The sequence below is a fragment of the Equus quagga genome, chromosome 1, assembly GCF_021613505.1.
Source record: "Equus quagga isolate Etosha38 chromosome 1, UCLA_HA_Equagga_1.0, whole genome shotgun sequence".
Taxonomy (NCBI): domain Eukaryota; kingdom Metazoa; phylum Chordata; class Mammalia; order Perissodactyla; family Equidae; genus Equus; species Equus quagga.
The window spans coordinates 43494358-43782715 of record NC_060267.1 but is presented as its reverse complement, the minus strand read 5'-3'; the positions used below and the strand labels follow the sequence as shown (position 1 = coordinate 43782715).

General features: G+C 38.0%; 2 protein-coding genes across 6 annotated transcripts; one reads left to right on the top strand and one right to left on the bottom strand.

Annotated features, from left to right (window-relative positions):
- Positions 1 to 104628: 104628 nt before the first annotated feature.
- On the top strand, positions 104629 to 217769 carry ATF7IP (activating transcription factor 7 interacting protein). Of its 4 annotated transcripts, none has more exons than XM_046659944.1 (15): positions 104629 to 104788; positions 154143 to 155665; positions 161004 to 161087; positions 162105 to 162250; positions 163672 to 163809; positions 172328 to 172393; positions 188369 to 188442; positions 189552 to 189640; positions 191973 to 192611; positions 197286 to 197350; positions 204262 to 204340; positions 206406 to 206561; positions 208187 to 208369; positions 209542 to 209654; positions 213125 to 217769. In XM_046659944.1, exons 2-15 carry the CDS (start codon positions 154150 to 154152, stop codon positions 213542 to 213544), a joined length of 3768 nt encoding a protein of 1255 aa, XP_046515900.1. In that variant the 5' UTR covers positions 104629 to 104788; positions 154143 to 154149; the 3' UTR covers positions 213545 to 217769. The 4 variants fall into 4 exon arrangements, with proteins under 4 accessions (XP_046515900.1, XP_046515890.1, XP_046515879.1 ...); XM_046659934.1 differs by lacking the exon at positions 104629 to 104788 and adding an exon at positions 119999 to 120252 and having other exon boundaries at positions 161007 to 161087; XM_046659923.1 differs by lacking the exon at positions 104629 to 104788 and adding an exon at positions 120000 to 120252.
- Positions 217770 to 218471: 702 nt separating this feature from the next.
- On the bottom strand, positions 218472 to 268788 carry PLBD1 (phospholipase B domain containing 1). 2 transcript variants are annotated; one of them, XM_046640769.1, is made up of 11 exons: positions 268052 to 268773; positions 257681 to 257900; positions 246742 to 246825; positions 245256 to 245394; positions 240379 to 240519; positions 239807 to 239951; positions 225914 to 226114; positions 225668 to 225808; positions 221482 to 221667; positions 220709 to 220815; positions 218472 to 218767 (listed from the first exon to the last, which is right to left on the bottom strand). In XM_046640769.1, exons 1-11 carry the CDS (start codon positions 268161 to 268163, stop codon positions 218576 to 218578), a joined length of 1668 nt encoding a protein of 555 aa, XP_046496725.1. In that variant the 5' UTR covers positions 268164 to 268773; the 3' UTR covers positions 218472 to 218575. The 2 variants fall into 2 exon arrangements, with proteins under 2 accessions (XP_046496725.1, XP_046496733.1); XM_046640777.1 differs by lacking the exon at positions 225668 to 225808 and having other exon boundaries at positions 268052 to 268788.
- Between the last annotated feature and the right edge of the window lie 19570 nt (positions 268789 to 288358).

Sequence of the window (288358 nt, the reverse complement as noted above, 5' to 3'; positions counted from 1 at the left end):
CCACTGTCACCTGTACCTCGGTCTAGGGACAATGTCGTTACCTGACACCTACCTCCTTGTTAGTAAATTATTTGAATATGGGTGTGAGATTTGTAAACAAGATATCATGCCAACATACATACTCAACTTTACTACAAAGTTTCCAGCCAAATGTCACAAATCCTATATATCAGGCTGTAAACTCCACAGCAGATTTTGTTTATTCCTGTATTTCCAGGTCCTAGTCCAGTGCCTGACACAACATATTCAGGAAATTTTTGATGAATGAATGAGTGAATGTATTTATAACAAGTAAGAATCTTAGTCAACAAACTCCAGTGCACAAGACATATCTTATTTCCTTGTGTTCTATTTATCGTTTTAATTTTAACTCTCAACTTCAATCCTGATGGACTTAGGGGGAATTCAACCTCAATCACATTTGTTGCTTTCACAAAGCCCAGAGTGCTGGAGCCCTATATAGTGCCACTCTGCATGAGAGGGGGTGCCCACAGTGGCTAAGGACTGAGTCAGCCCTCAAGTACTCAATCATTGTTCTACACAGGGAATAGCTCAGATGTACACTGCTACTGTCACCTTGGTCCCACAGGGAATTAATGGCCAATCCAACCCTACGGTCTCACTCCCTGGAAGCACAATGCATCCATTCCCTCTGAGATCCTTCTGCCTCTCCGGAGGCTGCTAGGGAGGCAGGGACGCCCCACTACTCCCAGGGCCCAAAGACCTCTTTCCTTTCCCCAACCCTACTAGTTGTTAAGGGGAAGCCCTCAGCTTATCTTCAAACCCCGTTTCCCCAGGCCACTTTCCTCTGTAGCTCTTGGCTGTACCTCCTAGGAGATCCTTCCTCTGCCATTATCCTTCTTGGACATATCTGAAGAGGGCAATGGAGAATATGCTCTCCTTGGCAGATGAGCACTTTTCTCAGCCTGCTTCTGTCTATGGAAATCTGGGGACCCAAAAATCTTTTATATCTTAAATAGTTCCAATCCCTTGTAATGCAAGTTAGTGTCACTTCTGACAATACCTCGCTCTCCAAAATATGTGTTCATTTTTTTTTATGACTCCAGTCAACTCCATGTGTGACTACAAAAGTCACACCAACAATTCTTTTTGAGGTATGGCTTTCTCTCTAGATTTAATTACAGCTCCCGAGTTCATCAGGCTTCCAAAGGACCTTGCTCTTCGTCTCTTTTCTAGATGCCATTTTGTTAGTATAGTCCATCATAATCCAATCAGAGGTTTTAACAAAACTTTGGATGGCTACATTGTTGATTTGGTCTTTGTCCTGAGGCTGAATTAACCTTTCTAGATGAAATCATCTCTCCTCTTATCTTTTACTAATTGGAAGAGGAGAAAGACAAGTATCTTTCAACACAGTCTGAAATGTCTGGATTCTCTCTTTTCCCTTTTTAGTTCTGCTTGCCAACAGGCTAATTTTTTTCCAGGCTCATTTCTTTCTTGTAGTACCTTAGCAAATGCAGCTAATATCAGTCAACATACTATTAATATACTGCTTTGAGACCTCTTCCTCAAAACGTATATGTTTATTATATAAAAGATGAGTGCAAAACAGTAGGTTGTAAATTAATGATATGTTTCAATTTTATTCTATAAAGAAAAATTTTGAAGATATGTTAATTTAACAAAAAAAGTTAACAATCTGTAAAACAGTGTTAAACATATGCAACAGTGTATACAGGGGAGAAAAGTGTGTGTGTGTAGAGTAATACATAGAATATTAAGAGCTATGGTTTCCCCTGGCGAGGGAACTGGGAAACCAGAAGACAGGAGTGGAAGGGAATTTTTATTGTATTTTATATATATTCCTTTGTACTTTTTGAGTTCTATAAGGTGTACATGTATTATATATTCAAAAATAGGGGCCGGCCCTGTGGCCGAGTGGTTAAGTTCGTGTGCTCCGCTGCAGTGGTCCAGGGTTTCGCTGGTTCGAATACTGGGCGCGGACATGGCACCACTCATCAGGACATGCTGAGGCGGCATCCCACATGCCACAACTAGAAAGACCCACAACTAGAAATGTACAACTATGTGCCGGGGGGCTTTGGGGAGAAAAAGGAAAAAAATAAAATCTTTAAAACGTAATAATAATAATTACAGTCATGCGCCACATAACGGCATTTCAGTCAACGACGAACCGTGTGTATGACGGTGGTCCTGTAAGATTAGTACCATACAGCCTAGGTGTGTAGTAGGCTATACCATCTAGGTTTGTGTATGCAAGCTATATGATGTTGGCACAACAAAATCACCTAACGACGCGTTTCTCAGAATGTGTCCCCATCATTAGGCAACACATTTTAAGAGTTGAAATATATGCGCCATAATGAAAGAGAAACTTTCTTCTGAGGTCTGCCCGGAAATGATATGAGCTGGCACCACAAGTTAATACACTGTCAAAGATGTGTAAAATTTAGTATAGAACACATTTACATTTCTGTGTTCACGGTTTTAAAATAGTTTTTATTGTTGCAATAGTGCTTATTGTTGGTTTTTGTGGTTTTCATGGTTAAAATGGTCTTTCAGGAATGCTATTGAAATTAAACACTTGCAGTGAAGCACCTCCACCCAGAGCTTCCTTGAAATACTGTTTGAGAACCGTTGTAGTCTTCCATCAAAAGTGAGAGGGCAATTACGGGCTCCGTGGGGACTAGGCCGGGTTTGGAAAGATGCCTTCAGATGGCTGAGTTCCCTGAAAAGCAAACTGTGACAGAGATTGAGTGCAGAATGTTTAGTGCGGAGCACTCTCAACGACAAAACCTCTCGGGGTGGAAAAGAAGTAAAACTGAGCAGAGAGAAAAGTTGAACAGTGACACAGTCACAACAAAGGCCTCAGCTAATCCTAAAGGGAACTCTAGGGACAGGATGACACTCCAGAGTTACTCCAAACTGGGCAAGAGGATCAGGATTTTATATCCCCACAACAACCAGACATTGGGTATGAGCTACACCTGGGACGGGGGAGGCCTCCGGCAAGGCGGCACTCTTCAACCAAGGCCGGGTCTTGGAGAAAGGCTCGGCAGAGAACTGTTGGCTGACACCATTCTCAGCAGCTGGGGGACTCGGAGCTTCCGTCCTGCCTTTGGGGGTCTGGGTGGTCCACAGTCCATCCCTGGGCTTCTCGGATCCACTCGCTTCAAATAAGTTCTAAGAGCAGCTCCTCTAGGATTTTAAAGGACCTGTTGGAAGCAGGGAGTTGGGGAAAGAATTGTGAGAGAAAGGTTAGTGAAATGAACTCCAGCACCCACCGTGCAGCTTAGCTCAAGACCATAACTAACACTCATCATCATTGTCCGCTACTACCACTTCTAGATTCCCTTTACCCCTTCTGGCCTACGTGGTTTACCTAGGTGGGGTGACCCAGAACCTCATTCCTGTGGGGTCTAAGACCCTGGTCATCATCCCCTTCTCCGGATGTGCTTATTTTACTTGTTCATTCACAGTCAAAACTGGGGGGCCGGCCCAGTGGCACAGCAGTTAAGTGTACACGTTCCGCTTTGGTGGTTCCGATCCGGGGTGCGGACATAGCACTGCTTGGCAAGCCATGTTGTGGCAGGTGTTCCACATATAAAGTAGAGGAAGATGGTCACAGATGTTAGCTCAGGGCCAGTCTTCCTCAGCAAAAAGAGGAGGATTGGCAGCAGATGTTAGCTCAGGGCTAATCTTCCTCAAAAAAAAAAAATTGGGCAAGGGAGTATCAAGAAGCCAAGTAGATCACATGGGTGCCAAACATATTCTTTCCTGATGATGAGAGTTAATTACTTCTCCCAGGATGGTGAATCCTTTCCTTGACTGCAAGTCTTTTGGCACAATGAGTTTGAAGAAACTGAGTGACAGCTATAGCTTGAGGTTTAATGAAACACTTGCTGTGTCCCCTAGTGTTTCCTCTTTGAGAAGCAGGATCTCAAATCTGCAGAGTTTCAGAGACAGTGAACACAGCTTCCCCAGTGGGTTACTGGGGAGTGATGGTTAGTGGAGCCAATCCTGCACTCATCCATTGGTTCCCAGACCCATATATTTACTGCAAAGATTTCCCAAGTTCAGAGATTTGAAAGGACTAAGCAGACTCACTTACGACTTTTATTTAAAGGCAAATAATACGTTGCAGTAAGAGATGGCAAGTTGAGCATACATTGGAGGTCTCAGAGATATTGCATATATAACTTCCCAGGGTCCTTATTCGAACACAATTGCACTCTGAATCTGGGTCAAACCACCAAATATCTGTGCAAGGAAGCTTAGCTTTGGGAAGTCTAAATGCAGAAGTTCCCAATGGAGTTTTCATGCACTCTTGGCCAGGCTTGTCAAGCCGGTTAGGCCAGTTGAAGACTGTCAGTAAAGAAATTGGCCTTGGGAGTTTCAGGCCTTTGACAGCACATCATAAATCCCACTGCTCTTATCTTGGCTAAGAGTCGAAAACCAGACACCTCCAGAGACAAAGAGACAGTCTTTCCAGTCCAGCTGTAAATGACTCTATCACATCTGCTTACTGGAGACTCAACATTATACAATGCTAGTTGATTTAAGATATATACTGAGGGGCCTGGCTGGTGGCGCAGCAGTTAAGTTCACACGTTCCGCTTCTCGGCAGCCCCGGGTTCGTCGGTTCGGATCCCGGGTACGGACATGGCACGGCTTAGCACGCCATGCTGTGGTAGGGGTCCCACATATAAAGTAGAGGAAGATGGGCACGGATGTTAGCTCAGGGCCAGGCTTCCTCAGCAAAAGAGAGGAGGACTGGCAGTAGTTAGCTCAGGGCTAATCTTCCTCAAAAAAAAAAAAGATATATACTGATCCTGGAGAATGGTGCCCACATCCTCTCTGAGTTCTCTCCAAGCTGGCACCTCAGTGGGTTTTATTACATCTGTTTTTAATCAAAGCTGTTCCACCACTTTATCAAACCAGCAGCCTCTCTGTGGAATAGTATGTGATAGGGCTAGCGGATCTTAAGATCATGTATGAACTGCTATATCTCCTATGCTGTAACATGGGTCCCCTAGTCCAATGAGATGTCACCCAGGATCCCATGTCAGCAATGAAACACTTTGTATGCTCTCAGATAATGATGCTGGATGAGGTCCTATAGACACGAATGGTACCCAGAATGTGTGTCAGTTCCAGTCGAGATGAATTGCTGAAATAGATCCAATGTAGTTAACTTGCCACCAAGTGGCATATCAGGGGCCTAGGGTTGGTCTCAGCAGCATTTGGCAGCAACAACAGCTGGATCAGTCCTGGTATGTGGCAACCCATTCTGTAGGACCAGGGCGTGGGCTCTGTCCTTGCTACCATGTCTACCCGGTTCCTGTACGCAGTACCCAGCACTGGGGTGACTGATGACAGAGCCTGGGTAACATCAACAGTCATTGTCTACTTGCTTATTTAGGGAGAGAACTGTCTACTTCCCTGAAGGGAGAGAATTAGCCTTTAACAGAGTGAGCCACGTCTGGAGAGGAATCTGAGGATTTAATACTGTCAAGTGCATCAAGCCAGACGTCTCCATCCCCTATCTCAGGAGCCTGCTCCTCCCCAGTCAGAGCCCTGACTTGAGCAGAGCAGACTTGCTGTGGTTGAGAATTTAATTCTCTCTGGAGCTCTGCTACTCTTGTCACCCTCAGCTTTTTGGGGACCTACAGCTGCAGAAGATGAGTCTCTTTTATGCTACCAAGGAGGCCCTCTGGCTTTCGTACTTAGCCTTTAATTGATAACTAATCACCCTTTCATTATCTTTCTTCAGAGATTCCATGGCCCTCAGAAATAACCAACCAATTTCATTGTCATTGTATTTATTATTTCCTCTGTCATTCTCAAATGAGTGTTACTTTGAATCCATCAGTGCATTCCTTCGGCTGATATAAGATCCAAGTTCACCATTGGTGAAAGTTTTAAACATTGTCCTGCTACAGCATGCCATGGACTATTTGCTATTTCTACCAACATGGACGTGGCTCCCATTGATACTTGGCCCATGAGTGATCCATTTCCAAAGTCCCCTCTTAGAGTCTGCTATCTCAGACACTCAGGCACCATTTGTTGCGGGATGAATTCACCATGAACCAAATTCTGAGGCAGAGATTTGCCTGCGGGAGCTTTATCGGGGATTACTCTTAGAATCAACTCCTGTGGGGAAATAAAGAAACAAGGTTGTGCAATGAGAAAAGCTGAACTGTGATTCAGACGAAACAAATGCCACAGGCCATCCTATCAGGAGCTCTGGAGTCGGGATGAGTTCTCCAGAGTTGCCCAAGTTGAAACAACGAGGCTAGGTCTGTATATCTCCGCATTCACAAGTTTTTGGACATGAATTGCCTCCCGGAAGGAGGCCTGGCCTTGGACTAGGAAGCACTCTTTAGCCAAGGAAAATTCTGAGAGAGACTCAGCTGAAACACGTCAGCTGCCAGTACTCCCAGCGGCTGGAGGAATGAGTTCTTCAGGCTTGGGCTGGGAGAGGGTGTCTGGACTACAAACCACACCATCCACTACACAGACCAAGATAGATCTGTGTCTCTTTCACTAAACAAAGATGGATTCAATATTTTTCTATATTCCTGCAATTGCCCATCTTTTATTCCTTAGTTTAAGTCAGATTTACTCAGATCCATTATATGTGCTAGGGACTAGGAATATAATGATGAATAAGATTTCTATATTCAAAAAGCCAATTATTTCCTGCTTGTCCCCAAATCTCCTATAAGAGAACATGCCCATTCTCTTTCTCTAAGAGTTTACTCCCATAATCCCTTTCAACTACTCCATGTCTCCTGTCCTCTTAGCCTCAGCTGATTGGTTCAAGGGTGCTAACTGGACCCAAGCTGCACCAATCTGGCTTTCTCTTCTGAGATTTTGGAATTGGCACATATGGACCCAAATAGGTCTTTTTAAATTATTTTCCTAGAAACCTCATCTAAAGGCAAGGATGCCATAGAAACAACTGGCTTCTGTGCCCTGAGAAACAGAAAACAAGTGACAAAGCAGCATAGAGAAGTCTTGCAGAGGGGCCAGCCCCATGGCCGAGTGGATAAGTTTGCACCCTCCGCTTCGGTGGCCCAGGGTTTCACCAGTTCAGATTCTGGGTGGGGACACGGCATTGCTCATCAAGCCATGCTGAGATGGCATCTCACATAGCACAGCCAGAGGGACCTACAGCTAGAATATACAACTATGTACTGTGGGGCTTTGGGGAGGAGAAGACGAAGAAGAAGAAAAAGAAGGCTGGCAACAGATGTTAGCTCCGGTGACAATCTTAAAAAAAAAAAAAAAAAAAAAAAAAGACTTGCAGAAAGGGGCAGGGAAGGAGATCACGAATATCCTGTGTCAAAATGATTCTGGCTGCAAGTAATAGAAAATCTCAACTCAACATTTCTTAAGCAGTGAGAAAATGTACTACCTTATGTATTAGTCTGCTGGGGCTAACGAAACAAAACACCACAAACTGGAGGGCTAAAGCAACAGAAATTTATTCCTCACAGCTCTGGAGGCTGGAAGTCCAAGATCAAGGTGTCAGCAGGGCTGGTTTCTCCTGAGGCCTCTCTCCTGGGCTTGCAGATGGTCATCTTCTTGCTGCGTCCTCACGTGGCCTTTCATCTGTGCTCATGTATCCCTAGTGTCTCTCTTTCTTCTTACAAGGACAGAAGTCATATTGGATTAGGGCCCACCCTTAGGACTTCATTTAACCTTAATTATCTCCAAATACAGTGACATTCTAAAGTACTAGGGATCAGGACTTCAACCTACAAATTTGGAGTGAACACAGTTCAGTCCATAATACTCTATATAACAGGAAGTCCTCCTAATGTAGGCTCCAGGTGGAGCTCAATGACATAATCAAGGTCTCAGGTGTCTGTTCCTCTTGGCATAGGGTTCATCCTATGGCTGGTTCCCCTTGTAGTTGAAAGATGACTGCCAAGGGCAATTGGGAGTATAGGCTTCCTTTTTAAGTCTGGCAATAGAAAAGGATAACTTCTCACCAAGCATGGAATATAAGTCCCTCCCTTCAATCTGTTTGGGCAAACTTAGGTCACCATGCTTACCCCTGGACCAATTGTAGCCAGAGGAATGTCATCTGTTGATTGGCTTAAACTAATGACGATCTACCTCCAGAAGTGAGGGTGTGGTTGTCTTCTCCTGAAATTAGAAAGGGGAAAGGATGGTTATCTGAGCATAATCAAGAATCTGTTAGGAAGGAAGAGGGGGGAATGGATGTTGAGTAGCTTTGCTGTCAAGGCTGTAGCTATGAGAGAGAATCCCCTGTGGGGACAGGAAAGGCAGGGAGACTCCTGCATTACACCATTACCTGTCAGCACTGTCTTTCTTTCCCTTCCTCTCTCTCCATCCACACATCTCAGAAAAAAATCAAATTACACTTTCCACACCTGTTTCTTTCCCCTCTCCTTCCCCTCTCTTCTCCCTGCTAACTTTCCAATGGTCTACAGAGCTCTAACAGGGAAATACAAAGTAACCTTCTCTCCCCATCCACAACAGAATTCAGTTTCAGCTTTGTTGCAGAAAACAAACTTGATGTTCCAGAACATGTGTTCTTCAGGACTTTTAAAAGCTCTTGCCCAAAGTTATAATAAATAACAGGGAAAGCCGGGTTTTGTATCACTGACCCTCAGTTCTTCTGATGGTGAGTTAGGTTCCCTCTTTCCACTTAACCACACTCCTTCTTCTCGTTGGTTGTATGTAGACCGGACTCTTGATTTTAGGGAACAGTTAGCATAAACCCAGCTTTTTCTCTCCTTTAAAGAGACAGCTGTTCAACAATTAGCAGTATGGGGGCTGGCCCGGTGGAACAGCGGTTAGGTTCGCACGTTATACTTCGGCGGCCTGGGGTTTGCCGGTTCGGATCCCAGGTGCGGACCTGGCACCGCTTGGCAAGCCATGCTGTGGTAGGCACCACACATATAAAGTAGAGGAAGATGGGCACAGATGTTAGCTCAGAGCCAGTCTTCCTCAGCAAAAAAGAGGAGGATTGGCAGCAGATGTTAGTTCAGGGCTAATCTTCCTCAAAAAAACAAAACAAAACAAAACAATTAGCAGTATGTTTACACTGAAAATATTAACATATAAAATTAGGTTTCCCATCTGAGGTCACACATCATTAGATTTAGAAGTTTTTTCTCTTTCTTTCTGGGTGAAAACTTCAATAATCCACGACTTCGTGTACATGCGAGGACTTTCCCACATTGTTTCCAGGTATTGGCTAAAGATTAATTTTTCAGATTACTTTTGAATCCAGACAGACTAAAGGATTTTGTCTTTTCTAAGCATCTGTGGCCATAAAATGTGCACTTTATGTGGTTAATAGGGTGTGAATGGAAGGGGAGCTCTACTGCAGGTGTGAATTTGCAAATATATGCGATCGCATTGCTTTGTGCTGGGAGCATGGGTGTGGATTTGTGGGGAACTGACATGGATATGAATCTGGATACGAATGGAAAAATCAGGGTAGGTGGCTTTAAACTGGGTCAGTACACGTCTTCATTCTGAAGAAGAAGCAAGTTGCTTTTCAGTTTCCCAGTGACCTCAGTGGAGCCTGTTGAAAAGAAGTTTGGCTTCTCATCCAGCAGCCTCTGACTTCTGTCCCAGGAACTCCTTCCTTTCAGCTTCCTTTGCCTGAGAATTCCCTGCCTATTCCTTTTACCTCCACCTCAGTGAGGCTGAAACTCCGCTCTGCTCCTTACACGGCCCCAGAGCAGGCTTCGCTATTCAGAAACTAATGGGAACAACAGGAAAGAGTAGGGAGGTGGCATACATGACCAATACTTTCCTCCTTGCTCCTCACCCACATCTACCGTGAACTAAGTCCGCGTTACAGTTCCTTATCACAATACCCCCCACAGTCATACAGGATGCCTGGCTCTGAAATGCCCAGGGGAATGCCTGGGTTTGACTCTCCTCTAAATGCAAATGAGCCTCACCACAGCCCTTTCTTTACCCAAAGCTTCACCATAAAACTCCCCTACTCAACTTAAGTAAAAAGAAGGAAGTGAGAATACAAGAGAAAATGGGTGGGGGGGGGGGGAGAAGGGGTTAACTAACTATTTGTTTTTCATTGTTAGTAGCCTCAAAACAAAATAAAAATAGTGAAAAATTAAAATTAAAAATCCCCAAAGTGCCTCAGGATCAGGTAAGTAGGGAAAAGCTTTTAGATTTTTGGTTTTGGTTCTGTACATTTCTGTGCAGTAGTGAGCAAGTAAAAGATGTAAAACCATCAGAAGAGGAAGCAAGTGGGCCAATCCTGAGGCCTCAGGAGAAAGTCTCAGATGGGACGTTATCACCGCTTACACCAGCAGCTGGCCTAAAATGGACATTGGGATTGACTCCCCAGCAGCCATTATCTATCAGATTATAAATTATGGTAATTCCATGTTCTTTGCTACTGCTTGGTTTAGACATGGACTCATGACCAAATTCTGGTCATTGAGACATGAGGGGAAGTTTGCTGTGGGAATTCTGGGAAATTTTTCCTTTGTCTTGCTACCAGCTTGGAAATGAAGTCAATACTCGGAGCAGCAGAGCATAAAAACTGAGCATCTTGGTCCTTGTTAAAACAGTTAAGCCACTGGAATAGCCCTTCCCGAGATTTATTGCTATGTGAGTTAACGAAATTTCTTATTATTTAGGAATTCCGACAGCATCCTAACAGATATATGCTCCTCTATTATAATCCCCTGGAGCTCTCCCCACACCCACCCCCTGCCCTGCTACAGGCATGAGAGCTCCCACTAGCAAGTTCGAATTGGACGGTGTCTCCTTACTGTGTCCCCAAAGATGAAGCAGGAGATGAAAGGGAGTCCTAGAGCGACATCAGGGGACACAGTGTTGTACATAAAAGCCAAGTTCAGCTGTAGCAGCAATAGTGAAAGACTATTTGTCAAGCACAATATTAACAAAACAAAGGTTTTTTTATTACTATTATATGACATGGTTTTCATGAAAATGAATTCTCAGTTTGAAACAACTGATTTAGAGAATACAACTTATGGTAAATTTGAGATTGCATTTGTGTTCTAGTTTTAATTGAAATCCTTACGTGAAGAATAACCTAGCTTGACCCAGATGTTTGGAGATTATTGTCCTAACATCAGGGGTTTGAGGAAACAGACGACTCCGTGCCACTTCCTAGGAAGGGCTTGGCTTGGCCCAGTGTGTGCGTGGGAGGGGAGAGACTGGAAAGGAGGAGAAGCACAGGCCAATCTCATGGTGTCCCCTGACCCTCCAGTGTTGTTATTCAAGCAAAATAAGGTTAAAAGGAACTTTGCGGGCTGTCTTGAATATTAAAGAGTTACAAAAGACCAATTGTACCCTGTTGAGGGTCCATTTCCTAGTATGGACGTGATAAAAGAGGCACATACAGGCTAAGTGCATGTGCATGAATCTCAGACATAGCTTTAGACCCAGGTAGAAGATCCTTTCCTTCTCTGCCTGTCCCATCTCTACCCCAGGACAGCAGTGCCTATGAGTAGGAGGAATAGTTTGTGCGGCTGACTCAACCAGGTATCCACCTACACAGAGAGGACCAAGTGGGAAATAACCTAATTTTCCCACAGTCCTCATGACAAAGATTTCCCCCCGACTAAAGTACTAGCCAGTGGAGAATATGTCTTAACAATCTTTGTGTTCCTACACCCCTTACCCCACCGTGATAATAATAGCTACCTTTAACTAAACACATGCCAGGCACATTTCTTACATTATCTCATTTAATACGCACACCAATACTGTAACATAGATGTTATTACGCTAGTTTTAATTATGCAGAAATAGAGGGGCAATTTGATGGACTAACTTGATCAAGATCCACACAGCACCTGGGGCATTGTAGTGGCGCAGTGGTTAAGTTCGCACGTTCTGCTTCCACGGCCGAGGTTTGCCGATTCAGATCCCGGGTGCAGACATGGCACTGCTTGGCAAGCCATGCTGTGGTAGGTGTCCCACATATAAAGTAGAGGAAGATGGGCACGGATGTTAGCTCAGGACCAGTCTTCCTCAGCAAAAAGAGGAGGATTGGCAGCAGATGTTAGCTCAGGGCTAATCTTCCTCAAAAAACAAAAAAAAGATCCACACAGCAGTCTTAAACCCATGCAAATAATCTCAAAGTCCATTCCTTTTCTAAGCAGCTGTGACAGGGGTCCTCAAGACCACCCTCAGATTCAATGATTCTCTATAAGGACTCATATAAAGCAGAAAAGATGTTATACTCATGGTTACCGTTTATTATAGTGAAAGGCTACAGATGAAAATGAGCAAAGGTAGAAAGTCCACAGGGTGGAGTCCAGGGGAGACCAGGAATAAGCTTTTAGTTTTCCTTTCCCATTGGAGTCATATGTGTTACTGAGCAATGGGCTCTGCTCATCGGGATCTGAGCCAATAAATCACCACAAGTGAGGGATCAAGAAAGGAAGCTTTAACTGGATTAGCAGGCAAAATCAGAAGATGGGTGACTAAAGTCTCAAAAAACCCATCTTCAACAATTACAGAATCTTGAGGTAGTTATATAGGGAAAATAGGGAGTAAGGAGGAGGTTTGGAAAAGTAAGCCTTCAGGCATGACAAAATCCAGGGTCTTTTATTGTTCCATTCTTCCGTCAGCTGTGATGGATACCTTGTAGGTGTATTTCCCGCCTGTGGTCAGCCTGTTCCTGGAAAGAAACTTGTAGAACAAATTTTTAATTGATCAAGCTATAGGGCAGTACATACGTAAGCAGAGGCCATAAATCAGGAGAGCATGTGAATTATTTTAGAGTACGTGCAGAGCAGTGAGTAGTCACACAGAGTCACATAAAAGATGGCCTCACTTACATTCACTTACAATATAATCAGCACTTACAGACATTTGCTTCCCTCAGCAGCAATGTGTGACAAGTGTGGAATAATGCCAACCAGGGAAGCTCACCTCAGCCTTGGCGTCCATGGTTTCTATTAGAGATTGGTCACAGCAGCATAGAGCACCCACGTGACTGCCTTTATTCAGTCTCCGGTCCCTCCAGAAGTCAAACTGATTCAGCGTGGATCAAGGCTCCTGCCATAAATCACACTGTTAGCATAAACTATCTGGTGTAGTTCAAATGCTTGATGAATTGACTTGAGTATCAATTTGGGATCAGTTTACATTCCCAGGGCAATACTCAACAGGCTAGACTTTCATTATTATATTATATTTCAGGGTCATTGCAGTGCTTTGTCATTCACAAGGCAGAAGGCATAAGTGAATTTTAGAGGAATATTAGAGTCTTATCAGTTCCAAGTAATTGAGAATAAAGTGAGACAGATCGAAAACAATAAGAATATATATTTTTTTACACTTTTTTTTTTTGAGGAAGATTGGCTCTGAGCTAACATATGCGCCCATCTCCCTCTACTTTATATGTGGGAAACCTGCCAGAGCATGGCTTGACAGCAGTGCTAGGTCCATGCCAGGCATCCGAAGTGGAGAGCAGCAACTTAACTGCTGCACCACCGGCCGGCCCCAAAAACAATCAGAATGTTTTAATACAAAGAGAAAAGGAAATGTACTTAAATATTCATAAAAACAAATGTGCTTTTTAAAAATTGTAAGGTACTCTGGACCTACAAGTGGTATGACTGGGTTTAAATGAGCTTCAGTTTCCTCATTTATTAAAAAATAATAATAATAGAAACAATATACATCCACATTCACACACCTTGCTCGGTTTTTTGCTGATTAAACCGTGTAATATTTACTGGCTACCTACTACGATCTAATCACTGAACTAGGCTATAAGAATTCAGTAACAAGCTTCCTGCTTTCAGGGAACTCAGTCCTGTGGGAAAGATAGAAACCAATTAATTGATGACACTGATGCTGAGTTACAAATCTAGATAAGTGCCCCGAAGTGAGGGAACATAGTCGTACAGGAGTGTATACCGATGATTTAAACTGAGGGGAGGGGTGGCAGGTCAGAGAAGACTCTCCTGGGCTGAGATCTAAAGGATGAGAAAGAGCTAACTAACCAAGGGGAAGAGATGGGCAGGAATGGAACATTCCAGGCGGTGGGAACAGCAGAGACACGACAAACACATGAGGAACTAGAAGAAGGTGAAAGGGGCTGTAGTGGAGAGAATGAAGGAAAGCAGGCTTATAAGAGATGAACCCAGAGAGGTGAACAGGGCCAGAACATTCAGGTTCTTAGAGGCCGATGGAAGAATTTTGGTCTATATCTTAAGAGCAATAAGAAGTCTTAGGATTTTAAGCAGAGAAGAGACCAATCAGATTTTCATTTTTTAAAGATCATTTTGACTATAGTTTGGAATTAATGGTTGGGGAGAGGACGAGATGTTGCTGGGAAGAATGGATGCAAGGAGATGAGATAACATTGTGAAGGTGCCAGCAGAATTAGTAACACACAATATAAAAAAGAAAATTAAACTATCACTAAGTATTCGCCGTGTACTAAGTGTTTTACATATATTTGCTGGGGCATTAATTCTCAGTCTGACTCTAATGCTCACATGCTTTCTATTCTATCATGTACCCTCAGTACATATTATATGAATCCAATTTTTAAAAAATAGAAGCGTCAAGTGCTTAGCATCCTGATCAATAAACTTTTGTAATATACAAACTTTTGACATCACATAGGGAGGGGGCAGAAAAAAAAGGAAACATTATCTAAATGGGGTTTCCTAAAGAAAATGATTCTTAACCCACTTCTATTCAAGTGAGGTAATGGATCAGAAATACTTTATGGCTCAGTAATAATTATTCATAAATTTTTAATGAATTGCATCCACTTTAAAAAGACAGAAAAATTAAATTAAAAATCCCAGCACAGTTTCTCGAATGGAAGTGAAAATGGCCCATCAGAGCTGTCCCACATTGGATTAAAAAGGCCAGGCCTTTATACCCCAACCTCGACCAGTCACTGGAGGTCGGCTGCCCCGGGACAGGCGTGACCTTGGCTGAGGCAGCTCTTTACAGCTGAAGCCATCCCTGAAGACAGTGCCAGCCGAAGCCGTCCGCTGACACCACTCCCAGCAGCTGGGACAACCAGTCCTTCACTGAAGCAGGATCTAGGCAACACATCACCACGGCCACTGTGTTCCCACACAATATCAGTGGATCCTTCGAGATCGCCTTCATGCAGTTCCTCTCTATTTGGAGGAAAGGGAAATACCTTAATAGTTTAAAAAGATTTCAGCATAAATTTGAAAGAGAAAGGCAAGCATTTATTGACCATCTACTTGCTACACTGTGTTAGAACCAGAGACAAAAGTACCGAAAATACAGAACCAGAGTCAAGTCAGATACATAAACATTGAGTCAAGTCAGATACATAAACATTTACAATAGAAGGCAGTATGACAATGCTTTGTGAGTGGTACAAACTGAGTACTACAAGAATGGAAAGGTGGAATCAGGGGGGAATCATGGAGGAGGAGGCATACTGGGGAAAGATGAAAGGAACAAATTTTTCCAGGCCTTAATGGTACAATACACATATCCTGCCACCCGCTCCCTCCCCTATACCAACCCTCTTTCAGAAGCCGTTTGCAGGAATACTAGAAATAAGGACTCTGCTGAAGTAAGCTTTGCACAGCTAGGATCTCAAAAAAGCTCCTTCCACTCCAAATACTCCTAGGGTCTATTTTCCTAAGTCTGTAGCAATAATCTTATTCTATAGAGACCATGCTACCAATTACTGTCACTAAAGGCATATTAGAGTGAAAGAAACCTGGGTTATAAAGTTGAGAGAAACCTGGGGTTCATATTCAGAGTTGGTCACTTGTTGAGGCAAATTACACACTCTACGTGCTGTAAAATTGCCATAATTATACCTATGTCACATCTTAAAGGCATTAAGTAAAAATATGCAATGGCTAAATGTAGGAGCTCAAAACATATTTGCTTCCTGTCTTCCTCTTATCCCCGTTACACCCACTACTGAGGAAGATGAGCCTACAGCTAGAGTCCCCGCAGACCAGTCTTTTCCAATAGTTCATTCATGCAGGTTGTGTTTTCACGTGCCCTGCGCATGCCAGTTACTGGATGCTGGGGATACAAAGTAGAATATGACATGGTCCTGACCTCAAGCAGCTCACAGTTTGGTGAGCAGGCAGGCAGGGCGAGGCACAAGTGCCACCCAGGATGTCAGTAATTAGAACCCAGCGTGCTTAGTGTTAGAGAGACGTAAGCCAGGGCGCCAGAGAGGAAGAGGCGCTCCAAGGCCCTAGAGAGCATATAACTCATCACACCTTCTGAACATTGAAAAACTGAAACTGCCAGCCGAGTGCTCCCTTCCTGTTTCTACACACTTTCTCCCCCAAACATAAGGGCTATGGAAGGGTTTTCTCACATCAGATAACTTGTCTAAGTGTCTAAGACCCTCTCATTTTCAGGAGGTCAAAGCCTTTCCCTGAACTTACCTTCTCCGACAATACCTTGCTTTCATCCTCACTATGAGCACCAGTCAACACACCCAGGTGAGAAAAGCCTAGAAAGGCCCTCTTGAAGAAAGCACTTGTTGAAAGTCTTTCTCTTCATTATGCTGAGTGGCAGTAAAATCACTAGGACCCCAGGAATGAGCTATGATTTCCAAGCCTAGAATTTTAAAGCCTCAGAAGATAGAGAAAACTCAAGGAAAATATCAAGAAGACAAACAAACAGTCATAATCTTTTTTCCTCGTTCTCTAATTAATAGTGGCAGTGCTAAGAGGGGCACTAGGAGTCTAGGTGTGCAGTGGTGACCGAGCATTCACACACCCTCTGCCTCACCACAGCACGACAGGGACAAACCGTCTTCACGTGCAGCACCGTAGCTGACGACGGCATCACTGAATTGCCTAGTTAGTTTAGTGCCCCATATTTCACACATCATTAACATAGTTTAAGAAGCATTTACAAATAGGCTCCATTCATTAATACTCTTTCACTTGGAAGCCAGAGCTTTTAGAATTCTCTTTGAAAATATATGCATAATAATAAAGACTGGATGTATGTTACTTCAAACATTTAATTAAATCATAAAATAACAATAATGAGCTAATTGAAATTGGTACAGTGATTATGACTCAAATATTTACATCTGCTGAGGTTAGCGCTGGTATCAACTATTCTCAGGATTATTTCATATACCTCATCCAGATAAATTTAGTATTGACTTTAACAGTGATTCTTACAAAAATAAATTAGAGTCTTTTCTGACTGTAAGGGAATACATTTTTACTATAAGTAATGGAAAATATTAAAAAGCACAAAAGTAAAAAAATTACCCAGGGGCTAGCTCCGTGGCCGAGTGGTTAAGTTCATGCGCTCCGCTGCGGCGGCCCAGGGTTCGGATCCTGGGTGCGGACGTGGCACCACTCATCAGGCCACGTTGAGGTGGTGTCCCACATCCCACAACTAGAAGGATGTGCAACTAAGATATACAACTGTGTACAGGCGGGGTTTGGGGAGATAAAGCAGGGGAAAAAAAAAAAAGATTGGCAACAGTTGTTAGCCCAGGTGCCAATCTTTGAAAAAGAAAAAGGAAGATTGGTAACAGTTGTTAGCCCAGGTGCCAATCTTTAAGAAAAAAAAAATTACCCATAATCACACAACCAGGTAATAACCAATTCAACATTGTAACACATATTTGTATATATTTTATACACATATAAACATATATTTTTTAATTATTATTATGCTATACATAAATATTTCTAACTAACTGTTTTTTAATTACATTCTGAAACTCCTGGGGGAATGTCAGAGAGTTGTGCTACTATCAAAAATCTGAGAGGTTCTAGGATAATGATTCCTATTATATTACTATTTAACTTGCCTTTATGGCATATTCAGAAGACTGAAGTATCTTAGAGAATGACTATGGATTATCATAAAATTAATTAGGTGGTGACTTCAACCACAGCTACTATTTCAGATTTGGCTTCTTTCATGGAATGAATTAATATAGCCCCTCCCATCTAGTATGAAGTTATTGACACATCCTTTGCTTATTTCAGTATGACAAAGTATAAAGGTAAGCACGAGCAGTTTGCTTTCACCTGGTAGGGTCAGCAATATGCTTTCATGGTTTGCCGCAGTTGTCTATGGCAATTTTCTTGCTCTCTGCCATAATTCAATCCAGCTGTCAGCAAGTGGCAACCTATAGGCCAAATCCAGCCCGCCATTTATTTTCGTATGGCCCACAAGCTAAGAATGATTTTTACATTTTTAAATGGTTGACAAAAATCCAAAAATGAATAATATTTCATGACACATGAAAATTATATGAAATTCAAATTTCAGCGTTTATTAACAAAGTGTTATTGACACACACTCACATTCATGTGGTATCTATGTATCACCTACAGCTGTTTTCATGCTACAACCACAGAGGTGAACAGTTGCAACAGAGATCGTATGGCTCACAAAGCCTAAAATATCCACTATTTTGGCTCTTTACAGAAAATATCAATCTCTGGTCTGGTTCACAGAGATTCCGATTATCTTGAAATACCACAGAACATCTTGCCAGTCTACAACATGGATGACATCATGCTGAGTCAACCTGATACCCAAGAAATAATAAGCATCCTATTTACCAGAGTGACACATGTAGGTGGCATCGGATGGGAGATAAACCCCACTAAAATCACGGTCCTGCCACCTAAGAGAAGTTTCTAGGGATTGAGTGGTCTGGGTCATGTAGGACAGCTCCTCCAAAATAAGGGACAAGTTGCTGAACAAAGCACTTCTCAAGGAGAAAAGGGATATACTTTTTGGGTCTCTCTTGATTTTGAGGGTGATAAATACATATTTGAGTGTGCTGCCAGTTTGAAGGGGCCCGCAAGCAACAAAAAACTCTGCAACAGGTCCTGGATGTAATGAAGGAAGCTGTTCTGCCACTTAGGCCTTATGGCTGAGCAGAGCCAATGATACCCAGCTTTTGCAGCAGCTTGAGTATTATTCAGATCGAACGCTGGAAAGTGGCAATAGGAGAATTACAGTGTAGCCATCTAAAGTAGTGGGGAAGAGCCATGTTTCCTCCTGCAGCTAACATCTCTGAAGAAATGTGTCCTGGAGTTCTACCGAGCCTTGGTAAAGATTAAATGCCTAATCATCAGCCTCAAATGACCAAAGGAACTGAGCTGCTCGTCACAAATATTGTGTTGAGCAGACACAATGGCCATCACAGTACATATAATATCAGTCTCAAAAATGTACTGAGCATAAGCTATTTGCTTGAACAGGTGGTGGCAGATTTTCAGAACACCTAGTCCTACTTCATGGCCTTTATCTTCACACATCTTCCCTCCGTACAGATCAGTGTCCAAATTCCCTCTTCTTATAAGGACACAGTCATATTGGACTAGGATGCACCCTAATAACTTCATTTTAACTTAATTACCCCTATGAAGACCCCATCACCAAACACAGTCATATTCTGAAGTACTGGGACCAGGACTTTAACACATGAATTTGAGTGAGGGAGGGCACAATTCAGCCCATAACAGCTGGCTATAATTTTGTGTATGGAATCCTATTTATTTGAGCCCATATTAACATATTATATAATGGAGACATATGAGCATAAACAAGTAAGGGTAAAAATACACCGTGTAAACTTTTGAGTCTTTTTATCACAACCAAGGATGACGTCCCTGACAAATGGTACATGTCTCTGACGATTGAAAAAAGGGGGTGCATGACTTCAAATACATGGTTTAGTTTACAAATTACAAGCATTGTGTCATTTTACCAGGTATTTTCTAAAAACATGTTCATAATTTGTTTAATAGATAAGCTTTTACCATCATGGTACAATATACACTGATGACCACAGATAAAATTAAGACTCCCTTAGGAATGCCTATTGTGAAATACAATATTCCAAAAATAGACATCTTTTAATCAAGGAATTCCCTGACACTAAGGAAAGCTGTATTTGGTTATAATCTTGTGTCATCTTTCCCTTAGAATTTTGTAGACCTTAATGTCTTCTGGAATTAAATATTAGTATGAACCAATCTTTTATTTTTCCTCCTCATAGGGGACTTTTTTTTAGGGGGAGCTGGTTGCTTAAAGAATTCTTTCTTTTTCTCATGTCTTATTGTTGATCATCCTAAAGCTGTTTTTCTTGTACATTGTGAACTTTTGATCTGCCGATTCAGCTACACCTTTATAGCAGGAAATCTTTTTTCTTGTATATCTCTGAATCTTTTCTATAAAGATATTTCAATATAAGTATTCCATTTTGGGGGGCTTCTAACCACTGAAGGATAGCAATTATCTTAGTATTGCAGCATCTTTTTCCTCCATCATTATCATTTTCTGTCCCACTGCCTTCATCTTTATCTCTTTTCTCAGCCATTATTTAAGCTCTAGCCAGGTCTTAGTTTATTTAACCCTTATAACACACCTCTGGGTTAACTGCTATTATTATTCCCACTGTTTTGGTCAGTGTCCCAACAGGAAATATACTCAAGCTGGGTGATTTAAGGAATATTTAATGAAAGGATCATTTACAAAGGTATGAGCAGAATGTAGGGAGCCACAGGGGATGTGAAGTGTCTAGGTTTCAGAACAGCCCTGAAGAATACAAGGAGGAAGTGACTACTACTTCCCTAAGGCAGACTGACCTATTTTGGTAAGGCCCCTTGCTGGGAGATATGACCTTCAGTTAAGGGACAGAGCCCTGTGATCTCATATGAGGGACCCAGCTCTACTCCCTTCTCCCCCTTTGATTTCCTTTGAATGCTTCTTATTGTCCAGATCCAATTAGAAGTTGAAAGTCAAGAAATCTTGTTGCTATAGTCCATATAGGTCAGCCTCTGCCTCCCAGGACACAAAGCAGAGTAGAAAGCGTGGATAACAGATCCAGAGGGGCAAAATTAAGACGTTTAGCATATCCATTTTACACCCTATACCATTCTGACTTCAGCAGTACATGGTTAGGAAAGTAAGGAGATAGTCAAGTATTTTATGAGGGAAATCGAAAAAATATATATATCCAGGCTTTTTTCAAACTAAAAAAAGAAAAAAGAAAGAAAATGAAAGCTTTTTTTAACACTAATACGCATTACTTTTGGAAACCACTATGCACTGTCAGCTTCTCTGATTGTTACAGTGCTTAATGGCGTCCAGAAGATGGCAGCATTGGCAAAGTATAGCACTACATAGAAATGTTCAAAGTATTATTAACAATTATCACAATAGATAACAAACTTCCTAAATAAAAATACCTTTTTTCTTTCTTTTTTTTGAGGAAGATTAGCCCTGAGCTAACATCTGCTGCCAATCCTCCTCTTTTTGCTGAGGAAGATTGGCCCTGAGCCAACATCTGTGCCCATCTTCCTCTATTTCATGTGGGACACCTGCCACAGCATGGCTTGACAAGCATTGTGTAGGTCCACACCCAGGATCTGAACCAGCAAACCCTGGACCACTGAACTGAAACGTGTGAACTTAACCACTGTGCCACGGGGCTGGCCCCTAAAAATACCTTTTTTAAGCATCGTTGGTCCTAAATAACAAAAGGCAGAAATACCAAATTATTGTCAAATAACTGTATGGCTCTGGGAAGGTGGTTATTCAAAAGTACATGTATCCCATGACTTTCCATATAAAATCCTCAAATTGAAAAGAGACATGGATCTAACATACATAGTATTATACAGTATCTTTATAAGATTTACATAAATTGTTTAGTTTTAAAAGCTTGGGTGTAGATATGCAAGACAATCTATAAATTGTATTCAAAAGTAAGTTTAATAATTACAGGCAACTATTCACAAAATATATACCAAGTATCATATTTCAGATGCAATGACAAATTAAAACCTGGATATGATGGACATCACATCAGCTAAGACAAAAAAATTAACTTGCCTTTAAATGTCTTTTCTAAATTGCTTTAATCATACCCAACACTCAAACTTGTAAAGTTTTAAAGATGCACACAGATATTGTTAATATTTTCAGCCAGGTACTTATTAGTTAGGTACTGAGGACAAAATGTTAAAACACAGTCTGGCCCTCTAAACCTCAGTCTGATATGGAGACAGGCAAACCAAAAGAATTAGAACACAATTGGACCCTGCTCTAAAGGGCCAGCTCACCGAACTCTCCACCTTGGCAGTTGTGGAAGACTTCACCAAGGAAGCAGGACTGAGCAGAGATGCTAAGAGACGAGCAGGCGTTGTCCAGGATGGTCACAGGCAGACGGTCTCTCCCTGCTGAAAGAATAGAAAGGGAGGGCGGACACGACACAGCACGCCTCATCCCAGTGTTTAACCAAAGACGATTCTGATCCCCAGGGGCTATTTGGCAGTCTGGAAGCATTCTTGGTTGTCACAACTTGGGTACGCGCTACCAGTATCTAGTTGGTACAGGTCAGGAATGCACCTAGACATCCTACAATGCACAAGACAGCCTCCACGACAAATAAATTATCTGAGCCAAAATAGTGCTGCTGCTGAGAAACTCGGCTCTGACCACGAATTGCATATCTTGGAATGGCCAGGGTGCAAGGAGGGATAGCAAAGAGGCAAGAGGTGAGGCCAAAATGATAAAGAGGGCAAAAAATTAGGGAAGCCTCATTGGTCAAAAAAAAAATTAAAAAGTTTAGATTTTATTCTGAAGGGGAGAGAAAGCTGAACAGGATCAGACTTGCATAGTAGAAAAATTGCTGTGGCTGCAGGAGAAGGAGATTGGAGACAGCTGAGTTGAGAAAGGACTAAGAAAATGGAATTTTAACAATTTCACTTCTGATTTCTTTATCAATGGGAATATCTTCAGAATGAAAAAAATGGAAGACTGGTAAAAGGAAATTGAAACCCAAGACTGATGACAAGATTGTGCGAGAGCAAGAAGCTGCTCTGAATGATTGCAAGATTTCTAACTCAGATAAAGTAAACTGCCCGCATCTGCACCTCATTTCCTGAATCCCTCTCTCCCGCAGGCCAGCACTGCTGCCCCTTCCGCCCTCTTGTTGGACCTGGGGCCTCAAAGCCCTTCCCTTGGCTCCATATCTTGGCTCCCTTTTCTTTATTTATCCTACTAGACTGGCAACCCAGATCTGACTTGCTCTTCCAGTTTTCACTTGGAAACTATGCACTTAATCCTTTGTGCCACCAATGAAGGTTACAGATACTCCACCCTTCAGCCTCAAGGATAGCGAGACTACTCATCAGGGTGGTGGAGAGAGGGAGGAAGAGGATTTGACAAATTCCCTCCCAAGTGATAAGATAATTTGCAGAGGAGTTTAGCAAAACAATTTTGTCAGTTCAGAGATCAGAGGAAGAGCCAAAATCCTTTCAATTTCTTATAGTGTCCCGCTTCACTCACCCCACCTTTACTTCTCACCTCTGCTTCTACTACCCTGCCACTCAGTCACTCAGCTCCAGCCACACGGGCCTCCTGCCTCAAAGAGTTTGCATTGGCTGTTCCGTCTAGATGAGAAACAGAATTCCCTATGGAGCTTTAACAAAATGCCCAGATCCAACTATTAGATCTTTTTTTCTTTTCTTTTTTGTTGAGGAAGATTAGCCCTGAGCTAACATGTGCTGCCAATCCTCCTCTTTTTGCTGAGGAAGATTGGCCCTGAGCTAACATCTGTGCCCATCTCCCTCTATTTTATAAGTGGGACGCCTGCCACAGCATGGCTTGAATCTTATTTTTCCTTCTGGGTTTGGCTCCTCTTCCTTCTTTCCTTCCCTTTCACCTGTATCAGCACCTCCACCCCATCCCACTTCCACCATAACCCATGTCAACCACCTAGTCAGGATCTGCCATATCTTCTGTATGCTTTTGTAGAATATTTAAGTAAATAAGAAAACACTAAGTAAAATAGAAACATGAGGATGACACCCGAGCCTTACTCTTTTCCTGCCCTCTGATGTCCTTTGGATGCTCCCCCCTGGCCAGATCCAATAGGAAGCCAGAGAGCAAGGAGGCTTGTTGGTACAGTTCATATAGGCCAGCCTCTGCCTCTCAGAGCACACAGCAGTCTGGAGGAGGAGACCTTGAATCTAGAGAGGAAAAATAAAGATATTCAGCACAGGCTATTTTCAGACCATGATATCTGTGCTCTACCACACAACTTAAGAAATGAAGCTTTACAGACGTCACTGATGCTCCCAACAGACTCTGCTGAGATTTCGTTTCCCTTCCTCTCTCTCCAAAGGAAACTAGCTTGAAGTATGTACTTCCCAAAATATTTTTATATTCCCAAAAATATTTTTATATTTCTACTATAAATGCATATATCCAGAAATTTGGATGATGTTGTTTTTCTATATTTGTAAAGTTTATATAAATGGTTGTGTACAATATGAGTTTCTCTGCTACTACTATTTTTGCTCCACTGGATCACTTTGAGAACTAGCCCTCCATGTTATAGTTACACATGCAGCTCCTGTTCCTTTATTTTCAATGAGGTATATTATCCCCTTGTATAAATCACCACAGTAATAGTTAATTGTTTATAAATTTTTCCTATTACAAACAAGGCTATAATCAATATTCTTATAGATGTCTGCTTATGCACATATGTAAGAGTCTCTATGGTTTGGAACCAGGAGTAGAATTGTAAGTATCTCAGCGTGAGTCCTGAGAAAACAGAGCCTAAGGGGGCTGGCCCAGTGGTGCAGAGGTTAAGTTTGCAGGATCTGCTTCAGCGGCCCGGGGTGCACCAGTTTAGATCCCAGGTGTGGACCTATGCACCGCTTGCCAAGCCATGGTGTGGTAGGTGTCCCATGTATAAAGTAGAGGAAGATGGGCACAGATGTTAGCTCAAGGCCAGTCTTCCTCAGCAAAAAAAGAGGAGGATTGGTGGCAGATGTGAGATCAGGGCTAATCTTCCTCAAAAAAAAAATACAATAAAATAAATAAATAAATAAATAAATAACAGAGCCTGAGGCAAGGATTAAGGTACTGCCACTTCATTTAGAAGGTGCAAGACCAGGGCGGTGAGAAAAGGAAACAGGGAAGGGACACAAGAAAAGATACAAAGCAATACAATGCAATTCATTACCATGCTCACCCCTCCATCACAAGAAGCCACAAAAAAATAGTGGATCACTTAGCAGATGTGTTCACACAGATTTGAATCTTTCTCCAGAATATCTGAAAGAGAAAGAGCATCACAGCATAATCTATAGAATCTACCCATCTCTCTCCCCTTCTCCCTCTCCCCATAGGTCAAGGTTCACCCCACAAGGAGTTGACTACCTTTCCTGCCCCTGCATTTCTGGGTTGCATCACCTGGCGTCCTGGAAGTCTCTCTGAAAGCCAAATCCTATAACCTGTGTGTAGCATCATATCCAAGTCTGGAAGTGGAGAGACCACTCCTTGTGAATAGGGCTTGGCATAAGCAGTATGTGGCCATGAAAGTCTGGGCTTTCAACTCAGACTCCAGCCAGCTCAGGGAGCTTGGCAAGGTCGCCAGCAAAGGCAGTAATATCAGTAAAAACTAGGAGACAGACATCCTTGAGAAAGAAGGATGTGGTCACAGGAATCTGAGGAACTGCACAAGGTTTGGGTCCAATATAGTATGCATATTTTCAGCTTTAGCTTATGTTGCAAAATTGCTCTCCACAGTGACTGTACCAATTTTACTCCCACCAGCAGTCTATAAAAATTCCAGTTGTTCTGCATCCTTGTCAACACTTAGTATTGTCATGCTTCAGAAATTTAGCTAATCTGATGGATATATAATGGTATTTCACATTGTTTTAATTTACACTTAATTTATTAATAGTGATACTAAGTATCTTTTTATTCATTAAATTATCTGTTCAAATCTTCTGCCAGTTTTGCTTTCAGGTTCTTTGTCTTTTACATACTGATTTGTAGAAGTTCTTTAAGTCTTCCAAATAAGAATTCTTTTCCATATTGCAAACTTTTTCTCTAAGTCTGTAGATTATATTTTCACTTTGCATGTCGTATCCTTCAATAGACAGAAGTTTTCATTTTACTATAGTCAAATGTATAAATTCTTTTCTTCTTTAAAAAATTTTTTAATTTTTATTTATTTATTTTTTTTTGAGGAAGATTAGCCCTAAGCTCACATCTGCCACCAATCTTCCTCTTTTTGCTGAGCAAGACTGGCCCTGAGCTAACATCTGTGCCCATCTTCCTCTACTTTGTAGGTGGGACGCCTGCCACAGCATGGCTTGCCAAGCAGTGCATAGGTCTGCACCTGGGCTCCAAACTGGTGAACCCCGGGCCACCAAAGCAGAAGTGTGAACTTAACTGCTACACCACTGGGCCAGCCCCTAAATTCTTTTCTTTACTTCAGAGTTCTATTAGGAATGGCTAATGAAATTTATCAATTATCTCTTCAAAATCTATTGATATGATTTCTTAAAACTTATTAATATAATTACTTATATTGATAGTTTTCCTAATATTGAACTATCATTGTGTTCCTACAATAAACCTGAATTGGGCATTCTTTATTATTAATAGGATATATTGCTGGATTATATTTATTAATATTTTTGTACAATTTTTGCATCTATATTCTCCAGTTTTGTTTATTGTAGTATCCTTATCAAGTACTGTTAAAGTCATCCGAATTTATAAAAATAATCAGAGAGATTTCCAGCTTTTCCATGTTTGCCTGATGCCAAAGGCTTCAGTTAAATTAAGTGTAACTATATAAACCTACCTTCCTAAAATTCTGTTTCCTATAAATTTTCTGTCTCTTTCTTCAAATTGCCCAGCTCCAAAAAATACTCTGTCCAGAACACACGCTGAACACATCTCTTTTGGGGGCCCTCACAAAACATTCCTTTCACTCTAGTGAGAAGACATCCCTTCAACAGCAATCTAAGCAGTGGTATATGGCTAAATGCTTACCTGGCTCTCAAAAACAAAAATCAGAAAAGCATGATTTGTAGCATTTGCCAATAAGCCACCATGACAAATTTCAAGCTACCAGAGTGACATCACTGAACGTGGAATTATGCCCACAGTTGGCTCTTGGGAGCCAGTGGGAACTAGCTCGAGCACCCTGCTGAATCAAGGTCCTTCCACACCTGTTAGAGAACCACGCCAGACTGTGGAAGAATTAAAACATTAAACAAGGAAAGCTGGACTTTACCTTGTAGATAACAGGAAGACCAGTACTGACCTTTGACCCCAGCAAGTAAAGCTTCTCTCCTGGGTCCTAAGCCTTAGGACCTCCCTTCCCCACCCTCCATGCTTGAAGTGTGTTCTCAGACGTTTTCCAAGTCCCCATCTAGTTCCTGGAACCAGCCACGGTTACAGTGCTCTATGCCCATTTCTTGCCTTGAGAGTACTCTCCAATACCCGCCCTGTCATGTCCCCCCTCTTTTCCCCTCCCCCAGCTCGGGTTGCCCAGCTGTCTAAAGGAGTTCTTAGACTCGTGCCTATGGGATTATACAGGAGCCCTCATGGCTGTGCCTATAACCAGCTCAGTTTCTGAAAGGCGCCTGGTGAGAGCTGCATTATTTTCTGGGATCCCAGAAGACTGAGCTGCCAGAATAAGGTGAACATGCTGATTTGGGGTAACTCAAATTGTTTATAGGGACAGGGACTCTTGCATAAAAAACTCTGCCTTTCACAATTAAGCCAAGTATAAAACCATAGGGTTGGTGCTAGAATAGTGTAAAAGAAAGGCAAGATGACTGAAATGAAATGTAGGGCTTAAGGACCAATGGATGCGTGTTTGAGCGGGATGGGTAAGAGACACTGATTTAAATCATCTGTCTAGAAGTAACACGAGAAGCCCTCACAGCAAATAGCTCTCTAAAGAAGCTAGTGTAGAAAAAGGAAAGCAACAGAGCCTCAACCTTAAAGTTTAAACACATTTGGGAAGTGGAACAAAAAGAGAAACTGGGAAAGTGTACAAAGAATGGATAGTCAAAAGGTTAAGAATTGTTAAGGACACGGAGCAATCCTCATCAATTACTGCTTGTTTTATTTTGTTTTAACTAAGTCACGTTTGTGGTAAAAAAAAAAAGAAAAAAGAATTAGTATAAAAGTTTATAAGATAAAATGATGAAAAACTTTTTCTAGAAGCATTGCTTATAAAAATTAAAAACTGAAAGCAATGAAAAAATAAATTGTGGTTACAATGCAAAACTATACAGCAACAACTATGTGAGTACAGGGGCTGGCGCCATGGCTGAGTGGTTAAGTTTGCGCGCTCCGCCTTGGCGTCGCAGGGTGTCACTGGTTCGGATCCTGTACTCAGATCTAGCACCGCTCATCAAGCCATGCTGAGGCAGCGTCCCCATAGCACAACCAGAAGCACTTAGAACTAGAATATACAACCACGTAGTGGGGGGCTTTGGGGAGAAGAAAAAAAAGGAAGATTGGCAACAGATGTTAGCTCAGAGCCAATCTTTAAAAAAAAATATGTGGGGCCAGCCCGGTGGTGCAGCGGTTAAGTTCGAACGTTTTGCTTCAGCCGCCTGGGGTTCGCCAGTTCGGATCCCGGGTATGGACATAGCACTGCTTGGCAAGCCATGCTGTGGTAGGCATCCCACGTATAAAGTAGAGGAAGATGGGCACGGATGTTAGCTCAGGACCAGTCTTCCTCAGCAAAAAGAGGAGGATTGGCAGCAGATGTTAGCTCAGGGCTGATCTTCCTCAAAAAAAAAAAAAATTAAAAAATAAAAACAAAAAAATGTGAGTGCATACAATAAAATACATCTATTCTCACTAATAGAATGTTGAGTGAAAAACATCAGACACAAGGAATAAAATTCACATAAAGTTCCCAAACAGGCCAATGAATCTAGATAGTACTTTTAATACTCAGCACGGCTGTTACTTTTTGCAGGGGAGGGAGTATGACCAGGAGGAACACAAGAAGAGCTTGGGGTGCTGTTAACGTGCTATTTTGTGGCTTAGGGATAGTCAAAGGAGTGTGTTCACCTTGTAAAAATTCATAAAATCATTGTCCTGTATACTTAAAATGTGTGTAATCTGTGAATACAAATTATACTTTAATCTGAAAGTTTATTTTTTAATGTAAAAGATACCACCAACTTTCCAGCCACCCTAATCTATTCTTAATCCCCAGAGAGAAACAATATTAACAGGATATTGTCCATTTCTGTCCACAGATTATGCTAAACAAAGTATTAGTTAAGGTGCTGTGCCAAATTTCATTTCTCTTTTTTTTTTTTGAGGAAGATTAGCCCTGAGCTAACAACTGCTACTGATCCTCCTCTTTTTTTTTTTTCTGAAGAAGATTGGCCCTGAGCTAACATCCGTGCCCATCTTCCTCTACTTTATATGTGGGACACCTGCCACAGCATGGCTTGCCAAGTGGTGCCATGTCTGCACCTGGGATCTGAACCGGCAAACTCCTGGCAACCGAAGTGGAACGTGCAAACTTAACCGCTGCGTCACCAGGCTGGCCCCCTTTTTTTTAATTTTTTTTTGATATTTTTTTTTTTTTTTTTTTGAGGAAGATTAGCCCTGAGCTAACTGCTGCCAATCCTCCTCTTTTTTTCGAGGAAGACTGGCCCTGAGCTAACATCCATGCCCATCATCCTCCACTCTATACGTGGGATGCCTACCACAGCATGGCATGCCAAGTGGTGCAATGTCCACATCAGGGATCTGAACCGGTGAACCCCGGGCCGCCAAAGCGGAATGCGGGCACTTAACTGCTGCGCTAGTGGGCTGGCCCCTAAATGTTTTTTTTTTTAAACATTTCATTTTTCCTTTTTCTCCCCAAAGCCCCCCAGTACAAAGTTGTATGTTTTTAGTTGTCGGTCCTTCTAGCTGTGGCATGTGGGATGCCACCTCAGCATGGCTTGGTGAGCCGTGCCATGTCGACGCCCAGGATCGGAACTGGCGAAACCCTGTGCCGCCAAAGCACAGCGCGCTAACTTAACCACTCGGCCACAGGGCCGGCCCCAAATTTCATTTCTGTTCACTTGAAGTTAGCCATCCTGTTAGTCAGTACAGATGGAGACAGAAAATAGGAAAAAAATAATCCCCCAAATAATGCTAATTAGTTCCCTAAAATTTAATTGGGGGGGGGCATCTCTTGGTGGAGTATATTTTGCTGAAGAGATATATCTCTTATCTTTGGTCATATAGAGAAGAGAAAGGCAGTGACCACACAGAAGTAATGACAAGATTAGAGATTAAATTCACAATTTAGGAAAAGGAGATAACACATGAAACCAACAGCTCACACCAGAGAAAACAAAGTGGGGTATCCGACACTTATAAACTTTTGCCAAAATGTGGAACCTTCCATATAGCCTATAGTCCTCAGAACCATTCCACTTCTATATAATAGCTTATACTAGGGACAACATAAGTGGTAAAAAGAATAACCATATCCTAATGGGACAGTCCCTGGATTTTGATGAATATTGGTGATGTTGCTATGATAATGGGACAGTCCCTGGATTTTGATGAACATTGGTGATGTCGCTATGAACAGAAGGAAAACAAAAGCATCATATAAGAGGGAACAGTTTTGCAAAACAAAGAAGTAGAATAACAAATATCCGCAGAATTTGTAACCAGAAGCTGGAACTAAGAAAGAAAATAATAGATTAATATTTACCTGTACTAATGAGCACTGAGATTTTTCAGAAAAACAGAAAAATAATTATTAATAAACTATCTTGAATCCAGAAGACATCCACATCAATATATCCTAATTAATAAATAAGTTCATTGTTCCCCCATGTGAAGATTAGTGTTCTGTTTAGGCAGCCATTTGCACGTTTGAAGAAGTCTATTTTTATGGCTACCAGCAGAGGACCATCTTAGAAAACGATCCTTTCTGAACGAGGATTCTTTACAGTGAAGTTCACCTTTGTATTTCTTAAAATGACAGCTGGTGTGCATGGTTCCTCCGAGGGTCCAATTTAGCATTTTTAGTAGAGGACGTTACTTCAGTACACTTCTGAATTCAAAAGCAATTACACGTTTCCCTTACTCTTCCAAGAATTATGGAAAGAACTCTGAATTTTATAAACAATGCCAGCACTGTCCTATAAAACAGTGGATCTGCATGGTTCAAAAAACCCAGTGACTCAGGATTAAGTCACAGAATATTGGCATTAAAAAAAATTTAGATGTCATGGCATAGCATTTGTTGAACTTTGCCTGCCGTCGTCTATTCCCCATTCTCTTGATAGCAAAGTCTTAATTTTCCTTTGGAGAAATCCCTTCTTCCCTACTCTGAGTTCCTGTGGTTCAAGTTATGGCACTTCAACCTGACCCTGGGTCCAGGGGTGGTGTCTGTTCCAGGACTGGACAATCAACACATCCTATTGCCCTGGCTCTAGTGATTGGTCCAAGGAGAGGCACATGTCCCATTCAAGGCCAATAGGCAACCACAGAATTTTTTGCTGGAATCATGGAGAAAAAGATGTTATCTTCCTACTGGAGTTATTAAATCATAAGAGCATAATCAAGAGTTGTCAAAGGGCCACCACATGGAGCCCTTCTTGAAGATAAAACCAGCAGAGAAAAAAGTAAAGGTAAGAATTAGAGAATCTTGATGACCTCATTGTGGCCCTCAATCCAAATGCATGTGAAAATAGTACTGATACAGACTAAATCATGTGTCACCAAATTCATACGTTGAAGCCTTAACCCCCAGTGAGACTGTATTTGGAGACAGGGCCTTTAAAGAGGTGATTAAGGTTAAATGAAGTCATAAGGGTGGGCCCTAATCCAACGTAACTCATGTTCTTTTAAGAAGAGGAAGAGACACCAGGGATACATACACACAGAGAAAAGGCCACATGAGGACATAGCGAGAAGATGACCGTCTGCAAGCCAAGGAGAGAGGCCTCAGGAGAAACCAACCCTGCTGACACCTTGATCTTGGACTTCCAGCCTCCAGAACTATGAGAAATAAATTTCTGTTTTTAAGCTGCCCATTCGGTGGTATTTTGTTACAGTACCCCTAGCAGACTAAGACAAATGCTATCCCTGGACTTTTCACTTACAAGAGTCAATACATTACCTTTTTTTGTGTAACACAATTCGAGTGGATGTTTTGACTCTTATAAGGGAGACATAATTGCTTCAAATGGTATCAGGTATATGGTATTAAAAACAACAGACCCTAAAATATAGAATTGGTTAATTGAGGTAAGGTGCAGGGTTAGTGACGATTCTGCCATTCCCCAGATAGGAAAGATTATCCATTCTTGCTTTTTGATAGGAAATTAACTGGTTAAATTACTGCCAATTTTATTTTAGGATCCTCCCAGTATCAAACAAACAATGCTGGATGGTTAGAGACTTGATAGAAAATATGTTTAGAGGACTTTACAGAAAATTCATTATGTTGGAATGTTTATTTTTGAGTGAGGTCCAAAAAGGAAGAGCCAAGCTTTCTTTGAAGTTGGTTTGTCTAAAAATAGACAAGACAGAAAATACAATTGTTCCTATGGTTAATAGTCCAAAATGGCCGAGAGTCAGACAGCCTTGGCCTTCCAGGATTAGAATCCAAATTCTATACCCCAAGCTAAAGTGACTACAGATGAAGCCAGGATACTGATCCCCACAGATTACTCCCAGTGACTTCCTGTTATTCATTCCCAGCCCGACAAAGGGGACAATTGTTCTAATTGTAAAGATCTAGTCACTGGAAAGCAGCCAGAAAAGAAGGGGTTGATTAACTCTGTCACCCCACCTCAGATAGGGCCATAATAAAGGTCAACAAGCTATAGGCTAGTGGGGGGCCAAGCACCAATGTTTGTTTCTAAGAGAGAAGAAAAAAAGAATTCTGGTTTTGGTCACCCACTCAGGAAACGTGAATAGAAACAAATGCATCAATGTTATAATGGAGTTGTATTGCCTTAGAAACCTCAGGCCTGGCACACAAAGCACTGGGATCACTCAACCCCTAAGGCAACTAATACTCAAGTCCCTCAGACCTGCCTCACGGGAATCTGGCTGCTGAAAAAAAAAAAAGGAATCTTCCCTAATGACCACCTCAACTGCGGCCACAAAGGGCAGTGGAGAAGGAAAGGCTTTTCCGATGGCAGAGCCCCATGACAAAGAGACTAGTTGACCAAGGAACTCACGCCACTGTCAGGGCAAGGATTTCTGCTCCTCCTCCTCTTCAAGATGCTACATACACCACAGACTAGTAGCCATTATATATTGTCTCCCTTTCTTTTCCTTTGAAAATGGTAGTTTTTAATCCTGATAAGTCTCTTTTCCTTTCATAATTGTGGAATAAATGTGTCAGAATGGTCAGAAATATTATTTACCTATAGATTCCAAAATCTCGAGGAGACACCTGTAAGTCTAAACAAGAGAAATTTGTGACTTCTAGGTATTGTGAACTTTGTGCTGAATAAGGTTACTAAATGACAGCTTGAGTCATTGTCCCTTGGAAACGACAGTTTGTCTTTGATCTACGCGAATGGCGGCAGGATGTTACATGGGAGAGCTAGGGGAGGATGATGCTGAGCAGCCAAGGGGTCGAGCGCCTGGTTCGCATCTGTCTGACTGGAACGCATCCTCCATCCCACTTTCAGTGCGTGTCCTTCAGGTGAGGCTGCCTGCGCTTCCAGTCCCGGCTCCACAGCAGGCCTCTGGCCTAAAACTGGCCAAGTGTACTTTCCATCTCTCAGTCACCATCAGTTCAAGTGTGAGATATGCCTGCACTGGGCTTTGGCTAAAACCAGATGGAAAGTAATGCTCTCCTGCTGCTGTGACTATTTTAAGCTGTTAGGATGTAAGTCTAGAACCGACTGCAAGGGGCCTGCACGTGGAGATAACCTGCTTCACGATGAAGCCACAAGAAGGAAAGCAGAGCCAAGAGTTGGAAGAAGAACTTGAGTGCCAGTGAACTCATTTCAGCTCAAAAACCCAGCTGTGCTTGAGGCAATGCTACTCTTGAACTTTTCAGCTACATTAACCAACATATTCTCTTTTTAAGTCAGTTTGAGGAGTTTCTTTTTTTTTAAATTTTTTTTTTTTTGAGGAAGATTAGCCCTGAGCTAACATCCACTGCCAATCCTCCTCTTTTCCTGAGGAAGATTGGCCCTGAGCTAACATCCATGCCCAGCTTCCTCTATTTCATATGTGGGGCGCCTGCCACAGCATGGCTTGATAAGCAGTGTGTAGGTCTGCACCCAGGATTCGAACCAGCAAACCCCGGACCACCAAAGTGGAGCCCACAAACTCAACTGCTGTGCCACTGGGCTGGCCCTAAGGAGTTTCTGATACTTACAACTAAAAAGAGTTTTGAGGAAAACAGCTTTTAGGTAAAGCTCCCACCCAAGGGAGAACACCTTGCTCTTGTTATATTCTTGTCAGTGCTGCTAACGTGAGGTGGGTCTGCTTTTGCTTCTCAGAAGAAAAGACCATTCAATAAGAAAAAGTGGGGCCGGCCTGGTGGCTCAGAGATTAAGTTCGCATGTTCTGCTTTGGCAGCCCCAGGTTTGCTGGTTTGGATCCTGGGTGCGGATCTACGCACTGTTTGTCAAGCCATGCTGTGGCAGGTGGCCCACATATGAAAAAAAAGTAGAGGAAGATGGGCACAGATGTTAGCTCAGGGCCAATCTTCCTCAAAAAAAAAAAAAAAGTAGATAAAACCAATATAATCTTGTTTGCTTTTCACCATTCTAGTGCATTTTTGACCCTACAAAAACTACTATAGTTCTGGTTTCTAACGATATTAAAGCCCTCAGAACCGATTTAAAATAAAATGTTGTTTGAATTTATTCAAATACAGATTCTGTACTTGGCAGAATTTTGTACCATACCACAAGTGAAGTGAGATTGTAACATCGGAGGAAAATAAATTAGAAAGTCTGGTATGAAAGTTTACGTTGCCCAGACATGAGGAAAGTGACATAGTTATGCTACTTTGAAGATATGCAGCAGGGCCGGTCCGGTGGTGCAGCGGTTAAGTTTGCACGTTCTGCTTCAGCGGCCCAGTGTTCGCTGGTTCAGATCCCAGGTGCGGACATGGCACTGCCTGTCAGGCCATTCTGTGGTAGGCATCCCACATACAAAGTAGAGGAAGATGGGCATGGATGTTAGCTCAGGGCCAGTCTTCCTTAGCAAAAAGAGGAGGATTGACGGCAGATGTGAGCTCAGGGCTAATCTTCCGCAAAAAAAAAAAAAAGAAAAGAAGAATTGGAGCAATTCTTTGTGAAAAAGAGATTTTGCAAGGACATGAGAAGTTGCTGCTAGCTTCTCTATTTCTCCAGTTAGAGTAATTCTTCTTATAACTCAGCACTATTAGATACGGTAAGGACAGTGCAGACGAATTAGGGGGAGAGCTATGAAGATGTGACTTATAGATCCAGCCTCATTAAAAATCTAATTATAGAAATGAAGCAGACGTGAACAGATGTGAAGATGAAAAAAGAAAGAGTTTGGGGGCAGCCCCGTGGTATACCGGATAAGTCTGACTGCTTCAGCGGCCAGGTTCATGGGTTCAGATCCCAGGCTGGGATCTGCGCCACTCATCAGCCATGCTTTGCTGGCAACCCACACATAAAGTAGAGGAACACTGGCACAGACGTTAGCTCAGAGCTAATCTTCCTCAGCAGAAAAAAAAAAAAAAGAGTTTTGATGGTCTTAATATCCTTTGTCCTATCACACCTTAAGGCCACCTCCATTCCTGCATTTCCTGACGTTGGGTTATGTGAACCAATAAAAATCCATCTTTCTCTTAAGTTTCTTGGATTTATATCTCTGTCCCCTGTGACCAGAGAACCTTAACTCTTAAAAATGGCTTTCCATTACTCCTGGGATAAACGGGAGAATCCCTGACTGACCGCAAAGCTTTCTCCTCCAATCTTGTTTCAGGGCACTCTCTCTCTTACCTACCAGACTCCAAGCGCTCAGGCATCTTGCAGTTCCCTGACCACCTAGGATTCTTTTCTGCCTCAGCAGCAATACATGTCATTCCTTTTTCTTAAAATGATCTTAAGTCCCACTTATCCTTCAGATTTCAGCTTAAACATCACATCGTAGAAAATGCTTTCCTGACCTCTCAATCTAAATAATATATCTTGTGGGGGAGGAAGACAAATCCTCTACCCTGGGGTCCTTCGGGCTGGGCTACAAATTAAATTGACATGAGACAGAATAAGAGGAGAAAATCAAACAAAGCCCTATAACATGTATGTATGGGAGAAACTCAGGAAAACTGAGCAACTCACCAAAACGTCCAAGCTGCCACCTTAAACATCATCTTCAGCTAAAATCAAAGGAAGGTGTTGGGAGTAGTAGTTTGGGGCTTCAAAGAGGAGGAAGGCAATTCACATGGAAATGGACAAGCAAATGTCTGGTAGATAGAACTTTGATAAGAATGGGCTTAGCAAGGACCCTCACAGTCTAACGACACCCAGAGTTATCTGCAGTGATGGCCTGTCCTGGGGACAGGCCTTTGATCATAAATTCTTTTAGGCAGATAGGGGGAGGTCAAAGTTTCTTTCAGAGCCTTTTGTTCTATCAAGGCAAAGAGACACATTTTTGGGTGGCCAATTCTGATCCCCCACAATCTCTTCTGTGTTGATCTTACTATTTTGTTGTCATTGGTGGGGGATGTTTTGCTTTGTATTTGCGCCTTCAGAGCACTCCTACCATTTTTAATATATATTTGATTGTTTACTTTTTAATCAGCTGTCTCCCTTTCTAGACTGTAGTCTCCCATCCATATAGTTTGGTTCATCACCACGTTCTCTGGATAAAGCACAGGCACACAACAGAGGCTCAGTAAAGATTTATCGTATGAGCGCCTTACTTTTCCAGAGACTAATTACACTTGCTGTCTCCTTCTTTCACATCTCTCACTGTATCAGAGTTCAACCAGAGAAACAGAACCCCTACAAGATATAGATACATATATAGACATACATATATGATACACACAAAATACGGACCTTACACAACTGTGAGATCTAGGCAAACAGTCTCTGTAAGGCTGTTGGTTTCGTGTTTGATGCTGGTGTGTGACAACTGTAGGTCAAGCAATTGGAAAGAGAAGATGGACATAAAGCGGGGAGAGCAAGCTGGAACCCCCAAGCACAAACCGGAAGCCTTGTCAGTTCTTGCTATCTTCAGTCTTGGTGATGTGGGTGTCCTACAACAGAAACCGATACTCTTCATCATGGGCTTAAATACACAAGCGGCCCCGGAATCAGAGAAGCCGAAGGAAGATTCCAGGGAGGGTGGAGCAGCTGCAGGCCCGGCTGGTGCCCCATGCCAAGGAGGTGAGCCAGCAGCTAAGAGACAATTTATGGGAGCTACAAGAGCACCTGCTCCCATCTTCTGAACCTGGCTGCCGTTTCACTTCAGCTGTCCAAATCTTCCACATGAATCTCTCTTGTGGGCCACCCTTCAAGGGAAACATACACAGAAGGGAAGTCTGGGAAATATACTTCAGCCTAGCCAATTTGACATCACAGAGACAACACACTTGCTTAGTCCAAGCCTTCCGCCTGAAACGGTTCATTAACAGCCTCCTAATACTGACTTCAGTGATCCTTCCACAGTCCTCATTGTCCTCAGCTTCCACCATATTTGACGCTCGGGGTCACCTTTTCCTTTGTGAAATCACCTTTCCCATTTTCTTTGATCAAACTCCACTCTCCTGGCTTCTCTCTTCCTCTCTTCTCTTCATGGCTTCTTCTCTCTTCCTTGCATCATAGGGGATATGGTTCCTTTTCTCTTCCCATCCCTAAATGTAGATATTCATCACTACTCTGTGTTTGCCCTCTCTTCTTCCCCTACATTTTCATTCACCCTACCATCGCTACAGTTTTAAGTAGTAGTCTCTTGTTGCCTCCAGGGACCTCCCCTTGGATACCATGAATAGGCCTTGGGGTACTGGATTCAAACAGCCCTGGATCCACATCCCTGTGGGGCCACTCATTGCTGCATCACCTTGGACAAGTTAAACTTTCTGAGTTTCAGTTTCTGTCTTAGTAAACTAAGATAAACAATGCCTAGCCATCATACAGGGAGGGCACAGACACCCCTCTGGGACAGAACACTATCCAATGACTGTTAGGTCCTTTACACTTCTTCCCTTTGCTTCCCCATTGCATCCTCCAAATGGCTACTAGAGTCATTTTCACGCTAGATGTTACATCCCTGCCTAAAACTGGAGCGCCTAATTCATCTGCGTTTTAAAACTGAAAGCTCTTCACCCAGGGTCTCCCCCTTAGTCCTGGGCAAACCTAGAACTCTCCAGTGGCTCCACTTTGCCTGCTATAATTACAACACTATGTTAGTCACACCTCTACGGTACTGTGAGGCGGCTTCAGTGGCTTCTGTAAATGAATGTCCTGGAATCCTCCAAAATGCCCATTCTTTAGAAGTGTTCTGCCCAAAACCCCAGGCCTAGAGGAAAGAGTTCAAACGTCATTGTGTGGCACCAAAGGCCCTTGGTGATCGAGCCTGCGTGCCTCTCCAGCCTTGCTCCCCACTGCTCTCCCCTTTTGATCCCATACTCCACTCACATGGCTTCTCATATTCCCCAGGTGCAACATTCCATTTCAGATCTCTGTGTCTTTAATATTCCGTTCCCTCTGATGAACATGGCCCTCCCCACCTTGTCAATAGTGCAAACTCCTACTTCTCCTTCAATGCCCAGCTCTAGCAATACTTCTGTTAACTCTTCCTCGAGATTGCCTTTCCCCTTCCGCCTTCTCAGCTCCTCATCTCAGATAATCATTCTCCGCACTGTGACACACTGTAGTCTGAACCTGTCTCTATTACAGCCCTGAGGGCGAGGACCTACAATTTTGGGTCTCCTTCTGTCTCTCTTTGTAGACTATCGGTTCCTAGGAAGGAATCGTGCCTTCTCTGTGAGGGCTCAGGCAATTTGCCTAAGTCTGTTTCCCCATCTTTCAAGTTGTGTATGATGACTATATTTTATAGCATATGAAAAAAAAATCTGGCACGTTGTAGAAACTCAATAATTTTTTTAACATATTGTTAAAATCAGGAACTTCCACTATCTGGACCTAACCTATATTTTCAAACTTATTTCTCATTAATACTTATCATCATCAAGTAATCCAGCCAGAAGCTCCCTTTATTGCTCTCTTCACTTCGCTAAAAGCGGGGGGGGGAGGGGGGGGCGGGAGAGGAGGAGGAGGAAAAAAAGAAGAAGAAGAAGAAGAAAGAACTCAATTTCTTATTCTGTGATAGTAAAAGCATAAATTTCCTTTGAAATTTATATTTTCTGTGTTGACAGCATAACACTACATGTTGTGGCCTTTTAGAATAGTGCTGTTGAAAGGCTGTAAAGCTTTGTCGCACTTTTGCAACTACAGACATACAGAGTCACGCATCGCTTAATGACAGGGATATGTTCTGAGAAATGCATGGGTAGGTAATTTTGTCATTGTGCGAAAATTATAGAGTGTGCTTGCACAAACCTAGATGGTATAGCCTACTACACACCTAGGCTACGTGATACTAATTTTATGGGGCCACTGTCACATACACGGTCCATTGTTAACTGAAACGTCGTTACGTGGCTCATGACTGTATGTGATACTTAGAATTTTTATTTTAAGCCAAACAAAATAAAGCAAAACATTGTAGTCTCTTGACCTTTGTCACAGTACTTCTTCACGGCCAAGCCAAAATTCCTTGTGATTCTCAGGAAACATAATATTTCAGACAACTCTGAGAAAATTATGGCTAACTCAGACTAAATAAATTATGCAAAGGTGTACTGTGAGAGAATGGCACGATGAAGACAGGAATTCAGGGCTTTCTCTATTGTTCTCAATCGGGGGGAAAAGACTACTACAGACAGCTACTGACAACCTAACTTACTACCCCTATTTCTGTCCAGAGTTGAATTTTTATTAGGGTACACACCAGTACTCCTAATCCAGGGAGGGGACTAGAGAGCTGGAACCAGAAACGAGTAGGGAAGAGATCAAGGGGGAAAAGAGCGAGGGAAAATACAGGCGCGCGCTGACTCATTTTCCCCTCTCCTGGCGTTGCCAGTGGCAAACTCCAGCTCGCTCCCTCTGTGTGCTCTGGCAGAGAGGCAGCACATTCCATTTCCTTAAGTCTCCGCTAGTGCGGCCTGTGTTACGGAATTGCAGAAAACTAAGTGGGGGGAGGAGGGAGATTCATAGAAAGGAGTTTTTTCCTTTTTCTTCAAAAATGGTAGGAGGAAGGAAATAAATAGCACACATCAATATGGAGAACTTAGATTAGTGAGGGGAGTTAAGCCACACAGTGCAAATGGTTCAAGCTTTTTGGACTTCCATTTCCTCATCTGAACAAGCAGGGATGTGTGTTAGTTCTAAATTTCTATGGTTTTGTAGTAAGACACCTTGAGAAAGTAATGACTGCTTTCATGGAAATAAAGGAGGAGATAAGAAACTAACAATTAGCAATATTCATCTTTTGCCAAGTAAATGGGACTAGGGTTTTTTAAAAATTCTTTTGGGAAGATTAGCTCTGAGCTAACATCTGCCACCAAGCCTCCTTTTTTTTTTTTTTTTTTGCTGAGGAAGATTGGCCCTGAGCCAACATCTGTGCCAATCTTCCTTACTTTATATATGGGATGCCTGCTACAGCATGATTTGATAAGCCGTACATAGGTCCACACCCAGGATCCGAACTGGCAAACCCAGGGCCACTGAAGCGGAGCATGCAAATTTAACCACTGTGCCACAGGGTCAGCCAGGGACTAGGGTCTTAAAAGCATAGACTTGCAACTCAAACAGCCTGTGTTTGTGTATGTGTTCTGCCATCTACTACCTGTGTTACATTGGGCAACTTACCTAACCTCTCTGTGCCTCCATGTCCTCCACAGTAAAACAAAGACAATCGTACCTATCCCAAAGGGTGCCTGGAATTAAATATACATAAACTTATTTGTATATAAAATCAGATATTTCATATGTGAATATATGACAGTAGTATTATATATATAGAACAGTACCTAGCATATTGTAGTTGCTCTATAAATGCTATATAACGATTATTACAAGTCTGTAAAGTGACAGCCCCTTTTTGTAGAGGAAAAACAAAATGGGTGAGAAAACCAAGACCTTAGAGCTTTGAGTTTTTCTGACCTTCATGTTTAGTCTCTTAACTATTACCCAATACCAGTTAAAAGGAGAGAAAGTCACAGCATTTTGTAGGCAGCTAGGGCAATTCTAACAGTTACATAACCATCAGTCAATCAAAATCTTTCAATGAATACAGAATAAAGCCACGTGTCACAAAAGTCCTCCAAACCCTAGCACAACTCTCGGGACAGAGTAATAACAGCTATTTTGCCTAGGTAAAGAAATGCCCCCGAGGGATTACTCTTGTGTTGGGCTTGAAGTCCAAAGAAATGACTGACATCTAGTCTAAAGGTTCTCAGAAATGCAAATCGCCTACTTGAAATTCCAGGGAATTTAAACCTCTGCTTGGAGGAGTCTGTCTCTGGACAGGAGGAAGAGACTTTTCTGAAGAGGGAATCGTACACCTTTCCCCAGTTGGAGGGAAGGTTTTGGTGGGAGGGGAGGGAGCACCATGTGGACAACTCCAGACTCAGAAGTCAAAGCCCAGGGGGACCCCATCTCAGAATAAAATCAAGTACAACAGATGAGAAAACACAGACTGTAAGAATTACAGGATTAGTCTATTTCTCTTTTTTTAGGGGGATAAAACTCGAGGAACCGTGAAGATTCCATTACACTCAGTGGCTCTCGCATTATGGGAAGAGGAATCCTAAAACAAATCAGCTGTTACTGAGAGTTCACAAGAGAAAAAGAACACAGACTAAGTCTTGAAAAAGCTACAAGATATGAAAGAAGAATCCAGAAAGTAGTAAACTGGGGATCGAGATACAGTATCTGAATTTAACTTATCTGTTCAACAAATATTTATTCCTTGTTTACTTTTTGCCAAGTACTATTCCAAAAACTGGTTATACAGTTCTGATCAGACAGCCTATGACCCTTAGGGGATTTAGAAAGCTCGTGAGGGTGAAAGAGAATATACAAGAAAACACACATATATATATAATTGTGAGTTATCGTGGTACTGCAACAGAAAAAGAGGATGCCCTGGAGAAGATACAGCGTAAAGAATCTACTTCCGACCAAGTGTTCAGGAAGGCTTCTCTGAGGCGGTGATAGGTAAGGGGAGGTCTGACCAAGGAGTAGGAGGAGCTGGGAGAGGGAGCAGCATTTTCAGCATGTGAAGTGGTAGGTGTGAAGACCCCACAGTGAGAGCTGATCTAACCACGAGAAGGCGGTCTGGGTTACTTGACCTCAAAAGAGCAGACACCGCTTTTTCTTCCCACAGTAATTACTGAAGATTTTTAAATCTCATGAAAACGAATTCAATCAATGGCTTCACGTTTTTTACGAACCTTTCAAAGATTATCTTAGCCCAAACCCCCGTCTTTCTCAGATTACGGACTCACTTAGGCAAGGCCAGCCTTTCCCCTCTTGAGAATAAAAATAGCTTTTTTCAGATCTACTGTTATAATTGGCTTTTTTCCAGGGCTTTATGCTCTACTGAAACTAAACACTTAAATGAGCAATTTAACTCTGGCTTTTAACCTAGGAGAAACAGCCACCTTTTTGGTTCTGCTTTCAGATTTGGGGGCCAATTTTAAATCGTTAATTTCTAATTAACCCCTTGTAATACTATAGAAGCAAAACATCTGTGATCCTCTTTCAGTCAAACAGCCCTGTACTATGTACATGGGTAAAGCAAATAAAATGCAGAAGAAACAAGGTATTGAGGACGCTTCTTAGGAAAGCAGCCTGGTTTTCGTGCTTCCACGTATAATTGAGACATGCTCTAAAGGCCTTCGGACATGGTGACGCGTTGCTTCATTCGGCCAGCAGAGGGAGACGAGTGAGTCGTCAAGCACCAAACGGAGCCACACCCAGATGATGGTTGCTTATTGTCCAAGTGTCTCCCCTGATTTTTCAAAAACACAAAAAGAAAATGGGAAATTCTTGTCAAGGAACACAACTTTTTAAAATTGAGGCCAAAGTCACATAACATCAAATTAGCCATTTTAAAGTGTACAATTTAGTGGCACACATCCACAAGCTTGTGCAAACATCCCTTTATCTAGTTTCAAAACGTAAGGAATGCTTAAATTGTACAGAAAGAGCACTTCCAAAGGCCCAGCCCCGTTCTATCCTTATTCCGTCACACTCCCCGTTTTGCCTCCACCTGCATCGTGTTAGGAATGGTTCCCGCGCATTCCCCAAACAGACTCCTTCCCTATACAATTTCCAGAATCTGCTCCAGGGTTAAAATTACACGTTCGAAAACCAAAACCATCTCAATTCTTCCGTTCTTTCTCTAGGAATCGCGCAATTGCAATACACAGCCAGTATGGGTGACTGTTGAAAAATTTTATACATATTATGTTTGTCAATTCTTAGCAAAAAAAAACCAAACCCGAATAAATTAATTTAAATATAGCTACAAAACGGAAATTAACAACGTGCTGCACCAACACTCTTCAGCTTTTGATGTGAACCCTTCAGAATGAAAATTTAAGATAGTTCTAGGTTAGAAGGAGAGCCAAAATTTTAAGGGCACCATGTCAATAGGTTAGAGAACAAATTTGAGAAAAGCAGAACTAAATAGTTAATGTAATAAAAGCTGGAGGTTTACAACCTAAATCCACTATTTCATTAAAGAATTTAATCTACTTCATGGGGCCTTGGCCCAGGGAAGAGCAAAAAAATGCCAAAGTGGAGAGGCAGGGGGAGGGGAGTCGCTGGTGGTGACTGGGAAAACGGGGGGAGGGAAGCAGAAGAGCGAATGAGGCCGGATCCGCCCGAACAAAGAGGCAGCAACTCTGTCTCAACAGCCACCAAATCCAGTTCAGGGCGGTTTGAGCCAGTTTCTGAGCTGGATTGAGCACAACAGCCTCGGCTGAGAGTTGCCTAGGGTGAAATAGAAAATACAAAATGGACTTCGCAGAAAGAAGTGGATTCGGCCTGGACTGCAGGAGCCTAAAGCTGTTTCCTGGAGTAGCAAAGTCAGTTCAAATGTAAGGCCTGGAGCCGGAACAGGGGCGTGTTACAGAAGGAAAAAGTACAGAACACTGCCTCTGTGCCGCGATCCAGTCCGCATTTTCTCTCTTACTGCCCCTAATTGTGGCTGGTAAGGGAAAAGGGCCTCAGGGTATCAGTTTTCAGAGAAAGCGGGCTGCAGTGTTGGGGGAGGGGAGGATTATGTGTCTTGGGTAGTTTAATGTGTGTGCGAGGTGGGGGGGGGGGCAATGTGTGAGAGGGTCTAAAGGAGAAGGAACAACACTTCACACCCTTCAGTTCACACCACCTTTCCGCACCTTTGCTGCATTATTGCACAACCTCAAAATACACTGCACATAGGTGTTGTGGGAGCGCCCAACATACAAATGGCACTTGTACGTGTAATTACCAGGCTTTTTCAGCCCTATGCATTAATGACAATAAATGTACTCAATACTGACAAGATGCCTTTTTCATTCGTGTCCTAAAATACATACAAGCTGTACATACCTTCTCGACCAGGAGACGCAGCAGTATTAGGTAACAGGAATGATAATCCTGTCCTCGCCTCCCCTCCCCCCGGGATGCCAGAACCTCCTGACATCTGATCACTCCCACCGTTAAGTTGCTCCTCTGAGAGTCTCATAGTCTGAACTGTGGTCCGCAGCTGTTGAGGATGTGCACATCCTGCGGCCAGGTTCGCCTCAGAACCTTGAAGGACCAGTTACATCTCCTGACTCCCCAGAACTCCAAAGGCTCCACAGGAATTGTAGACGAAGTCTGGGCGTGCTTGGTAGTGGGGGAGGGGCAAAGCAAATTTGGGGTGGAGAGTCCTAAATTCCCTCTCCCCTGAATGTCCAGAGATGTTTAGAATCTTCCAGAGGCACCAGGGGAGTACCTGCAGACTCCAGGGCTTGTGACTTGGAAGGCAGCCCTGGTGTGGGGAAGCCTGTGCGGCCCTCTGTGGGGCCGGTACAGCTCACATACACACATTCAATTACAACTGGGTCTGTAGGTTTCAGAAATTCCCTAAGAGATTGGGGGAGGAGAAGGGGAAAGGTCAAACTGAAAGAGGTCACAGTGCTATTTTAATCTCTTTCCCATAGATACATGGTGGACAATTGAAACACACTCACTTCGCATTATTCACGTGCAACCATTTACCACAAATGAAGGTTGTTACTGACATGTTCTATTTGACACTCATTACACAAATAACTTATACAGCACTTCTATATTCATTTCATTAACCGTTAGCCCTGGGCTGCTACAGACTCTGCTGGAAGGTTTTTTGTTGTTTGGGATTTTGTTTGTTTTTCAGTAGGGGACAATGTTTCTCCCCACACGAAGGTACAGGAGACTACAGAAGAGATGACGGTAACAGTAGTAATCATAATCAATCCTGAGAGCTCGCTGGAAGTCAGATACGGTACCAAGTGTTTCGTGTATTAAATTATCTGATTCAAGACCCATTGTATACCTCTGAGTTAGATGTTACTGTCCCCATTTTAGAGATGAGGAAAATGAAGCTCAGAAAGTTGAGGTATTTTATCTAAGTAGCAGACCAAGATTCCGGCTCCAGAGTTGATGCTTTTAACCGGCTGCTGAGCTGCCCCCTCACTGGCAAATAGTTATACACCTTTTTCCAGATCCTACTATGTGTCGGCCTACTTAGGGCTGGGGGGGAAGATGGTCACAGTGAGAGGGGAGGAATTGGTTCAGCGACGAGAACGTGGTTCCTGCCTTCAACAAGCTTTCAATCGAATGGCTGTTTTTTCAAGGACAATTCAGGACTGTCTGACAAGGGATTATTTTTTTCTGCCTCTGGGCCTCAGAGGCCATCTGGGAAATACAGTTTGGAATTTCCCTGCCATTTCCGTGCTGTGCGGGAGGAACATTTGAAGTCAGGACTGCCCTGCTACTAGCAGGCAGCACAGGCAGGCGGGGCGGAAAGGGGCAGGGCCGGGCCGCCGGGAGCGGTAGCCATGGCAACGCAGCTGCTTTCCAGAACAAAGTCTCTAACCAGGAAAACAGCTCCAGAGAGCGCTGTCTTCATAATCCCCGCGGCCAGGCCAGTCGGGCCAGGGAATGCACAAAGGGGATTCTTTTTTTGTAGAGAAATGACTCTTTACAAGACCCAGAACAAAGGAAAACATTTGTTGTATGGGGTCTCTCTTTGTATTTGGCTGGAATAAAAGCAACAAAGCACAGTTACTTAGTTCCTCTCCACTCTTCGCAGGAAATGAACACAGCTTTGTTACGCAAGCTTCCTATTTTTAGATAATATTTGTTTAATTTTTATTTTATCCCCATTTTACAGATGAGAGATTAGTAAGCATGAATGGATTTGCTCTCTGTAAGACTATAATTAAAACACCAGGACATCCTTTCTGAAGGCTTTGTGAAGCTGGCCCTGCCTTTTGCCTATTTTATGATAATCCTACCGGATACCGTGAAGAGGGATCGTGCGCACGTGCTCGTGCTCGGGTGGCTTGGGAGCTACCAGGGCTCCTTGGCCTCTGATCCTCCCACTCTCTGCTTCCAGCCACTCACCCCTCCCCGCCAGGCATCCATAGCCTGGAGGAGGAGGGGAAAAGGGAGGGGGGGAGGAGGGGGGAGAGGAGAAAGAAGCGGAGGGGGAGGAGGGAGAGGTGAGGAGGAGGAGGAGGAGGAGGAGGAAGAGGAGGAAGAAGGGGAGAGGGAGGAAAGGAAAGAGGAGGGGGAGGGTAGGAGGAGGATGAGGGGAGGGGGAGGGAAGTGAGAAGAGAAGGAGGAGGAATGCGGAAGGCATTCCAGCCCCACCCCTGCAGTCTCCACTCCAGCAAGTCCGGAAACTCGGGCTAAGAGGGCTAAAAGAAAACCGTGTGCTGAGGGTGACTGTACAACTCCAGGCTTTCAAGTGATCTACCGCCAGACTACACCCTGTGCGTTGAAGATTGTCCCTAGCTTTGCTTAGCCAGAGTAAGACCTCCCTAGAGATGACAGCAGGGCCAAGGTTGTTAATCCTCACCCACAATCCAAGAACAAAAGCAGTTACTCTAAGCTGAATAACAAACAATCTTCCATAAATGCCCACACCTATAAGTAGTGTAATTTTTAACAGTTAAAAACCAGGAGGAGTAAGAGCTCAGCCACCTGGTGGTGGGGGGGAGGGGGGGAGGGGGGGCCCTAATCCATCATATCTCCAAGACCAAAATCAAACTGGCCCACACCTTAACATCAGTCCCTTTGCGCGGTGATAAGGGAGGAAGAAGGAAAATGGATCATATTCTTCTGGGGGTGAATTTGTAGGAATTGCCTGAGAGGCTGCTTCAAACTACACTTTCCACCCCATCCCTAGAGTCTGTTGCCATAGGATTACTTAATGATGGAAAGTGTCACCCCCCCATCCCAACAAAGTTGAGAAACACTGCCAATGTCACCCTTGTAAGGAGTTAATTGGATGAAATGTTGATATTAAATTAAGGCCTAAATTTGTTGTACTTCCCACAGTTATTCATATTTCAATAGATATGCTTAGCTTACCCTACTTTAGGAAGTAAAAAAATGGATTTTTATAGTGAATTTTAAAAGACTCTGTTAGAGTATTGGAAATTTCTAGAATGCAGGAACATATAATCCCCCTCCTTGGAGTTTGATCTTTTGTAATATTCATTATTCATTCAACATTCATCGAACACTTCCTATAATCAGGCACTATGGTACTATTCACTACACTGGACCTGTGAATTTTAAAAATCACATAAAACATGGAACTTACTTTCAAAGAACTTACAGGCTGGGGTGGAAGATACCCAGGAAATCAGTTACTGCAGAGTGGTATGATATATGCTTTATAGAGAAAGGAACTAGAAGATGTGCTGTGGGAGAAGAAAGGAGGGACATGAAAAACAGCAAGGCTGGGCGGAGCAGTGAGATGGTGAGCTTCTTGGAAAGAGCTGAAAAATGAGATGGAATTAGCTAGAATGATACTAGAACTAGGAGTCAGAAAAACGGAGCTGTGGTTCCAGATTTATCAATAGGTCATCTATCAGACAGACATAAAAGAACTCAAAAGATGAAGGCAAAGCAGAGAACCTGAAGGCCAGTTGGTCAGGAGCTTTGCAGGACTGAAACGGGAAGACTAGCTCAGTAGGAGAATCGATCTGTTTCCTTGGCCAGGAGGCTTCCCTGCAGCTGATTAGCATAATAGCCACTCCACAAGCGCGAAGAATCCTGAGAAAAGGTGAGCCATTGACCTGCAGACTTACACACCGAAGCACTTTAAAATTTCAACATGTTGTTTATAACTTGAGGATGATTAGCAAATTACACATTATTGGACCTGATATCATAGCTGCGATTAAATACCTGATGCTGAGTCAATACTGTTTTCACTGAAATTTGCAAGCCGTCTGCTAAGACCTGTTCACACATGCTAGGCAAAGATCTAGCACCAGCTATTAAGCTAGGATCTCTCCCTGTGCCGTTTCTGCTAACATCCAATTTATTTAACCTCTTCAGCTGTTAAACGACAAGGACAAGAAGAGAGAGATTCCTTAAGAGATTTGGGGACTTGTAAGGGGTGGAGTGTGAAAAGTCTGTTTTCATACTACAGCCCTAATTTCAGGGGCTTTTGCAGACACTGCTTTTCTCCTGCTGGTATTCATCAGTGATATTCACCAGATATTTCTGTGTTTCCAGTTTCTGTCACAACATAAGATTGCATTACCTGACCTCTTTGAAATTAGGGATACAGACGGTCCCCAACTTACGACGACTCGACTTACGATTTTTCGACTTTACGATGGTGTGAAAGCGGTACATATTCAGTAGAACCCATACTTGGAATTTTGAATTTTGATCTTTTCCTGGGCTAGCAATATGTGGTACGATACTCTCTCATGATTCTGGGCAATGGCAGCCAGCCACAGCTCCCAGTCAGCCACGTGATCATGAGGGTAAACAACCAATACCCTTACAACCATTCTGTACCCTACACCCATTCTGCTTTTCACTTTCAGTACAGTATTCAATGAGTTACATGAGATATTTGGCACTTTATTATAAAATAGGCTTTGTGTTAGATGATTTTGCCCAACTGTAGGCTGAGTAAGGGTTCTGAGCATGTTTGAAGTACTCTAGGCTAAGCCATATGTCCAGTAGGTTAGATGCATTTTTGGCTTACGTTATTTTCAACTTATGTAGGGTTTATGGGGACATAACCCCATCATAAGTTGAGGGAAATCTGTATTCACTGTGGTCAATAAGATAGGAGATGAGGTGATGGGTGTCACTTCCAGGAAGATGGTTTAGGACCCAGTAAACAATTTGCCGCTTTCCCATCCCACCTTTGAGGAGATCATAGAAGCAAGTGTTGAGCTGAATCCTCTTTCAGTGAGGCTCTCCTTGCCAAACCACATTAGACAGGTTGTATGAGAAAGAAATGAACTTCTGGTGTGTTACGCCAATGAGAATTGGTGGATATTTGTTACACAGCACGATCTAGACTATCTTGATGACGTCACCTCCATATCCATTCTTCTACCCTACTTCCTTCCTAACAGAGGTCACTGTCCTCTACACAGTCTTCTATTTCAGAGGAGCTGCCTCCAGCTCCAGCTCCAGGGGATGGATCTTACTCAGCATAAGCCAATCGTGGGTAATATTCTCTTACCAGTCACTGAGTAAGAAATTGAATGTGACCCAAGTCTGCCCAGTGAAAGGTGAAAAGAAGTCTGCTGGGAAGCCTCAGAAAAAAGAAAGAAGAGAGACAGAGGGAGAAAGAGAGAGGGATTGGTCCCTTCTTCCCCTAGATGTTGTCATATATTGTTATTGCCCTAGTTGTCTAGTGCCATGTTACAATTTACATTGGTTACCTCAACAAACATTTATTACCTCACAGTTTCCATGAGTCAGGAATTCAGGAGCAGCTTAGCTGGGTGGTTCAGGCTCAGAGCCTCTCATGAGATTGCAGTCAAGACATTTGCTATTGCTACAGTCACCTGAAGGCTTGACTAGGGCTGGAGGATTTACTTCCAAGATGGCTCCCTCACATGGCTGTTGGCAGAAGGTCTCAGTTCATTGCTGGCTCTTGGTCGGAGGCGTCAGTTACTTGCCATGGGAACCTCTCCATGAGGTTAATGGAGTGTTCTCAAGACATGGTAACTGGCTTTCCCCAGAGTGAGTGATCCAAGAGAAAGAGTAAGGAGGAAACACAATGCCTTTGTGTCCTAATTTCAGGAGAAACACACTGTCATTTCTATCACATTCTAATCATTAAAAATGAATCACTAAATACAGCCCACATTTAAGCGGAGGGAAATTATCCTCCACTTTTGCAAGGAGGAGTATGAAAACATTTGTGGCTATATTTTAAACCAACACAGATGTGACAGCAGGAAGTCCTGTGGCCATATTGAGATTATGAGGGACTCCAGCCTAAGGGTAAATCCTCGCACTAAGGAAAACAGAACAGATACGGAAAGGACCTGGGTGACATTACTAAACCTTCACCCTACCCTGGACTTATGTTGGAAAAAATAAATTTCTTTCCTTACCAGTTCAGCCTCTTTGAGATGAGATTGGCTGATATTTGCAGCCAAGGATGATATTCAACATATTTGACCCATCAATGTATATTGTAAATTAATCTATATATCAATATATAAATGTAAAAAATTTTAAATATATTTTCCTTCATTTCTAAATTATGTAAGTTATATATATGTATAAAACTGTTTATTCAATTGCATATGTACATATGTAGGTGTGTATAAAGCTGCTTACCATATGATAAAAGCTTGGTGCAAATTGTTCTTCAAATTATACAATATTTCTAAATAATTCGTTGATTTTTAGAAATATTTGATATTACCTTTCTATGCAGCTCTCACTGGCTAAATGATGCTGCAGTATGAGCCATGATTTCATGGAAAGAACTGCATAAAACTCTTCCAACAATATTTCAATTGAATCGATAGTCATTACGTGACCTGTAATATAAACAAGTTTTAAATTTGTCTTACAACCAGCAGTTTTATTCATGGTGCTGATTTCTCAGTTTCCATTGAACTGAAGAAAATCCATTCAAAATTTTTCAGTAAAATTTTTTTCCTAATAATTAGACTTTTATATAATCAATATACATATTATCAACAATCAAATAGAAAATGCCATTTAAAAAATAAGACAAAGATAATCCTTCAGGCCAGAAGAAAGGCAGTTAAATGTGTGCTCATGTGCCAGGTTGCCTGGGTTCATGCTGGCTTGCTAGATAAATTTTAAATAATTTTCTGTACCTCAGTTTTCTCATTTGTAAAATATGGTTGATGATGATTTCTTAAATGAGTTAATATAGTTTTAGAATAGAACCTGACACAGAGAAAATGCTCTGTAAGTATTAGTTAACATATTTATTAATAAAATTAATGTCAATGTCCTTGGTCAGTAGGCATTCAGTGAGTTTTAATGAATTCATCACATCGAGCGGGGGTGAAATTCAACAAGGATATTGAAAACTGGTACCCATACCCCAGGTCACCCTTGGCTCCAAACTTCCCTAAGAGCCTTGTCTTTTCCTGCATCCTCCCTCCTGTTTTGGGAGTATCTGCAATGCCAGCAGAGAATACAGAGCTCTATCTATCCATGGCTGCATTTGCCTGGACTATGACCTACCCAACTGCATTTTCTCTCCTTCTTTTGCTCAGAGCCAAAATTCTACAGAAATTGCAGCTTCCAACAACAGTCATGTGAGGGCCACTCAGAGGGATCATCAGCAAGGGGTGCCTAGATGGACCCTAAGTCTTTGACGCTGGAGTGCCAGCACCAAATCAGAGGCCCTGTCTTCCTCACTGGGCTTAGGATCTAACTCTCACTAAGGCAGGGGCACCGTAGGACAGGAGACGTGGGCAGCAGAGCCCAGCCCAGTAGTGACTGGCATGGACATCAACCAATCAGAAAGGACAGTGGTCACAATTCTGAAGCAGGGTCATTAACCCTTTAGTTGCTTGACCTTAGGAAGTCTGAGAGGTTCCAGGGAAGAGGCCAGAATAGTCAGGGATGCAAGGATGAAGAGAGACTCATGGGCTTAAGGCAGTGGTTTTTTATTTATTGCCAGAGAAGTGGGTCTTTTGTTTTTTTTTAAAAACAACCAGTGCTTCCACACCAGTGCATCACTGGGCTTCATACAGAGAGAAACGTGTTTGAGGATGACAAACGTTACGTTACCTCCACAACTCTTCACCATACCTCTGACTGCTGATCTGGAAAACCTGTATTATGGGAGATATTCTGGAAGATCTCCACATGGGGCTTAGCAAAGAATTTTTTTTAACATTTATTATTTTATTGTTTATATTTTTATATTTATAAACAAAGAGTACTAAAGTATTACAACTGTTATCCTTAAGCAAAGTAGCTCAAGGTCACAGAGTCCTTTCTTGGAATATATTTGCATATTTGCACCAAGAGAGAATGAATAATCTATGCAAATCCACTGCTTGAGGCTCTTTCCCTAAGGCGAATATCTTCCCAAAAAGAGAGAGACAGAAAACTTATCCCTTCAAACCCCAAATAGAACAAAAGAAAGATGCACTGAGATTTCTCTATGGGTAGAATTCTAATTGGATGTCGCCACTGAGGATCTTTATCATTCAGTATGCAATTAGGAAAACAAAAACCACTCTAGTTATTTCAACCAGAAGAGATTTACATAAAGGAATTGGTTCAAGTTTGTTGAGAAGTCTGAAGAAGGGAAGGTTACTCAATGAGTAGTAAAGGACTACCATTTCTAGGTTGAGGGAACAAAATCGTTAAGCACAGACCAAGGGTATGTGCAGCTAGGGCGTGTTACTAGAATCCAGCTACCTGAGCTGCAGTCCAGGAGCCTGCAAGCCTGGGCTGCTTTTGGAGTCATTGTAGCTTCCTCTGCCCCACACATTGTTACTACTGTTGCCTCTGCCGCCAATGCTATTGCCACCTCCATTCTTTTTATCACGGTTGCAGTCTTTGTTGTTTCAACTGCTGTTTGAAACGAAAAGAAGAGTCACATCTGCCCTCCTCCTGTCTTTTAATCTCCCTCCATTGGCAGAATCTGATCAAAAACCAGCTAGTAAAAGTAGGTTACAGAATCTAAGCACCTTACAACAAACAGCAGAGCACTAAGTGTGAGAACGAGGGTTGAAAACAAATAAATAAATAACCAGCCTAGGAGGTTATAAGGCAGTTACACCACATGGACCCTAACAGGGTTAAGACACTGCTTCACGTCCCCTGGAAGGTTCTGTAAAGAGACACAACAGCAAAGCTGCAGGCAGCTACGTTAGAGTCTTCAGCCCTCAGATGCTGAGGATGCAGGATGATAGGAACTAGGAACTAGGAAACTTCAGACAGTTGAAGATTCCCACCTCAGGCAAAGGATGAGGGACAAATGCAATACTGGTAATGTCTAAATATTGTTTTTGTGAGTGAATTTGATAGGGGGAAAAGGACATGTGAATTCCTATTGCCTTTATCTCTGTGTCCTAAAATTGCAGTATTGCTGAGATTAAAGTGCAATCTTATCCAGGGATAGAAAACATCCTTATATTTGGAACTTTAAAACAGCAAGGCATTCATATTAGGAAAATGTAGATGGAGAGAATAAGGTATAATTACTAAGGTCAGCACTGTGGAAATAAACAAAGACCAACCAAATGAGGACAAGTGAAGGCTACTTATTCAGAGCTTGCTATAGCAAGGGAGTCAACCACCATTACTATGTTTTGGCAGTGAGGAATAAATGACAAGCAATAGGATATATTGGAGTATATGTGGAGGCCATTTGGTTTAAAACTAATTCGGCCTGACATTTTTTCCCCAGAGAGGCCTGCCATGGCCTGTTGAGCATGCATTGTACATCTGCTTTAAACTTTTACAATGTCCCAAAGCCAAAAATGATGACCTTACAGATAGGGATGTTGCCTCCCCCATATCAGCATTTCTTTAAGGATAAGCATTTTTTTTGTCCCAGAAACTAAGGATTAATTACTGACCTGCTTTAACTCATCTCCTGACCACTGAGCTGCTGATCACCCACTTGCTGTGCTCACCTCGTAACCACTGAACTGCTGTGCCAGCAAGATAGCTCATGATTGTTGTAAAAAGGATACTCCTGTCATATGTGATGTATGCTCTTTGTTACAAGATAGTATGTAACCACTCTGTATACCCCATTTCTTTGGAGGGCTTCCTTCCTTGGTGAAGGTCGTCTTCAACCTGGCTCATATAATAAACTCACCCCAATTTTGACTTGTAGATTGATTGTGGATTATTTGTATCAACAGCAGAGACTCAAAGGCAGGCAAAGAAGTGGAAAGCTTCATAGTGGAAAAAGGGGAAGGTTTCAAATATACCCTAAATAAAGGCTGTTGGCATGGGGAACCTGTAGGTGGCCTGATTAGAAGTGAGGCAGGTTATGTGATTGGTTAGGGATGCATATATCGCTTTCTCTGGCTGGTTGTAAGTTGGAATTGGGGACAAAAATTAGGGAAGCCTTCAGTTATTAATCAAGTCCTGGCCATTTGAGGCTGGTTGTCACAGGATTAGGTTTTAGTTTCTCGAACTATCAGTAGAGATAGCAGTCTGACTTCCTGCAAGTCTGACTTATAGCATGCCAGCTTTCTGAGCTGGCCATTGTAAATAATAGATCGGTTTCCTGGGCAGTTTGCTTCAGGTTGTTGGCATATAGGAGGACAAACTTTTCCCCTGCCCTCTTATGTTCAGTGACTGGGCCCTGAAAATTAAGCTAACAAAAGACCAAGTAAGAGGAGAAAAGCGTACAAATTGTATTTGATGTGAATATTTTTACGTGCCATGGGGGCTTCATAGTGAAGAACTGAATACCCCAAAGAAGTGGTTAGACTCAGAGCCTGATATACCCTTTTAACCAAGGGCTATAATGTGCAGGGAAATGACTAGACAAAGAAAAGGGGTTTAGGTTTCTACGGGCAGTAAATTGTGGGAAAGTGACTCTCTGTCTCTGGTGGTAAGAATGTTCTCTTCTTCCTGGTGCCAGGAGGCCACCTTTCTAATGGGAAGTTTGTGACCTGCTTTTAGGCGGAAAGGGAGAGGGCACAGAGTCCTTCCTGCATCACTCTTTCTCAATTGCCTTCAGCTCACAAATATGCCAAATGGCATATTTTGGGTGGCATGTTTTGATCCCCTTCATGGGTCAAAGATGTGTTTTTATATATGATCTGGCCATTGGCTATCTGTATATTCAGTCTCTCAACTCCGGATTGCAGATGTAGAGTTGAGATCATACTCCTTCATAAACAACTCTATCAAGCCTGCTCCAGAATGAGGCAGTAGGAATTTACTTACATCTTGGTGGTTAATGATTCTTCTGAGCAATACTGAGGCCAGGTTGAATATTAATAAAAGGAAAGCAATGTAACCAACTAATTTTCCCTAAGATATTAAAAAATATAACAGCCACTTTTTAATCCTGCACAGGGTGTTTGAATTTCCCAAGTTAATACTGACACCCCATATGCATTTCCAAGGGGTAGAATTTCAAGCTTGATGAAATGGAGACGTTTAGCCAATTATGTTGGGGCAGCCTCGCAACTGAGCTTCCTTAGGGCAGATTTTTTAGAAGCAGACCCTAAGCAAAAGATTTCAAAGCAAGTAGTTTGAGAGGTGATCCTAGGAAGCGTTCTTAGGAGAGTGGGGAACTGAGATATGCAAGGGAGGAAGCCTAGACCAGTTACATTAATTACCAAGCTACCACTGGGGGAACTGAGGCTCAATCATTTTGGGAGCCTCTGGGAGTTGTCCCACCAGGGGGAGAGAAAGCTGGGGTATTTATCCTCTAATTCTTATCAGTCATTAGCTGAGAGTTGCTCCCAGGGGTAACTCCTCAGCGCTCAGAACCTGCTGTGCACCTGGGCTGAGAGAAAGTCCTCAGTCAGAGTCATGCCCTAGCATAGGACGTTGTCTGTATGTATAGAAACAGTAAGTGTTGTGGGGATACGGGCATGGTACTGACAGTATCTTCCACACTGGCCAAGAAAATGAGGTGTCTGACTCCCTATAAAGTACTGAGATCTAGAAGATTTCAGAAGTACTTTCTAGCAGCTCTCCAGGTTGCCTACCTTCTTCTTCCCTTCCCTGTGGGTATGTGTGTATAGTATATCCCAAAAATGTCCGACCGGTCTGACTTCCTTTTCCTGTACATCCCAATTTCAGGCTCTGACCTGCTCTTTTGTTCTTTCAGAATTGATTGTGGCTGGGTTTGGGGGGAAAAACTATATGCACCACAGTAGAAAACAATGGGAATAAAACCAAGTATTAGATAGTACGCCCACCAGCACTGATATCCTGAGAAGGACTCATGACTGGTTATTTTTCAGTCAGAAATGCGTAAACTGAATCAAATCATGAGGAAACATAAGACAAACCCAAATTGAGAAACGTGCTATAAAATAGAATGGATTCTTAAAAAATGTTGATATTATGAAAAGCAAAGAAAGAATAAGGAACTTTTCCAGATTGAAGGAGACGAAAGAGACATGACAACTAAATGTAATATGTGATCCTCAACACTATCCTCAAAGAAAAAAAGTCCCATAAAGGACATTACTGGGACAAAATCAGAATATGAGTCACAGAATAAGGTATCAATGTTAAATTTTTGAATTGGATTAACTGTGCAATCGTTACATAAGACAATATTCTTGTTCCTAGGAAATACACACTAAAATGTTGAGACAAAGGGCTACGAGGTATGCAAATGTGTCTGTTCTCAAGTGTAGCTTCTTTAAAGAGTTAAGTTGTTTTGAAACTCTTGAATTCAGGGTGATTTAATAAAAATTATGAGAATTAATGCTTCTTTTTGTACACACACACACACATGCAAGAACTGATTGTGACAACTTAGCCTAAAGTCTCTGCTTCAGTAGGCAGTATGCCAAGGATGTGACATTAATCTTTCCTCCGCTTTTAAATGTTAAATAAAACCAAAAAATGGACCCTAGCTCTTGACTTGAGTGGAGCTCTACCTAATCAGGGGTTTTGCTTTTGGGGAGCTGAAGTGGAAATAAACTAACAGACTGTCAATAAAACTGATTCCTTCCCAAGCCATTAACTAAACCTTGGAGACATATTGGCAATCTTTATTGATTGTTGCTCATATAATATGGTTCTCTGCTCAGCATGGTGGACTTTCAAGATAAAAACTCTAAAGCAACAAGGGATAAGAATCAGAGTAGTACTCCTGGACAGTAGGCCTATATGTATCGAGGTATAGAGGTTAAGCCCTCGGGCTCTTGCAGGGAGATTGGGTTACAAACGCGGCTTCACCACTTACTTGCTGCATGACAGTGAGAATGTTACTTAACTTCTCTAAACCTGTTTCCACATCAGTAAAATGGAGATAATAACAGTGCCACCTTCCTATGGTTCTTAGGAAGATTTAATGAGATAATGTGTCTCCATTCGCGTAAAGGTGGCCTACATATGCTTTAAAACCTAATGTATCAGTCAGGGTTTAGTGAGGGAATAGAGTCACTATGTGTATTATGAGACGACGGACTTATTACAGAATTAGAGCTTATACAACCGTGGGAGGAGCTGAGGAAGTAAAGATCCGGAAGGGGAAGCTGGAGGAACAGTAACTAAGCAATCCTCCCAAAGCTCTTGGGGGTGGGTGGACAAGTTGAAGCTTGAAAGGAAATCAGAGAAGCCAAGCACATCCGTCAGCCAAAATGGGACTGCGAATGGGGAGCTCACTCAGCACTCTGGGAAGCTACGCCTCTCCACAGCTACAATCCCTGTATGTCCACTGCTGGGAATCTGGTGGTTGTTGATCAGCAGGGCCAGCGATTGGGAAAAAGAGCCTGCAACAGAACAGAGGAGAGTGGACAAGCTGAGCCCACTGAGCACCTTGACGTCTGCCCATCATCACGTGGGACAATGAAGGCCTTCAGAGGGGTGGATACTGTTTCACTTCTGCCTCCCAGATTATGAGCAAATTCCTCTGTGGTCAACTCTAACCTGGAATCATAGAGGAAAGGGGATTCTGGGAAACACATTTCCCAGGTTAGCCAAACTGACAACAGAATAATCCAGCATACCCCAAATAATACTGGCTTTAAAAGTATAGTTTATTTCTGTCTCATGTAAAAGAAGCCTAGAGGTAGTCCTTCCATAGTGACAGGGATCTAGCTCTTTAGATCTTTTTGCTCCGCTGTGCACAGCAGGCAGCTTTACTCTATAGTCTAAGATGGGTAATGAAGCTCCAAAAATCATGTCCTCATTCCAGCTAGGAGGAAGGAGAAAAAGTAAGGTAGGGTTTGACCATTCTTTTTAAAAACACTTCCTGGAAAAATTACACAGCTGCAAGGAATGCTGGGAAATGTAGTCTTTATTTCAAGAAACAAAGCAGGAGACAAGTAGCAGTCCTTGCCACAGTCCACTCATCCACACATGCTCCTTCTTTCCACATATAGACCCCCTCCCTTTGAGACATAACTCCAAAGTGTCATCTGGTTACTGCATTAAACTCAAAGCCCAGAATCTCTGGGTGCCAATTCATTCATCTCCATCATGGCAAGATGTAGCCACTCACAGTCCAGAAACCCACAAACTAAAAGTTATTTGCCCTATCCCTTCACTCTTACTCAATATATAATGGTAAAACAGGACTAGGATAACTTTAACTAAAATTCCAGTTGACTAAGGAGAAAACAGGAAACTTTCACACAACCCCGTCGGCACTGGTCCATAGAAATTATTGAACTCTGCTGGGCAGGAATCGCAAAGGCTGCCTGGCCTGGGAATGGAGTTCCTTGATTAGCCTACCAGGCAGCCCTTGGGTCTGCCCTCTATGATGAACTCTTTCACTTACTGTCCTTCATATGTTGACATACTGTCTTTCACATGTTGAAGCCCCAACCCCCAATGTGACTACATTTGGAGATAGGGCCTTTAAGGAAGTAATTAAGGTTAAATGAGGTCAAAATGGTGGTGCCCTAATCCAATATGATGGTAGTCCTTGAAAGAAAAGAGAAAGAGTCATGAGAGGAAAGGCCACATGAGGACACAGTGAGAAGGTGGCTGTCTACACAGCAAGGAGAGAGACCTCAGGAGGAGCCAAATGTGCTGACATCTTCACCCTGGACTTCTAGCTTCCTGAACTGTGAGAAAATACATTTCTGTTGTTTAAGCACCCCAGTCAGTGGTATTTTTTGATGGCAGCCCCAGAAGACTAATCCAGTCCTCCTGGCCTCTAGCTTTGCTATTTCAGAAGTTCTTCCTTGCAGGCAATATAATTCTTTCAAATAGGAAGGCATTTTTATTTACTTTCTGTCAATTCTCTGTCCTTGTAATCACAGCCAAAGAGCCTGTCGAGACATTGAGTTTTTTGTTTTTAAGCCTGAAGACTTGTCTTTTACTTATTGGTTGTGGTATTCTGCCCATCCGTTTCTCTCTCATCTTAATGGCAGCTACCTCGAAGTTGTTTACAACAGGCTTGAGTGCGAAGAAACAACCCTTAATCTACTCTCTGCCAGCTGGTTGATGCTTTTGTATAATGAGGCACTAGTTTTATCTCCTGCCAAAGCTGTAGGTTTTCAGCCACTGCTTACACCTGGTTGAGCTGGGGTGCAGAAGCTGTTGCTCTTCTCATCCCTGCAAGGGCCCAAATTATCAACTTGGACTGCAGGCCTCTTGTAGCAAAACTGTAGGCCCTTCTGTCTGTTTCTATACTGCCTGTCTTAAGCCTGGAAGGCTTTGCTGAAAGTGTCAAGAAAGAGCCAATACACACAGAAATCATTCATCTTTCCTGTCACTGGCCCTAAAGTTACAGCCTCGGTCAGCACATGGTCTCTTTTCCAAGCCAAAGCAGGGAAATGTTTGCCATCAAATCATCAGGCTGCAATTTGGAGTCTATACCACCTGCTGCCCAGCTTCTAGGCCAGTACCCCGACTTTAGTTCTTGTTAGGTACAGTACCCACTTCCAAGTGCTTAATGGATTCCAAGGATCCGTTTAGTATGAAACACAGAAACCTAAAAACAAGAGACAATTCAATCAGATGCAAGTTCTTCTCTTTCACGCATATTATGCTGGAAGTAAGTGGGGCAGCGGCAGTCCTCAAGGTCCCAGTCTTCTATCTTGTTGCTCTTCCATCCTCACAATCTTCCTGCAAATCTGCTGAAGCTTCTAGCTAGTAGAAAGAACAAAGGTGTAAAGAAGACGATGCCTCCACCCTTTAAAGACAATTTTCCAGAATGCTACCTTTGCTGACACCTGTCAGTTAGAAGTTAGTTCTATGGCAGCACCTAGTGAGAGGGGGTGCTTTCAGCTAAGTGTGGGAACACAGCTGAACGGCCAAACTGCTAGAAAGAAGAGGCCAGAAAAGATACGCTCTCTCCCTTTGGTTCACTGCCCAGAAAAAGTACTCACCAATTCCAGTTGTGCCCTATGGGTAGAAATTTAGTTATTTGGCACACCTACCTGCAAAGGCAGCTAGGAAATAAAGCCTTTATGCTAGGGAGCCAAATGCCCAGCTAAAAACGGAGAGTTTTATTACTAAGGGGAAGACAAGAACAGATATCTGGTGACAAATAGCAGTCGTGCCTATGGCATGTGGCACAGTGTCTATCACATAGTTCAAAACTGAAAAAGTGTTAACTATTATTTACATCAAAACATGACTCAGGGAAGACCCTACACAGGTACCTTGTTTCACTCCTACTCGGATAACTTTTTTTTAAACGGGTTTTTTTTTTTTTTTAATTTTAGAGCAGTTTTAGGCTTACAGCAAAATTTAGCGGAAAGTACAGAGAGTTCCCGTGTACCTCCTGCCCCACACATGCATAGCCTCCCCCACCTTCAGTGAATAATCTTTTATGTTCACTATACAGAAGTGAAACCTAACTCTCCATTTCTTGATATCCTTCTATTGTCATCACCAGCACAAAAAACTCAGCTGATATTTTGAGTATGACGCTACTTTACTATCACTTGAAGAAATCTTAGGGTACAAACTATTACATACATAAAGAAAACTGGAGTGGAAGTTTAAGGAATAACATCAATGTTCTCTATACTTTCTTAAGTTTATATTATTAGCATATTTCATGAGTGTTAAAGAATGAAAGCAAAGCATAGATCAATAGAATATTTATTGTACCTCTGAGGGTATGCGCAGTGTGAATAAGTATATTTTATATTATAATTTTCTATTTGGAGAGCCAATAAAAATTAATATTGCTTTAATAACACACAGAACAGGATGTTAAACTTGATCAAATCTTTGCTAATGGTAAAGCAGAAGATTTAGTGGTTCTCAACTGGGTACAGGGGTCAGATGAGGAACATTTCAGGAGCCATGGGAAAGGTACCCTACTCACTACTCTACTCCTCAAATACTCTTCTCTCTCTCCCTTAACATCTGAAATTCCTTTCAAAAGAGATAAAGCCTTTTACTTCACAAAGGTTTTAAAGAAAAAAAATATATTATTAGAGACCAAAGCTTGAGAGCTCAGTGAAAAAGTGTTGCTACCAAGTGGGGAACCCATTTGGACACTCTAAGTAGGCTCTTGGAAATGAGCCCTGAGGGAGGAAAAGTGCGATGGTCTTTGATGTCAAAACATCATAAACTCTATCTTCCCATATTAGAAAAGCAAATTCTCTGATTCCCTGCTTCCTGGGCTTATCAGTTGTGTAAGCACTGAGCTGGCTGGAAGGGATCTACTGTGCATTTGGAGCCCATCTCGGGATTATGGCATCCAACCACCTCTGCTGAGTACATGAGGTCCTCCTTTGGGATTAGAGTGCCTATCTTTCATTTGACATGAATCAGGATTATTTAACTCAGTCAAGTCTGCATCAGGGCCACAGGCTAGGTGTCCAAGTCTGTTAGGTGAAGGTTTATCAAAAGTAAAAGATAAATGCAATTAAGTATGGGAGTGGCAGAATAATGTAAATAGGCTTCAGTCAAGGTATAAATAACTGATAACAGATTCTGTCATATTCTGTTTGGAAAGAAGAAAGGAAAACAAGAACTTAACAAAATTCCAATACTTTATCTATTTATTTATTTATTTTGGTGAGGAAGATTGGCCCTGAGCAAACATCTGTTGCCAATCTTCCTCTTTTTTTTTTTCCTCCCCAAAGTCCCAGTACGTAGTTGTATATTCTAGCTGTGAGTCATTCTAGTGCTTCTATGTAGGATGCTGCCACAGGATAGTTTGATGAGCAGTGCGTAGGTCTGTGCCCAGGATCTGAACCTGCAAACACTGGGTCGCTGAAGCAGACACTCAGCCACAGGGCTGGCCCCTCCAACACTTTAAATAGGAGGTGAGCCAATAGCAATTGCAGATGTGTGGCAGTGAGTAAGCAAACTTAAGAAGAAACAAGAAGCAGAAAGGAGGATTGCTCACATATTAGAATATGAGGCATTCAGACAGAATCTCTCCTGCAGGTTGCCATGTTACCTGAATTCCACCACTAGTCTTTCCTTTACCTCTATAAGTGTTTTCATGTTTAAAAATCCACTTTTAAATTACAGTAATGTGCTGCATAACAATGTTTCAATCAAAAACTGACCACATATCCCATTCACAACAACATGGATGGACCTTGAGGGTATTATGTTAAGTGAAATAAGCCAGATGGAGAAAGATGAACTCTGTATGACTCCACTCATAGGTGGAAGTTAAACATAGAGACAAAGTGAACTGATTGGTGGTTACCAGGGGAAAGGGGGTGGGGGGAGGGCACAAAGGGTGAAGTGGTGCAGCTACAACATGACTGACAATAATGTACAACTGGAATTTCACAAGGTTGTAAACTACCATAATCTTAATAAAAAGTTAAAAAAAAAACCTGACCGCATATATATGACTGTTGTCCCACAAGATTAGTACCAAATAGTCTAGGTGTGCAGCAGGCTATACCATCTAAGTTCGTGTAAGTATTCTCCATGATGTTCACAAAACAGTGAAACCGCCTGACGACACACTTCTCAGAATGTGCACCTCTTGCCAAGTAACATACAACTGTATTAATAACTTAGGAATAACATTACCAGAAATTAGCTAACTGAGAAGGAATGGAAAATAAAAGATGTTGGACAATAAAGAAACTTGAAGGGGATGAAAGCATCAGAAGGGGAAAGATGTCAAACGTAAGCTTCACCTCCCTCACGGTCCCATCCACAGCTCTCCTGGTAGTTAAGTTGCAGTCTTCAATTACTCAATTTACTTCACTGCAGAATCACACAAAACATTGTTTGCATGTTGTTCGAGTATCAGGTAGTGCCCCTAATTTAATACCCAGAGTAATTTCTTTAGTCACAGCAGAGCAAGGTCTTTTCTGACTCCAACCCGAGGAGACCCCTTTCTCCCTAAGGGAACTGCTTTTCAGTTAGGTGCCCAGTATTCAACTTCATCTCAGTTTGTAAAGAATTTCTTTCTTTTTTTTTTTTTTTTTTTGAGGAAGATTAGCCCTGAGCTAACTACTGCCAGTCCTCCTCTCTTTTGCTGAGGAAGCCTGGCCCTGGGCTAATATCCGTGCCCATCTTCCTCTACTTTATATGTGGGACGCCTACCACAGCATGGGGTGCCAAGCGATGCCGTGTCCGCACCCGAGATTCAAACCGGCGAACCCTGGGCCGCGGAGAAGCAGAATGTGCGAACTTAACCGCTGCGCCACCGGGCTGGCCCTGTGAAGAATTTCTTAAACGAAATTCTCAAATTACTGGGCAAAATTTTCCACAATCAGCATTTTTTAGCTTCTCTTAATTTTAAAGATTTATTTGTCTTTCAAAATTTAAACTACAACTGAGAGTTTTTTCCTCCACTCTTTCCAAAAGGAAGTAACTCACCCACCTGAGATTATATTGGTCTCCCTTTTGCAAGAGGATTCTGCCCGAACAAGGAAAAGTTCCAGGAGTTCTTAAAAATGTAAATGACCACTTGTACCAAAGAGATACCTACTCTTACACCAGGATTTTATCTTCAGGTTTCATTTATATCTAAATGTGGAGTAAGAGGGCAGGGCAGCAGGAAAACTCCACCCTTCCACTCCATTTGAGAAATAAAAGTAGAGGGGAGAAATCCTAAAATTACTTTCCACTTGTCATTTGCTAAGTCGGAAACTAGTCTACCGTAAGAACACTGTAGCTTCCTTTTTTTCTGTCATGGTTTTTCATGCTAATTTAGTTCCTGGTAGTGATTAACAACAAAACTTCTGAAGAGGAAAATCCCTTGTCGTGGGTTTGTCTTTAGAGCCTGAGAGAACAGTGTGAGATGGCAGCACCGGAAGGCGAGAAAGAAGGCTACAGCCTCCACAACAAGGAAGAAGGGACAACAGGGGCTGGCACTGAGACAGGGCCCTGTGGCTGAGCAGTCCTAAGACCCATGTGTGTGTTCTCAGCTGGCTGTCATAACATCCTGAATTTGTTATCTATGATCGTCAGTCTTACATTTATCTCCTAGAGCATGCCGAAGCATTCAGGCAGCTGTTGGAGATGGGAGATCCGTGGTCAGTGATTGGTCTCCTCACTCAGACTGGACCAGCTAATCTCTGTGGCAGACATGCTTGCCCAACCCCCACACTCAGCTCCCAGGAAGAACTTCTGTTTTCATTGTCTCATTATTAGCTGGATTTATGTGGGTGCTTAGCAGCCTCCACTATCAGGTCACCATTATCCTTTATCCTTTCATGTTAAATGTGGCTTTACATGGGGCTGGGAGGAGGGATGGGGAAAAGAAAAAAAAAATGATAGAATCAGCTCATTTTCTCTCTTTTGTGCATGCAAATTCCCAGTTTTAAAGGCTTTTTTCTTTATATATAAAAAATACAACATAAGTGATATTTATTATGTAGTTGTTCATATGCTTTATAGAGATTTTTAAATCTTCCTGACATATGATAATAGCAAAGCCTCAAATGCTTGATAGTGAGTTCAGCGGCACACATTTATTAGATCAAAGAATCTTCAGTTTCTGATTATTCCAGACGGCAGGCTAGGGTGTTTATTTTTAGTTTATGTTGTTGTCATTGTTTCAAATCTTTAAACAGTCACAAATTTATTTCAATTTGTTAACTTCGACAACCAATTAGCAAATACTGATTTGCTCTAACCTACTTCATTTTGTTTTTAAAGCTTGGCACCTGAGCTAACATCTGTTGCCAGTCTTCTTGTTTTTTCCTTCTCCCCAAAGCTCCACCAGTACACAGTTCTGTACTCTGGCTGTAGGTCCTTCTGGTTCTGCTATGTGGGACGCCGCCTCAGCGTGGCTCGATGAGCGGCCCAGGATCTGAACTGGCGAAACCCTGGGCTGCCGAAGTGGAGAGCTCGAACTTAACCACTTGGCCACAGGGCCAGCCCCCTCTAACCTACTTCTTACAACACACTTTGTGAAGGGCAGCTAGGCATCAGGCAAGTTTCCTGTACTTGAGTGGCTAAAATCTGATTGGGGAGATTAGATATAGGGGGCTCTGTTATCCTTTGGTCACCAGGGTTGATTCGGCCTTTGTAACAACAGGAGTGCTCGTGTCCTTGCACAGGTGCAGGCCTTTCAGAAAGAGGCTAACTTTCTCACACAAAGATATGAGAAACACTCTCCTTCGTACAGGAAGCATTTGTTTACCAGTATGGGGAAACACTTAAGATGTTGGAATAAGCAAAAGAGATTCGTGGACATACTTTCAATGAAATAAATAAGCAAAAGAAATTACTGTATATACTTCCAATGAAATGCTATAATGCTAAGATTAGCTGATCATATAGAGACATTCACTTTTGTCTTTGACTAGGCTATTTTACAACTTTTTAGAGAACTGAAATTAACTTGTGGAAAACAAGTAATAATGCAAATAATTCTTGCCCAGAGCCATACATATAAATTCTGTCCAGTGGGTGACAACTCTCCCTCTCTCACAAAAGCCAGTTTTGCATCCACTTGCAAATTCATTTCAATATCCCTGATCAATAAATATGTCTGTTTAAATTCTCCTTTGAACATACTTTAACATCTGGTTTCGAAATTTAACTAAAGAGTTCGTAAAATCTTTGATACATGTTATTTTTCTATTTCTATGAGAATCATGATTTTATCATTTAAAAAAATTATTCTTTAACACTAGTAACAAAAATCTGCTCAAACTAACTTGGGCAAATGGGGAAATACAATAAGAATACACAAACCCGTTTCAAGGAAAACCAAAGCAGAATGCCTTCGGACCTCACTGGATCTGGAACAGGAAAATCTTCAGCAGCCCAAAGTGGGTCATCTCACTATCTCTCCAGATTCATGTGACCTTTTTGTCTCTGCTTTTCACCTCTTTCAGCAGACTGATTTTCTCTGTTTTTCTATGTACATGAGGAAATCGTCCCCAAGCCCTATAGTTACAGAAACTTCTCATTTATTCATTCAACAAAAATCTATTGAGTACTTACTATGCCAGATACCTCATGCTCCAGCACCACCAACCAACGGATTAACATTTCAGTGTTCCCATACACATTCCTGGAAGACAGAATCTTACTGGTTCAGCTGGGTCATATATCCACTCTGATTAGTTGTACCCAGAGGGAAAAAATCACATAGTCCACTGCCACATAGTTCTCTCCTATAGGAGAGAATTCCTGAGAAGACAGCCAAAGCAGACAAATGGAATAGCATGCTTTCTCCACACATGAAATGTAAGCTATTAACATAATACATTGTTAGATATACACTCTGTTGCAATCCCAAATGGAGTATACTGCAATACAATTCTGACACTAACCACCCAGAGTTAGTACAGGCACCACAGGTTTAGAGCTCAGTCCTCCACAGACTGCCCTTATTTCAGTTGCCAACCACAAGTTCCAGAGGTCCTCAGCCCACCTGTACTTCTCACTGACTTGACTATATATTCAGGGGTTCCTGTAACCTCCTCACTTTGATAATTCACTGGAACAACTCAGGCAAGTGCTGTACTTAGGATTAGTTTCATTATAAAGGATACAACTCAGAAACAGTCAAATGAAGACATGTATAGGGTGAAGTCTGGGAGGAAATGCAGAGCTTCTGTGGCCTCTCTTCATGGACTCCAGGTAGCACATCAATGTGTACACCACCTAGGAAACTCCACTTGGTGTCCAGAGTTTTTATTGGGGTTTCATTACACATTATTGAGTAAATCATTGGCCACATGTTTAACTCAATCTCTAGCCCCTCTTGCTTCCCTGGAGGACAGGCTGGCTCAAAGGCCAAAGCATCTAATCCTCTAATCACATGGTCTTTCTGGTGACCTGTCCCCATCCTGAGGCTATCGAGGGGCCTACTGTAAGTTACCCACTAGTATAACAAAGACACTCCTCTCAGGAAGTTCCAAGGGTTTTTGAAGCTTTGTATCAGGAACCAGGGACAAAGACCAGATATATCTTTATTATACCACAATATATCTTTATTCATGTTGTATTAAATGCTATCAGAGTTCAGGCATTTACTTCCCACGGGGGGTTACTAGCTAAGATAAAATAAGCTGGCTTGTAGGAATAGAAGTTTCAAGAGGGGAAGAGGACAGATAAAGCAATTCAGATGAGATTTTTAAAATTTCATTGTTTTACTATGACATATTGGTTAAAAAAAAAAAAGGTACTTTATTTTTGTTTGACCGAAATGAGATTTTGTGTGGAAGATAAGGTGCTAAAGACACCTCGAGTTCAAAAGTGAAGGATTGTGTATACTAGGCTAATGACTTCAGTAAAATTATCCTGTCGATAGGATATTTCATCAAGGAGGGGAGAGTATCATAAGTGGTATTTTAGGTAATCAGATTGACAGCAGTATGTAGTTTGAACTAGAATAGGTAAATTAGAGAAGCTATTAGGGAGTGTCAAAATCTAATTTTAAAAAAGTATAATTTTTTAAAACATGATTTTTTTACAAACATAGAATGAACATGTGTCAATGATTATTATTTAATTTACCCGTGAGTTGGGTGGTTAGTTCAAATGAGAATTAGATGAATGGAGGATATATTACAGTCCATCTGAAAAGCATACAGAATTACATTTGCTAGGTTTGAAATAAAACTTTGGATTTATTTTTTTCTTTGGGAAAGAAATCATTTTCCTCTCTCCCTGAAGAAATTTACAACTTAACCTGCAACTTCACAAAGTCTGGGCTCTGATCAACAGTAAATATTAAATCACACAAAAGTATATTCCCTAGAAAATTAAATAATCTGGGGGGCGGGGGAGTTTGTTAGACATTAAGGGACATGCAGTCATTTTTTTGTCTTGTTTCTGAGTTTTGGATAATTTTTCTTACTAGTTCCCCTTATGATTAGAAAAAGTTTCTGAAGATTGGTCTTGATAACACATATTTTTACAAGCTAGACATTGTATTTCAGCCTGATTCATTTATGTGTGTGGTTTCCACAGATTAAGAACCATTCTAGTTCCTTCACTGTAGGCTTGTCACAGCTGATGAAATGAGATTCATTCTCTAAAACGATACTCCAGTACAGCCCTGAAAGAAAAGCTGATTTGTTCAGGTGTATCTTGATAGAGAGTAGGAGAGATTCTTATTGAATGTCTGCAAATTACTATATTGACATGCAAAATAAAGAGATTCAGCAGAAGTATTTGTTCTTGAATGCCGAGGGGTCAGGGAGAACAAAGTATCATTTAAACAATGTTTCATTTCAGTTAATAAGCATAGTCTACGCCATTCCGGGTTGGAGATAGAATTTGAAGAAAGAGAAAGGGCTTCCTGGTAGGCTCATCAGAAAATAGGACATTATGAATAATACAACAATATTCCCCCCAAAATAAAATATTAGGTTTTTCTCATCAGTTCACACAGTACTATGTAGATCTTGTTTTGCACAGGATCTTGGGTTAGTAGGTTTTCACAGTCATGCCTTCTGATCTAAAAATAATTTGGAAATTACAGTTCAGCCCTCTGGTACAGTCTGACAGGGTGTAAACAGTGCTGGCTCAGAAGCCTGTGCCGATGAGTCTATTCACTGCAGTACTAATAATTAGAGTAGATGGTACAGTCCTGTTCTTGAGGCTCTGAGGCTGAAGACCCAATTTGTACTTGTAGCATATGGCAAAGCCCTTAGGCAAGCAGGAGAGGAAAACAGAAACCACATGTTGATGATAAGACTCAATGGCTCTGATTAATTAATAACACTAGCCAATAATATCAGAATGGAGAATAAAATTTTTTATAGGATAAAATATATAACAATTTCATTAAATATTGCTCAATGTTTTCCTGAAGATAAGAACATATTAGGGGCAGTAAGAACATTGGCAAGTCTTCCAGATAAAGTATACACAGTATCTGAAACAGATTTATATTAATACTTTACCTCTTCAAAATTCATCAAGGTAAAGGTACTCAGCATCGCTAATCATCAGGGAAATGCAAACCAAAACCACAATGAGATATCACCTCACATCTGTTTGGATGGCTATTATCAAAAAGACAAAAGATAACAAATGTTGGCAAGGATGTGGAGAAAGGAAACTCTTATACACTGTGGGTGGGAATGTAAATTGGTACAGCCATTATGGAAAACAGTATGAAAGTTCCTCAGAAAATTAAAAATATAACTACCATGTGATCTAGCAATCCCTCTTCTGGGTATATACAAAAAGGAAATGAAATCAGTATCTCAAAGAGATATCTGTGGTTTCATGTTTATTGCAGCATTATTCACAATAGCCAAGATACGGAAGCAACCTAAGTATCTGTCAACAGATGAAAGGATGAAGAAATTGTCATATACATATACTATAGACTATTATTCAGCCTTAGAAAAGAAGGAAATCCTGCCATTTTCAACAGGATTGTGACAGTGTGGCTGAACCTGGAGGACATTATGTGAAGACACACAAAGAAACACACTGCGTGATCTCACTGATAGATGAAATCTAGAAATGGCAGATTCATAGAGGCAGAGAGTAGAATGGTGGTTACCAAGGGCAGGGAGGTGGGGGAAATCGGGAGATGTCTGTCAAAGGGTGCGAAGTTTTAGTTATGGAGGATGAATTTTAGTTCTAGAGATAGAATGTGCTACATGGTTACTATAGTTAATAGTACTGTATTGTATACTTGAAATTTGCTAAGAAAGTAGATCTCAGGTATTCTTAACACACACACACACACACAACTATGTGAGGAGATAGATATGTTAATTACCTTGACCGTTGCTATCATTTTATTATGTATATCAGAATATAATGTTGTACACCTTAAATATATGCAATTTTTATTTTAAACTGTAAAAAACAATAAAATTAACCAAGAGAAAGTTACACTTCTGTATTGACAGGGAAGGTCTTCCTAAGCACTTTTTAAGATAGTGTGAAAATAATTACAAAATCTAGAGCATACCAAATAAACTTCAGTTTTAGATTTCTCTTTCAATAAGATAAAAGAACAAATCTTTGTGATTGCCAAGGGGCCCTCTGGGAAACCCCTACCACAGTGTAAATGTGAAAAACATCTTGAGGGTTTTTTTTCCTGAATTTAGGCTCTAATCTTGGCAGGAAAAAAATAAAAAACTATCAGAGAAGATGTGCTCACTTGATTAAATAGGAGCATATATACCTTAGAACAATAAATGATTAGAGCTTGGCTGCCTATTAATCAAAGTGTCAATAAGGTAATTAAAAATAAACACAGCAGAAGGTAACACAATTGGTAGGAACTTTAGCTTTTTCAGAATTGAGATGCTAAAAAACAATTAAGTACAGCACAAACCACAGAACATTATTTTAGTGAGATAACGAATCTCTTCTATCTGGGCAGAAGGTAAAAAATAACATTTTATTTTTGCAGAAATAGAAAAATCCATCCTAAAATTCACATGGAACCTCAAATAGCCAAAACAATCTTGAAAAAGAAAAACAAAGTTGGAGGACTCATACTTCCTTATTTCAAAACTTATTACAAAGCTACAGTAATCAAAACAGTGTGTTACTGGCATAAAGACAGACAGACAGACCAATGGAATAGAATAGAAAGCCCAGAAATAAACCCTCCATATATGCTCAAATGTCTTTTGACAAGGATCCCAAGCCATTCAATGTGAAAAGGACAGTCTTTTCAACAAATGGTGTTGGGATAACTGGATATCCACACGCAAAAGAGTGAAGTTGGGTCTTACCTTACACCATACACAAAGCTTTCATTCCATTGCTTGTTTCCTTTGGTCCACAGAAGTTTAAATTTTGATGTAGTATAATTTATTTATTTATTTATTTATTTTAAAGATTTTATTATTTCCTTTTTCTCCCCAATGCCCCCTGGTACATAGTTGTATATTCTTCATTGTGGATTCTTCTAGTTGTGGTATGTGGGACGCTGCCTCAGCGTGGTTTGATGAGCAGTGTCATGTCCGCGCCCAGGATTCGAACCAACGAAACACTGGGCCACCTACAGCGGAGAGCGCGAACTTAACCACTCGGCCACGGGGCCAGCCCCTTATTTATTGTTTTTTTGAGGAAGATTAGACCTAAGCTAACATCTGCCACCAAGCCTCCTCTTTTTGCTGAGGAAGACTGGCCGTGAGCTAATATCCACACTCATCTTCCTCTACTTTATATGTGAGACGCCTGCCACAGCATGGCTTGACAAGCAGTGTGTAGGTCCGCACCACGGATGCAAACCGGCAAACCTCCCCCCCACTGAAGTGGAATGTGTGAACTTAACCGCTGTGCCACTGGGCCAGCCCCCGTTTAGTTTTTGAGATTTCATGTGAGTTTTAGGAAGGTTTTTTCTATTTCTGCAAAAATAAAATGTTATTTTTTACCTTCTTTTTACTTTCTCCCAGATGTGGGAGAAATACAGGAGAAAAGCTTCATGACATTAGATTTGGCAATAATCTCCTGGATATACACCAAAAGTGCAGACAACAAAAGAAAAAATAAATCAGACTACATCAAAATTTAAAACTTCTATGCACCAAAGGAAACAATCAACAGAATGGAAAAGGTAACCAATGGAAGGGAGAAAATATTTTCAAATCATGCATCTGATAAGGGGTAAATATCCAGAATATATAAAGAACTCCTAGAACTCAATAACAGTAACAATAAACAAATAACCCAATTAAAAGATGGGGAAAGGACTTGAACAGACATTTCTCCAAAGAAGATATACAAATGGCCAAGAAGCATATGAAAAGATGATCAACATCCCTGATCATCAGAGAAATGCAAATAAAAAAATGAAAACCACTGAGATATGCCTTACACCCATCAGGATGGCTCCTATGAAAAACAAACTAAAAATGGAAAATAACCAGTCTTGGCAAGGATGTAGAGAAACTGGAATGCTTGTGTACTAGTGATGTGAATGTAAAAAGGTGCAGCTGCTATGGAAAACAGTATGGTGGTTCCTTAAAAAATTAAAAATAGAGTTACCAAATGATCCAGCGATCCCACTTCTGGGTATGTATCCAAAAGAACAAAAAGCAAGGTCCTGAAGAGCTATTTGTACAACCATGTTCATAGCAGCATTTTTCACAATAGCCAAAGGGCGGAAGCAACTGAAATGTTTGATAATGGAGAAAGTGATAAACAAAATGTGGTATATACATACGAAGAAATATTATTCAGTCTGAAAAAGGAAGGAAATTCTGACACATGCGACAACATGGATGAATCTTGAGAACATTATGCTCAGCAAAATAAGCCAGTCACAAAAGACAAATACTGTATGATTTCACTTAAATGAGGTATGTAGAGTAGTCAAACTCATAAAAACAGTAACTAGAATGGTGATCGCCAGAAGCTGGGGAGAGGAGAGAATGGGGGGTTTTTGAATGGGTATAGAGTTTCAGTTTTGTATAATGAAAAATTCTGGAGCCTACTTACACAAAAATGTGAATCTATTTAAAACTACTGAACTGTGCACTTAAAAATGTTTAAGATGGTAAATTTTATGTTATATGTATTTTATCACAGTTAGAAATTTTTTTAATTTAAATAACATTTTACTACCTCTAAATCTGCCAAGACTAAACTTTGGCATTTTAGTAGAAAGAAAACCAAATTCTACTTTCCATTAATATTTGGCAGGAAATGATTCATTAAGCTCCTTATAAAATGTTGCTTTTGAATAAGTCCATCAAAACTGAGCAAACTTTGCAGGTTTTTTTTAACACATTCATCACTGTTTTTCAGATTCATTGCTTCTTTTCAGACATCGCAGGTATTAGAAACTATTGCAAATAAAGTTCACATTCTGCACACCATTTACAATTTTCTGAAACTATTTAAGTTTCATCATTAGATTTCTTCTCACATTCTCCGTCAACCAGGGACATTAGGACAAAACTAATTTCAATTTCCCTTGATAAACAAAACACATCCTATTACCTTGCATACCTGGTTCTATTTCTCTGCCACTATTGCTTCTAAAATAGTGTACTAGTTATTAAGTTAGTCTTCTAGCTCCAAATCCACCCTTCTATATTTTGCTCTGTGATGCTACAGCTAGGATTCTTCAAATAAGAGATCTGCATGCCAGATGGCTCCATTTTAGGCTCTGTCTACAGAACTTGTTAGAAGGAGACGGCAAGGCTAGAAGAAGAAGAAAGGACTCACCACTTCCTGTCTGCTTCCTGTCTCCTTGTGGTTCCTGTGAGCATCACCCCAACAATGCTTCTTCACCCTGGCAGCAGCAGTGCCTGCTTGTAGAAGCAGCTGAATCTAGTTTGCAGACTTCCCAGCAGTAGCAGAATGAACTTAATTTGCCTCCAATACCCTCAGAGACACCAGCAGCAACTGACTGCGGCCCCCTCAGCGCCTATTCCTCAGAAGTCTAGATTTTAGCTCTACATGGAGTTTTCTCTAAACTTTTAAGTTTTAATAATTCCAACCTCTTTCCTTGGTTTCTGTAGCATTAAGGGTGTTAGCTGCTTATTGCAATGCTACTCCTATGATATGCGCAGTGATCCGTCACCGACAGACTTTGAAGAAGTGACGTGATTGGTCACTGATGATGATGTGCGTCTGTTATTTACATAGTGATTTTTGTGCTGAAGACTGTTAAAAGATAAACGGAGGTATATTAAAAATTTTGAGTTTATTTGAACAAAAATCAATTTGAATCGGGCAGCATCTGATCTAACAGACAGAAAGGAGCTCTGAGGAGCGGTACAAAATGGAAGACTTTTATAGGCAGAAGGGAGCAGGAACAAGGAAGTTATACTAGGCAAAAAAGTGAGTTGGTTACAGCAAGGTTACTTTCCTTTGGGAGATGGCAGGGTTCTATCAGCAGATTACTAACTAGTGCTATCAGCTGATCCCTGACTGACTGGTTTAAGATTCCATTTCGGGGAGAGCTGAAACTGTAATTCGGTCAAGTCTCAGCTTGGTGATCTGGGGCTTAGAATAAACAACTCCATTTGGGGCCCTTTGCCTTGTTTTTAACAAAAGCTATCAGCACGGTTTTTACTTTATGCAATTACTCACAGTTAATATACCATGGTAACTGAAATGTGAAACATGTTGTTGGGGGACTGGTGTTATTTAGTGAAACCGTTGTGCTGTGAGTTGAATGGTGATCCTGAAAAATAATTTGAAGTCTTAACCCCTCGTCCTTTAGAATGTGAACTTATTTGGAAACAGAGTTGTTGTAGATGTAATTAGTTCAGATGAGGTCATCCTGGAATAGGATGGGCCATTAAGCCAGCATGACTCATGTCCTTGTAAGAAGACAACGTGAAGATGGGTAGGAAGAACATCGTGTGAAGATGGAGGCAGAGATTGGAGTTATGTGGCTATTAACCAAGGAGCACCTAGGGCTACCAGAAGCTCTAAGGGGCAAGGAATGAGGGCTCTGCCGACACCAGACTTCTACCTCCAGAAAAACTCTAAGAGAATAAATTTCAGTTGTTTTAAGTCACTCAGTTTGTGGCACTTTGTTACAGCAGCCCTAGGAAACTAATACACTTGGTGACTGTATTGCAGAAACCTTCAGTTCTCCTCCTGTGCCCTTCTCCTTTACTTTCACACAGGACGCTTTACTGCTGACACTTCCGGTCACCAAACATGTGTGGGTTTTTTCCCCACATGAAGCAATTCTGCGACACCAGCTGGGTGTCATCCTACTACTTAATTCTGACACTATTACCTGGAGATAGCATCACATCCCACAGGTTAAGGGCTCAGTCCCACAAGAGTGCCCCTACTTTAGATGTCAATCGCAAGTAGTAGGACCCCAGCTTATCCACAACTTCTGTGTGACTTGACTACAAATCGACTTTCCCATGACCTCCTGCCCCATGGACTTGATTATTTGCTAGAACAGTTTGCAAGAACTCAGGGAAACACTGACATCTACTAGTTTATTGAAAGATCTGATGAAGAGATACATAGGGTGAGGTCTGGGACGGTCTGGAGCACAGGAGCTTCTGTCCCCGTGGAGTTGGTGTGCGTCACCCTCCTGGTACGTGGATGTGTTCACTGACCTGGAAGCTCTCTGGACCCCATACTATTGGGATTTTTATGGAGGCTTCATCATGTAGGAATGATCGATAATTAACTCTATTTTCAGCCCTTCTTCCTTCTCAAGAGAATAGGGGGAGGGGCTGAAAATTCCAAGCTTCTAATTATGACTTATTCTTTCCCGTGACCAGCCCTCATGCAGGTGCCCACCCAGAGTTGCCTCATTAGAACGAAAGACACTCCTTTCACTCAGGAAATTACAATGGTTTCAGGAGCCCTGTGCCAGGAACTTGGTGGCAGAGACCAATATATATTTTCTCTTATCTCACAGTAAGTAAAATTATAAAATGTTACACATGGTAAAATAAAATGTGGTAACTAAAATTCATGCATGTCAGAACTGTGCAAAGGAATGACTACCTGTAGTCTTTATTACCCATATTATGTATACATTTTAAACAAATATATCTAACTGCTATTTCACAGAGAGAACCAGGAGGTAGAGTATTAAGACCTATTATATGTAAGCATTTTAGCACATCAGTGGAGCATATCTGTGATGACCCTCATGGCCACATACACACATCATTTTAACACTTTCTTAAGGCCGCAGAAGTGAATACTGCCAGCTGTTTAATAACATATAAACATAAGAAGCAAAAGTATATATACTTTATATATAAATATATATTTTATATATAATGACCGATATTCATTATTCTATCATATTCAGAAATTATCCAGGTAAGCAAAGATGAACCATTAATTTACTAATATTAGTGTTGTAAAGTTAACTAAGGGTCTTGGAGATTTTGTTTAAGTCGACATGCTACAGAACATAATTACTATTGATATGAAAAAGTTGTCAGAACTATAATTCAATTTATAATTTAATAATTTAAATTATAATTTAATTCAGAAACAAAAACAAAACAAAGTCAGAAAAAAAAAAAGAGCGAGACGCAGGACAGTCAGTGAAGGCAAGATTACATTGCTGCTTGGAATGCACTCCAAAGATCAAAAAGAGAAATGCCTTAAATAACCCATGAGGTGCACGTCCTGAGCAAGACAGTTTCACCGGCTCTCGTGGGCGGGTGAATCCACTTGGGCCTCTAGGTGGAACAACTTCCATAACTGCGAAAGTATAATTTTATTTCCAAAAAGTTAAAAATGACTCAAACACACATAGAATGACACCATCAAGAATTTATTTCTTTAAAGAGGGAACTAGCAGGATTGTAAAGTTGATTTAAGGGAAAATTAGAGAAATTAAGGACTATATAATAAATCATCAGGAAAGACATATTGAAATAAATTTGTTAAGTTTAAGACAAAAGTGGTTAAATTCCTACTGGCCAATAATGCTATAACTTATAATGGTATCTTTTCTACAGAACATTAATTATTTCTATCTCTGCCAGGAAAAAAAATCTACAAGGTGATATGTACCTTCACAGTCTTAAACCATAGTAACTAAAAAATCCTAGAACTAGAGAGATCCTGTTAACAGGATAAAGTATAACATCGAACGGATATGCAACCATCTTTTGCTTTAATTCCAAGTTCAGGATAATTTTTCTTAACAAGAAAGAGAACCAGAGTAAAGTGTGAAAAAAAAATATTAGTTCAAGTTTATTTCTTATCTAGACGTTCATTTATTTCTTAGTTACTTCTGCCACATTTTTGCAGATTGCTAGGATCCCAAGCCAGGTGGAGACTGTAGGTCATCTAAAATTGCTTTCGGGGGCCGTCCTTGTGGCCGACTAGTTAAGTTCGCACTCTCTGCTTTGGTGGTCCAGGGTTTCGCCAGTTCGGATCCTGGGCGCAGACATGGCATGGCTCATCAAGCCATGCTGAGGCTGTGTCCCACATCAAAGAACTAGAAGAACCTCCAACTAGGATATACAACCATGTACTGGGGAGTTTTGGGGAGAAAAACAAAACAAAAACGAGCACGATTGGCAACAGATGTTAGCTCAGGGCCAATCTTTAAAATAAAAATAAATAAATAGATAGATAAATAAATAAATAAAATTGCTTTCACTGAGAATTTTCCCTTAATTTATTAGCAAAGGCAAGAATTCTAACACCTTTAATTTCCTTTTAAGCAGGTAAATACTAATGTTTCTTCAATGGGAATGCTTTTAGCTGAGTTTCTAAAAATGGAGAAATGGAGTTTGAGGCAGATGAGGTTCTAATATAACTCTCACACTCCATACCTCCCCACAAATAAATATGAATTTTTTTTACATTTATTTATACCTGTATCATCTGCAAAACTTACTTTTGGTTGTTACAGTCAACTGCAACTTAGTTATATGTTTTGTTTTGTTTTTTCCCCAAGGAAGATTAGCCCTGAGCTAACTACTGCCAGTCCTCCTCTTTTTGCTGAGGAAGCCTGGCCCCGAGCTAACATCCATGCCCATCTTCCTCTACTTTATATGTGGGACGCCTACCACAGCATGGCATGCCAAGCAGTGCCATGTCCGCACCCGGGATCAGAACCAGCAAACCCCCGGCCGCTGAGAAGCAGAACATGCACACTTAACCGCTGCGCCACCGGGCTGGCCCAGTTATATGTTTTGAAGTACACATTCTTCGGTCTTCCCAAAGACCCTATATTTTTCAGCATAGAGCAGTGGTTAAGAGGGCAGCATAACTCCTTCTAGCTCTAACCTAGGTCTGCTAATCTGTGATTAACCCTTTTTTGTCTCACTTTCTTTATCTGGTTTTATGCTGAAAAGGAATACAAATCTTCCCCAAGAAGGAATATTACACTGGTTCTTCACTGCCCCATCAAATTCATGAATCAAGGTTCAATTATTTACCGCTCTCTCTAGCCATTTGGAGTCAAGTGATAAACAGCCGTCCAGGCAGTTGTTCTCATAGTACATGAGGGTCACTAAGAAACTTGTTAAAGTGAGGATTCCTGGCCCTGTATGCAGACACTCTGATTCTATAGAACTGAAATCAGCTCAGGAGTCTGCATTTTTTACCCAGACTTCCCAAGGAATTCTTAGGCACATGGACCGTATAATTTTGAGAATAGGAACAGAAAACTAGTTTTCTATACCAACTGATATGGAGGCAGAAACCAAAATAGGATTATTGGTAACTATATTGTTGGGAGGATTTGGGGTTGGCTTGGCCCAAGTGGCAACTTTAAGAAAATAAAACAGGTGTAATGATTCAGGCACAGCAGTTACTGAGGTTAAAAGAAAAGCAGCAGACAATTAGGCACTGTAATATAAGTGCTACCGAAAGATACCTCACTCCAGATAGCAATGGTTTTAGCTTCAGAACAGTGGTATTTACAAGAAAAATTTGACAACTAGCTTGCTAAGATGTTTCTTAATGTGTATTTTAGAAAAACACTGGTCCTAACAAAGAATGCTTTAAATCACCAGACTAGAATGACAGGCACTGAGGCAGTTCTCTGACTTAAATAAGTTTATAAAAGTAGGACATCAAATGAATGAGAGATGACGAACCACACAGAAAAGATGATATAATATCATACACTGGGAGAAGGCAAATAGCAAAACTTTTTATGAAGTTTTGATACTGAATATGACCTAACATAATAAGTCCTTAGGACCCAAGACATCACTAATTCCACTGGTCAGAATATGGGCTTGGAGAGATCATATGAGAGTTAGAACTCTAGTATAAATTTGTTGCACAGTTGGCCCAATCAGATTCTGAATTCATCCTGAGGTTTCAGATAGTCCTTGCCTAAAACATGATGGCTGGTTATTTAGTTGGATGGTATGACCCATATTGTGGTTATCAATCATCCTTGGCCTTGTTCTTGCCCAATGGGCTCATGAGCAAAGCAGCAATGGTGGCAGTGAAGGAGGCCATCATGAGTTTATCACCTAGACTTCACTTTACCAAGGCTAACTCATCTGCTAGCATTGCTAAAGTTCTAACTGGCAAGCCACAGTGATCAGTGAACAATTAGAAGGAAAATAGAGAGAGAGCCCATCCATACTTTAAGGGGAATGCTATCAACCTGATTGTAGGTCAACTTCACTGGGCTCTTCCTGACATGTAGAAGACAATGTTTTGTTCTCACCTAGATTCCCTCTGGTGTGTATTCATTTCCATGGTTATAGTGCCATCATCTATAAATTTATTGGATGCATTATACACCACTATGATATTCTAGCCACATTGCCTCAGACCATTCTTCACGGCAAAAGAAATGAGGCTGAAGCCCAGGGTATTTATCGTTATCATACTTTCTTGCGCCCACAAGTTAGCTATATAAGAAAGTGGAATATTTTATTGAAAATCCAATCAGGTATCAGATTGGGAACCTCATTTTGAAAAGTTAGAGTCCGGTATTGCAGAATGTGATATACGTTCTGAACCAGTGACCCAAAATGATACTTTCTCTCCCATAATAAGGAATGAGATTCTAGGAGACTAGTAATGTACTAAAGAGTGGCACTGCTCATGATGACATCTAATGATCAAGTTTCAGAATTTTTCTCTCCTGATCTTGAAACAACGGACTTTTCAGCTCTCAAATCTTAGTAACTGAGGAGAAGATGGGATGTGGTAATAGTAGAAATAAGTTAAAAGAAGAAACTGCCATTTGCTCCTTATGCCACCAAAGCAAGAGGCAGAAAAGAAGGTAATGACTTTAGCTAGATGATGGATCATGATTATAAAGGAGAAATGAAAAGTATAGCAAGAATCCTAGGGAACTCCTGAGGTCATCTCTTTTTTACTATTATCTAGTGGTACCAGAGTACCAGAGACATGTACAGGCAGGATCACAAATGATTCATTACCCTCAAAATTGAAGGTGTGAGTCACTCAACTGGGGGTGGGGTGAGTAGGCAAGGGAAGAGAGGAAAGGGAAGAGAAAACAGTGCAAGCTTAAGTGCTGCAAGAAGGCAAGGAATACACAGTGTAGCTAAAGGGAGACGTAAGTCATCAATCATAAATACGAGCTATTGCCTCATGACCAATTACAGACATGAGGGCTTTAGCTATAGTCTATACATCAGATTGATCGTTATTGCTATTTTGTTTTTTTACTAATTATAATAGAAATTACCAATTGTCCTCCACCATCTCTTCCTCCTGTCCTTTCTTTGTAACAGAATACCCAGTTTTTATCAAGGCTCATGACTTCTCAAAATAAAGACTGCTTTTCCTTATCTGTCTTTAAGCTGGGTATGTCCATGTGAGTAAGTTCTGACCAGTGGAATAGAAGCAGAAATGTTTGTCAAAGTCCTTAAGTGGGGGTAGGGGGGACATATAATTTTCACTTCCTTGTTTTTCTTGTTGACTGAAATAACGTGTTTGCTGTATTATTTGAGACTATTCAATTCTTCCACACATGGTAAGACAAACAAATGAGATATTTGAAACTCATAAGAAGTATTAAACCTAGATAACAGGTAAGCTAGTAACTTATGAGATACAGGTGAAACTCACAGAATGTGTTAATTACAGATAATGTATAATCCAGTAGCTTGTGAGACAGGCAGGATTTATAAAAAATGTTAAATATAGATTTTAAGTAAGTTAGTAACTTGTAAGACACATTAAAGTTACAAAATAATAAATGGAGTATATGACAGGACAAACAAGAATGTTATTTACAGGCAGAAAGAGGTGGAAAGATCAGGTCATGAGGTACAGATGTAACTCCAGACTGACAGCTATGCCATCCTTACGCTGGCTACTGTGGTAGACAGAATTATAAAATGGCCCCCAAATTTCTGGCCCTGGTGTATATATATATCTTCTCTGAGTTATTCATCAAACACTAATTTAGGTGTTGTTGTGAAGGGATTTTTACAGATGTATTTAAGATCCCAAATTAGTTGACCTTAGGATAAGGAGACTATCCAGGTGGGCCTCACCTAACTCCAAGAGCCCTTTATTTTTTATTATTATTATTTAAAGATTTTATTTTTTTCCTTTTTTCTCCCCAAAGCCCCCTGGTACATAGTTGTATATTCTTCGTTGAGGGTCCTTCTAGTTGTGGCATGTGGGACACTGCCTGAGCGTGGTTTGATGAGCAGTGCCATGTCCGCGCCCAGGATTCAAACCAACGAAACACTGGGCCGCCTGCAGCAGAGCGCGCGAACTTAAACACTCGGCCACGGGGCCAGGCTCCAAGAGTCCTTTAAATCTGGGCCTAGACAGCAGAGACAGAGAGCCAGAGATTCAAAGCATGAGCAGTTGATGCACCATTCCTGCCTTGAAGATGGAGCGGGTCACATGGCAAGGAATGTGAGCAGCCTCTAGGAGCCAAGAGCAGCCCCTGGTTGACAATCAGTGAGGAAATGGGGACCTCAATCCCGTAGCTTCAAGGAACAGAATTCTGTCAACAAGAAGAATGAGCTTGAAAGTGGATTTTTCCACAGAGCCTCAGACAAGAACTCAGCCCAGCTGAACCTTGATTTCAGACTTGTGATACCTTGAGCAGAGAACCTAGTCATACCGTGCCAGACTTCTGACCTACAGAACTATGACTAGCAGATGGACATTGTTTTAAGCTGCCAAATTTGTGGTAATTTGTCACACAGCAATAGGAAATTAATAGTTACTCATTATTGATGTTCTTCATGGTCCCCTTCTGGCCCCACATGTGCTCTACCCTACAAACATGGATAACACTTATAGTTGTTCAGCAAGCTAAATAGGGAGCTACAATTGCATCCAGGCATACTCACCCTTGCCCCTTGCTGATAGAGCAAATGAGTGTGTTGGTTCCAGTTACCTTCTGTGTGCCAAGCTCCCTTGCTCAAATTCCAGTTCTGCTCCTCATAATCACACCATCAAAAGGGAAGACTGATGTTGTAGAGAGAAAGAGAGGATATATGAGCATTGTGTAACCCAGAATACAGGTAGTGTGGTCCTTCCACTCACTTGCATCCTATCATAAGTATGTTAACTGTTATCCCCTTTCTCTTTCCTTCTCATTCCGTGTTTTAAGTTTATTTAATAAGCCACATAATTTGAGCATCTTCATGTGGTCTGCAGGCCTTCTTTATACCATGATATCTGTGATAGCTTGCACGGTAGTGTACTTAGAGGCTACTGTTGCATCAAGGTAATTTCCCACAAGACAAACGTGGACATAATGGTTGGCACTCAAGTAGCCATCTTGGACCCATGAGATGAAAGGTACATGGTGACAATGGAGTGGCCATAAGACAGAAGGAGGAAGAATTTAGAAGGAGCCTGAGTTCCTTACATAATGGAGGGCTGTAACAGCCCTGGATTGCCTACCTCCAACTACACTAGTCCCCATTATCCACAGGTGACATGCTCCAAGAACCCAGTGGGTGCCTGAAAGTGCAAATAGTACCAACTCTATATATACTACGTTTCCTCCTATACATAATACCTATGATAAAGCTTAATTTATAAATTAGGCACAGCAAAAGATTAACAACAATAACTAACAATAAAGAAATTATAACAATATACTGTAATAAAAGTCACCATAGATCTTAGCAACCTCAGCATACGATTTTTTTCTTTCCTTAAGTCGAGAACTTTCACCTTTTCACTTAAAGGAAGCACTCTACAGCTTCTCTTTGGCATGTCTGAATTGTCAGCACCACTACTCTTGCACTTTGTGGTCATTATTAAGTCAAATAAGGGTTACTTGAACACAAGCATTGTAATACTGTGACAGTCCATATCTGATAACCGAGACACCTACTAAGTGACTCACAGGAGGGTAGCGTATACAGCGTGGATACACTGGACAAAGGGATGAGTTATGTTCTAGGTGGGACAGAGTGGGACGGTGAGAGATTTCATCACGCTACTCAGAGTGCGATTTAAAACTTATGGACTGTTTATTTCTGGAATTTTCCACTTAATATTTTCGGACTGCAGTTGACCGTGGGTAATTGAAACCATGGAAAGCAAAACTGTGGATGGAGAGAACTATTGTACATTACATGTGTGAGAGAACTAAACTTCTATCTTTTAAAACTCAGTATTATTGATTTTCGGTCACTCACAGCAGAACCTAACTCTATTTGTACTAATGTTTCATGTTTCCTCCACTATTTTAAATAACTGGTTGTCAAAGTGTGGTCCAAGGCCATCGAAATGATCTGAGCTACTTGTCAAAAACTTAGTTTCTTAGATGCTCCCCTAAGGTTCTGGTGGGGCCCAAGGATTTGCACCAGTGATGAGCCTCCTATTATGCCACTAATATTGGTAAGCCACTGATCAATAGGGAACGACTGTGGTGTTTACATTCAGAATTTAGTCCAAAGACTAAAGAGCGGCTAGGGGTAAAACCTGTATGGGTCCCCAAAGGAATTAGAGGGCTAATATAAAATACCTGGAGATTTTGAATTGAAGGGAATAAACAACTTTGAAAATTACCCCTTGTATTAGTTTAGTGTGGCTGCCATAACAAATCGCTACAACTTGCTGGCTTAAAACAATATACATTTATTCTCTCACAGTGCTGGAGACTACAAGTACAAAATTAAGGTGTCAGAAGGGCCACACTTCCTGCAGAGGCTCCGGGGGAGAACTGATCCCTTGCCTAGCTGCTGGTGGCTGCCTGCCATTCCTTGGCTGGTGCCCACATCACTGCAAACCCTACCTCTGTCTTCACATTGCCTTCTCCTCTGTGTGTCTTTCTAATCTCCCTCTGCCTCTCTCTTATAAGGATGCATATGATGGTGTTTAGGACCCACCCGGATAACCCAGGGTCAATGCTGCCTCTGAAGGTCCTTAACTTAATCACATCTTTTGCCATACAAGGTAATATTCACTCTTGGGCCATATAAGGTAGTAGTCACAGGTTCTGGGGATTAGGAAGTAAATATATCTTTTTGTTGGAGGAGGGACATTTTTTTCTCCTACTACGTACCTTCATATCACTTTTGGATAGAGTAGTTATTCCTGTGTATTAAGGACAGTTCGAATACATTTATAGTTTTTCATGTGATAGATCATCTTTGGAATTATAAGGAGACATTTCATGCATTACACCCAAGAAGTGAAATATATTGGACATAAATGCATACTAACTGCCACACTCACTGTCCTTTTTTAACTCAAGCCCTGCTCAGGGCAGCTGCTTTGAGTTGCATTCCAGTTTTCACTGATTAGATTAGGGTAGAGACATGATTCAAGGGAAGCTACCTTACAACCTATGAGATTACCTCTAGAAATGATTGTAAGTATTTAAGACAAACACATTAGCTTCCTCTGTAATTTGGACTATGGAGTTTGAAATATGGAGAAGAGAGATTTAGATTTAGTGGGACCTAAACTCAGGGTGAGACATAGATTTGGGGTGGGACCGACCTGAGTTCTCTCTTTCTTTTTTTACCCGGCTTTCCACTAGTTCCTATGCACTCCATAATTGGAGACGTCTGTTGTACTGAAAGGATTATGGTATACTGAGTCAAGTATTTAAATCTTGTCCCTACCACTTAATAGCTCTGTGATTGTCACTTGGTCTCTCTGATCTTTAATTTTGTCCACCATGAAGATTATGTTTACCTATCAGGGTTGTGAAGATTACACGACACAATGTATTTGAGATACCTAGCACAGTACTAGGCACACTGAAAATCCACAGTAAATGGAATATGGTAAGAGCTTTACTGCCCTTTCTAAAGAGAAATAGGTAGGGTGAGTAAAACTACAAACATAGTCAAGTCACAAAGAAATCTGACAAAGTTTTTACAGTCTTTTGTAACTCTTTTTATGAAATGTTATCAAGAACTCATTGGATTCCTACTTTCCAGATTCAGTCTAGTTCAACACATATAATTTTGTTAAAATTTCTCTTCCTATCAGGTGTGATTATATCATAATAATAAGGAATAACTAACTTTTGTTCAGGCGCCCCCTTATCTCTGAGCAGAAACTGGCATTTCTGACCATCTATAGATTGCAGGCCCTATGTGACCATGTCCTGGTCCTATTGGGGCATTTCTTGGTTATATATGGTAGTGATATTATATTGCAGCCCTAATTGACATTAACAAGACTATTTTTATGTAGTAAAAAAGGGTATTCATATGAGTCCAGCATCATAGATCTCTTCAAAGACAAGCAGAACTAAATCTGGACCAGGAAGCTCCGGATTACTCCTTACAGCCTCACTAATACTATACTTTGATTTCTGCTATAACTAGATACATCCATTCTTGAAAAATTTCTCGTTTAGCAAAACTATGCACTAAAAATACTCATTGAAAGCTCATGCAACATTTTAACAAGAGCAGTAGCAAAAAATGCTAATGAAAATAATAGCATAGTTAGAAAGATATACTAAATTCCTAACAAATAAATACTACAAAAAATATATGGGGGGAGAAACCATGAGAAGGTAGCATGAAGGAAGAAGGTTAAAAGAAGGATCTTAATAAGGGTTTAAATTATGAAGACCTGCGCAGAGCTACATTATCAGAATTTCCGAGTAGAGAAGCTATTGCTGACTTTGCACAGAATGTAGTGATGCCAAGACTTTGGCTCATTTTATTGCGTTTGTTTGTTTGCACAGACCCTGGGAAGAATTGCGCATTAAGCATTTTCAAGATGGAGTCTGGGCCACACAGAGCTAAACAGAAGAACTTGTGAAGTATGGGCATCTTGCACTCTTACCTTCCCTTGCAGCTTTCTGTGTTCCACTAAGTTTGCGTATTACACATTCAGCTGTTGGTACCTGGTGCCCAAACAAACTGGGGTTGAAACAACCTCTACTTATGGAAACTGAGAGTCTGCCCGGAACAACAGCCTCCCTCATGTCCATATGCAAGTACTCATTGAAGTGAAATATAAATAGGAAGTAATTCAACAAAAGTTATACCAACATTTAAAGAGATATCACATTTAAAACCATCCCTTGCGTTAGCCACATAGAATGTCGTTCCGGTAACTTGAAACCTAACATTTTTAACCCTAATTTCTCTTTTATGAACCTCTTTAGATCTCTCTTCACCTTTTTGTTCTCAAAGCCTTCCTCCTTAAGCAATCTAGCACTTCAGTTCTATCTAATGATAGACATTCATTTTTTTACACATATATTTTATACAAATATGGTTTATGAAATAAAATGAATATCCATATGCACAGCACTTTCTTTATATTTGATACAGCTGAACTGTGACAAAATCTCATACATAATCTCTTTATTTTCAACTCTAAGCCTGGAGGTAGTCTTTGTATCCATGCCAGCTAGCAACTTTTCTTTACCTCAGTTTACTTTCCTTCTCTCTAATAATCGATGTAAGGTATAGCGACTGAAGGGCTGTTTTGCTAATACACCCATTCTTTAATTAACTATTTGGTTATGTGCCATAAAAAATTAATTTAATATATTTAAATAAAAATATTTTTCGTATAAGAAAAAGCAAAAGATATATTTACTACATTGAAAAAATGCATCTTTTAAAAAAATCATATCAAGACACTTTTAAAAGCTCTACGGAAATAAGTAAATATATAAAGTTTTTCATTTACCAAACCAATAAGCACTAATAATGTTAGTCAAGGCTCTAAAAATTTAGGCTATAAACGCCTATTATTTTCCCCTTTTCTCTGTTATTGGAATATTTGGAGAAAAAATTGACTCCAATGGAAACAATAGCTTATTTATTTATCTGTGAGCTGCCTTTTAATATTAATTGAATTTTCCAGCTTTTATTTCCCTTAAAACACACATGCACACACACACAACGCACACACACGGTTCTCCACATACATATGAGTTTTGAAAAGTAAACTCAGACACACAGCAACTGGGAACATGAATGGTTCCATCAAGTTCCTTTTAGTAGGAGACCAACAATTTTGGTTGGAAATCTCGACCCTTTTTCAAATCAATAGTCTCTATATATTCGTTCTATATATGTGTTATTTTTCTCATTATTTCATTTATTTATTTGTTTGTTTACTTATGGTAAAAACACATAACATAAAATTGACCATCTTAGCCATTGTTAAGTGTACAGTAGTGTGAAGTATATTCACATTGTTGTGCAACTGATCTCCAGAACTTTTCATCCTGCAAAACTGAAACTCTATACCCATTGAACAGCTCCCCAGTTTCCTCTTCCCCAGCCCCTGGCAACTACCATTCTACTTTCCATTTCTATGAGTTTGACTACTTTAAATACCTCATATAAGTGAGATCATATAGTGTTTGTCTTTTTGCGACTGGTATGTTTCACTTAGCATAATTTTCTCAAAGTTCATCCATGTTGTAGCATGTAACAAGATTTCCTTCTTTTTTTAAGGCTGAATAGCATTCCACTGTGTGAGAAAGAAAATCCACATTTTCTTTATCTATTCGTCTATCAATGGACATTTGGGTTGCTTCTACCTCTTGGCTATTGTGAATAATGCTGCAATGAACATGGGTGTGCAAATATCTCTTTGAGATACTCTTTTCAATTCTTTTGGATATATACCCAGAAAGTGGGGTTGCTGGATCATATGGTAATTCTATTTTTAATTTTTTGAGGAACCTCCATACTGTTTTCCTTAGTGGACATTACCATTTTACATTTACATTCCCACCAATAGTGCTCAAGTGTTTTGATTTCTCCAAATCCTTGCCAAGACTTGGTTATTTTCTACTTTTTTTTTTTTTAAGGAAGATTAGCCCTGAGCTAACATCTGCTGCCAATCCTCCTCTTTTTGCTGAGGAAGACTGGCTCTGAGCAAACACTGGTGCCCATATTCCTCTACTTTATATGTGGGATGCCTGTCAGAGTGTGGCTTGACAAGCGGTGCATACTCCACACTCGGGATCTGAACTGGCAAACCTCGGGCTGCCAAAGCAGAACCTGTCAACTTAACCGCTGTGCTACCAGGCTGGTCCCTATTTTCTACTTTTTTGTTAGTGGTCATCCTAATGGGTATGAGGTGATATCTGACTCTGGTTTTGATTTACATTTCTTTAAGGATTAGTGATGTTGCATGTCTTTTCATGTTTATCAGCTATTCATCATCTTATTTTAAAAAATCGGTAAAATATGTGTAAGTCAGAAAGCGGGTGTACTCTAACGTCTTTTGTCCTGTCTTCTTGTGAACTCACTTGGCAAAAACATGCAAGAACTCCCTATCCCATTCTCTGTGTTTGCATCTTGGGCAGCTCATTGCTGCAAAATGTGCACCTATTGTGTCTTCAAAGAATTGTAAATCTTCTCTGGAGGAAATAACATCATCTGGAGATTTTATAACTTCTAAACATGACTTAGCACCTGATCAAGAATTACTAGGTATGCCAAGAGACAAGACCATAAGATAGATAAGTGAAGACAAAATAGAGGACAGAAATAGATCCATAGCCAATCCAGACATTGAAAACAGCAGACAACAACTTAAAAATAATATGCTCAAGAATATGAAAGTAGAGATGGGCAAAATCAATGAAAGAATGGAGAATTTAATCAGAAAAGTGTAATCTATATGAAGGAATCAAATGGAATTTCTAATTCTAAACTGTAATTGACCTTAGCAATTACAGTTGGCCAACTCAGTAGAAGTCTGGGCCAAACTCAATAGAAGGTCAGATTAGCATAGAAGAGATCACTAGTGAACTGAAAATAGAAAATTCTTTTTGAAGTACAGAAAGAAAAAAAAAGAATGGAAAATACAGAAAAGAACATAAGAGAATTGTTGGTCTAATTAAAAAGTCTAACATACATCTAAATGGTGTTCCAGAAGGAGAAGAGAAAGAGTATGTGGCAGAAAAAATATTTGAAGAGATAATGGCAAGGAATTTTCCAAAATTCTCTCATTGCTCTCTTCTCCTTCTCTTCCTCCCACTCTTCCATCTCTTTTTTCTTCTTTTCTCCATGTTTCACTTTGGATAATATATATTTGCTCTTCTTCAAGTTCTCTGATCCTTTATCTTATGTGCAGTGTGCTCTTAAGACTGTACAATGAATTCTTAATTTCAGTTATTGTATCTTCCAGTTCTAGAATCTCTATTTGCTTTTTGTAGAGATTCATTTTTATTACTTAAATTCTATATATTTGCACCTGTTTTATATATCTTTTCTTTCGTTTTCCTTAATACATTCATAATAGAAATTTAAAAGTCCTTGTCTGCCAATTTCAACACCTGGGTCACTCTGTGAGTCTGCTTCTAATGACTATATTTTCTCTTGATTACAAGTCACATTTTCCTTCATATTTGTATGTCTTGTTTTTTTTTTTTATTGTATCTGGAACATTGTATATCCAAAAACTTATGGGAACTAAAATATTATTTTGTCCCAGAGAGTGCATGTCTTTTCCACTGTCAGGAAGCTAGAACGAGGGACACTGCTTTGATACAGTCAGGCATTTTGCTCTGCTGGGGTCTGAATTCCAGGTGTATCCTGTTTGAGTTCATCTCAGGTTTCAAACATCTTGAGGGTGAGATTTGGAGTTCTCGCCTGTGTATATAACATACCTATTCCTCTAGCAGGACTCTGAAACTAGTCATTGTGAGACTACCAACATCTTATCTGGAAGCAGAACTCCTGCAATTAACAAATTTATAATCTGTTCATGAAAGACAATTTGAAAAATATCCCAAATAGAAAGAAACAACAATCAAAACACCATCACTTCAATAAAGCTACATCATTATTTTGATGTATTTTTTAATAGAAGTTGTCCTGGGACTAGATAGTTTATAATTGTTTCATTATTTGAGATTCTGAAATTAAGTATGTACTTTGATGAAGGGTGAGGCTACCTAAGAAACATTTTTTTGCCAGATCCTAAAGGAAAATAATATTCATAATGATACTGCTTGCTTTTAAATTTTGTCCAAATTTCACTGAGAAGGAGGCATTCATACTTTTACATTCTTGAAAGATCATTAGTGTGGTAGTTAATCTGGTGTGGCTTGTTGAATTATTAGTCTCAGAATTCTTGTTGGGAGTTGTGTGCTGTGCCTATCAATGGTTCTTTTAAACAACTCTTTTTAATTAATACCCAAATTTTCTGGTTCTGGAGGTATTAATTTTGGTTAATCTCTTAGGTAAGTAGGTCCATAGCTGTTAGTAATTTTTTTAAAAGGGTAGATAGTTCATATATTTTCCGAACCTTTGAGTATCTAAGAATAAATGTGTTACTTTTCAACATGAAAGACAATTTAAACATAAATTCTAATGTCCCATCTTTTCCCCCTCAAAACTCTTATGATATTGCTCTATTAAGTATTTGGTATTTAATATAACAGAGGAGAAGTCTGATGTCAATGTGATTTTTGTTTCTTCAAATATAGCATGTTGTATCTCCATCCTTCACCCAACCACCAAATACCCATCCATGGCATATACACCCTTTTAACCCCATCCTCAGCTAAAACTCATAAAGTTTTTCTTTATCTTGCCTATTATTCAAACATGCTAAATATTTTTAAATTTAGGTCTCTTTTTTTTATTAATATCATTTGAAATGTACTTCAGAAGGCCAAAGTGAAGTCCTGGCCATTCCTCTCTGAAGGTCGTCTTAATCACATGTGGTGACAGACAAAGAGGTGCTTGGCAAGTTCCGGATTGCCTTCACTCTCCTTCACTTCACCTCAGCTTGTCTTCCTGTCTGCCAAACCTGTTTATGAGCAACAGACACTTGGTTTGGACCCATAGAGGCAATAACAAACAGAGACAATAGCTTTCGCTTTGCAGTCCCAATTAGACAGCTATATATGTTTGACTTTTCAGATTAAATAGTTGGTGACTCCTTCTCTATTCCTCCAACTAGCCTGCTTGGATTACTTCCTCAGCTTCTACTACAGGTGTAGAAGGTTTGAATACTATAACAAATCTGTTATTCCATATGACTCATTATGGTCTCCAGTTCTCTTACTAAACCCTAGCTGATACTGTTATTGGTACTGGAAATTGGTCCAGGGGAACAGAAACATGATGATGGGACTTTAGAATTGATTCTCTGACCTGCCTACATTTAGGATTAATGACACTGTTGTCGGTAGTAAATGGTAGCCCATTGCATGAAGTGGCAAAGTATTACTTAAATTTATAACACATGGTCACCGGCAATCAAGTGCCTATAGAAAGAGCTATTGCGGTAGTTTATGACAGGAGAAAAATAATAGCATTAATGGGTTCATTCTAGGTGCACTGTAGAACTTGAAGAAAGAAAATAATGAGTTCAGAGCTTTAAATTCCTAGCTTTAGATCCAGATAGGGAACCAGAGGGCTTCTTGATTGCCCAAAAACAAACCTTTATCTCTTTCAGTTGTGGAGTGTCAAGATTTCTGAACAAGCTCAAAGGCTGAGATAATGTCCTCCAATTTGTGGCATATGCTCTGATTCAGTGACAAAACTAGGATGCATGAGTCTTAAAATCAAGGGCTGGAAATAAGAGTGCTTCCTTTTGCAATTATGGTTAATGTTCCAAAAGTGAATTCTCTTGTTTCCTATCCCACAACTTTGGGCTTTGCGGGTCTGGAGGTTTTGGCTCCCAAGGGAAGAATGTTCCACCACTGGACACATTGATTCCATTAAACTGGAAATTACCTGGCTTTTTAGGCAACTCATACCAACAGACCTAAAGGTAAAAGGAAATTACTGGACTCTTTGGGGTAATTGACTCTATTAAGGGAAAATAAGGTTATTGCTACATAATGGACATAAAGAGAGGTATCTCTGGAACACAGGAGATACTCTGGAGGTGCCTCTTTGTGCTCCCATATCCTATGATAAAAATTAATGGGACACTACAACAAACCAATAAAGTCAGGACCATTAATGGCTCAGACCCTTCAGAAATAAAGATTTGGACCATTCCATCAGGTAAGGAAACACAACCAGTTGAGGGCAATGGCAACACATACTGAGTAGTAGAACAAGGCAGTTATAAATACCAAGTGATCAATTGTTATAAATACTGTTTACAAGCATATAACCAATTGTTATCCTATCCTAACACTTATTAGTGATTATTCTCCCTTCACTGAACCCCAAATGATTAACTTCTCTTACCAGAAGGAGGAGGAATGACTGTGGACAAACAAAAACAACTATTGTGAACTATGAAAACTTTCATTAGAAGGGATTATGGACTGGCTCTGTGCTTAATAACTGTAATTCAACATTACAGTCATAAAGACAGAATCAGGTTACCACTCTTATGCTTAGGATATTTTACCTCAGAAACTGAATGTTTTTATTTTAGATTAGGGATAATATCTACTATGTATTATTAGCTATAATTTTTAAAAGCACTCAATGTAGGGCCAGCATATAGTATATTAGTTTTCTTTGTTCCTTCCCCTTCCAAAACTACTTCCTTGCTGAATATATGTATATATATTATCCTCTTTAACATCCTGAAAAACCTTGTTCTTTTTCTTTCGTTTGTTCATTTCTTCCCCTATAAACTTTAAATACAGGTTTTCCTTTTCTTATAAAAAATATTAATTTGGGTCTTGTAGATGAGAGCTTCCTAACTGATGTACCAAGATACAATGATGAGCCAAGGCCCAGTGATGTGCCATGTATAGGTTACAGGTGTGCAGCTACACAGACCCTCTCAGCTATCAGTGCAGCCAGCTTGGGTCTGGGGCAGCTGGAATCCCCATTATTTTTGTTCTCCCCGGACCATGAGCAGCGTCTTTTATTTACCACAATGTTCCATACAAAAGCAGCAGCATCAATTTTTAATTTGTACTATGACCGAAAATATTATAATTCTACAAAAGGGAATTAGGGAGATTGATTCTTGGAATTAATATTATCAAAAGTGATTTGATTGATATAGATTGGATAAGAGCTGGGATATGAAAATTAGTACAAGATGCTTTGATGCCATTTTGACATCGCTCTTTTACTGAGGCCATTTTGGTGTCGTGAACATTTGGACTCTGTATTTTTATTCCAGAAATTTTATACCTTATCCAATTATTCTGTGTTCTTCAGCTCAATACACAGCAGTTAAGCAAAAACCTTGCTTAACATGTGGAAAGGGAAAGAACTAAAAAAGCTCTAAGAAATTCCTCCAACGAAAAGGGTATTTGCTGCCTATGTAATTTAGTGCGGTGCTCTCATTTTACTAGTGATGGTAGAAGCTCTATATTTGTCAATAGCTGAACATTTAATAATTTGATTTCTCTTATCCTATTATGATTTTTATTCTTTTATTTGCTGAAATTATTTCTTAAAATTATTCATTTTATTTTTGCCAAACTAATACATGGATATAGTTTTAAAAACCTAATAGTGCTGAAAGTCTTAGAATAAAAACAGCACTCCACTATCCCTCCCCTCCCTACTCCATCTCTCTTTCCAAAAACAGCTACTTGCAACTTGGAAGCTCTATTTTTCTGTCATTTGGCTAAATATTTCTAAGTGACATTCACATGTCGCTATCACTGTGTTTACCCATTTACTTATTAACTTACTGGTATGGTAGATTATGATTCGTCTCACTTAGACTCCATTCCTCCAAAGCACCCGAATCTTTATTCTCTGAATATAGCTAAAGCATTATGAAGTCAACATCAAGTATTTACACTATTAAGACCAGGTAAATATTATTCGCTGTTGAACCAAACAGTACCTTATGATTATATCTCCGTTTTTCTCTAAATTAATTTTTCTTATGGATAGTAATTGGCCTGTTTTTCATTTGTTTGCTGTCCTTTTTATTAAGGATTATATTCCCATCTCCTCAATCATATATCTTGAAAATTTCCTCCCCTCTCTTGGATCTTTTCTTTTCTGAATTATCAGTTGGAGGCAGGACCTCCTGAACTGATCCTCTTTTTAAGAATTCTTTTTCTCCTATTTTCCATTCTTTGTCTTTCTTGAATTTGACTGCTTAACATTCCAAAAACTCTTATTTTTTTAAAGATTTTATTTTTCCTTTTTCTCCCTGAAGCCTCCCTGTACATAGTTGTGTATTTTTAGTTGTGGGTCCTTCTAGTTGTGGCATGTCGGACGCCGCCTCAGCATGGCTTGATGAGTGGTGCCAGGTCTGCACCCAGGATTTCAACCGGTGAAACCATGGGCTGCCCAAGCAGAGGGTGCGAACTTAACCACTTGGCCATCGGGTGGCCCCCACATTCCAGAAACTCTTAATTTTTAAAATTTTGATGATGATATTTATAATATTCAAGATCTTATTCTTGTTCTCTGTTCTTTTTTTAATCATGGGAAAATATACATAACCTAAAATTTACCATTTTAACCATTTTTAAGTGTACAATTCAGTGGCATTAAGTACATCCACAATTTTGTGTAACCATCACCACGATCCATTTTCAGAACATTTTCATCATCCCAAATAAACTCTGTACTCATTAAACAATAACGTTCGATTCCTTATTTCCCCGAGTCCCTAGTAACCTTTATTCTACTTTCTCTCTCCATGAGTTTCCCTACTTTAGGTACTTCATATAAGTGGAATCATACAATATTTGTCCTTTTGTGTCTGGCTTATTTTATTTAGCAGAATGTTTTCAAGGTTTACCCATGCTGTAGCATGTATCAGAGTTTCACTCTTTTTTATGGGTGAATAATATTCCATTGTATATATATACCATGTTTTGCTTATCCATTCATCTGTTGATGGACACTTGGGTTTTTTCCACCTTTTGGTTATTGCAACTAATGCTACTATGAACATTGGTATATAAGTTTCTCTTTGAGTCCTTGCTATCAGTTTTTTTGTATATAACCTAGGAATGGAATTGTTGAATCCTATGGTAATTCCATGTTTAACTTTTTGAGGAAATGCCAAACTGTTTTCCATAGAGGCTGTACCATTTTACATACCTACCAGCAATACATGAGAGTTTCAATTTCTTCAGTTTCTTGCCAACCCTTGTCATTTTCCTTTTTTTGTTGGTGATAGCCCTCCTAATTGGTATGATGTGATATGTTATTGTGATTTTGATTTGCATTTTCCTAATCACTAATAGTGTTGAGTATGTTTTCATGTGCTTATTGGCTATTTGTATATCTTTTTTGGAGATGAAGCTATCTATTCAAATCCTTTGCCCATTTTTGAATTGGGTTTTGTTGTTGTTGTTGTGATATAGGAATTTTTTATATATTCTGGATATTAATTCATATTTGCAAAGATTGTCCCATTAGGTGGGCTGACTTTTCACTCTCCTGATATTGTCCTTTGATGCACAAAAGTTTTTAATTTTTTAAATTGAGATATAATTGACATATAACATTGTATTAGTTTCAGGTATACAACATAATGATTTGATATTTGTATATATTGCAAAGTAGTTGCCACAATAAGTCTAGTTAACATCCATCACCACATAGTTGCAAATTTTCTTTTATTGTGGTGAGAACTTTTAAGATTTACTCTATTAGCATCTTTCAAATATACATTAACTGTAGTCACCACGGTGTACACTACATCCCCATTACTTGTTTATTTTATAATTGGAAGTTTGTACCTTTTGATCCCCTTCACCCATTTTGCCCACCCCCCCACCCCACACTTCTGGCAACCACCTATTTGTTTTCTGTATCTATGAGTTTGTTTTTTATTTTGTTAGGGTTTTCTTTTTTTTTTTCAGATTTCACATCTAAGTGACTTCATACAATATTTGTCCTTGTCTGACTTATTTAACTTAGCAAATTGCCCTCAAGGTCCATCCATGTTGTTGCAAATGGCAAGATTTCATTCTTTTTTATGGCTGAGTAATATTCTGTTCTATATATATATATATATATATATATATATATATATACCACAGTTTCTTTATCAATTCACCCACTGATGAACACTTATGTTGTTTCTGTGTGTAGGCTATTGTAAATAATGCCCCAATGAACATAAGGTGCACATATCTTTTTAAGTTAGTGTTTTCATTTCCTTCGATAAATACCCAGAAGTGGAATTGCTGGATCATATGGTAGTTCTATAGCACTTTTTGAGGAAGCTTATACTGTTTTCCACAGTGGCTGCATCAATTTACCTTCCTACCAACCGTGCAAAAGGGTTCCCTTTCCTCCACATCCTTGCCAACACTTGTTATTTCTTATCTTTTTGATAATAGCCATTCCAAAAGGTATGAGGTGATATCTTACTGTGGTTTAAAAATTTTTTTTTTCTTATCCCCAAAGCCCCCCAGTATATGGTTGTTTATTCTAGTTGTGAGTGCCTCTGGTTGTGTTATTGTGGTTTTGATTTTTATTTCCCTGGTGATTTGTGATGTTGAGCACCTTTTGGTCATCTGTATGTCCTCTTTGCAAAAATGTCTATTCAGATCCTCTGCTCATTTTTAAATTGGATTGTTTGGAGGGTTTTTTTGCTATTTAATTATATGAGTTCTTTATATATTTTGGATATTAACCTCTTATCAAATATATGATTTGCAAATATTATCTCCCATTCTGTAGATTGCCTTTTGATTTGGTTGATGATTTCCCTTGTTGTGCAGAGGCTTTTTATTTTGATGTAGTCCCATTTGTTTATTGTTGCTTTTGCTTTTGGTATCAAATCCAAAAAATCATCACCAAGATTGATGTCAAAGAGCTTACTGCCTGTGTTTTCTTCTAAAAGTTTCATGGTTTCAGGTCTTATGTTCAAGTCTAATCCATTTGAGTTAATTTTTCTGTATGGTGTAAGATAGTGGTCCAGTTTCACTCCTTTGCATGTGGCTGTCCAGATTTCCCAACACTATTTATTGATGAGACTCTCCTTTCCCCATTGTATATTCTTGGCTCCTTTGTCATAAATTAACTGACCATATATGCATGGGTTTATTTCTGGGCTGTCTATTCTGTTCCATTGTTCTATGTGTCTGTTTCTATGCCAATACCATACTGTTTTGATTATGATAGCTTTGTAATATAGTTTGAAATCAGGGCACATGATGCCTCCAGCTTTGTTCTTCTTTCTTAAGATTGACTATTAGAGTTTTTTTGGTTCCACACAAATTTTAGGATTATTTGTTCTATTTCTGTGAAAAACGTCACTGGAATTTTGATAGGGATTGCATTGAATTTGTAGATTGCTTTGGGGACTATGGACAGTTTAACAATATTAATTCTTCTAATCTTCTAATCCATGAACATAGAATATCTCTCCATTTATTTATGTCTTCTTCAATTTTTTCATCAATGTCTTACAGTTTTCAGTGTACAGATCTTTCACCTCCTTGGTTCAATTTATTCTCTGGTATTTTTATTCTTTTTGATGCAATTTTAAATGAGATTCTGTTCATAATATCTCTTTGTGATACTTTGCTATCAGTGTATACAAATGCAACAGATTTTTGTGTATTGATTTTGTATCCAGCAACTTTACTGAATTTATTAGTTCTAACAGTTTTTTGGTAGAGTCTGTATGCTTTTCTGTATATAATATCATGTCATCTGCAAATAGTGACAGTTCTACTTATTTCCTGATTTGGATAAATTTTATTTCTTTTTCTTGCCTAATTGCTCTGGCTAGGCCTTCCAATACGATGTTGAATAAAACTGGTGAGAGTGGCCATCTTTGTCTTGTTTCTGATCTTAGAGAAGAAGCTTTCAGCTTTTCACCATTGAGGATGATGTTGATTGCTGTCTTGTCATATAGAGGCTTTATTATACTGAGATATGTTCTGTCTATACACACTTTGTTGAGCATTTTTATCATAAATCAACATTGACTTCTGTCAAATACTTTTTCTGCATCTATTGAGATGATCACATGATTTTTATCCTTCATTTTCTTAATGTGGTGTAGCACATTGATTGCTTTGCTGATGTTGAACCATCCTTGCATTCCTTGAATAAATCCACTTGATTACGGTATATGATCCTTTTATTGTATTGTTGAATTTGGTTTGCTAATATTTTGTTGAGGATTTTTGCATCTACGTTTATCAGGGATATTGGCCTGTAATTTTCTTTTCTTGTGGCATCCTTGTCTGATTTTGGTATCAGTGTAATGCTGGCCTCCTAACATGAGTTTGGAAGTGGTCCCTCCTCTTCTGTCTTTTGGAAAATTTTGAGAATGATTGGTATTAATTCATCTTTAAATGTTTGGTAGAATTCACCAGCAAAGCTATCTCGTCCTGGACTTTTGTTGTTGGGAGGTTTTTGATGACTAATTCAATCTCCTTACTCATAATCAGTGTGTGTTCAGATTTTCTATTTCTTCAGGCTTTAGTCTTGGTAGGTTGTATGTTTCTGGAAATTTATCCATTTCTTCTAGGTGATCTAACTTCTTGGTTTATAGTTGTTCATATAAGTGTCTTATGATCCTTTGTATTTCTGTGACATTGGTTGTAATGTCTCCTCTTTCATTTCTGATTCTATTTATTTGAGTCTTTTCTCTTTTTTTTGGTGAGTCTAGCTAATGGTTTGTCAATTTTGCTCATCTTTCTAAAAGAAACAGCTCTTAGTTTCATTGATGTTTTCTATTTTCTTTTTAATCTCTATCTCATTTACTTTTGCTCTGATCTTTGTTATTTCCTTCCTTCTGCTAACTTTGGGCTTCATTTGTTCATCTCTTTCTAGTTCTTTGAAGTGTAAAGTTAGGTTGTGGAAATTCTTCTTTTTTCTTGATGTAGGCATTTAGTGCAATGAACTTCCCTTTTAGAACTGCTTTTGTTGTATCCCATAAGTTTTGATATGTTGTATTTCCAATTTCATTTGTCTCAGGTATTTTTTTTTGATGAGGAAGATTCGCCCTGAGGTGACATCCACTGTCAATCTTCCTCTTTTTATTTTTTGCTTGAAGAAGAGTAGCTCTGAGCTAACATCTGTGCCAGTCTTCCTCTATTTTGTATGTGGGTAGCCACTTCAGCATGGCTGACAGGCGGTGTAGGTCCATGCCCAGGATCCAAACTCATGAACCCCAGGCCACCAAAATGGTGCATGCCACACTTAATCACTATGCCACAGGGCTGGCCCCTGTCTCAGGTATTTTTAAATTTTGCTTTTGATTTCTTCTTTGACCTATTTTTTCAGAAATGAAATATTTTTATTAAAATGAAATCAGTTACAATTCTAGAACTCAATGCTGTTTAGTTGCTAGCTTAAAAATTGAATATCATGTTTCATTTATGTTATTTGACATCTACATGTATGGCATACAAATAGGAGTAATGTGGATTATTTAATATTTCAAACATTTTTCCAGAAGCTACATACAAATGTTGGGAATGCTGCAATAAGTTCTGAGTACCTACAGAACCACAAACTAGAAAATGCAAAAACTCAAGAAAAATGGAGGATTGACATTACTGTCAAATGAGTGTGTTATGCAAAAATCTATTGAATCAGTACTAATAGAGAAGAAGGATCTAATTTGCTGCTCAACTTTTTTACATACTCTAAGCTGTGTGTATGCTCAACCCACTGACCTTCACAGCATCTGATAGATGCCTTTTTTTCTTTTTGAGGACACAATGCAAGAAATATGGAGAAGCATTCTCCTGAGGCCTTGAATAATATTAGGAGAGCAGATGTTTAAGGTTACAGTTCCTATTATGGTAGTGCTGAGTGTCAGATTATGAGTGACAAAGGCACCAGTGTATTCTTTAAATGTGTGTGTATGTTATGATATGTAGAGGCCCTCTAAAATATGGGGATGAGGACTGAGGCCTTCGTTACCCAGGTATAACTACAGTACTGGTTCTATCATTTTACTGAGTGTCAATTAAATATCTTCTAATAGGACCCATTTCACCCACTTAGGTGACGTCACCTATCTACCTTGGAAGATTGTTTAGATAACTTTTCCCTTCTCTGATAACTTCTTGCATTAGTTTTCTATTGCTAAGTAACAAATTACCACAGATTTAGTAACTTAAACCCACACGTTTATTATCTCAGGTTCTGTGGGTCAGGAGTTTGGGTGTGACTTAGATGGATCCTCTGCTCAGAGTCTCAAAAGGCTATAATCAAGCTGTTACTTGAACTCATTTTCATCTGAAAGCTTGATTGGTAAACAATCTGCTTCTGAGCTCAGTTAGTTTACTGGTAGAATTTGTTTCCTTTTGGCTATATAATTGAGGGTCCTGGTTTTTTGCTGGCTTTTTGCTGAAGCCTAACCTCAGGTCCTAGAGGCTACCCACAGATTCTATAGGCCACTTGTAGTAACTGTCCACATGTGCTTCTTCAACATGGCTGCTTACTCCATCAAGGCAGCAAGGAGAATCTCTCTCCTTAGGGAAGGCCCAGTTCCTTTTTAAAGGGCTTCTTTCAGATCAAATAAATCCCATCTAAAATAATCTGTCTTTTGGTTAACTCAAAATCAATTTATTTTGGACTTTAATTACATCTGCAAAATTCATTCACCTTTACAATAAAAATTCTATTTGCTAGGAGCAAGTAATAGGTTCTGCCCACACTCTACTGGAGAGGATTATACAGGGTGTGAACACAAAGGGGTGGAGATTATCTTAGAGTTCTGTTTACCACACTTCCCATTTTTGAGAGTTGTTTCTTGAGTTCTGCCAGGTTTGTCTAATTAACACCACGGTAAACTTCTCTGCAAATTGGTGGACAATAATAAAAATCATCAGGTCGTGGTTAATTCATATTCTTTTTTACTGATAGTGTAGAATGTGCATATAGAAACTGCTCAAGCTCAGCTGTATCTATACTATTACTACTCTGACAAGTACTACCACTACTATTACTACCATGATTACTATTAGCTAACACTTATTGAGATATTACTACAGGCATACCTCAGAGATATTACAGGTTCAGTTCTAGATCATTGCAATAAAGTGAATATTGCAATAAAGTGAGTTACATAAAATTTTTGGTTTTCCAGTGCATATAGGAGTTAGTTTACACTATACCATAGACTAAGTGTGCAATAACATTATGTGTAAAAAGAATGTACAAACCTTAATTTAAAAATACTTTATTGCTAAAAAATGCCAACCATAATCTGAGCTTTCTACAAGTCATAATCTTTTTGCTGGCGGAGGGTCTTTTAAAAAATGCAATATCTGAAAAGTGCAATAAAATGAGGTATGCCTGTATATACCCAGTATTGCTCAAAGTGTTTTACCAGAATTTAATCTTTATAAAAACCTTACCAGATAGGGCTATTTTTGTTATCCTCACTTTATATTTCAGGAAAATTTGCATAGAGAAGTTAAGAGCATGTAGCAAGTAAGAAGTAGAGATAAGATTCCAAATCAGGTAGTAAACCACCAGAGCCCATTTTTATAAGCACTGCATTAGTCTGTCTCTTACAGTATTTAGAAACGTCAGTTTTCGTCTTCAGTTGTTCCTTTCACAAGTTTATGCTATTTTCAAAAATCCTATTTTTCCTTGTTCAGTCGCTGCTCAATTGCTACAACTGAAATTCATTTATTCATGTTTATTATTTTAGGTTTTTTTGCTTTTTGTTCTTTGGATCTTTTCTTCTGTGAGAAGTTCTGTGATCTTGCTTTACTCCAGTATTTTTTTCTAGAAGAATATTCAGTCTGTATGTAAAATAATGCCATAGGGGCCGGCCCGGTGGCGCAGCGGTTAAGTTCGCACGTTCCGCTTCTCGGCGGCCCGGGGTTCGCTGGTTCGGATCCCGGGTGCGGACATGGCACTGCTTGGCAGCCATGCTGTGGTAGGCGTCCCACGTATAAACTAGAGGAAGATGGGCACGGATGTTAGCTCAGAGCCAGGCTTCCTCAGCAAAAAGAGGAGGACTGGCAGTAGTTAGCTGAGGGCTAATCTTCCTCCAAAAAAAAAAAAAAAAAACAAAACAAAAAATAATGCCATAATGGTGGATAAAATATGGAAATCCTTCAGTACTGACTGGTAAGTAGCTGCCATACTCCTGAATACTTCTCCTACCACCCAGTCGGCCTCAGTCCCCAGCTCAAGAACCCCTGGACCTCTGCAGTCCTACAACTAAAGGATTAACATCTAACAAAGTAAGGAGTCTTCAGCCTGCTCCCACTTAATTGGTCAGTGCTTGGTGCCACAGAGATTGATAAACATTTTTTTTTTAAGATTTTTAAAAAATTTTTTCCTTTTTCTCCCCAAAGCCCCCCAGTACATAGTCGTATACTCTTCGTTGTGGGTCCTTCTAGTTGTGGCATGTGGGACATTGCCTCAGCGTGGTTTGATGAGCAGTGCCATGTCCGCACCCAGGATTTGAACCAACGAAACACTGGGCTGCCTGCAGAAGAGCGCGCGAACTTAACCACTCGGCCACCGGGCCAGCCTGATACATATTTTGATTATCAACCCATCTAGAAGTTGAAGTCACATCTTTTTCATTTTTCAGTGTCTTTGCATTTTTGTTTTAACTAACATGAATTCTCTTTCTTTTGTACCTATTCTGACAGCCAATAAGTTCCACATTATGTCAGGTCAAGTATCATCTCCTCTTGAAATTTTTCCCATGTTCTATGAGAAAGATTTAGGTCCTGTTGTTTTATATTTCTTTTATACTTATTGTATGCCTCTGTGACAGAAATGATCTCCTAATTTTATCTGTATATGTGACTGATTAGGGGATGTGTCATTTCCTGTGGTCATCTCCAGTGCCTAGAATAGTGTGTGAGTACATCATAAATACTGTACTTGCTGAATGCAATATGAAATGACTGGTTAGATCAACCAGCAGCTAGAATGGCTAAGGCGGCTGTAGATGAGTGGTTGAGGATATTTGGGGAAATTCAAATACAATAAAACTGTCTAGTTGGAGTCTTAGGGAGGAAAGTCTAGAATAAGAGCATATCTAAGAAAATTGATCAGTTGGTGAGTTAATGCTGAATTATTTTTCCCTTTGCCATAAGCCTAGACAATTGAGATTGAGCTATTATAAAAATGATACCTTTTTATTACTTTTTATTTGCTTATAGAAGAAATACAAAGAGAAACCTAATGGACTCTATTATTCCAATCTCATTTCTCTTATTATTATAGAGTAAAACTTTTAAGATTGATATCAATATTTATAATTTACTGAGCATCTATTTTATAATTGAGCACCTATATACTAAAAAATTTTAATACATAGTTTATTATAATTGAGCCTCCATTTGTAATTTATGGAGCACCTGTGTACTATGCTCTGTGCTAAGTACTTTATAAAGCTCAGCAATTAAGCAATGCAAATCTAATTGTGTTATTTCCTGACTTAGAACCTTTTAAGTGATTTCTCATTGCTCTCACAATAAAGTCCAGCCTTTAGGCAACAAATCTATTAAATCAGTTATCATGTTAGAGATGACTTCTTTTAGGGAGGCATTACTGATTTTCCAAGTCCGAATTAGGCGATCCTCCTAAAATCCACCCAGCATTTCAACTAAGTTGAAAGGTGCAAACTATAAAAATAAATATCAACCACCCTGTACTAATTTCTTATTACTTACAAAAATTTCCCGTTTACTTTTCTGTCTCCTTCACTATAGTACAGATTTCTTGAGGACAAGACATTTCTTGAGGACAGACCTAATATAGGTCCGGAACACAGTGATTGCTAAATAATACTGAATGAATAGATTAATTTAAGAGAGAAATTACGTTAAAAAACAATAACCAAGCCTTACGATCTGTCAGGTTCTTCTTACTTTGCAAAACACATTTACATTTATCCTATCATTTAGCTCTCTAAACCAATCTGAACTACAGGCATTAACACCATTTTAGAGATGAGAAAACTGAGTAACAAACTTATTCCAAGGAACAGGCAAGTAAGCATGAGCACTTGGACGTGAGCCCAGATCTCCCAACAAATAATGTAGCACCTTCTCCACCACATCCCGTGGCCAGGGTTGGCTCCCAATATAAAACTGAATCACAGGGATACAACTTCTGGTGGAGGGGTATGATTGCTTGCTCCGTGCTTGCTCTGGCTCAGAACTGAAAGAAAAGATGTGTTTTCGCTATGTCCTCCTTACTTATACAGTTTAAAGTATACTTTGTATATTTTTTATAAGTTATAAACAAATCAACATACTCCAGCCTTTTTGCAAACCTCTTCCCCTCTGCTCTTTAACTCTCACCTACCTATTTCCTTCCTTCCTTCTTTCCTAAGACTCATAGAGGGCGCTCACAAAGTGCTACTCACTGGTTGAGCGAAGCTCCACTTATAAACACACCTCACACTGCAACTGAAAGGCGCAGCGCCACCACCTCAGACTTACTTCTCTTTTCCACGGCAGGAGGCGGGGCCAACTCACCTCATTCAAATAAAAAACCGGGAGATTTGCATGGGGAGCGGCCAGTCCGTGAGCCTATTGGCTGACACCACAGTGGGCGTGGTCAATGCTACGACCACTGAGCCCCGCCTACATTAATTTGCATAACGGCCCCGGCGCGTGCAAGGCAGAAGCGGGTTTGTTTTTGAATCTGCGGAGGCGGCGGCGGCGGCAGCGGCGGCGCCGAGACTGAAGCGCGCGAGACTGAGGCGGCAGCGTTGGGGACGGCTGCGCGGCACAGCTCTGTAGGAAGGAACTTGGTTCCTCCCCTCCTCTCCCGCCCCGAAAGGTATATGTGAATCCCAGGGGCTGCAATGATCACATTTTCTTAAATTACTATTGTATTTAGGAAGAGTCAAGACCGCATTATGGCGGCTGCGGGAGTTGTACTTGCGCCTGCGCGGTTGCGGAGCTGCGGGCGGGCGCTGCATGGGAGCACGTGATCTTGCGGGGTCGGGCTCTAGCTGCAGTTGTGCAGCTGGCGGGCGGTGGCTGCGCAAGCGCAATATTCATTTTCGAGATCTAATGTTCTTGTTGGACGCCATTTGGGTTCTAGGTTTAATTTTGCTCATTCTTGACGGGTTTCGTTTTGTTACCCTCAAACTCCCACATTTTTCAAGGAAAACGTTTTTCTCATGTTGTACTCCTGGACCGACCCTGAAACTCTTTTCTTCTATTTCTCCGATTCTCTGAGAAGCTGTGACTTAATTTTCTGTAAAAATGCCTGTCACTTTTGGTTCTTGATTATAATTTCACTTTTAGGGTATTGCTGGATTCCGGTTTGTGTTAGGGAGATAAAGATCAGCGCCTAGTGGTGTTCTCACGGGAAGTGCATTTATTTGAACTGCATATTTGCAAATGCTTTTTTAACCCTGTTTTTGCCAGTTCTTTTATCATGGTTGTGTGGAATGTTTACAAAATAGAAACAATTTGAGTTTTGGAAATATGAGAGGAAGGGGTGTTGGAAGAACCGATATGATGCTGTTTAAAAAGAAATCTCTATCTCCTTGGGTATTTACTTATTTTTTAAAATTCTTGCTCCTAAGTTTATGAAGTTTTAATTGTAATCAGTTCCTGTGCCTCTGATCATACTTGCATTTGAGTTGTACATTCTTTCAGTCTCTGATCACTTGTCCGTTACTGTTTCAGTTAGATAATTTTTGTTACTCTGACGTTTTAAATTAAGTCATTTTCTTGGCATTTTGTTTGCTATGATATGTAAAATGTAACACTTGGGAAGTTTTTCTGAAAAAGAATTCTACAAAGAACTCTCAACTATACTGAGGCCTTTATGAGGAAATCAAGTTAACCATCAATCAAAAAATCAGTTGATTTTTTAAAAAAGAAGCTGCCCCATATACATGTGTATAAGTTACGGTTTTTTTTTTTTTTTTAATTTTGTGTGTTCCTGGTTTTAGTTTCTTAAAGAAGGTAGTTATAAGTATGCTACAGATTATTTTAGTTTAAAATGATAGTCACTATATTTAAGCGTTATGTAACACCCCGGGAGAAGTTTTATACAATTTGATATAATTCTCCCATTGTGCAAATTACTTCTTAGCTAAAAACTTGTAAATGGTCTTCTTAGACTTCGTCTGTGGTTTGTATATACAGCAGTTGGTTTCTTGGGTGGTTCTATACCTCTAAGTTTGCATCAGTCACCTGTCAGGTGAAGAAGTGGCTGTTACTTTATAATCTTGATTGGTTTAGGGACATTTTTATTTCCTAAAGCAAGTAGTGTTAAAGTATTAAGTAGATGTAGTTGAAAGGAATTCTTTTGGTTGGTGGATTTTCTTAAATGACATCGCCTATGAGATAGAATGGAATGATAGGAAACATTTTTTTTTTCTCAACAGAAAATTTGTCGTTGATATAATGGCTGGACCTCTGAAGTCTTCTACACAGAAATATGTTTGGAAGGCAGTTGTGTAATCTCTTCTCTTTTATGCTTCTGGGGTGATTACCCAGCACACCCCTCCCCACCCCCTAAGACATTATTTCAGGTGTTTTCAAGTTGAAAATATGTTGTATTTTCTGTATTTGTGTATGTATGTGTATATATGGATACACATACATATTTAGGTTAAGAAAAGAAGTTTGATCTTGGAGCATGGTACACTTTGCATTTCCAGAAAAGTGAAATATTTTGGTTTGTATATTTATATTCTCATTTGATATACAAATGATTGCCTTTTAGGTTAATGTTGAAGATCCTAAGAGGTATTTGAAAACACTGAAGACCATAATGTAAATATTTATTGATAGGACAATTTTTGTGTCATGTTTTTTAGAAAGGCAAATATAGTTTTATAAACTGAAAACTAAGATTAATGAATTGTCTGAACATCCACTGTTTGTTCATTGGTACACTGTCAATAACAAGAATGTTTTGAAATTTTGGTTTGTTGCTTCTGATGACACAAAATTTTGACACGTATACAGCATATATAAATATTAAGACTAGGTTACTCCAGGAATGAATACTAAGTTACTGAGGTCGTTTAAATTCTTTTTAGTTTTGTGAATTTTAAACATGATAAGTTAAGTTTAGGAAAAAAAGGTTTGAATGATTAAGCCATAAACCATTAAAATTGTTTTTTTCTATAAATTATGATTTGAATGTGTGATAAATATATTTAATTTTTTTAACTTGTAGCACATTTGGAAAGTGTTGAAAATAAGCAACATTTAGAAATAAACCTTTGGTGATTTTTGTGACTTTTCCGTGGTTGATCAATATTTGTTGATTAATGATCAATGATCAATATTTATTGATCGATATTTTTTCATTTGGATCATAATTTCATTCCTGCTCTTTTAACGTCGTAGTAACTTGTGGATGTTTCCATACTTCGTTATTCTTGTAAAATATTTTGTAGTGCTTACATAATATTATATCATGAAAATATCCCAAATTATAAACTCTTCTTCCAATACATTTTTAAATGGCTACATAATATTATCTCTAATAAGAATGCACTGTGACTTATTAAACTTTTTTTTCTTGTTGGCAATTTTATTTGTTGCCCATTTCTCTATTATAAATAATGCTACCATGCACGTCCTTGTACATGAGTCATGATCTGTGTCTCAATATTTCTTTGAAATTACTGTTTCAAAGGACTTTTAAAGTAATTAACAAAATTGATAAAAACTTAGTTTTCCATCATCAATTTGGTGGTTGAAAAATAGTAGCTCATTAACTTTTTTTGATAACCAAGAGAAGTTGAACTTTTTATGTTTAGTATGTATGCAGTTTTCTCATTTTTTGTGAATTAGCTGTTTGAGGTTTGAGTATTTTTCTGTGGTGGATGTTAATGTTTTTATGTTTTTGTAACAGCTATTTATGGATATTAGCACTTTGCTTTTCATATTTTTTGCAGTAGTTTTTTTTAGTATATTACTTTTTAAATTGCTTATAGATGAACTTTAGATTCTTTTGGTTAAATTTTTAGAAAGCCAACTATTTGAAGTTTTATTTAGAGTTGCATTATACCTAAACTGGGGTGGGTTTACATCGTTATACTATTTGTTTTCTTTATTAATGAATATGATACACTTCCTTTGGAGCCTACAAAAATGTACTGTTTTTAGGAACTCTGGGAAAATTTGTGATTCCTGTTACTTTTCATTAAGATGTTATTTTACTTGTTTCCTGGTACTCATTTAATGTTAGTAAGGATGAGTTGACAGAGGATATAGGACTACATTTCTATTTTTAATCTGCTGTAGGACATGGTGACATGAAAATAATACAAGTATGAAGTGAGAACTGGGGAAAATAGGTTGCCAAAATAAAGTGTTCTACAGTATTTGAAACCAAAATTTTTCTTCTCTGTTTAACATAGATTTTTTTTTTTAATGGAGGAAGTTTGAAAAGTTATCTAATTCGTTTTCTGGCCAGAATGAAGCCTAATACTATAATAAAGGTAAAAATTTTTTTTTAGTCTCTTTGGTGATATTAAGTTGCTATATTCTCACATAAGGATGTTTCCTTAAATTTTAACATAAATTGTTTTTCTCTTAAATCAGTTTTTTGTGCTTATTGTAGTGAAAAGTATTATCTTGATTAATAGTGATATATTTCAGTTGTAATTCTACTTTTTCATAATGGGTACAGCAAAGTAAGTCAGGTTATTGCCAAAATATTTTTATTGAACTAGTTAAACTTGAAAATTGGTGAAGGCATGAAAAGAAAAAGTCAAGGAAGTGAAAATAAAAATCAAGTGGTAAAATATTATTGGCTTTATGAAAATAAATCTAGGAAATAGGTAGAAATCAAATGTTAAGATATTGGCTTTTCTTAAGTATTTTCTTTTCTTTAATGAAAATTTCCTGTCTTTGGGAATTTTTCAAGCAAATTCGCTTGTAGAAGTTTGCATATTTTACTTTTTTATGTGACCTTTGCCCTTACCTGAGAACTTTTCCTGGTTCTGACTAATTATGATACTTGATTTTTCAGGCTATAACCCATGAGAAGTAGCAAAGTAGGGACAGGAGAAGTGCTGCTAGAGAAATGCATATGGTTCAGGGCAAGAAATGATGGCTAGCATCTTGAAGAGTGAAGGGGGGTCTGATTTCAAGTGTTAGAAGCAAGAATTTAAAAACTTAGTTTTGAGGTTGGTTAGTTTGGGAATCAGTACTCCTAGAGCTGAATCAGTATTTATAGCATGTTTATTATGGTACTTGATGATCTAATTAATGATTCTGAGTCATAGAGAAATTTAGTTATGTTTAACTTATTCAAGAAGGCAAAGAAGTGTATGACTTAATATAGAAAGATTTCTATTTTTTTTTAAGTTTCGAGGTATATGGAAAATTCATATGCTGGCATATCTAGTTTTTTCACAGAGTCACATGTAGAAAGAAGTTTGAGGATCAAGTTCCTGCCTTTGAGTTCCTAACAGTTGAGGGGCATATTATAGATAAAAATTAGGCGATGTTTTAATGTTATTTAAACAGTAGATTACAAAAATACCGTCGAGTAGCTCTGGGGAGGGAGCCATAGTCCTTGTCAGTTCCCTAGACCACCTAGAAATTACCTATCCATTAGTGGAGCTTCTGTTTTACAATTGTTGCTCATTTGAACTTTGTTATGTTCTTTAGAGAGCCCAAGACTTTAAAAATTAGTTCAGAGTGTTCTTTCTCAGAGTGTCCTGCAATCTACAAAGTAAATCAGTTGTTTCTCCTGGCATTTTAGTTTGTTCAAAACAGAAAAGTGAATTCCACAAAATTAAACTTTGTTTGCATATGTTTCAAGTAGCACAGTGGGAACCATTTTGTCCTGGAAGACAGACCGGGTGAGTGCTGGGCACGTTTCAGTCCTTTAAGTCCTGCAAAATGAGAAATGCAGGGCACTAGTGCTTATTTATATAATGTGAATGTTTTCAGTTTTGGATTTTGATCATTTGGATCTTTGAGTCTTTAAGAGAATGACTCAGGCATCTCCTTGGCCACCTTCCAAAAAATGTGGCAGCCCTAAGGGTATAGTTGATGGTGCCTCCCTGAGAGTCTTTATAATTGGACCTATATAAACATGAAAGTCTAGGAAATGAAGATGACTTGTTAACTTACCATCAGAAATATTCACTTATTCATGTCTGCAATTTTTTATTGCTCTTAATGTTATAAAATGTGTTATAGTATTTGGAATCTAACAACTAGGAATCACTGTCTATATACCCTTTAGTTTGGGAGAGAGGCCCCCTTTGTATGATGGTGAGGTAAGGTAGTAGTGTCACAATATCTTACTATATAATCCTTTGTCCCTTTCTTTGTTGTCTGTATAGGCCGGTGCTTCTTTGGGGAACTGTTGTCTTGGTGGGTAGCTAGGAACTATGGGTCCGGCCTTCTATGGCACTTTCTCATTCTTAGAAGAAATTTGGATTGTACATTGGAATAGTGACTCTCAGAACTGACAGAGCTGTAAAAGGATCTCTCCTTGTCAGTAATTCTCAAAGATAATGCCTTCCATTTTGTAGAAAGGTGACCCTAGAAGGTGGGAAGAGAATCTGCTGTTCTGAGGGACAGGAGATAAAGGATTTGGTGAAACATTAATGAGTGACTTGAGTGCTTCAGCTAATTCTCAACTAAGGCTTTGGAGCTTAGGAGTCTCTCTGTCCTGTTACCCTTATTAGATTCAGTGTCTTAAGCAGAAATGGGTAAAAGCCGGGAAGAGAAAAAAGACCACCTTTGAACTTTTCTACTGTTCTTATTTCCTTTTAGGCAGTAAATGTTTGGAGCTAGGTGGATTAGAGTTAAGGCTAAGCTGCTGAGATACTATTACTGTTGTTTAAGGGTGGTAAATGTTTATTTCTCCCATATAGCAATACAGAGGAAGACTGGTTAGGGTTTCTAGGTGGCTTTGGCGTCACATACAGTTTCCAGGTGTTGAACATTGTTTCTAGGTTGAACATGACCACTCCAGCGTTTCAACAGCAAGGGGCAAGGGAGAAAGGGCTGTGGGAGTGCACACTCATTCTTGTCAGAGCATGATGTGGAAGTGGCATCTATCACTTTGACTCGTATTTTGAGTGAGAATTTAGTCACAGGAACATACTTAGCTGGGAAAGGAGGGTTGGGAAATGTATATCTTGCTAGATAACCTTGTGCTCAGCTAAAATTAGAGTGTTTTATAAAAGGTGAGAGCTGTTTTGAGAATTAGATCCAGTTATCACTCTGTATATCTTCCTTTGAAATGGAATTTTGAGAGCTTTGTATTCATGATTTGTGGCTGAGGTTGTAGTTATTAGAAATATTTCTCTTTTCTGGTAGAATTCTTCCCCTTTCTGGTTGCCTTTGAAAACATATTAAATCATGATTAGCGTTGCAAGAATTGGAAGTTTAATTCAATTTTTAAACTTTAGCGTACAGTGTTTTAACCTTTCCAGTTAACTTGCTTATTCTCAAAGGATGAAGGACTGCAGGGAAACTGTCAGTGACAGTTGTTTGAACTGCTTATTTTAGTCTCAGAGTTGAGTTTATGTTTGAATTATCTTATCCAGATTCTATTTTTTTCCACTTATAACTATATGTATAAAATACACATTTTCAAGATGGAAAATGTGACTTTTGAGGGCCTTGAAATATACACAGGTAAAAAGATTGTGGTTGTAAATTCCTTGCGTATAGGTAAAACTTACATGATTAATAAGTAAGTAATTAAAAGCTTTCTGTAGAATATGATAAGTTTAACAATAGATATTTGTGTAAGGCACAGAAAGTAGGACTCTATTGAGGGGAGATCAATGAACTCTTAGAGGAGTTTATTTTAAGGGATGCATTAGAAGAATATGCTTAGTAAAGGGAATAAATTGGATGTTCAAAATCTCAGAGGTGGGAAAGAAGGTAGTATGTTAGGAGAACTCTAAATAGCTCCCTGATATAAATCCTTGATCTTTGTAAATAAGAGTCATTGCTGCTAGGTGCCCACATAATATGCCTAATAAAGGATATTGTTACAGCTGGAAGTTCTCTAATTTCTCTTTTTTACTTTGCTATACTTTGTCTCTCTTTTAAAGGCATTTATTTCTCTCTACTTTTATGTTTATAGTTATTTGTGTAGTACTTTATAAGCTTTCTGCAGTTAAGAATTGTATCTTACTGACATATCTGACATATGTCACATTTTAAGGCCGATTCCTTCTAGTTAGGTCTGATAAGACCACTATTAAAAGTATAAGATGGCTTTCTACAATGCCTACCTTAATAGTCAATAAATATTTGCTTATTGAAAGAATAGAACCCCTTTGTTTTAAGTGGAGCTTCAGAAAAAGGGAGTAAGATATTCTAACTCCTTTCTTTCCATTAACTCATGATTATTCACAAATGTCAGAACTTTATTTTTTTTAATACTTGAACATGAAATTTGCTTAAAGCACTCTGCATAAATTGTCAAAAGATTCGACAAGCACTTTGCATGTGAAAAATTATAAATAGTAAAACAACTTCTGGAAAAAATTATTTCATCTCTTTCATTAAGAAATAGAAGAAATTTAAGAAAATAAGGAAACACCATTGCTTACCTATTAATAAGAAGTTCCTAAACTATAACTCTGAAGGCCATATGTATGCAGATTAATAAGAGTTTGATGAAAAGATGGAATGATATAATTGTTTTATGTTTTAAGTTTATATAATTCACTCCGTATAAAATTTACTTGAAATGATTTAAAAGTTAGGAGATAAAAACAAGTCAATGAAGAAAGAAAGAACAGGGGAAAAGGCAAAGGATTTTCCTAAAACCAGTTTGTAATATAGTGAAGTGGAAAGAACCGCAATTTTGTCTTGGGACCTGGGCATTCCTTATCTGTCAAATGGTGATACCACCTGCCTGGTAGGGTTGTTGTGAGGGTTAAATGAGATTAGATATATAAACTGCTTAGCATTTGTTCCTGAGATATTTTTCTTTTCTGGCTTCAATCAATTGGTGAATTCAATTAGTCAGGCATGAATATTTACTAAGAGGCAGCTATGTGCAGCTATAGGGAGCCCCGCAGTGCAAGGAGATTTATAGAAAACAACAGTATTCTTGATTACTAGAGCTAGAATTTAAATGCATTTAAAAAGTAATTTAGAAAAGCAGGTCTGATAATATCACTCACTAGTAGGGAAAATAAGCATTTAGAAAAGCAGTTTATTTGCAAAGGTTTGTGAGAGAGTCCAGGTTTAGGACTGATGGATTAAATTTAAAAAAACCCAAAGTAGGGGCGGCCCCATGGCCAGTGGTTAAGTGCGCGCGCTCCGCTGCAGGCGGCCCAGTGTTTCGTTGGTTCGAATCCTGGGCGCGGACATGGCACTGCTCATCAAACCACGCTCAGGCAGCGTCCCACATGCCACAACTAGAAGGACCCACAACGAAGAATATACAACTATGTACCGGGGAGCATTGGGGAGAAAAAGGAAAAAAATAAAATCTTAAAAAAAAAACCCAAAGTATTTAAAAAATAGAAAACCCTACAAGATTACTAAATTCACGAGGTTTATGGTAAGCCTCTTCATGGTGGAAAAGTGGCCATTTTCTCACATTAATTCTCATATCTTCAAGGTTTGTTAAATTTGTGTAGACAGTCATATTGCCAAAGTTAGAGATGTAGTCATTTGTTTGGGGGACTAGATCTACATACGTTTATCCCATTTTCTTTTTTAAATTTCAGGCGCAGAGTGCTCTCTTCCACTTCACCCCCCAGCTATGGAACTTGCTGGACAGGCTCACTCAAAATTGAGACAAAACAAAGTATCAGTTTTCTTTCGTAACCTTTCCTGTGGCCACATTTCTGTCCCTTAAGGCACAGATTTAACTATATAAATTTGTTTAATGATTTTCTAATTCTTTATTTTGTTTGGATCTTTTATTTTATTTCACTGTGTTATTTAGATAGGTCTAATGAGGTGTTGATTGATATAGAAAAACTTCCCTATAGGCTGATTAACAAAACTTTGTCCATTTGACATGAGATTTAAGAGTTAACATCTGTCTAGATGCTTTGTAAAGTATAATAATTTGCTTATTTATTATCTGCTTGATTACAACATCAGGAACCAAGAGCCATCTAATTTATCTCAATGAGTTTTCACCTGCAGTACTTAAAACTGGTTAGGGTATCATGGTTCTTTGAGATTCCCACATTTGTCAGTGTTCTGTGTTTGGCAGGAAGTGATATTCTTTATTCCCTTTAAAGCTGGGAATCCATAAGCTGTAGAAGAGATACTAAATTGATTTCCTGTGAAGACGTAGTAGGCATCATTTCTGCATTTGAGGTGCAGTCCTTGTTTCTTGTCATACCTAATTAAAAGAGTTTTGTTTTTAAATGTCACATTTCTCTTGTGGTCATGGTTACAAATTTGATTTATCCAATTTTATCCTGGTAGGAAGGAAAACAGTTTCTTAATGAAACTGTGTAAACTGGTTCATAAAAAATAGACTGTTATGATACTTAATATAATATTAATGTTTGTGCTAAGTAGTTTTTAGACAAGGCCAATCAATATATTCAGTATTTTTCTACAGAATTATTCTTAAAGTGTTCTGGTGGTTTATTAACTTATCACCTATATTAAGATCATTCAGAGGGTAATTTTCCCCTGGAATTCTGAAGGTATTGGATCAAGATATTATTTAAATTACTGCTTTATACAAAATGTATCTTAAATTGAGAGTTAAAGATATATTAAGAAGTTGTTTTTCCTACATGACCATTAAGATAAAATATTAACCACAATGAAATCAGTTCATTTAGTCCTAGGTAATTCTTGTTTTACTGATCTAGGGTGAAGTAATCTACTTACACAAAGTTGTCTGCACTGGACTAACACAATCATGGAAATTCTAACTTATTCTCTTGATACAGTTATGACAGATGTTGATTCACGAATATAATGTTAACTTTATAACAGGATGCCTGCATCCATGAATCTTTTCCATGTAATAGTAATAGTTAAGATGATTTGGTACAGTCCTTTACTTCAGATTTTGATGTTTATTTAGAAGACACTTTTTTTTTCCATCAGGTACAGTGACAGCAAGGATCTTGACTCACTTTTGTTTCTTGAGTCTCATTGCTCTAGTCTGACCTAGTTGCTCTCTATATCTGGTACACCACTGTCATCCTTAGAATTTTATTTACCACTGTGGGGATTTCCTTCACCCCTCTTCTGTGTAGGACCCTTGTTTTCTATGTGTCATGTCTTTTTATTGACTTATTCTGTCATTAGGGGGAGGAGACCATATTCTCTAGTAGCTTTTTGAGAAGATGTGTGTGAGAGGCATATCTTTTGAGACCATGTGTGTCTGAAAATTGTCATTCTGTGTTTTTATGCTTGATTGATAGTTTGGCTAGGTATAGAAATCTAGGTTGGAAATTATTTTTCTTTAGAATTTTAAAGGCACTGCTCCCTGATCTTGCTTCTATTAATACTGAGAAACCTGAAGACATTCTTATTTCTGACTTTCTCCTCCATGGAAGCTTGTAGAATCTGAGATTAGCTCCAGTGTTCTGAAATTTCACTGTAATTCCTTGAAGTAGAACTGTTTATTATTGTTTGCTCACATTCACTGGGCCCTACCAGACTAGCAACTTTTGCCTTTCGGTTTAGGAAGTTTTTCTTAAATGATTTCATTGGTGACATCTTTCTTTTGCCATTCTGTCATTCTAGTATGAATTTTCAGATGGGTACTCCAGTTTTCTTATGTTTTTCCTCCTATTTACAACTTTGTCTTTTTGCTCAGGCAGATTTCATCAGCTTTGTCATTGAATCCTTCTGTTGAGTTTTTCATTTTTTTCTATCATGTTCTCAATTTCTTTTTTTTTGTTCCTTGCCTATAGTATTCTATTATTGACACATAAATGCAACATCTTTTCTTATCTGTGGATATTAATATTTTTTGAAATTTTCTTCCTGATAGTCTGTTACTTTGTGTTTTTGTTTTGTTTTGCTTTTTTGTTTTCATCTCTATCTTCCATGTTACACTTTTCTTAGTTCCCTACGTCTTCCTTGCCTGACTGTAGAATATATTATGGAAGATTAAAAAGTTGATTAGAATGTCTAAATTTATCAGTTTTGAACTTCACTATAGGCTGATTTGAGTAGGCCATTTTGGGAGAGCTCCCAAGACCTTAAGGTCTTTTGTACTTGTTAAGATACCCCCAGAGAATATCCTTCCATTTTCATCTATGGAGAATAAGGGTTTGATTGTAGCATTCTGGGAGATTATTGGAGGAACAGGACTAGGAGTCTCTGCAGTCAGCAATGTTACTCTCTTTTTGGTATGTACTCTCATTTTTAACTGTGGATGTTGTCTTCAGACTTTTGCTAGGATTGTGGTGAGCAGGTATTCAGTGGAATGTATTTGGTGACGGCATCTAGGGTATCTTACTGCTTCACAAACAGCTTTCACTAGTCCCTTTTTTAACCACATCATCCTATTTGCTCCCCTCACTTCAATTTCCAAAGGTACCTAGTTCTTCTATTTCCTATGTCTTTTGAAATTGCTGCCATGTAAATCAGATTGGTTCTTAACTTGTTCCCAGTACAACCTGGAATATGGGTTTTGGGGAGCTGCTAAGTTAGTTACCAGTGGTTCTGCTTATTTTCCAGCTCCCTAAATCTTTGTAGCTATTGTCTCTCTTACTTTTCTCCCTGTTCTTGAGGATTTATGCCTTCAAAAAATACCTTTACTGTAGTTTTTAATATGTATGATGTTGATAATTTGTATAATTAAAGTATATTAACTGGATAAATGAAAAGTATATTTACCTTCTCTCTAGTGCAATGAAACCTTTTGTTTAGGTTCTATGGAATTTTCAATATTTTGCATATGTAAACTTTTCTAATAGTGTGATATATGATATATAAAAAGTGTAGTTGACTAGAGTTAATCCTCTTCTAGTTCTGTTTCACAATACTTGTGTGACTGCTGGCAAATGATTACATTCTCTGGTCATAAATATCTGAGATTATAGCATTCTTATTTTACGTGGTCATTGTAAGAGTGAAATGAAAAAATTATGTGAAAAGTGCTAGTTTTTATTTAGGAGGAGATAAAATATTGAGTAATCATGGAAATATTTGCCTAATATTAGAAATAGTTTCCAAATGTGTTTACTTTTACATATAAATGGTGATTGGGTTTATTAGACTGACCCTATCTGAAACAAATTTCTTATAATCTATGACATTATATAATCAAGTTATATTCTTTCTTAGTAATATTAAAAAATTTAAATGTAAATAGTATGCTTATGTTCTATAATTTTCTGTAGATTTTCCTCAGAGTTCAGCTGTTCTAAGCATGTAGTAGCTCCTGTATAGTGCCTATAAAAACACTAAAAACTGGAAAATGCTCTACAAAAGGTATTTTTTCCATCCTAGGTTTTGAAGTGCAGAGGTCTGTTAGGCCAAGACCACAAACTTAATTGACTTATTAGTTGACTGCTTCTTCTTCCTAGAAAATAAGGGTTGAGATCCTGAAAATGAAAGTCCTTAAAGATACAGAATTTTCTAAGATTTTTGTGGTAGAAATGAAAATACTGGGAATTAATTTCAACTCAGTATCTATTGAGCAAATAAACATTGTTTCACACTATGGAAGTGAATGGAAATGAATTAAGTTGCAGTTTCTGTCCCTTTGGAACTGATATATAAAGATAGAAGTAATGACGTTTGTTAAGTGTAATGATAACATGCATGAAAGATCTTGAGAGAGAGCACTTGGACCTGGTTTGGGAGATGGGCATAGTAAGGAGAAGGGAGAGTAAGGAAAAGATTGTCAGTAAGAAGGAAATTTAGGTTGAATCATGAATAGGATTTATCGGGTGAACTAGGATATTTTTTTTGGGCTAGAGAGTGAAACATGTTGGCAGTGGCACCCGTTTTCCGAATAACAGCCTAAACATTTTCCTTTCCTAAACTGTTTCCATGATGTACAGAAACACAACCAATGTGGAAAGGGGTGGACAGAGTTCCGTGGGCTCAGGCTGAGTGTAGTCTAGGGTACATGGAGGTCTTAGCACTTTTGTGAAGTTGTGTAATCTCTGAGCTTGTTTCCTCAATCACGAATTGGAGAGAAAACCTGCCTTGTAGGGTTAGTGGGAGAATTAATTGAGATAATGTGTATAAAATTTACCTAAAGGCTTGATCCACATTAATGTACCTCTCTAGTCCTTTGTCTTGTAAAGCCCCTTACATATAGTAGACAATCAGCATATTTATTGATTTGACTTACTGTGCCTTGGGATAATACAGAAAATCTAGTAAGTTGGTAGTAAAATGATTATAGTGGCTGGAGGAGGATTGGTATAATGATGAAATTTAGATTGTGTGTCTTATTTTGAAATCTAAATTGGGTGAAAAGTAGATCTTATAGCCAATAATAGTAGCCATCTAGCTGCTTAGCTTACCAAGAAAGCTTAGACTGAGGAAAAAGTAGCCAGGGTTTACATTGGAAAGGTATTTGAGAAGACAGGGGAGGCTTAAAGGGGGGAGGGGGCGGCGCTTCATACATTTCATGATGTGGAACGTAACTTAAATCTTTGTGGAACAGACTTCCAAAAGAATCTGCTTCCTGAATATCAGAATCCGTTCATCAAGCAGCTCTAAGTGTGTTGGCTATTTGTCTCCCATTAACCTCACTCACATTCCGGTGCTACGGTAATTTCTATCCTGTTTGACTCTTACCAAGGTCTTGCTTTCAATGAATAGATTTGAGCCACCGTCAGGGAATCACAGTTACATTTTTGAAGAACTAATGTGGCTTGGATCAGGTACAACCTTTTTTTTTCCCCCTGAGACAGTACCCGAAGCAGTTTTTATATACATGATCCAGTTTGCCTCATGTAGAATAAATAAGGACCTTATAAAAGCTGATTTTTTTTTTTTACCTTTATTATGGAAAATTTCAAATATACAGAAATAGAATGAAATAATGAACTCCATGTGCCCATCACTCAGCTTGAACAATTATCAATTTATGGGGCCCTTCTCCTTTTAGTTACACCCCTCCCACTCCCTACACCCTTAACAATTGTTTTAATAAATACCCAGATGTAGTGGTGGATAGAGACCAGATAGCACAGGCCAGCTAAATTTGAGAAAGGTAAACCAAGGGAGAGAGAAGGAAAAGGTGATAGCTCGTGTGAACTGTCAAGCAGATTCTGTCTATGCTTTTGTTCCTCAGGTCTCTTGATGGCTAGGTTACTGCTAAGACAGATTTGTTGGGATCTCTCTCAAATTTGTCTTGTTAATATACCTACTTTCAGACTGAATTATACCCTTTTGGTCTCCTTATTTGTTTTTCCCCAGGAGTGTCCACATTCTTTATTTGCTTTTTACCCATATCAAAATGTTGCGAGGTCTGTGGCAGGGCATGCAATTTAATTTGCCCTGGGACCAAACATTCACCTGGAAATGTCTTTGTGACCATCTGGACTACAGAAGAGAAGAAATTATTTTTATCTTTATGGCAGATTACTCAAAATAACCCTTGTTGCCATCATAGCTCTAATGACTCTAGTCCCTCCCCAGCAGTTATTTAAAATTATTGTCAAGATTCAAAAATTTGATTGCCAGCTTTAACCATTCTGCTGGATTTGAGCACTTTGGGGTTTAGATTCTGTAGGGAAAATCTTTAATTAGCCTTCTATAAATGGAAATTGACTATCAGGATTTAAACATCTTAATTTTCCAGAAATTGTAAAAATTGGCACTCTTTTCATGATAAAAGTACTATAAAAGATTTTTTAAAAAGGGAGCCTTGAGCAGAGTTTGACTTTTTTTTTTCTGGACTGAAATGGGGGCTTTTTTTTTCAAGCGAATTCCCTGATGTTTGCTGTGTGTGATTTGGCTCTATCTCTGTAACTGCTAATATGTGGCGTGGACTTCAAGCTGCCTGGGATCTGGATGTGCCCAAAGTCTGTATTGCAAGTCGGGTTTCACAGGCATTATGTTACAAAACTGGCTTGCTGCCTTAGCTGTTTTCTCTGTCCTGAGTAGCTGCATTGTTTGTTGCAGTATATGCATTAGCTGTTGTCTGTGTTCAGTTTCCTGCAGGCTGACAAAGTGGGAGGGGCTTTGTTTGATTCATAGCTGAGTTTTCACTGTGTGAGTTCTTGAGTGCACATTGCAGCCATCTTAATTACACTTTAGTGCAACTGAGACAGTGCAGCTGTCTCAAAATGGCTGCTAACCTAGTCTTTGTAGCTGCTTAGGCAGCAACTATGCCAGTGAGGAGACTTGTCACATGCATCAGGACCAGAGGTAAGAACCAATTACTCTTTATCTTTGAACATTTTAATTAAAAAACATTGTAATTTTACTGAGTTTATATAGGAAGATGAACTTAGAGCTTGCTGGCTAAGAACTTGAAATGTTTGCTGATAGAACCTTTAAGCCTCTGTTATGGAAACAGTACATAGGTTGGTGAGGTCAAAGGTTAAATTCCTGTAATTTCTCACCATCTTATGTTCTGTCATTGCCAGAACATTTGATCATCACAGTAGTGTTTTTCTGGCTCTAATTAACTTAATATTCCTTTTGTGTTGGATATTTTAGTTTGCTTGATATTTATTTGTAGAAATTAAAAGCAGTATATCATCTGAATAGATTTTTAAAAGAGAAGCCATAAATAAGCCTTGTTTTGCACGAAGAATGCGATTTTCCTGGCTTTTTGTGTGTGTATGTGTGTTTTGGAGGTATTGTTTGGTAGCTTTCTGGAAAGAATGTTAATTCTCTGGATATAAATCATAGTTACAGAAAGAAAAAATTTTTTTAAGACTGTTAGAGTTTTTTTGTACTATAGGTTCCAATTCTTTCTCCTTATGCTGCCTCCTCCCGGCCATCCAATTCTTTCACATTTTTAATGGTGCTAACTTTTTATCCTAATTACTTTTTTCTTAAAGTGGCATTCAGATTCAGATTTTGAATTTAGAAATAAGTTCACACCTTCTAGGTCTGGATACCCCTTTTCTTTATAGCTAATGGATTCTAGTGCAACAGAGCTGAAGCAAATGCTCAATTGTTTCAGTTAATTAAGTGATATTAATTGTTGATGTCCACTTTAGTCTTAGTTTAAACCTGTGGTATATTTAAAAGTAATATAACTCAATGATTTTATAAGTTTAGTTTCAAAATTTTCAAAAAGCTTTCTTAACATTGTTCTGAAGTAGAAACGTTTATTGAGATATTGTAAGTTCATAGTGACCCAGAAAGGTGGGAGAATGAAATTTGTATTCACATAATATTTCAGATAGCAGAACAGTTATACTTTAAGCGCTAATATTTAAATTGCAGTACTCATTAAAATTTTTTCTAGGTGGTATAGTACATTCCTCTAGCTTTGTCAATAGAGTATTTTGAATATATCCCTGACTAATAGGACATAGAACAATAAGTTTTGAACTTTCTAAATGCAACAACTTTTAAAAAACAGCAACTTTTTGCACATTAAATTCTTATGAAGGACCCCAATATATAAAAGGGATACATGTGGTATTTTATCGTTGTATACTTATTTTATAATGTACATTTATAACCTTTACTTATTATAAGTTTATTTAATAAAATGAGAACAATTAGGTTGATTAAAACAAAATTTTGAAATCAGATCATATATGACAGTTCTAATCTTCTATTAGTGTCAGGATCTAGGTCGTTTATTTGTAGAACTCCAGGCGCTAAGGGACTGTGGAATTCAGTTTGAAAAGTATTCTAGAACGTATATTCTGTTTTGATTTTCATGAAGGTAGAGTATAAGATCTATATTTATAAAGTTTAACAGTTTAAAATTGCTGCCTTGCCAGAAAATTGTGTTTATATTTGTTCTTAGTTTCTTTTAAATAAAATAATTGTTCATTTGTTCAGTGGCCTAAAATATATTTGACATTACTAGCTCAGTTTCATCAACAGCTTTAGCATGCTTATTTCACTTTCATTAACTTATTACTTTGTAACGTTGTTAGGACTATTTATGTGATATAGTAGATTCTCATAAACGGAACATTACTTTATGTAAATCCAGCCCTATGAACTTGCCCCTAAAAGAGAAAAAGAACACTGAATTCATTATGCGTGAGAGATTCTATCCATCATTCCTTTCAATAAGGTTGTGCCCTGGAGTAAGACATAGGAGAGCGAATGTGCTTAATCACTCTTATTTTCATGCCTCTCATAGTATGCACAGCTCACTGTGTTTCAAAAGTTTCATACAATTCAAGCCAGCTACTTGGTTTGATATTCTTTATTGCTGGAGGAAAACTGGCTAGGTTGAAATTATTGATCAACTTATGTTAATCTTCAGAGTATGACCTCAGGGAAATTTTAATGATCCACTCTTTTTGCTCTCTGTTAGGGACTATAAAATTTACCTCCACCCTTCACAAGATGACTCCACTGATTATTTCTTGTACATGGGGAAACACCAGCCCTCTGTGGGTACTCAGGATATTGTTGCTAATTCTTTCAGTGCCATGTTACAGTTTTGCAACTATAAGCATAAACTAGACCTCACTGGAATTATTGTTTTTGAGATTGGTGAGTGTTCAGATTTTCTATGCTGAATTTCAGGTTAGCTGTTGTGCTGAACAACTGAGGGCATAATAAATCTGGGACCTAGGTAATTGAGATTTTTTTTCTTTTGAGGAAGATTAGTCCTGAGCTAACTGCTGCCAATCCTCCTCTTTTTGCTGAGGAAGACTGGCCCTGAGCTAACATCCGTGCCCATCTTCCTCTACTTTATATGTGGGACGCCTACCACAGCGTGGCTTGCCAAGCGGTGCCATGTCCACACCCGGGATCGGAACCGGTGAACTCCAGGCCACTGAAGCGGAATGTGCGCACTTAACCACTGCGCTACTGGGCTGGCCCCGATAATTCAGATTTTATGTTATTATTTTGTCACTTTTTCTTTCCCATTTGTTTACTCTTTTCATAAGCCCTTTCATTAGCGTAAGCCTTTAAGGGAAATGTTGAGATAGAGGAAAGAACATTAATCAAGAGTTCAAACCTAAATTTGAATCCTGTTTTTGCTACCTTTTTCTTGTATTGACCAACTCATTCTATTTTCTGACTCTTGGTTCCTCCTTTATAAAATGGAAAAATTCCTATCTATTTGGCAAGGATATGCTGAGGATCAGTTTACATAATGTTTCTGAATTTTACCATGAAATACTCCACAGATATCTAATTTTCCAGTAATATTTGAATGCTTTTCAGTTTCTTTGCTTCCCAGATGTCATACATTTTATCATATGTGATTGGGTCGGGGAATGTGGTATGTTTAAAAAGTATAGGAAATTTTTCATATAACTCATGCTCAGAAGCAAGAAGTGCTAACTAACATCAATATATATTCATATTTGTACCACTGGCTTCTACTCTGTTACATGAAGTACCCATCCTTTGCTGTATTGGAGTAGTAGCAGATGTATTTATTAACTAGAACAAATATGGAATGTTGGCATTACAGAAATAGAGGAGTAGGAGAAATGTTTCAGTTCTAATCTGGGTGAGTCTTCCAAATATACTGAGAAAAAATTATTTCTCTAAAGAGATGATTTGAGTTCAGGGCCTAGAGTTTTATGCGTTTCAGTATAAATGCAATCTTGAGAACAGTACAGTTCTCTTTCAGTGGCCATAAACTGGCAGCCAACAAACTTATTTTATACTTTGGCCACTGCCCCATTTCTCTAGTTGTTAATATTTAAAGCTGTCAGGTTTTACATAAAAATCTGGATGTCTCATCTGTTGGAAAATAGAAGAGTGGGCAGCACTGGGAATGCATTTCTGCTTGAGAAAAATAACCTATAGTTAAGTAGCTACTATCCCTTTCAGATAGGGCCTGCTCATTCTGCTCACATCTGGTCTTCTTCCTTAACTCACATTACCTGCTAGGTCCCTGTAGGCTGTTTCTTTTAAATCTCTGTCCTACTTATTTGACAGATTGTTGGCAGCTGTCTAAAATACAGCTTCTAACCCAGAAGAGAGTAAACATAAGTAAAATCTAGTCTACTTCACTTGGTAGGAGAGACAGCATATGTAAAGTCAGTTCATTCATTCTTTTTTTTTTTTTGGGTGAGGAAGATTTGCCCTGAGCTATCATCTGTTGCCAGTCCTTCTCTTTTTTTTTTTCACTTGAGGAAGATTATCCCTGAGCTAACATCCGTGCCAGTCTTCCTTTACTTTTTGTATGTAGGATGCCTCCACAGCATGGCTCATGAGTGGAGCAGGTCTGCGCCTGGGGTCCGAACCCACGAACCTGGGCCAGTGAAGTGGAGTGCATGGAACTTTAGCCACTTGGCCAAAGTTTGTTCTTTAGAAGATATAGCATCTTTGCTAACCGTTAGCCTTGTCTTAACTTTTATATTAGAGTACCGTGGTAGCTGAGTGAAGGAGAGCCAGAAACATCAGCAAAAAGTGACGACTGAAAGTGAAGAGATTAAAAAAGTATGAATTAGAAACATATAAGTACTTTGAGGTCTTTTAATGTGACAAGTTCTCTTTTCTTTAAATGTTATCACTGTGTTAAAGACATGACTATCTATCAACTTGATGTTCTTGATGATATTGAATAGGAAAAAGTTAAATTATATTTAAGATAGGCAGTTTACTAAACAAGTAAATGAAGTACATTTTATAAAAGATTTTTGCCTAAATTGATTGAGCTAAGAAGTTTTCACACTTAAAATGAGTAAGTTCCTAATAGAAAGTTTTCTTATCCACGCTAGACTAGATAGTTTCAGAGGCCGTTGTAAACTTATTTTTGTTGAAAGTTTGCTCCTGTTTGCGTTAACTTTCACTGTCTCAACTGTGTGAAGCTCACCTTGATGAGCCGTGAAACGTGGTGGTTTAGAATCATGAGCTGGTGCGAATTTAAATTCCACATTTTCCAGAGTGAAAGCTGGCTTCTCAGCATCTGTGTAATACCACGACGGTGGTAACTCCAAGGAAACGTTAAAGCATGTTATTCCTTTTTAGAAAATGGCTTTCAAGTTAGAAAACTTGACTGAAAATTGAAACAGCAGGTAACTTGCACAGGAAACACTGACTCCCCCGCTTTCCTACTCCTCATACTCCCAAAAAAGAAAGTGATTTGGGAGAAAACTTAGTCTGTTCAAATGAGGGATTTTTAAAAAATTGCTCAGGTTAGAACTTTCACAAAGTGTTCTCTATTAGTAATTTGTAACAGTCTGTTATTAGTCATTAATGTGTAAATATGAAAATGATGAAAACAGTGCTTATTGACTTAATGAATCTTTGAGTTTAACGAAAGAGGGAGTTTAACCCAGAAAAATCTGAAGAGTTGCTTCCGCATCTGCCTGAGGGCTTCTACCTGCCCTGCTGACGGAAGCCAGAGCCCACTGCCCAGGAGAGCCATCTGACCCGGTGCTTTCCTTTGCTGACACGGGAACATCATGGCATGCAAAGTGGAAAGTATTAGTATAGAAGTCAGGAAATGGATTATTTTTGTTCTGGTACTGCTATTAAGTAATCGTATAGTTTTGGGTAAATTATTTAAGCTCTTAATGCCATCCCTTGACCGTTCAATGATTGTGGGAGGTTGGTTGAGTTACATAAAGGAGTCAGGGAAGAATGTGAACTTTGGAGTCAGAGTCAAGGTAAATTCATGTTCTTCCGTTCACTAGGTAGAAGTTTATATGAGAAGTGTAGATATAGTGCTCAAAGTGTAATGCCTGTTTATGGTGAGTGCTCAATAAGTCGTATGCATTATTTTTTATGGGGTGAGGCCAGTTGCTTACTTTTAGAACCTCAGTTTTTTATCTTTAACATGGGGGAGAGTCTACCATACAGAACTGATGTTGGGATTTAAACGAGCATAACAAATAGAAAGCACCTAGTGCACTGTGTGGCATAAATTAAGTATGAGAAAGTATTGGTTGGCTTTTCCTTACAAGGTTCCCTCCAGCACAGTTTTTCTCTGTTTCTTTTTTTGTCATATGGAATTGGGCTACTGGGTACCTTAGGAAAGGATCTTTAGGGAGAGGGCTGTTAGGGGCCTGGCTGATTTACAATAACAATGCTGGAGAGCAAGGTGTGTGAATCTCAAAGTGGAGCCTTTAAAGAACCCAGAGGGGACAAAGTAAGAATTCTTAGAGCGAAAACAAAAATAGACTGTAAATTGATCAATTGATTCAGCAAATTTAACAAATATTTATTATGTACCTGTTATTTGCCAAGCCCTGTTTTGATGGTTGGCATACAAAACCCTGCCCTGAAGGAGTTTACACTGAGTCAGGGGAAACGGGAAGACAGACAATAAATAGGAGAAGGTTAACATAACGAGAGACGGAGAATGCTGGGGGGTAGGGTGGAATAGGCAGCCCATAGCTAGGTGAACACTATTCAAAGTGTGGTCTGTGGATGAGTTCAAGGTTAGTTCAGATTCATTTATCTGTTTGTTCTTGGTCCTCCCTGAGATAAAATTAAAGTGTCTAGATATTTTTATATCAATCCAATAGGGTAACTTTATGTCATTTGGATCAAATAGTAAAAGTAATTGAAGCTTATATTTTATATGCCCTTTTTAAATTTAATTTTTCAAGTAATTCATTTTCATTGTATTTTACAAAATTATTGATCTGCGATGGATTAGAAATAAAACATCGGTGCTTTCTTATTGTTAAAGGTGCGCTAAGCTAGATGAATAACTTTGTTGCTGACGCTTCAGTAAGAAGGTTGTAGAGAATTTGAGCTTCTTATATTTTATTAATTCACTGTCAGGTGATTAGTTTAACTTATTTGACTTTAAAAAAGCAGTATGTAAATACTTGTTATTTACATTATATTTTATGCTAGCCTGAATGATTTTCTGTCCTTTGGTTTTCAAGTACTTTTATTCAATGAGTTGGCTGCCTAAATTAGGAAGAGGGAGGGTGGAGGCATCTACCAAAATTAAAACTGGAAGAAATACAATATTTAGATGATTTCCAGCTCTGAGATTTTATGACCAATAGCTCTTTTGGTATAAGACCTTTCCTCCTACCCAGTGTTACTTATACAGTGTATACTACATGAAATCACACCGTTTTATATATATTTGTCCCTGTCCCTTTGTCTGCTGCTGGTAGAACACAGAATCTGAGAAGAGAATATGGTTGTCTGAGGAAATCTATTATTGCTTATCAAAGATAAGCTAAGTAACACTTAGAATTACCCACATATTAAAAGTCTCCTAATTCCTGTTGATATAGGATAACTTTATCATTCCCCTAATTTAAAGCCGTATTATCTTTATCGTGTAGTAGGGGTAATTTAAGAACTGTTTTTAAGACAGCTGAAAATAAGATTAAAAATTAAGGCACATATTATGGATAAAGCCTAGCTAGCATATTAAGAACTTCTTTTCATTTTATCATTTTAGATGTGGCACTAAAGTAGTTTCTAGATTGTTATTTGAAAATGAAATTTAATGTATTTATATTCCATAAAATAAGTGGGAAAATAGAAGTAGAGATATAGAATTACTTATTAGTAGATCATAAAGTAACTACTAAAAAAATTTAGGGGCAGACCCCGCCACCGAGTGGTTAAGTTTGCGCACTCCGCTTCGGCGGCCCAGGGTTTTGCTGGTTCGGATCCTGGGCACGGACATGGCACCGCTCATCAGGCCACGCTGAGGTGGCGTCCCACATGCCAGGACTAGAAGGACCCACAACTAAAATATACAACTATGTACTGGGGGAATTTGGGGACAAAAAGCAGGGGAAAAAAAAGGAAGATTGGCAACAGTTGTTAGCTCAGGTGCCAATCTTTAAAAAAAAAAAAAAATTGAACAAAGGACTTCATAGATAATGACTCAACTCTTACCCAGTCGGTACATGAATAATTTAGGTTCAAAAAGAATGTGCCACTGACAAAATATGTTCTTGTGTAGCTATTTGTAATTTGTCATGCCTGAGTTTTAGTATTGAATGCATGCTTTAGTAATATTAACTAGTGGTAAATATGTTGAATTATCTAACCATCATTAATAGTGGTACCTGAAGATGCGTTTCAGTTTTATTGTTTGGTGAAACAAAGCAGTATGGTTCTAAGAGCAAATCTATTTAATGATCATTTACTATTTAAGTGATTAGTTAAAATTTGAAAGGTAACTGTCTAGTAGAATGAGGGTGGCTAAATTTTAGCTAATGTGAATGATAAAAATAGCAATGATTGGATTTATGTAATCATATTGGTCTATGCCACAGATAAACTAAGGCTTTTGAATATCTCTAGGGGTTAAAAATGTTTATGGTGTGGTGGGGGTAGATTTTCAAAATTATTAGTTGATTTTCTGTTATTACCTGGATTTGAATCATATTAGTAAATAGATAACTAGGTATATTCTAGAACCAGTCAGTGCCTCTTGGGGAACGAATGGGGGAGGGTTTACTCAGCAGTATTCTCCTTTACTTTGGTCATGAAATGAGAACTGCTTTATGTAAATTGTTCTTACTGGCGCCAGCTAGCTGTAACTGCAGTCTGGCTGTGCTAGGGCAGCAAATAATATGTGTCGTGGATTTTCTGTTTGGAATGTATAAGAATTCAGCTCTTTGGACTGAAAAAACAGTTGATGCATTAGAATAGGAGTACTAACACCTCCACAACTGACAGTGGCTATATGGAATAGTGAGAGCTATACGCCTTTGAAGCTTTTAGTCCTGCTTCTATAGATTCATGCCTATTGATACTGTTGGGTAATATGTGGGAGGAACTCAACTGCGCTCAGTTGCTGCAGCCCTAATAGTTGGCAGCATAGAAAGCAGTACAAAAGAATTCTCATTCCAGGCATCTTCACTTTCACCCGTCCTTTGGAAGATGTACTTTGTGTGTTCTGTGAGCTTCATTGACATATTGCCTGACGTTTTTTGGCTTTTGTGGTTAATGGGATGTTTGCTGCACAAACTACACAACAGATGTGAACCACTGTTTGAAAGGAATTTTAATATGTAGCCAATCTACTGTATTCCTCCTTTTTTATGAATATGAACCAAACACGGAATTTAGGCTCGAGAAGGCTGATCTAGAAGTCTGCATTAGCTGGTAATGTTTATACAAATGAACTAAGTAGCAGTGGTTTATAGAAGAGGAGGTCCTTTTCACAATATCAAGCTGCCCACAGGTAAGAGATTCAGGTCCTTTTTCTGATGCTCCCCCACCCCTTCCTCCCCCCCTCAGGCCTCTCTCTCTCTCTCTCACCATTGGGAAGTTTTTTGTTTTAGTTTTAATAAAACCAGGATTGATAGATTGTTTAATGTTAATTATCAGGAGATTTTGAATGCTATATTTGGATTTGGTCTTTTAAAAAATATTATTTTCACCTTTGTTTATTTTCTTCAGGTTTGAATTGAAATGAACCGTGGGCTTCATTTATGAATATTACTCATGCATACAGTATCTTCATATTACATAGAAATCAGTTTTAGGTCTCTTTTCATTATAGTCCTGTTACTGTGTTCTCAGTTGTAGTGACACCAACTGGTACATACAGAGAGATGACATTTTGTAACCTTGCTAAACTGTAAAGTTTTAGTGTAAACGTACCATTTTGAATTTATCATGAAAATCACACTGCTTATGTTTTCACAAATGGCTCATTGACATACATTAATGTATGTTCATATATATAGCATGGTCAAGTTTGCCAGTTCCATTGTTATCCTTTCCATTTCCACATATTTACATTTATCTCAATTTTAACAAAGTGAATTTCAGTCTAAAACTAAAATGAATTTATTAACTAGAAATTCCATTGAATTGAATATTTTATTTTTTAAGCTAGGTGAAGAGTTCACAGGCATTTGTTATTTTTTTTGAATGCCTGAAAAATTGCATACAGAAAAACAAAATCTCATTGAAATAAAAATAAAGAACTATATGAAATAAAGAATATGTAACCATTACTGAAAGATATGAAGATTTGTATTTATAAAGAGATGCAAGTGTGTATGTCTATTAATATCAGTATGGCCAGTGATAAAATATATTACTGATAGATAGAATAATTTTGAGGGGATGAGTGTAGGGAGGTGAGTAAGTAGGGTGAAGTGAAGAGTAGTAGTGGGGCTTGCTTAGAAAAGTAGAGGAGGAAAGGAATTCTATTAGGCAGTTCTCTGCTCTTTGCCTCCCTCTCTAGAAGTTAAACAGCAGGCTCTTCCTGCAACATAAAAGTATTAGTTTTAGGTGGGACTGCTAGTTCTCAAGATTCTGAAAGGCAGTTGGTTCTTTACTACTACGTGGATGAATACTTAAAAACTAGAGGCCAGCAGTGATAGAAACCACGCTCATGTTTCAGGGGCACGAACTGTTTCCTCTTGCCTTTTGACATTGTTGCTTGGGCTTTTAAAAATTATTGTTTTAATGTATGTTCTCTTAAAGTATAAAACTTTCTATGTTTGTGTGTGGTTTTATCTCAGTAAATAATTTCACTAGGATTGGAGAATGGCTATGGTAGAAAGATATCAATTTTGATGAATGTGCTTGATGTTGAATGGGGAGAAAGTCATGTTTCTTTTGGTCTGGAGAACACACATATCTAAAACAGTTGGGAAATCTTTTCAGACTTCTCTCCAGCCATTGTTTGTGAGCATCTTGGGCTGGGAAGATAAGTTGAAATGGACTGATTGGTTTTTACATATAGATAAAGAGGCAAGAAGTTGTTAGACCAAAACAGTAGTTTACTGAATGCTATTAGAGTTACGGATCATAGCAAAGAAAGTGAGGGAAATTAGGACAGAGGAGTATTCTGTATGGAGACAAATAAAGCTAAAAGGAAGCTTGTAAAACAAAGATAAAATCATGAGGATAAAGATGTGTAATATTTGAGACTACTGAAGTTCAGTGTGAATGATCACAGGGATAATCAGATAAAACTTGAGGGGGGATAAAACTTGAGATTTTAGTTCCTGTCTTCCTCTTAGACAACAAAATTTATTTAGCAAACAATGTGGAATCACAAAATGTTCCATGTGAAGTGGAGCTAAGTGGTCCAGTCGTTTGCACGTTGCACAGGAATCTACTATTTGGTATTCCTGATGGGGAATTACCTAATTTTTGCTTCAAAATTTCTAATGACAGAAGAGAGAGTCTCTAATTTCATAAGGGAGTTCCTTCTTTTGTTGGTCATATGAACAAATTAACATTTGTTGATTTTAAGACAAAGTTGGCCTTTCCTTTCTTTTTGTTTCTGCCCCCTGCCTTCTGTCTGTCTTTTTTTCTCTGTGTCTGTATCTCTTTATTTGACAGATCTGCACTATTTAAAGAAAGCCATTAAAATTCCCTTGGGTTTTCTAGGTTAAGTATTCTCCATTTTCTCAACTGTTCCTCATCAACATGTTCTAGGTCATTTTTAGCCTGGTCGTTCTCTTGTATGTCCTACTGTTTTAAAAGTTCGTCTTTATCCTTGATGCTCAGAACTAAATGTAATACTAAAAAAATGTCCCCCTTCTCTTTGGCTGTATACCTCTGTTCTGCAGTTTAATTTTGCATTGACGTTTTTGGCATCCACCTACACTGCTGAATTTTGTTGAGTTTGCAATAAATTAAAATACCTCAGTCTTTTTCACATAGTCCATTGGTAACCTTTAATAAACTTGAATATTTGAACCAAGTGTATTACCTTGTGTTTGTAGTTGTCTCCTTCGTAATAGCTAATATTTATTATGCTTTCTTTCAATTCTCCTTGCTGTATTTTCCCCTTGTTAATAGTCTTCAAAGAACTGCCTTTTGGTTTCATTGATTGCTTGCTATTTTGTTGAGTTTTCGCTGATAATTTTCTGCTTTTATTGTAATTCCTTGCTTTGGGTTTATACCTTTCCTCCTTTACTAGTGTTTTTGTCTGTGCTTTCTTATTAATGTGTGCGTTTAATGCCATCAGTTTTCCTTAGAGTATCATTTTAGTTGAATTTCCTAGGTCGTATTCTTTTAATACTTTGTTGTTATTATTATACCACTGATTTCCTCCTTAATCTAAAAGACTTTTTAAAAAAAAATTTATAAGGAGATACTTTTCCTGTCATTTCATTGTTGTTTATCTAACTTTATTATGTTACGGCCAGAGAATGTGGCCTTGTGTGATTTTTTTTTGTCTTTGAATTTATTAATATTTTCTTATCACCAGATAACACAATCAATAATAATGTACGTTGGATGTGTTCATGAAAAATGCGTATTCTGGGTTTTTTGGCTATTCAATTCTATTTATTTTTCTTTTTTCTAGCATGTTAATTGAGAAGTGCATTCTTTATATTACTTTTGTTTTCTTCAACTATAGATTTCAGAAAGAGATATGTTTATCTCTGATTGTGGATTTATTAGTTTTTTCCTGAAATTTTTCAACCTGTTTTTGTTTTATGTGATTTGAAGCGATATTATTTAGGTATATCAAAGATAGATGTTTCTAATGGATTGTGCCTTTTATCAATAGGAAATATTTTTTTTGTCCCATCACTTAAGTTTTAATTTGAATTCTTTTTTATGTGTAATATATAAGTTTTACATGTATACTTACCATTGTTTTTTAGCATTTGCCTAGTGTATCATTTTCCATTCCCTAATTTTCAGCCTTTTTATGCTATTTTATTATAAGGTGTGTCTCTTGTTTATAGTACATATCTGATGATATTTTTGTCATTTTACCCCGCTTGAAACTTGTTATTTTTAGACTGATGGTTTTCTTATTTTTGTACCATATTCTGCAACCCCTAAATCTATTAACTTCCATCTTGTAATTATCTGGGATTTTAATTTCAGAATATTTATTTTAAAGATGATGCATCGTCAATTATTTCATCCTGCCTATGAATTTTACTTGTTTTTTAGAGCATTGCTATTTGCTTTATCTGAGTTCCTTCTTAGGGTCTTTTGCTGTCTTGTACCTGTTGTATATCTTCATGTAATTGTTTTACCAAGGGTCTGTTTCCTCAAACTTTGCTGAGAAGTAATATCTTTATTTCTCTATCTTTGTTGATTGCCAGTTTTTCTGGCAATAGAATTCTAGGCTAAAACTAACTTTTCCCCTGAACTTTGAGGATATTGTTAGTTATTTTAACATTCAGTATTGGTGATGACAAGTCTGATGTCAGTTTAATTCTTACTACTTTCTAGTTAAATGATTATTTTACTCTTCCTAAGTTACTAACATTTCCTCATATTGGTTTTAACCAATTAAAATCTTAACACAGGGGCCTGCCTGGTGGCATAGCAGTTAAGTTTGCATGCTCTGCTTTGGTGGCCTGGAGTTTGCCAATTTGGATCCTGGGCATGGATCTATGCACTGCCTATCAAGCTATGCTGTGGCAGGCATCCCACATATAAAATAGATGAAGATGGGCACAGATGTTAGCTCAGGGCCAGTCTTCCTCAGCAAAAAGAGGAGGATTGGTAGTGGATGTTAGCTCAGGGCTAATTTTCCTCAAAAATAAAAAACACAAACAAAAACCACAATATGTCTAGGTGTTAAAAAAGTATTTTTTGCTTGTTTAATTATTCTGTTTTGGTAATCAGTAGGCCTTTTCTATGGAAAATGTATATAGTTGTTAGCTTTGTGAATATTTTTTTCTTTTCTTATTTTCTTCTCTCCGTTTTTCCTAAAAGTCTTCTTCAGTGAAAGTTGTTGCTTCTGGGTATGTCCCTCATGTCTCTTTTGACTTTCCTGTTTTTCCTTTGTATAATATTTTAGAGAATATCTGGTTTTCATTCAGATTCAGGTCATGTCAGCTGTATCCATGCCACTCGTATTTTGAATTTCTAAGATTTCAGATTGATTTCTTTTTATATTTGCTTGTTCTTATGGGTGAAATAACATCCCATATACTTTGAAGATATTTAATATGTTATTTTAAAATGTTTTCTGGGGGCTGGGCCCATGGCCGAGTGGTTAGGCTCCGCTTTGGCAGCCCAGGGTTTCGCCAGTTCGAACACTGGGCACGGACATGGCACCACTCATCAGGCCGTGCTGAGGTGGCATTCCACATGCCACAACTAGAAGGACCCACAACTAAAAATGCACAACTATGTACTGGGGGGCTTTGGGGAGAAAAAAGGAAAAATAAAATCTTTAAAAAAAAATGTTTTGTGTTCATTCTGCTACTGATTAACAAGTTTTTTGTTTGTGAGACTTGGCACCTAACCTTTTTTAAAAAAATTCTTGATTGTACTTATTTTTGTATTTGAGATTTCCTATTTTACTTTGAGTGGATGCTGACTCAAGTGATTGTGAGGGGTGGGGAAGTGGTACTTGCTGCTCATAAGATATGCTGGGAATTTGTCTTTGGGTGGTAGCCTCCTTTCCTTGTCTCTTCTGGAGCTTAGTGTCTATGTGGATCACTACTCTATCCACATTCATAAATGTCACTGCTGCCCTGGGTTAGCATTAGCATGGAGAGATTGGGGAAAGTCTAATGAGCTTAGCTGTTAAGATACAAATTATGTGAATGTGTTTTTATTGTGAAAATTAAAACTAGCTTAACAAGTCTAAATGAAAGTCTAAATTTATATTCCCTTATCTCTCTCCAAGTGAAGTACTGTAACTGGTTTGGCATTTATCCTTCCCTACGTTAAAATATCACTGGCATCCATATGTAAATGTTTAGAAAAATGTTATTTTGTGTTTTAAAACATAATGGCATAAAAAATGGAAACATTTATTGACTACTTCTATATGTAAGTGCTTTCTATCTATTATCTCATTTAATTCACAAAACATTTTTATGAGGACATGCATTGTTGTAGTCTCAGTTTCATAGATGAGGATACTGAGGCAAGGAGAGGATAAATATCTGAGATAGGTCACTTAACTAGGAAATGATAGTACCACTATTCAAATAGGTATGTGTGGCTCCAGCATCTGCAGTATAAGTACTAAGAGTTCTGCAGCTGCTTTGTTGTCCACTTTATATTCATGCCCATGAAAGAGATCTACCAGATTCTTCTTAACTTCTTAGTGTTCTTTAGTGTGGATGCTCCAGTATTTTTTTAATCTTTATTATTTTTATTTATTTATTTTTAGGAAGATTAGTCCTGAGCTAACATCTGCTGCCAATCCTCCTCTTTTTGCTGAGGAAGGCTGGCCCTGAACTCATATCCATGCTCATCTTCCTCTACTTTTTATGTGGGACACCTACCACAGCATGGCTTGCCAGCGGTGCCATGTCTGCACCCGGGATCCAAACTGGAATGTGTGAACTTAACCGCTGCGCCACCGGGCTGACCCCTCCAGTGTTTTTTTTAAACTATGCTGTTGGTGATGGATATTAAATTTGTTTGTTTCTTTGCTATTACTGTACAGCAGTAGGTATCCTGATACATTCCCTTTTTTAGACATGTTAGTGTATCTTAGGATGGGTATCTCAGGTGTCTTTGGTCTGTCAAAGTGATGCACTATTCCTGCCTGTTTGCCCTTAAAAATGGTTATGACAATGAACTCTTCTACCAGCAGTGTATGAGACTACTCACTGCTGTATACTATTGCTAGTCATAAATAATTGTCAATCTGATGTGTAAAAATATATTTTCATTTTGTTTTGTCTTTCCCTAGTTGTTAGTGAACATTTTTTTATATTTGTTGTTTTATTAATTGCCTGTTTAAGTTTCCTTCTTTTTCTTTTGAATTGTCCTTTTTATTCACTAATAGATGTTCTTTTTTATTCTGGATACTAATCCCGTATCACTTTGCTTTTTACTTTTCATATATTTCTCAAAATTTGTGGCTATTTGCAGTACTTTCTATGTCTTTGAAATTTTCTGTTATTTCATATCTAGTCTATTTGCTATTGTGCTCATATGCTTAACTGCTATTTTGATCCATTCTCAACCGTTTATTTCAAAATCCATGTATTCTCTATTAATTTGTGATACTTTTCTATCACACATTATATTCTTTTATTGCTTGTATCTGTCTTTTGGATAATTTATTGCATTCTTTTATTTTATACTTATGATAATTATTGCTTTGTCATATACTCTCACATCTGAGAGGGCGAGCATCATTTTTTATTACTTTTGATTTTCAATTTTCTTCCTATGTTTGCCGTTTTTTCCTTTACAGATTAACTTTTACAAGTTTGTCATGATACAAAAATATCTAGGTGACATTTTGGTTAGAATTACTTTTAATAAGTTTTATCCAAGAAGAATTGTTACTTTTTCTACATTGAGTCTTGTATCCAATATAGCTCTAATATTTCACATATTTTCATACCTCTGTGAATTTTTTCATATATGTTAGTGTTTCTAGGTACTTTTTTGCTATTCTGAAGTAAATATTTTCTTCATTATATCTTCTGACTCTGTTTGAACTCTTACTACTTTGGTCAGGATTTCTAGAACAATATTGAAGGTAGTATCACACTTTTTTTCCCTTTAATGGAAATCCCTTTGGTGTTTTACCACTAAATGTGATGTTTCCTGTTGGTTTGAAGTAGCCTTTATCAGCTTAAGGAGCAATCTTTTTGTTCTTTTTATTTTTATCAGTGAATGTGTATTGAAACATATTCAGTGCCTTTTCAATTTCTGTTGAAAATGACTTGATTTTTGCAACCATTTTAGGTTAATAAATTTCTGAATATGCTTAATGTTTTCATTGTTAGAGGTTTAAAATTGAAAAACAGTGCAGTTTGGGGTATAAAGTTGGTCTCTTCTTTAAATAGTTAACCTGACATATGGGGATAAAGGAATTTGAGGAAAATACATCGTTTCTTGTGTGCTGGTCTTAAAGATCCAACAGAGAAAGTCTTGGTCATTTCCCACAGACTGTTCTCCTAGTCTCTTTAAGGTCTGTTCTTTGCACTATGCATTTATTGAGTCCATTGTTATACCATTAACAGTGATGTGGCTAAGTGGCTAATCTTACGTCCTCTATTCTCTGGTAGAATAGCTTCAGAGTCTTTTTTTCAACATAAAAAAGATGATAAAAAATTTAGGATAGAAATATAATAAATATTTGGAAATACCAAAATAAGGTCCTTGATTTGACTTTGTGAACCCTTGTAAAGAGCTTGGTGGCCTATTGCTTTTATCATTGTATCTTTTTGAGATATTTTTTTCTTTTCTTTTTCCTTTCTTTCCTTTTCTTCTTTTTTAAATTCTGGAGGCTCTAGGCTCAGTTAAATATTTTCATGTGGCAGAGAGCCAGATTTCCAATAGCCCTGAACTCAGCATGCTGCTGTTGCTTAGCAACTACTTGTGAAGTCTTGTGGATATAACTGAATTATGAATAGGATTATGAGCAGAAGATCAGTTGAAATTGCCATTGGAAAGAAAGGCATAGTCGTTTTCCCCCTTCTTATTTGAATTTGAGTAATTCTTTATGCAGAGTCAGTTTTCAGAAATCTGGCTTATGAAAATTGGGAGTACTAACCCTATCAGGAAGACAATAAGGGCTCTGTAGAGGTCTTGTTTGTAATTACACATTTGAAAGCATGTTTTTGATTATTAGGATTAAACAGTCTATCTTGGAGAGATGTCAGTTAATGGAAAATAGAGAGTCCTAATTTTCATGGTCATTCATGTAGAAAGATATCTATACGTTGTATTGCTGCCTATTTCTCTTCCACATTTATATTAAAGTGTACATGCAGTAACACTTTATCTTGGGCTGTATTTTTATATGTTTAATCCCATTGTTTCTTTAGAGTGTCTTAAAAATTGTCCTAGAATGGTGATAGTGATCATGTAGACATTTGATAAATATTGACTATGTGAATAAATCAACCTGTCTTTATCATTCTTAAGTAAAGCAGTGCATTTTGGAGTGGAACTTATTAAAAATTTATTTAAGAATCAAAACTTAAAGAATCTTTTCAGTTCTGATTTAATTTCCTTTTATTGCAGATGGAAAACTTCAGACCTAGAGATAAAAGGATTTTTTTAAGCCAAACCCCCCTGATCTGTGCTTTTTCTTCATCAGTCTCTCTTATGCATATCTAGAAGCTCTTCTTTTTGCACTCATATTTCATCAGTTTACACAGATTAATTGTATTCTGTAATTTATAATAAAAATGTACAACTGAATTGAGTAATAAGCACAACTAATATGAACAGGTTTAGATGAGGGCAGAAGAACACGAGAGATCTCAGTGTATTTGTGGTTATCAGTCAGTATGTTTATAGGCTGGGTAGAGAACATTGGCTCATTTGGTATAATGGTCAGGAAGATGATTCTGAAGTATAGTGTTTTTTGGACAGATCTCTGCAGATTTTTTTAGGTTCTAAAATATGAAACAAAATGATAATTCTTGGTTTTAGAAAAGGAGCTCTGTTTTCTTAAAATACATCATAAACTTTTGATAATAGCTTCCAACAGACTACCCTGTGAAACTAAGCTTCTTAGGAACATTTGTGTGAAAGAAGATTATAGTCTTATGCATTGTTTGACAGGAAAACTTTAGAATGGGAATGTAGTTTTTCTTCTTTTGCTCCCTGGAGACGTGGTGGTCCATTCTGAGTTTTATGCCCAGGAGAGATCTTGCTATCAAAAGCATAACTTTTTTCCTTAAGTTCCAACTGCAGAAAGATACAGATTTACAGATAGGATTGACAGAAAAAGTTGTGGTAAATATAATTCTAATTATATCTACAAGGAGGGATAAGATACCAGTAATATTGTTTTGCTACAGAAGAGGAAAGCAATAGGTACCTAGAAGAATTTGAGTTTCTTCCAGGATATGAAAGAAGATTAGAGTTCTTCCTTTAGTTTAGTTATGTTTGTTTTTAAAGTTAGACCTCTGTACACATAGGCTAGGGCCACAGAACATCTGGCTCCCAGCTGACATTTTAAACTTCTGTGGGTTCTTGGGAAGGAGGGTGAGAAGAGGAGGAAGAGAATGGAGAGATGGAGAGCGAAATTTCTGGAACTACGTAAATTTTTCCAGGGCATTTTAGTTGCTGCACTAATTGTTAGCACTAAGATGCCATTGATTCTTCAGTCCCTTCAAATTTAGATTGGAGTATGATAAGATGTGTGACTACTTTGAATAATGTTCTTCAAACATTGTGCCGTATCTGTTCTCTTGACATTAAACTGTCCGGTATAAATAAAAAAAAGTATTATAACTATTTTAAATAATACCTAAGAAAATATGAAGTGCTGAGATTTATATTTAAAGTGATATTTGACTTACATATCTGGAATTATCAAATAACTTTTCTCACTTGTAGTGCCTTGTTATCAAAATTTCATCCACTTGTTATATTGTCCCCCATTAATTATAACTCATAGGTTAATGCATCCTGCTTTCCTTTGTGATGAGGATCACAGTTTATTTGTTGAGATAAGTAAACAAGATCTGTGTGCCTATTAGATGTAAGTTATTTTGAAGATGTGAATACAATCGTAGTTAGATTCCGTATATCCAAGTCAACATAGAAATACAAGAATAAGGAAAATAAATAAGACAGTAAGCTAAATTACTTTTCATCCAGACCAGTGTTTAAAATAACAGTATTTATGTTTTTAAAAGCTTGGTTAAACTTAATTTTAAAATCTGCTATCCTTAAATGTTTAGATTAAAGGGATGTGTTAGTTAATGGATCGCTCCTTTGATTTCCTCCGTCCTTCACTGGAGCTCCTTTTGTTACTTGAAAATGTTCTGCATTCCTGTGCGTTTTACAGGCATTGTTTCTAAGCTTTATTCATGATTAAAATAAGCCCTTTACATATAATTTTCATAATTAAATGTTTAGAATTTCCTAGTGTCAAATATATGAATTCATTTTGCATTTTGGATAACAGTGTCCAAAGAAAACATTTTAAAATTAATTCATCATTTCATTAAAACATTGAGGAAGGGTGTGAGGTAAGAAATGCATATAGAACGTATACTTTTAACATGACTGTCTAAGCAGCCTTTTATTTCAACAGCTGTAATTTAAATTCTTGAAATTAAAAAGTTGGGTCTTTTTCTCTATTTTTTTGATTTGCTTATTTCTTACTAGCCCATAATCTTCATAGTTATTACATTGTTTGCCATCTTTAGGAATTGAAATCTACTCCAGAGTAAATTTGTAATGCACGGAGAAACATGCATATTAAGCATTATTAGCTTGGAAAGTTAGAATGATGAAATGTATTCTGTTATCTGGGTGATAGAGTGAGAAATATCAAGTATTGTCAACTTTACCCCACTTTAGGCAAAATTGAAAACCGGAAAATAGCAAGTATACGAAAAACCAAATATACAGATTATACTTTTACATGTTTAACTTCTACTTGACATGAACAGTAAGAGTTTGTTTTCCTCACTGACAGGAATTATTTTATTTTGATTGAGAAAACAGTTATTGAATGCCTTCTATGTGGAAGACACTACTGTATGTTGGAACAAGTTTGTGTTAAAAATGAATAAGGCATAATAATCTCCACCCTATTTAGAGATGTGCTTTTATAAGTTATTTAATCTTTGTATTTTTAATACACAGTAAACCGTCTTTTACCCATATCTCAGATTCCCAAATAATTGCGAGGAAAAAGTGCTAGGAAAAAATGCAGTGCTGTTCAGATTATGAGAGATTTTAGAGAGCCTTGAATGTATTAGACTCGTGATTAAAGCGCTTCATTATTCTCCTGAAAAAAGAAAAACACTTAAATATATATGTACATATATATACACACACATATATACATATATATAAATAAAAGCACATGGACAATGAATGGCATGTAACTTGAAAGTGGCCGATTTATTTAGCTTAGCGTTCATTTTTCTTTAATTGCCATGTAGTAAGAAAAGGTGCCAAGTTAATATTTTAGATGATGAAATGCAAGGCATATCTTTTTCCCCAAGAAAATAAACTGGTTTTCGTATTAGTTTGGCTCTCATATTCACTTCTATTCTGGGATTCAGTCTAGCATATTGTTTCTATTTTTAGGCTGTTGCCAGGCAGATTTAAAGTTTCTCCTCTTATGGTTGCCCAATATCTAGCTTTCTGATTGGTTTACATGAGCCTGCTTTCTTTAGCCAACCACAGTGACTATGCAAATTGTATTTCAGTTTCTGTTGCTGTGAGAGAACTGTTAAGATGGCTGCAGGGGGCTCCCTTTAGGGTATGTTTATTATTTTAAAGAAGATTTTCATCATTATATAGTAATAAGCAAAAGTAGACTTCTTTCAAAATGATCTTTAATTTTTTGAAATAGGAAATCTGACATCTAAATAAGTTTTATGAGGCTTGAAAAATGCCTCCTTTGTGTCAGGTTTGATTAATTTTAATGGTACTATGTCTTGCACTGTCAGAGGCAGCACTATGTGTAAGTGGGTATATGTTCCTTTTTGTTAGTAAATAAGATCCTGACTCTCCAAAGCAAGGTTGTCCTCTGTATGTAAACCTGCTATGTGAACATGTTAGCATATTAGTTTACAATTTTGTCAAAAATATTCTAGATTACTACCTTTGCTTCCTGAAAGAATAATTTGGTTTTCATTTAAAAATTATTTTAGATGTTAGTTATATGTATATAGCACATCATTCTTTTAGTCTGTATTTATTAAGTGTGTACTATGTGCCACACACTTTGTTGCTCAATATTATACCAGAATACTTATTTTATTTTTTGTTGGTTTGTTAAATGACCTCTGAAGCACATCATAATGATATCAGCATATTTTAAGGAGACTTACAATGTATTAATGTTATACTGGATACGTGATGAGACATGCCAAAGTGTTTCATTAAACAATACATAAATATAGGTATTAAAGTCCATTTATAATAATTATTTCTAAAAAGATACATTTAAAGTACTGACAGATAGAGTCAATGGTGGCAAGACAGGTCTTACTGAATAAAGACAGTATTGATAAAATGTGACAAAGCTGTGTGTAACTCCAGATAGTTCAATAAGTATATCTCATTTTAAAACAAATTTACCAACATTAATTACATATAATGCCTTTTGGATATAATGCCAGTTTATAATAGAGGAGAATGCTTCTATTTTACTTAAGACCTTCTAGTTCTTCTGGTAAAAGATAGTTAATTGTGTTTTCCATGTGTAGAAGGTTTTATTAATATATGAACATGGAGTCTTCATTGGCACATGCTCAATACTGTTTTTTTTTTTTTTTTGGTTGATAAAATTTGTTTTCTCTTTTATTTTATGAATTATCTCATGCCCGTTACTACCATCCTGTGAGATAAGCATGCTATAGAATTCTGTCCCATGTAGGACCTGGAAAAAGAGTAACACTTATCTAAGATGAGCACGAAAAAGAACAAGGGTGCTGTTATTTTATGTATACTGCCTTGCATCACCTCTATAGTTACACATAGACTTGTTGGCCTATAAGTGTAAACGCCCTGAAGTGTGAACCAGTATTCAGGTTTCTTGGTATAGTTGCTTGCCCATGGCGGAAGTGTGACCCAGTAAAGGGAGGTTAGATTAAAAGCAAATGAAACACAAAATTTTCAATTGTAGTTCTTCTATTCTTTTTTTTTTAAAATAACAGATTTATTGAGGTGTAATTCACGTACCATACAATTCACCTGTATAAAATGTACAACTCAGTGGTTTTTAAAATATTCACAGAGTTGTGCAACCATCACCACAATCAATTTTAGACCGTTTTTACTACCTCATAAAGAAACCCTGTACCCTTTAGCAGCCACTCCTGATTTCCTCCCAACCTGTCAACCCTGGGTGACCACTAATCTGCTTTTTGTCTTTATAGGCTTGCCTATTCTGACCATTTCATATAAACAGAATCATTCAATCTGTGGCCTTTGTGACGGGCTTCTTTCACTCAGCATATTTTCAGGCATGTTGTAACATTTATCAGTACTTCATTCCTTTTTATGGCTAAATAATATTTCATTGTATGAGTATACCACAGTTTATTTATCCACTTATCAGTGGCTGGACGTTTGGGTTGTTTTCCCTTTTGGGCTATTATGAATAGTGCTTCTATGAGCATTTGTGTACAAGTTTTTGCATGGACATCTGTTTTTCTTTCTTTTGGGTATATCCCTAGGACTGGAATCGCTAGTCTTATGGCAACTCTATGTTTAACGTGTTGAGGAACTGCCAGACTGTTTTTCAAAGCATCTGCTCTATTTTACAATCCCACCAGCATTGTATGAGGGTTCCAATTTCTCTACATCCTTGTTAACCACACTTGTTATTTCTTGTTTTTTTGATTATAGTAATCCTGGTCTGTGTGAAGTGTTTCATTGTGGTTTTGATGTGCATTTCCCTGATGACTGATGATGTTGAGCATCTTTTCCCATTTATTGCTTATTGGCTTTTCTTTGGAGAAATATCTAGTCAAGTCCTTTGCTCATTTTTAAATTGGGTTGTTTGTCTTTTCATTATTGTTGTAACAGTTTTTATTTATTCTGGTAGAAACAGGTCTCTTATCAGGTATATTATTTGCAAATATTTCTTCTCATTGTGTGAGTTGTCTTTTCACTTTCTTGATGGTGTCCTTTGCAGCACAAAAGTGTTTGATTTTGGTGAAGTGCTGTTAATCTATTTTTTTGTTGTTGTTGCTTGTTCTCTTTGGGTCGTACAGGAGAAACCATAAGCACAGTTGATCATAAATGCAAGAGTTATTTCTCACCTGGCAGCTTTGTTTCATTGATCTATGTGTCTCTCCTTTTGCTAGGAGCACCCCGCTGTCAGGATTACTGTGGCTTTGTAGTAAGTTTTGCAAATGAGAAGTGGTGAGTCCTTCAATGTTGTTGTCCTTTTTCAAGATTGTTTTGGCTATTTTGGGTCCCTTGCATTACCATGTGAATTGTAGGATCAGCTTGTCAGTTTCTGCCAAGAAGATAGCTGGAATTTTGGTAGGGACTGCTTTGAATCATTAGATCAATTTTGAGAGTATTGGCATCTTAATATTAAGCCTTTTGATTCAAGAGTGTGGGATGTCTTTCCTGTTATTTAGGTCATCTTTAATTTCTTCAACAATGTTTTGTAGTTTTCAGAGTATTAAGTTTTGTACTTCATTTTGTTAAATTTATTATTTTTGATTCTATTGTAAATGGGATTGTTTTCTTAATTTCATTTTGGATTCTTCATTACAAGTGTATAGAAATAAAATAGATTTTTTATTTATTGATCTTGTATCTTGCAATCTTCCAAACTCATTGACTAGTTCTAGTAAGTTTTTAGTGGATTCCTTATGATTTTCTATATCTAAGATTTTTTCTTCTGCAAATAGAGAATTTTACTTTTTCTTTTCAAGTTGGATGACTTTATTTCATTTTCTTGCCTAATTGTCCTAGCGAGAACTCTCTAGTCAATGTGGAATAGAAGTGGTAAGAGCAGAGCAGACATTTTGTCTTATTTCTGATCTTAGGTCTAGAGCTTTCTGTTTTTCAGTATCAAGAATGATGTTAGCTATGGGTTTTTCCTAGATGACCTTTATCAGGTTGAGGAAGTTCCCTTCTAGTTTGTTGAATGAGTTCTGTCATTTTTGGCTAAGATGACTTATGGATGTTACTTTTTAAAAGGTAACTGAGTATTTGGGAACCTGGTGGTAATACTGTTCTAGCGAATACAGGAACCAGTCTGCATCCTGGTGAAATGGAGAGTCTCCTGTCAGATCTAACTTATTGCATGGATGAGTCTCAGCAATTATATTAAGTGAATTCTCCATTTTCAAAGAGATAGAGAAGAAAATTGTGGCAAATACCATATAGTTTATTGCTTAACATTCTAATAAAATAGAACACCCCGTGGTAGCAAATTTAAAGAATGAAGTGCGCAAGAAGGGTGCCTATGCTAGTGAAAACGACTCCGTGCTCAATTGGGTGTTTGGTTGACCTTACCCAGTTAAAGTTATTGTCTGTGTAATGGAATGTATGATAGCAACATGGTTATTGATATATTAATTCAGATCATATGTAAAGTTGAATTTATATAAATTGTCACTTAAATAAATGAGAAAAGAATATTCCTTGGTATTATGTCTGACGTATAATTGCCCCTTGATAAGTGTCGGTTCCTTTTTCTCCTTTTAAGGAGTGTTTAGTTAATGAAAAGGGGAATTCATAATATAGAAAAAGTATAAGGTATGCCTGAGAATAACAAACATCAAATTCAAGATTATGCTTATCTTTGTGTTGAGGAGTTGGGATAGAGAAGGAGGAGCGTACTATCTGGTGGTGTTACACAGATGGCTTCTTTTTTTTTTTTTTAAAGATTTTATTTATTTATTTATTTTTTTCCTTTTTCTCCCCAAAGCCCCCCGGTACATAGTTGTATATTCTTCGTTGTGGGTCCTTCTAGTTGTGGCATGTGGGACGCTGCCTGAGCGTGGTTTGATGAGCAGTGCCATGTCCGCGCCCAGGATTCGAATCAACGAAACACTGGGCCGCCTGCAGCGGAGCGCGCGAACTTAACCACTCGGCCACGGGGTCAGTCCCTGAAGCCTTTGTTTTTTATTTCTAAAGTTTTATTGCTCATCCAGGTGACAGATACACACATGTTCATTATGTCAGACTTTATATCTTACTGCGTGTTCACAGTATTTCATAATGAAAAATAAGTTATAAAAGAACATCAGTATAGCTCGACTTAGTAAAATAATACGAAATTTAGGCTGGACTGCAATTTAGCGAGTATATGGTATAACAGGCTCAGTTTTACAGCTGAGGAACCTGAAATCTAGAGTTGGGTTTATTTATCCTATGTTGACTGTGATGCTAATGTTAGAACATGGAGTAGACCCAGTTTTGTCAGTTTAGAAATCGTTGCTATGCCAAGCTTTTTATAATTATATATTTTTAAAATGTGGAAGATCATATGACACTTCACTGTTATTCTCCCTTCCTGTAAGAAGATTATATAGCCTCACATTTTGCCATGTGACTTAAGTGTTTCCCCATGGGAGCTTTTTACTTCTACACCCTCTTAATGTCTAACTCGGCTTTAGCCAATGAAATGTGAGTGAAAATGATGTATACTATGTCTAAGAAAAAGCTTTACAAGTCATATATTGTATGGTTCTGTCATTCTGTGGTCTTTTTCCTCTGCCACAAGACCTAGATTTGGGTGTTAGGGGATGCTGTTCCTTCAGCCTATGACCTAGAATGAAGAAGAATGTTACGAGCTAATAATTTTTTTTTTAATTACTTCATTATTACCTAGTGAAAGCTGACTGATATAGAAAGTAAGCTCTCCACTCCTTCTCCGTAGGTTGGGTCAGTAAGAAAAGTAAGAGCTATTTTCTGGCATTTGAAGGATTTACATCTTTCAGCTTCTTATAAATTATTCTGGGTGTTTTAATTCACCCAAGCAAAGTGTGAAAAATACTTTTGGACAAGTGGCTTCTTAGATTCCTGAGGAAATAAATACGTGGCTTTCTGTAACTTTACTCATTGCATAAGTAGTAGTAGAGTTTGTGAGTGGGACAAGCTAATGGATAACTGCTCTGATGGATCACTGGCTGATTTTCTAATTGGGGGGGTGTAATTTGATAGATATATTCTGAAATGGCATTTGTTGGGTCAGGTCACTTCGTTTTAATTTTCCTGTATAACAGCATGATCCCAAAAATACACTTGGGGAAGTGATCTTTCAAGCGTCTTGCATTTTTTTCACACACACTACTCTAGAATTTCTCAAAACATAGCAGTGAGCGCAAAAACAAGTTCGATTGTAGTGACCCTTGTGGTTTTGATGTATCCAAAATTTCAAGAGTGTGCTCTGCTCCTGCTTTGTCCAAGGAATTGTTAGTAAAGCGACTCCCTATTTCCTTTGTTGTTGGTTCTTTTTTAAAATTTAGTTAGCGAATATGCCATTCCTTATTTTGAAACCCCGGCTAATAGCAGTAGGTTGATGATGAGCAAAAGGGATTATTTGTTGAAGTGTCAAATATTATGATCGCTCAATCCTTTACTGAATTGTTGAGTATTACATAAGGAACAGATTTTACCAACTAATATATTTTTTAAGATGATAGGATAGCTATTGATAGTGTTTTTATGCAATTGAGAGAAGAACCATAGCATAGTAGAATTGAAAATTGTGAACTATAGCGGGCTCTGGATTCTCAAGTAAATATTACCAGTGCTTTGTGTGTGACTGGGAAAGAGAACTTCTAGAAAGCAAGAGAATATGGAAACATGATGAAAATCTTTGTGGGATTTTTAACAAAAGTGGTGAAAGTAGTGGTTACGTTTTACTAAAGTTGTAGAAAATAATAACAGAGATGACAGGATATCCAGTATTTAAGATAAAAATTTAGGAAATCTGGGGGCTGGTCTGGTGGTGTAGTGGTTAAGTTTGCCTGCTCCACATCAGCAGCCCAGAGTTTGCAGGTTTGGATCTGGGGCACGGACCTACACACTGCTCATCAAACTGTGCTGTTGTGGCATCCCACGTACACAACAGAGGAAGATTGGCACAGATGATAGCTCAGGGCCACTCTTCCTCAAGCAAAAAGAGGAAGAGTGGCAATGATGTTAGCTCAGGGCCAATCTTCCTCACCAAGAAAAAAAAAAAGAAAAAAAAAACAATTTAGAAAGTTTGTATACTAACTTAGTATCAAAGTGGATGAACTATTGTAGTATCAGTTTCCCCAGTCTCATTAATGGGCAGTACATAGTAAAGCAGATTATTACATTTATTGTGCAATACACTGATGCTTATTTTTTATTTTTTATTTACGATTATCTCAAAATTCTCAAGTAAAATTTAGGAGTGCAAAATAAAATCACGCATTTCTCAACTGAGAATGGAGTTCTTAAAGAATCCAGTAGCAGAGTTGCATTTCTAAAGAGGCTAGTAATTGTCAGTATAAAGTGATTATTTAAGAGTAGGCCGTTATTAGTCAGACCTATTGATTAATATTTATTTAAGCCATTTAACAAAAACTCAAAAGTTTGAGTAAATTATTTTCAGCATTCCATTATTCAGAATAATGTTATACTAGTGTCAGTTAGCAGCATGAATAAAATTGGAGTGTCTGTGTCAAAGATAGAAATGTCAAGTCCACTGAAATGGCTTTGCTTAACATTTGTAAGTTTTATTTTTAAGTATACTTCATCAGGTACCCATAACTTTGAATTAATATAGTGCTTGTATGTGCCTGGGGTTTGACCCAACAATCCTGGTACTTTCTGTTGTTTTGTTAGATAAGGCTCTTCTTACCTTGTTTATTTAATCAGAATAACCCTGCTGTAGACCTGTTACTCAAACAAAGAATCTGGGGGTATATTATGAATATATTTCAGTTTCATCGTTCACCTTTGTTTTCACATCGTTTGGATTCTTGGTAGGGCACTTGCCCTCATCTGCTTCCCTTGTTGCTGGGCAAGGTTTGTGATGCTGCTGTGTGATTGGCTTTCGGCAACTGCGGCTTTGAGCCAATCAGAAAGTGAATTTCAGTTCTCTCACAGGACTGAAGCATTGCAGCAGCTGCTGATTTATTTTCCTTGGGGAGAGTATATAAACTAAGAGTATGGCTGCAGCAAGCTCCCTCTTGGGTATGTTGGAAAAATTACAGGGTTTGTCTAACTGAAGGAGAAAAAAATGAGGTTTATTTTTAAAACTTGTTTACTCAGAAAATCTGATTGGGTAATGAATTTGAGAAAAAATATATTATGATGACAGATTTCCTATTTTTATTTTATAATTTTACATTTAAAAGACTGTAGAATGATGGTCAAATAAAAATTCCCGTTCACTTTACATGAATATTTACTGTGTAATCCACACATTTGCTTGATTGCTTCAAAAGGGGAGAGCTCGTATAACCTTTCTGTAACCTGCTGTGAAAGGCAGTTAAGGAGAAAAGAATGTAGTAATTTTCTTGTAACACTTAATATAAGTTGTCAAGAATCAGATGTTTTAATTTTATTGGATGACTCAAACTAAGTCAGTTCAGTGCAGTAGACAACAAAACACTTCATAATGCTATCCATAGTAGACCTTTGGGTCCGGAATACTAGTAATTTTTAGACTTGGAAATCTATAACAATAGTGATAGGTGGGTATGAAAATAATCTTGTTAGTTATTTGGATTAAAGTTTTGCCAGATTTTTAGTTATCAATGTTTTATAAATGTTAAGGACTATGGATTTTTTAAAAGAAATTTCCACTTGAATTTGGCAGATTCTAACCCATTGTGTAGAAAAGTATGTTCTTTTTATGTAGTGTCCATGTTTGACTCATTATCCAGGTAGGAAATTGATTTATTTTTCTGGAAATATGCACGGACATTTAAAGAAAGATAAAATAGCATAAAAGATGTATATCTGACTTGTTTATTTATGTGGTACATGTAACGCATATTATATGGGTTTAGGATTTTATGCAATTATGTTCTAGATTACTTATATCAGACAAAGAACCTCACTGAAGTGTTGCGGATCCAGGTTTTAACTATGTTTCCCTGACCTTATTGTCTGTCTCCTGTTGCTGGGCAGGAATCAGAATGCTGGCAACTGATTGGCTGAGTTTGTGAGCAGCTCTTGAACAGCCACTTAAATTCTTGAGCTTTTTGAGCAGGCAGATTGTAGGCTAAGACGTTACAGCTTTTGGTAATACTTCCCTTTGTTGTTTCATAGCTATGATCTCTTTGCTAGAAAGAAGGGTGGAAGGAGTGGGTGGAGGGGGGGTGAAGCAGAGAAGAAAATAATGGTTTCACTTAAAGAAGAAGAGGCTCATTGGGCTTTCCTTAAAAATAATTTAACCAAAATTTGAAAAAAATTTCCAAGCCATAGAGACTTATTTGCAGGTAACACTCTCTTCTTGGTTATTTGAATATAAATTCCTTTGGTAAAGGTGAAACCCTTGTTATTGCCGTAGAAAGATTTTATTAGTGGTGGTATTTCCCTAGAGTTCTTGAATCTGAATATATAGAGTAGGAACTTAAAAAAACAGTTTTTTGAGTATCTTTTTCATGAAAAAATATTTTCAGAAGAAAGTAATCGCATTTTACACATTTACTGTTAGATATGGCAGACATTTTCTGCTGTAAAATATAAGTGCTTTTTCTTGTGAAAATGAATTACAGTCATGTGAGAGCTTCATGATTTTAGTGTCCCCACCTGAAAAAGTATTTCTTTTGTAGAATAGTTTTGTGAATGGCATCTCAGTCCAGATGACGGTATTTAAAATGATTCTTAGAAATGTTTTGTTCCGGTAATACAGCCATGGAGACTTGTTTGCAGGTAACACACCCTTCTCTAATGTGTATCTTTCTTAAATACTGTTTGCTTATGCAAAATAGATTTTTAAAAACTTACTGTTGATTGGTTTGCACAGATATGGCTGAACTAGTTTGAACTGGTTGTTCAAGCTACTTCCTTATTGCTTTGTCTGTTTTTCATTCTACTTAGAACCCATGAAAGATCTGGTAAATGGCTGTAGTGTGCTCCCTTGTGGGTATAGATGGTAGTTATTCTGTAATTCTTTGTACAGTACTTTATTATTACTGAATAGAATGGCCGTTTTGTTGATAAAACCAGCTTGCTTGGATGATATTTATTTTTATTAAATGTTATTTGGTCGTGGCAGTTTAACATTAGACATGATGTTTGCATGTTGAATTTTCTAATTTATATACAAAATACCAAAAATACTTGAGGGAAATTTGTCCCCAATTCTTTAGTTTATGCCTAAAAAATTTCTGAATAAACATAGACAATTATGATGATAACATTTATTGAGTGCCTACTACATTCTAAGTGCTTAATATATAGAATCTCATTTAATCATTACCACAACCTCTGTGGCAGGTACTGATATTATTTAGTTTCAGGTAGCTGAAACTAAACGTTGAAATGTTAGGTAACTTGCTCTGTGTCATTTATAGTAAGTACATGGGAGAGCTGGAACTCAAATCCGTGTTTCTGTCTACAGAATTCATGTTCTTAATGGGGTTACTAAAAATTATGAAAATATACTTTTTAGAGGAATGTATGCTTTTAATGCAATTGGCAATAATTACCTGCCATCCATATAACAGATGAGAAATGTAGATATTAGGTCAAAATCCAACAGAATTGCAGGTCAGTATTTGAAATTACTTTTTTTTCCAGTATTTGAAAAAAATATGTGTAACCATACTTCTTATATTGTAAATTTAATTATGTGTGTCTGGAGTCAGCAGGGAAAAGTGACTATAACCTTTTCATTCTGTCTTCTTTACAGAAAATTTTTCAGTTTGCATGAGTTTGGATTAGATCATGGGTTGGAAAAAACTTGATGTTTAAATTTTAGACTGCAATTGATAACCTTTAAAATAGTACCTATGGTAATTTTGCATTGAAGTTCTTGTTCAATTGAAAGGTAATTTTTGGAATTAGTTTTTACTCAGTTCCATAATTTAAAAAGCTAGGAAGACTAAGAAATATAGTATAAGTAATTGGCTTAAAGTGAGAGAATGAATGCAGAATGTACCACAGCCTAGAAGTACTGTGACGAAGTACTGTGTCAAAGTCGTGGGTTCTCAAACTGTGTTGGTCTGGGGCGAATAGGCCAGGTCATTGTTTTGTGCCTTTCAGCCAGAAAAACAATGGGACACTAGGAATACAGCTGTAATTGAACAAGTTGGGCTTATTATTTGTTGCAGCAAGGGAGAATGCCCATCATGGGGAAACCATGAGGCACATCAGTAAGAGACTGTTGGAAGAAACACCTAGTATATGACTTGGTTATAGTATAGTATAGGTTGGATTATTTTGGGGAGAGTTGGAGGAAGTAGAGCCTCACTCTGGATTGGGTTCTGTCAGAAGGTGGGGGCCGTTCTGTATCTCAGTAAATTTTATCTATAGGGAGGACAGATTACAGTGAGAATAAAGCTGCAGTTGATAAAGAAGTACCCATCACTCATTTGGTCATAGAGGGAGATGTTTGATATTTTACAGGTTGCATAGGGACCTTGTCTAATTTGAATGTTGAAATGGTTTTATGTTGAAAAGGAGAACAGCAGGGTTTCGCTGTAAGTGTCAAATCAGTTTGTAATAACATTGAGGCCTAGCTATGAGCCTCAGATAAATTCTCAGATGTCAGAGGCTGCTTTTTTTCTTCTCCAGCCAAAGCAGGTGTAACCTACCATCATTCCCACTGGTAAATGGTGATGGTAAGTGGATATCCAATGTGAAAGCAATATTCTTCCTCCTTTATATCTTAGTCCTTAAAGGACTTTTATTCCACTATAGAATGGTGACAATGTCTTTCTCCAGGACCAAATCCTTGCCCTCTTTTGTTTGCCTTACTGCACTGGCTAGATGTTAACATAGAAATGATGACAGAGAGCATCTGAGTCAGTGTTGAGTTTTTGTCAAATGACTATTCTGTATTTGTTGAGATAATCTTTTATTTTCATCCTCTTTCTGTTAACGTGGCGAATTGCATTGCTTGAATTTTTTTTTTCCTAAATTTATTGTCTCACAGTTTAGGAGGCTAGAAGTCTGAAATCAAGGTGTTGGCAGGGCCATGCTCCCTCTGAAGCAGCTAAAGAAGGATTCATTCCAGGCCTCTCTCCCAGCTGTGGCTTGTTGCAGCCTAACTCGAATCTTCATATGGTGTTCTCCCTATGTGCGTGTCTGTGTCCACATTTTCCCCTTTTTATAAGAACACCAATCATACTGCATTAGGATTAATAATGACCTTATTTTAATTTGATTACCACTGCAAAGACTGTTGAAATAAGATAACATTCTGAAGTATTGGCGCTTAGGGCTCTAATATATTTTTATTAAGTGGACACTTTGGTTGAGTCTGAAATAAAGCCATAATGCCTCATGACTCATTCATAATCTACGTTGCTTGATTTTTGAATATGAAACCAACTTTGTATTTTTTTAATGAGCTTCATGTGGTCATATTATATTACATTTTTAAGAAACATAATTCTAAATAACTCATAGATGAAAGAAGAAATCACAATGGAAATTACAAAATATTTTAACAGAACAATGATGAAAATAGGATGCAACAAAATGTGAGATGCAGCTAAAGTAGTGCTTGGAGGGAAATTTATAGCTTTACATGTGTACATTACAAATAGGAAAGATCAAACGTTGATGATTAATGTTTAACCTGTTGACGAATTGCCAGAGTGTTTTCCACAGCAGCTGCAATATTTTGAAATCCCACCATCATGCGTGAGGATCCCAGTTTGTCCACATCCTTGCCAATACTTGTTATTCTCTCTGATTATAGCCACCCTGGTGTGTGTGAAGTGTTATCTCATTGTGGTTTTGATTTGCATTTCTCTGATAACTAATGATGTTGAGCATCTTTTCATGTTTATTGCCTATTGGCTATTGGCTTATTGGGTATTTGTATATCTTTTAGGGAAATGACTATTCAAGTCCTTTGCCTCTTTTTTTTTTGGTGAGGAAGATTGACCCTGAGCTAACATCTGTTGCCAATCCTCCTCTTTTTGCTTGAGGAAGGTTGTCTCTGAGCTAACATCTTTGCCGTTCTTCTATTTTGTACGTGGGATGCTGCCACAGCATGGCTTGATCAGCGGTATGTAGGTCCCAGCACTGGATCCGAACCTGCAAACCCTGGGCTGCCAAAGCAGAGTGTGCAAATTTAACCACTACACCACTGGGCCAGCCCCGACCCATTTTTAAATTGAGTTATTTTTATTGTTGTTCTTATTCAGTTGTAACAGTATTTTATATTTTCTAGATGTAAATCTCTTATGAGATACATTATTTGCAAGTATTTCCTTCTGTTGTATGAGTTGTGTTTTCACTTTCTTGATGGTAATTTCTTGTTAATATGTTTACAGTTGTTAGTCTTGATATGCCTGGTTGCAAATGTAGTCTTTCTTTACACGTTTCTTAATTCTCCCTTCTCCTTGTCTCTATTCTTTTCCCATTCCCCTACTGCTTTCATTTTCTTGTACTTTTATTTTTCTTTCTCCGTCTACTTTTTTACTTTATCTACTTTTTTAATGCTTACCTATCTTCTCCAGACTCTGAAACTATTAGCTTACTGAAAATGAAAACTAGAAACTAGTCACTTTTTTCCTAATACTTCCTAGTAATTGATCTTCTATGGACTGTACCTATTATCAATTTTATATTACATAAAACCAATAAATATGAAAACACACAGCAAGGATTATTGTCAGTTTTTCAAAATGACTTGAAGTGCTGCTTGGTTATAAGATCAATTTGCAGTAAGGCTGTAATTAGATGGGTTCTGTTTCAATTATTATAATCTCTCTTTCTCTCTCTCTTTAAAGATTCAAAATGGATGGTATAGAAGAACCTCAGAAAAAAGTCTTTAAGGCTCGAAAAACGATGAGAGTGAGTGATCGTCAACAACTTGAAGCAGTGTACAAGGTCAGAGAAGAACTGTTGAAAACTGATGTCAAGCTATTAAATGGCAACCATGAAAATGGAGATTTGGACCCAACCTCACCTTTGGAAAATATGGATTATATTAATGACAAGGAAGAGGTGAATGGTATTGAAGAGCTTTGTTTTGACCCTGAAAAAAGTAAATCAGAATGGAAAGAAACACCTTGTACCTTAAATATTAATGTAAAAAACAAGCAAGATGATGATTTAAAGTGTGAATCTTCATCTCCTAATAATGTAGCTCCTGAACTAGCCTCTAAACTGACTGCTGAACCAACTTCTGATCCAGCCGCTGGTGATCTGGCTACTGAAGATCTGGTCTCTGGAGATTCAGCCTCTGGAGATGTGGCTTCTGAAGTATTAACCTCTGGTGATCCCACCTCTGGTGATCCTGCCTCTCATAATTTCACCTGTAGTGATCCTGTCTCTGGTGATCCCGCCTCTGGTGAGCCTGTCTCTGGTGAACCCGTTTCTGGTGAATCAGTCTCTGGTGAACCGGTCTCTAGTGAACTGGTCTCTGGTGAACCGGTCCCTGGTGAACTGGTCTCCAGTGAACCAGTCTCCAGTGATCCAGCCTCTGATGATTCATCCTTTGGTGATCCAGCCTCTGGAGCATTGACCTCTGATGATCCAGCCTCTGGTGATCTGGCCTCTGGTGATCCGGCCTCTGATGAACCGACTTCTGATGAACTGACTCCTGAGTCAGCCTTTGATCCCACTTTTGAACCAAGTTCTGTACCAGTTTGTGAATCAGTTCCTGAAACTGACAATAGAGAGTTTAGTAGCAATAAAGGTGATGATTTTCTTGAAAAAAATAGGGATGATGATAAGTTAGATCAAATTTTCTCATTTGATGAGAAAAATAAAGTTGATAGTAATATTGATGCTGATGAAGAAACTCTAGAAACAGATGATACAATTATTTGTTCAGATCTACCTCCTGAAAATGAGAAGAAGGTAGAGGAAGATGCCATTATAGAACCTGCTCTTGGAGAGGAAGCTATATCTAGCAGTATCGAAATTGACCAAAGTGAGAAGAATGAAGATGAAAATTCTGCTGACCTTGCAGAAACCATTAATGAAAATGTTATGAAAGATGACAAAAATGAGAATATCTTAGAAAACACAGACTCTATGGAGACAGATGAAATCATTCCTATTTTGGAAAAGCTTGCACCTGCTGAAGATGAACTCACCTGCTTTTCTAAAACTTCTATCCTTCCAATTGATGAGACAAATCCAGATTTGGAAGAGAAGATGGAGGGTTCCTTTGGTTCACCATCTAAACAAGAAAGTAGTGAGAGTTTACCAAAAGAAGCTTTTTTGGTCCTCTCAGATGAAGAGGATATTTCGGGTGAAAAAGATGAGTCCGAAGTTATATCACAAAATGAGACATGCTCCGCAGGTTAGCATATTTAAATTTTAAAGATTTTGACTGTTTAATAAAACATTCTTACAAAGTTTTAAATTTCTTTTAGTTGCACAGAAAGTTGAGAATGGTGGTGACTAGAGTGATCTTTTAACTTCATAGATTCTTAGCTTCATAGAATTCAGAATTATAAAGTATCTACTCTGAGGAGTGGTGTGTGAAGTGCTAAGGGAGATAAAATAAGTAGAAAATATGGCTGTTGCCCTTAGGGGCCTTATAGTCTAGGAAGAGAGTTAAAAATGGACCAATATAACACTATGAGATTGCAATTTCAAATCAATACATAATTGGTCAAAGTCATAACAATTGTTCTTGCTGTCATTTAGTAACCAAATAACTTAGAATCTAAAAGTCTACTGGTTTAATTTATTTGCTTCAAGTGTACCAAATTAAGTTTTACAGTTTTACCGTTGACATCTGTTTCTTTTAATATTATTTGTCTGGGGAATGACACCACCATTGCCGGAAGCCAGAAACCTTGAAGGCTGATTATCTGTTTGATGAAGACTTCATCCATTTCCTTCCTCAACCCTTGTGTTTACGCACCCTACTCTCTTCCCCCTCATTTTCTGAATGATCTCGCTATAACCTAAATCTCTTTTATTTGATTGTGTTTCCTGTCTTTAGTTAGATCGCTATTACTTTTAGGTTAATTCCAGACTCCTTATATAAAAGGTATGTAAACTTGATTGTTTGTTCAATGCTTGTCTTTCCCACCTCTTTTATTATTCCTAGAGAAAAAAGAAAGAATGAGAAAAATCCTACTTTGCTTTCATGGTCAAACTCAAATATCATTCCTATATGAAACTTTCTCTGTTCTTTCAGATTGGTACAAATATTTTTGTGTTCTCATTGTATCACATTCTGTTAGAGATAGAGCTCTGTGAGAAGAGTGACCTTACAGCATGAAACATAGCATCTGGTTTCTAGTTTGTTCAAAGAAAAAAATAAGGCAGGCCTAGGAGAAATAGAGGATTTTTTTCTCCAATATATCATACCAGCTTTTGAAGGTGGAGATTTGTTTATTATTAAAAGATGACTTCATTTCCAAGAGCCTTTATTCAATCATTAAACCCATAGAGAGAGACAGGCTAGGCTCTTCCTGGTTCTGGGGATTTAAAGGTAAAATTTAGTACTTGCACTCGGGATGCAGACAAGAATTAAAACCAGGCCGTTAAATAGAAGGCTGTGAATCCAGTAATAATGTTAAATTGGTATTCTGGGAGTTTAGAGGAGGGTGACTTTATAAGACTATAAGATGTGTTCAGGAAAGCACTTGCCTTTCACTATCTGTATACATAGGGTTTTAATGAAGATAATTTCTCTTAATGGCAGCTCCATCCTACTTGCTCAGGCTAAAAACCATAGAGCCATTGTTTTTTTTTCCTTCCAATCCATATCCATCCATCAGGAAATCCTGTTGGCTCTACCTTTATAGTAGATCTAGAATCCAGTCTCTTCTTACCATTCTTCACTGCTTTTTCCCTTGCTCTGAGCCACTATCATCAGGCCAAAATAATGCCTAGATGATAGTAAGTGCTCAGTAAAAATTTGTGGAGTGAATGAATAATTGGTAATATAAGAGAAGTATATCATGGAGTACCTTGGTTACAGTCCTAAAGCATTCTGATAACACTGTGGAGTCACTGAATGATTTCAAGCAGAAGAGAAGGACATGGTGAAATTTATGTTTTGGAAGATAATTAGGTAACAGTGTTTAGGGTGAACTTCATTCATTCATTCATTAAGTATTTATATAGAGAGTGATATTGGTGCAGGTCCTAAAAAAACCTTTTGGTAGTCTGTATAAGAAAGGCATAGCAAATTGCAGCGTATTATTTTGTGAGTTTATACGTTTTACTTTTATGTCTTGTTAATGGAGACCATCCCTCCCACACAGTGCAGTTAAATGCAAAGAAATTAATATTAAGCTATTCATGATTGTATAGGTTGAAAATTGAAAGTTGGCTTTGTCTTTGGTTACTTACTTTTAGACTTTTATCTGATTGTATATTATTAGCATAGTAAGTTTAGTGACATTTAATTTCTTAGCTGGTAACTAAATTTTACTTTCTGTCTCCCTCCTGCCCCACCCCAAAGGAACTTTTGTGTATTGTGGGTTGAAGTGTAATTTCTTCATTGGTTCTTAAATTATATTCTGTTCTGTTTATATGGTAGCAGAATCTGTTATGTCATATTTGTTGCTGTGCACCTCCTGAGGTGTTAGTTTCTTCAGATTCTTTATTCATGAATAATTTTTAATGTTTTCCGCATACAGAATTGTACATTAGCAATTCCAAAGTCTGGCTCTTCCCTCTAACTGTTAACACTTATGTGCTGTACTAAGAGGAAAATATAAACCTCCATCATTTCAGATGATTGTTTAGCAAATTTGTTTTAAATACAGCAGTTGTGATGGGTATGAGCAGCAACAAAAAATAGTGAAAGAGATCAGAAAGCCAGGAGAAAAGCTATTTTAATTTTGCAAAAGTAGAAGAAAGACCTAAAAGTGTATTGCAGATATACCTTTGTAGGCCTTAAGACACTATCATATTGTTGGATAGTACTATATAATAACTGATACTCAGTAAATGATTAAAATGATAGTCTAAGAAGGCTAGGAAAATAAAGATTCTGTGGGAAAGTTTGAATACTAGAGGAGGTACACACATTAGATGTACCTTTCATGCACTCTCCATATCGTCTACTCTCCTCTAGCTACTGTTCCATCCCTCTCAGAGCCATCCTTCAAGTAATGTTAACAAAGCTAGCATCAATTCTTCTTTTCCGGTTTACTCTTTAACTTAATTGAATTTTGATTTCTACTTGGCTAGGGCCCCTCCTAATTGTCCTCAGTGAAGTGACATTGGTGCTAATGTTGTTAAATCCGGGGCATCTTTTTTTGTCTTTGTCTCTTAGTGAGCTAGTTGTCTGGTTGAAAGGAAAGAATACCATACGTAGAACTATATATGAAAATGTGCCAACTTGTAATGAGGCTATGCAGTCATGTGCCACATAACAATGTTTTGATCAATGACGGACCACGTGTATGACAGTGATCCCATCAGACGAGTACCATATAGCCTAGGTGTGCGGTAGGCTATACCATCTAGGTTTGTGTCAGTACCCTCTGTGGTGTTTGCACAAGATGAAATTGTCTAACAACACATTTCTCAAAACATATCCTCCTTGTTAAGTGGCACATGGCTGTATTCAAGACCAGAATTATAGCAGAAACCGTCTGTGAGTGAAGACAGATTCTAAAAAAGATACCTAAATATTTGGCGGAGTTTCAGGAGTCCCAGGAATTACTTGAAATTATTATATAAAGATGTCTGTGTGCCTGGGCCTTTGATTATTATTCTGAGTTGAAGGAGATCCACTCAGATTCTCTAGAGGCTTTGTGGGGAAAAAAAAAATTAAAGAAATATAGAGCCTTACTCCTTTCTGTAGAATCTGTTAATACCATTTTTCTTATCCCAAGTTCTTTCCATTAAATAAAACTTGAGCATAAATTTTAATTTGTGTGTCTTTTCTAAAATCCTGATGAGTGTTTCGATTTAAGTGTTGAAAATCTAGTCATGTCCCCTAAGCACATCTGGAAAATAGAAATTGGATGGTAAGAGGACATTTTTGAGTAAAATGAAGGAATTTCAAGCTAAGCTTGACATATCTGAAAGGAGAGGGAGTAACATAAGCATCGAGAGGCAGGCCCGTTTGCTGTGCTGTGTTCTGGATGATCGGGCTTGCAGTTACTCTCATTGGAGCCCTGGCTAATTTTGTTCTTTGGGTGATGTGATGATTTGCTAAATAAAGACTATGTAAACCTTCGTCTCTAGCAACCCAATTACTCTGTGTCTCTGGAAACTCTGGGACTAGGAAACTCAGGAGTCATCACCCTCAGTATTAAAATCAGGAAGAAGTATAGTTATGTATAGAAAAAAATGCTCTGTAATAAGTTTGCTGTCTATAAAGAAGCAAAACAAATTTTCATTTCACTGAAACTGGGTTCAGGGATGAGATCTTAAAACATTTCTAGTGAGCATAGCATGGTAAATGGAAAGTTAATTTTCTAGTACTCATGTGTTTTAAAGTTTAAAAATATTTTTAGTAATCTTTACTATAAACTTTTTTGGTTTTTTTACTATAGTAACATTTTACAGCTTTATTGTTTTCATCTTAGTGTGAAAAAACTATTTGTAAGAGCCTTAATAGGTTCATCAATGATCCTTGTCTCTACCCATTTTCACCTAAAAGGTCTTTTAAGTTTTTTTTACCTTGACTTCTACCATCAAGGCTGTTGGGATTAAAACCCTGGCGCTGGAGAAGACATACCATATCAAAGTCTTTGTATAGTGCTCTATTCCTTGTGATTGCTTAGATTTGGTTGCGGAATATGATGAAACAAAGCATGCTCTATTGAAGTCACTGAGGAGCCAGTTGCAGTGATGTAAGGGGAAAAATAGAAACCCAAATATATTCATGATTTATTCTTCTACCCCATTTAATGACTAAGTTAATTGAGGAGTATAGAGTGATTGACCAAAGGCCATTTCTGGTACCACTGAGATTTTATTTGTTATAACAATGTAATTGTATAGACATTTTTAGCAATATTTTTTGGTGGCACTCTTTATTATATTTTGTATGCCTCTTGAGAAAGTTACTTAATCTTCTGAACATTACTCATCTATATGATGGCAAAAATACTGTTTATAGTGTAGGATTATATTGAGGATATGAAGTCATATATGTCAAACGCCTAGCTCAGTTGTTGGCACTAGTATTAAAGTAGCTGTTACTTTTAAGTAAAACTTATATTATCTTTAGGATAACTTTTCCATTCCTGTTTTATGAACTATCCCATAACCATTAAAATGACATAATGGTTTAACCTGACTGGTCAAACTATTAGTTGTTTTGAATTTGCCAGTAATTTGTAATTTTTTATAATTGTCACAACCACTGTTTTAGTTTTAACAATTGAATGTAAAGGAGTCTAAGAGCTTTACAGTAGTTTTCACGTTTTATTAATCTATTGATGACAGTAAATTAGACTTTTTGTTTTAAAATCTGTGCCATTAAGTTTTTTCCCATGTTAAGAGTTCATTACGAATTTGCAGGAACATTTGAAAGTGGACTTAGTTATTCATTTCTACCAATACATGCTCTCTGTTTATTCCCAGAATTTCACATTTTGAGACTCTCATTTCATAAAAGATTATTAATGGATAGCTACACCAAAAGTATAAATTATAATGAGCTGCTGTGAGTTTTAATGGAAGTAAGATTTCCTTATCTATTTTTGTTATAGCAGAAGAAGAAAGTAATAAAAAGGACAGCAAACCTGAGGAAGAAGAGCAAGTAATACATGAAGATGAAAGGCCTTCTGAGAAAAGTAAGCCCGTACACAAAAACCTGAACTAGTTTAAAAGAAGGTCATTCATTACTTCTGCTTTTAAGGCTGTGGAGTATACTTTTCTGTTCATGAGATGATTGTAACATTTTGCAATTTAAGTAAGCCACAGTTAAACCGTTCAGATCTGTGTTTAGAGCATGGGACTATAAGAATCTTGCCTGGGGCGGTATAAGTGAATGGAAGTATGTGTCTCAGTCTCCTTAAGGTTCTTATGGTTCATGGGGAAGAGGAATGATGGGACTGAGTAGCCTTAGGTTTAATGGGAACATCATCGGACTAGAAGTTAGGAAACCTGGATTCTGTAACTGCCCCTGTCATACTACTCTCCACGTATCACTGTGTAAGGTATGATTACGAGAGACGTCATAGGGTAAAACTGGATTTAAAAAATAGGCACATAGATATGGACATAAAATGAAGTGGAGAAGGGTAGGGATGGTCACATAAGGACCACATTTGCCTTTAAAAAGTGTGGAGATTTTAGTGGTTTCCTGTTTTATGTATTGAAAAAGAAATTAGATAAAACTTGCTTATAATCTCATGATTGTTACCAGTATTTGAAATTTTCTAAGTGAAGATCTTTCAGTATCTATTCTTTACTAAATTTACTTTTATAATGACATTAATTTTATTATTTTTATATATTTGAAATTCATTAGGATATGTTAAGAATAACTATTATATTATTATTTTCCTAAGGCTGATGATTAAATAAGAATTTTTCCTACTGAGGAGGAAGAATTAAATATTTAAAGCTATGCACAGTAGTTAGAAATCTGTGACATGAGAATGAACACTGTATTTTGTCAGAGGATTCATGTGCACTATAAAATTTAGCAAAGAGAATGAATGTGAGATGATTTCTTCTCATCTTTTATTCATATTTTTAGGTGATTTTCTATCTTAAAATGAAGATTTCAAGGAAAGAGGATGGAGAATAGGCATTAAGGTCAGTAACAAAAACACCTGACTGATCATTATGCTTTTTGTTCTCAGGTGAATTTTCCAGAAGAAAACGTTCTAAATCAGAGGACATGGACAATGTACAGTCCAAACGCCGTCGATATATGGAAGAAGAGTATGAGGCAGAATTTCAAGTAAAGATTACAGCCAAAGGAGATATTAACCAGAAGCTACAGAAGGTGTTATAGATTATTTGTTAAAAACTGTGTTAAATAAAAAGCACTCCCATCTTTATTCTAGGTTTTTGACATTACTCTGTATTTTGCTGATATATTCAGGTTTTTCATGGAAAGAGAAAACTTGAAGTTAGTGGTTAAAGTTATTATCCTTAATAATTTAATTTTAAAATTTCTTCTGACTCTTTTAAAGCTACATATTTTTTTTAGATATGGTAGTAATTATCAAAATGGAAGAGAGAGATGATGACTTCTTTCCTTGCTTTAATAGCAAACCTGAATATCAGTTTTCAGATTTTATTCTTTCTTCTGTTTTGAACGTTATTCTAGTGAAAACATTAGAGTCTTATATGTTAGCATTTTAATCTTTGTAATAAGCTGGTTTCATGGTTATACGTCCCTACATTTGAAAATCTTTGTTGTGTACTTTAGATTTAGTATTAAAAACAGTGGGGACAAGGCTTTAGGACTAGAAAAGGGAGTATTTAAAGTACAGACTTTGGAAACCTTCCCCTATGTCTGCTAACCTAGAGACAGAAATACTGAAAATACGCAGTATTTAATATATTTGTCAAAATGTGTTCACAAATGTTTATGACAAATGCCTTTTTAAGAGAAGACTATGAAACTCAGGTGAAACTAGTTTTTCAAAGTCTGATAGATTTAATAATGAAATTATAAATAATCTGGGTTTTAGACCAATGTTCTTCCACTAAGACACTATATGAAATATCTGCACTATGAAAAGGAATAGTGAGGCAGTAAAAAGTGGGGTTTTTCCCCCTCCCAGTTTTTTTTAATTTGTCATATGGAGATAATAATGCTTATTTAGTCTTTCTTACAGAGGTCTCTGAGAGCTCTATATAGATAGCTGTGTGGAAGAATTTTGAAAACTTCTATGTGTACTGTTTACTTCTCTAGAACAGTGTTGCTCAAGTATGATCCATGGACATGCACCACGTGTCCTGTTTGTTATGGGTCCATAAGGAGATAAATATGGAAATTGTGAGTAGGCATTTAGAAATGTTTTCTAGAAATTTCATAGTGCAGTGACATTCTTAGTGTCTCACAAAAATATCATCTGCAACAGATTAGAAACTTTAAAAACTGGTCTTTTCTTTAATTGATTTCCTTTAAATCCTGATAAAGGGTGTGGGAAGAAAATATTAAAAGTTCAATTTCAAATTATTTTTAAAATTTCACTCTGGAAATTTTCTCTTTTTGGTATGTCTTATTCTCTCGTGATGTTATATATGTAGAAGTGGAAGCTTTCAGCAGACAGCATTGTTTTATGGATGCCAGCATGTTTTCTCATTAAACTTGTTAATACGTTAGTGCTATTTATTATTACTTAAGAATATTTACTGTTTGCTACTTGCAGACGTGCCTTTTTTGCTGTAACAAAGGAATATATATTTCTTTAGGTTGTACAGTGGTTGCTGGAAGAAAAATTGTGCGCGCTGCAGTGTGCTGTGTTTGATAAGACTTTGGCAGAGTTGAAAACACGAGTGGAAAAGATTGAATGTAACAAGAGACATAAAACAGTTCTTACTGAACTACAGGTTTGTACACTGACTTGAATTATATACTCAGATGTATCATTTTTATAACTCATCTTTGGGGATACATTTTCAAAGTTGACAATAAAGTACATTTAACCTTTAAAAGTTAGAAGTAAAAGGAGCCTCTATTAGTTTGCTGGGGCTGCCATAAAAATAGTACCATAAACTGGGTGGCATATAGAAAGGTTTTGTCTCATAGTTCTGGAGGCTAAAAGTCTAAGATCAAAGTGTTGGCAGGATTGGTTCTTTCTGAGGGCTGTGAGGAAGAATCTGTTCCATGTGTCTCCTCTCCCTTCTTTTGGTTTGCTGACAGTCTGTTGTTCTTGCCTTGTAGAAGCATCATCCTGATATCTGGCTTCATCTTCACATGCTGGTATACCTGTGTGTGTGTCTGCCCAAATTTCCCCTTTTTACAAGGAGACTGGATTAGAGTGCACCCTACTCCACTATGACCTAATCTTAACTAATTACTTCTACAGCGATCTTGTTTCCAAATAAAGTCAAGTTCTGAGATACTCAGAGTTCAGTTTCCATATATGAACTTTTGAGATACACAGTTCAACCCATAACAGAGCCTCAGAAATTATCTGATTTAGTGCTTCTTAAATATTTTTTAGTCACTGAAGAAAGACTGACATCATTTAGCGTATCCTAAGTAGTAAATGATATTTTTTGTAAGTGATTCTTTTTATATTAATCCACTTCCTTCCATGGATCCTTATGTTTTAAAGACATTAGTTTGTTAATCTATAGTTCTTAATAATTACTACTTTTTTTTTATTAAATGTGTTTATATATTAACATATAGTGCCAGAGCTTCTAATCAGCTGAAATGAGCACATGCTGTTGTAACCCATTCTAGTCTAAGACTAAGACACTGGAAGTTTTTATTGGTACGTTCATTCTGTCATAACTAAATGTGTGGTTTCTATTAGGCTATCTGAAATATGAGCACAGTCTGCAGATGCTGAGTTGCAAACCACTTACAGAGCCTTAGTTTACAAATGAGGGAAAAGTAGTCCATGAAAATAAAGTCACTGTTTCCCAGTTAGAAGCAAATTGCAACCAAATGTGACTAGAATTTATTTGTTTCATTTCTCAACCTAAAATTTATTTTCTTGGTTTCATATTGTTAACTTTTTTTGAGGTGAAACTTTAATTAATAAGCTCTTTGTAGTAATTTTGCATGCACCATTTAGGACAACACTCGTCCCGTTTCTGACCTTTAGCAGGTCTCTCTGTAGTGATAGTGTTGTCTAATTAGTAAACTTTATTTTACTGGTATTGTTGAGAATTTTGAATAAGAACTTGAAAATGTCTGAAGTTTTAAAGAGTAATTTCATTCATTGTTTCTCATCAGTCCCATGGCTGCAACTAGGATTTTGTGTTTTTAAAACTTGAGATTTTTGAGGGGCTGACCCCGTGGCCGAGTGGTTAAGTTCGCACACTCTGCTGCAGGCGGCCCAGTGTTTCGTTGGTTTGAATCCTGGGCACGGACGTGGCACTGCTCATCAAACCACGCTGAGGCAGCATCCCATATGCCACAACTAGAAGGACCCACAACAAAGAATATACAACTATGTAGGGGGGGGGGGGGCTTTGGGGAGAAAAAGGACAAAAATAAAATCTTTTAAAAAAAATTAAAAAAAAAACTTGAGATTTTGACTCCTATAGTCTCACGTAAGGTAGAAGTCCAGAACTCTTAACATTCAATAAACCCTTGCACTTGGATGTTTCTCTGTAGCCTCAGAATCTGAGTCTTTCCAGTACTAACCAGATCTCCTCCGCAAGCAAATCCCCCTTCTCATTATTCCTCTTAGAATTCTTGAATTCTTGGAAAAGTCTTCAAAGAATATCTTCCTGTTGTTCCTCTTAGTGACAGTTTTTGAGTTCTTGGAAACTGATTCCTCTCAATTGTTTCACATACGTAGTGAGTTGCAAAATGACAACTTTTTTATTTCTTGTAAAAGACTGTCTTTTACCTCCTCCCACTTTCCACAAGGCCATTGTTACTCAGTTCCTTGATCATAGTAACAGCCTTTTACATGACCACTTTGGTACTACTTTTTAAGTCCTACTGGTCCTTCTCAAGCATTGTATGCGTCTTTCTAAAGTAACTGCTTGTTTCATTCTCCTCAGTGTAGTCCAGGTTCCTCTGCACCAGTTTAAACCAGTATTCATTTTTTGCTTTTTTTAGTTTGGATCTGCCAGTTTTTGACACACTTTTCCTAATACCTACCAGTTGTTTCCCTGTCCTGCAGAGTATCAGTGCTCATGGTACTTTTATTTGAGGCTTTCAACCTCATATTGTTTCTCCCATTCACTCACTCTTAATGATCTGCCCTTACCATGCCATTTATTTAAATTTTATTAAGCTCAATTTAGTTGCTGTCTCTGTATTGTTCTGATATTTAGGTTTTTATGGAAATAAAGTTCAGATAACAAAATAACTTTTGAAGTTTACAGTTTAGTGGCATTTAGTGCATTCACATTGTTGTGTGACCATCATCTCTCTCTGGTTCCAAACCGTTTTCCTCAACACAAAAGAAAACCACCTGCCTTAAAAAACCTTTAACAGTCACTCCCCACTCCCCCCTCTGCCTTACTCCTGGCAACCCCTAATCTGCTTTCTGTCTCTATGGATTTACCTGTTCTGCATAATTCATATGAACTAAATCATAAAATATGTCACCTTTTGTGTCTGGCTTCTTTTTCTTAGCATAATCTTTTTGAGATTTATGTACATTGTTGCATGATTTGGTACTACATTCCTTTTTTAGGCTAATTAATATTTACTTATATCTGTATACTCTTAAAAATATTTGTAAACTATTGAAAATAAGTAGGTATTAATTAAAAATGTTAAGTGTAATCCCCAGAGTAATCACTAAGGAAAAAAAAATATACAGATATATAACATAATGGATACACACATGCATTTCGTTTATGCATTATTTTGTTGATGCGTATTTGGCTGGTTTCCACCTTTTGGATACTGTGAATAGTGCTGCTGTGGACATTTGTGTACCAGTCTTTGAATACCTGCTTCCAAATCTTTTGGGCTTATACCTAGGCATGGAATGGCCATATGGTAATTCTTTAACTTATTGAAGAACCACTCAGTTGTTTTTCAGAGCAGCTGCACCATTTTACATTCCTACTGGCAATGTGTGAGGGTTCCGTTTCTCCACATCCTTGCCAACACTTGTTATTTTCTGTTTTGTTTTGTTTTTTTAAAAAAAATTATAACATCCTAGGGAGTGTGAAGTGGTGTCTCAGTCTGGTTTTCACTTGCATTTCTCTAATGACTAGTGATAGTTGAACATCTTTTCATGTGTGTGTTAAACACTTGTGTATCTTCTTTAGAGAAATATTCAAGTCTTTGCCCATTTTTAATATGGGTTTCTTGTTTTGTTGTCAGTTGTAAAAGTTCTTTACATATTGGATATTAAACACTTTAGGAAATAGGAGTTATAAATGTTTTCTCCCATTCTGTAAGTTGTCTCTTCACTTTCTTGATAACGTCCTTTAATGCACAAAATGTTTAAATTTTGATGAAGTCTTGTAGACAGTGCATAGTTGAGTCGTGATTTATTATCCACTCTGCTGAGCTCTACCTTTTAATTGTGGAATTTCGTCTATTAACTTAGATTTAAAGTAACTACTGTTAAGGAAAGACTTAACTCTTGCCATTTTATTTGTTTTCTACCTTGTTTTGTTCCTTAATTCCTCTATTACTGTCTTCTTTTGTGGTTGAATTTTCCTAGTGTATCATTTTGATTGCCTTCTTGTTTCTCTTTCTATGTATTTTTTAGTTTTTTTCTTAGTGATTACTCTGGAGATTGTATTTAACATCTTGAATTAATACCTACTTATTTTCAGCAGTATACAAAGCTCTATTCCTTTACGACTCTGTCCTGCTCAAATCTGCTGTTGAACCTCTCTGATGAGTTTTTAAATTTTAACGATTGTACTTTCAGCTCCAGAATTTCTATTTGGCTTTTTAAAAATATAGTTTCTATTTCTTTCTTGATATTCTCTATTTGGTGAGACATCATTTTCCCTAAAGTTCTCTGTGCATTGTTTCCTTTAGCTCTTTGAACAGATTTAAAACCATTTAATTAAAGTCTTTGTCCAGTAAGTCCAATACCTGAGCTGTCTTTCTATTAATTCTTTTTTTCCTGTGAATGAACCATATTTTCTTGTTTCTTTATATGCCTCCTAATTCTTTTTGTTGATTTGTGGGAATTCTGGAAATCAGATGTTTTCCCCCCTACCTGGGGTTTGTTGTTGCTGTCCATTGTGGTTTGTTGTTTGCTTGTTTAGTCAGTTTTGTAAACTGTTTTTTGAAAGTATATATTCTTTGTTGTGTGTGGCCACTGAAGTCTGTGTTTTGTTAGCTTAGTGGTCAGCTGGTGTTTTGACCTTAAATACTTAGAGCCTAAAAAGGCAAAAAGGAGGAAGGAAAAAACCACTCCCTCAGTCTTTGAAGATTGGCTGTGTGTTGGGGCACCCCTTCAATGCTTGTTTAGGCCTTTTACAATCTGCCTTGTGCAACTTGCTGTATCCTTCACTTTCTGCTTACGCAGACCCTGAAGGCCAGTCATAGGTGAAAGCTTTGGATCTATTTAGACCATTTCTCAGCAGGCATTCTGTCCTGGGCATTTGCGTAGTCTTCTGGATTCCCCAGTATGGGCAAGAGCTTTTAAAGCCCCATTTTTGCTGTATGTCACTTTTCCCAACCTTTTCCCTCCCAGGCTTTTCTGTTTATTGCTTCCCAAAATTGTTGTCTTTTGCTCCATTATATTATACTTATACTTCGTATCATCATTAATTTTAGTATTAGTGGCTTTTTTTTAAAACTCCACAATTAAATAAAAGTAGACTTTTAAAGGACTTGTGATCCTTTTATTGTAGTGTAAAAATTTACTATACAGGCATACCTCGTTTTTGTTGTACTTTGCTTTGTTGCGCTGTGCAGACATTGCATTTTTTTTTACAAATTGAAGATCTGTGGCAATCCTGTGTCTAGCAAGTCTATTGGTGTCAAGTTTACAACAGCGTTTGCTCACTTGAGTACGTGTGTCACATTTTGGTAATTCTTGCATTATTTCAAACTTTTAAATTGTTTTCTGATATTTGTTAGGGTGACCTTTGATATTACTATTGTTAGTGTTTTAGGGCAACACCAGCCATGCCCATGTGAAATAGCAAACTTAATCGATAAATGTTGTGTGTGTTCTGACTGCTTCACTGATTGGCCCTTCCCCCATTTCTCTCCCTCTCTTTGGGCCTCCCTGTTCCCCAAGGCACAACAATATCAAACTTAGGCCAATTAATATTCCGACAGTGGCCTCTAAGTGTTCAAGTGAAAGAAAGAGTCACGTGTCTCTCACTTTAAATCAAAAGCTGGAAATGATTAAGCTTAGTGAAGAAGGTGTGTTGAAAGCCAAGGTAGGCTTAAAGCTAGGCCACTGGCATCAAACAGTTAGCGAAGTTGTGAATGCAAAGGAAGAGTTCTTGAAGGAAATTAAAATCTGCTCTGATGAACATATGAACGATAGGAAAGCAAAAACAGCTGTATTGCTGATAGGGAGAAAGTTTTAGTGGTCTGGATAGAAGAGCAAATCAACTACGACATTCCCTTAAGCCAAAGCCTAGTCCAGAGCAAGGCCATAACTCTCTTTAATTCCTGTGAAGGCTGAGAGGGGTGAGGAAGCTGCAGGAGAAAAGTTGGAAGCTAGCAGAGGTTGCTTCATAAGGTTTAAATAAAGAAGCCATCTCCATAACATAAAAGTGCAAGGTACAGCGGCAAATGCTGATGTAGAAGCTGCAGCAAATTATCCCAAAGATCTAGCTAAGAAAATTCATGAAAGTGGCTACACTAAACAGCAGATTTTCAATGTAGATGAAACAGCCTTCTGTTGGCAGAAGATGCCATCTAGGACTTTCGTAGCTAGAGAGGAGATGTCAATGCCTGGCTTCAACACTTCAAAGGACAGGCTGACTCTCTTGTTGGGGCTGATGTGGCTGTTGACTTTAAGTTGAAGCCGATGCTTATATACCAGTCTGAAAATCCTAGGGCCCTTAAGAATTACGCTAAAGCTATTCTGTCTATGCTCTGTAAATGGAATAATAAAGCCTGGATGACAGCACATCTGTTTACAACATGGTTTATTGAATATTTTAAGCCAATTGTTGAGACCTGCTCCTCAGAATGAAAGATTCCTTTCAAAATATGACTGCTCACTGGCACTGCATCTCGTCAGCCAAGAGCTCTGATGGAGCTGTGCAAAAAGATTAATTTGTTTTCATGACTTCTAACACAGCATCCATTCTGCAGCCCATGGATCAAGGAGTAATTTTGACTTCTGAGTCTTATCATTAAAGAAATATGTTTCATTAGGGTATAGCTGCCGTAGTTGGTGATTCCTCTGATGGATCTGGGCAGAGTCGATTGAAAACCTGAAAAGGATTCACCATTCTAGATGCCATTGAAAACATTCGTGATTCATGGGAAGACGTCAAAATGTCAACATTAACAGGAGTTGGGAAGAAGTTGATTTCAGCCCTCATGGATGACTTTGAGAGGTTCAAGACTCCAGTGGACGAGTAATTGCAGATGTGGTAGAAATAGCAAGAAAACTAGAATTAGAAGTGTAACCTGAACATGTGACTGAATTGCTGCAATCTCATGATATAACTTGAATGATGAGGAGTTGCTTCTTATGGAAGAGCAAAAAAGTGGTTTCTTGAGATGGAATCTACTCCTGGTGAAGATGCTGTGAAGATTGTTGAAATGACAACAGAGAACTTAGACTATTCCATAAACTTAGTTGATAAAGCAGTGACGAGGTTTGAGAGGATTGACTCCAATTTTGAAAGAAGTTCTACAGTGGGTAAAGTGCTATCACTTAGCATCACATGCTACAGAGATATCATTCATGAAAGGAAGAATCAATCAATGCAGCAAATTTCATTGTCTTATTTTAAGAAATTGCTACAGCCACCCAGCCCTCAGCAGTCACCTCCGTGATTAGTCAGCAGCCATCAACATTGAGGCAAGACTCTCCACCAACGAAAAGATTATGACTCGCTGAAGGCTCGGATGATGGTTAGCATTTTTTAGCAATAAAGTCCTTTTCAATTAAAGTATATACATTTTTTTTTAGACATCATCCTATTGCACACTTAATAGACTACAGTGTGGTGTAAACATAATTTTTATAGGCACTGGGAAGCCAAAAAATTTGTGTGACTTTATTGCAATTATTTGCTTTATTGCAGTGGTCTTGAGCTGAATCTGCAGTGTCTCTTGAGGTATGCCTGTACATTAAAAAATTTAGTGAGAGGATAGAATTGAGTAATACAGACTTTAGAGGAAAGTTCATGAAGTTCTCTATTCTGCTGTAATTTTTAAGGTATAAATTTCTTGGTAGAAACAGGAAATTAAACTTTTGTGGATTTTCAAATTAGTTGTCCTTATGTATTTTTAAAATGGGCTAGTTTGGGATTAAAGTCATTTTTAAGTTTTTAATAGTATAATTGGTTCACTGTGCGATATGACTTTTGTCCACATACTCTTATTAAAACCTGTTTTTAATTATTAGCTCCTTCTCTGTGTACTAAATAGATATTTTATAAGAGCTAGAAATAATTGTCAACATTCACATATATGGAGAATTAGTTATATAACAACTTTCTGTATTAGTTTAGGGATTGGTTGCTTTCTGAATCATGAAAAAGTTTTATGTATTTTCACTTTTTCAGAGATGTCAAATTGTAAGGCAAATCCCAATGGTTATTTCCATGATTTTTATTATTTTTTAAGTAGAAAGATATATAAGTTTTAGGTTTATATATCTGATGCATTGTCAGATTAGAACTGTAGTAACTTCTAAGAAAGTCTTAAAATGCTAAGAATTATCATTTGTTGTGGATTCAGTAGTAACTGTGTAATAAAATTAGAAATTATCAGCAAATGTTTAGCTTTTCTACTCCTTCCAGACCATACTTCCCCCCAAAACATACTTTTAGATAATTGCAAAGAGAAGTAAAAATGGAATATATCCGCCAGAAAACAGAATATATAAATAATGATTCAGTATATTACACATATAGCCATAAGTAGTATTGATGAGGGATCTTTTATGACTTACAGAGATGCTTACTCATAATTCTCATGGAGAAAAGTGTGGTTACAGCTGCGTTAAAAAATAACAAAAAACACAAGATGAGATAATCTGAAATGTACTGGTTTGTGAGCAAACGTGCATAGTTCTAGGAGGAGAAAGCTAACCTAAAATTAAGGGTGTTTACTTCTGAGTATTGAGTTCGAGTCACTTTAGCTTTCATTGATTTTCTGTATTTTCCAAGGGTATATTTTACAATCAACTTCCCTTATTTGCTGTTAGCTATTTTCTGAGGATCATGTTATCTGTGACTTTGTTATGTATGCGTGGGTTCCTTCTTAACGCCATAAACCACTTGATTTCCGTTTTGTTTTTGCTTTTTTTAGGCCAAGATAGCCAGGTTAACCAAACGCTTTGGAGCAGCCAAAGAAGATCTTAAGAAAAGACAAGAAGTAAGAATTTTTATTCTTGCATAATTAATATTAAGCTCTAAGTGGTAATCTTATGAAAAGCTAAGTTAGGTGGAAACTTACCTTATTGTATGTCTGAAATTTGCCTTCATACTGTTCGCTTCCTTTATGTTGTTTCTGGAGCTGCAGCTCTAGAACTAATTATTAACCCTTTTCTAATCCTCAGTTGCTGTTCATATATCAACACTTACATTAATCTATTTTATGTTATAGCATTCTTGAAGCTGTATTTTCTGTCCATCTTTAAAATTATGATTTTGGGATTTGTCTTGCCATATTTCTTTTTTTTTTTTTTTAAATTCTTGCCAGTGTCCTCGTCTAGTCTGTTATCATTTCCTCCAAAGTATTTTAGTCTACTTTCCACTGCCTCGAGTAGCCCTGTTTGCCTCTTTCTTCCCCCATGTAGTTAAGTCCAAACATCGTAGCAGAGCACAAACTCAAGTCTGTAGTCTAACTTTTGCTTTTTATTATTTCCTTAGTTATTCTGTAATATGTAATACATATTTTTAATACATCAGTTGTATATTGCATTATAGCTTTTATTTGAATTTCTTTCTTTTCTCTCTTTTTTTTTCCACTTGAGCAAGTTACATTTGTTTGTGTCTTGTTAGCTCCATTGTCTGGCATGTAGTAATTGGCAGTAATAATTATTTCAATAGTAATCCTTATTCATAGAGGATTTTTCTGTTGATTCATTTTCACATCTTCTTGACCTTTAAAAAAATTTATTTTGAAATAATTATAGACACACAGGAGTTGCTACAGTTGTGCATATACTCCTATGAACTCTTTACCCAGCTTCTCCCAGTGGTGAAATCTTACATAACTGCAGTATAGTATCAAAATCAAGAAATTGGCACAATTCTACTAAGTAGTTATAGACCTTACTGGTTTTTGCAGTTTTTACTTGAATTCATTGTATGTGCGTGTGGATGTTGTCCTACATAATTTGATCCCGTGTATAGGTATATGTAACTCCCACCACAGTCGAGATAAGGAACTGTTCCATCACCATAAAGGGGCGCCCTCATACTGACCTTTTATAATTTCAACCTTAGCCCATCTCCCCATCCCACCCACTCCCTGTCCCCTGGTGACTACTAAACTGTTCTCCATCTCTGTATTTCTATATTGTTTTTACTTAACTTTTTTAAGCTCTGGTTTCTCTCTCTTCCTGAGCAACTGCCAGTTGGTTTTTATCTTTGTTTTACACAGACTGATCTCACTAAACCCTCATTTGGCCATACCCAAAGATTTTTTTATTATTATAGTCTTCAGTTATGTAATTAATTCTCTGATTCTAAATTCCACTTTCTCAGCTTTGTTTCTTTGTCATAATGTAAAAACTGAGCTATTTTATTTCTTATATTGGAAAATTGGTGTAAACCATTTTTTTTGCCTTTTTTATTTGCTATGCCTGAACCAAACAGGACTTTGACATTTTTCTGTTGTTTCGTACAGTATGGATTTCCACTTTTTTCCTTTCATCCTTGTGTCTGAACTAAGCGGCATGCTGCCCGGTGTGTACTTTTCCAGTGTTTGTGCATGTCAAATTTCTTCTCAAAATGACTTTCCAATTCTTGTTTATTTAGTCAAAGAACATAGGCAGAGCCTTTAAGGAATAAAGATGAAAGTGTTACCCTCCCTGAAAGGTTTGTGGTGGAGACCTACAAGTAGTAGGGAAGCAAGGAACAAATACTGTGTAATTCCTAAACTTTGGGGAAGCTTAATTTGTACAATTAGGGCATGTGGTGGTTAAAGAAAAACTGCAAGGTAGTCTTCAGTCTTTCAGATTCTCTTCCTTCCTTAGTTAGCCTGTGGGCAAGGCCAATTTTAAGTTCCAAAATTGGACATCTTTTTATCTATTCTTGTTAATATTTTCTTCTTATGAGAGAGGTTTCTAGAAGTTTCAGGAATTTTGTTCTTTCACCTCCTAATTTCCTTTAATCATGCTATTCGCTGTAATTTTATATCTGTGTCTTGCTAGGTTTTAAAAACAGGAGAGGGCCAGCCCGGTGGTAGAGTGGTTAAGTTTGCACATTCTGCTTCAGTAGCCTGGGATTCACTGGTTTGGATCCCGGGTGCAGACCTACACACTGCTTATCAAGCCATGCTGCGGCAGGCGTCCTACATGTAAAGTAGAGGAAGATGGGCATGGATGTTAGCTCAGGGCCAGTCTTCCTCAGCAAAAGGAGGAGGATTGGTGGCAGATGTGAGCTCAGGGCTAATCTTCCTCAAAAAAAAATATGGACAAAAGAAAAAAAAAAAACAGGAGAGATATAGAAAGAATGTTCAGAACTTTAGTTCTCTCCCTTATCAAAATTAATTAAAAAACAGTATCACTTTAAATACTTTTCTTCTATTTAGATTTGCTCCTTGGTCTTCTGATATTAACCAGTTAAAAACAAATCCCACCATTCAGGTTTGTCTTAAAACATTTTCTATTTTAATTTCTAAAAGAGCAGAAAATGCTCATAAGCTGTTTGCTATTAAGACCACATTCATAATGTGATCTGTTTTACTCCCTTATGATTGGTATCTCTAATTTTCATCCTTTCTAGTTCTTACTATAAAAGAAATGTCAAAATATTTCTCATCCTTAATGAAAATCAATGACCTAGTTGATTCTCAGTCACGTTTTAAATTAAATCTAAATCCTACATTAAAATTGTTTTTCATTTTGTGATGCACATTTTAAAAAATTCTTATTTTAATTGTGGTAAAAATATGTAACAAAATTTACCATTTTTAATTCTACAGTTCAGTAGTTTAACTCTGTTAACATTTTTGTGTAACAGATCTCTAGAACTTTCACATCTTGTAAAACTGAAACTCTGTATCCATGGAACAATGCCTCCCATTTCTCCCTCCTTTTAGCCCGTGGCAACCCTCATTGTTTTTTCTGTTTCCATGATTTTGACTACTCTAGATATCTCATAAGTGAAATCATATAGTATTTGTTCTTATGTGACTGGCTTATTTCATTCAGCATAATGTCCTTAAGTTTCATCTATGTTGTAGCATGTGACAGGATAACCTTCTTTTTAAAGGCTGAATAATGTTCCATTGTATGTACATAACACATTGTTTTTATCCATTCATTTATTGATGGATATTTGGGCTGCTTTTATCTCCTGGCTTTTGTGTATAATGCTACAGTGAACATCGGTGTGCAGGTATCTCTTTGAGATCCTGGTTTCAAGTCTTTTGGATAGGTACCCAGAAGTGAAATTGTTATATCATAGGGTAATTCTATTTTTACTTTTTTGAGTAGCCTCCATACTGATTTCTGTCCTGACCATACCATGTTAACTCCCACCAGTGGAGCACAAGTGTTAGAGTTTCTCCATATCATTGTCAATGCTTGTTATTTTCTGTTTTGTGAGTGGCCATCCCAATGGATGTGAGGTTCTATCTCGTTGTAGTTTTGATTTGCATTTCTCTAGTAATTAGTGATGTCGGACATCTTTTCATGTGCTTATCGGCCATTTTGTGTATCTACTTTGGAGAAATGTCTGTGCAGATCCTTTGCCCATTTTTTAATCAGTCTACTTCTTTTCTAGTTTATAAGTTGTAAGACTTCTTTATATATTCTGGATATTAACCCCTTATCAGATATATGATTTGCACTTATCTTCTCCTATTCTACAGATTTTCTTTTCACTCTGTTGTTTCCTTTGATATGCAGGAGTTTTTAAATTTAATGTAATCCCCTTTGTTTTTGCTTTTGTTGCCTGTGCCTTTGATGTCATATCCAAGAAATCATTGTCAAATCCAATGTAATGAAGCTTCCCCCTATGTTTTTTGCTAGAAATTTTATAGTTTACACCTTAGATTTAGGTCTTTAATCCATTTTGAATTAATTTTTGTGTATGCTGTGATGGTCCAACTTTGTTATTTTTCATTTGGATACTCAGTTTTCGCACCATTTGTTGCAAGACCATTCTTTCCCCTTTGTTTAGCCTTGGCACCTTTGTGGAAGATCATTTGACCATAGACCTGAGAATTTAGTTCTGGGTTCTCTATTCTGTTCCATTGGTTCATGTATCTGTCTTTATGCTGGCACCATACTGTTTTGATTCCTGTAGCTTTGTAACATGTCTTGAAATAAGGAAGTATGAAGCCCGCAAATTTGTTGTTCTTTTTCAAGATTTTTTTGGCAATTTAGGGTCCCTTGAGATTCCATATGAATTTTAGGATGCTTTTTTCTATTTCTGCAGAAGATGCCTTTGGGATTTTAGGGAATGCATTGAAAGTTGATCACTTTGGATAGTATGGACATTTTAACAGTATTACGTATTCCAGTCCATGAACATGGGATGTCTTTCCATTTTTTTGTGTCTTTTATTTCTTTCAACACTGTTTTGTAGTTTTTACTATAAAGATTTTTTGTCTTCTTGGTTAAGTTTACTCTGAAATATTTTATTCTCTTTGATGATATTCTAATGGGATTATTTTCTTAATTTCTTTCTCAGATTGTTCCTTGTTAGTATATAGAAATACAACTGATTTTTGTGTATTGATTTTTCTGTCCTACAACATTGTTGAATTCATTTATTAGTCCTAACATTTTTGTGGGTATAGACTCTTTAGGGTTTTCTAAATACAAGATCATTTTATCTCCCAACAGAGATAATTTTACTTCTTCCTTTCCAATTTGGCCACATTTTAGTTCATTTTCCTGCTTCAATGCTTTGGTGAGGTGTTTCTAGTACAATGCTGAACAGAACTTGGAAAGAATGGGCAACTTTGCCTTGTTCATGGTCTTAGAGGGAAAGCTTTCATTTATTCACCATTTAGTATGATGTTAACTATGAAATTTTGACTATGGTCTTTTTATGTTGAGGTAGTTTCCTTCCATTCCTAATTTGTTGGGTGTTTTTATCATGAAAAGGTGTTGAATTTTTTCAAATGCTTTTTCTGCAACAATTGAGAAAAAATCATGGTTTTTTCACTTCATTATGTTAATGTAGTGTATTATGTTGATTGATTTTCATATGTCGAGCTATTTTTGCATTATAGAGGTAAATCTCACTTAGCCATGTTGTATAATCCTTTTAATATACTGGTGAATTTGGTTTGCTAGTATTTTGTTGAGGACTTTTTCATCTATGTTCATCAGGGATATTAGCCCATAGTTTTATCTTACTGTAGTATCTTTGACTCTGGTATTAGGATAATGCTGGCTTCCTAAAAGGATTTTGGAAGTGTCTCTCTTCAATTTTTGGAAGAGTTGAGAGAGACAGTTGTTAATTCTTCTTTAAATGTCTGATAAAATTCTTCAGTGAAGCCATCTGGTCCTTGGCTCTTTTTGTTGGTAGGATGATTTTGATTACTGATTCAATCTCCCTACTTGTTTAGTTTCATTCACATTTTTATTTCTTCTTGATTCAGTCTTGGTAGGTTGTCTATTTCTAGGAGTTTATCCGTTTCTTCTAGGTTATCAAATTTGTTGTCATGTAATTGTTCATACTAGTCTCCTATTATTTTCATTTCTGTGGGAACAGTTATAATGACTCCACTTTCATTTATGATTTTATTTATGTCTTCGCTCCTTTTTCTTAGGTAATCTAGGTAAAGTTTTGGTGATCTTTTAAAACACCAACATTTACTTTCACTGATTTCTTTTTCTATTGATTTTAATTTCTCTATTTCATTTACTTTTGCTGTAATCTTTATTACTTTTTTCCTTCTTCTAACTTTGAGTTTAGTTTGTTTTTCATTTCTAGTTCTTTCAAGTGTAAAGTTAGGTTTTTGATTTGAGATCTTTCTTAAAGGATTTACCATTTAATCTTTCCTCTTAGTTCTACCTTTGTTGCATAAAGTTCTTTGTAAATTTGGTATTTTGTGGTTGTGTTTTCGTTTCTCTCAAGATCTTTTCTAATATTTCTTGTGATTTCTTTTGCACATTGGATTTTTAAGTGTTTTTATTGTATTTTTTTTTTCAGTTATTTTATTGTGGTCATAATGGTTTATAACATTGTGTAGTTTCAGGTGTACATTATTATTTATCAGTTTTCATATAGACAGCATCATGCTCATCACCAATAGTCTAATTTTTATCTGCCATCATACATATGTGCCCCTTTACCTCTTTCACCCACCTTCCAAGCCCCTTCCCCTCTGACAACCACTAATCTGTTCTCTTTATCCACATGTTTGTTTCTTTTCCACATATGAGTGAAATCATGCTGTGTTTGTCTTTCTCTGTGTGGCTTATTTCATTAATATCATACCCTCAAGGTCCATCCACGTTGTTGCAAATGGGATAATTTTGTCTTTTTTTATGGCTGAGGGTTTTCCATTGTATATAAGTACCACATTTGCTTTATCAATTCATCCAATGCTTGGGTTGCTTCCATGTCTCAGCTATTATGAATAATGCTGCGATGAACGTAGGGTGCATAAATCTCTTTGAATTGTTCATTTCAACTTTGTTGGATAAATACCCAGTAGTGAGATAGCTGGGTTGCATGGTATTTCTATTTTTAAATTTTTGAGAAATCTTAATACTGTTTTCCATAGTGACTGCACCAGTTTGCATTCTCACCAGCAGTGTATGAGGGTTCCCTTTTCTCCACATCTTCTCTAATGTTTCTTATTTTTTGCCTTGTTAATTGTAACCACTCTGACAGGTGTAAGGTGAAATCTTATTGTAGTTTTGATTTTCATTTCCCTAATAATTAGTAGTGCTGAACATCTTTTCAAGTGCCTGTTGGCTATCTGTATATCTTCTTTGGAAAAATGTGTTTCTGTCCTCTGCTAGTGTTTTGATTGGGTTGTTTGTTTTCTTGTTGTTGAGTTGTATAGGTTCTTTGTATATTTTGGAAATTAACCCCTTGTTGGGTATATGACTTGCAAATATTTTCTCCCAGTTGGTGGCTGGTCTTTTTGTTTTGTTCATGATTTCCAATGCCTTGCAGAAGCTCTTTAGTCTGATATAGTCCCATTTGTTTATTTTTTGTTTTGTTTCCATGCCTGAGTGGACATGGTATTTGAAAAGATGCTGCTAAGACCGATGTCAAAGAGAGTACTGCCTATATTTTCTTCTAGAAGTTTTATGATTTTAGGTCTTACCTTCAAGTCTTTAATGCATTTTGAATTAATTTTTGCGTATGGTGTAAGATAATGGTCTACTTTCATTCTTTTGCATGTGGCTATCCAGTTTTCCCAACACCATTTATTAAAGAGACTTTCCATTCTCCATTGTATGTTCTTGGCTCCTTTATCGAAGATTAGCTGTCCATGGATGTGTGGTTTTGTTTCTGGGTTCTCTGTTCTGTTCCATTGATCTGTATGTCTATTTTTGTGCCAGTACCATGCTGTTTTGATTACTATAGCTTTGTAGTATATTTTGAAGTCAGGGACTGTGATACCTCCAGCTTTGTCCTTTTTCCTCAGGATTGCTTGGCTTGTTCAAAGTCTTCTGTTGTTTCATATAAATTTTAGAATTCTTTGTTTTTTTTCCATAAAAAATGTCATTGGGATTCTGATTGGGATTGCGTTGAATCTGTAGATTGATTTAGTTAATAGGGACATTTTAACTATGTTTATTCTTCCAATCCATGTGCATGGAATATCTTTCCATTTCTTTATGTTATTTTTGATTTCTTTCAATGATGTCTTATAGTTTTCTTTGTATAGGTCTTTCACCTCCTTGGTTAAATTTATTCCTGGAAATTTAATTATTTTTGTTGCAGTTGTAAATGGGATTTTACTTTTGACTTCTCTCTGCTAGTTTGTTGTTAGTGTATAGAAATGCAACTGATTTTTGTAAGTTGATTTTGTACCCTTCAACTTTGCTGTAGTTCTTGATTATTTCTAATAGTTTTCTGGTGGATTCTTTAGGGTTTTCTATATGTGGAATCATGTTGTCCACAAAGAGCGAGAGTTTTACTTCCTCTTTTCCAATTTGGATACCTTTTACTTCTTTTACTAGCGTAATTGCTCTGTCCAAAACCTCCAGTACTATTTTCAATAGGAGTTGTAAGAGTGGGACCCCATGTCTTGTCCCTGTTCTCAGAAGAATGGCTTTCAGTTTCTGACTGGCAAGTATGATGTTGGATGTGGGTTTGTTACATATGGCCTTTGTTATGTTGAGGTAGTTTCCTTATGTACCCATTTTAGTGAAAGTTTTTATCATAAATGGATGTTGTCACGTGCTTTCTCTGACTCTATTGAGATGATCATATGCTTTTTATTCCTCATTCTGTTAATGTAGTGGATCACATTGATTTGCAGTTGTTGAACCATCCCTGCATCCCTGGTATAAAGCACACTTGATTGTGGACATGATCCTTTTAATGTATTGTGTTTTGTTTGCCAATATTTTGTTGATGATTTTTGCATCTGTGATCATCAGTGATATTGGCCTATAATTTACCTTTTTTGTATTGTCCTTTTCTGGCTTTGGGAATGGAGTGATGTTGGCCTCATAGAATGAGTTAGGAAGTGTTCCATCCTCTTCAATTTTTTGGAATAGTTTCAGGATAGGTAGTAAGTCTTCCTTGAATGGTTGGTAGAATTCTCCAGAGAAGGTATCTGGTCCTGGACTTTTGTTCTTTAGGAGGTTTTTGATTGCTGTTTCGATCTCTTTGTTTCTGATTTGTCTATTCACATTCTGTATTTCTTCTTGATTCAGTTTTGGGAGGTTGTATGAATCTAAGAATTTATCCGTTACTTCTAAGTTATCCAGTTTGTTGGCGTATAGTTTTTCATAGTATTATCTTATAATCCTTTGTGTTTCTGCGGTGTCTGTTGTAATTTCTCCCTTTCATTTCTAATTTTATTTATTTGGGCCTTCTCTCTTTTTCCTTAGAGAGTCCAGCTAAGGGTTTGTCAATTTTGTTTATCTTCTCAAAGGACTAGTTCTTAGTTTCATTGATCCTTTCTACTGTATTTTTTAGTCTCTATTTCATTTATTTCTGGTCTGAAGGGGATAACCCTTCTGCTGACTTTGGGCTTTGTTCTTTTTCTAGTTCTGTTAGATGTAGTTTAAGATTACTTATTTAAGCTTTTACTTGTTTGTTGAGTTGGGCCTGAATTGTCATGAGTTTCTCTCTTAGATCTGCTTTTGCTGCATCCCATAAGAGTTGATATGTTGTATTTTCATTTTCTTTTGTTTCCAGTATTTTAAAAATTTGTCCTTTGATTTCTTCATTGACCCAATGGTTGTTCAGTAGCAGCATGTTCTTTAGTCTCCACGTATTGTGACTGTCCCAGCTTTTTTCCTTGTAGTTGATTTCTAGTTTCATAGCATTGTGGTTAGAAAAGATGATTGATATAATTTGTCTTCTTAAATTTATTGAGGCTTTGCTTGTTTCCCAACATATGGTCTATCTTTGAGATGTTCCATCTGCACTTGAGAAGCATGTGTATTCTGCTGTTTTTGGATGGAATATTCTATATATATCTGTTAAGTCCATCTGATCTAGTGTTTCATTTAAATCCATTAGTAACTTGTTGACTTCCTGTCTGGATGATCTATCTGTTGATATAAGTCGGGTGTTGAGGTCCCCTACTATTATTGTATCTTATTACAGCTGAGATGTGTTTCCTGCAGGCAGCAAATTGTTGGGTCTTGATTTTTAATCCATCCAGCTACTTTGTGTCTTTTGATAGGAGAATTCAGTCCGTTTAAAATTAGGGTGACTTTTGAAATATGAGGGCTTAGTAGTCCAATTTATTCCTTGTTTTCTGGTTATTCTATATTTCCATTCTTTCTCTTCCCTTATATTTCTGACTGCCATTTCAGTTTGCTGGCTTTCTGTGATGGTTTTCTCTTTATTTATGAATAGTGACTCTCCTCTCGTTTTTTGCTTAGTGCTTACTGTGAGCTTTCTATAAATGATCTCCATTTTCTGGAGATGAGATAGCCCATTCTCTGATAGCCTGTTATGTCCATTAGCTTAGGAACGTTCCATCCCTTTTCTCTTCAACTTCTCGGTTATTGTCATAAATTATTCTCTTTTGTTTTGTGAGTTTGTGACTAAATTGAAGTGTTTATAGTTATTTTTGATACTTTCCTTCCATTTATCATTTATGTTATAATCGTTTGCTCACCTGTTCTGATAGATAGCTTCAATTTTCTGGTTTCGTCTGTCTACTTATCTCCTTGCGCAAAGCTTTGGAAACCTTTGCCTTTTTCTTTCAAGTATGAGGTGTTCCTTCATCATTTCTTGTAACAGATATCTAGTTGTGATGAACTCCTTTAACTTTTGTTTATCTGGGAAAATTTTTATTTCTCCATCATATCTGAAGGTTAGTTTTGCTGAATAGACTATTCTTGGCTGAAAGTCTCTGTTTTTTATTATTCTGAATATATTATTCCATTCTCTCCTAGTTTGTAAAGTTTGCGGAGAAGTCTGCTGAAAACCTGATAGGGGTTCCTTTGTAGGTTATTTCCTTTTGCCCTGTTGCCCTTAATGTTTTTTCTTTGTCCTTAACTTTTGTCAGTTTTACTGTTGCATGCCTTGTAGAGGTCTTTTTGCATTGACTTAATTAGGAGTTCTGTTGGCTTCATGTACTTGTAAGTCAAGTCCTCCCCCAGGTTTGGGAAGTTCTCATATTATTTCTTTGAACAAGCTCTCTTGCTCCTTTCTCCCTCACTTCTCCCTCTGGAATACCTATAGGTCTTAGGTTGTATTTCCTTATTGAGTCAGATATTTCTTGGAGAATTTCTTCATTTAAAAAAAATTCTTAGTTCTCTCTCTTCCTCCACCGGAAGCATTTCTATATTTCTGTCCTCTAAATTACTAGTTCTGTCCTCCATAATGTCAGCTCTGTTTTTTAAGGATTCTAGATTATTTTTTATCTCATTTGTTCTGTTTTCATCTGTGGAATTTATGGGGATTTTTGTTTTTTTTTTAGTTTCAATCTTTTTGGTCAAGTATTCCTTCTACTCATTAATTGTATTCCTGCGTTCATTGGACTGTCTTTCTGAGTTTTCTTGTAACGTGTTGAGTTTCTTTATGTCAACTATATTTTGAGTTCTCTCTCATTTAGAATGTAAATTTTTGTGAGTTCAGGATTGGTTTCTGAAGAGTTGTCATTTGCCTTCTGCTGTGAAATGTTACTGTGGTTTTTTGTGGTGTTTACTGAATTGATCCTTTGCTGGTGTGTTTGTAGTAGTATCAGGTCACAGATTTCTCCTGCCACCTCTGGAGGGGAAGGAAGCTCTGTTTTCCAAACCTGCAACCTCTGCTGGAATCTTTGCCAGCAGGGCTTGTCTGTGTTTGCCCGCTGGCCGCAGCCTCTTGGCAAATCACATAGAAACTTGCAGGTGCTCTGGTACAGGACTGCTGCCTTTGCAGCAGACCGGCCAACCTAGTGTGCTAAGTGGGAGAGGAGGGGCACTTTCCTGTGTGCATGCAGGCTACTTTGCACTCATAGGTGCTTTGCCTGAGCTGCTGCACTTGTTGGTGGCTCCTTAGTGGGGGCTGAGTCTCTCTACTCGGTGGAGAGCGATCCCATGTATGGGGGCTACTGTGGCATGGCATGTGCTCCCTTGGCTAGGCCGGATCTCTTTTAAACTGAAAACATTCATGCACAGGCCTCATTGCTCCCTGCCTCCTCTTACAGTCATGCTTGCTACCATGTGAGGACCTGCCACCTAGATTGCTGCCACTGAGGAAGGGGAGGGATCCACTCACCTCTTTCCACTGCTTCCTGGGGATCCAGTCCCCCCACTTTCAGATGTGTGGTTGCATGGATCTCTCAGACATCCTATTTTGCTTTTGAGGGAATCCTCTATTGGTTAATGAATGTGTGTTTAGTTGCACCTTAGTGGGGAGAGACTAGAAACAACAGATTCTTCCATGATGCTGATGTCACGTCCCTTTTAAGTGAGTTTTTAAATTTCTATGTATTTTTGACTTTTCCCTTTTCTTTCTATTATTGATTCCTAGTCCTTTTCCATTGTGGTCAGAAAAGATATTTAGTATAATTTTCACTCATTTAAATTTGTTAATGCTTGTTTTGTGACCTAATATATGTTCTGTCTTGGAGAGTGTTCCATGTACATTTGAAAAAAATGTTTATTCTTTTGTTGTTTGGTGAAAATTACTGTGTGCGTCCATTTTGTCCATTTATTCTATAGTGTTGTTCTGTTCTCCTGTCTCCTTATCATTTTCTGTCTGGATTTACCTAACCATTATATAGAATGATGTATTGAAGACTACTACTATTATTTTGTTGCCATCTATTTCTGCTTCTGTTCTGCCAGCTTTTGTGTTGTATATTTGGGGGCCTTGATGTTATGTGCATAGTTACTTATAAATGTTATAGCTGGTCAGTTGACCCTTTATTAGTATATAAAGTTCTTCTTTGTCTCTTGTGACAGCTTTTTACTTTAGATCTCTTGTCCTATGTATGTACGGCCACCCCCTACTCTCTTTTGGTTACCATTTGAATGGAATATCTTTTTCCATTCTTGTATTGTCCGCCTGTGTGTCTTTATATCTAAAGTGTGTTTATTGTTTACAGTGTATGACAGCATCCTGTTTTTGTATCTATTAAGCCAGTGTATGGCTTTCCATGCAGAATTTAAACCATTTAGATTTTAAGTAGTTACTGTAGGGAGGGACTTTTTATTGCCATTTTGTTAATTATTTTGTATTCATCTTGGTGGTGTTTTGTTTCTTTTCCTTTTTTGCTTACATTGTGTGTGGGTTTTTTTTTTTTACTTAAAATGTGTAATTCTTTTCTCATTTTCTTTTATGTATCTTCTTTAGGTATTTTCTCTGGGGTTACCGTGGGGATTATGTAAACTATCCTAAAGTTACCACTGTTTTAAACTGGTAACAACTTCAATCACATCTAAGAACTCTCCTCTTTACAGCTTCACCCCACTCTATGTTATTGATATCTTACATATCTTTTTATATTGTGTCTTGTTTAGCATAGATTTACAGTTATTTTTAGTGCTTAAATTCTGTTCCAGAACTAACCATGATTTGTGCACCATCTTTACAGTAATCTAGGATTCTGTATTTGTTCATTTATCTTTACCAGAGAATTCCATATTTTTGTGTGTGTTCAACTTGGTATCTAGTGTCCTCTCATTTCCAGTTCAAGTACTCTTTTTTAACATTTCCTGTATGGCAAATCTAATGGTGATAAACTCCCTTCAACTTTTTATTTACCTGAGAAAATCAGTATTTTGCCTTCATTTTTGAGTGAAAGGTTTGCTGGATATAATAGTCTTGTTTGGCAGGGGTTTTTTTCCCCCAAGCATTTTGAATATATCATCCCACTCCCTGAAGCCTGCTAAGATTCCACTCAGAAAATCACTGATAGTTTTTGGGGAGCTGCCTTGAGTGTCACTTTTCTCTTGCTACTTTCAAAATTCTTTATTTGTGACTTTTGACAGCTTGATTGTGTTGTTTCTCATTGAAGGTTGCTTTGAGTTATCCTAGCTGGAGGTTTTTGAGCTTCTTGAATTTAAATGTCAGTTTTCTTCCTCGGATTTGGAAAGTTTTTGGCCATTATTCATGGCCATTGTTCAAGCAGACTTTCTGCCTGTTTTCTCTCTTCTTTCATTCTGGGACTTCCATGTTCATGTGTTGGTCCACCCAGTGGTGTCTCATAAATCCATTCAGCTGTTTTCACTTATTTCAGTCCTTTTTCTTTTTGTTCCTGTAACTTGATAATTTTAAATGACTTGTTTTCAAGTTCACTGATTCTTTATTATACTCGATACAGTTTGTTGCTGATCCTCTCTAGTAAATTTTCAATTCACTGATTGTATTCTTCAGTTCCAGAATTCTGTTAGTTCTATTTTATAGTTTCTATCTCTTTATTAATATTCTCATTTTCTTAATGCGTCATTTTCCTAATTTCGTTTAGTTTTCTGTATTCTGTTTTGTCTCATTGAGAACTTCTTGTTGGTTATTTTCAATTCTCTTTTGGATAATTCATAGATCTTTGTTTCTTTAGGGTCAGTTCCTGGAAATAGATTGCTTTGATTGGGCCGTATTTCCATTTTTTTGTAAGTCTGGTTCTCTTTTGTTGAAATTTGCACATTTAAAAAAATTGCCACCTCTCCGTGTCTCTTTGGAATATCTTTGTACAGAGGATGATCTTCATTAGTCAGCCCAAGTAGATACTCTGGGGGCCTCTCAAACCTTTTCAATATCTCATCTTCTGTGAGCTTGTGCCTGTAATCTCCCATCTGAAGCAGTTTTTCTCTTTCTACTTGGGAGCTCCCCCAGCTGTCTTTCATAATTCAGTCTTGGTTTTGCAAGCAGTGGTTTGGGATGTCCCTCTGCTGTCTGTCTGTGTTGCTGTTATTTTTCTGGTGCTGTACCAAGCCAATAGACTTGCCTTTGTTCTTTCCCACCCAAAGACATTCAGCGTGTACTGCTTCCTCCAGGTTAGGTAAGACAGGAACTAATGCCTTGGGTAGTTGCCCCAAAAGCCGGAATGTTGCATGCAAGTTCCACTCTTCTCTTTCCTTCCTGATGTAGAAGCCTCGAGTGGGGAATTTTCTCTTGATTGTGCAGTGATGTGTGGGGAGGATCATGGGGTTTGGCATGTAAGTGCAGCAGAACTTCTTGCCCACTGCAGTGCACTGCTTCTTGGCTGTCTTCTCACTTGGAGTGCTATAACCCTTCAACTGGTTTTTGGAATTCTCACAAAGGAAATTTGATCTGTATGTTATTATATCATTGACTCCGTGAGGGAAGGGGGTGTGGGGATTCCTAGTGTTCTGTCTTTCTGATGTCAGCACACAGTAGTGTTTAAGGTCCTGTATCTTATGACTCCATACCAGGTTCTAAGGCAATTGTATTTATTTCTGTTTTATGCTTTACTCCTCTTTTTTCTGTTTTCTCTTTGAAGTATTTTTTACCTTAACTATTTTGTGTGTACTAATTACTCAAAGACCTATTTGAAGATGCATTCCTTTCCCCAAATACTTTTTTAAAAACTTTTTCCATTGACACTACACTGTTATTTTGCTTTTCTATTTGTTTCAAATATCTTTGTGTCCACAGATTTTAAGTAGTTAGAGCAGTTTTTCTTATTTCAATCTTTTGTCACCTCTACACATATAACCAGTATAATGCTATTCTTTTTGGTTAAAATTACCTTTTTAGCCTATAAAAATCAGCCAGATCTACTTGTTGTTGAGAAGAGAGGAGTGAATAGTGGCATCTGTTTGATGTGATCCTAAGCACTTGTCACCTTCAGTTTAACATGTGGTATTATTACACTTAATTAATTCCTGAGCAGAGTTATTTTATTTATTTTTCTCAATTTATGTAATGAATAATGATAGTGTCATTAATGATAGAGGCCCAAATAATGGTAATTAACATGTAGATGTTAGCATTCATTTCTATATTCCTTGTTTTTGGGGGTAAAAATGTTGAAGTTAGTTGATATTTAAGTTTAGAATTGAGACATCTTTTTATGAAATTATGTGACATAGTGGCAAATAGTTTTTAAACAAAAATCGTAAAAGTAATTTGATTTGAGGCCTAAGACACCACTTAATTGGTAATCAACTACTTCTGGGGAAGAATAAATATGTTCCTTGCTTCTTGAGTTTCTTGTGGTAATCTTGTGCCCTGCTGTGCCTGATACATAGTAGGGATTCACTAGATAATTATTGTGAGTGTGTCCAGTTATTCTTTATATTCATATTGTTAGTATTTGTTGAACCCTTAAAGCATGTAAGCCGTTTTTACATTCTTTATTTATTCATCTCAAAAAACTGAGGTGTAGGCATTATTATATTCATCTTTCATGTGATAAGCAGCTGTTTCAATAGAATAAGTAATTTGCTTATAGCATAACTAATAATTGGCAACACCAAGATTCAAATTCTTGTCTCAACTAACAGTATTTTTCACTATATTACAGAAGTAACAGATAGTATATTGAAAGGATTAAAGTTATATCTTCAAAGATTTCTGTGTTTTGAGTTTTATTTTACATTGTATTTTTGTCCCCCAGAATCCACCAAATCCACCTGTCTCACCAGGGAAGTCTGTGGTTGATGTCAACAGCAATAACAGTGTGCCCTACAGGTAAGAATTAGGAACAGTCTCTTTGTCACTTCTTTTTCTTTGTTATCTTATCCTCTTTTTCTGCCATTTTTTTTTGTTTGTTTTTAATTAAATTTACTTAAACTTGAAGAAAAAATAAAAACACTTTACCCATTTCTCCCATCCACCACCTCCTGCCTCTGGCAACTACCAGTCTCTTCTGTGTATCTATGAGCTTGGCCTATTTATTTATTTTTAGATTCCACATTTAAGAGAGATCATATGGTATTTATCTTTTTCTGTCTGACTAATTGCACTTAGCATAATGCCCTTGAGGTCCATCTATGTTGTTGCAAGTGGAAAGATTTCATTCTTTTTTATGAGTGAATAATATTCCATTTATACACACATACCACAGTTTCTTTATGCATTCATACATTGATGGACATTTATGTTGCTTTCATATCTTTGTTATTGTAAAAAGTGCTGCAGTGAACATGGGAGTGCATATATTGTTTTGAATTAGTGTCCTAATTAGTCCTAATCATCTGGTAATTTTATCTTTAATTTTTTAAGGAATCTCTATACTGTTTTTCATAGTGGTTGTAGCAATTTACCTTCTCACCAACAGTGCACAAGAGTTTTAAATAACAAGTCTGTCAAGTTTTTAAATAAGAGGACAAGCTTCTGATTTTTCTTTATTTTCCATAACAATCTTGGAATGTAGTCCTATGTATTTATGTAGAGGTATATGTTTTGTATACTGGACTAAGTATGTTTCCTTCTTTTTTGCTTTGTCATAGTTGTTTATGCATATTGGTTTTGTTAATTATTATAGGCTTTCTTTGGTCATTGCAGGTTTCTTTAACCACTTGTCCTAAGTAATATTCTCTCAAATAATGGAGAAATGCTTTGGTCAGGGGTGATAAAAACTAATGTCTGCAGATATTAAGACCTACATGTGGTTTGCAGGTAGAAGTACTGAGGACATTAGAATGTAGGAGGAAGACTCTTCCCTATGCTCTAGTTTAGTGCTACAATACCCACGCCTAACCACTCTTTTTCCTATAAGCCACTGATTTCTCTATACATAAATCAATGTCCCCTAGAATGGCATATCCATTGACTATTTGTGTATGTATATTTCATAGAAATGTGACCACAGTGAGACAGATGCTGGAGTCCAAAAGAAATGTAAGCGAGAGTGCACCACCATCCTTTCAAACCCCTGTGAATACAGGTAATGTTCTTCAACACCGAAATACATTTTCCCAGGAACTGAAGGCATTGGTTCTCTTTTATTACATGCTTTTGAGGTTCGGAGGGACTAAGAAACTGAGCATATTGGTCTAAAATTGAGTGCTAAGTAAAAAATTTTATTAAAATATCAGGATTACAAATATGCATACAAGTATAGAAATTCAAATCTCCACTATAGTGTTTCTTAAACTTTCTGGTCTCCATATCCCTGTATAAACTTATAAAATGATCAAGAACCCCCAAAAGCTTTTGTTTTTGTGGGTTATATTAATTGATACTTACTGTAGTAAAAATTAAAACAAACATGTTAAATATTTATTCATTCAAAAATATTAAAAAAGCATTATGTAATTCACATAACATGTTTTAATGAAAAACAACTATTTTCCAAGCTTAAAAATTTAATGAAAAAAGTGTTACATTTTTATAAATCCTTTTCATACCTTGCTTAAAAACTTAAGAGGGCCTAAGATAGCTGGATTCTTATATGTATGTATGCATTCAGGCTGTTACAATTTGTTGTTTTGATTTATGCAATTTGAAGCATATGAAGAAAATTCAGCTTCATACAAATTTGTAGTTGGAAAAGGGTTAGCCCTTTTAGAGAATTGTGGATATTTTTCTTTGACACAGTCAACTTGTTGTTTATTAAAGGTTTGTTGTAAAGTGGAATCTGAAACCATACCAATTAACTTTTCAAATTTTTTTATTAAACTCATTCCTCTGTCTTATAGTTGGATATATCTTTTATGAATATCATTCCTAGATCATTTGGAAAATATTCACTGATTTATCTAAATCTTCCAAATTTTGAGACATCTCATTAATTTTTTTAAAGAATCACATTCATTTATTTCACTGTTGAGTCTAAAAGTCTAAAGTTTGGGAAACTGTCATGCTCTCAGTGGCAAATAGTAGCTTTTTCCAAAGTTCTAATTTTTCTTTCTAAAACTTTAATTTTACTATTGCCAATAAACATTGTTGGTTGTTTTCTGTGAAGTGACTGCTTTACTTGGTTTATTTTTAAGAGGAGATTTGCTAACTACCCAAGTATGAACAACCACAGTATGTCTGTAAGTCATTCTTTCAAGTATAGATAGTCTTCCATGAAAAAGGCTGTTAGCTCAGATTACAACTCAAACAATCATAGAAGCTCTTTTTCTTTAGCCAGCCGTTCTACTTTGGTGTGCAGCAGTAATGCTGTATGAGTGTGTACTTCCTGTGTCTTCACACAGCATGTTAAGCCTTATACTGAAGGGTTAAGATTTAATGAAATAGGTCGTTTTTACTACTTCATCATGGACATTCTTACATGGAACTGGTTTTGTTTGGTTGTTTTTCACTGTGAACATGTGGTGGTAAAGAGTGCAGTGACAGTTTGGTACTGCTACCTTGGTTTTTGTACTGCATCAGAAGCTTTACTCACCATTGCCTTTTCCCTGTCCCTACAAATACATACATGGTGAAAAAGTCAAATGTCTTATTGTTGTTAAGAAAATAGTTTTGACATTGCAAACTCCCTGAAAGGGTCTCCATAACCTCCAGGTATCCCCCTGGACCACACTTTGAGACTCGCTACTCTTAGTAACCATGTTCAAATGAGAATAAACACAAGTAGTTGAACCAGAATTACTTTAAGACTCCAGTGATCAGCAGCTTTATTTTCTCTCATCTTTGGCCTTCTTCCTCATTTCTTAATTCATCTCCCATCTTCATTCTGCTATTTTGCATATCATAAAATGTCAATAGAGTATCAAAGAGGCAGCCTCCTCTCACTAGTTCCTCTCCCAGGCAATTCAATAAAACTTGATCCTCAAATTCAAGTTTCACATGGTCCAAATGATAAAATACCATGACAAAGCCTATCTGTTATTCATTAATAGTGATGACTGTTAATGGATTTTTTCTTTGAGTATATATATTACCAGTGTCCTAAGGATTTATAGTGTTTTTAGTGTAGTTTCAAAAATATCTATAAAATTTTACTAAGTTTTCAGTGTTTTTTTATTTGTTTTTCCAGTTGGTTACTCTGAAGTGATTATAGTAATTTTCAGACTCTTATGATACTGAGATAGCTGTTCTCTATATTAATCATTAACCATGTGATAGTCTCATAATGTACCAAAAATAGCTATGAAAATATTTCTACAGATTTAATTCTAAGAATTTCCAGAATTAGATCTGGAAAAAAATTTCATCATGAAAGACGTTACTGTATCTACTGCAATGCATTAAATTTGTATTGTGTCATATTATCCTGCTTATAAATGAAAATAACCATTTAAACTGCAACTTCTTTTTTCTTTCTATAGTATCTTCAACCAATCTTGTCACTCCTCCAGCAGTTGTCACTAGTCAACCCAAATTGCAGACTCCAGTGACTTCGAGTTCTCTGACAGCACCGTCAGTTCTTCCTGCACCTAACACAGCCACAGTAGTTGCTACTACTCAGGTGCCTAGTGGAAATCCCCAACCTACAATCTCTTTACAACCTTTGCCGGTGATTTTGCATGTACCTGTTGCGGTATCCTCCCAGCCTCAGCTCCTACAGAGCCATCCAGGGACTTTAGTGACCAATCAACCATCTGGCAACGTTGAATTCATTTCTGTGCAAAGCCCACCTACAGTGAGTGGTCTTACCAAAAATCCAGTATCTTTGCCGTCCTTGCCAAACCCTACTAAACCAAACAACGTTCCTTCTGTGCCCAGTCCTAGTATTCAAAGGAACTCTCCTGCCAGTGCTGCACCATTAGGAACAACACTTGCTGTACAGGCTGTTCCAACAGCACACTCTATTGTACAAGCCACAAGGACTTCTTTACCCACAGTAGGCCCGTCAGGACTCTATAGTCCATCAAATAATCGAGGTCCTATACAGATGAAAATTCCAATTTCTGCTTTTAGTACTTCATCTTCGGCAGAGCAGACCAGCACTACCACCCCAAGAATTGGTAAGTCACTCTGTAGGTTTAATAATAGAAATGCAAGCATGTTAATGGCCTATAGGTAATTGAACTTGTGTGTGGGTGTGTGTGTGTGGAAGTGGCTAGCATTTTTGAAAGAACAGAGTAAATAGAATATCCTAGAGATTATTTTTAGTAAGTTTTTGGTTTTCAAAGAAATGATGTTGTTAAAATGGGATTTGAAAGAGTTTGAGTGAGAAGTTAGCATTTATAGTTGATCTTTTAGTAATTTTCCTAATCTGGGTGAATTTTTCGTTTAGGCTTTGTAGCAAGCATTATGAATTGCTTTTATAATACATTTGTCAGGAATATCTGAATAGAGCAAATTTATTTTAAAGTATCTAGAGGACATAATATGTGTTTATAAAGGGAAAATAAAAACCAGATATCTTCCCTAACCAGCTGGAAAATGCCTTTGTGCATTCATGACTCACATCTTCCAAATTTGAACACTTTAAAAATTGTCCCTCTCTAATTTACTACAAAATGTTTGCTTCTGGTTTTCTCTTTTGTATATTTTCCCATATGACATATGATTATGTTTGTATATACTTCGAAGTATTACAAAAAGGAGAACTTGATTGTTCTTGTATTTAAAATCTGTAAAACTGTATCTTCCTTGTTCTTAGAAAGTGTGCATTTTGCTTGCACTCTTGAACTTGCTAGTATTCGTTTCTGACTCCACATCTATTCCCACTCCTCTTGAAAAGACAGGCAAGAATGGGTAGACATCAAGTGTATAATGAAATTGCTATAGTATCTGTCTTATTGATATAGTAAGTGACCACGAAATAGAAGAAACAGATTCTAAAGTACAAAATTACTTTTATAAGTGAGATGTACAAGCCTTTGGGTTTTTTTTCCCTAATTTCTTCATGTAGCCATTAGTCATGTACTTGCCCTGTGAGTTTGTTTTCTCATACAAAGTAGTGATGATATTTCACAGAATTGTTGAGAGAGTAAATGAGTGGCAGATCAAATTTAATATTGGACTGCAGCTGAGAGTCACCTCATACAATTAACATCTGGGATATAAGAGTAAATCTGAAATTTTATATAAAAATGCAATTATTAGTAATATTAGTATTTAAAATGTATGTTTGCACAATACAATAACAATATTTTTTAGCATTATCTACTACCGTATTATTCCTTAGACACTCTAATTCATGTTTACAACACTAAAAGATGCTTACTTTTAATTGAGGTTAGATGATTAAGATTTTGGGGGATTAGTTCATTTTTCTCTAATTTATTTTTCTAATCCTCAGTATTTTTTAATATGTCAAGGGGAAGATGATTTATCATGGACATTGTTTTATGTGATTTTGGAGCTTTTCCTCTTTAGAAATATTGAGCCTAAGTTGACATTGTTTTTAATTCATAGTCACAAGGTGAGATATATTCTTAAATATAGCACTTTTCCTGAAAGACCATGGCCTGAAAAGAAAGAAATAACTCAAGAGATTTTGATGAATGTTACGAATTCTAGTACTCTAAATACTTCTACACATATCAAATTATAGTATAATTTCATTACTGTTCTCAAAATTTTTATGAATATTTGTTTACGGAAAGGGTATATTTTCCCCTGTTATCTAGCTAATGTACTTTATTAGTTGTAATGTGTCAGTCTGTTTTGTATTTAATTACTTGATTATTCTTAATTATTTTTGTATATAAAATTAATAGTTTTCACAATCATTATTAAATAGTGCATCATTCTACTTTTCTGATAATATACATTTATACTTACACTTAAAATTTTACATTTTAGCATATTTAACACATTTATATGTACTTTAATATATAAATTATATTAAGGAAATCTTCATTTCAAGCTCTATTTAGAACGCTTTGAAACGCTTACTTTACATTTGAAAGTAAATTATTAGGTATTAACTATAAATGTAAATGACAGGCTTTGTTTGTGTGTTGTTCATAATATTAATTAGATTGAGATCCTATGAGATGATACTTTCTTTGATCATGTATAATTTCAGGAGTGCCATAAATTATGTTAAAGTAGGCATTTAGCTGTTTAGGGTTCCCGAAAACTAACTGAAGCCAGAGAGCAAATTTTGGCTGAATATGAAGGTTGAAGCTAAACTTTAATACCTCCTTAATATGATAAATTAATTAGTTATATAATTACAATTTTTTGTCTTGTGCTTCTGTCGGTATTATTGACTTAATGAGAGCATATGCTAACTAGATCACTTGTATTTATATATATTTTATTATAGTTCATATATCCCTTTTAGTAAGTCATTCTTTTCTGTCTGTTGTAAAGTAGAAATCATCCTAGAGACTACTTGGAAATTTAGGGCTTAAATTATAGCTAATTTCATTCATTCGTGAAATATTGAAGGCATGTATTGTTCTAAAATCCTGCAGACACAGAAATGTATAAGATAGTCGCATTCTCACCAAGCTCACAATCAAATAGGGATCTGGGCTGTTAAATGAGTAATTCATTATAATGTGATAAGTATTAAGAAATGCAGGTTTCTGTGAGAGGATATGGGAGATCTGGAAAGGTAAGAGATAATGAATGGGAAGACGTGGGAAGTAAGGTTAAAGGATTTTTGCAGAGGAGTGTGACATTTATGAACACTGGCTACAGGGAGGGGAATGGTTTGGAGGGGATAAAAATGGAGTTAGGGAGACCAGTTAGGAGGCCCTTGTAGTGATTTAGATGAGAAGTGGTGTGAAAACGGTTTACAAGTTTTGCATTCCATTTTTTTCCGTACAACAGTTGTCCAGCACCTACTAAGGGACACTAATTGGCACTCCTGTAAAACGCTTTGTTGACTCTGGTAAAAATGCAGTGTTGGTTAAAAGTGACCGTATCTATTAAGAATAACAAGATAGAGATGTTTCCCAAATGATAGAAAGATTCCAAGGTACGATTTCTTATTTCACACCCTGATTAGTTTTATTGATACATAGATTGATTTATAACTTTTTACTTTCAGAAGTCATCTAAAGTAGATATTATAGTAAAAGAAAACAAGAAGGATGCAGTGAAACTGTAAAATGTTACATTAAGAACCAAGAAAAAGGTCTGTAATAAAGGGGCAGGGGATATTACTTGAAAATCTAGATTAAGGAATATTATTACAGTTCTGTGAATAATTGACTCCTAGCTCTGAGACAGTTAGGTCAAAGAGTGAGTCATACTGGATAACAAAACTCTCATAGTTATTTTAAAAATAAATATATATTTCTGTGTGTGAATATGTATGTATATAAACTTTTATTAAGCAGTCTGTCTTTCCTAAATCTTGAGGAATTTTTTGTATGAGAATATGTAAACAAAAGAAAAATGAAGCTCCCTCATCTACTTTTCATCTGAAGTTACCTTTTATTTTCATTTGAAAATGAAAATGAGTTTCAAATCCAAGTGAATATATTCTAGCGTGGTATATAAACAACTTTGGTAGTGAATCGCTGAGGTTTTGGTAATGTCATCAGTGTATTTTAATACTCTGCAGTGTAGGATCAGTAACCTAGAATTAGTTTTTTGTTAGGTAGTATTTCGGGAACTTCACAGTCCAAAACAGATGCTGATTCATTATAAGTGAAGTAATTTTAAGATCTTTTTAAAAAACTAAATAATATCTTACTGTATTCTTCCTACAGAAAGAACTAAGATAATTCAGATAGGGAGAAATTGTAGGGAAAAATTGTAAGGGCCTCCTTTTTACTTTGCTAGCCTGGAAAAACCAATTTTAAACAGTTGATGTTTACCCTGATTTTTTTGATGTACAGGTTTATATGTGTATATATGGAAATATATTGTTCTATCTCCTGTTTTTATTTATTTATTTTTAAAATAAATGATTTACACAGTATGTGTTCTGAAGATTTGCAAATGAAAGGAATGCCATATTTTGACCAAGAGGGTTTTTATGTACAGAAAGCAAGGATGGGCTATTTCAGTATTAGAAAACTCCTGTTAACGTAATTCGCTGCATTTCCAAAGAGGAAAGGCTAAATAATTACCTTAGTAGATGCTAAAGATATCTGATAAAATTTAATACCTTCTCTTTAGAAACTGAGGCAGAAAAACATAGTTGGTTTATTTTCTCTGCTGTTCCGGAAGTGGCTCTCATATGTATGTCTGTACAGTGTGTGTGTGTGTGTGTACCACAAACAATACAATTTAATTGAAAAATGAATAAAAAAAGAAAAATCATCTGTGATTGAACCACGGAGGCTATGCCTGTGTATTTTCTTGGAATCACTGTGTTTGTAACTATTTTTCTAAGGACTTTCTTATATTTTTTGCTATGGCATTGTTTTTTTCTCCAAAGGTGTATAGTATGGAAGAATTATATATTTTTTAACCATTCACTCATGTTAGAACATTTAAGTTATGCACATCTTAAATTGTTCCCTGAGATATTCCTTAGGATAGAGTTAAAGTTTCTGGGTCAATGGGTCTGTCAAGTTTTTTGATCCCTATTGTGAATTCATCCTTCTGAAAGATGTTGTAACAGTGATCTGTGAAAGACTCCATTTACGTACGTGACATGTTGACAGACAAAAAAATAACTGGAGAAAATTATATGAATTATTGTATATAAAGCAACACAACCTTTCATATTTTGTAGGTGCTTTTAAAAATGACTCCGACTTTTTTTTTTGACTCCTCAGAAAACCAGACAAACAAAACAATAGATGCTTCTGTTAATAAGAAAGCAGCTGATAGCACATCACAGGTAAGATTTTTCCTTCTATTTCAAAGTAAAATTCTAATTATAGTCCACAGGAGAATGGTTTTCCGTCAGTATTCTTTGAGACAATGAAAATTATTCTATTTTTTACAACTGTCCAAAGATTTTCAAAGAGCTTCTCTGTAATGTTTGACAAGAATTGGATTTCTTTGCTTTGTAATTCTCTCAGAGATAATATTAGTTTATTATATTAACTAGGTACTTAGGTTATATAATTGATGGTCTGGTTATTTGCCTTCACATGGTTTAAAGATTCAGTCTGCACAAGTAGCTTCTCTCTGGCCCATCCTTTTAAGATGGTCTCTCTGTCTTACCCTCTACACCTCAACACATATAGAAAGGCACCATTTTAGCTTCTTCAAAGCTGATTAGAAATAGCTGTTTGGAAAGAAAATCTTAGTCTTTCTGATAGCATATTAGCACTTTGCCAGTCTTGCTACTTTTTCATGTTAAATCTTAATCCCCCAGGAATGGGGTAACTACTTTTTTCCTGTGTTAACAATATTGTTCCTCCTTCTTTCACTACGTAGCTTTAGAGGGAATAGATGTGTAGGGAAGTCATTAGGTTTTTGACAGTTTTATTGTATTTTCTTCCCTTCCTCTTAATCATTTCAAGAAACTCATATATTTTTCTAAAAAACCAAAAAGAAGTCTTGAATAAGCCAGGCACAAATAAATGACATAAATTTTAAAACAAAAGCATAATGATGTTTAATTATGTCTGTTTTCCTTTAAAATGGATTTTTGACCAAAGCTAGATATACAACATGGTTTATAGATCAAATTAAAGCTATTAGAAATATTTTTAGTTCTGTCAAATTATAGCAGTCTTTCTGTATGGTATTAAAGGTCAAATTTGTGATTGTTTCTGAGAATGTCTTGTGGATTATAGCTACATTTTTAATTAAAAGTAATGAGATACTTTACTTTCTGAAAGATGTGGTACAGAAAATGTTGATATATTCAGTGGTTTTTGTCTGACATTTATAGGAAGTCTAGCTTTATTTTGTAAAGTCAACCTAAAACTAAACAAAGAATTTACAGACATCTTTATTTCTCTCAGTGATTTTTTTTTTGGTTTGGACAAGCTAAGTAACATTTACAGGACAGAAAATGGACATTGTAATGACTTGTTTAATCATCTTATTAATGGAGAAAGAACGATAAAAATGGTGATAGAGTTATGGTGTCTAATATGGTAGACACTAGTCATGAGTAGCTATTCAAATTAAAATTAAACTTTACTTCCTCTGCCACAGTAGCCCCATTTCAAAGCTCAATAGCCACATATGGCTAATGACTACCATATTGGAAAAGACAGGTTTTGTCATTGTAAAAGGTTATATTGGATTGCTGAAATGAAATGTATATAATATCATAAACATTTAAGTGAAATTAAAATTGATATAAAAGTTGCTCTACTTTTAAAATTCAGGAAAAATTAAAAAATAAAGTAATATAAATCCCAGTTACACCCAACTGCTTATTATATTCTAGAAAATCTGAAATATCATGTATTACTCCATACTTCATGAGTTTGAGAATCCAGAATATTTTACTTTGCATTGTATTATGTAACTGACATATTTGATGAAACAGCTTATACCAGTCAATCCAAAAGTCAGCTGAATCAGTAACTGCATCAGACAGCAAGAGACAGTACAACCAAATATTAAGCTCTCAATGGATATTTTATTTGGCGTAGAGGAGGAGGAATTCGATACCGTCTTATGAAAAACATACAAGCAGTTTGACTAGGCAGCCAAGCTGTGCAAGTAATGCCTTGTCAAAAATAGCAGAGTTTCAGCTTTGAATGAGTACTACTTATGAATGTAATAAATGTAATATGCACATTTTATTATATAATGAAAAACCATCATGGAGGTATACAAGTGCTGCCAGTTATAAATCCTTGCTTTGCTGGTTTGACTTTTCTGGTACAAATATAATTTTTGTCATTGTGCTGAGTATCTTCACTAATGTAACACTATTGGTCTTTGGAAGATATATTAAGAAATTACATGTTGGCTTTTTATTAAATATGCCACTTAATAGCAACTAGAAAGTAATGTACACCAAGTAGACTGTGATGTTTTAGAATGTCGCTTTCTAAGTACACATGGCTAACTTCTTTTTTCTGTGCCAAATCTTAGTTGTGCTTCTGAGCACTTTAAAGCTAGTATAGATTAGGAGGAATCTGAGTGGCTGGTATGGAAATGATTATTGTTCAGTCATACCTAATTAGGAAATAATTAAATATGTAAAATGGTCTTTTTTTTGTAGTCCTTGAATGAAGATTTCTCTAATATCCCCCAAATAAGAATTTATTAACATATTTTGTAAAATGAATTATTACTACATATTTTATTCATATATCTCATTTCACATATACCTTACTAATATATTTCATATATTGAAAAGTAAACTTATTATTTAAATTATTAGCATACATTGTCATACTTTCTGCTGCCGTTTGTAGTTATATTGCTGTTTTGAGGGATTCAGGCTTACCCTCAAGTTTGCTGATTTGCTTGAAGGACTTAGAAGACCCATATCAGGTTGTACTCTTGGTTATGGTTTACATAGCAAAAAGGTAGAGAGCAAAAACAACAGGAAAAATATATGCACCAAGTGGGGTTCAGAGAGGTCAGGCACAGGCTTCTAAATCCTCCCCTGTCCAGCATTGCATGAGATGTGCTTTCTCTCTGTTACTAACTGCAGGGACATGCCCTGAGAATCTCTGCCCAGAGAAACCTGATTGAGTCTCAGAGTCTGAGGTATTTTAGAGGGCTGGTCATATAGGCATGTCTTTGTATGTTACCAGTCATGGCAGCCACAACTCAGGACCCCAACGGTGAAATCAGGTGTACACCATCAATCTTAATGTTTGTGCGAATCAATCCTGACAAGTCAGTATGACACTGTCCATTATTCAAGGTGGACCTAAGAAAATTACAAATCATTTACGTAAACTTTCCAAGGGCCGCATTCCTAGTAGCTAGCCAAGCTTCAGTTATAGTTCCCAGTTCCCTGGGAGAGATGTTCAGGGAGTGAACAACCAGGTCTTCTGTCTTAACTTTCTTCGCAATTGTTGAATTGCTCTACTGTAGCCTTTCAAATATGTTCTTGTTATTTGTTTCATTAAAAAAAAAAATCTCTACAAAGCCAACATCTTTGCTCTCTTGAAATTTCCTTAGTGTTCACTTAATGGGAGTTATTGTTGGAGAATAACACATGATTAGATAACTTTTTAATAAAATAGGTTCTTAGTACAGGCATACATCATTTAACGATGATGATACGTTCTAAGAAATGCATTGTTAGGCGTTTATGTTGTTGGGCAATTTTGTCGTTGTGTGAGCATCATAGAGTGTACTTACACAAAGCTGGTGGTATAGCCTACTATACACCTAGGCTGTATGGTACTAATCTTATGGGACCTCTGTCATATATTGCAGTCTGTCCTTAACTAAAACATTCTTTTGTGGTGCATGACTAGATTAAAACCTATTTGACCCAACTAAGTTTTGTGGGGTTTTTTTTGATAGTTTCAAGTTGAGAACTTCAGTAATACATGTAATTACAGATACAAATGTGTGATGTCTCTGATTAGATACGGATTCTTAGAAATGGTGTCAGAAAAAATGTAAAGATACATAGATAGGTATATGTGTCTGTTTATAAATCTATACCTGTTGGCATAGAAATAATAAACTCTAGAGTCAGACAACCAGGCTCCTGTCACTTAATAGTGGGTAACCTTTGGGCAAGTTATTTAACACCTCGGACTCGTATAATATGTAGCTAATGCTGGTACTCACCTCATAGGATTATTATAAAGATTAAATTTGCTAATGAATGTAAAACAATTAGCACAGAGCCTAATAGGAGTAATGCTGGCTATCATGATTGTCTTATGATTATCTTATAATTGCTATTAATGCCTATTTAAGTAATTACCAATTCTATTTTTAAAGAAGAAAATACAGCCAGGAAACTATGTGTAGTATATGATAATAGATGAATTGTATCAGTCAGGTTATGATCCAGAAAAATATAATTCAGTAGATTATGTCATTGATTGTAAACCATTTTGTCCTATTATAGATTATACATTATAGAAAAATATGCACTTCTATAATAGAACATCAAAAGCTATGAAGGGAAAACAACAAAATTAATGGGAGAAATAGACAAATTGACCCTTTTATCGTTATTAAGTTTCCTTCTTTGTATCTCATCTAATATTAACATGGTCATAGCAGCTTTTTTATGCTTACTTTTTTCAGTCTGTTTGCATCTTTGTATTTAAAGTGAGTATCTAGGAGGAAAAAATAGTTATTTCTTGATTTCTTGATGTGTTATCCCATCTGACAATCCCCACATTTTGATAGGAAATTTGAGTCCATTTACAGTTAGTATAATTATTAATATGATTGGGTTTAGGTCTGATGTTTTGTGATTTTAAAAACTTGTTTCATCTCTGTTTTTTGTTTGTGTGCTTTTTTCCTGTTTTGTGCCAACCTTTTTCTTTTTTTCTTTCTTTTTAAGTATTCTATCTTAATTCTTCTGTTGCCTTTCTAGCTATATGTGTATTGACTTATTTTTTTTAAGGTTTTTTCTAGGTTTTACAATATGTATCTAAATTTTAAAGTTATTTCTCATTATTCTTAGAGTTAATATTTAATTACTTAGATAAGTTATGGGAACCTTGGCACTGTATATTTATATTTACCCCCTACTGCTTTTGATTTTCATGTATATTACATTCTTGTTTTCTTATGCATTATGGTTTTATTTTCACATATATTGCATTCTGTATTGCATCTACATATGCTGCAAATCTATAAATACATTGTTTTTAACTTTTATCTTAGAGTATCATATATCTTTTAAGGAAATTAAGGAAAGCTATATTGTCTTTAATATTTATCCTCATATTTACTTACTTGGTTCTCTTTATTCTTTTCTATAAATCTGAATTGGCATTTCCTTTCAAACTAAAGAATTTTCTTAAGATTTTTTTACAGTGTAGATGTGTTTGTGATGAGTTCTTGTTTTTTGTATATCTAAAAATGTACTTTTTTGTGTTCAACCTTCTTTTTCTGAGGAGAGCTTTATTGTATACAGAGTTCTTAGTTTATAGATTTTGAAAAAATTATCAGCCCTTTGAGTATATTGTTTGAGTCTTCTTAATTCCATAGTTTCTGATCAATACTCAGCAATAACTCTTTGCTCCTCTTGGAGCAAACCTCTTGGATTTGCAAATTAATGTTTTTTATCAAATTTGGGAAGGTTTTGGCCATTGTCTCTTCAAATAATTTTTTCAACCCCATTCTTTCTTTCCTTTCTTTTAGAGTTTTACTGAACTGCTTCTTTTTATATTATACAGGTCTCAGGTTCTTTTCATGTTTTCTTGTGTTTTTCTTTCTGTAAAATTTCTACTGATCTAGGATCAATTTCCCTGAGTCTTTTCTGCCATCTACAATCTGCTCTTGAATCTCCCTGGCTAATTTTTATTTAGCAATCGTACTGTCAGCCCTAAAATTTCTATTCTTTTTCAGTTTCTACTTCTGAGATTTCCTATTTGCACATTCATTATTATCATGCTTTCCTTTAATTCTTTAAACATATTTTTAACTGCTGCTTTGAAGTCTTTGCTGAATTAAACATCTGGCTCTGCTTGGAGTCATTTTCTATTGAGTATCTTTTGTCTTTAGTTGACTCCTAGTTTATTGGTCTTTGTATATTTTTCTAGTAATTTTTGATAAATTTAAATTTAGCAAACTTTGAAAAGTGGACCTTATAGATATATTGTAATGAGTGGATTCTGTTTCATTCTTCAAGGATTTGTTAGGACTTTTACTTTGAATTTTATATATTTGTGGTGTTTGTTAACAGGTCAGTTTCTATGAAGTCATTGTCATATAAAGGTTTATAATTGTAAGATTTAGAATTACATCATTATCTTTGGATTAGGCCTGAATTTTCTGACATCAAGGAATTACTTTCTTTAATTTCACAAAATCTGAGTTTCGCAGAAGAAAACCTTAATCATTGGAGTTAATCTCTTATATCATAAAGTAATTATGATTAGCATTTATTAAGCAGTTGCCATGTGTCATGCTGGGTGTTAAGCTCTTTATATACAGATTTGGATTAATCCTTGTAACAGACTGCATATTCAGATTTTGGAAATTGAGGAAATTACCTTTCAACATAAATTCACATAACTAATAAGTGCTGGAACTAAAAGTCTTTTTGTCTCAAAGATCTTGGTTCTTTAGGTCTGTGTTGTACTTCTTTCCTTTTTTGTTGCTATTATATAGTTAAAAAATTTTTTTTTAAATTACATTTCTAATGATTTTGGACAATGGGTTAACTTGGTCAAATTGGGTATTAGTTAACATTACTGTATACCATATCCTATCCTATCATACCATTCTTTTGGGGGAAAAAATAGATTAAGTTATTTTATATAACCTAATTCTAGCTTTAAAGTTGCCTTTAGTGTTTTTCCAAATTAATATTGACAATTTAGTGTAGGATTGGTCAACATTTTAAATGTTGGAAAATGAATGATGTTTCTCTTTAATCATTTATCACTTAAAGCACTTAACTTCAATATCTCTATGCAATTGACAGCTTAATTTTTTAAAAAATACTACTAAAATTTCTTGTGAAAATATTTTAAAATTATTTTTGCATCATGGTAGATATTTAGCTGCTGAGAATCCTGGGGTCATTTATCTGACAAACTGTCTTTCTTTAGGGAAAGCCATTTAGAGGTCCAGATTGAACCAGGCTGCTCATTATCTTTGTTTCCCCTCAGTATTTCATTTTCCTTTATATCTGCCAGAGTTTCCTTTGCAAAATGCACAAGTTTTGTTTTTCAGAGTGGAAAAGCCGCAGGCAGTGATTCAGGTGGTGTCATTGATCTCACAATGGATGATGAGGAGAGTGGAGCTTCACAAGGTACTTAAATATAAGTAATTGTACTAAAGAATGCTTTGATACCATTTTTTCCTCTGAATCTAGTATAATATTTATTCAATGAAGACAGATCTCTACAGCATTACACTTGGTGTATTTGTATCCCTTTTAGTATGGGAATTTTTTAGATTAGAGTTAAAAAATAGAAATCAAATCTTGAATGAAGATGAACAAGGCATAAAGGAAAACAGAACAGTTAGAATATTTAACTTATGGAGCACCTCTTATTTTGTATCAGTTATTTCACTTGATCCTTGCAATAGCTCTATAATGCCCATTTTAAAGTAGAGGATAAATTCAGAGAGTAGGAGTCACTAAGGGATCTGGGAATCAAATTAAATGCCCTTTCTCTGTGTGTGTGTGTGTGTGTGTGTGTGTGTGTGTGTGTGTACTTTAATGTAGATAGTTTTAAGTATGTATACACTTAATTTTGGTTATTTGAAATAATTTCCTTTATTTAGTGTTATATAAATACAAATGAATGTAATGTTAAAAAGCATGCAAACCCAATATCCTCAATATTATTCTGAGTTAGAATATTTAGAAACTATATTGGATAGATATTAGCCAATTTTCCCAGTTGTTCTTCTGCAGTGTTAATAGGTGTTCTATGAATAAAAAGTTCACTGTTAAATATGCTTGGGAAATGCTGAATTAAACAAAATTAGGAGTTTTTTTTTTTTTTAGTACAGACTTCTCTGAGCCTTTATTATGCTAATTTATAATGTAATTCTTCAAGAATGATTCAAGATACAAAGTATTTCTCAAACTTACTTGCACAAAATAACTGTTCGCAGATATATCTGTAAAACTCTGTGTGATAATTATATAATGCATGTGGAAAATCTAGTAGGGTCAGATGATAAGTTTATTGTCTTAAAGACGTTAAACTTTTTAAAAACCTAAAGATTTAAAAATTGTATTTTAGGAAATAAGATCGTTCAATTGGTTTTAGGTATACAATTGATTATGTGACAGTAAATCAGCTTTTTTGTATAAAACGCATGTAAAATTAGAAGATTTATGCCATCATTTGTCAGAGTTGAATTCATACTAGTATGGTTATTCTTAAAAAGTTTCAAATCATCTCTCTTGCTTTTACTGTTTTTTAATACATGAGTCTAAATATAATGAACGTCTAGAGGACAAAAATACAGGTTTATTTTTCAGAGGACACAGGCAGGCTGATTCTGAATAAAAAAGTAAGTAAGCGAAGTTTGTCATCGGAACTCTTGCCCTTTTCCTTTCTAACATTCTTACCTCGTGGGATCTCTTTCTATTGTCCCACCTGAGTGTACCTTCAATTCTCCCATTCTAGAGTGAGTTCTTCTCCATCAGCACCCAATTAAAGTGACAGTTGCTAAAGCCTTAAATTTTGTTTACATTTTAATGAGGAATTCCATAGGATAGAAATCAGTGGGGATCGTTTTGGTCAGAGAAGGTCTTTTGGCTTACACTTTTTGTATTATGCTATGTAGGGGTTACCTATTTTTAAGGGCTTTTTCTGAGTTGCAAACATTTATTTCATAGGCTGTTGGAGAACTTTGTTGAGATCAGACACTCTGTGTATTTTATTTTAAAAGACTGGATAGTGTAGATAAGCAACCATCTGTGTTATCAAACAAAAGAACCTAAACAACAGTAGATTAATTGGAATACAAGATCACTGGTGAAAACCTCATCAGTTTATAGTTATTTATTTAGGAGAATGGCCTTGATATAGATATGTAGTAATGTAGGAAATGAAAGTATTCTGATTGACATGATATTGTATTGAGTTCACAAGGAGAATTCTTTCAAAACAAACAAAATGAAAAGCTGTGTTTCTGTAAATGGGAATTAGAATATGTGAGAAATAAGCAGTGAATTATTTAAGGTCTGACTTGGTTTTCAAATTGGCAAAAGTACACATAATTAAAATAGAAAGAAATTACTCTCTTAGCAGTGAATGTGACTGAGTGACAAAGTAAAATTCAGAGATGAAGGAAAAACCCATATTTCTAGTTTTCTTATATCAATAATCATAATGTCACTTTTAATTAAACAGACCCTAAAAAGCTAAATCACACTCCTGTATCAACCATGGGATCTTCTCAGCCTGTATCTCGACCGTTGCAACCCATCCAGCCAGCACCACCTCTTCAGCCATCTGGGGTGCCAACAAGTGGACCATCTCAGACAACCATACATTTACTACCTACAGGTAAACTTGCTGAATTATTGAGCTGAAGCTTTAGTGTTGCCTACAGTGAAATGTGACTATGAAATTGAGAGGAAAAAGTAGACAGAAAATTAAAAATAATTGTCATTGTTATTTAGGAGACAGTATGTCTTTTTGAATGCAATATAACTTAGTTTTGCTGACCCTCTTAAGTGGCAGCATTGATACAAAATGATTATAAAGAAGACAAATGATATATCTCTTTGTCATCTGCCACTGTAAAGAGCAAGAATGAATATATTTTCTCTGGGAGGGATGGATGAAATGATTCATTCTGATTATAACCAAGAAGTTATAATTGACTAATCAAACAGGAATTTTTAAATGATTCTTAATTTGAATTAGTTTTAACTGGTCTAACACTACCATCAGGAAATATGCACTAATATTTTACATGCTACCCCTCAAGAAGCTGTAAATTAGACATTTTTAAGTTGTAGCCTGTATTTCCTAAACTGTTTGGAAGCCAATCAGGATGATTTGTCTTCTTCATAAAATAGGCCACTACTTACAGATTTGTCTGCAAAATTCTTATATAAGTGCTCTTCTCATTAAGGAAAACATTGAGTTCCCGTGAAATTTTATCCAGTGAAATTAAAATGACAGTCACTTAAGTTAGGTAATTTAGAAGAAAATATCATTATGCAGACCCATTTGCAGTATAGATAATAAAATGGGTAATAAAGAGATGAAGAGATAAGTATTCCTCCTTGTATAGTTCCCCTTTCTAAAGGTTCACACCAAAAGTTAGAATATGTAAACACTAAGGAGTCTTTAGTAAAGAACCTTTTTATCTTTGTTATAGCCGGTGTTTACCCCTAAATTTATGTTATTATAGAACCCATTTTTCCATATGAAAGTAGATTTATTATTGTTTTTTATTCCATGGTCAATATGTAGTCATTTGTAAAATGTGATTCTAATTCAGAGTTATTAACAAGTTGTTAACTCTTAAAATCATTATTGTAGTTCCATGCTGTTAGTGAACATTTAGGACTCAATTTTTGATAAATATATACTAACATCATTCAAGGCATTAGTGATCTCTGGAACATAGACTAAGAGGAATGCCAGAAAAGAAAGACGTCTGCATCTTAATGGATTTTTTATTGTTTTGAATAAGAGATGGTTTGGTTCACCTGAAGAAATAGTCGACTGCGATAGCCAGCCAGTTTCTTGAACTGTGGGAAGGCAGAGTTACTCTTTTGGATTTATACCCGTTGGTAGAAGCCCTGGAGGGCCTAAAATTTCACTCTGCTAAGAAGAGTTTAACATTGAGGAGGAAAAATTTAGTCTTTTCAGTCATCTGTAAGATCACACTGTGAAGTCTAAATCCTTGCTTTATCTTTGCATGCTTATTATCTAATCAAAGTAAAGAGCGGGAAGGCATTGGACCTGGTTGAGGTGCTCTTTTCTTCTGAAGTGCGGATTGTAATATTATTAATTTTGATTGGGCCTATCATTCTTATCTTTCAGGATTACAAGAGGAGAACTGTTGTCTCTGTTTCTCTCTTTATCATAGTTAGATTTTGTGCAAAGTTAATTACCACTTAATATTGTTAAATAGAATTTACTGCATTCTTATATATTTTTCTGCTTTTCGTTAGCTCCAACCACCGTGAATGTAACACATCGTCCAGTAACTCAGGTGACCACAAGACTCCCTGTACCAAGAGCTCCTGCAAACCACCAAGTGGTTTATACAACTCTCCCAGCACCACCAGCTCAGGCTCCCCTGCGGGGAACTGTTATGCAGGCTCCTGCTGTTCGGCAGGTCAATCCCCAAAATAGTAAGAGCCTCTTTTCTTGTATATGGTTCCAAGTTACATGTAGTTCTTCAGCATTTAGTTGGAGTGGCTTATTATTTAAGAAGTAAAGCTTTATCAATATCCTATAAGCCTACTATATGCCTATGCCTACCCTTAATTGCATCCCTACCACTTTCTATCAGAGGTAACCATCGTTCTTACATTCTGCTTTTCTGTATGGTTTTGCCATCTATATAAGTATCACTAAAAATGTTTATTTTTGCAGAATTTAATAGCAAAGGCAAATCTAGCTGTTTAAAGAACTACAATAATGCCATTATTAGGTGATGGTTTCTAGGAAGAGTCTCTCGTTCACAGTCTTGTTTCAACTTTCCCAAGTTTATAAGAGCTTTCCTTGGGGCAATCAGTCAACACGGTGATGAATGAGTTCTGGGAAACTGGGCTCACAACAGTCAGTGTACCTGGCAGAACTGTACTATGGGCCAGGTATTGAATCTATGGCGGGAATACGGTTGGGGCAGTAGATGGTTCTAAATTTTCTGCTTCTGTTGCCCTGATGTGTGTCAAAACAGTTTTCTGTTGGGTGACGTGAGTATCTTCAGCTGATCACCAGGGCATAGAGAGAAAGAGAGGAACCTCGTTAACACGAGGCGAGGATAACTTAGTTGAGATTTCTCTCCTAGTTAAAAAGATGAGACAGCGGAGATATTTGTGAAGACAGCTTCACTTTGTCTGTCTTTTTAGTCACCCTGCTCCACTCTGGCCTGTTTGCTTTCTACATGTGAAGGCCTATTAGCCTTCTACCACCAGTGTTTCACTCTTCTAGGATGTTTGCTCATAGTCCCCTTGGAAGGGATTCCATTTCTTTCTCACTGGTGCTGGATCTCCTGTTCCTTGTATCTCATGTTTTTGTCCTCGTTCTTGATAGAGAACTCTTATATTGGTGGCATATATCCCTTAGTTGCTATATGAGAAAGAGTTCATGGAGGTAGGATTTTTTTGGTTGCTTGCATATATGAAAATTTCTTTATCCTCATGCTTGAATGATATTTTGGCTGAGTGTAGACTTCTAGCTTAGAAATATTTTTCCTTTGAATTTTAAAAATATCACTTTATTGACTTCAAGTGCTTAATTAGTGTTCCACCAAATTTCGAATAGAATTCTGATTTTATCTGTTACCTTTCTTTTGTAGGTGTCACGGTTCGAGTGCCTCAAGCAACTACTTATGTTGTAAACAATGGGCTCACCCTGGGATCAACAGGACCTCAGCTCACAGTGCATCACCGCCCACCACAAGTGCATCCTGTAAGTGCTGAGACCTGGCTTTACAAAATTCTCAACGGTAAAGCTGTCAAATATTAGTGTAGTCAGCAATTTTTCTTTAAACTGGTTATATCGAACGGAAATGATAGATCCTCTGTTTTTCCAGCAGAAGTTTAAGAAAATAGATCTTAGCACTATGAACAAATGTTCCTCGGGATGATGGTCATCGAGGAACATGGCGTTTTCTTTTGGTGGTATACGGTGTACAAAAAGTCCACAGCTGAGCCATGAGAAGTGAAAAAAATGTTTCTAACTTATGGCTAAAAGAGTATTTTTGAGTATTAAAAAGAGTATTTTTAAAAAGTATTTTTTCATATTCTAACTTTATTCTTTTTCTCAAAGCCTTATATCAGTTCTAACTGTTACATTGCTATCACTTTATTGTTTTTAATAATCCAGTGGTATCAGGAATTCATTTTTGAGCTGTAACAGCAAAAAACAAAGATTTTCCCTTAGACTTAGTCTCCAAAACAGTCACATTATCCTGTGACATGATTATAACAGTGTTTGGTATGGTATACCATGTAAATGGAAATGCTGGCTCTATGAAGCTGATATCACTTTTTACCAAGCAAAGCATCCTTTTCTTTTTTTTAATTAATTAATTGATTTTTATTTTTTGATATTTATTTATTTTTTTGAGGAAGATTAGCCCTGAGCTAACATCTTCTGCCAATCCTCCTGTTTTTTCGCTGAGGAAGACTGGCCCTGAGCGAACATCTGTGCCCATCTTCCTCTACTTTATATGTGGGATGCCTGTCACAGCATGGCCTGACAAGTGGTGCCTAGATCTGCACTTGGGATCCTAACTGGTGAACCCCAGGCCACCGAAGTGAAACGTGCGAACTTAACTGCTGTGCCACCAGGCTGGCCCCCAAAGCATCCTTTTTTCAGTACTCAGTAATGGCTAGCATTTATGAGCATTTCCTAATGTGCCAGGCACTGTCAGTACGCTCGGTCCTCACATAGGAATCCTTTAGGACTCTTGCTCTCCTTTTTTTATCCTTTATTATAGATACGCTAGCTAATGTACAGAGAGGTTGAGTAACAAGCCCACAGTCGTACTTCATAAAAACCCATGCATTCCAGCTCTAGAGCCAGTGCTCTTAACAGCTATTTTTTTTTTATTGTTCCACTACAATGAAAACATTACTATTAATGGAGTACTTATTATATACCAAGTACTCTATTAAGTACTTTACATGTATTTTTTTATTTAATCCTTAAAACCCTGTGAGGATTATTGTTCTCCTTTTGGTGGAAAGAGGATACAGTGTCGCAAAGATCTTATGTGGTTACTTGGTGTCGTTACCCAAAGTAGTGTCAGAGCCATAGCTGTTTTCAAACTTAGCTGTCTGATCCCAGCACCTCCAGAGTCATTTCACAGTGCTTCAGATCTGGCCCTATTAGGGTATGTGGCAAATACACCATTACTGTTACTTGCGTCTATAAATAATTTCTTTCATTCCATAGTCTTTCAAAAAATACATAGCAAAAATCTTTTATACCATAGTTTTACAAATTTGTGCCCATCAGACCTTTTTTTTAAAAAACAGGATTCCATGTGTATTGTCTTAGAATAAACTGTCTCTCAGAGGAGAAACTTATTTTACTGTAATTTTTTAAATGTTTTTAAATGGGAATTTTCAAATATATATAGAAGTAGAGAAATGAGTATCATGATTCTCACATACCCATCACTCGTCTTGAACAGTGGTCAGCACTGGGCCAGTCTTAGTTCATCTGCAGCGCTACAACCCATGTCTACACTGGATTATTTTGAAGCAAATCCCTGATATCATATTATTTTATCTGTAAAATTTCACTGAAAACCTCCATTGCAAAGGCAAAAGGAAAACAAAGCAACAACTCAATTGACTTAACTGGTTTAGGGATATGAGCAGATTCAGAATCCTAGAACTTTAAGAATTAGGAGAGATATTACAGGCCATTTAAGCTATTGTCAAACTCCTAAAATCCCTGTGCTCTTTCCAGTCAAGTTCATGGCTTCAGGCCTCTTCTCTTAGATCTTGCTGGCTATATGTTTATTTAATGTTATTTACTTAAGTGATTGTCATTTTAGGAAAAAAGATCAGTTGAGGGAGGAAATAGCAGCAGCATGGCCAGTGTTCAGATCAGCTCTACTTCTCTAGCTTTCAATGTTATATATATATTTAAATTTGACGTTTTTCCCCTCTAACTTTCTTTTAACTTTTTAACTGTGGATTGTACCTTTTTCTGGATGTGTATGTGAAATTTTTCCACTAGGCATATGAATTTCAGCAGATTTACATTCCTTGGAATTATTCAGCATATCCTTTTCAGTTCTTACTATATGCAGATTACTGGTACTAAGCTTTGAGAAGGCATGGAAATTAAAAAGATATCAGACCTTCGCAGAAGTCGCTATTTAGTGTATGCAAATTATCCATTTAATGAAATACATATTAAAACAGTTTTTATTAAATGAATTTCAGTTAAGGAAATCTTATTTGTTTCATGATTTCCAATCTAAAGTCAGTGAGCAATGATATGTTTCACTTGGGAAAATAATCACTCATATCCGTATTTCCTGGCTGTCACTTGAATCATTTTTGAAAAAATTATCAGTGTAATCTTAAAGCCAGACGTAATAATAATAATAATAATATCCATTGTTAGACAAGTCAGTTTGACTTCCTAAGCTTAGTATTCGTGCTTTTTCATCGTCTGGCCTTAACCTGCCTTTCTGAATTTCTCTTTTCTTCTTCACATACCCTAGGTCTAAGTAAAAGTTAATACTTCTTTTTGCCCATAAGTCCCCTCCTGTTCCTCCCCATGCCTTTGTTCAGGCTTCACCTTTTGGCAGAAAGGTACATAACTATTTCTGCATTTCTAAATTCTATCTTTCATAGTCCACTTTAAATGTCACCTTTTTTGTGCAGACTGACCAAGAACATAATATACATTCAGCATTAAATGTGCATATTTGTAAGAATATGCTTCTGTCTTTATGTGGAAAAACAGCTTAAAAATGAAAGTAGAGTGGAATAATCAAATTGCATATGATAGACTGCCACACATGATATTAAAAAACGTTACGTTATACTAAAATGAGAATCTGTAACATAGGTAGAGAATTAAATCATAAATTATTTTGTTAGAAGTAGATGATTATTTCAGTTTCTGTCAAGATGGTGTTCCATCAGCAAGGGCTTTTATTTTCCAAGGAAAACTCAATATTTTAGATCTAGAAAGTATAGCAGGAGTAACCTCAGCACCATGGTTTGGGATGTGATTGGTTACAAATCAGCAAATAAAACTTGCCGTATGTGATACAGTATTTGGTATTTCCCAGATTCTTGACATAAAATGCTCTCTCTCTAAATGATTTCTAAGGTGTTTGAGTACTAGCATTCAGAAACAGTCCTTTCTGTGATTATTGTAAATCGACGTGACTCTTCTTTTGTTAGGAGCCCCCACGCCCTGTGCACCCAGCACCCTTACCGGAAGCCCCACAACCACAGCGTCTTCCCCCAGAAGCTGCCAGCACATCTCTGCCTCAGAAGCCACACTTGAAGTTAGCACGAGTTCAGAGTCAAAATGGCATTGTACTGTCATGGAGTGTCCTGGAGGTGGATCGGAGCTGCGCCACTGTGGACAGCTACCATCTCTATGCTTACCATGAGGAACCCAGTGCCACTGTGCCCTCACAATGGAAAAAGATTGGAGAAGTCAAGGCACTTCCCTTGCCCATGGCATGCACTCTCACCCAGTTTGTGTCTGGCAGCAAGTACTACTTTGCAGTGCGAGCCAAGGACATTTATGGACGTTTTGGACCTTTCTGTGATCCTCAGTCGACGGATGTGATCTCTTCTTCCCAGAGCAGTTAAACCTTGCAGCCTTTATCTCTTCTCCTTTCAAAATTTCCACTTTCGGTCTTGTTTTAATCTTGTGCATGATATCCATTGTAAAATCCACATTGTGCAAGATTTCTTGGACAGATGTGTATATACACTACATTTGTTTATAATCAGAAGTAAAATAAACTCAGCCCATAAAGCAAGAATCTTTTTCTGGACAATTCAAGCTTCAAGGTTTTGAAATGTAAATGTGCACCTTGCTTTAGTTTTGAGGCTGGGAAATATGTGTGGGTGTTTGTGTGTGTTTTTCCCTATTTATATGTTTACTGCAGTGGAATCTCCCAATTTCATTCTCAAATTGACTTCTCTTCCGCTATGAAGTAAGTAGGTCAAAGGATCTGAGGTATGTAACTAGCATGGTTCTCTTCTGAGGGATCTGTAGGTTTACAGGTAAAGGATTTACACTGAATCTAAACAAAACCCAAAGAAAGAAAGAAAGAAAAAAAGTGGTAAATAGTTTGAAATAGGTTAATTTGAACACAGGAAATGATCTGTTCATCTTTTCTTTTGTCTCTTCTGGGTTGTTAATTAGGTGAAAAAGTTCTACAACTGCCCCTCCCTTTTCTTACCTGACTTTTACATTTATTTTGTGCCTTACAGATTAACCGCAGATACAAACACAGCCATTTGTGCATGGTCGTTTACTCTTCCCTTTCAGCCTTTCGCCCTTTGTTTCTCCTTCATCTCCACAAAAACAGAGCACATTCCCCTCAAATAAATTTTAAACCAAGTCTTTTATATATATTTCCATCAATGGTATTGCTACATTTAACTCCAAAAATTTGACTTGCTATTTTTTTTAAGAATATAAATGCTTTTATTTTTGGTCACTATTTAAATTAACTCTGTATAAAGTGGACCAAGAGAAGACCGTATTCATATTGTGTAAGAAAAATTTCCTTCAAACATATTTTAGTATGTATGTTGCACACTGTTAGAAATTATGAAAGCGGTTCTATTTCACTTTATCACCCAAAGCATAGTAATCTTTCAAAGGAAGTAAACCATAAAATTCACAAAATATGGTGAGCCAAAATATCAAAGGGAAAATCCATTTCCTCTTTTTTCTCATATCATTCTTTCTGTTTTAACCTTTTAACTTTGTTTTGATGGTGCCAAGTTTTGTCTGATTTACCCTGTGTGAACTTTGGATAGAATTTAAAATAGATCCTCCGGGGTCGTTTTATATAAGAATTAGACATAACGTCTGCGCATCTCTGTTCCTCTTCAAAGTTAATCAAATTCAGCATGGGTCATGGATTTTCACCATGAGTACCAGCTCTGCTGGTGTCAGGTAGGTGTTTGAATGTAGACAGTTTAGGACCAGAGAGCTGGGCTAAGTTTGGGGATGAGAATGTGGTTGGCAATATTTTGAAAGGACTTCATGGAGTTTGTGAAATAATTTTTCAAGTCATCTTTCCTTACCACATTTGAATTTGTGCTCCTACCTTCTCAAAATGAAATAGCCATTAATTTTACCTGGAATTATAGGAGGGAGTTATCCCTTCTGTTAGTGCTGCTTTGTTTGCAACTTTGATGGCTTATAGTAGAGAGCACTCTAGTTGTAAAGGTCAGTGTGCTGTCGCGTTAGGTGTAAAGTTTGACTGATACTCAAGAAAGCCTGTAGATTGCCAAAATGTAAATGCTCCCAAACCTTTCTTTCACTGTCAGAAAATGAGACCGCAATGAGCAAGTTTCCATGAGTCAAATTTGCCAACCAACTGTGTAGATGTTACTCATTCTGGGACTAATGATGATGGTAAAGAAGTTGCCAATGTCATGCCAATGGAAATTTCAAAAGGGAGAACCCTTCTGGATGTGTGTGAACACCTCTCTATATCTGCATGTATGTATGTTTTTACCTGCAGTGGTTGCAGTGTCAGTTATATGTTGAAGATCATTTCTGTCTACAGAATAGAAAGCCCATGTTCAAAATTGTTCTTTATTGGCCGGTTTTATGGTCACGAGACAGCAATTTGCTTACCTAGCCTAGATAAGGTTCCCTTAGTGGATGTTTTTATTAATATTCACTAATCTTTTTTTTTTTTTTTTACAAAAGCTTTGATGGCATTATATAATCAGGTGAAAAAAGCCCAGTAGAATGAAAATATTGCATTATTTTAGCCTATATTGTGTGTTTTCTAAGGAAAAAAATCTCAAATATTAACCCTAAAAATAGATTTACTACAGTAAAGTAAAGCTTTTTATTCCAGATGGTGGAAGGAAGGGACAAAAAGAGATTGTAATTATTTGAGGAAAAAGTATATTATAAGATGGTCCCCTCAAATTATGGGACTTTTGGGCAATAGCTATATAGGATTTGCTGAAAGGTGCTGGGCTAGAACTATAGGCTTTTATTTGGGGGAGGTTTTAATGTTGATGAGTGCTGGTTTTTTGTTTGGTTTGTTTCTTTGGGGAGAGAGAATGGAGGACTCAACTAGAAATAGCTACTGATTACAGGCTTTTTTCTAGCAGTTCACACCTCATGGTACCTTTTGTATTTCACGGTACCTTTTCACAAAGTATTACATGTGAGCTTGATTATCCCATTTTGGGAATGCAAGTTTGCTACATTTTTAGCCTGACAATACTTGTGTAAGTATTGCCTTATTGGAAATCCTGGAAACTTCTGATATTTCAACCTGAGATGTAGGATGTTTATATGGCATTTAAAGGTAACAGTGATGTTTGTTACTCCCTACTTTGCACTTTGTCAGAGTAATTTTCACCCTGTTTTAAGTGTGAGTAAGCCTCTTTTTAAAATTATGTTCTTGCTAGTAAATTTATAAATTACATACAAAGGCAAAATGTGTTGCTAACAGCTAACTTTATGAGGTAACTATCTCCCTCTATTTCTCTAGACTTACTTTTTAAAATATGCAGAATACTGTGTACTGTTTAACACAGTAGAAGTTTATGAGAGAAGGGAAGAGTAGAACTTTCTTGCTGAAAAGTGAACATTTATTGGGATACTGTTGGCCTCACAGAGAGGTGTTCCCCTCTCCTCACCCCCATTGTCAGATAGTAGATGAAAAGTCTGATTGAAAAAAAGTGACCTAAAGCAGGGAGCTTAGACCCTTAGGGACATCTGTCTGTGGGAGTCTTTAGGCAGGCTGCTCCACGTGGTTCTCTTACTGTCCTGGATAAGTGTTAACTTCGGTTTCGTTGTTTGCTCTTTTGCTTACATTTTCTGAATTATCATTTATGCAGCAAGGTGAGTGCTAATATTGCATGATATGCATTTATCTTGTTCCATGAATTTTCCAGTACTGTACAAGATTAACATGATAATGCCTGTGGTATCCTCTCTCACCTTTGTACACTGTGATCTTGGCAGTGCAGAGTACTGCAGAGACTTTCCAAGTGTTCTCCCCAACTTTCCTTCCTGGGCTACTAGTGTCCTGTGATTTGTTATTTTAACTTTGTCATTGACCAGTCTTTGGCCAGTTTTATTCTAATTTCTGGAAAAACCATGTCCCAGTATTAGAGTAGATAACTCTTGCAGATAACTCTTACATAAAACCACTGTATGATTTTGCCTTCCTTACGATTTACTGGGCAAATGACGCCCCCTGCCCCCTTTTTAAATTTTGGGACAAAAGAAAAGATTAGAAGAATTCTCAAGTTTTGTTAGTGTGGCAGACTTGTCTAATTCCTACAACTTATTCCCCTTGAGCCAGCCGATGGGGAGGAATAGGAAGATACAAATACCTGGTTTGTCTTCTCATCTTCACATAGTTTTATCATGCTAAATATAAGGTTTTGTTAATTTGTAGAGTCAACTAAGTACCTATCATTTATATTTAAATGCTGTCTTTTTTTTTTTTTTTTAAGTTTTGTTTGTAAATAAGGTAACTGGGCAATCAAACACCTTTTGGGTATCCTGGCTTTAGTATTTTATCAGCCATTTCAAAATTAAATATAAAAACAAATCCTTTGTAGGATACTTGCATCCTGATTTTTCTTTATGACAGTTGCAAGTGTAAATAATAAGACAATGTAAGACCTTCCTAATGTCTAATATAAACTGGGCTATAGCAGTTTGCCCTATTTTTATTAGGTTTTGAAGGTTTTTGTGGGTTTTTTCTTTTTTAAATGTACAGTAGAGTGGTGTCTGTATAAGTGTTAACTGTAGTGGGATTTTGTCCAGCAAGCCTGAAATTTATACTTTGAAATAAAACTACTGGATTTGTAACATTCTGAGTGCTCGGATTTCTTTGGGATTATTCTCAGCCCTGCGTTTCTTTCTTTTGAAAGTCTCTCAGCTTGTTAAGAATCACCCGTTAGTCTGTACAGTACGGCCGGTCTACCTCCTTGGCAGTACCACGGCACTCACAGCACATCCAGTTCTCCAGCTTTGAGAGAAAAGTTGTCATGCAGTTGCTCCCAGATTGGCTACGCTGCTTTGAACTAAAGGGAGCCAACATTAAGGTTTGCTCTCTTGTGTGCCTGGCCTGCACGACAGAAAGACTCAACGATGCTTGTTAGTACCCAGAAAAACCACTAACTGCATTTCTAGTAGAAGTTCCTTTGAAAAGGCAGCCCCCGCCCCTCTCGCCCAGGGCTTTGTCATTAAGTGTATTCAGTCAGGGGAAGGAGAAGGAGCATGGAGCAGTACAGGTTCTTGGGCCAGGCCTGGAAGTGGCACTCATCTCAGATTCCATTGGCAAGAACTCTGTCACATGGCACAACTGCCTGAGGGAATCTGGGAGATGTGGCCAGGCATAAAAGGAGAATATGGATTTTGTTGAGTGGGGAAGCAGTTTCTGCCATACCCTCTTGTATATGTTTGCGTGCTGAAGCCTGGTATTGTTATTTATCAGATACAATGCTGCTTCTACAGTGCTCCACCCCATAGTGAATGCTTGTTAAAAACTATAGAATCAACAGTGGAAAATGAAAGTGACACAGAATTTAATATATTTTATTCACACTAATTTTGAATGAAAAAATGTAACTAAAATAGTGCCTTTGGTATCTTATTTGCAGCCTTCCATTCCCTCATCTCCTTCCTTTTACGTAAGGTTTCAAGATTGGTTTCATGGTAATAAAATCAAAGTTGTAGGCCTCTGGCATGCCCTCATGGAGAGTTTTGTTGAACCGGTTCCAGTGAAAAACAGGGAGACCACCTTGTACGGTGGGACCACTAATGGCATAGGCTGTGTACTTTGATGCTAGATAGATATCTGCCACCTGGAAAGAGAGGAGAGGAGCATTTTAGAAAACCATGTGGACAAAACTTGACTAAATCCCTGTTTTTCATTGTTTTTTTTCCTGCTCTTTTTCCAAAGTTACAATATTAGCCCCCTTTAAAACAAAATCTTGCAGGCTTCCACGATATGGTCTTCTGTATCTATTTGGTATTCGAATGTGAACCGCCTAGTAGAAGAGTGTTAAACTAACGTAGCCAAAAGTGAGATCTGGAGTCAGATTACTCATATTCGGAATTATAGTTCCAAAACTTACTTCAAAATAAGCCCTATATGACTCAGTTTCCTCAACTGTAAAGTAGGCTAAACACCTTACTTCATAGAAGAGTTATCATGAGGATTAATGAGAGCAAATGCTTGGAGCAGTGCCTGGAATATATTAATTCCTCAATAAAAGTTATTCGGGGCAGTAACAAGAGTTTTAAAGTAGAAAAGGCTCAATATGAAAAAGTGATATCAAAAAGGGATCCACGGTTCTCAAAAACACCTAGACACCGAGTAGCAGCAGATCTCAACCTTAGAGGGAATTCCCCCATACTCAAATGGCTCAAGAGAAAGGCAATTTTTTAAGAATATCCTTCAACTTTTTTGATGAAAAATTGGCAGGCTCTTGTCTCCAGAAGAAGGTAAAATTGGCAAATGGAAGCTTGGCTTGGGTTCTCCCAAGCAAGGCAGCAGCGGTAATTTTCTTCGTGGGTTCTAGAATGGATATAACACTTTTCGCACACTTTACCAAATGTTTGCAAATACCATTAAAAAGAAAGAAATGCCAAAACATTCACTGGGGCGTCATGTGTGCCAGGCTTTCCATCCATCCTCTAAATTTTTTTCTACTTAACACAACATACTGAGAGTCATCAAGGCTAAAGCTTTGCCATCATCGCATAGCTAAAAGTGGGTTGAGTAGGAACTCAGACTACCCTAAAGCATCTCCTGTTTAGGCATTAGGCTGATGGAAAAATTAATGCACAGGGGCTCAGCATTCTTACAGTTTTCAGAGCTGATGATAGAAGAGTTAGCTCCACTTCTAACATTCCAGAATTTAGGACTGGAGATGCAAATGAAAAGACACATGCCCCAGCCCAAAGTGCGAAAGGATGTGCTAGAATGATTATTTCCACCAACTAAATGGCTAACTCATACCCTGGAACACCCAAAACCCAGTGGTGTCCAGGTAAATTTTTAACCACCAGCTCTCTAAGGAACGAAGGCCGTAATTTGTAGTGTTTGCTGATTTTCATAATATAAATACTCCCACCATTGCTGATTTCAATCAACATGATGTCAACTGATTTTAGCAATTAGTTCTCACAAGTCTATATGAGCTGGCTTCAGCCTACCACTGCAAACCTATGTATTACCTATATTATGGGGCATATTACAGCACTTATCAATTCTAACATGGTGAAAACCCTTTAGTGCTTTGGGCATCTGGTCCAATACTTGTTCCTTCAGTTAAATTCAATTCCTGTTTAATGTGAAATCACACTGCTCTCAATAATACGTTCTTTGGACTTTGGGCCAGTCTGGTAAAACTTAAGACCTCAACGTTATCACCATCATCATGATGATGATGATTGTGTACATTTACGAATAACCCACTAAGTATTGTTCTAAACCTTTTATAGATATTATATGTTTATTCTTCATAACAACCCATTGAGGCAAGTACTGCTATTTCCATTTCACAGATGAGGAAACAGAAGCATTACAAGATTATGTGATTTACTAGTAAGTGGCAGAGCAGGGACTAGAAGTTAGGCAGTGGGACCTACCACCAGAATCTCTGAAAAAGCTGACTCCTGAATTGAGTTTATGGTGATGGACTTTGCTGTGCTTTATGCCACAAAAACCTCTACAGCTTTGCCTGTGACTAGGCCTAGGTGCTGGTGGAAATTAAATTCAAAAGCCAGTAGCATATTACCTTCGTATCATAGCAGCCTCCAGGACTCGGGTTCTGTGAGTTCAGGTCCTCACGGCAGCAGATGGTGTTGCAGGGATCGCCCCTACTGTAAGGATCCTTCTCATAATCTAGGAAACAGTGACGGGGAGAAGAGTGAATACTGGCTATTCTGAGATAACCCTTGTCCCCGCTAAGCTTCTGGGACCAGTTAAAGCCTAGATAATCAGAGAGTATACCCCAGAGACCTCCTGCGCCCAGCCTGCTCCCAGATCAGAGGTCCTCTTGGTCTGTACTAGGAGCTGCTCCAGGCCCAACCTGCTCCCAAGAACCTTGCACAGTGAAGAGTGGATGGAAGAGAGATGATAGAGGATAAATGTGCATTGATTTTTTTTCAACAAAATAAATACAAATTTGACTTTGATACTGTTCATCAAAAATAAAGTACTGATGAATAATTTTTGTTTTTTTGGCTGCTTTTGTCCTTGGAAGAAAACCTGTGTTTGAGGGGCGGGGTAAAAAAAGTACCCTGTATGAGTTATTTCTTCTGTGTTTTACATAGAATGTTTTCAATTAAAAAAAATCTGTAGAATCTTCTTCCCTGTCATTTTATAAGGGAAGACAAAATTCTATTTGTTGAATATAGATATGTATAGTATTAATTGAATACTAAATACTTAGTTCAATAACTTCTTATAATTCCTTCTAGTACAGAGATGATAAACTTACATGGATTCTTTATCCATGTGGAAGAAAAGGAGTTTTGAAGAATGGTTCTTGAGAAATGTGCTACGTACTGTTGTATCGCATGATATATTTCATGGACTCCACATCAGTCACTTTCCCTTGGTCGCGCCGGAAGATTTTGGCTCGTGGAGCCAGATCATAAGAGAAGTCCAAACCCAGCTTCTGAACCAGCATTGGGTAGCCACTCCAGTTGTAGATTTTTTCATGGAAAGGAATGTTGTAGGAGGGCCAATATCCTGATTTGGAACAGAAGGGAAGGAAGGGTGGCATTGACAGGGGGAGAGAGAGAGGAAAAAAGAAAGAAGGAATGAAAGAAATGTTATTAATGACAATTTCTTATGAAAATTGGCACAGGTGTGTCATTACGAAACGATATTATACAGAAAATAAAACTTTGAATGTGAACCCTGGCAGTCAAACTGATCCTTTTAAATCTACAGAATTGGTATACCTCTAGATTATTCCCTTAGGGGAAGAAGAGCATCAGAATTCTTTAGTTTTCACCCAAAATTCTTAAAGCAATCTATTAGCCAGAAAATTATTATTTATGGAGCAAAATGAAGTATAACACAAAGTGGTCCAGGGAGTTCATTTAAGTGGACTTGGTTACTGAAATGCCAAAAGATGGCCACTTCCCAATGTGGCCCTAACAGGGACCTGTGCCAGGTGCTAACCATGGGAGAGCGGAAGAACACAGTACCGGGAATCAGAAAACCTGAATTTTAGACTTGAAGCTGAATAACCAGGTCTTAGGCAGTTAATCTCATTTTTTTTTTTCTTTTTTTCAGCACGGGGAGGGAAGGGGAGAGTCCATAATGGGAAGGATTGGAGACGGACTCTAGGCTCCAGCAGGCTTTTCACCCTGACTCTAAGCATTCGTAACGGCTCAGCCTCATTCAAAGCTTCATAATGTGCCAAGGCCACGAGCCCATTAGTCACTGAGCATGTGACGTAACTCCAGCAGAATCAACATGTCAAGAACATCCCAGACCACAGTGGCCTGGGTTGTTGCCTTCGGACAGTCAGTTAACACAGGGACGTCGCCACCACTTGGGTTGACTTCCCACCCTCATTCTCTTGGCCCTTGTCTGCCTTTTGCTCTTACTGTTTTATAGGATCCTCTACTCAGGGGTGAGGTTATTGAGACAGAACAAATGACAAGACTTCCAACTTTGCTGATTCTGGGACACACAGCCAGCGTCAGGCAGAACTGAGATAAAGACAACACTGGAATTACAGGCTAAAATCACATTTATGGCTACAATATATCTAGGTTACATAGACTTGGGGGTTAGAGGGCCTGGGTCTGAAGCCTAGTTCTGCCATAATTAAGTATGTGACCCTAGGCGAATTACTTAACCTCTCCGTGCCTCAGTTTCTTCACCTATGAAAGTAAACAATGATAGTACTTATCTTTCATAAGGATTGTTGTGAGCATTAAATGAGTTCAAACAGATAGAATGCTTATAATGGGGTCTAATTCTTGGTAAGCATTAGATAAATTTTTTTTAATTTAAAAAATATTTTTTTCCTTTTTCTCCCCAAAGCTCCCTGGTACATGGTTGTATATTTTTAGTTGTGGGTCCTTCTAGTTGTGGCATGTGGGACACCACTTCAGCATGGCCTGATGAGCAGTGCCATGTCGGCACCCAGGATTTGAACCGGTGAAACCCTGGGCCGCCACAGTGCAGCGCACGAACTTAACCACTCAGCCATGGGGCTGGCCCCTAGATAAATATTAACTGTTATCTTCATGTGAACAGCACAAATGAATAATAAAAAATGGCTGCTTTAAACAAATTCACATTTTCATAAATCTTCATGATTTACAAAAGCATTTCAAATAGAGTATCTTGTATAGTCTCACAACAACCTGACGATGTATAAGTATTACCATCCCTCCTTACAAAGGAAGAAACAGAGGTTCAGAGAGGTCACATACCTTCCTTCTGACTAAAACACCAAGCGCTTCCATCAACATACCGCAGTGGCTTCCAAATGTCAGGGGGTTTGCAGGACTTTTTTTTTTAATGGCTATATGATATCACAATTATTTGGGCAAATCACATGTTTCTTTCTGAGCCTTTCTTTCCTTACGGTAAAATGGTAACTATACTACTTATTTGGAAGTATGCTATGAAGATCAAACAAGAGATCATAAATAAAAGGCCCAGAAGTGTCTAAATACAGTAAACAGTGAATTTAACACTCTGTTCTTCCCTCTGGTGAAAAAACTACAGATGGATCAGCATCAGCTTCTTTAAGTCTCAGAGGAGTTTTCTTCATGGGATCTAGGAGTGGGATTGCAAAGAACCTGAACCCACCATTCCATAACCAGCGACTGTCCGAAGAAGAAAAGGCCTTGGATAATCTGTCCACTTTCACCAGCATCTCCCTCCTGGGACATGCTATTATTATCAGGCTCTTAGGAGGGGTGTGGACCAGGCTTTAAGGACAGACAACTGGGTCCTCAGCTTCGAACTGCCATGCTAACCAAGTAACCACCTGAGGATGTGATTTCTCAGGTAGATTTTCCTACAAGAGGAGGAGGTGGGTCCGCTGCCTGGTAGTATCTGATCTGCTTGGCAAGTGAACTTCCCACCGTAATTAATTCTGTGTTACGCACCTTAGGTACATTTAGTTGGCGTGAGCCATTCCCGCTGAGCTGGCTCACTCTGAGTGTCATTACAAAATCAATCTGAGGACCTGGGAAACCGAGGACCAGGCCCTGACCCCTGAGGTCTACACCCTATGCTGGCTCTGTCCCTACGGATCTATCAGCCGCTCTACTGCGACGGTTTCCTTCCTCTCTCTCACCTCCAGTCCAGTCTCCCTTTTCAAAACCTCCGATTCTCTAAAGTATGAAGGCGAAACTGCTGAGCAGGACACACAAGGCTAATATTCTTCCCTCACTACCCACCTTCCTCTTCACAGTCTCTCTAGCCGTCTTGAGCTAATAGTTTCTCAATCACGCCACAGTCTGCGTGCCTCCACTTATTTGACGTTGTCCCCAGGTCAGACTGGTGAGTCCCTTTTTAGCCTTTAAACCTCCCCTCAGGCATCATCTTCAGCTTCGTTTATTGAACAAATACTCAGTGAGGACTCTGTGTGCCGGGCACTATGTTTGACGCAAGATAATAGTGCTCAAGACTTTCAAGAATTATCTCAATTAACTCTCATGACAACCCTGTGAAATTGTAAAGGTCCACACTCCAACATCCAAAAACTCTTGGGGGGCAGATGTGTTTCAGAATTCAGGGTTTTTCAAATTTTAGAACAGCAATAGAGTCTGTATATTATATACAATATTGCAGTCTCTGTGGGGAGCAATTCATAATCAAAGGTATTGATATTTCTGGGGCCTAATGTATAAACAGTCTCCCTAGAGGAGAGGAAATAAAGACCATAAGTAGACAGTTCAAGTTAGTTTTTGCTACCAAACGAGTTCAGATAAGGTTAGATTTTGCTACCAAGTGAGCTAGGACAAAACAAACAAACAACTTCTGGTTTTAGAATTTTGAGATTTCAAAATTATAAATAAGTGACTGTGGACCTGTACCATTACTGTCGAGTTTTACAGATGAAGAAAGTGAGGCTTAGAGAGAGTGGATAATTTGCCCGAGATTGTGAGGAACAGAGATTCAAATCAAGGCAGGGTGACTCCAAAACCTGGGCTTCCAATGTCTGCGCTATGTCCTCGCCCTCCAGAACTGCCTTCTCTGACCCCTCCCACTGACAGTGGCGCCCTCGTTAGTTTCACACCGGGCTTGGGACACCAGAACTTATTCCCGCTCTTCACTTTCTGGGTTCCAATGGCTGCTTTACGTGTCTTACTAGACTGTGAGCTCCTAAAGGTCAGAGGTTTTGTCCTGTATCTGTGCTTTTCCAGTCCCTGGGCCACAGTAGCACTCCCAGAAATATTTGCTGAATTGAACTATAAAAGGTTTACTCAGGAACCCAGGAGAGAAGGTAATATTAGAGCCATGAGAAGTCATAAGATGGTCAGTGCCTGGCTTTGTCCCAATCTAGACACTGTCACATAAGACTTTGAGGTGCACGTTTTACACGTTGTGCTGAACCTGCTAATTCTTTCCCAGTGTAACTAGCAAGGGGAATCCCATTCCTTCTTCCCCACTACATAGTCCCCATCATACACTCACACACCACACATTCCCCACCATATACGCACGCACACATACTCCTCAGACTTCCAGACTTCCAGCACGAAGAAAGTACCTTTCCGTAGAACATCAGTTTGTTCAGAAAATTCTACATATGTGGGAATTTGCTCCACAATGTACAGAGTGCCTTTGTCAAGGCTGTGCCTCACGTTTACCTTCTTCAGGTCCAAGATCATGTACTGATTGTTATAGGTGCCTGAAATAGCAGGAAACGTGAGCAGGGCATGAGTATGGCTTTACTGGCTAACTCGAAATCTAAACAGATGCACGTGCTTAAAAGTTGCTCTGTGGGGCCACTTACCAGAGTTGTATTTTGAAAAGATCTCTGCCCACTCCCTGCCACCATTTGCCATCATATTGGCCACACGGACTCTTTGCCAGGCTAGGAGAGACTGGGGTACCACAAGCTTCAGCAGGGTCTTATTATACACACTGTTTGTGGTCTGCAGCAATATCAACCCACTGCTAAGAATGTAAAAGTCATCCAGAGACTCCAAAAACCCTGCAGGAAAGACAAATATATAAATCGGCATGTGAATACACAGAATACTGAACCATCATTAGCACAGAGCTTTACATACACAATGCATTTTGCAAAGAATAGCAGTTATTATCGTCCTTGACCTGTAGTAGCTGCTCCCAGCTCTGCCTCACCTTTGTGGCAGTTACTCAGCTGCTGCTTAGGAAGGGGCCAGGTCTTCCATCCCTGGGTTCTCTATTGAAATTTTTTGATTTTATGATTTGGGATGACAAAAATAAATTAAATCAGGACTGTTCCCATTTTCCAAAATGATGAACAGAAACAGATCCCCACTTGCTAGGATTTTGCAGACCTTTTAATTAGGGAGGGAGATTAGCAGAATTCATTGCTGGACAGTAAGAATATGGATGCCTTTTTCCTTCTCTTTCTACTTTTCTGTATTCTCCAAGTTTTACATGATGAGTTTACATCATTTTTATAAATAGAAAAAAAATCTACATTTATAATGAACATGATTCTGATACTAGGATATTGACACTCTGGGTCTACGCTTTTTATAAATGTTGGAGTCAACACTTGAAAATCAATGAAGCTACAAGTCTTTTTTATTTTTTTAAGTTTTGATTTCTTTACTTTTGGTGAGGAAGATTGGCTCTGAGGTAAGATCTGTTGTCAATCTTCCTCTTTTTGCTTGAGGAAGATTACCCCTGAGCTAACACCTATGCCAATCTTCCTCTACTTTATATGTAGGATGCCACCATGGCATGGCTTGATGAGCTGTGTGTAGGCCCATGCCCAGGATCTAAACCTGCAAACCCTGGGCCACCAAAGCAGAGTGCATGAACTTAACCATTACACCACTGGGCTGGCCCTAACCACAAGTCTTTTTCAAAAGCCTGCTTTGTGTTTATGCTGCGATGAGTGTGGCAGAGATCAAGGATTATCAGACACAGCTGTAACAATGAGAGGATATATTTCATTGGTAACTAACAGTGATAGACAGACTGGCAGTGCTAAAGAACCATCAGACGGGCCCCAGGGAGAGTCAGAAGGGACCTGAGTAATGAGCTCCTCTGGTGCTTTGCAAACTTTCACCATTTTAATACCATTTTATTATTTTTGCCGCATCTAATTACTACTTGTACTATTATTTGCTTACTATTTTTTGTTGAATTAACTGTCTTCAAACTTAAAATATTTAGCCTTGTCACATACAACAATATCCAAGGAGTTGTGGCTTTAATGTTTTGGGGTTCTTTTCCTCCATGAAACACATTAAAACAAATACGATTCTACTAACATGCAAAAAATACTTGTGCACTAACCACCTAATAGCACCTCACCAGCACTATGCATGTCACGCGTTGAACAACACCCATGTCGTCCTATGCTTTCGTGATTGGGAAGAGCAAGATGAGGCTCAGAGAGGTGAGGGCATCTAACCGAGATGATGCAGCCAGCTCCTGGCACACTTGGGCCTAGAATGCAGGTCCTTGATCTGGTCACTTTTCAGACTTTCCATGAAGTCTGAACAACTAGGCTCAGCCTTCATGGCTCTCCCTCTTCTAGGTTAATGAAAGTTGGAGGAGGAGAGCTTCATAGAGGAAGTGGAGCTGGAACTGAGTCTTGCAACTTGTATATGCATTGACCAGGTAGAGAGCAGTGAGCATTAAAAGTAGGAATGATAACATAACAAAGGTATACTAGCAGGAAAGATGTAGCATAGGCAGGTGGAAGCTTTGCGAGGCAGGAGCAAAGAAACATTAGAAGATACAGGTGGATAGTCATTCACTCATTCACTCAACAAACAAGCTATTGTGCATCCACTCTAGGCCTGGTAGGGATTGATAAGGTAGGGTCAAATACAGAGATGATCTGAAGCTAAAGATAATTATGAGTTCAGAGCATGCAATGGGAGTCAGGGGGCCTGCATTTTACTTCCCTGCACTGCCACGAATGACTTTGGGAATTCTCATTTGCCTCTCTGTTTCTTATTCCCTTCCTCTGATAACCTGGGACTAAGTGATGTCATTCAGCTCTGACAGTCCAATTCTAATTTCTGGAAATTTCTGAGTAGGAAAGTTACACGATGACAGCAGTGTTCAACTAATGCATAATGAGCCTCCACAAGTCTGCCATCAACCTAGACAGAGGTTTGTATAAATGAAAGAACGTTGCACACTGCAGGTGGTCCAACGTTTGATGAATGGATAGCATCCTTGAATGAAATTTTAATGGGCAACCCTTCTGGGAAGATACAGCCTGGACATCGGATACAGGGCTTGTCAAGCAAAGTGTGGGATGGATTTCAATGACCATTCATTCATCTTTTGGGCTGGGGTTGTTTTGCAGTGTTCAAACTGTACAACCATACTTGGCAGCCTTGAGCCAGCTCTCTGGTAGAAAATCCCCACAGGGTGGGATGCTGTACTGCCTGCCGGCATGATGAACTTGCTAATTCACTCTTATTGTAGCAACCTCTATGGACACAAGAGGGCAGGCATTCTTTAATATGAGCGAGTGAGTGAATAATACTGACATGTAAGAAGCAGTGTTTCATTCAAGGGCAAGACTGTTTATTAAAGATGGAAAAATGTAGGCCACTCAGAGTTCTGGAACACAGAGGAAGCATTGGGTTGCAAAAACCCTAATCAAGGAGGTTAATTCTAGTTTAGAGATGAAGATTTAAAAAAAAGGAAAAATCCCAGAGAGGGAATAAAGTCTTGAAACATTGCATTATAAGAGAAACACATATTCTTTGACTATGTAAAATTATATTCTTGCTCTAATCTGTCCTTCGCAGCTTCAGAAAGCAGACTATTTTAGATCAAGAGACAGTGAAGGACTCCAGTGTGACAGTCAGCCTGCAAAGAACATTTCATAGTAAGCTTCCTGCTGAATTCAACGAAGAAATAAAAGGGAACCTTTACAGTTAATAAATTGTATTTCAAGACTTAAAAGAAAACACTTGAATCACAAAAATAAACAGGGACCACTACCCTCTGATGCCATGTAGACCTATTGCTTAGTACAATCTGGAAAAGTTTACCCTTATTTATTTGCATATTGCATGCATTAACTGCTCCAAAGCTCCAAAAACCAGACATGCTCCTTCCTTCCAAAAGAGTAGAATCAGCGTTGACCAAGGACAGAAACAGCGTACAGCTCAGGGTCAGTAGTATGGGTCATGATTGTACAAATAGCTGTGCTGCATTTCTTCACTCCTCGCTCTACCCATATTCTCTGCAAGGTCACTTTGCAGTCTCACCCACCAAGAGATGTTGTCTGTTTCCCCATCTTTTAAATCTGGGCTAGCTTTGGAACTTGCTTCAGCTAACAGAATGTGCCAGGTCCGAGTCTAGGCCTCAAGAGAACTTGTGTACTTCTGCTCGCTCTCTTGCAATCCTGATACTGCCTTGTAAGCAAGCCCGGTCTCGCCTGGTCTCTAGGATGAGAGACCACGTGGAGGAGAACCAGTCATCCAAGCCAAGGCCAGCCTCAAGCCAGCCAACCCCCAAATGTGCAAGAGAGTTCATCCCAGGTCAGCAGGGCTGCCCACCCAACCCATGGCCAACCAGAGATGCATGAATGTGCCAGCTGAGATATCCAGAAAGAACCACCTCACTGACCTGTGTGGACTCAAAAGCAATAATAATCACATGTTGTTCCCAGCCACAAAGTTTTGGAGGTTATTTCTTTACACAGCAATAGCTAACACACAATAATAGTAATCCAATTATACAACATATTTTGTTGTGAGATGTCTTGCTGCTTTTGATCGTAACACAGATGGATGTGACGTGTTAGGAACTCTTTTTCCTTTCTTTCCTTTTTTCATAAAAGAAAAACCAAAGTAACAACTTTGCACCACACTCAGCCTTTCTGCCCAGCTTCCTCCCACTGCTGAGGAGGGACAATATCACTTCTCAGACGTGTGGAAAGTACCAACCTGTGCTGGGCTACCTGATTTCTCTGAGCCAGTCTGATAGTCAATCAATGTTTATTAAACACCTACTATATCCCAAGCACTGAACAATGGCCCCCAGCCCACAGACTGTGTCAGAATTCCCTCAGGAGCTTTCTCAAGAGGAACATGCCCGGAGTGCCCTCCCGCCCACCTCTGCTCCCCTCTGAGTCTCCACCAGGACCCCTGCTCGAAGATTGCTGTCTGCAGCACGAGAATCTTCTGCTTCTTCAATCTGAAAAAGGAAGCCTGTGGGTTCCCTGTTATCCCAGGACACACAACCCTACCATCATTTATTTTGCCTACTCCACAATGGACTCAGTCTTCCCATCGTCCAGAATGGCATTTATTTGCTTCTCTTCCTGCCAAGACCCTCACTGGTACCAATCAACCTGCATTTCTTTCAGTGATTATTCTTCAATCAAGTAAGGATTTATTGAGGACGTTTCTGCCTAATCCTGCCGTAGGAATGCGATCAGTGGAGGATCCATACTATCATGTATTATTGAGAAAATAAACAGCATTGTCAGAAATAGATCTAAGACTAAATCCCAATACAAAATGCCTTTCCCATGATACCATATGCCTGACAACTATGATGAGAACAGATATGTAGTCAAGTGAATGGTGACAACACTTAACACACGCAATGGAACAAATACAGTAGAAGCAATTAAGAAGAGAGTGAGTCACGGGGAGCTGCAAGTTTAGACAGGGTGTAGCTGGGGAAAACACCTTATAACCAGTTAACCAAAAAGAATATGGAAAATAAGGTGAGATTCCTGGAAAGATAGAAGGGAGGAAAGCTTCCTGAGCTAGGTGGGGAAAGATGGTCAAGACAGATATGACCTGGGAGAAGTCATCAGTGTCCTGGGATGCTGCCAAAGAGGAGATAAAGACCAAAGGAAAGGTATTTAAGAAAGCAGAAATGAAGTGCTACAAAATCTGTTTAGAATCCTAGTCCTACTTTCATTTCTTTTCCTCCCTTGGTTCTACTTTTATAGGGGGAAGACATCAAGCTTGGCATGTATTAACTCACAGATTGTGTGTATATACTTCATTCAGCTTTATGAACAAAGTAGGATAAAAGAGGTAAGGTGAAATTAAAAAAAGTAACTACAATACCTTAAAAATGTTTACAACATACATAGGCAATTTTAATAACCCATGAAAGTAATAACATATGGCTGATGATTGAGACTTTGCTAAATTTTCTTGGGGCTTTGAGACTATTCTTTTATCTTCTTGTGCACCGACTTTCAAGTATTTGAACTTCAAACAGGAAAAGGCTGGGCAAGTCTTTGCTACTCAGACCAGGTGGGCTGCCAGAGTCTCAATGGCTGGCTTGGACCCAGTATGTTAGAATCACCTAGGGTGCTTGTTACAAAGACCCCAGCCCAGATCAAGTGGAAAAGAATTTCTTTGGATGGCACTTTGAAATCTGAATTTTTAGCAAGCACAACAGTAAATTTTAAGTTTAAGGGGTGTGTATATGTGTGCGGGGATGTAATGCAGAGTAGCACATGCAAGCTCTGTGAAACACACCAAGTTCATTCCAGAAAGCCTCATTTACTGCTAATTGAGCCTGAAGCCTCAACCTCATAGGGATCATCATTACAGGAACCCACAATTAAAACTCTTTGAATAGGTTCCAGCTTTTGTTCCCACGCAAAAACTCCACCCCCCTGACATGCCAGGAGGCCCTTTGAGTTCACAGCTTTTTTAGTTTTAACCATTTAACTTAAATGCAAACTGAATCATTTCTGAAAAGAAACAGTGGATGTTTATAGTCAGATATTGTGTTCGAACTCCAGTCCCCGACCTCTGAGCGGCAGGATTTTGAGCATGCTAGCTAACTTCTCTGAGCCTGTTTCTGTATTTCAAAAATGCAGATATAATATGCTTCTCGTTAGGTTTTTATGAAAATTAAATGACATACTACATCACAGATGTTCAGCCTAGTATCAGTCACTGTGCCAGGCTCATAAGAGGGAACTGAACAAATGTTAGTTGTTCTTTTAAGTTTCAAAAACAAGTTGGGCACAAACAAGTTTATAGTAACTTATTTAAAACTGAGTGCTGCCTAATTCCCATAAAACTAGTTAGGTCCTATTCACGTCACTAATCATCAGGGTGGCTACAAAGGATTAGCTTCAAGGTCCAACTTCTGTATTGAACATACAGGTTTGCATCGGAAATGCCTCGATGATAATTCCTGAGCATGTTGGACTCTGGTTTTCAAATCAAGGCTCTAAAAGGGAGCGCAGTACGACTAGAAAACAATGAGATTGTGAGAATAACAATGCTCTCTTGGGCAGCCCTCATCTCCACCTTTCACTTCGTTTCCCCCTCTTTCTCCCTGCAGTTACCATCATGTTCACATCAGGGTGGGGCATCCATATCTGTCTGCCTGTCTCCTTCCTTTCCTTTTTTCTTCCCATTCTTTTTTTCCTTCCTTCTTTTCCTCCCTTTTTTCTTCCTTGCTTCCATAAATATTTAGTCGATGATTACAATGTGCAAAGCTCTGGGCTGGCCCTGGGATGTAGACATAAATACGGAATATGGGCTCTGAAGAAATTACACACAGGCTTCCGGGGGAGCTCAAAGCAGGGGTGGGTTACTCAGCCTGACGGTGAGCAGAGGCTTCTAGGAGGAGCTCTTGTGACACCTTTTGTTAGCATGGAAAGCATTTGGGCAAAATGTATTAAAAGGCAATAAAAATGCTCATACCAATAATGGCAGTACAAAGAAACTGAATGATTTCTCCCACAAATAAAAATGATAAGCCCTATATAAAATTATTTAAAACAACTAGTTTGAAGTTACTAGAAAATGCCCAAAGGCAGGGAGAAACTGCACACTGGTAGCATTAGCTAAGCATATGAATACGTGGCTTCTTCGCTTGAGTGTGCTCCCTACCCACTACCCCCAGCTCTGGTCGGGGAAAACTGCAGCCATAATGACTTGAGATGGCAGGTGTCAGAATTCAGAGCTGTGGAACAGCTGAGAATTTAAGGGGGAAATTTTGGAAGCAAGAGAGAACTACAAAAGAGCAAAGATGCAAAATCTGAATATAAAGTCCGCCGAGTTCCTTGGCGGACCACTAACTACGCAAGAGCGTGAGAGAGGCAGGGAGCCAGGGGCAAAAACAGAGAGAAGTGAGAGATGCACCCTTGTAAGACAGAATTGTTCCCGGTGAGATACGTGAGTTTGCTGCAACTTTGACAGACGGTGTTCCCCAACTCACATACAGCTCAGACTGCTGGGGCTGTCAAAGGGCAAAATTGACAGCTGGGGAACAAATGGAAATTTGGAGGAAAGCTTGGAAACAAGCCAATCACAGAGAGAGTTAGCTTTCAAATCTGAGTTACTCTCTGCCAAAATCCTTGGCTGTCTACTAAACTACACAGGTGCAGGGAAAATCTCCAGGGGGCCAGGTTGAAAAAGGAGCAGCTAGAAGCAAAAAACACTGAGCAAAGACATCAGCTGCTGCACACTGTGAGGGAGACATATTTTGAAGTTTGAGTACCAGCAAAGTAAGTACCTACTGTAACGAAACACCAACAATTCTCAGAAAAACAAATTCCAGAGTCAGTATAATGTACTATATCCTCATGTCCAATTTTCAACCAAAAACTATTAGGCATGAAAAGAAACAGGAAAATGTGACCCATCCTAAAAAAAGTCACTAGAAACTTTCCTTACATAGGCTTAGATACTGGATTTAACAGACAACGACTTCAACTTCAAACAGTTCAGAAAGGGAAAATATAGTATTACAAGTTACCTGAGGGAATATTAATAGAGAAACGGAAACTAAAGAATGAACAAAATGGAAATTCTAGACTCAAAAAGTACAATAATTGAAATGAAAATTTCACTGGATGGATTCAATAGTAAATTTGAGGTGGCAGAAGAAAGAATCAGTAAACTTGAAACAGGTCCATGAAAATTATCCAGTTTGAGGACTAGAGAATAAAATGAAGAAGATGAAGAAAAATGAACAAAATCTTAAAGACCTATGAGATAAGATTAAACATTCTGACATATAAGTAATTGGAGTCCCAGAAAGAGAGGGGAGAGCTAAGGGGATGGAAAAAATGTTTGAAGCCATAACTGTTGAAAAATTCTTGAATTTGATGAAAAACATTAATTTACAGATCTTAAAACTTAACAAACTCCAAATAGAATAATTACAAAGAAAATCAGAGCTAACATATTACAAAACCAAAGATAAAAATCGGAATACAGGGGAAAAATTATATATATATATAATATACATATTACACATATTATATATAATATATATTTTTTAATATTTAAAAGTATGTGTATATATATTACTTGTTTTAATTTCTTTAAAAGACATACATGTTTAAATAAAAATTATGACACCACATTGGTGGGTTTATAACATATACATATTATAACATATACATAATATATTACAACACCACCACAAAGAATGGAGGGAACTAAATGGGATTATTACCAATGCAATATTCCCATCCTTTTTTACTTGACATAATGGAATATTTAATTTATGTAAATTTTGATGAGTTAAAGGTAAATGTTACAATTTTTAGTGCAACTACTGAAAAACAATGCAACAAAATATAGCTAGAAAGCCAACGGGGTGCTAAAATATAAAATATTTTGTTAAAATACTAATGAAATATTTTCAATACAAAAGAAGACAGGAAAGGAGGAACAGAGAAATAAAACAGAGATGATTATAAAGAAACTAAATAGCAAAATGGCAGACCCAAATCCAAATATTTAAATATTAACATTAAATGTAAATGCACCAAATACTCCCATCAAAAGTCAGTGATTGTCAGGCTTAACAAAGAAAAAAAAGACCCAACTATTTGCTGCCTAGAAAGACATACCTTAAATACAACGACAAATAGATTGTAAGTAAATGTATAGAAAAAGTACAAGATGCAAACAGTAAGCATAAGAAAACTGGAGTAGATTTATTAATATAAGACATTACAGATTTTAAGACAAAGGGTTTTACTAGAGACAAAGAGGGACATTTAAGAATCATAAAAGGGTATGATGATATTATTGTTGGAGGTGTAAATATTCCTCTCTTAGTAATTGGTAGAAAAGTAGACCAAAAAATCAATAAGGATATAGAAGATGTGAACCACACTATCAACTAACTTGACCTAATTGACATTTAGCGAAGGCTACACTCAGGAATACCAGAATTCACATTCTTTTCTATTGCACATGGATCCTTCACTGAGATCGACCCCATGCTGGGCCATAAAACAAGTATTAATAAACTTCACAAAAATTTGAAATTGTACAGAGTATGTTCTCTGATCACAACAGAATTAAAATAAAAAAACCAGAAAGACATCTGGAAAGTCTTCAAATTTTTGGAAACTAAACAATATACTTCCGAATAAGTCACAGATTAAAGAACTCATGTGAAAGATTAGAAAAGATTCTAAATTGAATGAAAATGGAAACAAAATATAGCAAAAATTGTCACATGCACTGAAAAGAGTGCTTAGAGAGAAATTTATAGTTTTATTTCTTATAGTAGAAAGGAAGTAAGATCAAAATCAATTGTTTAAGATTCTACCTTAAAAAGCTAGAAAAAAAGCTGATTAAATATACATAGAAGAAAGAAAATGATAAAAGATTAGGAATGGAAATCAATGAGGAAGAAAAATAGACAAATAATAGGAAACAAATCAATGACAACAAAATCTGGTTATTGGGAAATATCAGTAAAATTGATATACCTCTAGCTAGACTGATCAAGAAAAAAGAAGACATATTATTGTGAATAATTAAAGGGACTTAACTACAGATCCTACAGACACTAAAAGATTAATAAAAATATTATAAATAACTTTACTTCAATAAACATAACAAAAGAAATAGACAAATTCCTTGAAAGACATAAATTTTTAAAAATGACTCAAGAAGAATTAGAAAACTTGAATAGTCCTATATCAATGAGAGAAATTGAATTCATAATTAAAAACTTTCCAATAAATAAAATTCCATGTCTAGATGGCTTAATCAATGAATTCTATTAAACATTTAAGGAAAAAAAGAATACCAGTCCTACACAAACACTTGCAGAAAACATAGAAGAAAAAAATAATTCCAAAATCAGATTATAAGGGCAAACCTATCCTAATGCCAAAACTATTAAAAGAAAAGGAAACCACAGACCAATATCTCTCATGAATATAGATGAAAAAATCTTTAACAAAATATTAATAAATTGGATTAAAAAAATAAGAATAACATATTATGGCTAAGTAGGGGTTATCCCAGGAATGCCAAATTGGTTTAACATCTGAAAATCAATCAAGAGAATTCACCATATTAATAAAGAAGAAAAATCATATGATTATTTTAATAGAAGCTGAGAAAGAATTTCACAAAACGCAACACTCATTCATGATAAAAACATTAAGCAAAGTAGAAATAGAAGGGATAAAACCTTAAAAAGGGTATCCACAACTAACGTCATACTTAATGGTGAAAGACTGAATACTCTTCACTCCACAGATTGACACTCTTCCCTTTAAAAGATTCTGATTTCCTTTCCTTGAACATGGGCTGATCATAATAATGTGCTTCTAATGAATAGAATGTGGTAGAAGTGACAGTGTATGACTTCTGAGACTAGGTCATAATAAGCATTGCTGTTTCTGCTTTATTCTTTTGGACCACTTTGTCTGGGGGTGGGGGACACCAGGCACCTTGTCATAAGGATACTCAAGCAGTCCTGTGGAGGGGCCCAAGTGAAGGGGAACCAATTTGTCAGCACTGCCTTGTCAACCATGTGAGTCACCTTGGAAGTGTATCCTCCAGCTGCAGTTAAGCTATCAGAGATTTCAGCCTCTCAGTCTTCCAGCTGATGCCCCACATATAGGGAGGTAGACACATGCCACCCTCACTGTGTCCTATCTAAATTGCTGATCCACAGAAACTATGAGATACTAAACGAATATTATTTGAAGCCACGAATTTTGGAGGTGATTTGTTTTGTAGAAATAGATAACTAATGCATATATACAAGCAATGAACTATTGAAAAAGGAATAAAAAACAAATTCTTATTATAGTAGCATCAAAAATTATTTAGGATTCAAATTAATTAAAAGGTATGTAAGACCCATAAACTGAAAACCACAAAACACACTTTATCATTGCTTTTTTGTCTCCATTTTTGCCCAGAAGGCAAATTCTGTTAGAATAGAGATTGTATCTGTCCTGCTCTCCATTGTAAATTGTTTGCCTAGCACAACAATTAACAGAAAATTATGAATAAATAAATTATATAATGTTTACAGCTTTGTGAATGAAGCATTATATTAGCCTCATTTTACAGATAAGAAAACTCAGTTTCACCAAAGTAAAATAGTCGGATTTCATAAGTGGAGGAAATGTTTAGCAGCTGTCCAAGATCTAACACTTTCCTTTTCAGAAACCTCAAAAAATATGTCATTGTTTATTGAACATTTAGTGTTTTTCATGGTAATCATCTTAGTGGTCACTTCTACAGAATTTGGCAGGAGGGTCGTGATGTATTACAAAAGTATGGATAAGTGCATGTGAGGTCTTCAGAGTTAGCAGCATCTTTAGTGTGATGGTATCTGTACCATCCCAGTCAGCATCATCTTTAACGTGTGCCTCAGCTAAGTTACGAATGTTTCGTGACTTGATCTGTCTGTTCTGACTCAGAAATTCTTTATATCCTTGTCCATATCCTAAAAAGACTCCAGGTCCTGCCCTCTTTGATACAAAACTAACACCACACTCCTAATCCACTCAATCTACTATGGCGCTCCTCCACCAAAGAAAAATAGACAAGCCGCCCAGCTTTGTTCTGGGATCAACAGCACACATGGCATGAGGTTCATGGCAAAGCACAGTTCCATATCTATTGTATCAAACCAATGTGGCTGATCCCTTAATCAAACAATTCTTTGTAATATAAATAATTCTACATGTTCTTCGTGTTTGCTGTTGAGAACAAAGCTGTCCAGTTAGAGAAAATATGAACCACATTGCACCACTCGTTCTTTTAAAAACACCTTGGGGTAAAAATAAGTCTTTTGTTTTCTCTCAGTTTAATTGTTCTAAAAATCTCTATTATCTATGTATCTATCTATTCTGGAAGGGTATATATGCAAATGTTAACAGCGTCATAAGTTTCACAGGAAATCCCTCCATGTGCTTCCCCATCACTACCTTTGGGATCCAGAAGTATTAAGACTACAGAAGAACAATATTCTCCAGAGATTTCAAAGCAGTGCATGTAACATCTGAATATTGCATTTTCTGGCAAATAAGAGGAAGAGTACGAATATTCGATGGGTCTCAGTTTCTTGCTGTCCTTAAATATTGGTCTAAAGGAGCACAAAAGAATGAAAGCACCATCTAACTTGGAGAGGGGAGTCCCTAGTTACCCACAATACTAAAACAATTAAGCAAACTACGACAAAGACAAAATCAAAGTGATCTCAAAGGGAGGATCAGGTCACAAGGACAGAAAAACATCGAGTTACACCCCTGGTTGGAATTCCTCATAGGGTGGTGTTAATACTATCAGGAGCAATAATACCAGAAGGGGCAACAACACTCTGAAAAGGAAGATAGATATGACAGGTGGTTGGTATAATCATCCTGTAAGTCACAAATATGTAATTAAGGGTCAAAAGTGTCCACATCGCATCCACGCTGGGCTCTCAGATGTTTGGTAAGAATTTTCCCCTTTCCTTTGCTACTGATGTTTCCTGAAGAGGTTGCAAACCTGCAACTGAGAGAGCAATTCTAGCTAACAGACATGCTTTGTTGGGTTCCACAGTTGGTTTTGTTTTTTAAATCCATATTTCTATCTTGAGAAGTTGGAGGATCTGGAAGCGTTGATCTCCACATTGCTGGGTGACAACAGTTGTTGGGAGCCGAGCAGTTGGCCCCCTTTCAATGGGTCATGTGTTTGCTACAACTGTTTCCACTTCTATTTTCTCATACCAGCCACCATTTCTTCATTTATATCATCTGCCTGTCTCCTTTAGGCATAGGAGTTTGCAAGCCCTACTCTACAAAGACTGTCCTTCCCATCCATCTCTACCTGGTCAAATTCTAGTCATCCTTCATGGTTCATCTCTGCTGTCAACCTCTCTTCTCTTTCCGCAACAATCAGATGTGAGTTCTCCCCCGTTAGAATTGCTCATAACATTTCTTCCACTTCTTTTGTAGTATACATAGTATCTAGTAATACTATTATTGTTATCTGTATTGTACTTATTTTGTTAGTGTAAGATTCATTCATTCGTTCATTCATCCATTCATTCAGCAAAAATTTATTACGTACTGGGTGCCATAGTCTAAGTTAAAGTACTGGGGTTATTGCAATGAATAAGAGAAGCAGAGAGGCCCTCAAGGAGACACCGAGAGCAGGATCTGCCTTGCTCATCTTTGCTTCCCAACATAGACCCTAGGAAAGTGCCTTGTACTTAATAAATACCCAGCTGGCATTTGTTGAAGTGAATTTTCGGCAACTCTATTAACTTAGTTTATACCATTCTATTAAATAAAAGCATTAGAGCTGTATTTCTTCAAAAAGCATTCTGGAAATCAATTTTCATTAATGTATACTTAACTACTAAACATTTCTTCTCCCATTCCAGTTACCCTGAATCACCAAGGTTTTATCCTGAAATAGTACTCAGGTTACTCAAATGCCCCTCTAAATTTATTTACCTGGGTAACTGCTGAAAGAGAGGCGATTACTGATGGTGTCTTTATCTCTGATGTTGAAGTCCCAGTGTTTATATATCCTGAGCATGGCTGCATACGTGTACCAGCTTGAATGAGCAAAAAAGATGTTCTCAAATCCAGGAAGAACCTATAGCCAGAATCATAGTGAATGACACAGAGACACATACACCACTGACTACAAGGGTATGAAATATACAGGGATTGTGTTAATTCAGGTGTTTATTGTGATATTTATTACTGGAAAATATGACCAAAGAATCCAATATTAACCTTTAATGTGTACAAAAAAGACTCTGTGTTAGCATCCCAAATGGAAGACTGTGGAAGCTGGCATGTACAGCACAGGAGAACTGGCGGAAGAAACAGAGGTAAGATCATTTACTTCCAGTTCCTTCCATCAGTTCCTTTCCGTTCTTAATTTCTACAATAGAGGACCCCATGAGCTGATACATGGCTAGAGCCAGGGGTGAGCTTCATGTTGACATCATGAGATGTTGCCATACACGGGTGGACCAGAACAAGGGTAAAAAGAGAGGCTGCTATGTGTGTCTCACCTTAATAAGAGCAGAGCAATGTCCCATATCCCATCTCTTAAAAAACTTCAAATTGTAGACTTGTGTGGGAGAAAGTGAGGGAATCAGATCCAACAGATCTCCAACAGCATTCAGGAACTGAATCTGGAACATGGTCATGGGCTGGGGAAAGACAAAGACTGCACTTAACATTGATTTGTGACAGTTAGATGTCATTTTCTATTTTCCCTCTTGTTAGGAATCCATTAAATTATTTCTTTATGAAGGGTCCCTAATGTAACAGATACCCTAGATTTTTTTGGAGTGTCTAAAATAATTTTTATTAACTTATAGTTAAGAGATAGTTTAGCATGTTTTGATATCCACAGACTTTGGGAATGGCTCCTAAGAGAGTACAACAATCAGAGCATTCTGTGTGCATCCCTCTAGGCGGGTTTTCTCAATCTCTCCACCAGTGATATTTTGGGCCTAGCAATTCTTTCTTGTGGGGGGCTGTTCATTGTAGGATGTTTAGCAGCATCCCTGGCCTCTAACCACTTAGATATCAGGAGCACCTCCCAATTTTGACAGTCAAAAATGTCTCCAGGCATTGCTAAATATCCTCTGGAGGGAAATCACCCCTAGTTGAGAATCAGTGCTTTGCAGCAAAAACATTCAATTAAGATGCTTAGAGTTTGTGCGTTTAATTAACTAACTTGACAGCATTAACCCTGAAGCCATGATCAGACTTGAACTTCGTGCTAAGTAGAGAGCGCTACTCTGGCAAAATTTAGTCCACCGGAGTAGCCAGGGGTTGGGTATCTACAACCAAACTGGTTTTTAGGCAGAGGTAGTGGGAGGACAAACACACAAGCCATATTAACCAAAATACAAAAACAAAACCAAAAAACTCAACCTGATTATTTATTTATATAAATATTCTCTTTGTTTTGGTTTTTGAAAAAGTAATACATTCATTTTCCAAGATTTTTAAAATTATAAGAAGATCTACAGTGGAAATTCTTCTCCTGCTCCCATTCTCCACTGGCTCAAGTCCCACCCTGTCTCCAGTTTACCACTTCTATTAGTTTCTTGCATATATCTCTAGACTTTTTAAAATGTCTTATAAATACATTTTTAAAACACAAATGGTGATGTATTACATGCACTACTCTTCACCTAGATTTTTTCTCTCAGTATCTTAATATCTTGGGGCTCTTTTGACATTGGATGTAAAAATCTTCCTCATTCTTTTAAACAGTATTCCAATGAATGGATGCATTGCCATATTTTTAACCAGTATTTTATTGACTGACTTCTGGTGGTTTCTAGTCTTTTTCTACTATAAATAATGTGACAATAATCAATCTTGGAAACATCATTTTGTATGTGTGTGAGTCTATGTGTAGGCTAAATTCTTAGAAGTGATTTTGACTTGCGTAGATATTGGCAAATTGTCTCGAAAGCGCTTGTTTCCACTATACTCTTAGAGCCTCAACAGCATATTAAACATGTAGTTTATTTCCAATTTGATAAGTGAAAAATAGTATCTCATTGTAGTTTATATTGGCATTTCTTTTGTTATGAGTAAGGCTGAACCTTTGGATTTGTTTTTTTTGTGAATTGTTCATGTGCTTTATTTTTCTACTAGGTTATTCTTTTTCTGATTGACTTTTAGGAGTTGAATATTAGGGAAATTAGTTCATTGTCTCTGATATGAATTGTAAATTCCTTTGCCTTTATTTTTTAAATTAAAAATGATACCATACATATGAAAGAATAAAGATGTAAATACACAGTTGAAGGAAAAATAATAAGAATAAACACCTATGTAACCACATCACAGTTTAAGAAACAGAATATCACTCTTTCCTTAGAAGTCTTCAGCCTCATCTCCCTCCTTCCCTGCCAGTTAGTAACCACTCTGCTAAATTTTGTGTTGCTCATTACCTGCTTTTCTGTTATTTTATCATCTATGTATGAATCGCTAAACAACATATTCTCTAAAATTTGCTGCTTTTGAATTTGCACAAACAGAATCCTATTGTGTGCCTTCTTTTGCTCAATATCATTTTTTGACATTCATCAATGTTGATAGTGTGGAAACTTCATTCATTTTCATTGCTATATGGCATTCATTACACGAATATATATATATATATATATATATATATATATATAATCACGATATGCTTATGATGAACATTTGGGATATTCCCAGTTTACAGGAAAACAATGGTACTGTGAACTTTTATGTACATGGACCCCACATACAAGAGTGTCTCAAATCTCTGAGTGGATTTACCAAGTTGTAGAATATGTATTATCTTCAAATGTTTCAAGTAATGCCCAATTCTTTTCCAAAGTGGTTGTAGTTATTTACTCATTCCAGCAGAGGTTGAGATTTCCCAATCCTGGTGCATAATAGGATCTCACTGAGGTTTTAATACGCATTTCTTCAAAACAGAGCATTTCTTCACACGTTTTGGGCCATCTGTGTTTTCTTTTCTGTGAAATTCCTGTTGTTTTTTTGCCCTTGCTCATTTTTCTACTGAGTATTTTCTTTTTTAAAATTTTTTTTGTTGGTGTTCTTTATGTATTTTAGATACAAATCCTTTGTTAGTTAAATGTATTACAAACATTTTCTCTTGGTTTGCAGCTTATCTTTTCACTATCTAGTGTCTTCTGATAAAAAGAAATTCATTCTAATTAGCAGAATTTATCTATCTTTTTCTTCATGGCTAGTGCTTTTCTATCTTGTTTAAGACATGATTGCCTAGCCTAAGTCATATTCTCTTAGGGAAGACTCAATACTCCTGGGTCAATGCTATTGTCATTATTCCTAGACCTTTTCAGGGGACAAAGCAAGGAAATATGTATTTTTTTAAGGAAGCTAAAAGTATTGATTTTCTACCTAAATAACAACTTTAAAAACTACAGTCTTTACTTCATTGATTTTTCTTATGTTAAAAATCTTGATAGCAAACATATCTACTTATTTGCTTTATCTTACAATATCTATTTACTAAACTCCATCAAATCTCAAAATAAAAATACCAATATTCTTACTAAAGTAAGATTACTGAATAGAGCTAAAGGTTGTTTTGTTTTTGTTTTTGTTTTTTTGATGGTTCTTCTTATCCTTAGGTTCTATCCCACTAAGGATATACAGCAATAACTGTTTTTAAGATCACTTGAAATAAAAGATCTCTGTGTGGTTATGCCATGAACTTGATATACAATTAGATATATTTGTGTCAAGTTGTTTTCAGATTTTAGGAATTGTTTTTCTTATATGTAATTAAATTTTGTTTTATTATTAAGAACAGTATTTTCTTGGTTCCAGAGTCAAATGTACAAAGCAAGTTACATTCAGAGAAATGTAGCTTTCATCCCTGTCACCTCCAATCTCTCTTCTTACTTTTTTATAGATAATCATTTTTTAAAAAAATTTTGGGTTTATTCTTACATTGTTTCTTCTTGGAAAGATAAGCAAATCTGTCTGTCTATCTATCATCTTATTTCCATTTCTTACATAAAAGGTAGCAAATGATACACACTGGTCTTCACCTTCCTTTTTTACACTTAACAGATCCTGAAGGTCACTCCATAGCAGTATATGGAGAGCTGCCTCATTCCTGTTTACAGCTACGTCATTTACTCAGCCAGTCTTCTACGTATTTGGCTGTTTTCAGTCTTTGGCTATTACAAACTATCTACGATGACTAGACTTGCACATATGCCATATTGTATTTTTGCCAGTGAATCTGTGTGGTAATCCTACAAGTGGGATGACTGGATCAAAGGGTAAATGAGCATGTGATTTGAGTACTGAGTGCCAAATTTTCTGTCCTTAGCAGATATACCATTTTGCATTCCCACTAATATTTTAGGAAAGTGCCTTTTCTCCCCATAGCCTAGACAACAGAGTATGCTTTCACACTTTGGAAGTTTTGCCAAACTGACAAGTGAGAAAGTATTTCTCAGTATGGTTTTAATTTGTATTTCCAGTCTTATGAGCAAGGCTGAAGTCACATCACTAAGAATTTTTGGGGGGCTGACCCTGTGGCTGAGTAGTTAAAGTTCCATGCACTCTGCTTCAGTGGCCTGGGTTCCCTGGTTTGCAGGTTTGGAGCCCAGGTGTGGACCTGCTCTGCTCATCAGCCATGCTGTGGAGGCATCCCACATACAAAGTAGAGGAAGATTGGCACAGATGTTAGTTCATGGCTAATCTTCCTTAAGCAAAAAAAATAAAAAGAGGAGGATTGGCAACAAATGTTAGGCTCATAGCAAATCTTCCTCACACAACACAAATTAATTAAAAAAAAGAATTTGTTGCATCACTTTTCTATGAACAACCTTTTTGTATATTTTGTCCAGTGTATGTGTCTATGTATGTGTGTGTATATAACATATTACCCTCAGGAGCCAAAATTCCCATTATTTTTGAAAGTATATTCAATGGTACCTTTGAATCTTCAAAGAGTCAGTAAAGCTTTCCAAACAAATTATGATGTGTGCACACGTGTGTGTGTGTATGTTGTGGAGGATGGGAAGCCTAGAACTTGTACACTTAGACATTTTGCCTTAGCAATCATATTATCTAAAACACTAGCGTTATTGGGTTAAACAGCCAGTACATCTATACTAGGCTCTTTAACCTACTCCAGAGCACAAAACTATGAAAGAGATTGAGAAAACTCAGAAAGAAGTTGGTTTATTTGTGTGTTAAGCTTGAATTTTGCGTGAGACAGTGAGTCTGGTGCTAGCAGTATGATAGACAAGACAGTGTGTGTGTGCAAGGAATTTCTACTCTAGTCGAATTTGATCTGCTTCTAAATTGGAAAGCTATTTTAAAGATAATTTTCAATATTCCTGCTATACTATATAAATTCTGAGTAGCTTCTTAAAAGTCTTACCTTTATCCCTTCTAATGAAGCCCTCTTCATTGCTCCTACATACAGCCCATCTAATTGTGCCATAACATAGCCCATATGTCTCCAAAACGGGTCATCCTTGTAATCTTTGATCTTACTCCGGGTCCACTGATCTTGCTTCCTGAAAGAGAAATTAGAGTTGTACTAGAGGTCTCTATGGTTGCTCATCCAGAGCTAAATTAACCTCAGGCGTTTAGAAATTATGCATTCAGATACTTATGCTAGTATAATTTAATTCTGGATCTTGTAACCTTCCAATCACTCTGAAAGGATATCAGGGCAAATCCTAAATGATTTTTAATTTCTCCCTTGGACTACCACTCTTCCTTCATAGCTTCCTCCATGCTCTAGCTAGAACTGAAATACAGGTGTAATATTTACCCACCTGTGATACTGAGACCTAAGAAAGTCAAGGCTAGACCATCCAAACACTTTCATATAAAATCATGTCTCCCTAAATCAGTAAGGATAAGTTGATCGACTTTACTTCTGTATGTAGAAGTGGTAAAGTTAAACAACAGGAAAAAATAAAAACTCTCAACGACAGGGTAATTTGTGTATGTTTATATTTCTCTCAAATCACTTTCATAGTTTATGGTTCATTCTATTTCTGTTGTTGCTAATAACTGCCTCAATGCCTCTGTCCTAGCACGCTTAGCTTTTGTTTGTAGGCTTGTTTTCTATAGTTCTCTCATTCTGTCTCTCCTCTTTGTTGTTCTCTGCAATTCATAGGGGATGCTTTGACATAGCTTTGTATCCTGAAAGCTATTTCTGATTTGTCCAGGCTCTCTCTAGATCAGTCTTAGAATACGATATCATTGCTTCATGGGATCTAGCCCACTGGTTTTATCTGATGCTCTGTGGGTTCTTAGCATTCGATGAAGAGGGTAGCTAGTGTGTGACTTGGAGAGCCAAACCAAGAGCCTTTCTGTCCCCAAGTCAATCTCATAGTCTGTCATCCCACAAATATCAAAGAAGTTTTCTGAATATTGAGAATTATTAGTCTTTAGAAAACTTCATTAAAATGGAAATATTCTCAGAGGATGTTATGACTTTAGACATTAGCCAACACTCCAGCTAGGATTAGTCATCAGGCCCATGAAAAGGAATTTCTTTAAAGAAGGAGGAGGAGAGAGCTCTGCAAAGAGAGGGGCCCCCAAGTGGAAGTGATCCAGGTGGTTAACTTTGCCTGCCTTACACTCTTGGTGCGTCTTCCTCTAGTTGTGTTAGCAATTAATAGCGTGATCTTCAACCTGACCTCTGAAAGAGCCCAAATTGGGGGACATGTTGTCTGCAACCAGTTTTCATGCCATTACCAAAAAGTGCTATACCTACTACAGGAACAAAGTTCAGAGTCCTGCCTAAGAGACATAAAAGAAATTGGTAAAAGGAAAGCTGCTGTCTGAAATGACAGATTCAGGCCCCTCAGCCTCAATAACAAGGAGAAGAGGAAAGCCATTATACATACGCCATAAAATCCCGCACTTTATTCATGATGGAAGGTGTCTGAATCAGCTGTGGGTAGAGGTTTCTGAAGTGGTCAAACATGTGCCTGAAACGATAGATGAAAACTGTTACATTTCTATTTTTCTTCTTGGATTTCTGCATCACAGTAAATTACCCGTACTTGTGGCTAACTAGGATGTCCCCTATTACAAACTTTCCCTACTGTCTTTTTTTCATAAATCAAATGCACAACTTAAAATTGGGAAATATTTCTAACATATGGAAAAGCACAGAATGTAACAAACACTCAAGTATCCATCACCCAACTTTATTAAGCCATTCTATTTTGCCATGTTTTCTGTTTTAATCTCCACTCCCTCAAGATTATTGGCTATTTAGGATTCTTTATTTTAAAACTTACTTTAAAAAAATTAAATGTGTCTCATATGCTGTTCTGTAAACACTTTTTTATTGAAGTATAATTGACATATAACATTGTGTAAGTTTAAGGTGTACAAACTGTTGATTTGTTACATTTATATATTGCAATGTGATTACCCCCATAGCATTAACTAACATCTGTATCACATCACATAGTTACCATTTCTTTTTTGTGGTGAGAACAATTAAAATCTAATCTCTTAGAAACTTTGAAGTTTATAATACAGCATTGTTGACTGTAATCACTATGCTGTGCAGTGGATCTCCTGAACTTACTTGCAAGTTTATACCCTTAAACAACATCTCCTCAATTAAACTCTTTTTTCATGTGTGAGGAAGATTGTCACTAGCTAGCATCTGTGCCAATCTTCCTCTATTTTATGTTGGATACCACCACAGTGTGGCTTGCATCACTTGACAAGTCATGCTGGGTCCATGTCTGGGATCCGAACCTGCGAACCCCAGGCCACTGAAGCGGAGTGTGTGAACGGTAACAACTATGCCACCAGGCTGGTCCCTTAAACATTTTTTAAATAATGAAAATAATCCATTTACATTTATTGTGATTTTAATATGCTGGGATTTATTTCTACAATCTTTTTTGTTTTCCATTTACCATCCCTTTCTTTGTCCTCCTTTTATGTTTTCCTTGTTTAGATAACATTTTCATTATCCTTATTTTTACTTCTGCTGTTTTAGAAGCTGTAAAATATATTTCTGTTCTATTAGTGATCCTCGTTAAAAATTTTAAAAAACATTCGTAACTATGTATTTTCTTATAAAGTCTAAATAAATTTTGTATTTCTCTCTTCCTCCAAACATGATGCATATTTTAGCAAGCTTCAACTGCTCAATGACAACCCTCCATTATGCTATTGTTCAAAGATTTAATTTTACTTTTTCAATTAAAAAATTATTTCTATTTTAAAATTTTTTATATTTTAACTTTTACAATCAAATTTTATTAACTTCTCTGTTTCTTGTGTTACTTATTGCTCCTTATATCCCAATCTTTCCCTCCTGCTAATCTTGTTAATGTATATCCTATAACAGTGTGTGTCGTAAAGCATTTTAATCTGTACATCCAAAAATATCCTTATTTTGCCCTTGCTCTTGGATGATTTAAATGGTTATAAAATTCTAGTTAGTTATTTTCCCTTGGTACTTTTAAGATATTATCCTCATATCTTCTGGCTCTATTGCTGCTGATGAGAAGTATGCTGTCATTCTGGCTGAGATTCCTGTGTAGTCATGTCTTTTCTTTCTGATAGCTCTTAAGAATATTCTTTCTAACCTCAATTTTCTGTAATTTCACCCACTATGTTGTAGCAATTTAATAGGCTGTGTTTTCCAACTAAGGATTTTGTCTTTTTCAATTCTGATAAATTTTCAACTATTACACTGACAACTATTGCTTATCTGCGATTCCTTTAGTCTCTTTTTCTGAGACTCCTAATAGACATTTGCTGGAGTTTCTTGATTAAACTTCTCTATCTAATAACAGCTCTTTCATCGCTTTTACCCCTTTATCTCTTTGGGCTGTATACTATGTAAATCCCTCAATACTAATTTCTGACTCAGATTTTTTCTCTGATTATGTCCAGTCCAGAGTTGCCCATTTATTGATATTTTTTAAAAATTTCCATAATTTTCATTTATAATATTTCAAACAGGTTCTTTAAAAATATCTACTTGTCTTATTTCTTCCTTTTTCTTCTTTTTTGTTTCATAAATTCTTCTTCAAGTTTTGTTCCATTTATAACTTAGAGTGCTTTAAGCATATTTAAAATCTTTGTTAACTCATCCTATAAAATTAATCTGGAGTGTATTATTATTATTGATTTTGTTGACTGTTTTTCTTAACATTCAATTTCTTTGTGTATTTTGCAACTTTGGTGTCCAGGCATTTTTAGTTACTTGTTTTTTTATATTCTCTCTCTCTGCTCTCATTTTTCTCTAAGTGCCTCCATCTGACTCCCTTCCAGGTCTTACAGTGGCTTTCTGGGACTTCTTTCCTATGGAATATTGGAGATATATCTGTAATTGAACCAGCACATGGATAATTCAGTTCTTGCTGCCCCAGCCGTGCCCCTGCTTCAAGCTCATGGTTTCTTATAAATCTGTACACTAGGATGCACATCAGTAGAAGTTATCCTGCAGCCTCCTCTTTCAATAAACAGTCAAAGCAGCAAGGTTAGTCCTGCTTCCCAGCCTTGACTCAGCTCACTCAGAGCACTGAGGCCTTCACCCGTCACCAGGGGTGGTTGTCTCTGCCTGCTTCATGCCAGCAGCCCGGCAGATCCATACTTCATCACCCTGTTTTCTGGTTCATTTCTGGTTCAAGAGATGTTTAATCTGGCTTTGGGACTCAGCTATATTATTATGAGGTTCTCTTTCTATATAATTTTTCTATCATTTGCTATAAGTTTGGAACAAAGTGGGTCAAACTGTGAGCCTCTTGCACCCTCTGGACTGGAAGTTTACTGAAAGCCCTAGTTGTGGTTTTTATTTGATGCTTTTTACTGACCTAGGGAGGTCAGCATTGTAAGCAGGAGGTGACTCAGATTCCAAGAATGGGAATTTCGTTCCCTATACTTTGGAACTTTAGAGATCCTTTATCTAGAAGTTTCCAGAATTGAAACTAATAAAATGAAAATAGAGTTTTATTGTCAGTTAGGTAAACAACATTGAAATCCTTTGAAATATTTTTTATATGGTCCTTAAATTCAATAAGTTTCACTTCATGAGAGCTTTTCCTTCAAATTATTTGTAAATATTTTTTAAAAACTGAATTATTGCTTTTAAGTTTTGTTTATATATCTTTTATTCTGACACATCAATTCCACTATCAAGTTGGTCACTTTTCCCTTCCCACCACCTCTAAACCTGGGGGAGAGAACAGCAAAAAAGCTAGACAGGTAGGCAGGTGACAAGAAAGGGACCCTCTGCCCTGGCCTCATACTTCAGGTAAAGGGAATGCAGAAACTCCAGGTGAGTTTGATGACTTGATTTCGCTGCTCAGGAAGGCAATAACCCTACAGTTTCCCGCTCTATGATTCCATGGGGAAGTAGAGATGGCTACCTGGACTGCCTAGGCTCGTAAGCCAAACATAGCACCCCTGTACACCTCCGTGAGTTTTGGGGAGCAGCCAAATGTTTTCTTGTGTGGCCTAGGGTAGAATAAGTGGACACTGAGCTGATAGACCTGCTGGGGACAGGGGACTTCTACTTGTGGTGAATATTGCAAGCTCAGGTGGTATTGATTACACAGTGGAGAACAGGGCAACCACGGAAGCCTCATCAGATGTCGGATGGAGAAATACCCAAACTAAAGACTAAAGGAGATTGTTCCACTGCAGTGGATGCCAGAGAAGGACACAGGACAACCACTGCTTAAACATTTCCTCTCCCTCCAAGATGCCTCTTTAACGCTAACCCATTCTGGGGAAAAGTGTTTGGAAGAGGAGTGGAACATTCTGAATTGACTCCATTTAAATGATAAATTAGTAAGTTTACTGAAATGACTATAGTAACGTTTTCTGCCATAAGGAAGAATAGGCTCTTAAAATTAAAATGATTTATATGAAAATAAAGTTCTATTTTTTGGAAAAAATAATTTGTGTGCTATTGACTTATAATGCTCACTCAGGTAAAGAAACCAAAAATGCATACTTTTACCTGAAGTTTCTAGCACTGCACCCTGCCCAGCCCATCCAGAGTTCTAGGCCCTCTCAGTTCTTCAGTCCGTTTCAAAACAGGGCTGTGTTTTTCAACTGGAGTGATTTTTCCTTCCGGGGGCATGTGGCAATGTATGGACACTTTTTTGGTTGTCACACCACTAGGGGAGAGAAAGGTGCAGCCAGCCTCTAGAGGGCAGAGGCCAGTGATGCCGCTAAACATCCTACTATGCACAGAACAGCTCCCACAACAAAGACTAATTCAACCCAACATGTCAACAGTGCTGAGGCTGAGAAACCCTGAAACAGAAGAACGTTCATCTTAACTCAGAGGTGGTTGCTGAGGATGTCCACGTAATGGTAGAGAAGACAGGTGGAGGTATAGGCAGGTAACTGGGCTAGAATTATTGAGAATTTTTCTTTCAAAGGGTGAGAGGGGGACTAGATTTTTCGACTCCTTCTGACTTTCAGAGCAGGGAAAGACCTTGACATCAGAAGTGGAGGCCTCAACTGATCCTGCCCATTGAGGGGTCCTACACTTTTGGGGGAACCATATAGTATAGCAGTTAAGAGTAGAGGCTTTGAATTCTGAGCTCAGAGCTTGACTCTACTACTGCTAGGCTGTACGACCATAAGCAAGATTCCCAACTTCTCCACACTTCTGAGTTCTCCTCCTACAGAGCTAACACTAGTATCCACATCATGAACGAGCTCGATTTAGATTCAGCTCCTTAGTGTGTCAAGTCAGTAACCTTCCTCCCAAGCTGGCGGGGAATTGCTCACCTTCACATCTGCCACACGTGTTCATACGTGAGAATCATGGAGACACATGTACACCCACCTTTTCCTGAATCTTTTTCAATTATGTTAATGCCACATCACTTACCATTTGTCATGTGCTGTCTCCTACTCTTTCCTAATTGTTTTGACTTTCTGGGTCTGAGACCATACCTGGCTCCTTTCATATTTCCCATAGTGATTAATCCATTTGTGCGTGTATGTGCACACAAACTCTGTAATTAGAGAACCTGGTTTCTAATCCTGGTTCCTGCGTACTAGCTTTGTGATTTTCAGTTTGTTACTTAACTTCTCTGTGCCCAAGTTTTCATGCCAATAATATGGGGATAATAATGATACATACCTCACAGTGTTATTGTGGATTAAATAATTTAACATACATAAAATGCTTTGAACAGTGTCTGGCACATTTTAAATGCTACATAAGTGCTAGTCATCATCATCATCATTGTTTTGTGGTTCATCTTAAGTTCCAAACAATTACTAGCTGACGGGCCATTTGGTATTTTTGAGGGTGGGACTGCATCTTACTTTGCTCTGCCACAGCCTTGACCTGGAAGCATATTCAATTTCTAGCACCAAAAGGAGCAAGTTGAGGGTGTGGAGGAGATTCTCCTGGTATTTCTTGGTAGGAGGCCAAACACAAAAAAGATACCACCTTTGACTACTTCCCCTACTTGTGCCATAATCTTGTTAGAACCTCTTTTCATCATAGTTTTCGCAACTTTGTGTCAACATCCTAACTTAAGAGGAGTCCTCTGAAGAATGTTCTGAGGAACTAACTCTCCCCCTTATCTTTCTCCCTGTCCCCAGAGACTGGCACAAGTGTTTGTTGCACTGAACTGGGCCACTCAAACTGGGTAATTCTAGAGGAGCTCATTTCAGCAGCTGCCTCAGTAACACAGGAGATCAGCCACTTTACTAAAAACTAGAGCAGACCAGGTCCCCACTTCCTCATCACCAGTCTTTCCAGAAAAGTTTCATGATTCATTTTACTAAAAATCAATCTATGACTATCATCAGCTTTTCCATCATTAGTGAGACATCGGAGACTCTGAATTTGCAACTCTTTGGGACCCACGCCATAGAGTTAAAAAACAAAGGAAGAAACTTCATTTGGCCAAGCTGGCCAGACACTGCATTATGTGAAAATACATACCTTACACTTCTGATTCATCTCTAATAGAATTGAAGTAGCCAAAGAATTCAATTAAACTTAATAAGCATGTAATTACGTAGCTGCTGGGGACAGAAGTGCTGTGCCAGGTGTCTGGGTATGGAAAGATGAGTAAGATAGAGACCCTGCCCTCAAAGCATGAACAGATGGTGGAGGGGAGAGATGGAGCTCCAAGCCAGTGGGAATGGGATCAGAAAAAACATCACAAAGACAGCATCTGAGATAGGTCTTCTAGGCTGGGCAACATTTCAACAGGCAGATATGGGAGACGTAGCTCTGGCTCTCAGGACATCATGGTTCTGAGAGTTGGTGGGAAGCGGATGTGTGAGAGGCTGAAGGGGCATCACAGTACAGCTCAAGAGCCCATCTCAATGCACGCTTGGAGGCAATGTCAACTCCCTGCAGTGGACAACTCCTCAGGATGGGTGGGGGCAGGGACAGTGGAAAAAGATGGAGAAAAGAAGAGAGTGTGAGGAAGGGCAAGACAGGGAGAGAAGACTCTAGAAATATCTAGCACCTACTCCAAGCTGTGGCCTACTCCAGCTGGATCTGGCTGCTGCTGCATGTGATAACTCTGCAGGAGCCGCGCAGGTAGATGGCCTTAAGCTTCATGATAAGGTACAAAGGGCTGAGCCCAGGACTAAATCGTTACCTGGAGAGTGTTGTAAAAGTTCAAGGAAGCAACAAATTATTGAACTCTTCAAGGGAAATGACGGAGGATTTGAGGATACTTCTTTGTGGGTTTTCATTTGGTCTCTCAAGTATTTCATTGGTTGGAAAGAGCAAACTATGTCATCCAAGGCGATTAAACCAACCTCCTTATCTCAACATCTCAATTGTTCACCCCACAATATCCATCCTCTCACACGCCTCCTCCCCGCACAGTTAAGGAGGATATAAGGAACACTACTCCATTTTAAATGTGGCAATGTGGAAAAAAGCAGCAGCCCTACATTTCTCACTGCTCTTGGCAGCTGCCTGAGCAACCCTGCAAGCCGAGAGGAAAACGAGAAAAGACATCTCTTTCTTTTGGCATCTGGCACAAACTCATCTTCTCAGCCCAGGCTCAGACGCCCTTGCTCTTGGCTCTTGAGTCTTGGCAATGCGGGATTGCACTTTGCAAAGCATCCCCAAGTAACAGTCCAAGCAAGATAGTTTCAAGTTGGGACAACGATGTTTGTGTATGACATTGCTTTTGTTTCTCAGACAATTGCTCCTGTTTAGCTGAGAACAAACCAACCAATCTAGCCTGTGATTTGTATTCCTTCTCTACCACCGGTTTGTGGCTACAGTCACAGCTTCCAGATGGCTGACAGTTTACGCTGCTCCTCTGCTTTGCTTCAGAGAACGCTGCATGCCTTTGCTCAGAGGGAGCCACACTGCCTCTCAGTGCTCAGCTGAGACAGTGTATGGCGGGCTGTGCAGGGGCAGTGCTGACTTCAGCAGGCCCTGGTGGTGCCTTTGGTCTGGAAGTCACAATTCTGTGAATCCTTCCAGCATCCCTTCTTTTCTGTCTCCCTGTTGGAGCTCTTGACACTGAGAGCCCAGCTTTTCTACTCCATTTGGCATATCTCCTTCCTTCAAAATAAATTCTTGGGCATCAGAATGTGTAATAAACCTTCATCTCCTGGAACATATCAGAAGAGGAGGAAGGAAAGTGATAGCCTCCTCCCTCTCTCCTCTCTTCCCCATCCCATTGCCCGGGGTCTGTTTTCAGCAGGCTGGATCACATCCTACTATTCTGAGCTTTAAGCTAGGCACAGAGCAGGTCCTTTAAATGCATGCTGATTCGGAAATTCCCCTACTTATCTGACTTTTCAGTAATGCAGTTAGAATGACAGCCTCTGAGAAGGAGCTTATGGAAAATACCCTTCTAAAGATAGTTTTGGTTGTAATTCTTCCTCCTCCTCTTCCTCTTTCCTGTTCTCCTCCCTCCCTCCCTCCCTTCCTTCTTTCTTTCTTTTTGTGCTCTCTTCTTTCTCTTTTTCCTTCTTCTTCTTCTTCAAATATACAAATACTGACTTCTCTCTTTAGTTCTTTATCATGCGTCTTCCTACTCACCAACATCTTCTCCTGTTCAATGAGATGTAGCAAGCTCTCTGCAGAGCGGCGGTCTTCTCAGACTCTTGGTACCACATATACAGGAAGCCCATCTCAAGCAGGTGAGGAGAATTACCACAGTCACGAATATGAGATAGAGATGAACGGAGAGGTTGTCTTTCAAATTCAAGAAAACTGAGCACTCTACTCTTGAAATAGAGAATGATAACGGGCGGATGGACGTCCATTCAAAGCCCTCCACAACATGGCCTTCAGTTGCCTTTTTTCAATTTGTTGTCCTCTGCTTGCTCCATTGGAACCTCCACTCCTTGCTCACTGTAAATGTGACTTACTCATTTCAGACTCAAGACCTTTTCTCAGTACTCTGTTCTGTTACCTCCAGCTCAGGATGATTTTCTCCCTCTTCCCAGCAAAACCAAAAGGTTCTCATCTAGCAGATGCCAGACCCACAACTCACTTCTTCCACAAAGCCTTCTGTGACTGCTCTGGCCCACTGGGGTGCCTTCCTCTGGGACTCCTATAGTACTTAGGATTAAAGTATCCTTTTCAAGTAGTTCTCTGCAGCAGAAGTGCTGTCAAGTGTTTCCCAACTCTTCCTTAAGGATCAGTATTGACTAAGGTTACTAGACTGGTCTCTCCCGCACTCCTGAACATTCGCTCACAGGCTGCTGCTACTCGTCTGAGGGGAAGGCAGACTCAGTTGCCAGATGCTAAAAGCCTGGGTCTCAAAAATGTGCAGGAAGTGGTTTGTTTGTTTGTTTTAATCTTATAAGACTGACATATATGTCCAATTTCCTTTGTAAGTACATGGCAAAAAGGCAAAGTAAATAAGAAAAGAGTTACTGAATAGAGGCTGTCTTCTTTAAGAAATAAAATTAAAGTAATTTTCACTCTAATATAGAAGTATAAAAAAGTTATTAATAGAATGGGTTTAATAGAATTAATCTATGGATTTTCTTGGTAAATGGATACAAGTACTCAAGGATAGGTCAATGCTTTATATTAAGAATACAGGTGAAATGGTAAAGCCATTTCCAAGAGTGAGATGTAAAAATGCATGTTTTTCTGTGACGTAAGAATATCAGAAGTGCCACCTTTTTCAGAAGCTTTCTCAATCAAACTCCTTGAGCTTTCCAGTAACCAAGGAAGACATGATTATCCTGACAACATTCTCACAGATTAGAGCTGCTCCTTCTAATCGCACAGTTTCCCTTAATAACCCGTGATGTATATCACCCATGAGTCAATCTATTATATTTATATTCACACCACTTCGGTCTGAATTATTTCTCCAAACTGGCAACTCAATTTAAATAATGCAATCAGAACTCTGTGGATACAGAAATGGATATAGATTTAGAGAGAAAGATAAAAAGTTCAGATTTTTACATGTGCAATACCGTTTTGAACATATTTTTAAAATCTTATTCAGTTTATAAAGTGTTTTTTGTTTTTCCTAAGGAAGACTCGCCCTGAGCTAACATCCATGCTGATCTTCCTCTATTTTTTAGCATCTGGGCCACCAGCATAGTATGGCCACTAACAGAGCAGTGTAGGTCCACGCCTGGGAATCAAACCTGGGCTGCTGAAGTTGAGCACGCTGAACTTAACCACTAGGCCACCAGGGCCGGCCCTATAAAGTTTTATACATCTCAGATTAGTATACTAGTAAGAGGACTTGTGTGGTAAGATAATGAAGGTTTGGTATAAAATTAAAAACAGGAATTTCTAGTTTAAATTAAAAAAGAGAAGTCACAGCCCAATAATGGTCATTCAATATCTGACAGAATCTTGAGGCTGCAGAAACAGATTAAGATCAACAGTGCACTTACTATGACTAAGGTGGTAACAGTGCAATTTAAGGTTTGGTTAACCTGCACTCAACAATCTAGGTCACAGAGAATAAAGAAGAAAGCCAAGTCATCAAGACACTTTTTATCAAAGGAAGGATGAGGCTTGATTCAAGGAATTCCAACTTTCTTTTCCTTAAAGAGCTTTTCTCTAAAAAGGATGTGTCCTGATTGCATTGTGAACTACATTTTTGTTATTTTTCATAAGGGAAGGACACAAGAATCAAGTAACAATAGAATTGGAAAGAATGTTTATATTAGACATTAAAATTTCAATTTAAAAATCTTTGCCCACTTGAAAGTATTGTTTTAAGACTGTTGAAAATAAATGCTCTTACATTTTATTTTTGATTAATCTTCTCTATTTTGTACCTTCATTTGCTTTCTCCCAGATAATCAATAGTAGGATGAAATGGTTTAACTGTCTTTTATTTTTTTATTTTTATTTTTTTTAAAGATTGGCACCAGAGCTAATATCTGTTGCCAATCTTCTTTTTTTTTTCTTCTTCTTCTCCCTAAAGCCGCCTCGTACATAGTTGTACATTCTAGTTGTAAGTCCTTCTGGCTGTGCCATGTGGGACATTACCTCAGCGTGGCCTGACAAGCGGTGCCATGTCCGTGCCCAGGATCCGAACCAGTGAAACCCCGGGCCACCGAAGCAGAGCATGTGAACTTAACCACTCGGCCCTAAGGCTGGCCCCTTAACTGTCTTTTAAAATCGTTTGATGACAAGGAAAGATTTTAAAAGGCAAGTGCCACAACTGGGAGCTTTGTTCCTTCTAGACAGGTAGTGATTATAGGTAGAAATGCAAGTCTGATAACGTTTCTATCCTATGAGAAGGGCTTCAGCTGCTTTGCGCTTCTAACGTACAACGCCAGGAAGACAAGAGCCACTGGTGGACAAAGAAAAGGACAGAGGTTGCCTGGCAGCACTCCACCATGACTTGGGGTACTTACAGGGCAGTGAGGTAACCCTCCAAAAAGCCGGCCACAAACATGGTGATATCATTGCTCAGGGTCTGAGAACCATACCCCGCTCTGATTTCCAGGATGCCCCAGCCTGTGGTTTTCACAGAGTTATTGTAAAAGCCATAGGCATCCCCATTCCTGTCCATTACGTTTTTGACTTGTACTGTCTTTTCCGCAGGCATCCAGTACGCAGTTGCAGAGTAGACCACTGGAAGAAAAGAAAAGGACAGAATGATAGGATGCCATTTAACTGAGTTGCTGATGCATTTCTTTCCTATGTAACCAACAATTCCAACACATTTGCTTTTTTTTCTTTTCTCCCCAAAGCCCCCAAGTACCTAGTTGTATATTCTAGTTGTGAGTGCCTCTGGTTGTGCTATGTGGGTCTCCGCCTCAGTGTAGCCAGATGAGTGGTGCCATGCCTGCACCCAGGATCCAAACCGGTGAGACCCTGGGCCATGGGGCCGTCCCCTACATTTGCTTGTAAACAGTTCCATTCTCTCAGAATTGGGAAATCTGCCACTGTAGTTTGTCCTTCTTATAAGTGAGACTTGATCAAGGAGGATGAGCCCAGGTCAAAGGTAGGGACATAGTTAGAGCATCCTAGAGGTGGGTCTAAGTGCTTCATCCTTAGAGATGGGATTCTGGGCCAGGCTGGAGTTGGAGCTTTCCCCCACCTCTTTTTTCTTTTTGGTGAGGAAGACTGGCCCTGAGCTAACATCTGTAGCCAATTTTCCTCTTTTTACTTAAGGAAGAGTGGCCCTGAGCTAACATCTGTGCCAACCTCCCTCCATTTTGTCTGTGGGATGCCACCACAGCATGGCTTGATGAGTGGTGCATAGGTCCGCACCTGGAATCCAAAGCCGTGAACCTGGGGCTGCTGAAGCTGAGCCTGCAAACCACTATGCCACCAGGCCCACCCCTCGCCCACCTCTTGATTAAACCAAGGATACCATTCACATCCCTGGTCAGCAACATCTTCCATTCCTCTCACCAGCTGGGGCAAAGCATCCATATTCTCTGGCTCCTTATCCCATCTCTCCTGCTTAATTCTTCACACATGTCATTAATTCCTATTTTTCAGAAAAAAATCGAATCTATCACCTGTGACTCCCTCAAGTTCTTGATAATTCTGTGAATTCACCCTCACAAATCCTGTACCCATCTCTCCCTTCTGGTTCACCTCAGTTCCGCTACCCACTTTCCTTATGGAGTTTGCTCCACCTTGTGCCTTCTTGCTCCTGCACCCTACGGCTCTCTCTGCAGTGGCTCCACTTCACTATTTTAACGAAGGCCCACCATTACGGTCATGACTCTACTCTGAATAAACTGACTTTCCCGGTCAGGATCATTCTTTAAGGGTCATAATCAGCATTCGCTTCTAAGTCTGACCAAGTCCTCGCCCCTCACCCAGGCCGCGCGGGCCAAGACGCCATGATGCTCTAGCATTAAGTTTAAACTTTAGTACTCCTTTGAGAGACAACCATTGCATCCAAAAAATGTAATGCTGAGTTAATTTTAAATGTTGACAACTGGTAACCCTACATAAATATTTAATCTGAGCTTTCTAGTATCTTAACCACTAAAAACTCAGCATGTCCCAAACTAAACTCATATTCCCTCCCAGACCTACTCCCCATCTGCTCCCCCTCTCAGTGAATGATACAACATCCATCCTCTGAGCCTCAACCTAGAAGCTGTGTGTCCTTTTGGCCTCCTCCCACCTCTCTGAGGACCTGAATGTAAAGTTTATCTTTAACCCAAGCAGCTGTGCAATAATTTATTAGACAAAAAAATATACTCTATGTCATTTCCTTTCTCCATTTCTTTTTTCCTTTTTTTCTCTCTCCTCCTTCCTTTCACAGATATGTATTGAGTACCTGTTATGAGCCAGGCACTATATCAAGTGCTGAGGAAACAGTCTCTGTCTCGAGTTCATAGGCTAGCAGTAGGGGCAGACATGTCAGTTACAGTGCAATGTGCTAAGACCTAAAGAAGATGTGCATACAAGGTTCATTGAGCTTATAGAGCAAGTCAACCCCTACAAAGGGAGTGTTGCTTCCTGAGTCTTAAATAGCAATTTTGAGATTGTTAGGTGGTTAACGAAATAGAACATCTCAAGCAGAGGAAACAGCATATGCAAAGTCAGAGGGGTTGGACCAGCTCATGGCAGGCTGGAGAGCGGTATGTGATGTTTTCCAGATCACACAGTGCATGGGGTGATGGATGAAGCTGGATAGGTAGGCAGAAACCAGATCATGAAAGCCAAGAATGTAAGCTGAAGAATTTTATTTCTAGGAAATAGAAGCCATTGAAGAATTTTGGTAGTCAAGTAAACAAATCAGTTTTGCACTTTAGATAGGTCACTCTGGCAGAGTATGCAGAATGGATGAAAGGTCAGAGGGAGCTTGAAAAAGTTCTCGTTTATAGTTAAGGCTAGTTGTGATACCTAAAGTATCATAGAAATGTAGAGCTAAAGAGGTGAAGGTTGGTGGGAGAGATACTCAGAAGGTTTTGATTAAACACGAGTTACGCGAGAGAGAGAGGAGACCTCGATGGACTTGGGTTTCAGGCTGACAGATCATGGAGCAAAAAAGCAGAAGATGGAGGATGGGTTGGGAGAGAATATGAGTTTTATTTTGGATACTTTAAATTTCTAGTGCTTATGGAATTATCCAGATGATGTTATCAAGGGTGCTGTTGGGTACACAAGTTAAAGAGGAACCCAGCAGAGGATGAGGAAGAAGGCAGGCAAAGGTGGAGATTCAGGAGAAGGTTGTTCCAGATACATGGGAGGAAAGAGTTTTAAAAATAAGTGATCACCAGGGTCCAGTGCTTTCAGAAGTTCTTGTGACATCAGCACATTAGCATAAGTAATGACATAAAGAAACATAGGTGGGTGCAGAATACTTGTCAACAGACTCCTGGTGACGAATAGTAGTTTAATTGTTAATAAAGCCAATTGGTCACAATTTGACAATTATGGGCAGCATCTGCAGAAACTTCCCTTCTTCTCCTCCCAAATGTAGTAAATATGTTTTCCAAATTGATTTTGGACCACAAATGCCATCGCCTCAGTTCTTCCCCAGCTTTTTTCACACATTCTCTTCTATCCTCACCTCCAGTGAGCTTTGGAAAGAAATGAGAAAGCAAGGCTCACTAAACAAAAGGCAGCCACAAATTGCCCGGCAGGGGGAGGGGTCATAAAGAGGAACTGTAAAAGAAAGCAGGAAGGTGAGCAAGCCTTGTTAGTCTCTTCTCCTTCGCTTCTAACCACATAGCATGATTTTAGCTTTGTCTCCTTCTCCAGAGCCTTGACATTTCTCATCTGGAGCACCTGGCCTTCCCTTCCGTTCACCTTCCATTCCAGAAGCCCCTTTTGCTGTAAACCATGGCTTGCTCTCAATCTATGCACTCAAGCGCTGTGTTTTCACCGTTACTGGTACGACCTAATTTCCTGACCACAAATAACAAACTTCTGCAAATCTGGGCCTTTTGACACTAGTATACCTCCGTGCATGAAAAAAAACTTTTACCCAGTCCTCAAGAGAATTCAGTGATAAAAATTTACTGCTAGCAAGCTGACTAATTCAGCCAGTGCTTTGAGAAGTAAGACAAAATCTGAGTTTCGCGCTCCACCCCTAATCGCTGTATTCCATTCTTCAGTGTTTTCTCCACACATCAACTCTTTCTGGTTTTCCCACTACCATGCTATTTTATGATTTTTCTTAACTCCTTTAATAGTTCAAGCCATTATACTTTTCTATTTTTTAAAGGCATCTCCATGTTGGGAGGTGGATGGTGTGAAAAGTGTAATAGGGAAAAGGTAGAAAATATTACATAATTCTAATCCTAACCTAGCTTTATACAGGCTCCGTGAAGGCAGGGAGCGCTTCTGTTTACCACTGTGTATCCTGGGAGCACTGTACCTGGCACAATAATGATTCTGTGATGAATCTAGTTTAATCATGCGTGTTCTTGAAATAAAGTGAAGTTTATCAGAACATTCACAGAAGTTAGTCTAAAGTAACTCAAGTCATCATGTCTTCAGGCCTAGGTACGGGGCGCAGAGGATGGTTCAGATGCCCAAGGAGCACAAGCCGTATGTTCATATTTTCTCTCGAGTTGTGAAAATGAAAAACAAGATTTAAACATTTTTAACAGCAACATCTCCAAAACCAATGCACTTGATAAATATTTGTTGAATGAGTAGGAATGTTGCTTTATAAAAACAGAGTATTTTTCTTCTATAAATAAAGAAGGAAGAAGCACCATCATTTTTATATCTCTCTCTATGTAAAAACCCAAACACTCAAATTAAATTTCTTTTATTTAATTGTAAGTTCTGACTAAGATTTTCTATGAGTTAACTGTCTTCAGCTGAAAAAAAATTCACAGTCATAAGTGGCCTAAATCACTCTCTCCCATATTCAGAACTGAAGTTTCCTCGCACCTCACTTATGAAAGAATAAGTAGTTTACAACACCAAGCAATATGATGTTTTCCTAATATACTCAGTCAGTTAGATAGAGAAAAAAAGAAACACTGAGAGCAGAGGCAGAATATATGAGAGAAAATATTTAAAAATTAAGATTGCAACTTAATCTGTTCAGACTGGGTTTAGCTAATAGTTCACTGATTCTGATCCTTGAATTGTTTTTCTCTTCCATGTCCGCTGAGCGTGGTCCCTCGGTACTCTCTGTGTACCCTGGCATTACACTTCTCTTCTTTCCAAGGGCCCTCAGTAAATAGATGGCTGGTTTTTAGATTTGCTTTGACTTTTCATCAGAGTCACTAAGAAAATAACTAATTCATGAATAAACAAATTCCAGGCAACAAAATTATAAGTAGGTGATTTGCTCTCATTCCCAACAGAAATCAGAGCCGAGGACCCTTGCTAAAAGGAGGATTATCTGGGGATGTGCTCCCAGGGAACAGGAATTTGGGACTGGGAGAGTGAAACAGCGAAGGAGGGAAAGCTAATTCAGGGGTGCATTCTGAGACGGTCCAATGAAGCGCACAGAATAAGCCTCTGAAGACCCCATCCCAGGGATGGAAGAGGGAGCATTTACCCGCCTGCTCCCATCCTGCCTAGGTCAAAGGTTGCACTATGAAGTGTTAACCTCATAAACCTCACTCCCAGGTTTGCATGTGCTCCAGTGCTAAATGGTTATTTCAGAGAAGCTCTGAGATGGAAAGCAAGGGATGTTTGCAATGTCATTGAGGCGAGGTGCCTCATTTACACCTGCATGAAGCTAGAGTAAAAGGCAGGTGAGAGGATGTGAGGTGGGATGCAGAATGTGCCTGATACAGCAGGTAGGTAGAAAGGGATATAGCTTTTAAAAAATAGCTTCAAGCAACAGAACACTTACGCAGAAAAATGCTAGAGATTTGCTTAGATGTGGAATGATCCCTTTCCTTCATCTCCTCAAAACGAACTCATTCTTCACTGCCAGCTTCAATCAGATTTCCGGCCAAAAGTCCTATCAACAGGGAGCCAATTTTGCTCCCTTGTGATTCGGCACTCTGAGCCCACTCCTCATCTAGATCTTTCTTTAGTTATGTGTATCTGTATGTATTTGGCCCAATAAACTTAATTACAAGCTCCTTGAGAATCAGGGGTGTCACCTCACATTTCATTGTGTCGACTACTTTGGGTCTAACACAATGCTTTATTGATTATGGGGTCACCTAAGTCCCAAACTTTCACCCTAGCTGGGAAGGGCATAATCGGAGACAGATTCATATCAAGTCTACAGCATATTAATTCTTGATTTCTAATTGTGAATTACAATTTTGGTATCTTAGGTTTGCAAATGCTGGTTTGAATAACTCAACATTACCTTATGTTGGAATTGTAACTGTATTTGCAAGGTTAATGGCAAATTTCAGAGCAAGCCTGTCCCTTTCAATCAAGAAACTTTCACAATCTCCCGCTGAAAAATTATAACATGATATTTCTTGTTCGTATAGATACAGAATTTCAAGTTTTAGGCTAAAGTTTCCTCACAATTGCACTACCTCTATTAGTTTCATTTTTTACCACACTGAGCAAATTCCTGTTTTGCAGTAGGACAAAGAAATTTCATAATAACATTATTGATAAAATTTCTAGCCACATCGTAAAGCTAAATTTTCAAAAGATTCTGAAATAGAAGTTGTAGGAGTAACTGGAACCTACTCCATTAAGTAAAAGATGAGGCTTAAATGCACTAAAAAAAAAAAAACCCTTAAAATGTTGAACAGAACAAATCCTTTGACATTTATTCTGTTATCGGTGCTGCCACTTCTTTTGCTATCTCAATAGTTAACGCTTTGTAATTTGGAATCCAACAAAACAAAAGATAACAGGTGACAAAAGTAAAAATAATGCCTAAGGAAGTGTGAAAACAAAAATTTCTGTTCTGCATATCAGAACAAAGTCCCAAGGTCACATGATTCATAGTTTATATATTATGAAAAGTAAACTACCATTAAAAAGTTTTAAAAAATGTTCTACCTCAATTTAAAGACTGCAGGAGGATCCTTTTTAATTTTTTTTTCTTCTGGAGAAAGATTTTGATCTTTGTTCTCGGAGTCACATTTCCAGAAGGACTAGGAAACAAAGTTTAATAATAAAAAGGAATGGGCACTTCTCCCAGAAATTCTGGAACCTATCTTGTATACATTCTTTTACACAAACTGACATAGAGAGAACACAAGAAAATATTTGAGTTTATAGAGAACACTAACTTCCTTTGGGTTTGAAACACCAGGACAAAGGGAATGAGCTGTAGGAAGACTTAGTGAGGCTCAGAAAGACAGAAAAGAGTTGGGAAATTCTAAAGCAGCCACGGTTAATACAACTGCACTTAGGAAAAATAATCGAGGTGATTTCAGACAGTTATAACCCAGGAAAGCGACCTAGGACACTGCTCTCTGTCTTCTGAAACAGCTGCTTAATGTGCTGATGTGCACCCCAAATCCCCGAAATGTTGGGCCAGGATTAAGGGAAAATCCTGCTATTATAACAAGTTACTACTCCACAGCACCTAATTATCATCTGCAGTCCTGGTGGCCTTATCAAAAGATGCTTAGCGGAGAAAAGCAACTCCAGTGGCCAGTAACAATGGCCACTCAATTATAATGGCCCCTATTGTATGCCAGGCACTATCCCTCACATCTACCTTATGAGGATTCACACTTTTATAATACCCATTTTACAGAAGAGGAAATCAAGGCGCAGAGAGGTTAGATAACCGACTGAAGGTCACACAGTCACTAAGTACTGGAGCAGGATTGAAACCCAGGCAGTCTGGCTCCACGGGTTCTGTTTCTGGAATTCCACACCACCTCTCTAATACTATCCTTCCAAGAATGAAGAACTGTGATGGAAAGAGTGAACATATGGAGTACCTTCCACAAGTGAATTTGGAAATCAGAATGCCCTCAGAGTTAAAGGATCAATTGAGATTGGCCTCAACCATAGGTCTGCCAAGTCACCTTAAGGAGACTGAACAACTCCCAGCACACTGAACGCCTCCACAACCACACAAAAGTATTAGCCTGTCTAGGGAGGCAATCTGATATCTCAGGTGGGCCCTGGCGAGCCATGAAAATGGGGAAAAGGAGTCAGCGCCAGCTGGTCCCAGCGAGCATTGTCCAATGGAGGGGCACCATGGGCTGACTGAAGTGTCCATCCCAGGCGGAGGCAGTGAAGCAGGCCTCCAGCCTGAGAATCCCTGATACAATTTACCCCGTGTAGTTTGATAACAGCGAGAACGTGCCCAGAGCAGGCAATATAAGTGTCCGGTCTGCTAAAAATTAACAACTGGTATTTTGGTAAATAGACTTGTGTGTTTATCAGGGTGAATCAACTTCCTTGTATCTGATCAACTCCGGAGCGCTGCAAAGAATGAATTTCTGGAGTCTAGCCCTGCAAGGCCAAGGGCCAGATTTGGAACCAGTTTTACCAAGTCACATGCCACCCTAGAGTCTCCTGGCAACCAACCCATCTCCTTCTCCAGAGGCAACCTGACTTCGCTATATACACCATTAGAAAAATTGCACAAGACATCCTAAAAACATGTGGGGCTTTTCAGTCTGGAAAGATACAGGCAACTCTATCATACGCCAGAAGTCTACAAGAGTCCGAGAGAGACGGCTAGCATGAATGTGCAATCATTTGCTGATTTCTGGAATAAGGAAAGTATAAAGTAAACTTTAAAAGTTAAAAAAGTTGTTTTTGGATAAATAGCTGCGTATTAGTGGATATAAAATTTATTCCAGGGGGATGAAAATGTAATCCTTTAGGTGTTTACTGGGTACTCACTAAATTTAGAGGACTGAGCTGGGTACTTCCGAGAAAACATGAAAACCAAGAGGTAGCAAAGACCCCGTTCTCTGCCTGCAGGTTGCTGGCAGCCTAGTAGAAGGGTAACACCAAGAGCCAGAGCTGCCCTGGAAAACAGGTTCATACGGGCGGAACAAAGGAAACAGAGACCCGTCTTTCGAAACAGTCAGCGAGAACATCACCAGCTGTGCTTCCACGCCACGCTGTCAGGATCACCTGCAGCACCAGTACCCTCACTCTCTGCCTTGACTCCCGACCCAGCTAGCACCAGGTCAGCTAATCCTCTGGGGAACTCAGCTTAAGAAACAGTTTCTTTCCAGGTGGTATGTTCTTGAATAAACAGTGTCCCATTTTCAGAAAAACAATGTCTCCATCTCATTCCTCAGGCTGTCCCCTCCACCTACAGAAACATTTAAAATAATCCCAATAATCCAAAAGAAGAACAGAATAGGGAGATAGTTTCAGCCAGCATTCCAGACACAAGAGCCATTTCCACATCTGGGGCGTTCTCTAGCCTGTCCCAGGTGTGTCTGCACGAGCAGTCTCCCAGGGCCAAAAGGTGGCACCAACACCACCTCCATGGTCCAGGGAAGGAACAGAATGTGCAGAGAAATCGAGTCAGGAGCCTGGGAGAGCACCATTTCTGATTCCAGAAGTGCAGGCAGCTTAAAAGACTGGAAAGATTTAAGAATACGTGGGCGACTTTCAAAGCCAAGACCTTGACAAATCTGGTAACTGCACATACTTGTGCAAGTGGTGTAATAAGAATCATTACACCCCTTCCGGAAGGGGCGTGTTCTCCTGAACTCCCCACACCTCCCAACTTCTTGCACAAGGTCAGCACAGAAAAGTAATTACAAAAACATAATTAATCCTCCTCTCTTAATATTACTTTTGAAGTCTTTCAAGTTTCTTTAGTTAATCTTGGTCTTCCTTATGGGGAGTAAAAGTGACAAATCCAAGGCTTTTGTTTGTTTTTTTTTTTAGGCAAAGGGTAGAGACTAGTGTCAATACCTGTAGCGATAAAATCTACTAAGGGGAGAGTTCATACTTAAGTAAATGCCCTTTGGCATTTCAGGTCTGCCTTCGCTTGCTGTGTATCTTCTCGCAAATTACTGTCGGCCCTCCCTATCCACGGTTCCGCATCTGCGAATTCAACTAACCTCGGACGGAAAGGCCTACGATGGTTGTGTCTGTACTGACGATGTACAGACTTCTTTTTCTTGTCATTATTCCCTAAACAATACGGTACAACAACTGTTTACATAGCATTTACATTATATTAGGTATTATAAATAATCTGGAGATATTAGATATTATAAATAATCTGGAGATGATTTAAATGAGAGGATGTGGGTAGGTTATATGCAAATACTACGCCATTTTATATAAGGGACTTGAGCGTCTGCGGCTTTTGGTATCCGCAGGGGTTCTGGAACTAATCCCCCCACCCCACCCCGAAGGATGACTGTACTGAGTTTCTCTCAGTCTCAAATTTTCTCATCTGTAGAATGGGGATAATAATCCTATTTAGGATTATAGTGAATATTATATCGAAAAAACCGTAAATCCCTTTAGCATACTGTCTGGCACATATGAAGCTGGCAATACCAGGTTGCACTTCTTAGCCTTTTAAACCAAAGTCATTGTCAATCAACAAGAAAAAAACTCCGGCAGCCTGGAATCATAGCCCGCTATGATGTGAATAAATATATTTAGATGCCCTTTGGCTGGCGCTTTCAGGACCAGCAGAGGCTCAGCAAGCCAAGAATGGCTCAGGAGCGAACGGATCTGCCTGTCCAGAATTCTGGCCCACACTTTTTAAGTTGGCAGAAGCACGCCCCGTGGCCTTCCCGGGGGCCAGCCCCGAGTACAGCAGGGCTGGAGCCAGGCGGGCCAGGCCCCCCGCGGAAGCGCGCTCCTTGGCGTGCACCCAGGACGCAGACATGCGCTGGAAGTCAACCTGGCCGGCCGCGGGCTGGGGCGGCGGGCGCAGCGGGCTCTCCCCCGGGGCGCGCACTGCTCACCTGCCTGGCTCGGCGACACCGCGGCGACCAAGAGCAGCAGCAGCAGCGGGGGGAGCGGCGGGGCGGGCGGCGCGGGCAGCCCGAGGCGCCCGTCCGGGCGGTGGCGGGCCATCGCTGCGGCCGGCGGTGGCGGCTGTTGGCGGAGGGGCTCTCGGGCTGGCAGCCGGCGCCGCGACTCGGAGGTTGGGCGTCCTAACTTTCCTTTTTCATTCGCCCTGCCTGTCCGGGGCTTTTAGAGAGGAGGAAGCTTCACGTGGCCTTGGGAACAACCTTTGCCCTGCTGGTCCCCCAGCGTGGGAAGGGCGGGTCCTGTCTGACCCTCTGGCTGCCAGTAGGTCGTGCTAGGAAAGTTCCCCAGGGGCACGTCGAGGATCGTGCCACTTTCTCCGCGCTCGTCGGGCAGTTTTGCGGCTCACGGCTGGAACAGATCAGTTCACATCAACGCCACTAGCCTTTGGCTCCAGGGCCGGCCGGCCAGTCCTCTGTCGCAGCGGGGATGAGGCACCCTGAGCAGTGGTGAAATGCATGCCCCCGCCTACACGCAGCTCTGATTCTTCTGGAGAGATCTTCACAGGTCCCTTACCTCTCAGGGATCAGAGCCCCTCCATCCCAGGCTGTTCAACTTCCATCCGTTTGCTGCAGCTCAAGAATCTGGATCGTTTGCTTTTCTCTTCGTTCGCTCGAGCCACCACTGGAGAGAGATTCAGAGGGGGCTGAAAACTGGTATACCCCTGAGCCCCTGTGAAGTCCCCATTTCTGTGCAGGGTCAGTTGAAAGTGACATTGTGATGTAGGCAAAACTGTGCCTTGGGTGACATTGTGAAGTTGGCAGAGGGTGCCCTAGGTGACATTGTGAAGTAGGCAAAAGACATTTTATTCATTCAATAAGTTTTCCTTGAGCCCATCTTGTGTGCCAGGTACCAGTGATATGTAGACAATTAAGAGCATGCCTACCACAGGCAAGAAGGGGCAAAGCCCTATGAATAAATGGGTACTCGGAAGTTGCCATTGGTGCTGTAATAGAGCTACGCTTAAGGTACAGTGAGGGAACCTGGGGTGGGACAAGCCACCACACAGCTGGGGGCCTAGGCACCTTACTCTTCTCCTTGGTCTTTCTTGCAAGCCTAACTGAGCTGTTAAGGGGAGACGGGAGGGGAGGACAAGAGGTACCTCTCCTAGAGGGGAAAATACATATGTAATTGTTAGAAAAGACACAGAACAGTGACATCAGATCTCTGTGCAAACTGTTAAACACAAGTCCTAAGTCATAATTTCATTTGGTGACAGCACCTATCACAGTACTTGGATGACAATATCATTTAATGAATTGAAGGAATTGAGGACTTCGTAAAAAATGCAAATTTTTCTTAGATCCAGAAAATGAAAATGAAGGCAAATTCTGAAGATTTTGGTTGTGCCATGTTGAAGACAAGTACATTAGGACATTCAAGGCAGCTGTCCCTTGGGAGTATTTTAGTCATGCTACCTCGACAACCCTCCTCCCTATCACTAACCCTTCCAATCCAAGGAGCCACGTGTTGGGATGTGATCATGTGTATGAGAATGTCTGATGTGAACTAAAAGGCATTCATTCGCCTGTTACTTAGTCATCCAATATTTGCTGACTACCATGTTCCAGGCATAGAGCAGTAAACAAGATGGACAGGGTCCTGCCCTCACAGAGCTTGCATTCTACTGGGGGAAGCAAATTATATATATAAACAAACTAATTGGATTAGGGGTTCTCAGCCTCAGCATTGTGACATTTTGGACCATACAGTTCTTTGTTCTGGGGGAGTTGTCCTGTGTATCCCCTGGTCTTTACCCACTGGATGCCAGTATCACTCTCCCCCCCGCTCCGCCCCCAAGTTGTGACTATCAAAAACGTCTTCAGACATTGCCAAATATGTCCCTAGGGGACAAAATTGCTGTCAGTTGAAAATCACTGAATTAGATGATGATGAATCTTGCCTTCCATATCTGGGAAGGAAATGAGCAACAAAACTCCTACCAACGCTGAGGGGAGGATGACCAAAGATGTTTACTGTGAAATGTTTTTATCACTTCTGTAGTAGACATGTGTGGTTTGGGGCTACTTACCATCCATTTCTCTATTCCTGGTAGCAGTTTTTCCTGAATCTGGACTCCACTGGTTTAGAAGTTTCAGTGAACAAGGGAGGAGGTTTGTTTGCACCAAGAGACACAATAATAGTTGCATTGACTAGGAATTATTGCTCCCTGGTCTTTATTGGGCTCCCCTGAAAAAAATGGGTAAGAATAGGATTACAGTTTTGGTTAAAGTGATGGAGGCTGACCCTCAAATGGAAATTGCACTGCTGCACAGCAGGAGACAGGAGCAGAAGGGCTCAGGGGAGTCCCTTGTATCACCACATCCTACTGAAATGGCTAACGAAAGTGCTGTCACCTCACCTGGGCAGCACCACGGGGGACTCAGGCTCCTCACCCAATGGGCAAAGAACCCCAACTACCTGAGATGCTGGCCCAAACCCAGGGGAAACATGGAAAGAAGGTAGAGAAAAGAAGTCATGGGGGCCGGCCCGGTGGCGCAGGTTCGGATGTTCTGCTTAAGTTCACATGTTCTGCTTCTTGGCGGCCCGGGGTTCGCTGGCTCGGATCCCGGGTGCGGACATGGTACCCCTTGGCAAAAACCATGCTGTGGTAGGCATCCCACATATAAAGTAGAGGAAGATGGGCATAGATGTTAGCTCAGGGCCTGTCTTCCTCAGCAAAAAGAGGAGGATTGGCGGTAGTTAGCTCAGTGTTAATCTTCCTCAAAAAAAAAAAAAAGAAAAAGAAAAAGAAGTCATGAATATCTATAGTCAGGTGACCAGTTGTAGAAACAGAGATAGCAGCCTCTATCTATATTTCTTTCCTGGCTGTAACATATATACAGTGGATTCAAAATTTTACAGTTCCAGAATGAAATATACATAATGGAAATTTGTTTCTTTTCCAAAAGGTATAATTAACTTAGCACTCAAGCACTCATTTACTGACAGTAGAAATTTTAGAATGCCAAATTTAAGGTTACTCAGTCTTATTTGGGCTAAATCCTTAGCATCCTTTGACTCCTCCATATCCTTCCCCTCTTTCCTTCAAGTTGATCTTAGTTTCAGGGGCCTTATGTATTGACCTGACATTGGATAAGGGACATCTACTCTGTGTGTCATCCTCTTGGCTTGGGGGCCTCCACTAAGATGTAGTTTCTCTCTTCTGGTCCTCATTGTGGTGTGCAGGAATGCACTGCTGGCATCTGTGGCTCTTGGCCTCAGGTCTAGATTCCTACATACTCTGTGTGTTAGTTAGGGTAATGCTAACTACTATGACAAATAGACTCCACAAGTACAATGAGGTAATGCCACAAAAATTTGTTTTTGGCACATAAACCAATCCAATGTGGGAGTTCTTCCCTGGTAGGTGTCTTTTCTTCCTGTAGAAACTTGGGAACCAGCCTCCTTTAATTCCGTGGTTCCACCATTCTCTAAGGCAGAGGTTCCAAACTTCTTTGGTTCATAGTACTCTTAGATTCTCAGTAATATGTTTTTGGGGCTGCAGACCAAAAGAAACATCTAACGGTTCCTTTTATTAAGTAGTTAGGGCCAAACAATTTAATAGTAGTAATTTGCTCAGCGTCCTGGGATGGTACAGTTTTCCTCAAAATTTTATAATATCCCAACTACCCCCTTTGGTTCATCATGGTATGCTCTGCTGATATTACTATTTCCTGTGATTATTTAATATATCCCAGGTACTCCTTGTGGATTCACTGTGGTCGTCAAACTGTATGCAGGAATCATGACTCTAGGGCCTTGGGGTATTTTCTTCCGGCCAGAAGAAGGGGAAAGAGGATGGGGAAAGCACTCCTGCTTTTTAATCACTTCTGCTTACGTTCCATTGGCAGTAAGTAGACATATTGCCATACCTGTATGCTAAAGAGGCTGGGGAATGCCGCCTCCAGCTGGGATGTCACCTCTTAATATGGAAACAAGAATATACATTTTTGGTAGGTATCCAGACCTTTGTGATCCTCTTGGCAACCTCTCCATCCAGACTTGAATTCTATAGTGTCCTTTGGCTCTTTCTCAGCCCCCTCTGAGCCCTGGGGAGTGGCAGCAGGAACTCAAAGATACCCTCATCTAGTGTGCAACAGTCAGTGAGCATGCTCTTGGGTTCGTCTCCCCAAACACATCCCCTCAGCCACTGCTACTCTACAACTCAGGTGGTGTGTGGAACACTTAACTCTTTTTTGAGGCTTCCAAGTGCATGGGCGACATTCTGGAAAGTTTAAACATAATCTTTTCTGCTGGTAATTCTAGACCTATCTTGAGTTTCTATTACCAAATATTTCCACACCCGGCCTTACCCGTCAAGTAGGTGACCCATCCCCTAGAGGAAGGGTGGGGCTGGTCCTTGCATCAACCCATATGCAATTCTCTTATCAGCTCTTCAAACTTCTTACTTCTTAGGGGTAGGAACTAATTCAACATTATTATACATCCTTAATCCAATTTATTGTTCTTGCATATACTTTATGTCCTTTTATTTCAATCTGAGTCTTGCAATTTTCCAAGTCAAGCTTTGAATGTTTCAAAATCCTTTTGTCTCTCAGATTCATAGATCTTACCTTTCAATAGCTTTGAAAACTATGGGCTCTGTCTACTCAAGACTACAAAAAGCCACAAATTTTACTCTCTGGTCTTTCAATATTTTTGTTTTCTCCTCCCTTGGGCCATAAGCCTCAGCCTCTTGGGATAAATCTAGTGGTGGAAGATTTGCTGGGTTAAAAAAGAATTTCTCAGAAGAAAAATGTGTAGGGTAATAATTTAGACTACTATCCAACTTGTCTTCCATATGTTTACTTCTGTGCTCATTTTCCCTTTTCTTTTCTATTCTTTTCCTCCATCACTGTGTGTTGGTTGTCTTGGTAGTTAAACTTACTGTCTGGTCTATAAGTATTAGAATATTGAGTTCAAATTGCTGCAGAACCAAAGAAAGGAAGAACGTTCCTCAGAAATCCCGGGCTTGGGCTGGATGTCTGTGGAGCTTGTCTCGGTCGCTTATAACATCGTTCTGAACTGTCTGCCTATCCTCTCTTCAATTCACTTGCCCACCCTTTATATAAGCTGCCATTCATGATAATTTCCAGACTGCAGGTGTCTTGTAAATTGGGTACACAAAAGAGGGGCTGCCTTTGGTCAATGATTGTAAGGCCACTAGCATGTCTTGGCTTTAAAACCATGGTATAAGGGTAAGATATGACTCAGGAATGGGTTGACTACAGCAGGAGAGGCAGAGGTTAAGAGAGAAGTTTCTGTACAAGTTAAATACTGATTAGGTGGTTTAGTTTTTGTTTTTGTTTTTGTTTTTGAGGAAGATTAGCCCTGAGCTAACATCTGCTGCCCATCCTCCTCTTTTTGCTGAGGAAGATTGGCCCTGAGCTAACATCCATGCCCATCTTCCTCTGCTTTATATGTGGGATGTCTGCCACAGCATGGCTTGACAAGCAGTGCATTGGTCTGCACCCGGGATCTGAACTGGCAAACCCCAGGCTGCTGAAGCAGAACATGTGAACTTAACTTCTGAGCCACTGGGCTGGCCCTGGTTTAGTATTTTTTTTTTCTACAAACAACAAACAGTAACTTTTTATTCTACTGGTAGGCATCTTTGTCCCCATCTTTATCTTCAAAGAGGCTGGAAGACACTCCCGAATACTTTTAGGACCAAAAACATTTTCTGCATTGTTTAAGGGATGTAATTTTTTGCCTGACAGTTCTTTTTTTCATAATTTCTCTGAACCTCTTTTTCTACTTCTTTCCTAAATTGAGTGGCTACATCCTGGAGTAGCTGCCACTGACTTCCTCTATTTACTTTTCTTCTCCCACTCTTAATATCCTAGTACCTTCTCTTCATTCTGCAGATAGAAGTACAAATGCCAAAAAAAAAAAAAAACCAATTAGAAAAACACAACCCTTTCTTAGTGGTGTTTAACCTTGGCTGTAGATGCAAAATATTTCTGTATTCAAGGTCCCCACTCTGCTTCCAGGTTATAAGGAAAGATTTAAGCCTGAATGATATACAATAATGAATACGTGAAAAGTACTCAATAAATATTTGATGAATCTGGCTGCTACTGATATTCTTAAATGGAGACAATAAGAGGACAAATCTTAGGCAGTTAATTCTTGGAAAGTGGCTAGAAATTAACATTTAAATATGTCCCCAGGGTCAAAACTCCAGAAAATGTTACTAGAAAATATCTTATTTCAGTCTATTTGAGTAAACTACGTGAGCATCTCTTGGCTACAGGGAATTGAGTTATAAACCACGCATATCAATCTTCCAGACAACTGTGTCTGAGAAGGGAGTTCTGAGGGAGTGATGCCAAGGGAAATTTGAATACTCTCTCTGTTGAGAAACACACAATGTCTGTGAGCTCTTTCAAGTTAAAGATGAGTGATCAGAAATAAGAGCCAGCACAACACGAAGTCTTTGAAAAATATTTTGGAATAAGGAAAAGGGAACATCATCCTAAAATCTCAGGTTTCTAAAAACTACCAAATTTAGGAACCAAAAGAAAATTTTAGAAAATGTTTTAGCATCTCATATCATAGGATATGAAGAAAATATAGCTTCTATTTACTAAGAGAAGAAAGTTTATAAAGAAAAACAGGTTGAGAAGAAAATGAATGAGATGAAAAGGGAGATGGATAGAATAACAAAGCATTGATAAAAAACAAAAAATTTCTGGGGCCAACCAGTGGTGCAGTGGTTAATTCGCATGCTCCATTCGGCAGCCAGGGGTTCTCCAGTTCGGATCTTGGGCACAGACATGACACCACTTACCAAGCCATGCTGTGACAGGCATCATACATATAAAGTAGAGGAAGATGGGCACAGATGTTAGCTTAGGGTCAGTCTTCCTCAGCAAAAAGAGGAGGATTGGCGGTGGATGTTAGCCCAGGGCAAATCTTCCAAAAAAAAAAAAAAAACACAGAAAAATTTCATAGTAGAATTGACATTTTCATTACTATTAGCCATTCCAGGCTAATAGTAAAGAGCAGAATTTGGCACTGTTGAAAATGAAGTCAGTAATTTGAAGGACAAATTGATGAGACCCTCCCAAAAATAGAAGGAAAAGATAAAAATGAAAAGGAAGGTAAAGGTGAGAGGCACAAAAGACTTTAGAATTCAGCCTAAGAATATAGCCCCCTCTTAGAAGGGCCCCATGCTTGGTTTAATGCGCTGTTGTCACTGTCTTGAAATTCTTACTAATTTCTGAACAAAGGATTCTGCATTTTCATTTTGCACTGGGCCTCACAAATTATGGAGTCATTCCTGAATCTGGTAAATCTGATGCTGGCCCTGATATGAGTTCCCCCATATTAAATCCAGCAAATATGGGGTTAAAACCAAAGTACTCTTTCCCTGCTTACTCCCTGGCTTCCTGGCTCCAGAATCCACTACCTGCCATGGAGACAGACGGCCAAGGACAGCCACCTGCATTCCTTATCATCTCCCCCTCCCTGCAAACAGCCTCTCAAGGCTGAATACAGGCTGGTAGGAAAGCTCTGACCAGCAAGGCCACTGACTCCCCCCTTCCCCCACAAATAGTCACATTCCTCACAAACATTTAAAACCTCTCGCCTCCCATCTTTCGGGGAGACGAGATGAAACAAGACAAATTTGAGAGATCCCTCTCATCTCCTGGCTGATATCAAATAAGTAAAACCCTTTCTTTGCCATAAGCCTAGCGTTCTAGTTTTTATTTTGCCCCTCTTGTGTGGCGAGTAGGGAACCTATGTTTGTAGGAATTAACAAATCCAGATCATGGGACATTCTGTAAGACTACTGGACTATATTATTTTTTTAAATGTCAGTTTCCTAGTAGACGTCCCCTCCTCCCAAAAAACCCATCCACCTCCCAGAAAAAAAATGAAGGAAGTACTCTGCTAGTTAAAGTCAACTGAAGAGACATGACAGCTAAAAACAATGTGTGATCTGTAATCGGATCCTGTAATTGGATCCTGAATGGGGTATGTGTGTGTAGGGGTTTATCTACAAAAGGTATTTTGGGGGAGAATATTTCGAGAAATTTAAGTAAATAAGTACTGTATACGATGGTATTGTATATTTTTAAAATTTGTTGGTTGTGAAAATAGTATTGTGAATATTGTCAACCTTCAAAAACAGAAAACAGTTTAAGATGCAAAATGTTTATTTAAGATTAAAGAATTGCAATTTGGGAGCACAGATTCAGGTAGAAACTCAAATAGTGTCCCACTAGGAAGTGAAAGTCAGGGGCTTTTCAAGGCAAAGAAAGGAAGTTTGTATTACAAAGAATTTTAATTGGAGTTGGAGGCAGAGAGATAATCTTGGCTAAACATTGATTGATTATTGATTCCATCTTCAGAAAATCCGCAATCCTGTCTTTGTGATCAGGATGTCCATTCTCCTGCTGACTTCGCAAACAATTGCCTGTAAAACAATTGCTGTTTGGGCCCAGTCCAATGGTTTGGCCCAGTCCAAGATTTAAGACAGGAAGGCAATTTCTCTGGAAAGGCAGCTTCGACTCCATTTTAAAATGGCTCCACTATAGTCAACGCTGACAATATTCAGAAGGATGTCCCAGTTTTTAGGGGACATACATGCTGTGGTGAAGCGTTATGGTATCTGCAACTTACTTTCAAATGGTCTGGTAAAAATAAATGTATATATGGACAGAAGTAAAATAAATGTGGCAAAAAACCCCACAATCCCTTCAGCAAACCTTTTGTTTAAAAAAAAAAAAAGAGCTTGGTTTTAATGAGTATTTGTTCATTGGCTTCCTAGCTGGCTTTTTACATTTCCAGAATCTCACTTTCCAAGCTGCCACCAATACCTAAGCTCTGGCCACCTCTCCCCTCCCCTCTCTCAGCAGCCAGCACATTCTTTTTCTTAGGCACAAATTCTCCCAAGCTTAAATCTGTCAGTCCATTGGCCCTGGGGGCTAAACCTTCATCTTCCAAGATTATTAAAGCCTTCTCTCAACAATGTGGGTCTCTCCCTTGGGGTAATAGCATACCAGCTATTAAGAAAATAGTAGGTACGGAATTAATACGTAAACAAAACAGCTACAAAACAAACAAACCCCCCAAACTGTGAACATTTCAATGGAAGGAAAATGGAAAATATTACCTGCAAAGTATTAAAAATCAGTTGGATTTTGACAATGGAGAATCATCTACAGACTTTTTGAGGGAGAAGGTTGTGACCATGAAATTTTGCACAGAGTTAATTTTAGTTCATGTGTCAGGGTAACATATTTTCAAGGACTCAAAAAATAGAATCGTTTTTGAAAGAATTACTTTGATATCCTTCAACTGACTGAGTGACAAGTCAAAATTTAGGCCCGAAGAGTGGAGAAGTCATAATGTAAAAACTTAGAGGGGAATCTTTCACTCAGTTTAGTAGATTCAGGACCCCAAATTCAGGAATCAAGCTGCTTCTGTATCCTCAGGTGGATTCTGCAACCTGGGGGACATCTTGCCCCTCAGTGTTTCCATTAGCAGGACTGTTGTTTCTTTCTGCTTCTTCTTCTTCCTCACCAGTGACACAAGAGGTATTTCTCAAGCTGTGTTCTTCACAGCACAGTGCAGATTGATTCTTTGCTGTGGTTGATGACCATTTAATGCACTTGCAGGTTCATCACTTGCTACCAAGCAACTCGGCTGCAACACTATGTCAACAAGAATTACACAACAGAAGCCAAGTTGCACAAAATAATGGCCATTTTGATTGCCAAATAAATTGAGCAATCATTTTCTACATCCTGACAACTCCTCTTGAACAACGAGTTATGTTTTTAAAAATTGGCTATGAACAACAAATGACTCAGGGGCAATCTATTAACAGTAATGAAGCCCATCCTCTCATTGTTCATCTTCTGGGGAATGATCTTATTGACTGCACTTAGGTAGTGTGGGATCTTTGGCCAAGCTAAACTGGGATTCTTGTTTGGAGATGTCTGATGAATACATGAGTCCACATGTATCCATCTGCCTGTGTTGGTTTGTACCGAGGCAGGACACTCAAGAAGTAAGTTTGTTTGTGGGCACTTGGGGGAAAAGCAGAGTGGGGAGAAAGAAGAAGGGTTGGGGAGAAAAGATGATGTCTCTTCCATAACTTGCCTGCCTTGTTAACTTGGTTTGAGCTCTTGAAAGAGAAAGGGGCTTCAGGCAGTGGCAGAAGAAGCAGATTTCAGGAAGGCGTTGGTGAGACCTGAGGCCATTACAGCATTGTTCTGATGCCAGAGAACAGTATGGGCCATGGATTGTGGAAGAGAAGCATACTTTTCACATCAGCTTGGCTTTCACTCAGTAAAAACTGCAGGGAGGGCCAAATTGCATTGATAACATTAAGATAAAATGCATGTATGTGGTAAAATCCCTGCATAACTCAGCAAAAACACGCACCCCAACATAATGCTATGAGCAGAGTCCAAAAATTAGTTTAGTAGAAGAGACATGCTTTTGCAAGGTTAATGAAAAGAAAATGTGGCTGTGGGGAAGATGGGAATCAATTGCCTATTGTATCATAACTGAATTTGTTTTACTGTGTATATTACATATATGTTGGTATATGCACAAATGGATAGAGTTTTTTTTTTTTTTTTTTGGTGGGGAAGATTGGTTCTGAGCTAACATCTGTTGCCAATCCTCTTTTTGCTTGAGGAAGGTTTTTACTGAGCTAACATCTGTGCCAATCTTCCTCTATTTTGTATGTGGGACGCTGCCACAGCATGGCTTGACAAGCGGTACATAGGTCCGTACCTGGGATCTGAACCAGCAAACCCCGGGCCGCTGAAGCGAAGCATGCAAATTTAACTGCTGCACCACCGGGCCGACCCCATCTTTTCATTCTTTTTCACAGTGCTTTTAAAAAAGCACAAAGTCTTAATTTTGATGAAGTCCAATGTTTTCATCTAGAAGTTTTACACATTTAGGTTTTACTTTTAGGTCTATGATTCATTTTGAATTAATTTTTGTACATATGCAAGATATTGGTGAACATTGTTCCTTCCTTCCTCCCCACCTCCTTTCCCCCCTCCTTGTCCTCCTCTCTCATTTGTCCATGTTTTTTCTTTCCAACCCCTTCAGTGAGCTTATGCCATTTATTTGTAATACATTTAAATTCGCTTGTTACTATTGTTCTTCGAGTTTTAGTCTGTCTTCCCTCCTCAGTCCTGGTTGATTTAAATTATACATATTTTCAGAGTAGGTGAAACATTAACATGGTTTTAAATTTCAGAACACAGAAAGTTATACTCGGAGAAGTGTCACACCTCCCCTCCCATTCATTCTACCTTGCTCCAATTCCCACGTTCTTTACACCCCATTCCCATCCACCCACTCTAGATAACTCATCTTATTAGGTTTTGGTTTATCCTTCCTGTTTCTTTTTCACAAATAAGCTGATATACGGATATTTTATTTTTCCTTCTTTTTTACTCAAAGTTATTGTACTAAATACTCTCTCACATTTTGCTTTTTTCACTTAAAAATATATCTACAGCAGTTCCTAGAGACTATTATTTCTTACAGAATTTTCTGGATTACCACAGTTTATTGAACAGCTTCCAGTGTATGGATATTTAATTTGTTTCCAATATTTTTCAATTACAAATAATGCTGCAATGTGCATATGTATTTTCGTATTGTTGTCTTCAGAGTAAATTCCTAGAAGTCGAAATGCTGGGTCAAAAGGTAAGTACATGTGTCATTTTGTTATACTAACTTGTTTGCCAAGTTCTTCTCCAAAAGGATGCACCAGTTTGTATTTCCGCCACCAAAGAAGAGAGTGCCTGCTTCCACAAAGCCTGCCGACGGCATGTGTGCCAATCTGATAGGTGAAAATTGGTATCTCAGTATTGCTTTAACTCACATATCTCTATGAATGAGTTTGAACATCTTTTTACTTATTTAAGAGCCATTTTTGTATCTTTTTGTGAATTTTCTGTTCATGTCTTTTTTCTCATTTTTCTATCAGGTTTTCCATAATATGTTCCTCAAATTTTGAGAGTTCTTTGTATATTCAGGATATTAGGTCTTTATCTATGATACATGTTACAAATATTTTTTCCCAGTTTGCACCTGTTTTTTGGCTTTGTTTAATGGTGACCTTTTTTGCTGTGCAAAATTTTGTAATTTTGCACAGTCACATCTATAAATCTTAAATTTTATTGGCTTTGGATTTTGACAGTTTAATAATTCTGATAATTTCAAAGCTTTTCCCTATAATGCTAAAGAAGAGTTTACTCATATTTTATTCTGATACTTGTGTGGCTTCCTGTTTTACTTTTATTTTCCTGATTCATTTGAAGTTTACTCTTATGTACAGCATTAGTCATGGATATGATTTTAATATTTTCCAATGGCTAAGGAGTTGTCTCAGCATCATTTATTACAAAAGTCCATCTATGTCCCAAATGATTTGAGACATCATCTTTATCATACATTAATTTTCATAAGTGCTTGGGTTGATTCTATTCCATTGGTCTATCTATTCGTGTTCCAGTGACCACACTTTTAATTACAGAGGCTTTATAATATATTTTAATGTTTAATTGAGCTAGTCCCCTTTGTTTTTGTTTCTCTTCAGGTTTTCTTATCTATTCTTACATGTTTATTTTTTCATATGAACTTTAGTAAAAACTTATCTAACTCCATAAAACTTTTGTTGGTATTTTATTGAGATTGTGTTAATTTTATAAGTTCCTTTAGGGAGAATTAATATCCTTGTGATATCGAGTCATCTTATCCGAGACCATGGTTTCCATGAATGCTTTTACTATCTCAGTAGCAAGTCATATTGTAACATTCACTCACTAAACACTCACTATACATTTAACATGTGTCAGCTACTGTGCTAGGCACTGGAGATATGGTGGTGAGTAAGATAGTTTTAGATTTTACATGACATCGATAAATGAAAGCACACATATCTCCATAAGAGTTAAAATATACATGTCAAAGTCATTAAGTCTTCAGATCTGTGATGTTTAATCTGGTGACAGTTTGCTATGGTTCTCTTTTACATTCTCACTTTTCTAAACTAACTTCTTTGCATTGCATGCTTTGCTTTGAAAAGGACTGAAATGGTATCATTGAGTTGCTGAAGTTTCAACAGGACCGGCTTGCATCACGGTGGACCTACCGAAGCCATTCTTAATGGCATCACAATTACCAGTTTAATCCAGTTGACAAATAACAGGATGAATCTAGCTATCTGTTTTGTCTGTGCCTCCACTCCACTATCAGAGCTCTAATGGAGAAAACCAACCAGCAGAAAAGTTTGGTGCCATTAAGCGTTCATAAGCCTCAACCTCCAACGGACCCTCAGCTCTACCTGACCATGTTATTGTGTTTCTTTGGTCAGTTTCTTTCTCCCTTCCACAAAGACTACTTCAAACTCTCTTCACTCTCTTTCAGATTTCTCTTATTATTTCACTTCTTCTGAGCAGATGGCCCACCTCCTACTACAAAGAGAAAGTAGAAGTCATAATGTGAGAACTCCCTCATCTTCCCTCTAGCAACCTTACACAAGTACCTGGATTTCCACCCATCTCTTTGTTCCAGCCTGTTACGATAGAGGAGGAATTCTTCCTCGCATCATCTAAGATCAATGTCTCTACCGTCTCTGGTCCACCTATCTTCTTTCCCCTTTTTACTCCTAATTCAACCTAATACTATCAAGTGTTTATTCTCTCTTCCCTGTCTTTGGCCTCTCTCTTTACTCTTTCCTTTTGCAAAACAAATAAACCTGCTGAAATTTATTGTTAAAAATGAAACAAACAAAACCATTCATCTTATTTTCGCTTCTAGCAATGGCTATATTTCTCTTCTCTCCTTCATAGCTTAATTTCTTAAGTCATAGAATTTTTTGAGGCTGAATGAGACAACTCTCATGGACACAGAAGTGTACAGTCACTGAAAAGAGGAAGAGCTGGAACAAGAGATGGGGAGAGCTGCGGACTACCACAGTGTACCTGGGCTTTGGGGTTAGGTTTGATCCGAGGGGCTGGGTGCCATAGGTGACACATAAAATATGTTTGCCTGTGGTGAACTAGTCAATATATGCAACATGGCATAAATGTGGCTCTGAAATCAGTTTCTTTATTTGAAAATTTAAAATAACAATAGTTACCTTGTAGCATTGTTTTGAGGATTAAATAAGCTAATGGGTATAAAGCTACTTATCATGGTACATACTCAAAAATATTACCTATTATTATTTTTGTAACTGTAATTATGCTGTCAGATGGGCAGGTTTGCACAACCAAATATGAAAGCATCCATATTCAATATGGAAATAAATATAAAGTGATACAGCTGTCTTTGACCTACAAGTTTGACTAGTGCTTTGGACATTCACTCATTCATAAAGAAACATATGTATCAGGAACTTTGCTAGGCATTGGGAATTACAAAGAAGAATAAGACAAGATCTCTGCTGTCAGTGAGCTCACAGTCTTAAGGCGGTCAAGGCATAAGCATGTAATTATAATACAGTGTGGTAAGTGCTGTGATTGACAAACACAGGGCATTTGGGGAATTCAAAGAAGGAAGCATATAGCTTGGGTGAGGCACATCAAAGAAATCTTTCTGGTTGAGGTGAAACTGGAGCTGATTCTTAAAGTGAGTAAATGTTATTAGAAGAAAGAAAGAAGGCAGGCGGGGGAAGGGTTTTAAAGTTCCTCTGTCCACACAGTTCAACTCAAAGGCACTGGGATTCCATACTTATTTAATTTAAAAAGTTGTACTGCTAAAAGTTATTTGAAACTCATTGACCTATTTGAATGATATGTAAGGAACAAAGTAGTATATGATAATACAAGGATGAGGGAAAACTTTTGTTTCATTACGAGTGGAACACAGCAGGAATTGCTGTAGGCAGGGTGACACAACGTATTTTAAAGAACCTGGTGGCTGGGAGCCCAGATAGGCTACTACCCGTGGTGAAATTGCCTAGGTGATGTCACCATGGTCCTCAGTTTTGATAGTGCAGGAAGTTTATTGTCAGCTAATAAGAGATAACCAATCTCTTGAGGACTGGTTCAATTTAAAATAGGAGGTGAATATATAAGCTACAATGCATTCACTTATAATAAGAAATATGAAATTCTTGCAAACTAAAATACTTCTGTTGTCATGATTGATAAATTTGCTCCATATGGGTGTGCTAAATATTCGTCTTGAGATCCTGAAATCAGAACAGAAGGAAGGAGCTAGAGTGGGAAGCTATCTGGTTCAGACAACGGTCTGAGCAACATGGGCTTAATTTCCTGCTCTGATTCTTCAGAACCTTACTCTATGTGATTTCACAGATTTAAAAATTCCCATTGCTGTGGTTATTGGAAAGCTGAGATGTAGAAACAGGGGCAGGTCTTAGACCGATAAGCATCTGATGAGAACGCATTTTGGAATAGGAGCAAGCAGCGCATGCTGAGGCAGCATCATGAGTTGAGGTCATGTTAAGACATCAGGGGAAAGAAATTAGCATGGGAACATACATCTGCCAAATAATTAGTGCAATATTGGCTGTGAAAGTGGGATTATCTCTGAACCTTTGAGAGCTAGATAAACTATAATAACAGGAATTCAGAGTATTATGCATATTATGCATTTATGTAAAGTAATTACATGTATATGCATAGGAAAAGGTTTAGAAATGTATATAAAATACTGTGAGTGGTTTTCCTATATAAAGAAACATATATGGAAGCATGAGTGCTCCTTATTTTTGTTTTGGTCTATCTGTGATTTCAAAATTATCTACAATAAAGATGTGCTACTCATTCAATAAAGAAGTATAAAGTTAGAAACAATTGGCATAAGGGGAAAAGGACCAAGTGTCTCTGACTTTCACTGGAACAACTACTAGTGATACAGCTTGGATGATGTTAGACCTGAACAAGTTCATAGGAAGCACAGTGAAGGACAGCGGACAGGGAGCTGTTTGAAGGAGTCCAGGAAAGGCGAGGTGCTGCACAAAAAGAATTTCTTTTCAGTTTGGACTAAAAACAGGAAGGGACTATTTTTAGTAGAGGAGTTTTAGATGCTCCTCCCATTGGCACAGCCAGCGACAAAAATATTTTACTTTGTTTTTACTTTTTATTTCTTTCTCATTAATTTATTATATTGTGGTCATAACAGCTTAAAACATAGAGAGATTTTGGTTATATGCTATTGTTTGTCATACACCATATAAGTATGTCCCTTCACCCCTTGTGCCTACCCTCCACCCTCCTTCCCTCAGTAACCACTCATTTATTCTCTTTGTTCTTAAGTTTGTTTATATTCCACACATAAGTGAAATCATATGGTGTTTGTCTTTCTCTGTCTGGCTTACTTCGCTTAGCATGATGCCCCAAGGTTCATCCATGCAGTTGCAAATGGGACGATTTTGTCTTTTTTATGGCTGAGCAGTATTCCATTGTATATATATACTACATCATCTTTATCCAATCATCAGTCAATGGGCGCTTGGGTTGCTTCCACATTTTGGCTATTGTAAATAATGCTGCAATGAAGTTAAGGGTGCAGAAGTCTCTTTGAATTGTTGATTTCCAGTTCTTTGGGTAAATACCCAGTAGCGAGACAGCTGAGTCATATGGTATTGCTATTTTTAATTTTTTGAGAAATCTCCATACTGTTTTCCACAGTGGCTGCACCAGTTTGCATTCCCACCAACAGCGGATGAAGGTTCCCTTTTATCCAAAATCTCTCCAACATTTATTGTTTTTTGTTTTGGTGATTATAGCCATTCTAACGGGTGTAAGATGGTATGTAAGTATAGTTTTGACTTGCATTTTCCTGATGATTAATGATGAGCATCTTTTCATGCACCTATTGGCCATCTCTATGTCTTCTTCGGAAAAATATCTGTTTATATCTTCTGCCCACTTTTTGATTGAGTTGTTTGTTTTTTTGTAGTTCATTTGTGTGAGCTCTTTATATATTATGGAGATTAATGCCCTATCAGATGTATGATTTGCAAATATTTTCTCCAAGTTGGTGGGTTGTTTTTTCATTTTGATCTTGGCTTCCTTTGCCTGCCAGAAGCTCTTCAGTCTGATGAAGTCCCACTTGTTTATTTTTTCTTTTGTTTCCCTTGTTTGAGTAGACATGGTATTCAAAAAGATCCTTTTAAGTCTGATGTCAAAGAGTGTACTGCCTATATTCTATTCCAGAAGTTTTATGGTTTCAGGTCTACTTTCAAGTCTTTGGTCCATTTTGAGTCTATTTTTGTACATGGGAACAGATAACGGTCTACTTTCATCCTTTTGCGTGTGGCTGTCTGGTTTTCCCAGCACCATTTATTAAAGAGACTTTCCTTACTCCAGTGTATGTTCTTGGCTCCTTTGTCGAAGACTAGCTGTCCTTAGATGCGTGGTTTTATTTCTGGGCTTTCAATTCTGTTTCATTGATCTGTGTGTGTGTTCTTGTACCAGTACCATGCTGTTTTGATTACTATAGCTTCGTAATATATTTTGAAGTCAGAGATTGCAATGCCACCAGCTTTGTTCTTGTTTTTCAGTCTTGCTTTGCCTATTTGGGGTCTTTTGTTGCCCCAGATGAATTTTAAGATTCTTTGTTCTATTTCTGTGAAGAATGTCCTTGGGATTCTGATTGGGATTGCACTGAATCTGCAGATTGCTTTAGGTTGTATGGACATTTTAACTATGTTCATTCTTCCAATCCATGAGCATGGAATATCTTTCCATTTCTTTATGTCATTATCGATTTCTTTCAGTAATGTCTTATAGTTCCCTCTGTATAGGTCTTTCACCTCCTTGGTTAAATTTATTCCAAGATATTTTATTCTTTTTGTTGTGATTGTAAATAGAATTGTATTCTTGAGTTCTTGTTCTGTTAATTCAGTATCTGAGTATAGAAATGCTACTGATTTTTGTAAGTTGACTTTGTACCATGCAACTTTGCTGTAGCTGTTGATTATTTCTAATAGTTTTCTGATGGATTCGTTAGGGTTTTCTGTATATAATGTCATGTCGTCTGCAAAGAGTGAGAATTTCACTTCTTCAGTGCCTATTTGGATTTCTTTTATTTCTTTTGGTCTAACTGCTCTGGCCAAAACCTCCAGTACAATGTTGAATAAGAGTGGTGAGAGTGGACATCCTCGTCTTGTTCCTCTTCTCAGAGGGATGGCTCTCAGTTTTTCCCCATTGAGTATGATGTTGGCTGTGGGTTAGTCATATATGGCCTTTATCAGGTTGAGGTACTTTCCTTCTATATGCATTGTACTAAGAGTTTTTATCATGAATGGATGTTGGATCTTGTTAAATGCTTTCTCTGCATCTATGGAGGTTATCATGTGGTTTTTGTTCTTCATTTTGTTAATGTGGTGAATCACATTGATGGATTTGTGGATTTTGAACCATCCTTGTGTCCCTGGTATGAATCCAACTTGATCATGGTGTATGATCTTTTTAACGTATTGCTGTATTCGTTTTGCCAACATTTTGTTCAGGATTTTTGCATCTATGTTCATCAGTGATATTGGGCTGTAATTTTCCTTCTTTGTGTTGTCCTTATCTTGCTTTGGTATCAGGGTGATGTTGGCCTCGTAGAATGTGTTAGGGATATTTCCATCTTCCTCAATTTTTGGGAATAGTTTGAGAAGGATGGGTAATAAATCTTCTTTGAATGTTTGGTAGGATTCTCCAGAGAAGCCATCTGGTCCGGGACTTTGATTTTGGGGGAGGTTTTTGATAACTGTTTCTATCTCTTTACTTGGGATTGGTTTATTCAGATTCTCTATTTCTTCTTCATTTAGTCTTGGGAGGTTGGAAGGGTCTAAGAATTATCCAATTCTTCTAGATTGTCCAGTTTGTTGACATCTAGTTTTTCATAATATTCTCTTATAATCTTTTGTATTTCAGTGGTATCTGTTGTAATTTGTCCTCTTTATTTTTAATTTTATTTATGTGAGCCTTCTCTCTCTTTTTCTTAATGAGTCTGACCAAGGGTTTGTCAATTTTGTTTATCTTCTCAAAGAACCAGCTCCTTGTTTCATTGATACTTTTTACAGTCTTTTTTGTTCCAATTTCATTTATTTCTGCTCTAATTTTTAATATTTCCCTCCTTCTAGTGAGTCTGGGCTTTGTTCTTTTTCTAATTCTGTTAGGTGTAGTTTATGACTGTTTATTTGAGCTTTTTCTTGTTTGTTGACGTGGGCCTGTATTGCTATAAATTGCCCTCTTAAGACTGCTTTTGCTGAATCTCATATGAGGTGGTATGGTGTGTTTTCATTCTCATTTGTCTCCAAATATTTTTTATTTCTCCTTTTATTTCTTTGACAACCCATTGGTTGTTCAGTAGCATGTTGTTTAGTCTCCACATTTTTGTTCCTTTCCCTGTTTTCTTGTAGTTGATTTCTAGTTTCATAGCATTATGGCCAGAGAAGATAGTAGATATGATGCCAATATTCTTAAATTTATTGAGGTTTGCCTTGTTTCACAATATATGGTTTATCCTTGCGAAGTTCCATGTGCACTTGAGAAGAATGCATACTGTGCTGTTTTTGGATGGAGCACTCTATATATATCTATTAAGTCCATCTGGTCTAGTTTTTCATGTAATTCCACTATCTCCTTGTTGACTTTTTGTCTGGATGATCTATCCATTGAAGTAAGTGGGGCGTTGAGGTCCCCTACTATTATTGTGTGGTTGGTAATATCTCCTTTTAGGTTTGCTAATAGTTCCTTTATGTACTTTGGTGCTCCTGTGTTGGGTGCATATATATTTATAAGTGTTATGTCTTCTGGCTGGAGAGTCCCTTTTATCATTAAATACTGCCCCTCTATGTCTCTCTTTACCTGTTTTATCTTGAAGTCGACTTCATCTGACATAAGTATGGAAACACCTGCTTCCTTTTGTTTGCCATTAGCTTGGAGTATTGTCTTCCATCCCTTCACTTTGAGCCTATGTTTATCTTTAGAGCTGAGATGTGTTTCCTGGAAGAAGCATATTTTTGGGTCTTGTTCTTTAATTCACCCTGCCACTCTGTGTCTTTTGATTGGAGAATTCAGTACATTTACATTTAGAGTGATGATTGATATATGAGAGCTGACAACTGCCGTCTTATTGCATGTTTTCCAGTTCTTCTGCATATCCTTTGTTTCTTGTCCCATGTATATTGAGCTACCAATTTAATTAGGTAGTTTTCTATGTTGGTTTTCTTCATTTTCTCCTTGTTTATCACATATGTCTCTGTTCTAATTATTTGTTTA

What these genes read in the sequence shown, in the direction of transcription:
- ATF7IP (XM_046659923.1), top strand. An exon ending in TCAAACCCCTGTGAATACAG is followed by an intron (nt 189,641 to 191,972) that starts GTAATGTTCTTC and finishes TTCTTTCTATAG; the next exon opens with TATCTTCAACCAATCTTGTC. An exon ending in GCAGGTCAATCCCCAAAATA is followed by an intron (nt 208,370 to 209,541) that starts GTAAGAGCCTCT and finishes TTTCTTTTGTAG; the next exon opens with GTGTCACGGTTCGAGTGCCT.
- PLBD1 (XM_046640769.1), bottom strand. Translation starts at nt 268,163, where the DNA reads ATGGCCCGCCACCGCCCGGACGGGCGCCTCGGGCTGCCCGCGCCGCCC. An exon ending in AAAGTGCGGGATTTTATGGC is followed by an intron (nt 245,395 to 246,741) that starts GTATGTATAATG and finishes TTTCTCTTTCAG; the next exon opens with GAAGCAAGATCAGTGGACCC. An exon ending in GAGGCTGCTATGATACGAAG is followed by an intron (nt 218,768 to 220,708) that starts GTAATATGCTAC and finishes CTCTCTTTCCAG; the next exon opens with GTGGCAGATATCTATCTAGC.